The sequence below is a fragment of the Hoplias malabaricus genome, chromosome 2 (assembly GCF_029633855.1).
Source record: "Hoplias malabaricus isolate fHopMal1 chromosome 2, fHopMal1.hap1, whole genome shotgun sequence".
NCBI lineage: Eukaryota > Metazoa > Chordata > Actinopteri > Characiformes > Erythrinidae > Hoplias > Hoplias malabaricus.
In genome coordinates this window covers 68,438,099-68,640,537 of record NC_089801.1, presented here as the reverse complement: position 1 = coordinate 68,640,537, position 202,439 = coordinate 68,438,099, and the positions used below count along the sequence as shown (strand labels likewise).

General features: G+C 39.4%; 8 protein-coding genes across 19 annotated transcripts; 4 read left to right on the top strand and 4 right to left on the bottom strand.

Annotated features, from left to right (window-relative positions):
- Window positions 1–4,736: 4,736 nt before the first annotated feature.
- atf7ip (activating transcription factor 7 interacting protein) lies at window positions 4,737–44,552 on the bottom strand. 4 transcript variants are annotated; one of them, XM_066661201.1, is made up of 16 exons: window positions 44,252–44,552; window positions 32,763–32,848; window positions 13,757–13,819; window positions 12,491–12,881; window positions 11,827–12,169; window positions 10,985–11,169; window positions 10,474–10,620; window positions 10,126–10,200; window positions 9,908–9,975; window positions 9,308–9,372; window positions 8,508–9,170; window positions 7,238–7,281; window positions 7,078–7,135; window positions 6,853–6,945; window positions 6,557–6,591; window positions 4,737–5,777 (listed from the first exon to the last, which is right to left on the bottom strand). In XM_066661201.1, exons 4-16 carry the CDS (start codon window positions 12,860–12,862, stop codon window positions 5,313–5,315), a joined length of 2,613 nt encoding a protein of 870 aa, XP_066517298.1. In that variant the 5' UTR covers window positions 12,863–12,881; window positions 13,757–13,819; window positions 32,763–32,848; window positions 44,252–44,552; the 3' UTR covers window positions 4,737–5,312. The 4 variants fall into 4 exon arrangements, with proteins under 4 accessions (XP_066517298.1, XP_066517300.1, XP_066517299.1 ...); XM_066661203.1 differs by lacking the exon at window positions 32,763–32,848; XM_066661202.1 differs by lacking the exons at window positions 32,763–32,848; window positions 44,252–44,552 and adding an exon at window positions 27,310–27,346.
- Window positions 44,553–47,064: 2,512 nt separating this feature from the next.
- septin3 (septin 3) lies at window positions 47,065–60,019 on the bottom strand. 2 transcript variants are annotated; one of them, XM_066661205.1, is made up of 10 exons: window positions 59,909–60,019; window positions 56,950–57,186; window positions 56,325–56,453; window positions 54,911–54,992; window positions 54,315–54,452; window positions 53,771–53,888; window positions 52,575–52,670; window positions 52,215–52,311; window positions 50,594–50,645; window positions 47,065–49,094 (listed from the first exon to the last, which is right to left on the bottom strand). In XM_066661205.1, exons 1-10 carry the CDS (start codon window positions 59,976–59,978, stop codon window positions 48,962–48,964), a joined length of 1,152 nt encoding a protein of 383 aa, XP_066517302.1. In that variant the 5' UTR covers window positions 59,979–60,019; the 3' UTR covers window positions 47,065–48,961. The 2 variants fall into 2 exon arrangements, with proteins under 2 accessions (XP_066517302.1, XP_066517303.1); XM_066661206.1 differs by lacking the exon at window positions 59,909–60,019 and adding an exon at window positions 58,397–58,584 and having other exon boundaries at window positions 47,066–49,094.
- A 9,945-nt stretch (window positions 60,020–69,964) lies between these two features.
- Window positions 69,965–79,119, bottom strand: serhl (serine hydrolase like). Its single transcript, XM_066661208.1, has 12 exons — window positions 78,706–79,119; window positions 77,969–78,112; window positions 77,646–77,759; window positions 76,667–76,708; window positions 74,841–74,860; window positions 74,675–74,749; window positions 74,245–74,354; window positions 74,084–74,163; window positions 72,684–72,718; window positions 72,393–72,469; window positions 71,624–71,705; window positions 69,965–71,181 (listed from the first exon to the last, which is right to left on the bottom strand). The coding sequence occupies exons 1-12, from the start codon at window positions 78,761–78,763 to the stop codon at window positions 71,050–71,052; spliced, it is 969 nt and encodes a 322-aa protein (XP_066517305.1). The 5' UTR covers window positions 78,764–79,119; the 3' UTR covers window positions 69,965–71,049.
- A 1,147-nt stretch (window positions 79,120–80,266) lies between these two features.
- Window positions 80,267–85,048, top strand: trappc5 (trafficking protein particle complex subunit 5). Of its 2 annotated transcripts, none has more exons than XM_066659955.1 (3): window positions 80,267–80,422; window positions 81,002–81,273; window positions 83,118–85,047. In XM_066659955.1, the coding sequence occupies exons 2-3, from the start codon at window positions 81,004–81,006 to the stop codon at window positions 83,412–83,414; spliced, it is 567 nt and encodes a 188-aa protein (XP_066516052.1). In that variant the 5' UTR covers window positions 80,267–80,422; window positions 81,002–81,003; the 3' UTR covers window positions 83,415–85,047. The 2 variants fall into 2 exon arrangements, with proteins under 2 accessions (XP_066516052.1, XP_066516053.1); XM_066659956.1 differs by lacking the exon at window positions 80,267–80,422 and adding an exon at window positions 80,494–80,684 and having other exon boundaries at window positions 83,118–85,048.
- A 1,867-nt stretch (window positions 85,049–86,915) lies between these two features.
- mcoln1a (mucolipin TRP cation channel 1a) lies at window positions 86,916–111,348 on the top strand. 3 transcript variants are annotated; one of them, XM_066661194.1, is made up of 16 exons: window positions 94,489–94,583; window positions 95,317–95,429; window positions 96,671–96,912; window positions 97,257–97,421; window positions 100,717–100,873; window positions 101,615–101,696; window positions 101,803–101,899; window positions 102,663–102,762; window positions 103,129–103,235; window positions 103,486–103,635; window positions 104,150–104,251; window positions 104,655–104,777; window positions 105,541–105,657; window positions 107,594–107,683; window positions 107,876–108,006; window positions 109,019–111,348. In XM_066661194.1, the coding sequence occupies exons 2-16, from the start codon at window positions 95,360–95,362 to the stop codon at window positions 109,053–109,055; spliced, it is 1,770 nt and encodes a 589-aa protein (XP_066517291.1). In that variant the 5' UTR covers window positions 94,489–94,583; window positions 95,317–95,359; the 3' UTR covers window positions 109,056–111,348. The 3 variants fall into 3 exon arrangements, with proteins under 3 accessions (XP_066517292.1, XP_066517291.1, XP_066517293.1); XM_066661195.1 differs by lacking the exons at window positions 94,489–94,583; window positions 95,317–95,429 and adding an exon at window positions 86,916–87,190; XM_066661196.1 differs by lacking the exon at window positions 95,317–95,429 and having other exon boundaries at window positions 94,495–94,583.
- Window positions 111,349–116,209: 4,861 nt separating this feature from the next.
- prr36a (proline rich 36a) lies at window positions 116,210–140,583 on the top strand. The gene is made up of 5 exons (XM_066661620.1): window positions 116,210–116,519; window positions 131,011–131,698; window positions 131,895–131,976; window positions 136,807–136,976; window positions 137,153–140,583. Exons 2-5 carry the CDS (start codon window positions 131,086–131,088, stop codon window positions 139,792–139,794), a joined length of 3,507 nt encoding a protein of 1,168 aa, XP_066517717.1. The 5' UTR covers window positions 116,210–116,519; window positions 131,011–131,085; the 3' UTR covers window positions 139,795–140,583.
- Window positions 140,584–147,840: 7,257 nt separating this feature from the next.
- On the bottom strand, window positions 147,841–153,400 carry c2h19orf67 (chromosome 2 C19orf67 homolog). Of its 2 annotated transcripts, XM_066649041.1 has the most exons (7): window positions 153,100–153,400; window positions 152,865–153,024; window positions 151,848–151,992; window positions 151,091–151,191; window positions 150,248–150,523; window positions 148,790–148,954; window positions 147,843–148,410 (listed from the first exon to the last, which is right to left on the bottom strand). In XM_066649041.1, exons 1-7 carry the CDS (start codon window positions 153,185–153,187, stop codon window positions 148,290–148,292), a joined length of 1,056 nt encoding a protein of 351 aa, XP_066505138.1. In that variant the 5' UTR covers window positions 153,188–153,400; the 3' UTR covers window positions 147,843–148,289. The 2 variants fall into 2 exon arrangements, with proteins under 2 accessions (XP_066505147.1, XP_066505138.1); XM_066649050.1 differs by lacking the exon at window positions 150,248–150,523 and having other exon boundaries at window positions 147,841–148,410.
- Window positions 153,401–154,205: 805 nt separating this feature from the next.
- Window positions 154,206–201,362, top strand: pkn1a (protein kinase N1a). 4 transcript variants are annotated; one of them, XM_066661187.1, is made up of 23 exons: window positions 154,206–154,379; window positions 154,898–155,131; window positions 183,192–183,492; window positions 185,642–185,790; window positions 186,873–186,993; window positions 189,892–190,037; window positions 190,349–190,562; window positions 191,064–191,258; window positions 191,785–191,894; window positions 192,381–192,524; window positions 192,745–192,820; window positions 193,816–193,948; window positions 194,092–194,179; window positions 194,357–194,439; window positions 194,520–194,595; window positions 194,693–194,784; window positions 195,229–195,405; window positions 196,008–196,070; window positions 196,151–196,227; window positions 196,858–197,000; window positions 197,469–197,576; window positions 198,324–198,404; window positions 199,449–201,362. In XM_066661187.1, the coding sequence occupies exons 2-23, from the start codon at window positions 155,111–155,113 to the stop codon at window positions 199,650–199,652; spliced, it is 2,802 nt and encodes a 933-aa protein (XP_066517284.1). In that variant the 5' UTR covers window positions 154,206–154,379; window positions 154,898–155,110; the 3' UTR covers window positions 199,653–201,362. The 4 variants fall into 4 exon arrangements, with proteins under 4 accessions (XP_066517284.1, XP_066517283.1, XP_066517281.1 ...); XM_066661186.1 differs by having other exon boundaries at window positions 154,206–155,131; XM_066661184.1 differs by lacking the exons at window positions 154,206–154,379; window positions 154,898–155,131 and adding an exon at window positions 175,297–175,508.
- Window positions 201,363–202,439: the final 1,077 nt, after the last annotated feature.

The window sequence follows — 202,439 nt, the reverse complement described above, 5'->3', positions numbered from 1 at the left end:
ACAATAAATACATAGCAAATTCACCAGTGTTAAATCAACACCATTAGTGTAAAAATGTAAACTTGTCAACACTCTCAGTGTTAATTTAACACTAATAGTGTTGTGACTCGGCTTGTGAAGCATTGTGCAGATCTTTAACTCGTTTTACCAGGCAGATGTAGGCATGTTGCAGATCAGGAGACTGCCCTGGTTTCAAGACAAAGGACATGATAAATGTGTGAATAACAAAAAAACACATATTTATGTAAGTAAAGTTAAAAGTTTGAGAAAAAAGCTGTTTGCTCCAAACTAAGCACCCATCTGCCTGCTGGATATACTTAGGTTTATTGCTAATACACTTGAGTTTGTAGAACTGATCATTCAACTCATTCGACAAAAATAAATCTCCTCGATGTATGAATAAAATTTTTCATAGAATTGGGCAGGGCCAAAAATTATTCAGCAGCAAGCCACCAAAGGGACCATCTTTCCAGTCATTTCCTTAGCTGATACATTTGTTTCTTAATTATTAAGATATACATATCATATAAATATACATATCACAGATTTGCATGTGATATGACCAATTATGTGGAAACATGAACTGTGGGTATACAGTCATGTGAAAATTGGGACACCCCATGAAAGCCTTTGTTATTTCGGACATATTTAGCATATGGACATTTGACTTTCATTTGAACATCACAAAGAAATGGAGCTTATACAAAAAAAACTGAAGAAATTACTTATAAACATAGGTTGTACCATGTAATTGTCTTTGGCAGAGAGGATCTGGGCAAATTTTTCATGGGAGCAACCCACATACTCAGCTCTACTGCTCATCCCACAAACGCATGTTCCTTACAAATGTTGCACCATTGAAAAGGAAAATTAACAGGCTTCTCAACGGTATATGATTTATTGCCAAGAAGCATTGTTACAACAAATAAATAATCTACCAAACACAAATTTCTACATAAATATTTATAATAATATTAGAAATAACCAGACATTGTGAATATACACACCAACATTCGGTGTTTAAACTAACACAACTTTATGAATAAAACTCTGCACTTTGGGATACTATATATTTGTACTACACCTTCTGTAAAATCAATTTCAGATTCTTGATAATCTGACAATTAAAAAATAAAAATGCCATAGGACATATACTCCAAAATTCATGTTTCCACATATTCATCATGTCACTTGCTATGTTCACAGGGCCATGACCAAAATTCCACAGTAAAATTTCTTCATCTTCAGGATATCAATAGTCTGTTATATTGTGTCTTCAGTGAGTCTTCCAGATTTTTGGGACACTTAGAAAATAAAGAGATAATATCTGCGGAAGGAAGCTAAACATGTAGGTTTTCCACGGTATGGAAGTTGTGTTCGTATTTTGCCACCTAGGGTGCAAAAATGCAACAGAATTTTTAAGGTGAAACAGAAAATCCGAATGAATCGATTGCTTATCCTTTGTATCTGAATTTTTGTATCTGTACTCTGAATTTTTTAACTCGTATTTTTGCATCCGAATTTGAGCAACTTCGAAATATATTGTTTGAATTCTTTTAAGCTTGAATTTTTTTTTAAATCTGAATTTATTAACCTTGAATAATAACAGTGAAAACATGCTCTTGAAAATTCAAGAGTTCAATTCAAGAGAAATTATATTCAGATGGATAATTCCGAAGCAAAATATTCAGAGGTGGAAATCTGAAGACTTAAATTCAAGCAAACAAAATTCAGATGCATAATTTCATTCATTCATTCATTCATTCATTATCTGTAAGAGCTTATCCAGTTCAGGGTCGTGGTGGGTCCAGAGCCTACCTGGAAACATTGGGCGCAAGGCGGGAATACACCCTGGAGGGGGCCACATAATTTTAGTGCAATCACACAGTGGCTCCATTACTAGGAGATGAACAAACAGTTGCCTCTCTAAATTCTCCTCCTAAAGCCAATAATACCAAATGCAGACCTTTTTTTTTATCAACTGTTGTGTGAATTTGAGACTGTAAGTAATCACTTCTAGTTCTTAGAACTGTTATGAATTAACAAAATTATTTGTATCGTTTAGTATTTGGCTGCATTTGAGTCATCAGTAACTATTATTCATTCATAAACGGTTTACGGACCTGTAGATGTCTTAAATCACTCACTGAGGGTTAAAGTTAGTTGGAGATTTATTAAGGACAATACGTGAAGCAAGGTCAAAACCAGAAGAAATATTTAAAAAAACCCAAATCAGTAGAGTCCAAAAGTCCAAAAGACCAAAACAAGTATCAGCCAAAAAGTCAGAAAAATACAACCGTAGCCTGTCTAAGAAACAGGTGTCTCAAAATTGCAGAAATAGCTCAGACTATACTCTGCAGCTATGTAGACAAATCAAAGAGCTTAAAGGAACACTATGTAATATTTTTACCTTAAAAATTACAGCCTCAAAATCATTGTGATGCTTCACTGAGCTGTAATAGGGAGAATAGATCCTCTGTTTTTGCTGCTCTCTGCTAAGCACTGCAAAAACTGCACTATGTAACTTCTGGGGCAGGAAACCACCCCTTCCCTCTGCCTCCTTACCAATTACAGTACAGTGCTGTAAAAGTTAATTGTACTAGGGGGCGCCCCAGGGGCCTGGAAAAAAAAACTTACCTGGTGTTCCTAAATTAGTAAACATTGTTATGCACAAGTGTCCTATGTCATTGTGAAAGTTTATACCATCTGCGTCTCTCTGCAATTACACTGCCAAACCACTAGGGCTGATTTTCAACCCTTTGTAGTACACAAAGTAGTGGTGTAGTGGTGTCTCTAAAGTGCACTATTTAGGGAGTGTAGTGTAGAGGAGTTAATATTTCTGGACTTCTTTACCACGTTCCTCCAACTGCAGACCGATCACAGTCGTTGTGTTCTGCGTAGATGTAATGAGTTACATTTCTGGAGAGGTGCGCATCAGGGCGCTACCTGTGGCATAGGTTCAACACAGAAGTATTTATTGGGCTTAATACTCAGGAAACAGCGACCCCTTTTGGTTTGGAGGGGCAGCACACAGACTGGGGAACCAAGAGTGATACTTGAGTCTTTTCTCCTACAATGTGTTAAGCACGAGTATTGTTACAAAAATTATAATAGTTCATTAGAGCCATAATACATCATGGTACTTTTACTTTTGATACTTAAGTATATTTGAAGGTAAATACTCTTTGTACTTTTACTCAAGTGGAGATCTACAATGAGGACTTCTACTTTTACTGGAGTAATGTTTTATCTTGAGTATCGGTCCTTTTACATGGTTTGTGTACCACATTTGGCAGCATACAGACACATACCATGTGATCTGGGAGCTCCTGCTGCCTAGAAAATGGGTGCATTGCACTTGCCTCTCATTCCCATTCAGTTCCTCAATGAAGTGCATCAATTTTATCCTTACTGAGATGTTTAATCTCACTAGCTTCATCTTTTTAGACAAGTATTTGTTGACTGTTGAGCACCTCAGCATCAGCTAACACTTCACTAATGTGTTACGAGATACCCCTGCTGGCTAATGTGTTATGGCTAGCTAAACCCGTAGGGTAAGCTGCTTCTCTGCTTGCATCCACCCCCAGTGAGCATGCTAGCCTATATAAAGCCCCTTTCACACATGTATGGTAACCCAGGAATGTTCTGGAGTTTTCCTGGAGGAGCTGTATGGATGAACCCAAACACCCCCAACATTTTTTTCTTTTTGTTTGCTTTTTCTGCAAACTATTTACCACAACAGTTAGTGTTGCCATCACACAGCTCCAGGGTCCTGGGGTTGTGGGTTCAAGCCCCACTCCGGGTGACTATCTGTGTGGAATTTGGTGTGTTCTCCTCATGTCGGCGTGGGTTTCCTCCAGGTGCTCCAGTTTCTTCCCACGGTCCAAAAACATGGTGGTATGTGGATTGGCGGCTCCTTAGGTGTGAGTGAACGTATGTCGCCCTGTGAAGGACCAGTGCCCTCTCCAGGGTGTGTTCCTTCCCGGCACCCACTGATTCCAGGTAGGCTTCGGACCCATCGCGACCCTGAACTGGATAACGGTTACAGACAATGAATGAATGTATCAATGCAATTTTAAAAATGTACAATTAATATATAATATAGTACAATTATGTTCCCTAACTAAAGGTACCGAAATGTACTACAGAATGTACTTTTCTGAATGTGTAGGTGCGAGTGAATGTGTGTCGCCCTGTGAAGAACTACTGCCCGCTTCAGGGTGTGTTCCCACCATGTGCGCAGTGATTCTGGGAAAGCTCCTGACCCACCATGACCCTGAAATAAGCAGTGTCCAATATTTCAACATACACACATGTATCACCTCTTTAGATAATGACTGCCATCTCTCCTTGGTCCTTTACTTAACATGTGTTTATATAACATATAAATATTTCATTAGAAACACCACACACTGCATTGATTTTTTTTTTTTTAATAAATAATAAATAGTCCTTCTGGATGTTCTTTGTTAAATTTTAAAACTTAGTTTTTGGCGTTTTTAATTTTAAGCAGAAGAACACATGCAGTAAAGGAGAGAAGGAAATGAAGTGAGAATGAACAATTAAATTAACTGACAATTAAAGTCAAGAGTGGATCCAGGAAAGTACTGAAAATACTCGAGGCCGAACATCTCTCACAGGTTGATCATGGTCACGGTATTCATAGCAAATTTTATGACAGACATGAACATGTTTATAACACAAACTCATGACTCACAAGACTGCATTTTGTTTTCAAGTCAATACCTTTATTTGAACGTTGTTCCAGGGTGTCTGGTTACCAGACAGAACATCACAAAAGCCATTTCATTGCCATCATTTTCTTCTATATAGCTTGAAACCAGGCCGTATTATGGAGCACATGTGCAATGTATTGAATGTCTTTTTATTTAAAAAAATGAATTATTCTTAAAAAAAGAAAAAAAAAAAAAGATTTGAAACAGACCAAATACAACGTATAAATATCTGACCTATTGTTTCAACACTTAACTCTGTACAGCCACTCTACACATGGAAAATTCCATTTAAGGATGATTCACACTGGTGCCAACTCCAACATTCCTTAAAATAACGTCAAATTGAATAGTGTGCGAGTCTGTTTTAGTGTATGAGTGTGAGTGCTTGTGTGTGCATGTATGCGTCACTACGCATTTTAAACATCCTGTCATCACTCGTGCCATTCCTTTTATCAGAAAAGTCCTATATATAAACGAGCAGTCTGACGTGTAATTTATAGTTCAGTTTCTCCCACTGTTTTTGTTGTCCATTACACAGACTACACCAAAGTATACTATACACGCAACTCAGCCGACTCAGGAGGAGCTTGTGGATGGTGGGTTGATGACATCCGTGCACTGCGGTTCACAGAATGGCCCGAAGCGTCCGTAGACATCTTTGGCCCTCACAGCAAAATAGTAAGTAGATCCGGACACAAACTGTGTCAGCGTGCAAGCCATGGGCAATGGAAGCGCCTTCACCTCACCAATCTTCTTCCACAGCTGAGATGAGGAGCTGCTTGTTGAACCCTGGTGATCCTGATGGTAAGCGTACAGGTGGTAGCTGTCTACCGCTGCACAGCTGCGATCTGTTTCAGCCACGCACCAGGATAGAACGATGCCATTCTGGCTCTGGACGCGGGCCAGTTTCAACTGCGGCTGCTGAGGCGGTGAGGTGTGAGTGGCTTCTGGGGGCAGCCTTGCAGGAGGTGCTGGAGCTAACGGCAATGGAGGCAGGCTAGCTGAGGAAGAAGAGCCTGGACGGGACTTGGAAGGGGAGTCCTGGGGAGGTGGAAAAGAATAAATAAATTTAATTAGCATTTTAAAGCGTGTCTTTCCCAAGTCTAATTCTTAAAATTTACAATAAAAGATAACATTTTTTAAACAGTTTTTTTGTACTCTTCAAATTAACTCTAGTTCTACAAGGCTTTCTCTTTTGAATGTGTGTGAAGTTTCCCAACACCACTTGCACACATTTTAAACACCTAAACCAGGGGTGTCCAAAGTCCGGCCCCATGCCAAATGCCCGTGGTTTCACTTTAAATAATGCATCATTAGTGGCCCGCTGGCACTTGGCAGTTTTTTTTCCTCATTCACCTGACGGTGGCAGCAGTGCGCTAATGTATAAAGTACTGCAGCAGCTAATGCTCTAAAATTACATTCAGTATTTAATAAATATAAACTTCTGTAAATTTGTGTTTTTCATATTTTGAAAGCACTGTTATAAATGACTTATAATATATTTGGATAGAGACTGGCCCTAAAATTTTTGATATGATCCAGTTCGGCCCCCGCTGAAAAAAGTTTAACAGTTTAAAACTTAAACTGAAGTCCAAACTGTGTTATGTGACATGAACACACGCTATTTTTAATTATTGTCACGTATTGGAGTACGTTAAAATAAATCTATTTTACAAAAATGTCCATAAAGTTGGTGTTAACCTAGCTTTGAGAGCTACTAATACATTGCAGTAACGTGATATTGTATCCCACTTAAAATGAACTTGAAACAAGCCAAGCCATTACTTGAAACTCATTGAGCTGAAGTAGCATGTACTTACCACTGAGGGTCGATGCTGTATTGTGGTCCGACCCGCTGAAAATGAGAGAAATGATTAACACAAATCTCAAAGTATGACCAGTACATACACGAAGATCTAATAACCAGGGTAAGATAGGTGCGTAAATTGACGAAATGAGATGTGATGTGTAATTAAAAAAAAAAAATAAAAAAAAACACCATGTGAATGAGCCTCATTAACCGATAGGGAAAATACAGGTCTACAAGGAGATGGGAAATTAAAATAAAAAATAGACAAAAATGGGGAAAGAAGGAACCTATTAAAAAAAAACTCACCAGCAGAAGAGGAGGTGACTAATGGGGGTGGCGCTGAGGGTCTCGGAGCAGAGGGGGCGACAGAGGGAGCAGTAGCCTTCTGCACACCAGTCACTAGGAACAAAAATTTACACAGTCAGCCGAAGAAAGAGGGCGCAAACAAGGACAATCATGAAGCAACAAAGGGAAAATGATAAAAAGGTAAATGGCAGGAGAGGCACAAAGGAAGAGATGTTATCTTTTTACCTTGGACATCATCGTCATCCTCAGTCAGGTCTATGAAGGAACTCTTGGGCCGAGCAGACTGAAAACAGAAAGCAATAAAATATTATATATTATTATTATTTTAAGGGGAATGAACTGTGGTAAACCATTTTAACAGCCATGTCCTTGCAACTATACATACCTGAGAAGGCGATTTGGCTGGAGTGGAGCTAGAGGCTTGGTTATCTGGGAGAGAAAAGGGAGATTGACAAAGGTTACTTCACATAGTACTTGACGTAGATAGTTTCATGTATGCACTCAACTCTGTCTCAGATACAACCAGCTAAATAATGGAATACATAAATGTTATGAAATTTTTTTGTCGGGCGGCACGGTGAGGTAATGTAGTGTCGCAGTCACACAGCTCCAGGGGCCTGGAGGTTGTGGGTTCGATTCCTGCTCCAGGTGACTGTCTGTGAGGAGTGTGGTGTGTTCTCTGTGTCTGCGTGGGTTTCCTCCGGGTGACTGTCTGTGAGGAGTGTGGTGTGTTCTCCCTGTGTCTGCGTGGGTTTCCACCGGGTGACTGTCTGTGAGGAGTGTGGTGTGTTCTCTGTGTCTGCGTGGGTTTCCTCCGGGTGACTGTCTGTGAGGAGTGTGGTGTGTTCTCCCTGTGTCTGCGTGGGTTTCCTCCGAGTGAATGTCTGTGTGGAGTGTGGTGTGTTCTTCCTGTGTCTGCGTGGGTTTCCTCTGGGTGAATGTCTGTGTGGAGTGTGGTGTATTCTCCCTGTGTCTGTGTGGGTTTTCTTCCGGGTGCTCCAGTTTCCTCCCAGAGTCCAAAAACACAAGTTGGTAGGTGGATTGGTGACTCAAAAGTGTCCGTAGGTGAGAGTGTGTGAGTGAATGTGTGTGTGTCTGTGTTGCCATGTGACTGGCGCCCCCTTCAGGGTGTATTCCCCCCTTGCGCCCAATAATTCCAGGTAGGCTCTGGACCCAACACAACCCTGAACTGAATAAGCGGTTGCAGATAATGAATGAATGAATTTTTTTGCCAACTGTCAATGAACAAAAAAAACAACCTATTCCTTTCATGTAATACATGCATGTATACACACAACGCTCAACCATAACATTACTACTAACAAACTACCTCCTTGTTTCTACACTGAAAAATAAATATAATATGTAATTATTTGTCACTGTACAATGTACTCCAAGTGTGTCACACACACACACACGTGAACTTGGGGCTGTGAACACACACAGAGCGGCGTGCATCCATCCCCAGTGCCCGGGGAGCAGTTGCCTTGCTCAAGGGCGCACGTAAAACATGCATTGTTTTCCCCTCACTCCCACCTCCCCCAATTTTCCTGCCGGTTATGGGAATTGAACCAACGACCTTTCAGTCCTAAGCCCTCTTCTCTAACCATTAGGCCACGGCTGGCAGTACTCGTTGTCCATTTTGAAACACCCACCTGTCTTTGAGGCCATTGCAGAGGCAGAAGGTGGACCAGTTGCAGCTGCAGCTGAGCCAGTTGCTGCTGGACCTGTGGTTGCTGGAGAGGACGAGCCCCTAACCACTCCCAGTACAGCAGCGCACTGTGTTGGTGTGCGAGCTGTCGCTGAAACGGCAGCATTGGGTGAATTGACATTGCTCGAACCTCCCTGGTACAGCGACCTCCCAGACGACATCTGTGGAGCAGTGGAGGATGATGATGGCGAGGAAGACGAGACGACATTTCCCGCCGACTTCTGCAGGATGATGGTGGTGGTAGCTGTGGTGGTTTTGGCTTTATTAAGGTTGTTAACTGTGCCCAGTGAGGATACTGGGATCAGGCCAACACCCCCAGCTAACGGTCCTGCTTGTCCATTGGCCATGGCTAATGGTAGCTGGATCAGTAGAGGTTGGATGGACATGGACTGGCCACCTGCCGCGGTTGTGTTCGTCGTCATTACCCCTGCAGTGGGGCGGGTCTGCAGCAGCAGAGTGCCCGTCTGGGCTTGGCCTGTCAAAGAGGCAGATGAGGAAGGGGTAGAGCCAGTAGCTGTGGACAAGATCTGGAGAATAGGGGCAGGGGCAGCCAAGGCTGAGGATGCTGTAGTCGGAGTGGAAAGTGGCTTAGGCTGAGTTGGTGTAGCTGACAAAGGACAGAAAAAAAAATGCATTAAGTTTAAAAACAGTATCAATAATAAATAGTTTTAGCTTAGAACCAAAATTAAAGGTTTAATAAATAAATATAAAGTAATGATAATATCATACAACACTCAAACTCACCAGAAGAGTTGGCTGAACCTAGAGAGGCATTGGGCAGCTTGGGATCAAGTGTGGTCCTTTCATAGCTACAATAAAAAACATGAAAACATTTAATAACAAAAAAACTATAGAATTCAATGTAAGCCACAAAGTGAACTCTATGTGTCTGTCCCAAAACCCAGTGAGCTGTCTACCTGTACATTGAGCATTTTACAACATGGTGTGTGCACTACCCATGCCCCAATTCTGAGATTCCTCATTATGCTGCCTAATGAGATATCTTAATCTGGCCTGATTTTATGGCAGTGTCGAACTGTTCCTAAGCCGAGAAGCCAATCTCATGATGCAATGTGAGCACAACTCCCGTCCATTTCGCTAGCTGTTGCGGTAAATAAACACTGGTCAAGTTCAGTGAGTGGGAACAAGCCATGACACTATCACTTTAACTGTGTCTCAATAATCTGCCTCATAAGGATAGACAGCTGCCTACATAGTCAGTGCCTACTAGGTTTTTGGGCAGACCTTGAGTGTTTATAAAAATGAGAGGTGATTCAGTTTAAACAGCAATTTAAAATGATGCACCCTTTAGATATAGTTATTTTAAAAAAATGCAATAATTACCCTCGCTGAGTTATTGTGCTTGTGTTTGTGGCGGAAGCCTTAGCAGCAGCAGCGGCGGCAGCAGCAGCCTGCAGAATTTTAAAGAGCAAATGTTTATTTTAAAGAGAAATTTAATAATCCTCTGCACTTGAACACTACCAGAAACATTCATTGTGTTTCTGACACATACCAATCATAATAAACGTTCTCAAAAACTGAACGATAACATATCAACAAACCTCTTGGGCTTTTCTGGAATTTTCTGATGCCTGGTTGGCAGCTCCAAACTTCTTGGCCAGTCGTGAAATCTTAGTCTGAAACCAAATGACGTGCAACAAGTGTAAGAGAGACAGCTGATTAAAAATATACAACCCATGCGAAATAGCCTTCTATGACAATTTTGAGAATAATAATGAATGACATCACATCCTGTTACACACACTCAATTTCACAAGTTATTACCCATCACTGTTAACAAATCATCTTTTAATGTAAAACTATTAACTAAAACATTATGGAATACATCGTTTGGAATGGTTCCATGTATGCCACCTTTTCCCTGAAAGAGGTATTGTATCAACACTAACCTGTAAGGAGCTGATGTGCTGGAGAGCACTCTGCTGTTTTGTGGCACTGTCTATTTTCTCCACCCTTTCCTTGAGCTCCTTGAGATTACGGTCAAATACAGTCAGTTGCAGAACCCTCAACCGATCCTCCACCAGCTGCTGCACCACCTGGATGAATTGATTTCAAATTGAAAGATTAACAAAATCTGACAAACTTAAAACACACGCAAATGGACCCACAACCACAAATATTTATTCACGGTTTCCGAAAAATATTTATATATAATTTAACATAATTTGTAATATCCACATACAGCACTGAATGACAATTTTGTAATTGCAAAATAAACCAGTTGTATGTCAAACTGGATTAAGTGACTGTTACATAATGTCATGCTAAAATGTGTTTATATGTTTATAATGTTTATGTTACATTGAAAGTTACGAATATTTTTTTTTCCCCCTTATCCTCTGAAGTTTTGTGAAATGTGTTTTTCATTGGACAGCGACGATATATAAAATACAAGCAGACCTTCTCCAGTTTTAGACGGCTGCCTGCGTCAGCTGTGATCTTCAGCTCCAGCTGGGCCTCAAGCTCCACTCCTTCCACTCTTGCCTTCTTCCCAGCTCTCTCATCTTTAACTTCGACATCCTTCTGTCCGTCTTTCGCCCCTTCTGATGAAAAGGATCTCTTCTTACCTGCGGGGGTGCTGATGCCTGTTAAAACACGGAGCTGGTTTAGGCTACAGTAAAATGAGCATGCACATTACATTTTTGATTTGTCATATATGTGCTTATCAAACAACACACACACACACACACACTTCTCCAAAGTAATATTTGGAATGTCTGCATAATCAGTTCTACTTTACCTTAGATGTATTATAGGTGATTAATATGTGATTCTAATGTTTTTATATAAAAGATATTAAAAAAAAAGTGTTAAATAAAATAATTTTATTCCAGTAAATGTGATATTCTGTGTGAATGTGTGTTTAACTTTTTCCAAATCTCCCCTCATATTATTTCAGGTTATCATCCAATACCTAGTTTTACCGGTAAAAAAAAAAAAAAGATTTTAAGCGATGTGTGCTGTTCATTTAACAAATTCATGCAAATCAACGAGAATTCAAAACTCTCGCACACCTACTACTTCTTATATTCCTTATTTGTATATAACACCATCTTATGTGCCCAAGACTTCTACACAACACTGTGTATACACACATAGCATAAAGGCATTTAGACTTAGCTAAATAAATGTAAAAAAGTATGGTCACGTTTCATTTATAAATGGCAGTATGTTTTGAAATACATAAGTATCCTCACTGTTTTTTCAGATTTTCCAATGCTCTTTGGATGGGCACTAATTACCTGTGCCATCTGCTGCTTTAACGTCATCTTTCTTCTCATCCTTCACGGCATCCACATCCATCTTTGCCTCGCTTTTCTCTTTGGCCTCATCCTTATCTCCTTGACCTTCATCTTCCTCACTAAGAAATAGAAACCCTTCTTTGACTTCTGGGTCGCACTCTAAGTCAGCTGCTGGAGAACCAGAAGCAGATGATGAGGTGCTCTTGGTGCCCTTCTCCTCCTTCTCCTCCGCTGAACCGTTATCAATAGGAGCTCTTTCTATATCCACAGCAGGAGTTTCCCCATTGATTAGTTGGTCCACAGGTGCTTTTTTCGGGTCTTCCTTCTTGTCAGATTTAGAAGTCTGAGGGAAAGAATATATATATTTTAAACATACAAAGAAGGGTGATTACCTAGCACTTTCAGATTTAGCCTAATAAACATTGCGCCACCACACTGTAATATTAATCACTGTAATTCCCCAGATGTTCATGGAAATTCTCCAGAGTAATTTTTGGGCTGTGTGATTAAACAAATAAGACCAGATATGCCTCCTTTTCCCTGATTTTAATTCCTGTGCAGTGCGTGACATTATTATTTTGCACATGAAGGTTTTTCACTTTCCTGCATGTACATGTAAACAAAGCGTCAGAAGTTGCTTCACTACCAGAGTACATGCACTCACTTCCATCTTGTCTACGTCAGATCCCTCCAGCTTCTTGTCATCCTTCTTCTCTGTTTGTTTCTCATCAACATTCCCCTTCTCAGACCCTTTCTTTCCAGAAGGTGAGGGTGACCGAGAGTGCGAGGGAGAAGAAGACGGTTGCTGTTGCAAGTCTTTCTCCTTCTCTTTTGCCTTCTGGCAATCCTCCACGTGTGTTCCATTCACTAGAGGCGTCTGTGGCCGTGAGGAAGGGGAGGGGGAAGAAGAAGAGTTGGAGGCCGCACTGGATAAGGTGTTGTGGAGTGTTTCCAGCTGCTGACGGTCACTCATTTTCATTGTTTTCCGGGCGCGGAAAATCTTCTTCTGAGGTTCTTCCGGCACAGCAACTTCCATTTTTTTTCACCTGCGTGTACTGAAGAGATAGAAATGGTTTTGTCATCTGGTAGTGTTACTTCACAACAGAAAAGAGAGAATACATGAGAAAATAGTAAAGGAAAAGTCAGTAAAAAAAGCTTAGTAAGGTTAAGTTCTCAGCAGCTATGTTCAGCACTGTCCTACAATCTAGAAAGTGCCACTAGGTGGCACTCCACACCCTAGAACCCACATTCTGCTGCCTTCTAAAGCAAAATAAATAAATAAATAAAATATACTGCTGCCATTGTCTCAATGCCACTGATAACTACTAAAAAGGCAGTTTGAAATGAAAGAAAACCTAGTCAGACTTTAAACCACACCTAAAGGTTTCTTACATTGTCATCTTCAGTAAACTGTCTCAGCAGATTATGCAGTACTAACCCAAGTCTAGAAGAAATAATAATAATAAAAAAATTAGACCTAAATCAATTCAGTATCTCTATCAAAGTAAATCACACTAACTAGATTGCTCCTAATCAGTGGCAGAACAAAATGCTTCTGACTGAAGAACCAGGAGGGAGTGAAATCCCAGTATTAGTCTCCTCCCCTTCAACCTCACTGGCCCAATGCTCAGCCAATCAGGACAGCAGGTTACAAAGTCTGCTAGAGACAACACAGGCTGCATATGTAACACTGTGATCCTGTAACAAGGTCCAATTTCGATACGAAGCTCGGCTTCAAGATTGTGATCATGTGTGTCTCTCATTCTTGTACAGCAGAAGGTGCTAAAACCAAACTGTATTTGCACTGGGCTATCTGTGTCTTCTGCGACAACAGTTAAAAGCACGTTAAAAAAATTTACTTAAACTTTAAAGCTGAGAATTTTTACCAAAACAAATGTAAATACAAAGACCTCAAAATAAAAAGTCTCACCTGACTGCTGTATTACTCAGCACCTCCCTGTTCATGGACTTCACCACAGGACTGGTCCAGTATCTGAGGAGAAATGAAAGGAGTACCACAAAATGAACCCAGACAGGAAAGTACTAATATGTTTGTCACAAACATTTTTCTTTCATTCATTTAATTTACAATCGAAAGAATTTATCATATTTATTAACATTCTCTGCAGTACTGTTCATAGTACAGAAGGCCAACAATGACTCAGCAGAAGTGGGCAAATCAATGCCAAATACTATAATATATCAGCTGTATTTATTTATTTTTTATATATAATGAATGGGACAAAGAGCCCCTCCCCCCACAAAAAGGAAATAATTAATTGGATGTAACGAGTGATAATCTCTTTAGAACATATACGTCTTGATTGCTTGTTCTGAAGGTATTTATCTTTGTGCTCCTTTTCCTTGCCCACATAAAAATGTATGCAATAGCCGTGTTGCAGTCAGTACAACTAAAGTTCTAGTTCGCATACAAATTAGCTTTCATATAACTCTATATAGTCCTCGTTTCGTAAATGTTACCTCATTAGGTGAAGATAAACACATACTTAAGTCACAAACAAGACGCGATCTTTATACTTTGCGTGTCTGATAACACAATTGATCATAACATATACTATATTTAATGTAGCCTTTATATGCTGAATCTCATTTGTGCCTTTCCCCCTTGCATATTCCATCTACCAGTAAAAGAAATGCAATGTACAATGGCTAGCTTATGAATGTTCTCCCTTTTTTTTATATAATATGTGAAATAGCCAACAAGTCGCTGCACTGCTGCTGCATTGCTGCTACCTTGCTGCATGGGCAAGCTGCACTTCTGCTAGTGCGCATGGTCTGGATCCTAAATATAGCAACATCTGCTCCTGCACTGTTTGCACAGCGCCTCTCTCGCTTCCTGTCAGAAAGCTTGCATTCTATCCCCAAGGTCTGGTTTCCTTGGCAACCAGCTCAGAAATTTCATTTTTACTTATGTATCGTCATGAAGGTCACCAGATGAGCCGGGTTAGCTTTTTTTACTTAACGATAGTGTCGCTACTGATACTTTACAGATAAAAGTGGAAAACACTGGCTCCTTTAAATGATCTCAGTATATCTAAATGCAAGGAACAGCATGAGAAACAGCCTAAGACATGCACAAAGGGATGTAAACTGCAAGGTCACCTGCAGGATTATCATATATACAAACAAAAAAAAAAAGTGCATGGTTTGCAGGAAGGGTGGACTGTGGCAAGAACTTCGTAACCTGAGACAGCTTCGTTAACACCTGACCTTGATTGGTCAGACCCTTCAATTCAGAATATTAAGAAGGGCCTCTCTGAACTGAGAGGTTTACCTCACTGGAACCTGCACAGAAACAGATGTCTACTCACAAATGTAAGTTATTACACAAGCACCACAAGTGTCTTGTGATAAAACACGCGTTAAACGTACTAGATTTCTCCTTCCTTCCTCCATTTCCGCTCTCATAGATCCACAAAAAGCTCTTTTCCAAAAACTACCTAAATAAATATATAAATGGCTGCTAGCTGCTAGCACCAGCCCATTTTCAATATTGTTGTTCATGGCGCATATCCTCAGCGCTGCCCTCCCCCACCACACAGCGAGGAAACCAGCCTCTCTCTCGCTGCAGGGACACAAGATGGCCGCCAGGGTTTAATTCTCTGCAGCTGCTGAAGCTGAATCAATCCTGGCAATAACAGAGCTTGAGCGTAGCTTGCTGGGAAGATGCTAGTTTTGTAGGGAAGGTTTTTTGCTCAATGCTGCTAAAAGGAAGTAATTGTTGTATTTTGATTCTCAGCATTATTCCAAGCACATGCCAAGGGCATTTATTCAAATTATTTTGGAAGGGATTACTGCCAGAACTTCGATGTTCTGATTTTTAAGCTTTACCTTTACTAATGAGGGTAAGAAATACAAAAGCATGTGAATGTATTTATCAAGGTTCTATATGACAATATATAATTTTAACATTTACAGTAAAACGAACAAGAAAGAGTGGATCCTTAAAGTCTGACAAATAAAGACTACATATAAAAACCACATACGCTTTTAAAATTTCTTTTGGCAAGCATCGAAAGCATTTCCGTTCTGTTCCGTGTCTGGTGAGGAGCTCAATATCCAGCAACCGAAAACAGAGAATTAGATCTTTTTGAGAAGTCTATAATCTGCAAATGTGCCAAAATCCACAAGAATCAAATTTTCTATAGGATCTAGAACCGATTTAAAAAAAAAAAAAAAAAAAGAAAAACAGGAATTTAAATGATGGCTGTTGCCTAAACATTGACATGTTGTCTCCAGATGTGCATTCTTCGAATTGGTTTAGTGTAAGCCCCCTAGTTTAAAAAAGGGCAAAAATATAAAATCACAGCCAAAAATCAAGCATTGCTTCCAACACCCACTGCTCAGTTAAGCAGCATTAATAAATAAAAAATAATAATAATAATTCACATTTCAAAAATACAATGGAACCTCTACTAACAAATGCCTATACTAACGAACTTTCCAAGATACGAACCGGGTATTTGAATATTTTTTGCCTCCACCAATGAACCATGACTCTAGAAACGAACCCGAGCCTCCGCCGAGTCGGCGGCTGGAAATGGCCACTGACCCCAATAGGCGAGTCTCCCAGCGCGCCCAGACTTGAGTGAGCTTTTAAGATTAGCAAATTGTAGTTTTAGCAATTTAGCATTAGTGTAAATAGCAGACATCGAAATTCGTGCTAAGTTAAGCCGTATCTACGCTTCGTCTCCCCACATTCACCACCTACTCTCCGTTATTCCACCCACCCCCACCTCGCGTCATACAGCCAGTTCCTGTGTTACTCCTCCAGCCAGTCGTCATGTCTTAGAAGGTAGCATTATGTAACCACTTAAAACTTTATTACTGTTACCACTGTATTTCTTTTTTATTTTTAGTACTGCTACATGTATTTTTTACTAATTTGAGAGCGTTGTAAACATATATCAGTGTGAATTTCGGGGTGGGGGCTGGAACGCATTAATTGCTTTTCCGTTATTTTAAATGGGGAAAATTGACTCGAGAAACGAACTTTTCCATTTACGAACCGAGTGACGGAACAGATCAAGTTCGTAGGTAGAGGTTCCACTGTATCATAAGGAACAAGCTCCCAGCAACATTTGAAAAAAATATCCTAGCTTTAATAGTGGAGCACATTTATAGTACAAGCCTTGTCACTGAAATATGACGGTCAAAAATACAAAATCTAAATAATCGTCATTAATCATAATCGTGGTAAAATGTTCAATTAATCATGATATTGGTTTGCGCTCTTATCGCCCAGCACTAGTTACAGTCCACTCAATACCTGTCAGGGGCCAGCAACGACAAGCTACGAAAACGTTAACAATTTAGTCTAGGTATTTCCATACCTTAACTTAATATTCACCTTTAAGTTAAGATGAAATAAAGTTAAGTACTAATAAGTTTAGTAAAACAACTATCAAGAACTACAAATGTTAGTCAAAATATTTTAACAATATTCGTATGAGCAGCTGAGAGAGACAGCATTCACTCAATATAGTGAGCTAGCCTCAAGGCACACCATATTTACCCCTTAGAAACAGAAAACTGGGAGAGGGAAGAGAACTCAACTAGGGCTCTGCAACACAAGCTGCTGGGTGGGGCACACAGTTCAACACAGTGCAAGAACACCACAAATCCAAAATGACGCAAAACACTGCACAATATGTAATAAACAAGTAAGGACTATAGGGTAATTGTTCCATTTATTAATACAAGCTACAGTAATATTCTAAGTAAAAACATTATCTGTTTTCAGGAACAACACTGTGCATGGTACATGACAAACCCCTCCCCCACTGCTGCACAAGGAGTGGAAAATTACAGCTAGCCTTGGACTGGACCATTTTCACAAAAGTGAGAACTGCAGTCAAATTTAACACAAAAAACCTCCAGCTTGTAATAACTTATGTTTAATTAATTACTAAATCTCCAAGAACATGACCTACTGTAACCACGTAACAGCTCCTGTTTGTGCAGTGTGTTTTATGACACAGCATAATGGTGGCTTTCTCTGCAGGCACCTATAAACCACCATGTGAGCAAAAAAAAAAAACCCTCCAGGACTACTAGTTTAAATCTGATTTCAGTTATGCAACACATGTTGAACAGAAGAAAAAAAGTACAATTCTATAAGATATGCCCCTGGTATTCGTCAGTAATAATCTTCATACTATATATTCAGGAGGGCAGAACACAACAAATGCATTTTAAAAACATGGGCCAAAATAAATACCTATTGTATGAACAGACTACTGTCAGAAGGGACATTTATGTTGAAAGACAGATAGCTACCCCTCCCCCAACTGCTAAACCAAGAGTGGAAAATTACAGCTAGGCACGGACCATACCATTTTCATTAAGAAGAGGGGTAGGCAACTGCGCAAAATCTAACGCGGGGTGGGGAGGGAGGGGGGGTATCCTGTTTTAAGCCATGTCTGATTCATTATCAAAATACCAACTACATGATGATACTACTATGTAACTCTGCAACAGCTGTTTGAGTTAAATCCATTGCGGCACAACATATTGAAGCTGTGTCAAACTGACAGCACTGTTTAAGCCCCTGTGAACAATGTGCACAAAACAAAAATGCACGCACTTCAAGTTAGGCTTAATGTATATCCCCTAAACTAGTGAATGCTCTAACCACCAGTTTTTGCACTGTACATGGATATTTTGTATCTGCTGAATCCCTTGGATTACCCAACATCTCAGTTGTGATCTTATGTAAGAATTCAACATCACATCTTGAAATATGATTAATTAAAACCAAATAAATTAAACATTTTACTCTAGAATCTTGAAAAGTGCAACCTTATATTCTTGCCTGTTAGCCATGATCAGTTGTGAGTGAAATATAGTGAGCTAGCAACACTCAGACTAAAAGGGCACAACATGTAGCCCTTAGACACAGAGAGAATAGAAGAGGGAGGAGAACTCTGACACAGTTTGGTGATGTACATTGTTTTCAGGTATTGGTTTTAAAAGTAATACACGTAAGAACAGTGACACAGCAACAACACGAGGCACACGACAACACAACACGTAAACAACTTAAAATTAGACAGGGGTTTATAACAAGCTTCACCATGTGTGTTCCAATGATGGGAATAAAATCAAACACAAATGTCCCTAAAAATCAGCATGTAACATTGAAATAAATACTCAGTGTAGTCAGTAACAACATGGTGTAACTAACCCCTTCCCCCCACTGCAGCGCGGAGAGTGGAAAATTACAGCTAGCCACAGGTCGTACCATTTTCACATAGTTGAGGGGTGTACAGCTATGCAGCAGTAATTCAACACAACAGGGAGCAAAAAAGATTTTCCCATGATTCCTTAAACACTATAAACCATTTCTTTTTAATCAGCTAAGCCTAATTCGTGTCAAAACATCCTGGCATTGAAAATGAGAATGTTTCTGTATAACTGTGTAATAGCTCATGTTTGTGCGCATTCAGTTATGGCACAGCTTATCGAGGCTCTCTGGTGAACATGAGAGCCACTTACTTGCAGGCCCCTGAACAAAACACATGAACCAAAATGTAAGCCTTATATACATCCCCTGAGTGATCTCAGAGAGCAAATAGAAGAAATCCATCAATATCTAGCTTTTTCGAAAGTGATAACTTGTTTGAACACACCAAAGTACTGTTACTTTAATGCAACTTAGTATTGCTCCTAGTATTTATATATATATAAATAAATGTGAGTGATGTGACCCCCCCACCCTCTGCTGAACAATAAGAATGGAAAATTTCAGCAGGTCACGGACTGTACCATTCACACGAGAGGGGGATGTGGAAATGCACAAACAATGTCAATCTTAACACAAGAGGGAGCACGTTTTCCCTTTGTTCTTTACAGATGTAATGTAGCTTGATATTTAAAAAAGACACAAAGCCCAATCTCTTCTTCTAAGCACAATGTCTGACCTACAATAGTCACAGTAATTAAGTGTCCACTTACACTTTATCCAATTTGTTTCAATATGGATATTTTTGTGGCATTGCACAGTGCATGATGGCCTCACTGCTCACAAAGTTCATCAGAGTTCAGCTACGAAGGTGTGGGAAGGATGGCCAACTTCTGTTCTCAAAGTGTATTGAACAGTCCAAATGACACTAAACACAGCACATTTTGAAAAGAAGCAGTGGTTGGCACATTGTGTCTAGAAGTAAGCATGTGCTGGCCTTCAGCATCCCAGCCTCAGAAAATATGACTGTTTATACTTAAGTTGGGAATGGTTACAAAACCATTTCTAAACAGCTTGGACACCGTTCCACTGTCTGCCAGGTTGTGTAGACATCAAAGACAATTGTTACCTTCCCTAGTAGTCAACCAATGAAGATTATTCCAAGAGACAAGCATGGAATAGTCTTCTAGGTCACAAAGGAATCCAAGGTGATATGTGCAACTAAAGACCTCTGTTGCATTGGTTAATATTAATGCCCATAGGTCCACCACCAGGGGAACACTGAAAAAAATGGTGGTGTATATGGCTGGGCCTTGAGTTTGCCAAAGCTCACATGGACAAGCGAGAAAGCTATTGCAATAATGTTGAGTAGAAGTTTGGTTTAAATGAGAAGCATCTGGAGAAAAAGGTTGGGCCTGTTCGGCTGCATCTGGGCCAGGATGGCTTGCGATCATTGATGGAAAAATGTATTCCAAATTATAAACGTAAACATCAGGAGATCCATCCATGGCCTGAATCTCAAGAGAATGTGGGCCATGATGAAAGATTTAAAAGAATAAAAATGTTAATGTTTTGGAATGGTCAAGAGAAATTGCTGACCTAAATATAACAGATATATTGTAGAGGGGCATGAAGTAAGAATTTTATATGAGGAAACATCATTTTCATATTATTTAAACGAACCATGCCCTAATTGATGCAAATGTGAGCCAGCGAAACTATAGAATTGAAAGACTTATTAACCAATATCTATGCTCATAGATGGAGTTTGAGGTCTAGCAGCATGTGAATCGTTTTCCCTTAACTTAATGTAGCACAAGATGTGAATGTGCATTGCAATTACTTTGCTAAAATATTTAAGTAGTATTATAGCTGTGCTTTAGATGGTTTATTTTTGGAAGTATCTGTGTATAAAACACAAGCACTCTCTAAACCAGGACATGGAATAGGTGCAGCATTAGTTTTTTTAAATTATTGTTTATATATCGATGTAAAGAAAAACATCTATATACACACTTGAAAATGCAGTCAATACTATTATTATTATTATTTTTTATTTATTATTTTTTTTTTTATAAATAGCCAATGTCTATGTTGCGGAACAAGCTGCTGATTGGACAATTGTGTACAACTCAAATGTTTAAACAAGGAACACATTCTACTTATTTAAAAATGGTACTTCAATCATTAAATAAATTGATTTGTTTTTAAACTGATTTGTTAGGCATATGGCATAGAAATCATGAAAGATGTGCCTTTTATTCTCTGCAGTTAGCAATGGCTGCTTGCAAGAAGTAGTATAGCATGAATTATTAGCATATGCTGCAGTGGTTTGTTATATTTGTGTTAATGTGCTGATCATACATCACGCTGTGGTGTTAACAGCAACACATTCATGTATTTTCTTCTCTGCTGTAAAAAGGAGGTGAACTGTGGAAAGACGCGAAGGATACATCGGTAGCATCCTCAAACCTCTCTGAATGAAGGCTGCATTTCTCCGCTCTGTTTAAGGAAGCCCTCACCATGGAACAGCGAATGAGAAATGCAGTCCAGCTTGGCTGCAGCCTAGACTTTGAGACGCAGCTAGAGACAGAGTACTAAACAGGAAGGGAAATGCAACTAGGATTCTAGGACACTGGCAGTTGGGTGGAGCTCAAGGTTTCAGGCATTGCTATTAACAACATGGAAGTGTGTAAAAAGGTTGGAGACAAGGCCCTGATTCCATTTATTAATACCTAGCCTCAGTCTAAATTTTTAGGAAGCTAAAACAAAGAAAAAGAATAGCCCTACAAAATTTGGCCCAGCACCTCCCCTCCTGCAGAACAAAGAGTGGAAACTTACAGCTACTAATGGATCATACCATGTTCACATAGAAGGGGACGTGAGGAACTGTGCATCTCAGACTCAACACAAGAGGGAGCAAGAGACGTTTGTCTATGGGTGTGGTTGTAAACATATTTGAAAATAACATATCAAAGCTGTGGTCCATTTTCTACGACAGATTTCACTAAAGCATTAGACGTTCAGTGTTTTACTAAAGTAGATCTGAAGCTTCCAGGCTTAATGGTATCAGCCTGTTTTGCTCTAGTGATCCAGAGGTCTCAGGCATGTGCCATATTTTTCCCCTTACACTTAACCTCTGTTGGTGCCTTCACACAAGACATAAAATGATTCAAGTCCAAAACAAGCCTTTTCTGAAGAATTATTTACATTTATTTTTAAATACAATGAATTTCACCAAAGAAAAGTAACCTGTAAATCTTGCTGCTTTCATTATGCGCAAAGTCATTTGTCAAATTAAAATAAAATTAATAAGTGATCAAAATGTATATCTTGAGGGGACATGGCCCCAACTTAACAATATAACACAGTACACACATAAACTCCTATTTGTAGTTTATCACATTGTGTTACTGACAATTAACCCCTCCCCCACTGCTGCACAAAGAGAGTGGAAAATTACAGCCAGGCACAGATCGTACCATTTTTACAAAGGAGAGGGGTGTACAACTGCACAACTAGAATTCAACACAAGAGGGAGCAAGACTTGTCTTCCTATGATTATTCAGATACTAAACTATTAATTTACTACGTTACACTACTGAAACATGGATTAAAAAGAATAAAGCACAATCTCCTCCTTTTAAATAGTCAGCTGTAGTCTCTGAGGCTAAGTGTCACAGTAGGCATGAGACAAGAGAGAGTGGGAGAGGGAGGGGAACTCAACTAGGACTCTACCACACGTTGCTGGGAGAAGCACACTTCTTTAGGTGTTGCTATTAACAACACAATATGGTGTTAACACAGCAGACTAACAACAAAAATGCAAAACTCAACAAAACACTGCAGCAGATTTAAGAAAAAAAAAAGTGGTGCTGGTTCAATTTTCCAATAATAAGCTTCAGACTGGAAAGTGGGGAAGGCTGAAAAATTAAGTTCACCACAAAACTTGTACACAACTAAAATTCTCTGTGTAGTCATAAGATCGTGTAAAGCAGAGGCTAACCCCACCCCAACTGCTGCACAAGAGAGTGGAAAATTACAGCTACACATGGGCCATACCATTTTTTAAACACACAAAGGAGAGGGGTGTGGAACTGTGGGCATCAAACTTAACACAAGAGGGAGCAAGAATTAAGACTCTTGTACCTCTAAATGCTGTCGGCACAACATAACTTCAAGTAACGCTGACAGCTAAATATCAGATGTTCAAAATTGTGTCATTTGGGTCGTTAGATTTTTAAAAATATATATATATATATTTTTACATCCTAATTGTGAATAGACAAAAATAAAAATTCTAATATGTCACGCTAACGTTATAGAATTATTGTGTAACGGTTACTAAGAAGCAGCCCACTTTTTTGCACTGAGAATGCAATCTCTACAGTTTAAAGCTCATATTTTCAACACCTCAATGTTGACTTCATTAAGGCATGAAGCATACTACCACAGGCTTAAAAATTGCTCTATTAAAAAGTAAAGACCCGAAATATCACCAATTTTTGTCTATATTCATACTGGACTATGAACCGTACAAGTGTTTGAAGGACATCACCACACAGAGCACAGCAAGAAATCTGACTGAAAGTAAATCAACAATGCCTATTCTGTCAATCACATATGTATCTCAGTATGCCAATTCTATGGCACAAAAGCCATAGAATTGCTAAAAAAAAACTTGCTAAAAACCTTTGGAATTACTTTAAATTTGAAACTATTCATTCATTTTCTTTAACCGCTTATCCAGTTCAGAGTTGCGGTGGGTCCAGAGCCTACCTGGAATCATTGGATGCAAGGCGGGAATACACCCTAGAGGGGGCGCCAGTCCTTCACAGGTTGACACACACACACTCACACCTACGGACACTTTTTGAGTCACCAATCCACCTACCAACGTGTGTTTTTAGAACGTGGGAAACCGGAGCACCCAGAGGAAACCCATGCGAAAAATACACCTCCTCACAGACAGTCACCCGGAGGAAACCCACATAGACACAGGGAGAACACAAACTCCTCACAGACAGTCACCCGGAGGAAACCCACGCGGACACAGAACACACCACACTCCTCACAGACAGTCACCCGGAGGAAACCCACGCGGACACAGAACACACCACACTCCTCACAGACAGTCACCCGGAGGAAACCCACGCGGACACAGAACACACCACACTCCTCACAGACAGTCACCCGGAGCGGGAATCGAACCCACAACCTCCAGTTCCCTGGAGCTGCGTGACTGGGACATTACCAGCTGCACACCGTGCCTCCCAATTTGAAACTAGAAATATTAAAAACACATTTGTAAAATCTGTATGTCTGTGGCAGACAAGACAGTAAAAACCTGCCTGAAATTTTTTCTGAACATTACTAAATTTGTGCATGTGCAAAGTACTTAACAATACGGCTCTACATATATTGCTACAAGCTAGCAAGCTAGTTGCACAAGAATAGCAGTGAAAATTATACCATCATTTTTAACAGCTTGAAGTGCTAAACACAAGGAAAGTAGAAAACAACATGTTTTGCTCCTCTCGCCAGCTGTCTTGTGGTTTCCTCTCATGGGCAACTTTAGCATGCACAATGGTTTCGTATGGTTTTAGGGGAGTGGCTTTGGAAGGAGGGCTGAAGGAAGAGGACTGGATATTTTTCCCCCAAACCTAGATTATACACTAATTGCCTACTCCTGCTTCAACTTGAACCAAGAATTAACCCTGTCATTAATGAGCAGGAAGGACTGGCGCCCCCTCCAGAGTGTATTCCGGCCTTGTGCCCAATGATTCCAGGTAGGCTCTGGACCCACTGCACCACTGAACTGGATAAGGGTTACAGATAATGAATGAATGAATTAATTAATGAGCAGGATATGGGCGGTATGGTGGCAGAGCAGGTAGTGTCACTATCACACACTCCAGGGACCTGGAGTTGTGGGTTCGAGCCCTGCTCCGGGTAACTGTCTGAAGGATTTGTTTTTCTCCCTGTGCTCCAGGTTTCCTCCGGGTGCTCCGGTCCAAAAACACACGTTGGTTGGTGGCTTGACGACTCCACCTGTCCATATGTGTGAGTGTAGGTACCTAGCCACTGGAATGCATCGCGTGGCAGTGCTGGTCACAAAGCCCGGATAAATAGGGAGAGTTGTATAAGGAAGGACATCCAGCGTAAAAAACTGCCAGATCGACAGTGCGGATCGCGGTTGATTCGTTGCGGCGACCCCAGAAGGGAACAGCCGGAAGAAGATTAACGAGCAGAATATGCAGAAACAACTGTTTCCTCAAAAGACGAATATTCATGAAATGCCACTGTATATTTCTTCTCCAGATTCAACAAGTTTTGCTGCCATTAATAAAAACCCTGAAAGACAAGACATCTGCCTCCCTGCAAGATCGCTACGTGAGGCATTACTATTAGCACATATTTTTAACCAGCGAGATTTGATGTTGTTTAAACTTGAAATTTCATATGATTCAGAAACAACTTCTCCTTTGGTTAGGAAATTCAGCCAACAGAAGCCAAAAATTGATCCTCTCCGAGTGATTCTACGCGATAGTGACTTTATATGCTCTTTATCTCCACACATTTTGGGTAAAGACCCCCCCCAAGAAGACGCAACACAAAATACAATGAGATGCACACAAACTACATCTACCCTCCAAGTGGGGAGTCTGTACGGCCTACGGTCTCTTCCGCACAATGACTTTTACAGGAGAAAAGTGAAAAAGAATAAAAAGAAAAACCGTAACAAATACAATAGGGTTCTACACACCGAGTGCTTGAACCCTAAATATGTTCAGAATAGCCTAAAGCAGATGAGAAAATTCATCCAGCAGAGACTTCAAGTTTCCAAAGGTTTGCGTGAAAGGTTTCCAACTGTAAGCGCACCAAACATGCTCTAACTATCCTTAAGAGTAATAGACAAATTTGCTATTTGGGATCAACAAAGTATTTACTCTCCAGTTTGGCGCTGGTCTTCTGATATTCTCATAGAGAAAAAGCAAGAAATTTTCAAACACCAATTCTAACTATTATACCTTGACCTATTTGTATTAAATGCACCTTAGGCCTTTCAATCCTGATCTGTAGCAGAAATAGCAACCCAGTTTGTGCGGTTTTAACTTCAAGCTGTTAAAATTAGTCATGTTCAACATGTTAACATTTTACACACAATAATCAATTTAAACCCACCTCCCAAATAAATAAATAAAACTTTAAAATATATAAATAACAAAATAAAAAAGACCAATCTACAAGCATAACTTTAACAAAAAAAAAATTAAAAATCAAAAAGATCTTGAATAACCCTTGCGCAAACAGACACCTTTATTAGCTGCACAATTTGAAAGTGGGGAAAGTATGCAAATGTAGCCACTAAGGTCCAAAAAGAGCCAGAGTATGTAGGCGGAAGACGAAACCAGGAAGAGCAAGAAGAAAGGGAGCAAGAGTGCGAGAGTGCGAAAGCGCAAGAGCATGAGCGAGAGAGAGAGAATGACAAAGAGGAGAGGGAGGGGGCAGTTCAGGCTGGATTCTACCATGTGCTTCAGGGTGTTGTTTAGTGACAGCAGAACATGGTGTAACAACACCAGCACACCAACACACACACCCAAAAAACACTCCAATCCACTAATTCACTAATCACAACACACACACACACACACACACACAATTAAATGCACAGAAAACCTTGGCCCAAAATTAATACACAATAAATTCAAGAGTATAAATGTATTAGACCAGGCATTTAGAATCATTCTACAATATCCTTGAATTTTCGCACACATTTAACATAAAACAGTTGTGTCTTAAAGATGAAAAACAGAAAGCTGAAGTAGAAGGCTAACCCCTCCCCCACTTCCACACAGCAAACAGAGTGTAAAATTACAGCTAGGCACAGAACGTACCATCCCACTAACAGGGGTGCTTCCTTCATTGTCAGCATTAGAGCATGCATGACTGAAATCTGATACCTCACATAACCAAACAAAAACAACGCTAAACCTAAAACAAAAGTTCCCCAACCCACCACCAACCGTTATTAAAAAGAAAAAATTAATATCTGTAGAATCAATAGAAACATTCTCAGAAAAAAAACAGATAGAAAAAGAAAATAGAATAGCGACCTGACAGACTTGCTAGCAAAGCGACGATTCGTGAAGAACACTTAACAGAAAAATGACAAATTTAACTACGCGCAAATTTATTTAACACCCTATAACGCTGAGAATGAGCTTAAACCTTAAATGAAAAGGAAATTTAAAAAAATAATAATCTAAAATATAAACCTGTGCGAGCTTCACATGTAGGCCACAAACATTCGTGAGAGAAAGAACGAGAGCATTTCTAGTTTAGGTAGTGTGCTCCATTTATAGGCGAGAGGAGGAGAGAGAGAGACACAGAGAGAGTGAGAGAGAGAGAGAGAGAGAGAGAGAGAGAGAGAGAGAGAGAGAGTGAACAGGAGGGGGAGGGAAGTTCAGCTAGGACTCTACCATGTGCATTGAAGGGGTGGATGACATTCTTTGTTGCCTTGCCAGCAACACCAGAGGATATTGTTGAAACAGTCGTACAGTCACAATTCGAAAGCTGATATGCGTTAAACGATTGTTTGGAGATTGACTTTATCTTTCAGATAGCAACAGCTTTACCAACATAGGCTCAGAAAGATAAAATAATATGTTATTTAAAATGTAGGAGGTAAACATGAACACCTGAAAGACTTAAAAACAACAACAAAAAAACAAGTCACATGAAAGGACATATGCACCAAAAGAGGAACACCATCCCCTCCCCCACAGCAGCAAACTGCACTGAACAAACAGCATGGAAAATTACTGCCAGTCAGGGACTGTACCATTCTGACAAAATTCAGGGGTGACTACACAAACTTCTCTGATTTTAACACAAACATGACAAATCTATACGTTCATTAACTAGAAGACCAAAAACCATTAAGTTAATCAGTCTCCTTTTATGTATTTGATTATTCAAGTCTTTATTCATCTTAATTCTACTCTGTGTTGCTTTAAAACAGTAGTTAGCCTCTAGGGTTTGTCTTGAAGTGCCCTTTGCCTGTGCATTTGTTTACTTCCGCTGCTCCAACACACCTGGTCCAATTAACCAGCTAATTAGTAATTACTTCCTGCACTGAATCAGGTGTGTTAGAGCAGCAGGAAAATACTGGATTGAGCAGTGGTATTCCCGGACCTGGATTAAAAAAAGACAAAAGATGTCTTCTAGCTATACGGTGTTTTCTTGTTTGTTTGGTTTTTTTTTTTAAGTTGTAGAGGAAATGATGAGAAGCCTGTGCTTGTTGCCAATACAGCTTGTAGATTTTTTTACCACTGTTAAAACAAGTTAGTGCTGTCCACAAGTTACTAAATAACAATTGTTATGAATGGGAACAAGTCACTTGTGGTGGAAATACTTTTTAGCCAATGAAATTCCAAGACTTGCTAGCTTAATTTATTTATTAAATTTGTCACAATAAAAGTTGAGGTTGTGATGATATATACCACAGGATCGATTTTATTCTTGAGAACTTGAAAATTCACAATTTTTCATTCCTGTTTTTTAAATATATTAAAAAAAATCTGTATTTCCAATTTTCCAAGCTGTGCTTCTGTTCTTTCCCTTATGTTAATCGATTTAGCAATTGGTCCTATTTTTGTGTAAGCACATTTTTTGTCCAATATTTAATTATTAAAAACAGGGAACACCATTCATTATTATTATTATTATTATTATTATTATTATAACAGATTATGTCTGATTTGTTTTATCATTATTTGGTTTACCATCTCAAAAGTTTCCATGTTAAAGGAACTTAGTCCGTCAAATAAGCAAGTCGAGGCAGCTATATAAATGCCCTAGGTTAACGCTAACAGGAAATAATTCTATGGATAAATCCTCATTTAGGCCAAGCTTAGGGCTTAGTTTACTTCATTTCATCTGACATCTCAGCTGGTTGTCTAATTCCAGGCCAGCACGCAACAGGACCTGTTTACTTTGGCTTTTACATCACAGATCTGTAATGGTTGTTGCAGACATGAAAACATTCAGACAGTCTGCCTGTTCTAGGTTTCACAAACTTTCCCCTTTTAATGGTACTACAGTTTTATGTAAAAAATTGTACGTACATATGAACATAAATGTAAACAATCGTTTATTTGATACGAACAGGACCTAATCTGATCCATTCTTGTTTCTCTAGAAGGCCCTTCAAGAGCACTTCTGCCACACAATATATAAAAATAAAGCTGATAACTACAGAGCCTTTGACAAAGGATAAAATACAAAATTCAATTTCACCTAAACTGAAATCATTTTTTGTTGTCGACACACCGGTAATCCAAATGTGATCCGATTTTTAGGATACATGTTTATATACCATTTAAATTTCTTTTCATTTCCTTTTATATTTAAACCCTTATTTTTTCAAAATTGTTCTGTGTATACTTGCTCCACAAAAAGCATTATTTTTATTGTCGTATTTGTGTTTACCAAGAGTTAACTATCTTCCACAGTAAAATGTACGTGCTCTTTATGCTAATTGTTTTATTTGTGTTCATTTCTGGATGGCTGGTATTACATTCTGACATAAAGCCAACAAATATTTTTGAGCTTGTAATCAGCCAAAACAGTACATGCGAAGAGCAAATGTCTAAGGTGCAGCTTTAACCTATTAACAAACAACTGACATGGAAAGTAGGCCATCAGAAGGAAAACAAGCAGGCTGTTTCTGATTGGCTTTGATTTAGCTACAGGAGTGTTAGGTAAAAACAAAACAAAAAAAGGCAAAAAAAAAAAAAAACAAAGTTGGGGGTGAGGGGCAGTTTGAAATCTGATGTCAAGGACATATGAAACATTCAGGGCTAGGGGTGGGTTTAGATGGTATGTAAGTGTTTATTGTTTAACGTGTTAAAAAAATAATTATCTCAGTATACACTTAATATACATTATACATTTCTATGAAACAGGGAAAGTGATTTCTCAAATAAATTCCAAATACGGGAATAGCACATGATGATAACGTAAACTTTTAGCATCAACTTAATATGCATCAACATCACACTACATTAACATTTAAGCTTCATTCATTTTCAAGGAGATTATCTCTTCTCCCTTTTCCTGACACACTCACAATGTTGCATAGCAAGCAACATTAATGGACAGTACCATTCGCAATATTTTGAAGGGAGATCATGCATTGTTTGCAACACCAGAGGGAGTAAAGCAAATGTACAAAAATAGGACACTAAAAATAAACGTGTACACGACATCCGAGGTAAAAAAGACTTGCTGGGCGCATAAAATTCCACAAGTCTTTCACTGCTACACTTCAGTGAACCACTTTAGCCTTCACATGCACTAATAGGCATGTGCGTTCAGTGAAATAAACTGCACCCAATTTTCAAACCTGTGTAAAAGCTACATACACATGCTGGCAACCAGAGGTGTCTACATAAGCAGTGTTGGCCAATCAGAGAAGTGTAGCAAAAACCAGTTCAAACCAGATGAGACTAGTTCTTCTCAGAAGTAACCCCTCCCCCTGCTCCTTACCAAACAACATTTCCTGTTTTCCTTTTTTTTTTGTGTAAGCACTTAGTGTGTTGACTAAAGAAAAGAAAATTATTACCCAGATGGGTAAATCATAATAGATTTCTATACTGTGTATTGGCTGTGAGCAATCTGACAGAGCATAATTTTTTACACCTGTTAAATCTAAAAAAAAAACAAGAAATGACACTCTCCAGGCTGTAAACGCAGAATAGTGCTGTAAACTGTTTCCAAACTGAAATGACTATGTAACAGGAGAGGATAGTGTTCCTCAACACAAAATGGTAGCAAGACTCCAAGAGCCCCTCCCACTAGCTACCATTTCATAAAGGGTGCCTTTCAGTGCAGTGACACAAAATGGCCACCAGCTAAGGCACAGCTTCAGCAGATGAAGAATTACAAAATGTGGAATTTTGGAGATGTTTGTTTCAAGACAGTTCTTCTCAAAATCTGAAATCATATTTTTACACCCACCTTACATGGGCTTTGAGAATTAATGCTGGCAATACTTTTTAAGTGACATTTCCTTCAAGGATCACAATTCCAAAGACATGAGTTCCAAGACATGAGTTCTTCTTGTTTGTGCCTAGTATTTGTTCATTTTTAGCAGTCGTTTTGTTCTCCATCATTTTCCCCGTCCATCCTCAAGAACATGCAGGGGAATTTGGAAGGGATAAATGAGGCACCCAGTGGCCTTGCAGTTCCTGTGTAATCCTGCACAAAAGGCTCCAGTGCTACAGTCTGGTGTTTCCTAAGAGCTTGTAAAGATCTAGTGCGAGTGCTTCTTACAGAGGTCGGAAAACAAACGGAAAGTGGTTGTCTTGCACCGGATGCTGCAAGAATGCTAATTCTGGCAATCGCCTATTTCCCATGCCTCTATTCCTTTCCCTTTTATTTGAAAGTTCATAGTGTTTTGTTAGTTGTGTAATGTTATTCCAGACCAACTAACTTTGACTCTAAATTACAAGTACACTACTATATCTTTACAGCATATTCACAGTCAGATTATGACCTAATTAAACATAGAAGTATTACGTTGCCAGCTTTTATGCTTTATTGCTAGTGAGCTGTATACAAGACATGGTTGTCTTAGATTTGATGTTCTCGTTTAATTTTTAAAAATTCTCAATCTGAGCAAGCTTAAATTATCATGCATGAGACAGGTATGAACTTCTTACTATAAAAATCACTGATTATGTAAAAACCTGTGCCATCTTAATTTCAGGCAATTTAAATGCAATACATAGAACCTGTTTTAGAAACCTGGGTTAATAGGAAACTCCAAAATGTCCCTGGCATAATAAGTATGTTACTTCCCTGACCACACAAAATCTACAAAAACCACCACCACAAAAACCCTTTCTTGAACTGTAAACTACAATTAAATATATTATCTTGTTAACATACAATCTCTTTAATACATGATGTTTGATATAAAAATGTGCAAACGCACATCTCTGAAGTTCGTTTCAAAAAGATATCGCAGGACCTTGTTTTAAAAAAATAGACTGGTAACAACAATCATTTTTCACTGTACATTTTAGTCTTAAAAAGCAGGTTATCCTCTGTTTTGCAAAGAAACCATGTAAGCTTAACTACTTTCACTCTAATCTAGAGCAAAGTGGGGCTATGCTAGTGCACAGGGAAGGCCAGAATTGTAACATATTTTTAAAAGGAGCTTAGTTAATATTCAATATTCATTAATATTTTAACTACTGCTGTTTAAAATAAGCAGGTTTGAAACACACCTTTTTAATTATATATATAATGCTTTTTATTTTATTAGTAGTTAGACCAAATGACATTTATATTTCATAGCTGTAAACGGGTGTAACGGGTGTAAAAAGTGGAATTTTCCCCTAGTCAGTCTTGAAAAAGCCAGTCTTGAGTTCCACACAGTGATCAATCAGCAATTCAAAATAACTATCTAGGTAAAACATTTTTAATAATCACATTGTTTATATAGCCATACTGCATAACCACTAATTACTTCTGAACTGCTGATGTTACAATGCCACTGATATCATTATATAGAGAGTATACATTTACATAATAATAAAAATTTTTAAAACACAGCATTTGACATTTGAATGTATAGATATGATGGCTTAAACTACAATTATAACATTGTAACTTAAAAGAATGAAAGAATCCAAGTAACATTATATAGACAAAAACTTACCAAAAGTCTCTTTGATCAGCAGGTTATAACAGCTAATCGTTAAAAACGACTCTTCTAGAATCTTGTAGAATGATGATGGGCAGAACCTAGGTAGAAAATATACAGTTGTCTGATGATCATAGCAATGACAATGTGTTGTCATAGCAACAAAAATAGTATTTCTGAAACAAAAGAACAAATGTGCTTTGTCATTATCTTCATCAAGATGTTATCAATAATGTCTTATTTTCTCTTTACAAAAAAAATAGTAATTAAGTATTTGTAATGTAAACATCTTTTTCAAAAGAGACCATAATAGTATTAAAGCAATTCTGTTGAATTCTACTCTAGCAGTACACTCGTAGATTGATCATGGTAAGTCTCTCTGCCAAAGTTAGCCATTTTATTCCAGTTCTTTCTTGCAGTAACCTAAAATGGCCACCAGATCAGTTGACAAGCTGTGAGAAGTGTTCCACTGTGCACTGCCTGCACCACCACAGTAACACATGCAAGAAATAAGAGGAAAAATCTTGGAATGCTTCCAGAGCACATCTTATGTTTACTTTGCCACAGCAGAATACATTTTAAAATATTGGTACATTTCAGGTTTTCTTTGAAAGAATTAAATGACTGGCTTGTTTCTCTGTGTTTTTAATCTGCTTCAATCATGAGTCAGTGTTCTCTGTCCTTATCATTTGTTGCACAACAGATTCAAATGCTTTTGATAAAATGATCTGCTAATGCTTTATACGTATTTTTGCTCACCCAGTGTCTATGATTGTTCATTATGTAATCAACCAGAGAACAACAGGATACTCAACATAAATCGACCAAAAAATCCAAGCAAAGGCTCTTGCCCAACATCAATTTTCATCGATCTTCTGTCGAATAACCAAGCACTGAATGAGACTTTAAGGCATGTTACACAGGGGCAGTTCCACTGAATATGGCCAGGGTACTTCTGTCCAAAGTGTTCAAACATTTTGCCTTTCGGAATCGATACATTTTCACATACAACACAGAACAGAGGACACCTTTTAAATGTGTCTTGTCAATGTAGAATTAGCATTAAATGACAAGAAGCTGAGAGAATTTTTGCATTTAATGGGACATATTTAAAAAAAAAAATAACATTAACTTATGTCTAATTAAGAGTCTGATTAAGGAACCTTAAGTTCCTACCAACGCACAAACTGTCAAAAACTACTGTACGTTTTTTGTGATCTGCCTAAGTCGGAGGACATGGGATAAAAAAGTCATTCAAAATTTTGTCCTGTGTCTTACATATACCCCTTTCACATATGAACTCTGGAGAATATCTAGAGAAACTCCCGATTACTGGGTCCGGGGATGTCCTGGAATGGTCGTTCACACATGCAGCTCACAGGTGGAATTTTTCTGCCTCATGTGTGCTCTCGCAGCAGGAGATGAAACATGTGCTTTAGGCGTGGCACACAGCGCTTGTGCAGTGCATGCAGGAGAAACTCCAGAACATTTACAGGGCCATTCTCACATGCGCTGACTCAGACTTTACCTGGAACATTTACTAGGGCTTGAGGAGGATAATGTCTGGGTATGGTCCCAGTCGCCATTTGGAAAAGCCAGAAACCCCATTAAATGTGTGTAACCTTCGAGCCCTCAGATAGCACTGCATAAGAAAATGTCATACTATTCTGCTAAATTTGCAAGTTTGGGAATATTTTAAAAAACAGCTGTCACTTAACACAGTAGGCCACTGCATCAACAAATGCAACATGAATCTCTATTACATAAGGAGAAAGCCCTGCAGCAATCCTATGCAGAAAAGCAGCAGAGTCCGTTGGGCCCAAGCACATCTCAAATGGTCCAAAAGACATTGGAAATTTGTGCAATTGCTGGATGACTCCAGTTTTCCATTTGTATTCAGGGGAAAAAATAAAAAATAAAAAAACATTGCGCTCTCTGTGCCAAACACAAAACAGACTACATTGTCATCAGTGAAAGGTGCAAAAGTAAATATCTGATATAAAATGGGCGTGCATCACTATACATAGCAAGGGTTACTTGCATGTGTGTAAGAGAACCACTGATGTACTGTAATTTGAGAGAGAGATGTAGCAGAGAGATGCTGCAATCAAGCTGAATTATTTTCCTGGGAAGTTCATGGTTATTTCAGCAAGACAATGCCAGGACTCATTCTTCACATGCTATAACAACAAAGCTTTATATTCCTAGTGTGTGAGTTCTTGACTGGCTTTCTGCTGTCTAGATCTGTATGCGAGGTCACATTATGAGGCAAAAAACCAATTCAATCAAATCAATGGTGATCATGGACTGCTGAGTAGCTGAAGTCTTTTATCAAGCAATAACATTTCCCAAATTATTAAAAATGAAAGATGATGTAACAATGTAACACAATGAAACATGTGCCGCTTTATTTGTTTATATTTACAAAATACAATGAAGTAATCTGTGAAAACGTTGGAAATTGTATTTTGTCCTTTAAATAAAGGATAAAAAGAATAAAGAACTCACATATTCTTGCTTTTAATCACATTTTACAAAACATCTACTCCTTCTACTGCTGTAAAATTTCCTGCCACTGAATTTTCTATTGCTTGTTTCCAACTTTATCCAATAATACATCTACACAGTGGATATTGGGATTATCAATCTGGAGCAGACACAAACAACAGACCAGACTGATTAGAAAAGTACAGACCTGCATGGACCTGTATAGTCAAAACAGGAAGCCAGTAGGAGCTGCTATTTTGTTTAAATACCTTAGGTGGTCAAAAAAGTATTTTTGGTTCAGTGTGAAACTTACTTTGGCAACTAAAATATAATCATTGCACATCATTTCTTAAAAAAAGCCTTTTATTGAAAATGTCTTTAACTGTTTTAATGTAATTATTTTAAGCTTTCTTAAGTTTTTATCTCATTAAGAGGTTAATCGAGTGCTAATTCCTGAACAATCATAAATTTAACTTTTAGCAGTATAGCTAATAGTGTTGTGTCACAGCAAGAGAAAACTAAACAGAGTGTGGAAAGGGCAGTTGTTGTTGAACTGTGCTGTAACAACAATAATCACTGAGTAACACTAAACAATGCCTTGACATTGTAATCAGTCAGTTAACTGTCTGTTAATGCAATTTAATGCTGTAAGCATACAGAAAGCACAAGAAAATGCCTTTCATCACCCCAAGTGTAGGCCATATCATCCAGAGATTCCTGAATTTGTCATAGTCTCTCTGGTTGGTCAGGGTGGTTCCCCGGTCCTCTCCCCATTATAGCCAGTGTGGGCACCCGTTGTCTGACATGGCAAATCTGAATGGTTAGCAGGTATGTTTCTCCTGTGATGATCCCTATTCAGCCAATCAAGTCTGTGTCAATATTTTACATAGTTAAATTTCTGCCATCTTTATTTAGCCAATCGAACTTTAGATAATCCTCCTAAAATTTGACACTGTGAAATAGACATTCATATTTAAGTGACAGAATCAACAGCATAAACTAAATGTGTGCAGAATTCTCAACAGTACAATCTTACACTAATGACGTAATGAACAGCTCAAATGTGACCAGGTTAGTCAGAAGATCACATGCTTATGAAACTAGACCAGTCTACTGACACAGCTCTCAGAACAACAGAGCATGCTTTTACTTTAGAAGTAGCTAGTGATTTTATTAACCTGTCGACATCAGTAATAGCTAGTTGTGACATTACGCAACGGCTCTGTACAAGCCTGAATTCCTTTACTTATTCAGGATTGAATCCAAGATCTGTGAAATACTGCAGGGCCACAGCACTGAGAGTTTAGTACTCAGCCTTTTCTAACAAGCCTAAATGAACTGAAGAATGACATAGTAATTATTAGAGTTTAATAAAGTGTCTTAAAATCAGAGTATCTGCAGTGTTGTGAGCCTTCTGGACTGACAGTAAACTATTAATCACTCTCATTAATACCCTGATAGAATCTGTTAATCTTGTTTCTGATTAATGCAATCTCGGGGGTTGAAATGAACAATGAAATATTTAGGGTTATTAAACTAATAACCACCAACAGAACGCTGTAAAGAAAAAATATATTTGTACAGTTTTATGGCCAATCCAGACGTTGCTGTTGTAACCGGTTCAAACCAGTTCATGGCAGTTTTTTCTTCACTGCGAGAACAGGAAGCTCACTTTACACCTAGCCTAATTACTGAATTCTCTTTTTAACTCAAGGCAACCTATTTTGTGCATTTTAGCACACATCTCTGATATTTCCAAGATAAACACATGCTCACAGGATCCAGATGCATTAATAATGACCAGCTTTGCATCTAAATGAGTGTGTTCTTACCACAGAATTGCATGTGGAAATATGCAGACTTGGATAGTTTTAAAACATCTTTGAATAGATTTCAAGGGCAGATCCACTGCACACAATGTTACAGCTCCAACATTATTTTTGAAAAATGCATGTAATAGAAGCTTTCCTGCTTACTGGTAAAATAAGCGGACCTTGTTTCTGTGCACAAGGGAATTTGCACATTGTCATCTGACAATAAACATTCTCCACATTTATTCCAGACTTTACTGTACTAGCACAAAATGGCCACCAACATAGCTGGCATGCTAAACAATCTGTGGCCCTACATCAAAACCTTGCAGAAGAGCATATCAATATCAATATCAATATCTTCACTATCCATAAATCTATGGAATATAAAGACTCTTAAGAATATTCTTTTTTCACACTGACTATTTGCAAGAGATTACCCACCAGTGTTGTGATTTAATTCAAATTTCCATACAAAGTGTCATGTCTAAACAGTAAACTGCAATATTTCAATAGTTCTCTACAAGAATATTATGGTCTCTCATTAACTCTTTATTCTGCACCTTGTTAGTAGCATGTTGAACAATTCATTTGGGTATTTAAGCATAAGTATTAGAGTGGTGATCTACTTTATCTAGACATTTGAAACTCGATACATTACAGGCTACACAAAAATTACTACGAATTCAACTTTCCATATGGAAGATTAATGCTTGAAATATGTAGAATTTATGAACATATAAACCTGTCCAAACAAAATGTAAATGCTATTTCACACTCAACCTATTTTTCTCATTATAAACAGTAGATGACCTAAGTTACAGCTCCTCAAATGACTATTTAATTGTTTTATACTTTACATTTTCATTTCTAATATAACAGATATACTCTGTTACAGGCAGAGTTGGTTGTTAAATGAGCTTTTTTGTAAATATTTTGAAGGAAAATGTTAATTATGCCTATTTTTATGTGTTGCGTTGCTGGGTGTATAAGAACTTAAATATATCTCTCAAAGAAAAATCCAGAAAAATCCATAATCCTTATCCGTAACCCTAAGAAGCATTTTGAATGTATCTCATATATATGATCATGATAATCTGGTTTGCTTTAAATTGATCTTAGCTGTAGTTAAACAGAGAGAGGGAGAGTATGATAAACTGTAGTCCTTAACCAGCCCACAAGCTGTCTACAAGTGAAAAATGATACAAGGGAGGAGTATTAAACTAGACTAGTATGCACTGCTTGTTAAAATCACTAAGGTCTCATTGAAACATAGCTCAAAATCTGTGAAAATCTTGAGGCTAAAGGCAGGAGCAAGCAATATTGCAACCAGGTTTTATGTGTTAACATTTAGCCGATCTATTAAATCAAGGTATTTTTCCCCACTACCATTTCTGAAAAAAAAACATGTCACTTTATAATAAAAAAAACAGAAGAGAAAAACAGAAGACCCATGCACAGTAAAATAATGATTAAAATGAGAGTCCTTTTTACAGGGTAACAAGCATGCACAGGAAAATGTAGGCTGCAGAGGCACAGCCAAACTGTGCAACAAGCACATGCACAGTTATGCCCCTCCCCTTTGTGAGCACAGTGAATGCAGAGGAGCAAGTGGAAAATTACTGGCCGACGGAACGTACCATTTTAAGACATTTTAGTGGGATCAAGTTAACACTGAATATATACTCTCATGATTTAAAAAAACTGGTCACAGGGACTAGCTATTGCACATGTAAGCAGCCGAAAATGAATCAAATTTATATTAAACAAGACCTTTGTTTGATTTATGGCCTATAATCTTTCAATTATACACACATGCTATTTTTGATGGGTTATAAACACCCTAACAACAAAACAACAAAGGCAAACATTGGAAAGGCAGTAAGATGCAAAAATGGAGAGAGCAGGGGAGACAGAAGGCCCCATTCCATGTGCTATGAGAATACATCAAGGGTATAGAAGCAGAAAAGCTGAAGTAGTGGTTCACTGAGATCATGTCTGTACAGCACATATATCCGCATGCCCACCTTATCAGCTTGATTCTTTTTACAAAAAAAACTAGCAAAAACGAACACTACAGTTCAGTATCCATAGGTTTTTGCTAAGTCTTCTAAATTCCAATTAATTATCAAACAACCCAGTCCTCGTTTTACTTGATTTACACTATGATGTAGCAAAACCACTAAGATTGGTGTTTTGAGCACTAAGAAAAGAGCTCCTGCAGCACAGATAAACATTACAATGTAAAGCATTTGTTGTTTCGGATTAAATTTTAATGTATATCATTATCACAATATATATCATTGTGAATTTGTGAATAAATGTTTTATTCATGGAAAACGTGATGAAAATGTCACATTATGTCAATATATATCGATGTATTCAGTGCAATTTATACACAACTAATGTTAATTCAGAATGATTTTCAGTTCCACTGCAACATAAGGACACTATTCTTAAATCTATGGAATATAAAGACTCTCAAGAATATTTTTCACACCGATCCTTTGCAAGAGGATATCCACCAGTGTTGTGATTTAATTCACATTCCCATACAAAGTGTCACGTCTAAACAAAACTGCTATAATTTCATATTTCTTTACAAGAATATTATGGTCTCACATTAACTCTTTATTCTGCACCTTGTTTGTTGTTTTCCTTTTCTTTCTTTCAGTAGCACGTTAAACATTTCACTGGGTTTTTAAGCATATTTAAGCAACTCGATCACTACTAATGCTGCTTAAAATAAACAGCACAATCAATTTTTTTGTTGCAGGGTTCCTCAGTGACAACATCAGTGTGGCTGAACTCAGCACCAGCCATAGATAAATGGACAGAGTCAGAAAAGAATCATGGTTAATCCACTGTTTACAGTAGGTTCAAAGCATGGTAAAAGTTGTAAAAGTGTAAAAGTTGCCAAGTCCTGAGACGTCGTACTGAGTCTGTAAACAGCTGAGTAAAAAGTAACCAATTCGCATTGCATTGTGTTGAACCCAGCCCCACAAAACACACAGACTGAGCACTTTCCTGTGTTAATTCCTTTTATTTATTTTTATGCAGATGGAAAGGTATTCGGACTCAATTATTTTCATGTGGGAAAAGGCCTCTTCACATTCTTTATATAAGTTTGAACAATAGGAGTATTTCAGCCTATCTTGCTTGACTGGTGATTGACTGGTGGACAGTGTTCGACACATTGGGCACCCCTGGCCAATACCCCCTCAGTGAGATGGCATTGTTTAATGTGGGACACCTGGCTAGTAGGGGTGGATTTGGATAATATTGAATGAAGAGGAACCTAAGCAAACAATATTTACAATGCTGATTTGGACATGATTAAGTGCTTGTATGATCAAAGACAAAATATGGATGTAAGAATGGCTACTTTAGTAGTACAGCATGCCCCACAATTCATGGCATCTATAAACAGAGGGCGATGGTGAAGGCCAAGATGAAAACAAAGTGGTGCTGGTGAACAAGCAATGAAGAATTTCCTTGGAATCTCTCTGGCATGCTGCATATAACCCTATATCACACTGACTGCTATAAATTTTAGTACATTGTTTAGGCATCATCTCAATATGCCATTCAAATGATACAAGGCCACTTGCTTACAAAGACTCTATAAAAATTCTAATTGAAGATATTCAAGATTATCAAGATTCTTATTGATGAAAGCAAAAGGCAAGAAATAACCAGAATAAAGAAGGTCTCAATGTGCCATTTACACTTGCAAATCATGAGGGGCAAATAGCAGGTAAGAAGAAGCAGTACATAGAGTAACTGACACCTACCTTTCCTTTGATGTCTTTTGACCGTAAGAACACATTTGGTCAACTTATTTATTAAACATAACATGGGCAGGTTCTTTTCCATGTCTTTGCATCTCTGTAAGACTTTGGTAAACTACAAAGCTCCCTTAACATGCTCTTGAACTGTGTCCAAAACCATGCAACAAGTTTCACGTGAATTTTTGTCGAATGCAAAATTCTTTGCTCCATTTTGAGATGACAAGTATGAACTGAAACATTCTCTACACTTCATTACCTCCAAAGACATTCGAAGAGCAGTAAACGTATTGAGATTAATTTCTAGAAAATATATTGTTACACATTTCTAGAGCAGATACCACAAAAAGCTACCCTGATATTTGGGTCATATTCAGGCTATGACTAACTTTAACTTTAAGAACAGTTCTCGCTGCTAGCATACTGATAGTGGATATTGTGTACCTGTAGTAAGTTATTGGTTTTCCCCTTCCAAACTGAATGCCTGGTTCAGCATACCTTCTCTCTGATGCCAATTTATTATTTCAAGAACAGTGGCACATAATAAGTGGAGCGTATCTGCTCAAAGACATTTCAAATCAATCCACAAGAGGTAATGCTGTAATCTGTGGAAGAAAAAATACATGCCCCACAATGGAATGACAGCAGATTCCATGTCTTGCTGTAGGATACAACGGCATTCTAAGCCAAATCCACTCTGTCGTTTGAACAACCCTAAGCATTTTGATCAAAACTTACAAACTAAACATTTAAAACATGTATAACCTGGAAAGATTTTGAAAATGCCTTATCAAGTGTACTCACTTCAGGTAACTGGCATCTATCTTAACTGCCATCAAGTTCAAGTAGTTCCACACTTGGTGGAACCAGAGAAAGTAGCTTTAATGAAAAAATAAGATCCATGGCAGGGACATGGGTGGAACTGCATTCTAGAAAGTTCTGCTGGATGGTAGATGGTTCTGAAGATCTGTGGCGTTAAAATAATCTGCTGCTACAGATTGACTGTAGCATATTTTGCAGGTTATTCATTCATTATCTGTAACCGCTTATCCAGTTCAGGGTCGCGGTGGGTCCAGAGCCTACCTGGAATCATTGGACGCAAGGCGGGAATACACCCTGGAGGGGGCACCAGTCCTTCACAGGGCATTTTGCAGGTTAATTTGTTCGAATTCAAATGACTGTCTGCAATCAAACAGTGCAATGTCGGTATGACAATCCTGGTAACATTTAAGGGGCTGCAAGTGTAAATGATGCAAAGTTTGAGTATTAGTAGCAAAGCTATGTCAGTAATGCACCAGAGTGTGAAAAGAACTTTGTCACATTATTACCCATTTACAGTAGGATATATGTTATTGTAATAAAGACAAAAACAGAAACATTTAGCTTTGAAGGTTACATCTATGACTGGAAATGCAGTTCCCTCTGGTTTGTTTATGTTCAGAAGCTCCACGTCTTTTAAGGTGGAACAGTATGTGGAGGAAAAAACTGTTGTTTGTGTGTTTTATTTACAATTTGAATTACCACAGAAACTCCTTTGTAACTTGACTTCAGTAAACCAGTTAGCTATCTCCAGAACTTGAAGAAATTTCCAGTTTGAGTAATCTTTGAGGCCCTTTCGTTTTTTACCCATTTACAGACAGTGGCGCTTTGTAAACACATTAGACCAGTTTCCAGCACGCAAACATACTGGAGAGCAGCAAATGGTGTGGAAACATCCTCCGAATTGTGAAAAAAGTGTTTTTGATTGACATTGTGTATGTTGCCAACTTATGCTCCTGTGTCTTGTCTACATTGTAATTATGCCATAGGTACCACATAACCTACACTGTACCCTATGTCATAGTCTTATGCACACCTCACATGCAAACAGCAACAAATCTGGTTGTTTGGCAACTGGTCAAACGAGGATCAAGGTGAGGGAATATGAACTCTTCTTCACTACTCTACAAACTGCCAGATAACAGTAAATTAATAGCGAGAGATTTCATCAACCATCGCTTTGGACATCATGGGCTGTATGAAAATATGACAGAACTTGAGGTAAATATACTGTTGCCTCAAAAACCTGCTACTAGGAGCAGGGACTCACGATGGAAAAGCACCATGATTTTATTTGTTCTTTACCTGGCAGTAACAGCAAATCGACACAGACGCCAATTCAAAATGTACAAGTAATAACGCTCACAATGACATTGGCTACTTATTAATAAAATGGTGCATATACGTTATGCAGTTTGTTATACAGTAAGTCAGCAGGTTGAATTAGAAGGAAGGCCTATATCTATTTTGTTTGTTTGTTTGTTTTCTTTAGTGAGCAATTTAAGTTCACAGTTCAAGTGTTCTGCATTTAGCAGAATTTACTTGCTGTGTTACATGTTTTTAGACATGCTGGTTTTATGCTAATTCGAATGCTATATTTAAAAGGAGCAAACAATGTCTGAAGATCTACATGCAGTTTTACTGGACATAAACATTTCTGCAAGTACCACTTTAAAGCAGCTTTAGCGACTGCAAAATGAAATATATATATAAACAAATTTTATTATCGTATTTTAGACAATTTTAGGGATCTGTTATTTTGTGGCAGTGTATTTTCATTGTACTTGCACATTTCCACAATGCACTGCAATAAGTAGCGTACAATTGATATACACAATCGGATAGCGGATAATTATAATACACTCAACTGTTCTGTAAAAACCTATATGAAGTAGTGTCTGAAATCGTTCACAATCCTCCTATATACAGCTCCCTAATCATTGCACACTATATAGTGAGTAGTGTAGGTAATAGTGGGTAGAGGACCATATATAAAACAGCTGATACATCTAAGCCATTAGGTGTCAGTATAATGACTGTTTAATAACATGAAGTAGATTCAATGAAGAAAATTCTTTGCTCTACGGTAAATGCTGAATCACAATTTATATATATATATATATATATATATATATAAATGTTTCATAAGAAACAGAAACAAAACATTCTCAACTTTACAGTGAGGTTAACGGGATTTGATTTTTGATTGGTTTCTAGTGGTTTGTCCTTCATTAATTTAAACAATATAATGAACAGCTATGTCTACAAATTATGTTTAATAAAAGTAAAAATTAATATTCTTTTCAGAAAGCAAACATTTTACTGACAATAAAAAACAGAGGGTATCAGAATACTAGTTAATACTACCAGCTAGTGATCCAAAGGCTAGTTCTCAAAAAGGGCTATTTAAACTAGCTAAACCGGCTAACCCAAGTGGTCAACACATAACGTAGCACACCGGCTGAAATGCGGTCAAGGAGCAGCAGATGACTACAGTGTAAACGAGAACGAGTTCAAATGTAAACACGAGAGAATTCAACAACCAGCTCAGATCGAGATGAGAGCGACAAGTTTAGTGAAGTGTAAATAAAGCACTCACCAGAGAGTTTTCACCGGTCGGCAGCGCGAGCGTGTCTCCAGGACTCAGAGGAATGAAACGGGAGACTAGGAAACCCGCGCTGGTGGAATTTACCGATGCTCGCTCTTTGATTTTTGTTCACATTCAACGATTCGAATCGAATCGATTCGTTTGAAATCGGCGGATGCGCGTGTATAGTCAACGCACGATTGTGACGGAATCAAGAACAGTCGGTCGCACGAGCTCACAGTTCGACTGACTGTACACAGTGCGGCTGTGTGTGAGTATGAGTGTGTGTGTGTGAAACAGTGTAGAGCCCGGCGCTCTGTGGCTGTTCAAACGCGAAAGGGGGAGGGATATGGAGCGCGGGTTCGCGGCAGTGAGAGAGAATAAGGACCACCCCCAACACTGACGAACGTTAGCAGAAAAAAAGCGCGAGCTGAAGTCCACATGGAGCGTGGAATCCTGAGTTCATTATGACGCCACATAGAAACCGAATCGTGGGATCGTTAACAGCGCTCTGATATTAACGCTGAGAAAACACGTGGGGCGATAAGCGTGGGGTTCGCAAAGTAGCTTTAACACTCTCACTAGCCAAACCTTCTCATGTGGGAATTAAATAGTCTACGGGAGTACGTACGAGTTTATGAGCGAGATACATTTCAATCATTTAATTAGAATTCCAAATATAGATTTATCATTTTCATACTTCATTTTGGATTAAAACACTTTGCATGTGTATTTTCAACATGGATTAAGAGTTTTCCTTTACATATTAAAAGCAAAATCTCTGAAGCACTTGAAGGGTATTCATTGCAGGGTTTTTGTTATCTCATAAAACCAAAATGTGCTTGCGGTTTTCATGGGCATTCAGCGATTATCATCATAGCATATTGTGCACATTTCATTTAGAATAGGTTTTAAGCTTAGCTTAGTTTTATTTAGTGCTTTTGTATGTTGTATTTCAACACAAACCGTGGTTCACTCAGTTCACTGAAGCTTTGCAGAGTGACTTTTGCTGTGATCGCCCTCTCCCCACTTCAGCCCCTCCTCCTCCCTTGCTCTGGCTGTTCTTCCCGCCAGCTCCATCTGCGACCAGCTGATCACTTGGGAAATACCCTGATAATTTTACCCCAATGAACTGAGGGGAGTAGATTCAGTGATTAGGGGGGAAGGGGATCGAATAAATCGCAAGAAAGACCGATTTAAATAGCGCGCATGTCTCTCTAGCATGAAAAGGGTGATAAGGCATGAAAGTTGCATGTGGATGAAGTGGGGGAGGGGGCTTTGGGGCGGAGCTTATTTTCAGACCCATTGCATTGTTCAAGAAAAATGCTTTTGCAGCAGTCCTTTGTCTAAATAGAAACGATCATTTAAGTTTTTCTTTATAAATGGATACATACAGCTCCTCAGCTTTACTTAGGGTGCATTTTTGTTCACAAACCCATAAATATTACACAATATATAATATATAAAACATGATATATTGTACTTTATCTTTTTTTTTTTACATCTCTTTAGGCCATTTCAAATTCCCTTTCAAACACAGATAGATTTTTCATCATCATTATGATGAAACACTCATCTCAAGTTCAGTATACTATGTATAAACTGCTTTACTCTGTGATTTACCACATTCATGGAATCCAAAACATTTTTAGATAGTAAACCTAATATATGTTGACTAGTACTCCGCAGTAACGGGTCAAACTCTTTCCGCTGAAAATAGATAAGTATCAAATTAATGTTAAAATGTGTGAAAATGATTCATGATTTAACAAGGACAAAATCATGAGCCTGTTTGAATACGTAATTTTGATGACAGCTCTTATGATATAGTCAGCCATTTTGTTTCCATGCCACATGCTACTAGACTTGAGGTTTTTCTTCAGTCTAAAATGTCCACCGTGACTTCTGCAGTTCCACACACGGCCTCTAGGTGATTTCCCATATGAACGCTGAATTTTGTTTTTTATTTTAGCTATATTATAAATATTGTAAGCTATCCTATTCTTAGATGCCACCTGCGCATTATGTTTTTTTTCCTGTATTACATATTCAGATTACTGCTTTCAGTTGTTAGAGGGGGAAAATATATTTGGGGTGTACAGGTTAAGTGAGGACATTCAACAATACAATGTGCTGTCAGGTTATTAGCTTCAATTTGACTTTTAATCCTTGACTTTGTACTACTTGAGTATATCTGAAAAATCTCACTCTGCAGGTTAGTATAAAGGTAATGGCTCCGAACATAAGTCCTCCAGTCACAAAAAAAAACAAATAAGTATCAAAGACTTCATACTGGATCAGAGAATAAAATCAATAAGAAAATACATAAAATGGTGAATAAACAATTCTGAAAAGCTAAACCTGTATCATGTGGAATGGTAAAATGATCATCAGTCTTTGATGTTGTTGTATGAGTTTGGAAAAGCACAAGCATAGGCCCCTCCCCCTTTTCTCTGAAAGGAGGAGGAAACCAAGCACTGATGGAGTCATCGAAATGGCCGCCAGAAAGACAAACAACACGAGACAATAACACGTGCAGACCTCAAAAGTCACAACAGAAGAGAGATTTGATATTTTTAAATGACTGTTAATCCCGGTATACAAGAATCCACATGAAAATCTCATCTTTAAACATCACCACACAGCCCCATGGCCTATTCCTGTTTTGCAATAACACAGTTATAGAGTGTTCATTAAAATTCTTTATTTCCAAAAGATTAATTAAATAAAGACATAGTTTATTTAAAGACATTAAATAGAATACTGACACAGAACTCTTTCTAACGTCTAAAGTAGAGAAATCCAGGTAAAAACCTAAAACCATAACATGATCATATGGTCTGTTTGTTTTAAAGCTGTACAGCATTCACAACAGTATTTTTGTTGTATTATTTCGTATAAACAGTCAAATATGGCCAAGAGACTGAAAAAAATGTAACCTATACTCTGTTCGTTCACAACCAATTGTTCTTAATATTCAGTCAAGTTTAGAGATCCATAAACACAAGGGTGAATCATATCCTGCCTAGTGATATAGCTACATATTAAAAATAACTTTAACCGTCTTAGTCCGAAGTCCATCACAAAACGACTAACATCGAACATCATGCCATCTCCAGCTGTTTTTTTTACACGTGGATTGACTTTAAGATTAAATGTAGACCTACAGCGCCCCCTTGTGGACAGGGAGTAACGCTTGTTTGTACAGTGTAGTTTATCTCCTCCTGCTGGTCACATTGATGTTGGACAGAATTTGCAGCTGGTTTTTATTGCTCCCGAGGGAAAACATTTTAGGACAGTCAAAATGAAGCCAAACAAACTGATGGAAAACACGTTTATTAAATAAAAATGTAATAAATAATACATAAAACCAATACTTAGCAATAATACTAAAATGTATTTAATATTCCACGAAAAAGCATTAATGAGAAAAATAACTGATATTAAAATAAATAAGGAGGTATTTGCATCCAAAAGGGTTATGGGTTAAAAGAGACCATTAGAATGGGTAGAGATGAGATACAGCTAGTGATATTGTGTACCTTTAGTGGTAAAATGCTGTTGGGAATGTAAATAAGTAAAGTCTCTGATGGATCTGTGCTTTGACTGAAATATCAACTGGTTAACAGCATTGTAAACGCAAACATTTCACAATATTTTGCACCAGTTAATGCACACACATACTGATAAAAACATTGGCACAAATGGAGTAAAAAAAATCTCAAAGATGAAAAAGGCACATTCTCACGTGTACATGTCCTCAAACACACACTTTCTCTCTCTCTCTCTCACACACACACACACACACACACACACATGCAAATAGATAGGACAGAAAAAAACATATCTATACAAAATACTACAGGGGCATAAGCCTTCAAAAAACACTTCTTGTGTTCAGAATAATTAGAGATTACTACTTAGTGCTTGGTGTGTTAATTTCATACAAAATAAAGTGAGATTCCTGAAATTGAGCTGAAAAAATCAGTTTATCAATGGAAACTGTTGTAAAATCACAGCTTCAAGATAGAGATGCAATTCAAACACTGATCAAATGGGAGTAAACAGATATTACACATCAGAATATTATTATTGAAGCTTGTAAATGTGCATTTTCTGAGTTCCTGACTTAGTGTGGCAGGTAGAGGACAAAGTCTTTGAGCAAAGCTGAAGATTTGAGACTTCTGGACCCCTATATAATCAGTGCAATTGAATGGCAGTGTAATAACCAATCCATATGCAGAATCACTAAACTAGGGAATAACGGCTTTAGGCAGGAGCAATACAAATGGCAAAGCAGATGACAAAGTAAATGGCAATAACATAGCACACCCAAATTCTGTTCAGAAATGCTGCAGGTAGACTATCTACCACCCTCTCATGTTGAAGACACACTGTATGTTGTAAGAAGTGCAGGGAGCTCTAAAAAGTAAGCGTTCTGTAATGAAAGTTAAAGACAAATGTGCCTGGACAGTTAAAAACAAGCATTAAGACAAGACCTCAACAGCAATGAAATCATCAGAACATGCTCTGATGTATTTATCTGAAAGAGATGCTATTATCTTTTAGCTTTCCCTATTCTTGGTCTGTCTCCCTCCTCATTTTTTTTTATCTCCCTTCTCTCTCTCTCTCTCTCTCTCTCTCTCTCTCTCTCTCTCTCTCTCTCTCTCTCTCTCTCTCTCTCTCTCACTCAGTCTCTCACTCTCTCTAGACATCCCCCTCTCACAGGTTGCTATCCTGTGTGTCAGTGCTGGAGCAGATGGGGTGGAGTCCTCCATTGTCGTTGAGTCTTTTGGCACGATATGTCTCATAGTGGATGTTGTGGGTGACCTCCTTCAGGTCCTGTAGGTGAGACCTATGAGAAACCAGAAAGTTCTTAATCAGTATTTGATCTGATTCGATCTATTAAAAGTAGTCAGCTTTTTTTTTTAGACAGTGACATATGTTGGTGTTGACAGTAGCAAAACACTTTCGACAAAGCTTGACAAAAACAATGCTCTACAATAAGGAAATCAAACTAATTATACAATAGTAGTTTTTGCCACAATTTTTTCTTCTTCTAAAACATTTTCCTTATAGACTCTGTCATTCATTCGTTATCTGTAACCCTTATCCAGTTCAGGGTCGCGGTGGGTCCAGAGCCTATCTGGAATCATTGGGCACAAGGTGAGGGGTGCCAGTCCTTCACAGGGCAACACACACATTCATTCACACACTCACACCTATGAAAACATTTTAAGTCACCAGTCCACCTACCAACGTGTGTTTTTGGACTGTGGGAGGAAACCGGAGCCCCCGGAGGAAACCTACGCAGACACAGGGAGAACACACCACCCTCCTCACAGACAGTCACCCAGAGGAAACCCACACAGACACAGGGAGAACACACCACACTCCTCAGAGACATTCACTCGGAGGAAAACAATGCAGACACAGGGAGAACACACCACACTCCTCAGAGACAGTCACCTGGAGGAAACCCATGCAGACACAGGGAGAACACACCACACTCCTCAGAGACAGTCACCCGGAGGAAACCCATGCAGACACAGGGAGAACACACCACACTCCTCAGAGACAGTCACCCGGAGGAAACCCATGCAGACACAGGGAGAACACACCACACTCCTCAGAGACAGTCACCCGGAGGAAACCCATGCAGACACAGGGAAAACACACCACACTCCTCACAGACAGTCACCCGGAGTGGGACTCGAACCCACAACCTCCAGGTCCTTGGAGCTGTGTGACTGCACCTTATCTTGCTTCCTTGACTCTTGCTTCCTCATATTTTAATTTCAACTATGAAAACCACTTGCCAGCTAACTCTGCTAACTCTCCTGCCTGTGTGTCCTGTTCACAGTGAACAGCTAGACTATTTCTCCCAACTTAGAAAAAGGTGCATATCGCCACCTAGTGTAGTAAGGCAACACTCTTCACAATTCAAGTCAAACTTGAACAGAATGACACAAATATTTCATCAGTAGCTCACATCGTAAAACAAAATGTGGATAACGTTTTGCAGTCTTACATTTCATTTACACTTTGGGCTCATGGTTTTGCCTTTATTCATTTTATTCCTAGACCATTTCTTAACAATCTTGTTTGAAATGTGATTTCTCCAATTGAGCATCTTTTGTCCACACTCCATTTGCAAACACTTTCTTTCATAACAACTGGTTAAAAACAAATTTAATAATAACAATAAGAACAAAATGCAGAGTGCCAAAATAATAACATTTAACTCTATTACTAGGCAGTTAATGTGTTAATGTAGTGTCAATGTAAACTCTTACATAAAACTCTTTTGTTTTTAAATACAAATAATGGCATTTCATGCCATAAACACTTTACCTGATCAGGAAGTCCCGTAGCAGAGAGAATTCACAATGATTTGGGTTCTCGACTGGAGGTGAGAAAAAGAGTTCACAATCTTATCAAATATTTTTAAACAGTCATAATATTCAATTTCTTCTTGTTTTGGAGGTCTCATTGTTTTTGCACTTTACATGTTTTCTACAGTAATGCTAAATATGCTTCAATGTAATTTAATAAATAACAACAAATAACAAACTATTATTTTATTAGCATTAGGAGACAGGTTTTTCAACATCAAAGTTGCCACAAAGTTGCCTTGTTTCCTCATTGCTTGCTAGCAGCACAACAAACAGTCACTAGGTTTACATCAAATAGAGCCAACAGTCTTCTAGTTCATTTGAAAAGACTATTATGAGGAAATTTGAATTGGAATGCTTTAATAATAATAATAATAATAATAATAATAATATATATAATTCTGAGAAGGAGGAGTGGCCACTGAGGGCCAGCAGAGAGAGGTGGAAATTGGGCTGTACCAACAAAATCCTGTTAAAAATGGTATCAAAAAAAAAAAAAAAAAAAAAGAACATGGGAATGGCATCTGTGAAGATAATCACATATTAGTCACAAGTAGGAGGTAAATCAATGATGACAGGCATCAAAGATGCCCTCAAAATGTCTCACAGCTGTGAAATGGCAACGAGAAGCGATAACTAGCTTTCTCACTGAGTGTTTCTCTCTCTCTCTCTCTCTCTCTCTCTCTCTCTCTCTCTCTCTCTCTCTCTCTCCTCACACACACACACACACAATCTGCTTCCCTGCAGGCAAAAGAAACTCAGTGGAGCGGATGGAAGCCTCCCATCTCCCTGTCAGCTATATCATGGCAGTGTACACACACACATAAACACATGCACACTAGGTGCCTCGGGATACACACACAAACCCTAAGTCCCCTGTATGTTCAAGGATTGGACCAGAGGGCTGCTGTTAGTTAGAACTTTGCACTGTCCTACAGCATGGCAGTAACAGGTCTGTTTCTGTGAATGTAAGTAATGTCTTGGCGAGTGCTCAAATGATGTTTTAAAGGACTCATAATCCATAATAATACATTTAATCTTTGTTCCAACAAGTCATTAAAAATGTACTGAGACAGAATTATATGTAACTTCACAATCACATGAAGTTTAGTTACGAGTCATTTACTTCAAAAGTAGGCTTGTGGCTACAATTTAGGGACAACACAGTGGCACAGCTTCAGAGTCTTGAGGTTCAAGCCCTGTTTCTGTTGTTTCGAATGGGTGTTCATATACAAATGTATGCATGGCTGTAACATCACATCTATACTGAAGTCAAAATAGGCTTACGTTGCAACTTATTTTTCATATATGATATATATGGTCTAAATTGTAAATATTATGTCTTTAAAATATGGTGCCTCTAAAATCTACAAGTAAGTGAAGAAAGGCTAAACAGTGTAGAAATCTGTCCAGTGACACACATTGATAATTTTGTTTCAAACTCTTATATAACCACTTTTCTGGGTCAGATCAGGGATGCACTCAGTTGAGTGATTTAATGCAGGCAATTCTCCTCTAGCTACATATAACATGATCTAGGTGACAAGCCAGAGAATGACACAGCATGCACATACACACACCTTCTACTATTCCCCATGGAGTCTTCCTCCCAAGAACTCGTTTGCCATTGACTTGGTACTCTTTGTCACTTCCCACAACTGCAAAGGGCATGGCCTCCTGCACAGAGACAGATTTAATGAAGCATACAGTGCTAGTGTATTAGCTTGCATATGAGAGGAGACAGATATGTGTCATAGAAAGAGACAAAGGAAGATCAGGACTGACCAAGAGCAACAAAGGATAAAAAAAAAAACAGAACAAGAGATGAATAAAAAAACTGCTGAACTAAACACAGCACAGTGTAATGAGACAGAGAAATACAAAGTAACAGTGTAATTTCTATCACTAGCGCAAAAAAAGACAATCATCTGATAGTTTACCCTGATCTTATCGTTATCACTCTTATCCTCCAAGTCCTCATCAAATTCCTTCTGGGGATAAAATTCGATTCCACACACCTCCAGCTCCTTCCTCACCTGAGCAAGAAAGGAAAACAAAGAATATTATAACAAGTGCTCCATAAATTTGTTTATTGCATCAAGACTTTTTGACCTTGTCAGCAACTTCTATTTAAACAAAATAGTATTTTTTTTACTAAATTATAAAATGCTCTTGTTAAAAGTATGGCTTTTCTGTTGTTAGGGTTAATTCTGGCCCAGGTATAATTTTAAATCTGAAAACAAAAACAAGTGCCAAATCTGGAGACATAAACACACTATACACCAACAGCCTACAGCTGGCTCCTCCTACAACCACTCGAGCTTCAGTTAGGGGCTTCTATCTTTGTCTGTTTCACAAAACAAGGAAAGACAGACATGTAAGGCCCAGTCAGTTTAGAGTTTGTGTTTTGTAGAGTGTACATCTCCAGTTTACAGTATACAACAATGAAAAATTTAAACCAATCCTTTCATGGATAAGGAAAACTAACAAGGTCAACAAGAGGTAAGAAAGAAATTGGTTGATAATTAATTGTTTTTAGGGGGACTTATGGCTGATTTAGGCTGACACGGGTCCAAACCGATCCATTAACATAAGATAGTAACAGAAAGCTAACACAGTAGGAAGGTTAAGAAAACGACAAAAACAAAAGATACAAAACCAAGTACTAGCACAAATTTTTAGTCTGGATTTTTATGCAGTTTTGGTCCATTTGGACAGAAACATTCATACAGCGTCAGAAACAACATATGTATATTCTCTATTTGAGATTCAACAATCTGACACATTTTAAGCCAAGAGAAGATCTGTAGGTACCCAGTCTACACAACCTAACATCTATACATTTCCACTGGCTGTGAGCTACATTAGCTCTAGTGCCAAACTAAAGAAGCATACTGCAGACACTAAACATGTTTTAGATTGTCTGGAAAAATGAACATTTGTTTGAATTTTGCTAAGCTATGCTACTGAATTTACAATAAAAATAACAAAAAAATGTAAAGTAAGTGTAAGTAGGTGAAGAGGCTACAAATATACATTATATCTATCCATAAATATGTTTAGCCATCCAGTTATCCATCCACACCGAGTCTGCTTTCTCTCTCTCTCTCTTTCTCTCTCTCTCTGTCTCTCTCACCCTCTGTTTGAACTCCGTCTTCTCTTCTGGGGTCAGTGTATCTGATTTGGCGATTACAGGGATGATGTTGACTGCTCGACCCAAGTGCTTCATGAACTCAATATCCAGCTGCCTCAGCCTGAGACAGAGAAGGAAAGGAGGAAACGCACAGAGTGGTCCAGAGAGAGCAGGGACAGAAAAAGAGAGAGTATGAGTGGGATAGACATGGGGGAGGGATTAATAGACCAAAGTGGAGCTTATTGCGGTGACCGTTGTAAGCCTGAAACTAATGTAAGCCTTGCTTGATCACTGCAGCCTAGTCAATCTTTCAGACACATGGGTTTAACTGGCCATTCAAAAAGTAACCAAGCACTCCTATCATAAATTAATATCAAATTCTCAGGCAGAAAGAATATTTCTCTCATGTCAAAAGGCATTGATCTGAACATTTTCACTAATTCATGCCAGTAAATGATTGTCATTCAACTGCTAATCTGCAGTTCCCTGTTGTGGAGTATAAGCGTTCCTGATTTTAAATGATATTTTGGAAGATAGATGTACTCACGAGTGTCCGGTTGGAGATATGAAGTACAGACAGCAGTGTACTCGTGTGTCCGGGATGCGTTTCTTACGGGCAATATTCACTTCCTCTTTTAAAAACTTCTCATATTGCTCGTTGATATACTTAGAGATGGGCTCCCAGCTAGAAACACAAAACTGAACCAATTACAAAAACAGGAAAGGCTGAATCATCTAAGAGTATTAAATTATTGTTTGCTGCAACTCAAAACCCAACAATGAATACATCTCTAAATACATTGAATGGGAGTACGGTAGCACAACAGGTAGTGTCACTGCCACACGGCTACAGGGTCATGTGGTCCTGGGTTCCAATCCTGTCTAGGGTCACACAATGTGAAAAGTTTGGTGTGTTCTCCCCATGTCTTGTTGGGTGTGCTCCTGGTGTTTTGCTAGGTGGATTGGCTACGTGAAATTTTCCATAGGTGTGTGTGAGTGAGTGATGCCCTGTGCTAGCCAAGTGCTCTGTACAGGATGTGTCCCTGCACTGCACCCGATGATACCCAGTGGTTCCAAACCCACTGTAACCCTGGTGGAGATGAAGTGGATACAAAAGATTAATGAATAAACACAGTCACTCACCAGTTTTCATTGTTGATTTGATCACCAAATCCAGGAGTGTCAATCACAGTCAATTTCATTTTCACACCACCTTCCTCAATCACTGTGACATGAACAAGCACAATAATACTCAAATTAGCATATTAAAAATGTCAGAAAAATATATTGTTTACATTTATTCAGTAACATGTTTTCAAATAAACCCTAATAGCTTTTGAGGAATAGTCTTTTCTCCTAATTGTACTTCTACACCAGTGTATTTCAATATTTCACATATATTGTACATTAGCGTTTAGCAACCAATGCCTCAAAGCATCAAAAACAAACCAATAATTAGTCTTTCCAAACAAATGTAAATAAAGTTTGAACACAGAGCATTTAACAATAACGCTGATACGGTTCTTCTTTCTAAATAGTAACTGAAAACACACTGGAAGTTAAAAGTTAAAACTTTACAGCAATTTGGCTGACACTTGTTCTCTTTTAAATGTGTCTTGTCTTGTCAAAACAATTCATAGAGCATTGACATCATCTGGAACGAGGCAGTGGATAAACTAAAGCAAAATGGTCTGCTAATTACACTTACTAACCAATAACCTGGTACATACGGTATATTCCAGGACTAGTCTCTTGTGCTAGTTTCATCAGGGCTTTTGAAAGGTACACACGAAGCACTGCCTCAGATCTAATAGCTGCTTTAAACCTCAGAGATATTTTTGTCCAAAGACAAAGCAGTGACAACCTCAGCACAAAAAAGCTTTTCATAGACTACAAGCAAAACCCCTGGAAGATTCACAGCTGACAACTGCAAAAGACAGAAACACAAGGAAAAATTCTTTCCAAAAAAAACCAAACAAAAGCAGCTTTTCTTGTCCCTGCGTAAAGAATGTAAAACAGAAGCCTAGTCCTCTCCTCCAGGATTAGACCTGTTGCCCAATCCCATTTAACTACAACTGCCTACACATTCAACAAATATGAAACATATAGCCTACACAGCAGTGGAGCTCTCTGTGCTGAATGCCATGTGCTACTGTTTGCCAGCTGTGCAAATATTTTGGCACCTAAAGACCTCTGAACATTAGGCCTCTGTCAGTGCCTAGGATGGACCACATGCCAGAGTAACTACAAGTCTGTCAACATCCTTACAGACAAAAAGCCCTTGTCTCCAAGATGAGACTTCACGTCAAAGAAGAGATTAGGATTTTTCTAGTCAATGAATCATATTGAATAGTGTTGTGACCTCTGCAAAGTTATTTTGGACACAGTACTAACTAGAACAAACTGGACAGGGTACTCCAGACTTCTTTACTTCTTTTTGTTCCCCAGTATGTTCCTCACCTCACTGAACACTTCAGTCTGAGGCTTTTGCCCAAATGTAGGTATGGCTAGGAGTGAAGGAATGCTTCACTACTAAAGAAAGATCTTGTTCTCTTACCATGGGACACACATCTGATCTCCACAGTTTTGGGGATCTTCTCGTCACAGCTCCAGCCGGAGCTTCGCCTGCTCACCTGAGACTTAAACAAAGTGTTGACTAGAGTCGACTTTCCCAAGCCACTCTGACCTATAGGAATTAGACAAAGAAAGGGAATAGAATAGAGAGAGAAAGCAAGAGAATGAAGGAATGATGGAATGAACAAGGTGAAGTAAAATATATCCTACGCCGTGTTTCCTGGCACTTCAGATTTGCACAAAGCTTGTGATTCTTGAGGTCTTTCCTTCTGTACTAATTAGATAAATAGATTTGTCCACTTGACCCAAATGTAGTCAATCAGCCCAGACATGTTTGGTGTCAGACAGGTGCTTCATTAGTTTTCTAATGGCAGTAGTAACCATTTTGAATTCTGACCTTCATCTGTAATTTTTTCTGCTTTTACAGACAAAAATAAAAGACATTATAAGAAAGTATACTTGGCTAAGCAATGACAGGGGTGTAGTCATATAATTTGCATGATAGCTATGTTAGCCTTGTAGCTTCAGTGTAAGGAATCTGCTCCTCAACTACGACCTACTCCAACAACAGAGTGCAAAGCCGTGTGCAACTACAGGTTTTCACGTACCAACAACCATGATATTGAAATCAAAGCCTGTCTTCATCGTCTTCTTCCTCATCTGCTCAATGATGGTGTCTATCCCAACGTATCCTAGCAACGTGGAGCCTCCTCCTGACCCTTGACCTCCGGCCCCTGAGACGTGGGGGGGCACATGGGGAACGCTAGCAGGTGGTGCCACATGAGAGGGCTTGGCAGGGACAGCTGGTTTGGGTCTCACTTCTGGGGGCACGATTTCTGACATGTCTGGAGCCAGAGAGCAAGGGTAAGGCATTAAAAAATTCCCTCAGGAAATCATTTAAAAGTAAACGGTTCCACATTCAGGAGAAATATAGTTCAACCACATCCAGGACATTCAGGTAAAATACATAACATTATCCTTTCACAAAATGTACGAGGTGTGTTTTGCCTGAAAATTGTTTTCAGTGGGGATATAAAACTAATAAAGTTTTAGGTCCTTGAATGGCCCTCCTTACAATACTGCATTTATCTATAATGCTAATCCAAGGTCAATATAATCTACACAGAACAGAACAATTAGTAGTTTCGATATCAAAAACACAATTAAGAGGGGTGAAATTTATAAGAGCTGTAAATTAAATTTGATGCTCTACCATTCAGTAATGTCTTAACTACTTTTAAATGCAGAGTTTGTAAACGGGCAACTTTAAAAGTCTTGAAAACACCTTATGTTTATATAATTGAAGTTTTAGATACTGTAAATAGGCATAGGCCCATAAATTCCACACTGATGTACCCCAGGCTACTACAGATGCTAGGTGAAATAGACTCTACTTGTTAGCTACATTAGCCCAGTAGCATCAGTCCAAAACTACAGACACCAGATTTATTTTGGTTAAGTGACTACACTGGGGTAAAAAGTGGGAAAGGTTTTTTGATTAGATTTTTTTTACTGGTGTATTATTTTGATAACTAGGCCAAGGACTTGCACGAAAGCCCTAAAACCAGTTTTAGGCACACAATTCCTCAGAGGAGAGAAATCCCACAGCTACAAGTATGACTGCTGTCTTTAGCAATGTTTTAACATGTTGATTTTTAATCCTTACTAATAAAAAGAGATTTTGTTCATCTCTTTAAACCCTGTGAACCACTTAAAACACATGCACTGTAAATAGGATTAAGGGTTTTTTCCACTGGCCCTGCATCCCAGTGGACACATGTCCTAAATTCATGCCATATGTCTCTTAAACCATCAATATATAACCCATCCTTACATACAGCACCTTTAATCGGATTATTAATGGAGGTATGGTAATTTGCACCAAGATACATCGACTAAGAGGGTGAACCCTGTTCTACGTGTAAACGCAGATCTCGTTATTACTCTCAGGAAAATGGAGGGATGTGGATGTAGGCAGCAGAACTATAAATAAACAGAGTGGACGAGTATTCTGTCCATCACTGGTTTGATATGAAAGGCTGAACGCTCACTTACCGACTGCTGTAAATAACGTTCAATTCCTCGCTGTTAATCAAAGAAAGGCGGAGCCTAAAGCCTTTACACCGCTTACCAAACACAAGCGGAAAGATATACGCGCCTTTATTAGAGAGATAGATACGTATTCCTCCTCTCCTGTTCCTCCTTTCTTTCTCTTTGGGCTCACACTCCTCTCTACTCCTCCTTTTCTTTCTTCCGTTACTAAGGAGACAGGAGGGGGAGACGGCGTGATGCAGCGCGCATGCGCAGAACTGCCCATCTGCTTCACCTGACTGGACAGATTTTGCGGTCGCTTAGGTTTATTTAGATAAACAGTAAATAAACATAGCGCGGTATTTTACTTTTTAACTAACTGTATTTAAACATTCTGTCAAGAAATGTGAATAGCTACATTTTGATTACAGTATGATTATAGCGTGTTTAAAGCAACAGACTATAAAATAATAAAAAATAAAATAAAACAAAATATAAAATAAAATAAAAAATCATATACATAGCAACAGCAGTTAGGATAAATATTTATATATATATAAACCAAATGTACTAATATATTTGAAACCTAAGCTTCTGTACACACCAAGCCAGAGCTGTACAAACTTCTATGCACTTTTGTTCACATTTACCAAACTATTTAATCGATTCTGATTTCCCCCCTGTATATTACTGTTTCTTTATAATATACTAAATATTCTGATAAGCCCAAATCTCTCTTTGATTCTCGATCAAGAAAAAGGATGAAAGAGACCTACACTAGGGTGAAATGTCTAATGGCATCAAGTAACTTTCTAGACTTACATTTCATTGTCTGATGGAATCTTGAACACATTTGTTGCACAGTGTCTTAACTGAAAAAAGCTGGTGTTTTGCCATGTTGTTGTTTTTTACACTGATCGGTCTATAAACAGTATGTTATTATTGTGTATTTATATGTTATATATATATCATTGTAACATATAAAAATACACAATATTAACATACTTTGTGTGTGTGTGTGTGTGTGTGTGTGTGTGTGTGTGTGTGTGTGTGTGAAATGAAACTATGTGACTATGTCCCAAAATCCATTCTTGTTTCACTATATCAGAAATAGGAGTGAAACTGGGTTACCTAGAAAAAAACGTAACTGCTCAATTATATTTGGTCATCCAAATTTGATATATAAAATGAGGAATTATTCTGTTATATTTCTCCAGATATGGCCTTCCCATGAAGCTAACAGTTTCACATCAAGTGTGCTTTAGTACAAGGCCAAATATTCTGTTCCAATATTTCTAGACAGCTTAGTGCGTAATGTTTCATGGTCAAAAAGGTGCAAAACATGGAGATACAAAATATGTATTCAAACATTGGTCATTATGTGGTTCATGAAAATACTGTAAAACTAATCATGGTTATCATGCTAGGCTACAACACATGCAAACATTAGCATCTGAAGTCCTTCAGTACAATTGCCAAAGGCTCAAACCGCATTTAGCAACACAGACCAGATTATTCCCTCTACCACCTACTCACATTTTACAGCTTTGTGGTCCCAGACTGCACATTCTGGTGCACACTCTTTTTGTGTGTGTACCACCTGCATACTTCATTACCGGCCGGTTGCATGTCAGTCTACTGTACATGGCCGTGTACAGTATGTCTGTGAGAGACTAGCTCTTGCCTTAGAGCCTGCTTATCTTCTTGAGTGAAGGCATGTGTGCATGTGGCTTGATAAGAAGGCCCTCCGCTCTTTACGTTACCGCAGACATACTACTCTTCAGAGTTGGTGCACTATCTAGTAGCAGCTACATTAAATGGCGTATGTAAGAGAGGGCCCCCTCCAGGGTGTATTCCCGCCTTGCGCCCAATGATTCCGGGTAGGCTCCGGACCCACCGTGACCCTGAACTGGATAAGCACTTACAGACAATGAATGAATGAATGAATAAATGTAGGATTACATATATAGCTTTTCAGTACGGTAATATGTATATAAACAACAGACTTTCACGTAAACCTTTAAAAACATTAAGTCTCAGCTACTGTAATCCTAATCAAAGCTGAATTAAAGGATCACTGTCCTCAAATTACTTTTGTAATTCTTCTTTTATGAGTCTTGCACTCACCTGTAGATACAGATACACCAGGATAAGGCACCTCCTCAACAGCAGACATCGCCCAAGTTAGAAAATCTTTCTCTTGGTGTAATCCAGTGAAGTTAATTTCTTCTACTTTCAAATTGTATTTTGGTTGATTGCTCATTTTTAACAATGGTTTCGGTGCTCTGTCAGAGTGTTGCTGAGGGTCTAAAGTGAATGGCAACTGGGGAATCCATTCATTTGTGGAACATTCTGGTTTGTCTGTGTGTGTGTATGGGTCAGAGTGTGTATTTGGGTTCTGAAGGGAGGTGGGAACCTGGGGTAGGTCAGTGGAATCCAGTTGACTCTTCTGATTCCTGGCTGGTGCCATGCAAGTGGACTGTGTGTTACTGCGCTTTCTTAGTAACCTTGAAGTCTGGTCATCCTCTTGGGAGCTTGTTCTACTTGAGTTAGATTTAGAAGAATCAGTATCAGAATCATTGTGGCTTTTTTTCAACGACTTAGAGACATTCTTCAGTCGAGCTACTTTGCTCCGTGCATGGTCAGAGAGGAAAGCTTTCTTCCATGCTGGGGCAGACGCCAGATATGTGGGCTCACTGTCAGATAAACTTCCTGCTTCTTTGATCATATGTCTACAGGCCCTGTTCTTCAAAGGACAGTGCACAGTCTGGTTGGGTTGTTTAGGAGCATATGTATAAATTGATGTAGTGTAAGGTTCTTGTCTACAGGCTTTGACCAGTTGGTGAGCTTCAGAAAAAGAACCATGGCTCCTCAAAGGTAACTGGATGCCATCTTTCTGTTTGGATTGACCAGGAATTGTTTCTGTACCGGGCTGTATCTTTGTCTCTGAAGCTGTAAGCTGAGGGCTGCGGTGAGATGTAGGATCCTGGCTGTGAACTTCACTTGTCTTTAGATCAAACAGAGAAAGGTTGGTCCCCTCTTCGTGGTCTGCAATGTCTTGTTGTGAAACACTTGCAGTTGAAAGTGGAAACATCTCTGAACTGTTTAGAACTTTGATTGAAGATGAGGACGCCTCTGTTATAGATGCTTTTAGAAATTGTTCATCCTCTTTAAAAGAAGGAAGATTGAACCCTTTCTGATCTTCAGAATCAGTTGTAGAAGTTGGTTTCAGCTGACTGGCAGGTAGGTTCCTATCATTTTCTCCTAGAGGTCTTTGAGATTTTGGAGACTTCTGAAGTCTGTTATGAAGCTTTGATGACTCATTTCCCTTCTGAGATTGAGCAGAAATTAATTGTCTGGATTGAGGCAACATGGCAACACCAGTCTGAGTTCTATCTTTCACAAGCTTGAAGTGTCCTTGGTTTGTATTTGACTTTACATTGTTGTGAGGAACCCTTGAGTTGGAGTTTGCACTCCTGCCTGTTTTGTTCAACCCAAGACGGGCCTGAATCAAGACGGGATCTTGGGTGAGATGTCTCTTTCTGTGGGATGCAAGCGGCTGCTGTTCTTTTCCTATGTGTCTCAGATTTTGAGGAGTCATACTTTCCTTTGGATGTGCAGGAAATGTGTTTTTCAAATTGACATCCTGGTATTGAGGCTTAGCCAACTGTCCATGTCTTTGTTTCGTTAATGTTTGTGGAATCCTTGTGTTGGAGATAGGAATTGACTTCGCCCGTCTTTCACTGAATTGTAATGTTGCCAGTTTAGACTCCTCACTCTCCACTGGCCATTTCTCATCCTGCATAGCAGGGGTGTGAGACGGCTTGTTATTGTGTACAGATAACTTTAAGAGGCTATCAGTCTTGTTCTCAGTTTGGCCAAGGACATTGAGTGATGATGATTCGGTTGAAATTAAAGGTGGATCTACTTGATAGGACCACAGGGATGGACCTTTCCTGGGGAGGGAAAGAATAATACCATTTCAAAATGAATGAGTTAAAGTAAACTTAATATATTGGCATGTAAAGATTCTTGAATCTCTATTACATAGAGCATTGTGCACAAATCTACCCTTTTGATGTATTTCATTTATAGTAAAATTGATTATTAAGTGATACATTTTCAACTGCAGTTTAAAGCTTTCATTTTTTGAAAGGCAAGCTTTCCATTTTTAAAGACTGAGAGATTGTCAGTAATGCTGTTTTAGACTTCCAGCCACTGATGGCTATGACTTCAATAACAGATGGACAGTTGTAACACCACTTGACGTAGCTGTAACGGGCCTGATCTGACACATACCTGCATGGAACTGAAAGTTCTACATGATCCAAAGGACTCCCACTGTCACTGAACGAGGAGATGTGGATGGGCTTTTTCAGCATAACTGGAGAAGGAAGAGGTGTGGAGCACGGGGAGAATCTAGTAGGGTTAAGAGTGGTGAGCAGTTGTGAAGTTGGAGAAAGCCTTGTAGAGGCTGATGAATGGAGCCGTGGAGGACAAGTGGAAAGGTGCATTACAGGAGAAGAAGAAGAGACGGGAGATGGGCTAGGGGACACACCCACAGAGGAGGATGGTGATGAAGGAAGCTGGAGAGTTGGCGATGAGGAAAAGGCAAGAATGGGACTTGGTGAGAGACGAGCAGGAGAGACAGAAGGAGAAGAAGAGGTGTGTTGAAGGGAAGGAGAGAGACGAGTAGGGGATGTGGACGATGGACGCTGGGGACACGGAGAAAGTCTTAAAGGGGGGTGAGTGGACACATATTGGTGACATTGAGAGAGATTTGTGGGAGGAGGTGTTAAAGATAATGAAGATTCAATGGAGTCTATGTCGCTTGGGTTCATCATATGGCAGTGATAGTTAGAAACACTGGAGCTTAGTCAAACACTCACAGCACAATGCAAGGAACGGGTTAAGATGAGTTTTGGTTGGTTTGTTTGTGTATTAATAAACTGAGCTGTAGGCACTGCAGGTAAAAGCAGACCTAAACAGGAGTGGCGCTGAAAAATGCATGAGAAAAAGAGGGTAAAGATGGTCAAATACATTTTCAATATCTTATCAAATAGACATTACAACTGAGCGCAGTTTATAAGCACAGTTTAAAAATGTCTTACGTCTTCAAAGATTTCTTTGATACACAGTAGGAGGTGTAAACCTCCACAAATCCCATGTTGTAAATCCATGAAGTTATATCGAGAACCAGAAGAGGTTCTTCTGTGCCATCATTCCAAAACACTCCTGTGGGGATTATTTTGCCTCAACACACCCTGTGTGTACCTCTCCACCATGTGTGTATTTTCAAAAATAAAAAAGCTTTTTTAGACCATCCAAGACAATCATCCAATATTTCTCTGTGCACAAACCTCTTCAGACGTCTGTCACCACCTTTTTGAACAAGGCAAACATTCATACATTCATTATCTGTAACCCTTATCCAGTTCAGGGTTGCGGTGGGTCCAGAGCCTACCTGGAATCATTGGGCGCAAGGTGGGAATACACCCTGGAGGGGGCACCAGTCCTTCACAGGTCAACACACACTCACACCTACGGACACTTTTGAGTCGCCAATCCACCTACCAACGTGTGTTTTTGGACTGTGGGAGGAAACCGGAGCACCCGGAGGAAACCCACGCAGACACAGCGAGAACACACCAAACTCCTCACAGTTTGAGCAGGAATCGAACCCACAACCTCCAGGCCCCTGGAGCTGTGTGACTGCGACACTACCTGCTGCGCCACCGTGCCACCCCAAGCCAAACATGTTAACACCAAACCCCACTGAAAGATTACATCCACACATTGATCTTAGTGACTGGGTTATGCCAATATTCTTTAAAACTGTTCCCTTTTTTAAATATAGGAACCAGCTACATGTATTTATTTATATATTACCAAGACATAATTGCGGCAGGGGTGCTGAACTCAGGTTCTAGACACTATGAAGTGATTTCTCTTCCTACATACACCTCATTAATCTCTAATCACCTTTGTTAATTGCCATGTTTAATGGGTATGTGGGAAGAGAGGAAAAACCCAACCTAACTGGACACTGACCATCCATGACGGGACATTCTTGTATTAAACAAAACCGAGAAAGAAAGTAAACAAACTGACCTGTTCTTCTCCATCTGCGACTTTCTGTGGACCGAGAGAGATGGAATGAGAGAAAGAGAAATGGCAACAGGAAGTGGTGGGTACCAGAATCACATTCTCTCCATACTTTTCTTCTAAAGCTTCGCTGTCTCATTCACCCACTCCTATGACTCTGTACTTGATAAACGACAGAGGGTGTGTGAAACTCCCTGATGATCTTGGAGAGAGGAGCAGCAAGAACTTGGAATTTCTTTTAGTTGTTGAGCATTTCAAACAAACAAATCCTCAAACTCAGTATGTTCCAAATAACACATTTATTTTGTGGAAAAAACAGACACATTTTAAAGGATGCAAATCTTAGGCTGATAAAAATGAGATAGATGTGTGTATACCATTTTCCTTTTATATACAAAGTGTTCTCTGGCAGAAACCAGCCTAAGTGCACACTGAACGTCCAAACTTATGTAGACACTTGTTCTAAACAGTCATTTTCACAACTTTAAGTGCATCCATTTCAGCCATGAGCATATTCTATACAATCTCTATTGAAGAAACCATGACCAATAGAACTGGACACCTTGGAGCTGCCGTACATGAGCCTAAGATCACCAAGCCCAATGCCAAGTGTTGAGATACAGCGGAGTGGTGTTTGACTTCACCATCAGATCCCTACAGCAATGTATTAACACATAGTGAAAAGCCTAGACAGAGAAGTAGAGGCTGCAGCAAAAGTGGACAATCCCCATGACTTCAGAAGAAAATGTCCAAGTCATATCATCACATATACAGTTTAAAGGTGTTTTTGGCACAATCTGGGTAACAGTTAGCACCTAAAAGAGACAAAATGACATCAGGATTTCACAGCACACGTAAACTTAAGCTAACAGTTTTGTAACAGCTTAGGCTACTTACAGTTTTAGGAAGGTTTCAGTGCTTACATTTAGTGGGAAAACTGTAACTGGCATTGCTTCATATTTATTGACATAAACACGTGAATGCTCTAAAGCTGTGGGAAAGCTATGACACATTTCATAAGTCTTCCTCGACTTATTTAGATGTATTTGGGATGGCATAAATACAATGCTGTGAAAATGTTTTCCAGACTTCCACTCTTACAACGCTTTACAATGCTTTTTAGTCTCTAAATAAGATGTCATTTTAAACACACAACTGTATCAGACACACTCATACATATTTCTAATACTATGTTTTGGTTAAAGCTCTAACTTCATTCATTGTGACAAATCAGGAAGTGGAAAATACTGTTTCATAGCTGTTTGCATTATACTGTAAATGTGGACAATTAAGTTAATGTAGAGTTTAAACTAGAATCGCTAAAATGTACTTAGTGTATATGTTTTTGTTCAACGTTTTGTTTTTCCAGTTTTGCCAAATTTTATCCCCACTTATTAGCATTTCGAGCGGTCAGTGAGTCACACGCTGTAGGGCTAGCACTAGGCTCAGAGACACGTGAGGGCAAACCGCCGCTTCTTTTTATACTACTCCTAAAGCAATAGCACTGAACAGCTTAAAGTCCCAGAGGAGAATGCAAACTGCCCAGATCTGTCCCATTAGCTGACAGACACCCATGGTAGCTAGCATTGTGAGTACAGAAAACTGGGGAGATGAGGGGCATCTCACACACCCAGAGAACCAGGCCAGCTGTGCTCTCTAGGGATACCAATATTGGATGGCTGAGATATCAGCAGGGACTGAACTTGTGATCTGACTATACAGCAAATAAACTGATTTGTATTTAGTATTATGTATTTAGTCATGTACTTCAAAATACAGTTGTCAGTTATGAAGTGCAAGACACCACGGTTTGCCTTTTCCCCTAAGATTTACAAGCGAATTGACTTGTGAAGTTGAACAATCTGACTATGTTTGAATCTTTTTATACATAGATCTGGCACCATATTAGCTTTATATTTTTGAAAACACTGATTCTAAACTCTGGGTGGGAACACTACTACAGTACACAAAATGACAGACTTAACTAGCTGGTGCAAACCTTGCATGATTAAAGGACATACACTAGCACAAATCCAGCTGTTACTCAAATTATAAAGACACTTTATCTTAATGTCTTCCAGGTGTTTTGAGTACCGTCCATTAATACAGACATCGCTTCCACAACATTGGGACAGTCCATGTTATTGGCTTTTAGTTGTCAGCACCTGGCCCCACATCCCCTCTCACTGCTTATATTGAGAACTCAAACTCCAATGGTGCTCCAGCTGATTCCTATACTACTGAGAATTCTTCAGCTCAAACCTCAACCCATCAAAGAGCTCACATTACAATAGAACATTTTGGAGGACTTGTCTTTCAAGCGTTTGGCAGTTTCTTGATGTGGGGCCAGTGTGTGGAGGCAACCCTCCTCCAAGCGTCATGTCATATCAGCGCGCTGCTGTCATCATCTCTGTGGGCTTGCAGTGTGGGGCTCAGGGGTTTATGCTTTATGGATTTGTTGCTCCACTTGTGAGCATCCTGAAGGCCAGGCTCCAGGAAATAGAGGCAGGCCCCAAATCCGGCCAGCACCAAAACCGAGATCAGGAGATAGACTGGGACAAACCAGTCTATAAACATCCAGGACATGATGCTCTAAGAAAGAGAGAGAGAGAGAGAGAGAGAGAGAGAGAGAGAGAGAGAGATGGTACTTTAATTGAATAAACTGAATGATCCAGCATCCAGTCATTTTGCATGAATCTCAATTTCAACACCTTTTCTTCTACTTAGTTAATAAACAGATAAGTACGCTTAAAATAGAAGCTTGGTTCAGCATCTCTCCATTAACTAGTGTTACCCTCCTTTTACAGATGCAGAAAACGCACCTGAGAAATTCTGGAATATTCGTTTAACCTAGGTGCAGGTTTCCATGCAACTCTTTCAACTGCATAATCTATATATAAACTCAGTCTTTCAGCAACGATTTTCTATGGTCTTGAATGTGGACAGAAAGTAGACCAGCAAGGTGAAATGTTCCTGACATGGGTTCAAAAAGAAATGTCATTTGACATTGCGATTTCAACAACCTGCATCATCCACGTATTCTAAAGCAGGCTGTGGTTTTAATAATGTCATACCTAGTGACAGCATAACATGACTAGATAGTTTAAGCCAATACATCACAAATCTGACAGCACACATGCTACAGCTTAAACCACAACTCACATAGATCATACATTAAATCTATATCTATGGTACATGAGACTTAACAGATGCTTGCACCCTGCATACAACTGCTGCATCAGCACATACCTGTAGACGCTGTAGTGATCTACTTGCTGGTTGTATTGGTTTAGGGTGTAACCCCCTTCCAAAATGATGTGAAAACCCCGGTTCTGCAGTGTGATCTGATTCTGAAGGTGAATGGAAATATACCAAGTTTTGGCTGATGTACACGAGGGTGCGCAAGCCTACTAGTCAACACTGTGCCAGCCCTGCTCCAAAAAGGAGGGGGGTAACTATAGCAACAGCTCGGGCTCTGACGAAAGCAGGGTGGATGAGAGTGAGAGTCTTATGTAATGGTTTTTTTCCAATTCTTTTTGACCCTTTGTCATTCTCTCCTCTGCAGTAGTTAATGCAGAGTGATGTTATGATTAACTTCAGATCAGTTGGTCTCTAAAAGATCATAGATCAAAGATCATCACTTTATAAAGTGATGGTCCAGTCAAAACCACTTTAGACTGTGTACCCTATCAGCCAAGAAATATCTACTGCTTGCTTCAGTAGTTTTGCAATGGGACTATGGAGCCAATAAAGGATTAGATCCACCAGTTAGTTAGAGAGATTAGTCTCAAAATACTTTACAAATGTGTAAATGTTAATCCACAATTTAAACACAAGTCACAAATGTTTTACTATTTTTATTTACAAATGTCTGCAGGTTCTACAAATACCGTTACATTCATAAATACATGTTTTTGGCTTTTTTATATAGATATATCACAATTATGCGAATATAAATACATCTGCTTAAATTTACATTGCAAATATTTGTAAAGTCGAAGTCTCGAATTTAAAATTTATTTTGTAAATTGTTGAATCTGCGTTTGTGGATCTAGTCACACGCATGTTTTCCGTGACGTACATTTGTTCATTTGCTCTCGCGTGTTTTTGGATTTTGAGACTTTCCACTCGCATTTCATCCAAACCACAAGGAGTCAACACAATTGACTTACGCCTAAACCTGTGTGTAGTTCTACTCTTCTCCGGGGTCCTAAACAGTACAGGGACTCAACCTCCTGGTCTAAATACAGGGGGTCCTCGACTTATGACGTTGATCCGTTCATACGTCGCGTCGTAAACCGATTTTCGGTGTAAGTCGTAACATACGTACATACTGTACGTAAATAACATACTGTAAGCACTTGTCCTATCATAACACAGTAATTATCAAAAAACACATATACAATACGTTTAATGATGAAATGAAACAGGAATAATGCAACTGGGGTGACGCCGTCCTCTTCGGTCCCGAGCCGCGTAACCGTGTATTCTTCCGCCGCCCACAACAAACACGAAGTTCGCGTTACGACGTTTATGACGCAAAACCACTTAAGTCAAAACAAGGCTTTATACAGTAAATGGGAGGTGTGTCGTAACCACGAAACGTTGTAACTCGGGACTGACGTAACTCGAGGACCTCCTGTATTGTAAAATGTGTAAAAATGGACCTAGTAAAATCATTTACAAAAAACAGGAATACTGTAACAAAAGTTCAATTTTTAAATGTTCTCTGACTGTGATGGGTCAGGCCTGGAATCACTGGGCGCAAGGCTGGAACACACCCCCCCAAGAGGAAGCCAGTCTATGGCAAGGCATCACACACACACACACACACACACACACACACACACATACACTATGGAAACTTTTGAATAGCCAGTCGTCCTAGTGGAATGTGTTTTTTCACACCGTGGAAGGCAGGAATTCGGAGCACCCAGAGGAAACCCACGCAGACACAGGGAGAACTTGTCACAGTGACATTAAGCAGGGATTCAACTCCAATTTATCGTAACAGTTCAAAACAGAAGTTTTATTTGGACACGTTTGGGTCTGTTTTCAGGGCAAGGACTAAATGAAAATATGACTGAAGGAAAATATATTCCATATCTGGGCTTAGTCCCTGTCTGGTGGACTTTGTTTATTTGAACAAATAGTACAAAATATACCAGTAATATCAGATTAACGCAATCGCATAAGAGTACATTTAACAAATCAACAGTGATATGAGCACGCTTCAGTAGAGCCAGAGGTTTACAGACATTCTGTGTCAGAACCATAACAATGTGATTATAAAACACCCCAATGGTACTGTATTGACCCAGTAGTTGTCATGGCGCCCTCTTGTGGCCAAAATATATTTGACGCTATTTAAATGCCATGTGCTAACCAACATTTTCTATATATTTACAGTGAAGACAAAAATCTACACTGAATAGTTGCTGTTAAGGGCATTTATCGTTTGGAAGCTGTGAATATAAGGGTTGCTGCCTCCAAAGACTGATACTTTTGTCTAAGAGTATTTCCTACCTGTGGATAATCAGTGAGCAGTGTGTGGAGTGTAACAGATGACACAGATGTCCTGACCTACATATAAAGATGAAGAATATGCAGATGATGAGCCTGGAGCACAGCAGACACACAGATGGTTTTGATGAACTCACGCAAGGACACAAGACAGACATGTGAACATTATACAAGCATATTTTTATTATTGTAAGCACTAGACATCTACATTCAGATTTAGAGACAGCGTATGTACAAATTATTTTAGACCATGTTATAAATATCAAAATGAAAAACAGATCAAGTTTAGTTTTACTGTTGACATTTTTCGACAATTATTACAAAAATTAGTCTTTAGCTAACACTGTATAAGATTAATGTTAATTGAGTTAAAAACAAACCGACCAAACCGAGGTCCTAGTGAGGCACAAATCGTACAATTCAGCAATTCAAATTCTGAAATTTCTTCGTACAAGACCACGTATGACAGTCCTCTTGTTTCATGTGCCTAAAACAGCCCTGATTCTTTGTTGTGACTAGTTTTAAACCAGTTTGACCCTTAACTTTAAAACAGGCTCTTTTTGTTACGGCGCATTACATTTATGTAACATTTCTTTTGACTGCCTACATAGCATGCATTAGTAAAAGGTCCAAGCTAAAATTGTCATGGGCTTTGGAGAAAGTAAAATTGTGGAAGGCTTCTTCTTGCCAACAGCCAGGAACAGCAGAACATTTAATCATTTTCCCACATCTTCTGCTCTAATAAGAATGTAAATGAAATATGTTTATAGCTGTGATGTCACAATCGTTGCTGAATCCAAAATAAGCTGTTCATAAATAATATTACTCATGTTTAATTAAAGACCAAACTAAATGATTTGCCTGTGTGATGAGTCATACAAATTTAAAATATCCATTACAGTATTACCTCACTGTAAAACCTTGTTCATTTTCATGCGCATGAATGGCACTCAGATTGTGAAAAACGTGAAAAAAACTGTTGAATGTTACTCATGAAGCCCACATCTGAATATGGAAGTTCAAACTAAAATTCGTGCAGGGAATGATTTTCATAATTTTGCAGCTTGGCTGGATGCGTTTTCAGGTGCGACAGACTGGAGGAAGTCGGTAATAACTGGTGCCACAACGGCTGGGTCATTCAAGTGAACGTGATGGTCTCCTTCAACTGTAACAATGGTGCTCTTAAAGAGACAAATAAATAAAAATAAAATAAATAAAGGAAATACTGAAGAAAATGCAAATGTTCATGTTCATTACTTCTGAAGGCTACAGTTTGCACTATTTCCTTTGTGTATATGTATTATGATTACATTAGGAAATAGTGTATTGGAAAAGAAAGGTTTTAGTACACGGTTCTCCACAAATGTCCGATGTTTTCTTTAAGACATGTCTGTTTCTTTAGTTTTGCATGTTTGATGAATGAGTATGGGTGTCAGATCTGGTAGCAGAGGTAGAAGAGAAATTATTCCCATTTCTATAATTCTCAGTAAGTTATTCTCACTATGTGGTGAAGTGTATAGTCTACAGTGTAAACATGACGTGTACAGTGTTGAACTGAGACATAAGGAATGCATCTACTTGCATACATGTGTAACTCATTACTGATCTAAGATAGACACTCACCCCTGTGGCTTCCCAGCCCTTCTGTAATCTTGAATACAAGTCCTTAGGTTGAGGGAAGATCTTTAACAAACCCTGGCTTGCCCTAAAATAAACACAAAAGTTAATTAATAACAAACGGTGTATGGAGACCTCTTAACATCTAAGTGTTCAGTGTGACGCTCACTCAAGAGGCTTTTTGGAAACCCAGCACAGGTTTGTCATGTCAAGAATGACTGTGAAATTCTATTGGCCAATAATGTATTAATGAATACAAGTATATGTTTATATGTATGTACGGGTGGATGGATTCTCAATGAGAATCATTCAGTCATTGTCTGTAAGCGCTTATCCAGTTCAGGGTCGCGGTGGGTCCAGACCCTGCCCGGAATTACTGGGCGCAAAGCAGGAACACATCCTGGAGGGGACGCCAGTCCTTCACAGGGCGACACACACTCACACATATAGACACTTTTGAATCGCCAATTCACCTACCAGCGTGTGTTTTGGGAGCGTGAGAGGAAACCAGAGCACCCGGAGGGAACCCATGCGGACACAGGGAGAACACACCAAACTCCTCACAGACAGTTACCCGGAGCAGGACTCAAACCCACAACTTCCAGGTCCCTGGAGCTGTGTGACTGTGACACTACCTGCTGCACCACTGTGCCACCCTAATGCAACAATTACATATATAAAATCTTCAGTTGATGAAACTCTTTGACAAATACAGCAAATTAAATTTGTTTGCAAAATTAAAGCTACTGTGTAAATGATTGTAATCACATCTCACCGCAGAACTAGCACTTTTGCTTTAATCTGCTCCTGCAAATATAGACTCTGCTCCACATCCATCCGAGCAATGTTAGTCTGAAAGAGAACACATGCTGTAAGCTTTCCACAACGAACAATAAAGATCATGCAAAAGGGCATTGTTGTTCACAGAGACTGAAAATACTTCAGGTTGATGTATTTTAACTATAGCCACAGAAAAAGTTAAATAAACAGTATAGAATAAGTACTTATGAGGTGAAAACTACTCACATGAAAGACCAAATCAAGGGACCAAAGAGAGGGGACTTACTAGATTGATTCTGATGTCCCTCCTAAACACCACCCCTATAAAATAAAAAAGCTCATTTGGTAAAAACTCTGCCTTAAAACAAGATGAAGCTATGCAACATTCCTTTATTCACTCCTGCATGATGAGCCTGGATGAGGATCACCATCCTAAACAGGTGGGCCATTTCTATGGATACACCTTAATAAAATGGGAATGGTTGGTGATATTAACTTCCTGTTTGTGGCACATTAGTATATGGGAGGGGGGAAACTTTTCAAGATGGGTGGTGACCATGGTGGTCATTTTGGATCCAACTTTTGTCTTTTCAATGGGAAGAGGGTCATGTGACACATCAAACTTATTAGGAATTTCACAAGAAAAACAATGGTGTATTGCTTCACACACTGATGGCAATACCACAGGAGAAATGCTAGCACAGGCTTCCAGTATCCGTAGTTTCAGGTGCTGCACATCTCGTATATTTCATATATTGCCTTCAGATGACCCCAAAGATAAACGTCTAAGGGGGTCAGATCGGGAGACCTTGGGGACCATTCAACTGGCCCACGACGACCAATCCACTTTCCAGGAAACTGTTCATCTAGGAATGCTCGGACCTGACACCCGTAATGTGGTGGTGCACCATCTTGCTGGAAAAACTCAGGGAACGTGCCAGCTTCAGTGCATAAAGAGGAAAACACATCATCATGTAGCAATTTCACATATCCAATGGCCTTGAGGTTTGCATTGATGAAGAATGGCCCCACTATCTTTGTACCCCATATACCACACCATACCATCAAGATATTCAGCTGTGCTTGCTATCAGTGTGTGAAGAGTGGGAGAAGAGGGTTGCATTGACAATCCAACACAATGGGCAGCACTTTGAACACATTCTATAAGTGGTCAGAAACTTGTAAATAACTCATGAAAGAATAAAGTTACGTTAAAACCAAGCACCATTGTTTTTCTTGTGAAATTCCCAATAAGTTTGATGTGTCACATGACCCTCTTCCCATTGAAAAAACAAAAGTTGGATCCAAATTGGCCGACTTCAAAATAGTCGCCATGGTCATCACCCATCTTGAAAAGTCTCCCCCCTCCCATATACTAATGTGCCACAAACAGGAAGTTAATATCACCAACCGTTCCCATTTTATTAAGGTGTATCATATAAATGGCTTACCCTGTAAATTAATTTATTTATTGTTTAGGGACATGATGGGTCCCGAGACTACTAAAACTAAATAATGCCCCTAAACTAAATAATGAAGGTAATTCCAAGTTCAGTAATGTTTTTGAGGCTGCCATCAAATTCCTTACAGAAATGCTCAAAATCTAGAGTAAATAATAATACTTCAGTAGTGTGCACCGTCCAAGACGGGTCCTTAAAACTGGAAAATAAAATAAGAACCTCTAACCTCCATCCACCTGCTGTACCCCTCGTTCTAGTAGGACTTGAGCAGACTGATCTGATAGAGATGGATTTGCTGCCTTCAGCCTGGAAACCAATGAACAATCAACATTCTAAGTATCAGACCTGATCTAACAGAATAGACTACACAATGGAGTAAAAAGTTACCTTTCTTTGGCTGCCTCATATGTGTAGACCCTTTCTTTCCTTTCATCCATCTTTTTATCATACTCAATCATTTCATCTATCCCTTTCCTTAAGTTGCCGTTTATCTTTTTCTGTGAATGGAAAAGATCGTATGTATTTGTTATCATAACAAAACTAGGTCACACAAACTGCATCTCAAAGCCTAGGCTGCAGACTCAGGAGCATATACTTTCAATCAATTATAAAGAAATTTGATCTCATGTGAGCAATGCGTTATCAAATAAATATATAATAATAATGTAATATACAATATCAATCATTTTCCTAATTGTTCTTTGTTAGCTCTGTGGTTGTAAAAACTTTTCCATTGTCTTTCTTTACAGACTGCATGCTGCATTTCCTCCACATATGTTATCTTTATTTGTTTCACTAAATGAGTGTGTGTTTGTACCATGTGTGCTGGGAGAAATCCATAAGAGTCTAGGAGCACCACGGCCTCCACCATCTCAGGGTACAATGCGCAGAACTGCCAGCAAAGCAGCCATAAACAAATTAAGACACATGCCATGCTGACCCTACAGACCACGAACTATAAGAGACCTGTAATGAGCACTTACCAATCCAGCAATGTTCCCACCTGTGGTGTAAGCAAAGACAGTCAATTGGAAACAGGGGTTTTGTAAGCCACAGATCAATAGACAATTATCCTGATCAAAGATCAAATGAATAATAGGAGTAAGATTTCACACAGAATAAACACTGGCCTGTCACTCAAATCTACAAATCATTACATTCATGATAAGAGTAGCTCCGGAGTCAAGGTCATTTTCACAGTGACCCATCACCTACATTTCTAAGAACTCACTGATCCCATGGATTCACTAGACATTACAGCCAGTAACTACAGTAAAAAATAATCCCATCTTTCTAATGTGTGTTTGTTATACACAAAATTAAGTGCTTTTTAATACCGCATTTTATATCATTTGAAGCCTAGCATATCTTACACAAGTTGACCGGATTTGAGTTATTTTAGATGAACAGGGTAAGGGGTCTGTGCTGCTGTTTAGTAAATGAAAAAAAAATAATTTTTTTCATTCATTCATTCATTATCTGTAACCCTTATCCAGTTCAGGGTCACGGTGGGTCCTGAGCCTACCTGGAATCATTGGGCGCAAGGCAGGAACACATCTGGAGGGGGCGTCAGTCTTTCACAGGGCGACACACACTCACACCTATGGACACTTTTGAGTCACCAATCCACCTACCAACGTGTGTTTTTGGACTGTGGGAGGAAACCGGAGCACCCGGAGGAAACCCATGCGGACACAGGGAGAACACACCACACTCCTCACAGACAGTCACCCGGAGGAAACCCACACAGACACAGGAAGAACACACCACACTCCTCACAGACAGTCACCCAGAGGAAACCCATGCGGACACAGGGAGAACACACCACACTCCTCACAGACAGTCACCCAGAGGAAACCCACGCGGACACAGGGAGAACACACCACACTCCTCACAGACAGTCACCCGGAGGAAACCCACGCGGACACAGGGAGAACACACCACACTCCTCACAGACAGTCACCCAGAGGAAACCCATGCGGACACAGGGAGAACACACCACACTCCTCACAGACAGTCACCCGGAGGAAACCCATGCGGACACAGGGAGAACACACCACACTCCTCACAGACAGTCACCCGGAGGAAACCCATGCGGACACAGGGAGAACACACCAAACTCTTCACAGACAGTCACCCGGAGGAAACCCACGCGGACACAGGGAGAACACACCACACTCCTCACAGTAGTCACCCGGAGGAAACCCACACTGACACAGGGAGAACAGACCACACTCCTCACAGATAGTCACCCAGAAGAAACCCACGCAGACACAGGGAGAACAGACCACACTCCTCACAGACAGTCACCCGGAGCAGGACTCGAACCTACAACCTCCAGGTCCCTGGAGCTGTGTGACTGCGACACTATCTGCTGCACCACAGTGCTGCCCAAAATACTAATTTTTTACAAGATTATAGAAAAAAAATGGACTTTATAATGGTACAAATATGACTCAGGCAAGAACTTCAGATAAAATAATTATCAGATCATCCCTGTAGACTCAGAAAACCCTGCACCTGACCTATGCTATATTGATTTGGGCACATAAATCCATTGCTAATATTTCTTTCGGATGCTCCACCCTGACTTGGCTAAGCATTATACTGCATGCTTTAAATATTTATGAAAATGTACAAATGTATGAATTACAACAAGAAAAAGTAAATGTAGTGTACAATGTAAAATATAAAGAGCTATATTGCATTATAAGGCTACGTTTACACTTACGTCTACCTGTACAATACCTGTTGTTCAGAGAGGTAGAGTATTATGAATGCAACACTGTTATAATAATTACGTTCTTACCCATACTGTGTCCTATGATAGAGAAGCGCTTCCACTGAACAGCTAAAGACAGAAATAATATCCATTACTGGCAACAGGCCACAATAAACCCAAAGGCAGAGAATAATGATCAGCAATAACATGCATAGAAAGTCACTGAAAATATACAAAAGTAAACCTGACCTTATGAGCGAATGGGTCACGTTTTATAGTAACCACGATTCTTGATATAACTGTATTTAAATAAAAAAATATACTGAGGTAAAATAAGCCATATTTTGTTTATGTGGCTCTCAAAATACAAGAAAAAAGAAAAACAATGTGTCTAACTAAATGTAAAGCTGTTTGCTATCAACTTAATCATTCATTCATTGTCTGTAACCGCTTATCCAGTTCAGGGTTGCGGTGGGTCCAGAGCCTACCTGGAATCATTGGGCGCAAGGTGGGAATACACCCTGGAGGGGGCGCCAGTCCTTCACAGGGCAACACAAACACATTCACACACACCTACGGACACTTTTGAGTCGCCAATCCACCTATCAACGTGTGTTTTTGGACTGTGGGAGGAAACCGGAGCACCTGGAGGAAACCCATGCGGACAAAGGGAGAACACACCACACTCCTCACAGACAGTCACCCGGAGCGGGAATCGAACCCACAACCTCTGGAGGTAAACTGATCATCTAACGGACTCTGGATAAAACCCATCTGTATAAATTACTTATTATACGAACTATTTAATCATCCATTTCTCTTTAGAATCTTTTCTTAAAGCTAACTTCAACTACCTAAAACCAAGCAAATGAAGTATATGTTTCTGTATATTTAACTGTTTGCATCTCTGAAACACTCAAGGCTCAATGATGCAACAGCAGCCAATTCACACCAATAAACTCAGAGACATTGACTTTCCATTGACTTTAGATATCAATGCTCAAAGCTATCACAACATAAGCGCTGCATTACCAAACGCATTTTTAAATTCACGATAGGCACAAACCTTCTATGACTCGTCTCATATCTGCAACATAATAAGGAAAGCTGTAGAAAGCTCCCGCAGGTCTATGAGAGGAGAGACCATGGCCAGGCAAATCAATGGCCAAACACCTCCAATCTGACAGAGAGAGAGAAATTAAAGAGTTTCTTTTGCAGTACATTTTAAATGCAGTTTGTTCTTGTATAATCTTATCTTTCCTAAATAACAGGAAATGAAAATGAGGCAATCCACTAGGCATGAGTCTACATATTGTATTTAATATTTGATGAAAAGGACGATAACAGTTATAACTGCCTCTGAGTACTGCTTCTGTATTGATACTTTACCACTGGGCAGCAGTGGAATTAAGGTGTTGAAAGATCCACTGTTGTCTGACCAGCCATGAATACACAGCACCGGACGCCCATGATCTGGACCCCAAATCCTGCCTCTCATCTCTCCCCAGGGCACAGGCATCTGGAACTCAGACACTGTCAGAGTAAATAGACTCAGTTAGACGTACTGTGTACTACTGTTGGGCAAGGTTTGATTTCTCAAGCAGTGTCTCCATAGTTAATGAGCAATTGTTTGCATTTAAAACACTATTAGACCAAACCTTATGTGCCATGTACATAAACAATGTGTCTAAAACTTTGTAGGCTCAAAGGATATTCAGCTACAGTGCACCCACTGTGGACACACAGGTTCAGGAGAAATTCACGAAATGAAATGGGATGCTCTGGAGCAGCTGGAACTGCTGGGTTTGTGATCCAGCGCTAATCATCAAGTATCAATAACTGACCTCAGTAATGGGTCTGTGGTTGAATGCAAGCAAATCATCACAGAGGTTTTCACCATCTAGTTTTAACTCTTCCCAGAGAATAGGCAGCAAAGTGGAGCCAACTCCCAGGGGTCCACATACCTTTGGTCACATAGTGTGTTTAAGGCCATAGTACTGCCTTACAATGATCTAAACAACCTTGGCTTGAAGGGTGATGTCAATAATACAGTTCTGATATTATTATTATTATATTATTTAAGTATACACGTTCACAGTCCAGTCTAAAAAGAAGCAGTATCTCACCTGTGTGTTTCACAGTCGCTGTGGCCAGGTGTCTGACACTTTTCAGAGTGTGAATCATCCTCTGTAGTTATTATTACTCACTGTAACAGTACTTTAACCGGCCTTTACTAACGGCTTTCTCAGGTGAACTTCAAAATCAGATCAAATCAATACCATTAACTTTATGAACTCGTTCTAACACTGAGACCGAGGAGCATGGTTTACACGGGGATATTCAGCCACGACCCAGACCTTTCACTGTCCCCGAATTTACACTTTGAATTAGTAATCCATCAGAGAAAAGCACCCACACTTGTTAACAAATTGTAAAACACCGGCCTGTGCTGGAAGTTAAACCACAGTCAACCCAGCGCGTCACGGCTCAAGTGGGGCAGTGTTTCACACGAGACATAAGGGCACTAGGATATATCCGGGTCTTTATGCGCACTTGTACCCTTGGCTGTGTTCTATTTTGTGAAACGTAAACCTACACTCACAGTGACTAGGGTGACCAGATCTGAGACTACTGGCGTGCAGACTGACCAATTCAATGTTTACAGAGAAGGTTATCAGCCAATAACGGTAGCGCTACAGTCAGACTGTCCAATCAGAAGAGTTTAGGCTACGTCACCACGCCCCCTTCTCACTCAAGCGAACCAATCGGAGTAGGGGAGGGCGGGACTAGTTTGTGAACGAAACGCTTCTCGAAGTTCTATGTAAGCTGTAGAAAAACAAAATGCCGGACGTTTGTGAAACTCCGCCCGGACATTTTTTTAAGTCTAAAAAAGAAGACACGTCCGGGTAAAAGAGGACGTCTGGTCACCCTAACAGTGACGTCCCATTTGTACACCCATTGTCCATTTTATGTTCGCTTCTGACCATACAGGAACACTTAGTAGTTTACAATTAAAGACTTATATTCCTCTGTATACTTTGTTTGCCCCCTTCCACCCTGGTTTTAATCCTGACGTGTTGGTGGCGTAGTGTGTTCCGCTAGTACCAGCTGATCAGTCCCAATTTTTTTTTTAATCCTCTGTCACTGCTGGACACCAATGATATTCAGCCAACAGTGTCCACTATGACCACTGATGAAGGATGGTCTAAGTTGACCGAATTGGCCAGTGAGTGGACATAGAGTTTTAAACACAGCACCACTGTGTCTGATCCACTAACACATTTGCAACACTGCCACCACCACCAAATCAGTCCCACTGCAGTACTGCTTTAAATTTGAAAGGAAAGTCCATGTAAGTGGCGAATAAAAAGCTCAGTTCAACCTATTTAGCCCTGTATTCAGTTGTGTCACATTCTCCCCTTTTTATACAATAAGCCTTAAGTGTTTAGAACACGACACATACTGGAGCATCGGCTTTTATTTTGAAAAACGTACCCGTATTCTGTAAATGACTTTTGGGCTGAATCCCAAATGGATTTATACTCATTTCTAGTGCACTACGTAAGCCACAACACTTCTACGCCCTACTAGTCTATTACATTTTAGAAAAACAGTGGCGTACTGAATCTAAGCGTCTTTCTGCTTGAAATGTTATATGATGTTTGCATACGGAACTCGTCGTTGAGTGACTAAAAAAATTACATTTAAAAACATTTAGAAAACGCCCATTTTAAGCGACTTATAAAGGGCACTACAAAAAACACTAGCTACATAGGTACTAGAGAGCCATTTGTTACTCAGCCAGTGTGCTGGTTCTAGCTTCAGAGCATTCTTACAAACCAGGTAAGCGTTGTTTTAGGGTAACGTACTGTATTCTGTGTATATTTCTGTTCTTTACATGTATGTCTCAAACTTGCAACGCGGTTTTAAATTGATTTTATTTTGTTCATTGCACACAGAAATGTAATGTAAGCTTAAACTATAACGTAGCGGCGAACCAGTCAGGAAATAATGTCAATAAAGGGTTTTACATTTAATACATTTGGAACATAGCACTACCACAATGTTAAATTAACCCTTAAACCTGCCTGGCCTCTTAAAATAGGTAAGCTGCTATCTTATTGTCAATGTTGATTCTGTTTAATGCCTTAGTGCTTCTTCGGAATATGGAGGGTATTTTTTCTCCTATTTTGTGTCTTCATGTTTCTTAGTGGCTTGTTTGTTATATCTTAATCATTCTTAAAGGTGGTTATCCTCTTGCTGTTCTATCTTAAAGGTGCATTAGGGAAGTTCACCAGAGAGCCTGTCTGTGTTACTGTAGTTCACCTACCTGGCCGCCAGAGGCCCTAACTCATTTAATGATGTGATACCGTTCATTGTTAATTTCTGACATGACAATGGCTTGTTGATGTTTCTTGTCAGAGATGGAGACTCGCTTCACTAGAGGAAAGTCCTCAATACTGGAGCGCTCTCTGACCAGGCCCAAGACGGAGGTCAGCGTGAGCGCCTTCGCTCTGCTCTTCTCAGAAATGGTTCAGTACTGTCAGAGCCGGGTTTACTCTGTGTCCGAGCTGCAGGGCCGCTTGGCCGACATGGGGCAAGGCGTTGGGGCCAGTCTGCTGGATGTCCTGGTGATGAGGGAAAAAAATGGCAAACGAGAGACCAAAGTGCTGAACATACTGCTCTTCATCAAGGTAAGCCCGACATTTCGTTGCACAAAGTATGTAAGGATAAGTGCAGTTTTTTTGTTTCCTTATTTAATACATGTTCAATACATTCATTCATTCATTATCTGTAAGCGCTTATCCATTTCTGGGTCATGGTGGGTCCAGAGCCTACCTGGAATCATTGGGCGCAAGGCAGGAATACACCCTGGAGGGGGCGCCAGTCTTTCACAGGGCAACACAGACACATACACATTCACTCACACACTCACACCTACGGACACTTTTGAGTCGCCAATCCACCTACCAACGTGTGTTTTTGGACTGTGGGCGGAAACTCACAGACTCACTCCTCACAGACAGTCACCTGGAGGAAACCCACACAGACACAGGGAGAACACAACAAACTCCTCACAGACAGTCACCCGGAGGAAACCCACGCGGACACAGGGAGAATACACCACACTCCTCACAGACAGTCACCCAGAGGAAACCCACACAGACACAGGGAGAACACACCACACTCCTCACAGACAGTCACCCGGAGGAAACCCATGCGGACACAGGGAGAACACACCACACTACTCACAGACAGTCACCCGGAGGAAACCCATGCGGACACAGGGAGAACACACCAAACTCTTCACAGACAGTCACCCGGAGGAAACCCACGCGGACACAGGGAGAACACACCACACTCCTCACAGATAGTCGCCCGGAGGAAACCCACACTGACACAGGGAGAACACACCAACTCCTCACAGACAATCACCCGGAGGAAACCCACGTGGACACAGGGAGAACACAATACACTCATCAGACAGTCACCCGGAGGAAACCCATGCAGACACAGGGAGAACACACCACACTCCTCACAGACAGTCACCCGGAGTGGGAATAGAACCCACAACCATGCCGCCACCATGCCGCCCATGTTCAATACAGTATTCTAATAATACTTTAATAACTAAATGTATACTCCTCTGTCCATTTTTCTAAATTTATTGCTATAAAAGGCCATTTTGAACTCACAGTTTTTGTGATTTCCCTAAATCCTCATTTAAACATTATTTTATTTAGTCCAGTCAGATTCAAACTACAGTGTAGCCAACAGAAAAGCGGTCATACAAATACAACCTACATTCCCAAAAATATGAAATGTATTGTAAATTGTAATAAAAACAGGATTCTGCGTATTGTAATTCTCTTGAACACTGATTTACTGACAAAATTACAAAGAAAGATTTCCAATGTTTTCACTGATCAAGTTGATTGTGGCTTTTAAATATATACTTGTATATACATATATATTTTACTGTTGCTCCTCACATTATGCTAAACCTCAAGAGAGAACATCTTTCATAGTATAGGGGGTCTATCATTGACCACGCCACAGGAGGCATATTCTGGGCGGCATGGTGGTACAACATGGTTTCTACCCATGGTCCAAAAACACATGCTGATAGGTGGCTTGCCTACTCAAAAGTGTCCATAAGTGTAAGTGAATGTGTGAGTTTGTGTCACCCTACGAAGGACTGGCGCCCCCTCCATGTTGTGTTCCCGCCTTGCACCCATTGATTTCATGTAGGCTCTGGACCCACCGTGACCCTGAACCGGATAAGCGTTTACAGACAATCAATAAATGAATCAATATTCTTCTGTCAAGAAGAGGTCTTTTCCTTGAAGTCCATGGTTATTTTAGCAAAACAATACTAGGCCTCGTTCTGTACGTGCTACAACAGCATGACCTCACAGACACAGAGGACACACTGGTTTGACTTACCTCCCTGCAGTCCACATCTAATTCTATGTTTTGTCCGTGTCTCTCTCTCTCTTTCTCTTTCTCCTTCTTCTCACTCATTCCCTCTACATAGGTAAATGTATGGAAAGCCCTTTTTGGCAAAGAAGCTGATAAACTGGAACAGGCCAACGATGATGACAAGACCTACTACATCATAGAAAAAGAGCCACTGATTAATGCATACATATCTGTCCCAAAAGAGAACAGCACTCTGAATTGTGCAGCTTTTACTGGAGGCATTGTGGAAGCCATTTTGACACACAGTGGATTCCCAGCTAAAGTAACTGTCCACTGGCATAAAGGGACCACACTCATGATTAAGTTTGATGAGGCAGTTATTGCTCGAGATAAGGCTCTGGATGGTAGATAATGGACCCTTGTTTAGTTTGAGGAGATGTTTGCCCTTTTCCCTGACTCCCTATATATAGAAATAGGACTTCTATTCTGTAATATAGAGTTTGATGTAGTATGTAGCATGTAAATTCTGTAAACTCCCCAGTTCATGCAGTGTGTATAAGTAATTCAGGCTGCAAAATGAGTCTCCGCTCCATTGGTTTATACATCCTCTTCAAAAAACAGAGGGAAAACCCTTCCCATTCATTCTGAACTGATAAGGGGTGGTTCAGCCTGATAAGGGGTGTTTTTGAAAGAGGAACATTGCAGTGCAAAATAAAGGTCATATTTATATATCATTCTTAAAGGCATAGCAAGAAAAAAGGCAATTTAATTATGAGGAATAAAACATTTAGGAAATTGTCATAAATTTGGAAAATTGTAAATGTTTATTATAACTGTTATGGTTCATAATCCACAAAATTGTAAAAATAAAATGAGTGACAAAGAAATACAAGAAAAATGCAGGATATGAACTATTTAGGTGGCACGGTGGCGCAGCAGGTAGTGTCGCAGAAACACAGCTCCAGGGGCCTGGAAGTTGTGGGTTCAATTTCCGCTCCGGGTGACTGTCTGTGAGGGGTGTGGTGTGTTCTCCCTGTGTTTGCGTGGGTTTCCTCCGGGTGACTGTCTGTGAGGAGTGTGGTGTGTTCTCCCTGTGTCTGCGTGGGTTTCCTTCGGGTTCTCCAGTTTCCTCCCACAGTCCAAAAACACAACAAAAACCCACGCAGACACGGGGAGAACACACCAACTCCTCACAGACAGTCACCCGGAGCGGGAATCGAAACCACAACCTCCAGGCCCCTGGAGCTGTGTGACTGCGACACTACCTGCTGCACCACCATGCCACCCTTGTTAAATATTACAGCAAAAAAAAACAAAAAACTATAAACTCACTGTAGTTCTAAAGCACCTACTGTAAACCTGTGTAATAGATTCACATTTACTTGTAAGTTCCCTGCTCACTGCTTGTCACGTGGTGCTAGTAGATTGAACCTGCTGACGGCCATTGTAGAAATCAAGGCATTTCCCAAATCCTGTATTGTAAAGATCTTGCACTTATTTCCCCCATGTGATTTTTTTTTAATTTATTTATTTTTGCAAATGTGACACCTTTAAAGAAACAAAACATGGTCTACTTTCAGTCATACTACATCAGTCAAGTAAATTGTGACCCATGATTGTGCTTCACACTTTACAAATACAAAGCATTTATGGATGTGTTTAATATATTTAAGTAAATTTATTTAACTGTGAGTAATTTATATGACAATCTGTGACTGATCTTTACTGACTCATAAACAGTGTTTTGGTAAAAGCATCAGAGGATACCGTGCTGTGATAATGGACTTTTCACATCATTGTGAGTGTGGTCTATCGTTGTATATTAAATGTCATTGGGTCCATGTAATAAAATATGTGAACACCACCAAAATCTTATGAACTCTTTTACACAGTAAAGCTAGATGTTTTAAATCAATAGTTGTTTTAAATCAGTGGGCTGGAGCTCAGTGCATAAGTTCAGTTCATGTAATTGTGACAGGCTGTCCTGAGTGTTTTTAAATAATAGTACATTTTTGTACTTATAAATGCATATGTTTAATTTTATTCTGTTGGCTCTGGGTTTGAAGTTTTATTGTAGAATAAAAGTGCATCGACAAGAACAAGTTCATAATTTTGTTAATTGCTCTGTCCAGCTGTAATTCTGCAGATCTGTGTTTCTGGCACAGTTTGTAAGGTCCTCAGTCTACCCGTGACACATTGGATCACATGTGGGGACTCTGATGATTTGAGAACATTCATTTGTTTATGGATACAAATAGGCAGTATGATATTTCAATGCAAACTGTAACAAAGTGCATGGTGGGGAATAGCACTACATGACTATATTGAATTTTGACTATATTGAATGATTTGAAAATGGGCAGCACGGTGGTGCAGCAGGTAGTGTCGCAGTCACACAGCTCCAGGGACCTGGAGGTTGTGGGTTCGATTCCCGCTCCGAGTGACTGTCTGTGAGGAGTTGGTGTGTTCTCCCTGTGTCTGCGTCGGTTTCCTCCCACAGTTCAAAAACACACGTTGGTAGGTGGATTGGTGACTCAAAAGTGTCCGTAGGTGTGAGTAAATGTGTGTGTTTGTGTTGCCCTGTGAAGGAACGGCGCCCCCTCCAGGGTGTATTCCCGCCTTGCGCCCAATGATTCCAGGAAGGCTCTGGACCCACCGCGACCCTGAATTGGATAAGCGGTTACAGATAATGAATGAATGAATAAATGATTTAAAAATAGTTATTTAAGCAATGGCATCTACATAAGTGCCTGAGTGCCCTCTCCCTGTTGTAGTTTTCCTAATGCTTGGGGATTGGTCAAGATTCAGGATGTGTGAGCTCTTTTGGCTATTCACATACAACAAATACATATACATATATACATACACATATAACTACATTAACACAGACAGACACTTGAACAGAGCATTGTTTAATTTTGCCTTCCAGTGCTTACTTTGTATACACAGAGAATGTAGTGATTCAGCAAGTGCCCAGGAAGTGTGAAGGATCCGGAAACACATTGATGGTTGTGTTTTATAAACAGACCTGATGGATGGGGGATGTGTTTTTATATAATTACAGCCAATTAAATAAAACAGCTGGTAGGATATGCTGCCAATGGAAGTATATGCAGGATATATATACACATTCTAAATCCCAGTTTGAGGATAAATATAAGGCAATTTATTTTTATATTTTACTGACCATGTACCGTTTTGGAACACTCAAGCAAATAATAAAAGCTACGATTGTGTAACGCACTCAAGGAAAAGAGATTTATCATGGAAAAATACATGAACGCTGAGGTTAAGCACTGATCCCATCTATATCAATATTTGAACACAATCAACAGATCCCACTTGTTCATTAAGCTTTACAGTATAAATATACTAGTCATAATTTTTCTTTATTATTATATAGTTTAAAAAATAACCAGATTATTGAATTGTGAACCCAGTACTGCCATTATCCAAATCAAAGCTCGGGCTGTGAGTTTCCATGCTTAATCTCATGCTTAGTTTAATGAAAGTCTCAGCTTGGGCAGGAACAGAACTACAAAATACTGCCAAATACTGGGGCTATAAATGTAGGCTATTATTTGTACAAAGTTAGGAAGAGACTATTTAAAGTTAACTAAAGGAATTAATTCCCTATATTAAACCTGGCTTTAGACTAGTCAAGCCTCCTGTTAAGAGTTCCTCAGAAACACTGGCTTATTATGGTAAACAGGGCTAGGAGTTTTGTGTCGTTATAACGGACTCCCCATAGCGAGCAGTGCTGCGTTGTCATGGAAACTTGAAGGTGTAGCCATTACAAACGATAAATGTAAAGTATCTTCGACGACTCGGAATCAGTGTTATACGATACTTAAACACCGACAAGTAGCGCGTGGCTTCTTTTACCTCGAATGAAAGGCTGAAAGCAGCTCTTCCGAGAAGTGAAAGTCGGATAGTGTGGTCATGTGGAGGGTCACATGACCGCCATTAGGAAGCTGGTTGTTGTGCTGGAGTCGAACAAGCGGAGAGGCGGAAAGCCGAGCCTCTCGCTAACTTCTCATACTCGTTTAAACTTCTTGTTTAAAAAGCCTGTGTCCTGCTATTTTAATGCGTCCTAACTTAAACTCCCATTTTACGACGGATACTTCCCTCACGGTGTCGTCAACATGGCCGCGGTTGACAAAAATAATGTCATTCACGACTCCTCCGGTAAGTCACCAGCTCCGACTCGTCTCTCTTCAACAGCGTGACTTTAACCGTCTGTTTAACTCGAACAGAGTGTTGTAGACATGTAAACGGCATTTTATCCAAGACCAATGAAAACCACAGAGAGGCTTTTACTCTTAATTTTATAGCAGACAATGCAGCGATTATTTACAAACATTAGGAGCTGCCTGTTTCTAGTACAACATGTGTGTATTGTTGAAACCTATTGCGAGGAAGCCATCAACACTGTGTGTTTCTGTAAGACCCCACACAAACTGCCCAAAACTGCTTAAAGTTTACTGTTCAGTTTACAGAGCTTGGTATTTGAGGATAAAATATGTGGCAGATGTTCTGCATCATTCAGTCAAGACGTAGACTGTCAGGTTCTTTATAGGTTCATTATTTTAAACAGATTTTTTAAATTGTGTAAATGTACTTTCAGATGTACAGCAGTGATTTCTAAGTCCAGATTTGTTCCCTAACGTTTGCATCACATTTTTTTATTCAGACGGAGGTGTTTTTTTGTTTTTTTTTTTGTTTTCACACCACAACTGTTTTAAATAGGAAATCTAAATAAAATCCCCAGATTTGAAACTGGCTGTATACAATCACTGCAGCTTAAAACGTCTATAGAAATCAAATATAACATGTTATGATTGTGTTTGTTTAATGAATACTTATGCTTGAAGGGAACACCACAGTGACAGTAAATAAAATACCACCACAGTGACAGTTTTTCTTAGAGAGTAAACAGAGTGGATCATTGGGAAGTGCACAGTTACAGAAAATAAGAGTCAGAGTCATTCACAGTGATGGTAATAGGAACCAGACGTCTGCAGTATCTTACACACTGAAAGCCAATGTGGCAGATTCACTACTACTTTACTGTTGTCATCGTTGCATGTAAAAGCACAAAAGACAGGTGAGTGTTTTCTAGTCCTTTTACATAGTAAGGTTTATCATTTCTGTTTTACACACTGCAAGCTGTCGCCACCACTGTAAGAAAAAGAAATAGAGGGTTTCTCGCCAATGTAACTCTTCAAATTCACATAACCTACCAAATGAGTGATTATATTGCAACACAGTTATGTCAGACTCATACTGAAATAGGAAGGTATTCCTTTCAAAGAAAAAATATGTATTGGACAAATCTGACTGATTTCACACAGTAGTTAGAAAATACAGCTCTTTGACAGTGCAATGAATGTATGTTTGGGGTGTATTGTGGTAAGACTAGTAGTATCCTACTAGTGCTTAGCATAAATTTTGGTCTCAACAGTGTATATCAAGAGTCAAGTCAAGAGAGTTTTATTGTCAATTCTGCATATGTACAGGACATACAAAGGATTGAAATTACGTTACTCTTCTCTCCAAGATGCAGTAACATTTAGCAAAAAATAGACTAAATTCAGCTAAGCTAAGTATATAAATATATGAAAGTGAACAAACAGAAGACAAGTGCAGGACATGCGATACCAGCAGCTCACTGATAGACATACACCAGTCAATGGGACACTGACTGAAGACAATAACCTGATTTGGAGGTAGGATAATGGATGTACAAGGCAGTTGTACATATTTAAGCTTCTGACACTTTTCAGGGAATAAGCAAACAGCCTATTTCAGTTACCTTAGTTACCTGATTAAACCTCAGTTTATAGAGACAGTCACTTGTTACCTTAGATGTCTGAGAAATGCAGAAAAACAGTTTTGCTCCCAGACATCTTGACACAACAGTTTTTTTTACCATAGTAAGCACAGTTATAAGCAGATAAAAACAAATGACTCATTTGTGTATGCCTTTCATTGCAAAGTCATCTAATGGAATAGTCCAGCCACACCATCCCAGCCACTGGTCACTTAAACCCTAATCACGGGTTTTTGGCTTGTGGTCTAAATACAGATAAATATAACCTGCTCGAGACATGGAAATTATCTGTCAGTTCAGTTCCAGTTTCTGCAGTTTAGCCTTCTAAGCTACCTGACCTTCCTTGAATAACGGGTCTGTTGTTTTCTTGGTTAAAATCTGAAGTTCTCACTGACTATTGCTTGATATAAGAATTGTCGTTAGTGGACATACAGTGACATATTTGTCACATAATGTGAATTTAGACACAAGTCTAATGATGTTCATTGTATACATTTTTTTAAATGAATCTGCTGATAATGATATCTTTGTGACTCTCCAACTCTCATTATGTTGTATAGTGATCCCTCATTTTTTGCCCGGGATGTGTTCCAAGATCACCCGCGAAAAACGAATTTCCACGAAGTAGAGGACAGATATTTTTCATGTATTTAATGAGTATTTGGACTTTTAAAACCCTCCCTGTTACTGTTAACAACCCAACCAACCCAACATTCTATATTGTTTTTAGCTGGAACTTCATGTGATATCCTACCAGTTTCTTTAATAGAGTCATTTCTAAGCTGTGATTTAGCGTCAGTAAATTTCACTCGGATGTGGACATGAACAATACATGTGCAGTATAATGCATGTCATCTGCTACCAAGAGGATGCACAGGGTCTACTACATTATTCAAATTAATAACATATAAAATAATAAATGAACTAAAAAGAAGAGGAAAAGAATTTAAATACGAAATCATAAAGATTTGTGCACTCTTCTTTGCTGACAATGGGCTAATAATAGCAAAAATGGCTATTCATCTTTCACGGTTTTCCTAGATTTTCCCGTGATATATCTGTGATATAGCGGCCATAAGCCGCTTTGAAAAAGTAGCTACTTCGCTACTTGAAATAGCGAATCCAAGAAAGATAAACCGCAAAGTAGCGAGGGATTACTGTACACATAAAATGTATCTGAGTTTTTTTTTATTTTATAAAATACAATTAATGGACAAATGCCACAGTAAACAAAAGTTCTGAAAATTGTAGGAAAACTGTTTTTAAACCACACAATGTGATTGGTTGAGCAGTCTTATATAGTGCCCCTGTCTGCTGATATAGTCATTCCAACAAAAGCTCTATGTATCAGCCTCGCAGTTGACTTTTTTGTTGTTAATGATCCATGCTGTTGTACTGATGATATCAAAGACGTACTCAGAAAAGCATAGACATGTAATTATCACAATAGCGATAGTGTCATTATGCCCACCCACCAGTAGCATAATGTTTCACTTCTCACACTGACTTGACCTCATTTATGTTTCTGTTCATAAGGGTCTGTTCTAAACCAATAAGGGTCTGTTCACCATGTTCATAGTGGACAGTTTAGACTACAGGTCATGCAAAAGGACTTATTTGCTGTATTTAGGCCTGGATTATGGATATTAATCCAATTGCTTAAAGAGATTTTCAAAAGTAAAACATGTGTTTGAAAGGTAGAATTCCAGGACAAAATCTGTTTCTGGAGCTGGATCCAGATTTTAGTTAGGTTTAGTTAGAAATGAGCACTCATTCTAGATTAGCCTTAGATCCTGTCCTGCTCCATGGCCTGTTTTTTTATTGCATAACAGTTTCATTCTTAATTCTTATGACCGGGTCAGCCCTCCATAGTTTAGAGTGTGATTTATTTATAGGCAGATTATTTGTTTCTGCATCACAGTAAAATAAACCACATTGAACAGGGAGAGTGAGTACACCATGCATTGTCTGCAAATGTAAAATATGTAAGAAATGTTTAAGCAAGATTAAATTTCACAGAACATTCTATTCTTTTCTGTGTAGGGCAGACTGAAAACTTTATGAAAAACAATCTGAAATGGTTAATTTAAAAGCTTTTGCTTAAGGTGTGTTCTAAGTGATAGCACTACTATTTGTCTCTTATTTACATGCATTAATGAAACATGTTTGGGTTTATTACTTCTCCTTGTGGCACTTCATGTAATGTCTTTCCGGGTGCTGAAGATGTGTTGATGACTAGTGAGATAAGTTTTGTTTTTATCCAGAAATATAACATTGCAATAAATCCAGCAGTTGTAGGTGGATATCCATTTATCGTAGGTTATATAAAATGTTACAGTTGGCGAAATGTAGTCAGACAGGAAGCATTCTCCTGGCATTTGTCAAACCCATACTCTCCATAAGATTGCTAGATCAAAAGTGTGATTTGTCACTTCACAGAATGTAACCACTGCACCAGAGTCTGTCCAAGGGTACATTTTAAGTACCTTTAATTAGAGAATTAGTTAATCAATTCTGTTGATTTCTTACACCCCAGTTCATCTCCAGGACTTATATTATTTTGTTTTATACAGTTGTGTAATAAAGGATTACAAATATTCACCTCTCCTTCTGCAGAAGAGAATGTAATATACCTTTAAGGAACACAACTGGACTTTAAACCACTGTACCACTGTTGTACATTTACATTGTTTGTTAGTGACAATAATATACCTGTACCGTACTTTTTTTTTTTTTTTTTTTTTTTTAAGTGTGCAGGTGTCCAGTGCTTGGGCTTATGTTAAGAGAAGGTTTGGAACAGTAGTTAGTTAGTCAGAAAAATGTTTGTGACTTTTATGCACTATTCGCCTCAGCACCCTGCAGAGTGGTTCCTAAACACTTCAACTTATTGCAATGGTGGCATCAGATTACGGTAACACACTTGAATTCCAATGACCAACAGTTCCACAAATTGTCAATTGCATTACAAAGTGCTTGATTTTTATATACTTGTGACAATGAGACTGAATGTAAGAACTGAATTAGGTGGTGTTCCAGTACTTTTATTCATATAGTGTATTACTTTTAAAACACATTTGGACTGGACATTTGCCTACTCTTTTGCTATTTTCATGATAACTGGAAAGTTGTACTCTTCCAGCTTGGAACATCCTACTTCCTTCTGCAAAGCAATCAATGCAACCTCAGCAGTTTAGGCTTGGAAAAAAAACAATGGAACTTATGGAAATCTATGCTTGTTTGTGGTTATATTTTGTTTCAAAAACCTAGAATTTGTGAAAGATGTAAAGTTGGATCAAGATGGCACTACAGGTGGTGTCACTCTCACAGTTTCAGGGTCTTTGGTTCTATGTTCAAACCCCACCTTGGGTCACTATCTGTGAGACGTTTGGTGCGTTCTCCCTGTGTCTGTGGGGGTTTCCTCCAAGTGCCCTGGTTTTCACCCACGGTCCAAAAACTTATGTTTGGAGGGTGGTTTGTTTGTGAATTTGTCCACAGACATGAGGGTTGAGTTTGTGATGCCCCTAGATGGATATTCCAGGGTGTGTTCCTTGCATTTAATTATCCCAGACAGACTCTGGACCCATAGTGACCATAAACAGAGGAAGCTGTTATAAAAATATTAATTAATGAAAATATCTGCTTAAAGGGCACCTAGTTATTATTGCACTGCTTGAGCTATCATTTTACTAATGTCACATAATTCAAGCTTGTAGAAGCCAACCCTTACCAACCCTATATAAGTGTTTAATTAATTTAAGAATTTAATTTTTACCTGGAATTTAAAAACAAATTCCCCAGCCAGTTGTTTTTGTTTTGATTTAACATCTGTCTTTTTGAGTTTTGTTCTCCTGTCCAACTAAGGTTTTAACTGGAAAGTGGTGCAACACTAGTGTTAAAACAAAGCTTTTGGTCAAGGGATAAGTACATTTATATTTTTTTCGGATATGTTTTTTTGATATGCTAGATTGTGTCTTGTAACAATAAACATACCATGGTGCATGTATGTGTTTTTGCATTGGTATATGATATACCATATTGTTTCAGTGACATGACCATGGCGTGTGCTGTTTGTTTGGACAGCGTTACTGTGGGTGGCCCAGTGTGAAGAGACTGGTCTGGATGGCACCTTGGATAAGACAAATTGTTACACTTGTGCATCTCTTGACAGCTGGAGTGTGTGTGGAAGTGTCCGAAGACCTGCCACAATGCTCACAAAGCAGGACGGATGGGATTTTTTCACTTATTTAACCCCTGTTGACTGACACTATCTGTATGTTTTAGACATGGTGGCTCAGCTGTAGCCTAAATACACCCGTATTCTTTACAATTTTCTTACAGATCAATATCATTCATTCAGCGTTCGTCCATTTTTTTCATCTAAGAATTTTGCCCTTTTGACACCACATATTTTAAGGTAAAATACCAATGAGTATACGCAAGTTAACATACGCTAGTCACCAATGGACCTGGCTTAATTTTCTTTCTATTAAAATTTTTGAATTGACAATCATTTCTTTCTTGCTGCTGTATCATAGACATCAAGAAAGCCAAAAATTAGAATCACCCACATAAACAGACATTTACTAAAATTAGACAGTGCAGATACATGTAAAGACATCTGTCTGTTTTGTTTAATGATAAGATTATACTTAATAAGAAAATTAATAGAAAAGAAATAAAATATTTTAGACCTATTGCTTCACACCTTAGGAAGTCTAGGGCAGGATTTCAAAAGTTTTGTAATATCATCAGAGTGCTTCAGTACAGTTTTAAAAAAATGCATTTCATGAAATACCGAAATGTATGATACAAAATCTAGCCTCTCTGAGTTCCATTTTGTTTCCATTTTATGAACGTAATTGCTTTTGGATTTCTGTAAATACACCTAGTCTACACAACACCTCTCTAAAACTGCTATATAAAAATATCAATCTTAATGACATGCATCGGAATGGTTTCTGCTTCTGTTCAAGGACTCTCTATTCCCGTTTTATGATTTGTACTTATTTCATATCTCTGTTTTTTTATCAAAATGTATTTTGGTGCAGAACAGTGTTTGTTTGTATGTTTTTGTGTGTGTATCACAGTCACAGGGAACTGCTTCATCGTACCATTAAAAATGCTTTACAGGCACATTCCCCTTGGTTGGCCATTCCGCCGACCTTTAATCTTGTTTATTTTGCTGACGAATTAGTTTTATGTTCTTTTCCTCTTCTTTTCTTTTTCACTTCCATTATTCTTGTTGACCAAAGTAGCTGCTGTCGCCATGGACAGTGATTTATTTCGCCTTTAATGAGCCATGCTGAATGTTCTTCCTCTATCTCTCCATCCAGTGCATGCGGGTGTTTGCCGCTCACTTTTGTGATTTATTGTAATTTTTTTTCCCCCCTCTTCAAAATTGAATTCTGAACTTCTTTTAAATGGCATTTTTCACCTGACAATACCATTGTAAATGGCTTCATTTACTGCTTCAGTTACTTCTCCAACCTTTAAGTTTATGTGGGCGTTTCCACATATTGTAGTGAATCGTTGTGACGTAATTTATAACGAATTCCTGCGGTTTTTTTTTTCTCTCGTCTAGAACACCCTTGTATGCCAGAGAGAGTTCTGTACCAATACGTTTACCAGTACGTAGACGTTTTCATATGATACAAGACAGTGCGCTTGGCAAACAGTACAGTTCATATATTAAGAGAGGTTTAAGGATCATGCCTATTTGAAATTCCTTTGGAGTAGCTGTAAATAACTGTAAGTAATGATTTTCTTAATATAGTAGGCAAAAATTAATGCACAGATAACGCTTACTGTCATTGTGATCAGTAATGACTTGTGTCATGGATAGTGCCTGTTCTTCACGAACACTGGACATGTGCTGATATGTAAATTACTAGACCAGGTATTTATAATGTGAATACATTTTTTTAATGGATGTTTAATGTCTGCTTAGTTACTGGTAAGTATTTAATAGCTGTTTTACTGTTGCTTTTTGAAAGTTTGCTAGTTTGAAAATTGCATGAAGATCATGATAAAGCTTTCAGATATGCTGATAGTATTATGGCAGATGCTGTTCTTCAGAGCAACAGTTTAATCATGTAACAGAGCTTGGCAAATGCAGTTTTATGAGTCTTGGCCAAGGAAATTTTATTGGTGTATCTTGATGTTCTTTCCCAAGCTGAATCAATCTTTAGTCTGTCCCACTATGCTACATTAATCCATGTTCCTATTTAGCAAATACTATTTAGTAAATATTTAGTAAATACTACAGAACTACTTTAGTTTTTAACTTTCTTGTAAGTCAGTATTCATTAAACAATGTTTCTGAGAAAGTTTATTACAATAGTATATATTGCAGTACACAGCAATATGTAATGATCCCTCTAACCTATCACGCTGTTGTGGATTATGTTAGTCAAGCAAATTGATAAAAATAGACTAAGCTTGTTTTGTCAAGTATGACTGGTGGCTTTCCACTATGATATAGGAACATTATCATCTACGTTTATAAGACAACCAGCAATGTTCTGATGGTTTTGATTCTGGATCTGGAGAAAGGTCAACTGCATGGCCTTGAGCAATGGGCAGCAGCTTTGACAGGTATGTGAAACTTTCTGCGTCACCTGGATGACTCAGGGACAGAATGTAACGTCTTTTCTAGAACAGCTGCTGAATGTTACAGTGTGACTGGGATGAAAATCTCTACCCTCTGGATTGTATTTGATTACCATTTTTAGGAAAACTCTTCATAAACATTATATATTTTTTCTTGTACTAATATATTATTAATATAAGACCAAATAATGTGATATATATATATATATAATGTATTACTAATATTTTAGTACAAAGAAATATTTTTTGTGTGTTGTAGTAGAAAGATTCTTATATTTGGACGATTAAAGCTAACGTTAAAGCTAACAAAATAATTCAAAGTAAACTTTTGACACTTTTAACTCAAGCTGATTAGGAACTTTTTATATGGAGGATGCCTAAAAAACTTTAATAAAGCAGCTAGTAGTGGATGGGTAAATGAATAAATCAAACGACAGCCTTGAATGTTTTTTTAAACGAAAGATTTAACTAAGTAATTTGGGGGAAAAACGGGAAAGATAAATTCTTTCTTTCTTTCTTTCAAGGGGAAAGGAAAGGGTATGTAGTTTGACATGTATTTTTTTCCTCCCCATAACACTGTACAATACAAGTATGTTCCCATCCCTTTTGATGCTTTGTTTTTGTTATGTTACTTGCTCTTGATCTTGGCACATGGATTTCACTTTAGACAGATAATGGGCTCATCCATTCAGCCGTTCTCCAATGCTGTCAGAACAAATGGGCTGCACATGCACTAAAGTGGGTTAAGTGAGGCAGGATGATGTGAATTCATTCCTGCTTCACGCCTCTGACAGTTTGTCTTCCTTTAAAGCCATTTTTTTCTCTCTGCATGTCTAGGGCTCTTGGACCTAAAACAGATTTTAAAGGAATACTTACACCCAGAAATAATATGATTTAATATAATAGCCATTTATGAATACTGGTGGGGTCCTTTTTAGAATAAGACTTTTATGACAACACTAACTGGTTTCTCCTAGCTTTTTAAAGTATTAGTATCAATAAATGCATTTTTGATTATTAGAATACTCAACAGGTTCACTACAAGATCTCTGCCATGTTGTAAGTTAAAGATGACACATTCTACATCCGATATGCTAGTCTCAAGATTACAACATCACTCTGATTCTTATCACGTTTTTTAAGCTCATGACTTGTCTTTCTTGTATTTCTAATTTGCACACTCTTGACTGTTTTTTTTTTTTTTTTTTTGTTTTTTTTCCTTCCAGAAAAGGATAAGTTGCTATCCCCAGTGACTCGCTATGGTTCCCAAGACTGCAACAATGACCATAGCAACTCCAGGTGGTGTACAACAACAGGAGCCTGGATAACTATGGACCAGGAAGAGGAGGCCTTGCGCAGGAAGCTGAAATACTTTTTTATGAGCCCCTGTGACAAGTTCCATGCCAAAGGCCGGAAGCCATTTAAACTGGCCCTGCAAATCATAAAGATTTTAATAGTCACAGTACAGGTACGGAACTGTTTTTGTCTTTCAATTTGAATACAGTACTTAAAATGTTATGTGAAACAATATGCAGAAAATTAAACCATATCACCAATATGTTTCTCTTATCTCAGTTTTTCATTGGCTGTTTTATTTGACAACTTGATGTTGACAAGATAATAACCATCTAAATGGTTAAATAAACTGATTTTTACAGAATAATTTCATTTCATAATTTCAAAATCACATATAGCATATATACTAAGTCTTCTTACATAGTACACGTGGTATTACTGGTCAAACTGAAATGTAGGGTATAAGTTTGAGAAAGGCAGCATTAACTCAGTATTTTCTGTCATCTCTCTCTCCAGCTGGTGATGTTTGGTTTAAGTAACCAAATGGTAGTGACATTTAAAGAAGAAAACACAGCCTCTTTTAAGCATCTTTTCCTCAAAGGCTATGATGGTGAAAGTGACGCACTGGCAGTTTACACTCAAAGTGATGTCTACGACAGCATGTACTACGCAATAGAGCAGGTATTAACAGTTCTATATTATGCAGTGTTGTATAGTCCACCTGTTTCTCTGCATACTTTCTTATCCCTATTTCACCCTGCTCCTCATTGGTGAGGACCACCACAGAGCAAGTATGATTTGGGTGGTAGATCATTGACACTGACATTGTGTTGATGTGTTTGTGTGAGTGGATCAGACACAACAGTGCTGCTGGAGTTTTAAACACTCTGTTCATTCACTGTCAAGACGCACCTACCGTGTTGGTCTACCTTGTAGATGTAAAGTCAGAAACAGTAACTTATCTGTGGCTGTAGTGGTGTGCGATATGACCGTATCGGATCGTGAAGGATAAGAATTTTTCCACGATACACCATCACAGGGAGATGGTTGAATAGTGTTAATACACGTTCAGTCCACTGCAGTTCTTAAAAGTTTTTTACAAACTGTGTACATATTAAACATCAATCGAAAGGGCAGACTCTCGGGACACCAGTAATGTAAGTCAGTACTCTAAAATGTATGACTTCTGAATTAACACCAAAACAATTTATTTCATACATGAGATCAACAGTTCAAAATGAAGAATAAAGTGCAACAAATAAAAAAATTATTTAATTATGTTCCCCGTGGATCTCCGCTATGGCCGTGTAGCTTGGGCTCTCAGCTTTAACGCCATGTCAATCAACTGTGTAGACCAATCAGGGGTGAAGCTCAACCAAGGAGGTGGGGAAGCAACCAGGCTTCGGCACCCAAAAGACGTACATTGCGAGACACGATGCAGACAGTTTCATATGGCAACAGCAATCAAAATAAACAACAATCAAAACAATAAATAAGTTTTCTAAGCTTAGATCCCTTTCACTGTCTGTCCTTTCCTTACTGGGACCATTAAAACAAAATAAGGGGCGTGAGGGAGAGGCGGGCCTCACTCTACAGCCAATCAGGGAACGCTCCCTCATTCCAACATGTCTGGCCTTAAAGGGGAAGAGTACTGGGTTGGAAACAAGTCTAAATTTCAATAAATCTAGGTGAGGGTAAAAAGCCATTTGGAGAGGTGCATAGGATTAGATTCAATTCAGTTGAATTCATTGAATTAAATTCATTGAATCATTTTCCTTATGGAGAAGTTTGAGTCTTTGAATATTCCAAAGCAAGATTTCTAAGAAGATTCCGAATTAAATTTAGAAAGGTGCCTAAAATGTTCTGTTGTTTTGATCAAATTTTGACCACTAAAGATTTAGTGATAAGTCTTTACTACAGTAATATTACTTCATAAAATTGCCTCTAGTTTATTCACTGCCTCAAGATTTGGATATGTAATATCAGGTGGAAGATTGAAAAATACCTGAAGTGTTAAGAGGTTAAAAACCAGCATGAAAAAGAATCTTGATAAAATTGAGATTGTGATACTGCAAAAAAAAAAAAGAAAAAAAAATCCCTTAATGTATTTTTGCCATATCACCCACCGCTAAGTCGCTGCACAGTTTGTGATAATAATCCTCTACTAGAATCCTCTAGTTCTTCATCACTGGACACAGGACACTGCCCACAGGACACTGTTGGCTGCATATTTTTGGTTGGTGCACTATTCTCAGTCCAGCAGTGACAATGGAGACTTGAGAGGTAGCTCCTGAACAGGGAGGAACATTATACTGTGTGGTAAAGTGATGATTAACATTACAGAAGGCTTTTTAAAATGTATTATGGATTTATTACTAGTTTAGTGTGTTTAGGGACTTTTTGGCGGATAAGATGTGCAATTGATATTGCTGTGTATGATTTTAATTGCTGCTTAAAAATAGTAAGTGTACTTTTGATCCATGAGAAGCAATATATAACAAAAACACTGTTAGTGCCTTACCGTGAGGCATATAAAAGTCAAGTGTTCATGTGATATGTAAATGTAGACAATTGTTGCTCATTTGTCTGTTTAAATGATCAATACTTGTGGGCATGCTGGTCTCTGCTCTTTTACACCTGCTACTTTCTGTTGACACTGCATATTGGGTCTGCTAATAGAAAGTAGCAGGTGTTCGTTGTTTGTTCAGTTACAAGCAAAAATTGGGAACTCCCGGCCAAATAGCTTATGGTGTTGATGCAAACTTTTTTGTTTTTTTTATTTTTCACCATTGAAAGAATGAAAAATAACCCAAGAATGATGCAATGCTAAAAGCGTTCTGCAAACAAGAACTTTTATTTATTTATTTTAAATTATAACCAAATAAATAAATAAATAGATAAATAAAAGTTCTTGTTTGCAGAACGCTTTTAGCACTGCATCATTCTTGGGTTGTTTTTCATTCTACCAGTGGTGTCTTTTCAAGTAAGGAGATTGAGAGTGCCATTCTTAGAACCTAAGCTTATGTTTCATGAAGTAGTTTATGATGATGTTTGAGACATGTTTTGAAGTCTGCTTCTTTTCAGATTCTGTTTGGTGACTGACTGTTCAACATTTTCATCCATAGTTTCCTTGTTTTGTCAACGAAACATATCCCTAGCACCCCACACCTGAAATACCACCTAAAAGTCTCAAAAACAGACTTCCATAGAAGTGTATAGCTTTGGACACATCCAGAACATGTGCAGAAGAGAAGCTTGGCCAGTCTGCATCAATCACAAATGGGGGATCCATATCGTTTATGTTCACAGAGTACGAGCGGTTATTTTTAAAAGTGAATTTCATCACCACACAGCACTTGTTTTCCAAAAGGTCTCTGGCTTATCTAGATGTTTTGCATACTTAAGATGTTGCTTTGTGTGTTGAGGTCACAGGTGAGTTTTCCATCTGATGACTCTTCAGTGCATATCATGTGCGTGCAAGCAGTGCTGCGGAATACAACAGCACACAATATCTGTGTGGTTTTCTGTAGGTAAAACTGTTGCAGATCTATTGCATTGTTGCTGTTAACTATTAAAAAGGCAGTACTGTGTGTCACTGTTCCATCAGGGTGTGTGTTGGAAACATGAGCAGAATAATGTCTGTGAAAGGTGTATAGAAAGTAATGTATTGTACTGGCTTCTGCTTGTATCTTTTAATATAATCTTCTGGTCTCTACTTACTTCACATTAGGGTTGTTTACAGCTTTAGATTAGAGACTCAAACATAAATACACTATTATTTATGTATTAGAAATTCGTTTTCAAAATTCCAGAAGGTCTCCACCTGTTCATTTAGGCTCAAGAGACAATGCGTATACTGCATGATTGATACCTTTTAGAATTTCCTAAACTGTTTTGTTTTGGTTTTGCTGGCTGATTTGAAATTTCAAACTCTCGTACTCTTCTCAGTTTCTCTTTACTTCTGTGTTTTCATAAGTACCTGGCCTTGTCAGAGACCACGGTGGGCCGCTATGCATATGTGTATGGAGTTGGAGTGAATGGCAGCGCTCTGTCTCTCTGCCAGCAGTATTATAAAAAGGGCAGGATAGACCCTGCCAACGACACATTCAACATAGACCCCCACATTATCACAGGTAATCCCAAGCTCCAAACTCCTTTTTTTCACGTTTTTAAGTTTTATTAATGTACATTTTTCTTAGTAGTGCATATATTTGTGCATATATATGTTTTACAGATGATTTACAGACCGAATGACATTCCTTATTAACATTTGAAACAACATTTTCCAGTTTTCACTCAGCTTATTTGTATGTTTTTCGAAATTAGGTCTGGTCTTCTAATGTATTATGCTGTTATTGAAAATTTCAATTAAAATCCATCTTGCTCTGACCTTAATCTGTTTTGGAGAAAACTGTCCTTCGGAATTGTATGGTTTGGTTATGTTTTAGGTCACTGAAGTAAATTGTATGTAGTTTAAATTCCACTGCTGTGTATATATTAACTTCAGGCAACTTTGCGTGTTTAGGATTCTGTTAGAAATATTTCTGAATCATACCAAACTTTCTAAATCTAATTAAATGGATTTCTTCTAAGATTTGAGATTTAATAATAAACAGATTACTTTGTATTTAAATTATTATATGTTGATTTAAATATTTACATAGTTTCATACTCATTGAAAGCACAGCTATAAATATGGTAGGCGTGAATTAGTCCGTAACAGGAATTTCCTAACTTCCACTTCCTCTTGTGCAGTGAATTGTTGTGTATTAGTTCTAAAGACACCAGCTGTGTGATTATGGAGAGATCTGAATGTTGTCATCTGCCCCCTACCCCCTCACTTTCTCTCTCTCTCTCTCTCTCTTTCTTTCTAGACTGTGTAGGGGTCAGCCCACTCATCACACCTCCAGAAGGTCTAGGAAATAACTACAAAAATTTTACTCTTAAATTTCATAAGTAAGTTTTTGTCTGATTCATAAGACAGCCCATAATGAGGAAGGATATTGAGAGTGTGGTTTGTGCCTTTTGTCATGGTTTTTTCATTGTATTTTTTTTTTTACAGACTCATCAATGTGACAATACAGTTTCAGCTAAAGGCTATAAATCTTCAAACCATCATAAACAATGAGATACCCGATTGCTACACTTTCCTAATTACGGTGATTTGTGTTCACCCCCACACTGAACAACTAAAATTCTTTTTAATAAGCATCTTTCTTTTCCCCCATTTAGTTTGTTGTAAAGGTTACGTTTAACATTAACTCATTAAATTGCATGAAGTGAGTTCTTTCACTGCAAAAAAATGTATTGTTAATTGGCATACTGTACTGTTACTTAGAAAAATTGTTATGGACAGAATTCAGGATACTATTTTTAGCCCCAAAATGGTTTAATTTTTATAGACAGTTCTAATTTTTGAACCGTATGCTTCCAGTATTAATACTTGTTATTACACTAGCTGTGCTCCAACACAAAACAAAAGTAGCAATGATGGGTTGGCAAAGATACCTTAGCTGATTTGACTATATACATTAAAATACTGTATTTTTGTACACACTCTCAATTTAACGTATAATTCTGTAATATGAAATATATGAAAACTCATGCTATAAATGCTAACCCGAGCACACCAATCAGTCAACCAGAAAACACTAACATTTTGTTAGTGTGTTTTACAGATAAGTCATTAAGAGTGTTTTAGAACGTTTTCCCCATCTGCACTGTTCTGAATTATTATTCATGTTTCTGTAAAGGTTTCTCTCATTCAGACTCTTCTATACTTCTCTGCTCCATACACATGTAAAATGTCCTCTCTGTATTGTTCGGTAAAGTAACCATCCCTTCACATTGGGCTAGAATGCTGTTTGTCATTCATGCTCTGGTGATGTGAGACGTATGTTGTTTTTGTATTTTTCTGAGCAGATTGTGCTAGATAACAAGGCTCACAGTGGCAAGGTAAAGATCAGTCTGGATAATGAAGTCTCTATCAAGGAATGCAGAGATCCCAGTGTGTCCGGCCATGGTGAGACTGCGATTTCAGTTCATTTCAGATAGATGTAGTCCATCTATATTTCCATGAAAATTATGAAAGCATTTAAGACATGTTTCCCAGACAAAATTAAGATTGAACTGAACGAATTTTCAAATTTCAAGTGAATTATCGTCACATCAGTTTATTCCATGACTGGACTAAATTAATGTGTGGGAAACCAGCTGAAAATGAATAAACAAAGTGTATTGTGTGTCTTGTGTTAATTTTAGATTTCATTTCCTTACTTTTTTTAAATTTAATTGTTAATCATATGATTTTTCCATTGTGCCTCTAATCCCTAAAAAATCATGTGTAAAAGACTTTCCTCTGATCCTGGTATAATCTCTCTGTTTCTAGCGGAGAACTATGCTCGAGTAGGATTTGATGTATTTGTAGCTGTGGTGTGTGTGCTGTCTCTGGTGCTGTGTAGCCGCTCCATTATCAGAGGAATCCTCCTTCAGTTTGTAAGAGAAATATATATATTCTTCAACAAGAGACAACTATTAATTAATTGTTGGAACACCACAACATTGTGAAAAGTAATGTTTAAGGTTTACATACTTTTTGTGTAATGTACAAATATGTGTACCAAATAAAACCACGTATAAACAGCCTATGAAAAAGTATTTCATACTGACGGCATTAATGATAAAAATAACCTACTGTCATATTGACCGTCCATAAAGTCACTTCTCTTTATGCACGTTACTGCAGGAGTTTGTGCAGTTCTTTAAGGACACGCTGAATCGTACAGTGGCGTGGGGAGACCGAATGGAGTTCATTAATGGCTGGTACATCCTCCTCATCATCAGTGACCTGTTCACCATCACTGGCTCCTTCATCAAGATTGGCATTGAGGCAAAGGTGTGTCACACAAAACCGCTCTGAGTATTAAGGTCATCAAATAAGGAAAGTAGGAAACAAGGCAAGCCTGCTAATAGGTCTTTTTGGGCAGAAAGGATGTTATGTAATGTAATTTGTAAAGAATTGGACAATTCATAGTGGATTAGCCGCACAATGCTTGTCATTAATTTTCATGTTAGCTTTAATATTTGGAAGGTTGAATCAGTCTGTTCTTGTGGTAGCTCTCTAATTCAGTCAGTTACTTAATAAACTAAAGGTCGTTTTTACTATTTTTATTATTATTATTATATAGAAGGGGACTATTTTTTTTGCTGTCGGACTTTTTAAATAACAGTACCTCCCAAGGTGTGTGAGAGTTTACAAACCTAAATTAAAAACAGTCACTAATGTCAACTGACCATGGCAGCAGTTGGTTATATATTTCATAGGCTACTTTAAAAAACCAAACATTTCATGCCCAAAAGTGGACAAGCCTTTTTCTCATGCTGCTTTTCTCCTTTGTCTCTCACTCCAGGATATTGCATCTTATGACCTGTGTGGGATTCTTTTGGGAAGCTCAACACTGTTGGTTTGGGTGGGAGTCATTCGCTACCTCAGCTTCTTTCAGAAATATAATGTAAGCTATGCAACACAACACACAACACCTTTTCCTCTCCAGTGTCACTTATTTAATATGATTTGTATGATGATCACTTATTTTGTATATATACACTCTACAATGATTCAAAATAAAAACTAAGAGGTTTTTCAGATTGCCTGAGTGATTAATTGGGCCATAGTAGATCAAATTATTAATATAAAAAAAGGATATTATTGGTGAAATTATTTTCTGAACTTATCATACGCTATATTGACGAGGTGTTAACTTACCCATCCAAGTAATTGCATTTAGGTGTTTCACTCACTTCCATGGCCACAGGTATATAACCCCAAGCACCTGGGCCAGTTAATGTTTTGACATTTTAAACTCAGTTTTAAAGTGTTTTTTGACTGAGTTGAACTCTCTTCTCATCTTGCAGATCCTGATTGTGACATTGAGGGCAGCGTTCCCTAATGTAATTCGTTTCTGCTGCTGTGTGGCAGTCATCTACCTCGGCTACTGCTTCTGTGGGTGGATAGTTTTGGGGCCATACCATGTCAAGGTAAAAAAAAAAGGGGTGGGTGGGGGGGGGGCTTCATTTAACTGAAAGGCGGGTGGTTGTGGCCAAACACAAATTTAAATTTGATATTTGATAACACATATTTTGTGCTCCCAGTACAACTGACATGTTACGTTGAATATTTGGATCTCTTTGATATGTTTCCAGACACCACCAAGACTTTTATCATTATTAGTAACTTTTTTAAATTGCTGATATGTTTGGAAAACTATAGTGATTAGGGTACATGTATTTTAACACTGCACAAAAAATGTAACCCTGCGACTTTTAATACCATTCAAGCTGGGCATAATGTCCTTCGGAAGATATGCCTGCCAGTAATACTGCTGGACCTGGATTTGTTATGTAATGCTAATTCTAAGAGATTTGACTGGATAAATTAGTGGTGTAAATCCCCCAAATCACCAGATTAATAATATAATTGTCTGTAATTCAACACCTAATTGCAACAACCTTTTTACCAAAATCTACAATACAATAGACTTAGAAAAGAAATGTGTCAGCTGTTTATGCTTGTATGAGTGTTGCCAGTTTTATGTGATTAATCAACACTAGGTCAAGTCAAACTACTCTTACAGAAATAACTCCTTTCAGACTGTTGCACAGACTGGCTTTCTCACACAGGGACACAAACATCTATATGGCAGTGTTCCCATTGACAAGATTTCCTAAAAAAATTTAGGTTTTAAATATTTTAATTCACATTTAAATGAAATGTTTGAAGTTTTTGTTTTCTCCCTATCAGTTTCGCTCTTTGTCCATGGTGTCAGAGTGCTTGTTCTCTCTTATAAACGGAGATGACATGTTCGTTACCTTCAGCGGCATGCAGGAGAGCAGCACACTGGTTTGGGTCTTCAGCCAGGTAATTTGATATCCTTATCTACCTATGTATTTTTCTTTCTTTCTCTCTCTCTCTTTCTCTCTCTCTCTCTCTGTGCTCATGGGTTTCACATTTGTAATTAACTAACACAATTTTAAAAAGGTAGAGCTTTGGTGGCTTAGTGGTTAGCACGTTCGCCTCCCAGCGCTGGGATCTTGGGTTCAAGTCCCATCTGGGTGGAGTTTCCATGTTCTCCCCGTGTCTGCGTGGGTTTCCTCCGGGGGCTCCGGTTTCCTCCCACAGTCCAAAAACATGGAGGGTAGGTGAATTGGCTTCTGTCTAAAAAAAAAAAAAACAGATGTTAGCCTAAATTAAATTTGGATCAAAAAAGCATTTCAATATAATAGTTATTCTGTGTGTGGAAACATAAATGATAAAGTAAGATTAAGGTTATTTTAAATTATTGCGTATATATGAAATTTAAATATCACTTAGCAGGTAGTGTCGCAGTCACACAGTTCCAGGGACCTGGAGGTTGTGGGTTCAAGTCCCACTCCGGGGCTGACTGTCTGTGAGGAGTTTGGTGTGTTCTCCCCGTGTCCACATGGGTTTCCTCCTGGTGCTCTGTTTTCCTCCCATGGTGCAAAAACGCACATTGGTAGGTGAATTGGCGAAGTGTCCATTGCTGTGACTGAATGTGTGTCACCCTGTGAAGGACTGGCGCCCCCTCCAGGGTGTGTTCCTGCCTTGCGCCCAATGATTCCGGGTGGGCTCCGGACCCAACGCGACCCAGAACTGGATAAGTGGTTACAGACAATGAATTAATGAAATTTATATGGTTTGTTTAGTACCCCTGGTTTCATTAAACAGCATGTCTACAATTTCAATTTCAATTTGTTCAGCAATGTGCCTGCCCAAAGAATGTTGAAGTGGATCTGTGTCCCTCTGTAAAACAACAGGATTATAAATGAGGATGTAAGCTTAGGTCTGTATTTAGTCTTTGAATTGCAAGAGAGTCCTATACAACATGGTCTGACAGTTTCAGTACAGAAGAGAGAATAGCTGGGGTCTGTTGGACATGGTTCACATGTATACATGAGATGTAACCATATGAACCATTTCTTACTGTGAAATTTGACAGACTGCATAAGGGGAAGTAATAATAATAATAATAATAATAATAATTTTTATTTAATAAGCGCCTTTCATGACACCCAAGGACACTGTACAGAGAAACTAAAACACACAGCAATAGCAATAAAAAGTCCAATAGCAGCTGAAACAAGTGGGTTTTAAGTCTAAAGTTAGACATGCACGCAAGTCAAGCAGGAAAGGGGGGGGGGGCATTAAGCAAGTACTGATCAAGTGAACAAGTGAATGAGAATATATTTAGAGGAGACTAGAAAAATAAGATGGAGCAAGTCCGTTAAGAGATTTAAAAACCAACACCAACTGTTTTTACACTATGCAATACTGTACTGGAAGCCAGTGTAGCTGTCTCAAAATAGACTGATATGCACCCAGGATCTAGTATGGGTCAGCATCCTAGCAGCTGAGTTCTGCACATACTGCAACATACTCAGTACCCGAGTAGGGAGACCATACAACAAGGCATTACAGTAATCAATCCTAGACGTTACAAAGGCATGAGTGATAGTTTCAGCTGCACAGAGAGTGAGATTTATTTATGCTTAGGCTCAGGAGGAGGTTAGTTAGTAAGTTATATTCTTTTAGTGATTCAGCACATTCAGTTAGTTCATTTAGAATGTACTTATCCTGGGAGATATTAGCTAGAAAAACGTATACAAGAGCTTTAAACATAAAATGTAACTACACTCTGAAGTGTGATAGGCTGCTCAATAGGAAGAAATCTTTATTTACAAAATACAATAGTGAGACAAAACCTGTGCAGCTAGTGGCACTTCAGTAAAAACAGGACTTGCTGATTCTTATGTTTGAAACTTGTTTTTTTCTTTAGGTGTATCTGTATACGTTTATCTCTTTGTTCATCTACATGGTGCTCTCGCTCTTCATTGCTCTCATCACTGGTGCTTATGAGACTATTAAGGTAAGAACCTGATGAGAAAGAATAAAGAGGCTATTACAATACATTGGCATTAAATACGTTTGTATGAAAATGAAAGGAATAGACGTTGAGGGAGTAGAATGTTCAGTTGCATTATTAATTCCATGCTGTGTTCATGCTAATATTTGCATGTCACTATTTGTTTCTTCTTTGTTTGTGCTCTTTGTTAAATAGCATCAAACACATGAGCCCATGCACATCACGGATTTGCATGCATTCATTGCCGAGTGCAAGGACACGCCCAACTCTGGAAAGTTCAGAGGCCTGGAGACCTCTCCGTGCTCTTTCTTCTGCTGCTGTGACAGGTCTGACCACTTACAGGCAAAAGCATGATATGCATAAGGATAATTTAAGTTGATAGGACAAACATTTATCAAAACATTTATCTCTGTGTTTGTGGATTTGTAGTTTACTTCATAAATTGAACACTGCAGCTGTCCTTCTCATGTAAAGTTGCTATTTGAGGAGAGAATTTTTTTTACTGGACATCAACGATATATATGGGGGGTCCTGACCATTTGAAAAAGAGTGAAATGGGGATATGCAGGGAAACCGTTTGACTACAGTCTGTAATTATAGAATTACAAAGTGCTCCAGTATGGTCAGTGGATCTGATAAAATGTACAATGTGTTTAGATACATGGTATGTGTTCCTAATTCAGTGATTGTACAGGGTGGGCCATTTATATGGATACACATTAATAAAATGGGAAAGGTTGGTGATATTAACTTCCTGTTTGTGGCACATTTAGTATATGGGAAGGGGGGAAACTTTTCAAGATGGGTGGTGACCATGGTGGCCATTTTGAAGTCGGCCATTTTGGATCCAACTTTTGTTTTTTCAATGGGAAGAGGGTCATGTGACACGTCAAACTTATTGGGAATTTCACAAGAAAAACAATGGTGTGCTTGGTTTTAACATAACATTATTCTTTCATGAGTTATTTACAAGTTTCTGAGCACTTATAAAATGTGTTCAAAGTGCTGCCCATTGTGTTGGATTGTCATTGCAACCCTCTTCTCCCACTCTTAACACACTGATAGCAACACTGCAGGAGAAATGCTAGCACAGGCTTCCAGTATCTGTAGTTTCAGGTGCTGCACATCTCGTATCTTTACAGCAGTGAATATATATTGTATAATAGAGATGCAGGGTTTTGTTCCAGCAGTAATTATCTGTTGTTATTCAGCCTACACTTGCCTAGGTATTCATCACTTCAGGTCCTGGATTCCATCTATACAGCATGATAGGCCGTGTAATTACCGCTGCAAAAGATTTGTTAAGTTTTTAATTTATGTTTCTAACCACTTTTACAGGACCACCACCTATGAAGATGTGTTATTGGTGAACTAGTCCCACAACTACAGTCTGCCCTCTGTTGGGGACAGTTACAAACTGCATCAGCACTCACCGTTAGCAATGGATCTGTTCAAGGTGTTGACAGGGTTGCATCCAACCAGCGTTTCCTTCAGATGAACACACAGCTGCCACACCCTCTCTTCACATGCCCCAGGAGCAGAGGAAGGAACACATTTCCCTCTTGAATGTGACAGAGGAATAGAAAAGTGGACTCCATGAGGCTACACAGAATCTTTCTCTGATTTACAGAGAGCTCTTCCCTAGTTTTAACGACAGAGAGATGGCTAAAAACATGAAATCAGGTAGGGAAAAAAAGAAAAGAATGCTGGGAGAAAGAACGCTTGTAGCAGTCCAGTACTCCCCCTCCCATATCTCTCTCTGTACATACCAATCTCTGTGTTGAAGCTGTTTTTAAGACATTTAGGTGGTGTCATTCTGTAGCTGTCGCCAGTTTTAGTTGTGACATTATTTTAGTGATCAGTGTTCATTGTTTGTCCTAGTGGATGAACTAGCATCATTTTATTGTAATATTTTAAATGTATGTGTCACGACTGCCACAGAAATTTGAGCAAAATAGAACTGCTTCTTGTCTACCCCATGATGACATGGCACTTCTTCTGTCCACTGTTACGGCCACACTGTTTCAAGGTAGAATGCTGCAGCCATTGTTAACCTCTTTTACAGTGTGTTTGTACCTTGAGTTAAATATCTATTGCAGAGAAATTGTGACCCATCTACATTGGTGCCACAAAAGGCTTGTTCTGCTACTGACTGGGCTTTACTAGGGACCATCATGTGAAAGATTAGTGCTGCTACAGTGGTCCAATAGAGAATCTTGTTCTTGCACATTTTGGGGCAATACATTTAAATGGTAGAGGCCATATTGAGGTCAGATGGCATTGGTTCAGAATGTTCTATAGTCATTACCTCCAAAACTCCGAAGCAAAGACCTCTTCAGTTATGATGCGCCTTGATGTAAACAAGCTCACTAGGGCACTGTGCTCCAATTCTGTATGAACCAGAACAATAGAACTCCTTAATTAAACGTGATGGCAGTTGACCTAAATCAGGAGCAGCTATGAATGGTAAACACATTTGCCTTTTTTTGGAATTTTGAGCGGTTTCCTCAGCCTCGTGGACCACTGCAATAGATTGACTTGACAGAGCTCAGAAATAATGCATTTAAGTGCCAATATAATTGTACTTCCTTCTTCAGGTGAGCTGAACACGAAAAAGTGATTGTATGGACTCAAACCAACTTAAATAGTTGTTCAAATAAAACACAATCGTTTTCTTTCACTAATGTCCAAATTAATCACTGTACAGAATTTTAATTTATTATTGTCTGTTTTGTAATGATTTTGTTTATGTACTGAATTTAAAACGCACAATTTGTAGACCTTATTTCATGATGATTTTTCCTGTTTTTTAGAGCTTACAATTATCCTTTAATGCAAACCTAGGACCAGTTTTTTTTTTTTTTTTTTTTTTTTTTTTTTTTTTTGTATTCCAATGTTTTTTGTAAGAAGGAGGAAAACTGGTCCCAGGGTATTGATCAAGGCTACAATGAAAGCTGACCATTTATTTCAAGTAATGGTCACATCATAAGTAAAGGAATGGTTCACAGAAATATAAGGCTATCCCATCTCCCCTTATCACAAACGTAGTCAGGACAACATTGCTTTTAAGTTTTGCACTAAAGCGACTACACCCCTGTAGTAATTATATTAACCTCATAATCCAAATGTAAGACTAGGAAAGCAGTTTTTGGACATCAAACATGCCTTATTTTGGATAAAGGTGACTTTTATTCTCTTTTGTGAACTGTTTTTAATCTGCATGGCCAGGTCAAATGCAATAGATGTACTTGAAGCTTCTAAAGACTTGTTGACAGACTATTTATGGTGTATATAACGTTTACTTTGTAAATTCTGTTGTATTCCCTGTAACAGTGTACAATATTTCACCACTTCTGTAAGTCCAATGTGTTCCATTTGTTCAGCATAATTTCTGACTGTGGCATACTCCTGTCTTTAGCATTTAGTGAATAGGCCACTTTGTGCCAAATCCAACATAGAGGATTTTTAAACACAGATTCTGGACACACTTAAAGCAGACATTTTTTTGTAACCGGGTATTTTTCCACAGTGCTGCATCTGTGTGTCTTGCTAATAAGCGTTTACCCATGTTTATATATGTTTAATACAGATTTTCTAAAGTCTTGTGGTGTAGACTCATTTCATCATTTTGATCTTGTCTCAGACATAATGATATAATCAGCTCATTTATTAGCTATTGTTAGAATATAATAAACTGAAGTGTTTATAATCATGTTTAAAATGTTCTAGTTAGATATATGTTTGTGGTAGACATATTGTCCCAGACACAACTGTGATAAATGATATAATTGTCATTTTAAGACCATTTTATGCCACTGATATAAGACAATAATGCAATTACACCCCTTTTAAAGCACAATGTTTTAGTAAAAAGTGTGTTATTAAGAATATAGACGTTGGAATTGAAATATTTATATTACAATTATGTTACAAACCAGAAAAAACCATAGAACAGAAGAGCTTGAGTGTCTGAAATATTGACGACAATTCTTATGTAAACACAACGGACAACACTGAGGTAAGAAAACAAATCATTGAGGAAATGTCCACGAGTCAATAATGGTATTATTGTGACAGGCTCAAGAAATAAAACTGTTATTCTCTGGATGTAAATGGACCTTCACATACTAAGATGAGCAACATTTCATTCGAAATATACATAATCTCAAGGACAGACGAGGCTATTAGGAAAGTTGTTGATCTGTCGAAGAGAAAACTCCCGTCTTATAACTGATGATTGAAAATGGCCGTTGGGAGTGGGACCATGACGAATGAGTTGAGGTTGAAGTACTCTCACCACTAGGTGGCAAACTAAGATCATTATTTAAATGCCACCGTGGTTTATTGGGGTGATTAATAATACAGAGGTCAAGCAAACCGAGGTAAACCTCAGACGATATGTTTAAAACACATTTCTAGAGTACGGTTGCCTAGGCCGGCAGGACTCGTTAACTGGCATCTACTGGTTTCCCATCCTGCTTTTCCTGAGCAGTTATTGGCCTTCCACAAAGAAGGATATCTCAGTTAACCAGCTAACTTAAGCCCAAAGTCACATATTTCCAACAGAAACAGCCTATTGGACAGTCCTCAACTCTGGGCTTAAGTTAGCTGGCTAACTGAGAAACCCATCTTTGTGGAATACCCCCTGAACTCCACCCTGCTGCTGAAATAAAGATAGAACCCATCTTGTTTATCTTCATTCAACATTTTGAAGTACCTGAAGTCTGTGAACCAATTTTCTCGGATTATATAACTCCCTGACCACTTTGATACATGAGGACCTCAGCTCAAATATTTTTAATGCCAGCTTTCCATCAGCTGTAGATGACGCTCAGTCTGATGTAAGAAGCTTAGTAAATGCCACAGATCTCTTGAGGTTTTTACTCAGGAACAGGCTTCCTATAACATATATGCGCTAAGCTTCAGATGCATTAAAGGTCAGGAGAATGACTGGACAGATTCTCCTCAGTACTCCGTTAAAAACAAGTCATTCAAATATGAAAGGCTGCAAGTATGAAAAAATGTGTGAAAGGTGTAAATTTCAGTTCTCTATTGTTGAATCAAATGTGAAAAAAAATGGAATAACCACTTTTAACTGTGGACTTCCATATTTCTCCTGCATATTTGCTAAGACATGTATCAGAATTAATATTGATTTAGAGATGTAGACTTATTGGATTAACAAAACTTACCTAACATATTCTATCTTCACCTTCAATAACATGTCACAGAAGAAGCCCCTTGAAACACAGCCCATTTACAAACTGGTGGACTTATCTTCTCTAGGCCCAGTGCACACATAGATATGGATATATGCTGAGATAAGACCCACTGAAGTAAATACAGACGCACGTAGACAGAAAACGTGAGTTATCTGACTTACTCTCTCTAGGAGGGGTTGGGAAAACATTGACACACACATAGACAAACCCTGTGTTTCGTGATAACACAAGATAAGCAATGTGATGTGTGTTTTAGGGGCAGGTGAGAGAGCTAAAATAAATTATGATACTTTTAAAAATGTCACTATACGAATTGCATTCCACAAGAAAAAAAAGGAAAACATCTCTTTCGCACACTGTTCCTCACTAAATCCATTAAAACAAGTCCAGTCTGGCTTTGTTTTTAAGCAGAACACCAATGGATTTTTAGGACAAAAAAAGGCATATTATGACAATAACAAAATGTATCACAATAGATCTCTGTTAGCATAACCGACCATTTCCTTTAGTCTCTGCAGGAGTCATCTGTCATGACTTGCAGTTTGTTTGGAACCCCTCGTTTTCCCTGAATAAGCATTTATTATATCCCCAATGCCCATCCCTATCTTCCTTTCTGGTTTGCAGCATTTGTCTTTCAACAAAACTTTGTCTGGCTTCTGTCAGACTGGTTCTTTTGCTCCCTTCTTTATTCAATGGCTGCAGCTGCAGATATAACTAACAAAAGACTCTTCTGTTCGTCTGAGATACGTCCTGTTTAAGCACATTCAAATATTCCTTGGGCTAGGATATCCACAAAGGCCTCCGCATCCTAGGTTTTACCTTTTATTAGTCATGAATAAAAGTAATTAAATTGAATTTACGGTTGCCTGAAGTCTGCAGCCTGATTATTTGTGGTCCTTCAGACAAAGATGAAATGTGAGCTCATTTAAAATGAGTTGAAATGTATGAGGTATATTTTACCTGAACTGGTCAGACCAAATTAGTCAGCACTGTTGACGAAGACCATTAAATATGACACGTTAATTTTATATTGGACTATTCATAGTGTTTGTATAATTGGCCTTTGAATATCCAATGTTTAAAAGGGGTGCAACAAGTCACATCTCTATCACACAGCTCCAGGGTCTAAGGGTTCAGTGTTTTCTCCCTGTGTCTGAAGGGGTTTCCTTCAGGTGCTGCAGTTTCCTCCCACAGTGTCCAAAAACACATGTTGTTAGTTGACTGGTTGTGTGCAGCTGTCCACAGGTATGCCTTGTGATGGCCTGGCTCCCTGTCCGGGGTGTGTTCATGCTTGTGCCAATTCTTCATCATCCTTCACAACTGACCAGGATGAAGCAGTGACAGAACATGAACGTGTGAACAAAAGAATATTCGAAGGTGTATCCTAAAATATATTCCATCATGTCTTCAACTTCTTACAAGTTTAAAGTGAGCTGGCTAAAGTTGATATCTTATGGCCTACTAAGGATTTAAAGGTTAATGTCTATGATTGTGAAAAAAAACATTGTTCTCTCTGGTTTGTTTGCGTTCAGATGCTGTGCATCTTTTAAAAAAATAACTTGTGGAAAAAATACCTTGTTCGTACATGGCTGAGGTTTTTGTTAAGTTTGAATTACCACAGAAACTCATTTGTAACTCGAGTCATATAATGTTGTAGCACTTTCTGTAATGGAGTTAGCCGTCTCTAGAATTTGGAGACCTTCCACCTTAGGTAGGGTGACCAGATCTGAGATGGTGAAAAAGTGGACACCTCTCGGCAGACTGACCAATTAAATGTTTACAGAGAATGTTATCGACCAATAACGGTAGCTCTACAGTCAGACCGAACAATCAGAAGATTGTAGGCTACTTCACCACGCCCCCTTCTCACTCAAGCGAACCAATCGGAGTAGGGGAGGGCGGGACTAGTTTGTGAACGAAACGCTTCTCGAAGTTCTATGTAAGCTCTAGAAAAACAAAATCCCGGATGTTTGTGAAATTCCGCCCGGACATTTTTTTAAAGTCTAAAAATGTGGACATGTCCGGGTAAAAGAGGACGTCTGGTCACTGTGGACAAATCTGTCCTGCGCATTCGTTGATGCAAATAATTGGAACAGAAGAGGTTAACACAGAGTTTGAGTGAACAATCAAAACAGTTTTTATTATACGGAATTCCGGGGAGAACAGTACAGTCAATACATTTAGCCTTTTACCTCCTATTCTCCGAAGACCTCGCTTTCTGACTCCTCTTCTTATACTATGTTCTGTCTGACACTTAAGCAAGGTGTCTGTTTGTGATTGGACCTCAATTTGTGCACATCAGCGTTGCTAGGCGGTTGCTATGTGTGTATAACTGTTTTTCTGTCTGGATATGTAAGTGTTATTGAACATTCTGTTTTGCTTTAGCTGATCCATCTGATTAGCAGTGCGCTAATGTGTGTTGCTGCTTTTTTTACACTTACTCATATTGCCTAAGCTTTGCAAGATTGCTCAAGATTTACTGTCTGCATATGCAGATCATATTTATTGCTATGAACCCCCTGACCTTCCTGTTTTGACTACTGTCCTGCATGTACTCATGTTGCCTAAACCTTGCAGGGTTACTTTAATGTCAACTAAAACCAAACCATACAATTACTTTTATTAATAATATTTTCCACATCACCCTAACCTTAGGTGATCAGAAACCGCAAGAATTTGTTTATATTACCCACCTATGGAGCAGGAACAGAGAAATATCCTCAGCTCAGTTCATGCCTTTCAACATTTGGAGTTTTCTCCTCTCTCTAAAAAACCCCAGATACCTTTTCTCTGCTATGAGCAGAGCATACCAGGCCGAGACACTGATTTACTGCCTATTTACAGATGTGAGCCTCGTAAACACGTTAGTCCGAGTTCTAGCACGAGAACAGGATGGAGAGCCAGCAAATGGTGAGGAAACATCCTCAGAATTATATAAAAAGTGTTTTTTTGATGGTCGTGAACTTGACATTTAAGATGTATGGAGCTATCTAAGATTGTAAACGTCTATCACTCTTGGCACGGGTCTTGTGTAATGACTCACTATTTCAGTGATCAATCATACGGGGAAAAATCCTTGAATCGAACGTTCCGACGAATATTAGTCCAAGAGAATCGATTCGGGAAAATGAACCGACTCATCATTCCAATTGCCGTTAAACAATAGACGGTTAGGAAAAACAAGGGCAGCGGATCTTGGGGTCTGTGATGGTGGGTGTGGTGATGAGGGTGGGGAGATGGGAGAGGGTGGGGCAGGAGTTTATAAAACGTGACATCACAACGCGTGGAGAAATCTCGGTTCAGCCTCGGATTGACCCGACCGCAGCAGGGAGTGAGGGGAATGGCCTGTCTTTAATGGTTGGATTTTTATGTTTCCTCCAAGTCTTAACGAGTGTAAATCCAACCAACCAAACCCTCGGTGCGCGAGGCTGAGGACGGTCGGCGGTTTCGCGGGTATTGTTTTGAGTGAAGACGGAGAGGGAGGGAGATAGTGTGTGTGTGTGAGTGAGTGACAGAGATAGAGAAGGAGAGGAGTTAAAAACCCCTAGTTTGTCCAGACCTCGCCGGTTTTGGGGTTTGTCTTGAAAGAAGACGGAGCGAGAATAGTTCATTGGACGGTAGGACATTGCTCTTATCTTTGGCTTAAAAAATCTTCTTTATACTGCCCAATTATAAAGGAAATGCTTGGCGCTGTTGGTGTGCCGTAAATATTTATCAACGCGCATTGTATTAATGTGTTCCGTTCCACCTTAAACGGTGCAGCAGTTCTGCTGTGGCGCCTGCAGCCCCGCACAGACAATACAATGCAACTGCTCCAACATTTAAGGTGGAATGGAAAATTCGAAAAAGACGCTGCTCAATGAGACACTTTCAAAAGCGTTCCGTGAGGGGAAAAACCCTTAAAATTGCTTTATGTAATATTACTAACACATCGGTCTACTTATGAACACCAAACATCTCTCAGAAGTGTAGTCTACTTCCAGCAGGATGCACCTGTAGTCTAAATATAGTGTAATATTTCGTATTGAGGATTTTTGTTTCAGTAGGATCCCACTGTGAGGGGAAAAGGCTTTTCATCCTGTCAGCACTGTAGGGTCCTCAAGACCAGTAACATGTCAGAAACTAGTTTCGTTATTTTTTTTGTTTTGGTGCCTTGCCGTGTGCTGGTGTGATGTTGAAATGCTATTGTGCGGTTTGGGCTGAGTGGACCGTTCACTGTGACTACTTTCTACGCCCTTTAACGTTTTTTATTTTCGGAGTGAACCGTCCGTTATATTTAAAGTAAACTTAATTGTTTCTTGTGGTCAGATGTCTTTTCCTTATCTCCATTAAAGTAGATATGCACAGCTGAAATGCATAATGTGCCATTCCTGGTTTGAATGATGTGAACTTAGTGGATCCAGCCATTGGCTGAATCCCAAATGTCACTCTACTGACACCTTAGATGTAGTGCACTATGAAAAGCAAGAAGCTGTGACTTCCTTATACACATAGTGTACTAAATGGCAAATCCTGGGTGGTGCTGTTTTATATTTGCCGTAAATGTCATTGTTTAAGTTGTGAACCCATTGTTTTCACAAGTCCTAAATAGTGCACTACATAGGGATCAAGGGGCCATTTGAGATGCATCCATTGTCTGGCAGCCATGGATAGCCATGTATTGTAAATATTTAGCCAGTCACCAAGTAAGGCGAATGTGGACTTGTTCTGAAGATGATCTTTAATGCTGTGGATTATTTCTCCCCGTGGTCAGTGGGGAACATTTGTGCATGTAGTGCCTGGTTGTGGGTTGGTGTTTGGGCCGTTGTCCTGTTGACTGTCTAAGGCAATGGATCAAAGGCATCTGGGAGGTCAGGGTTGAGTGTGATGGAAGAACAGTACTGTATACATACCTTTGTAAAGCACTTGCAGCTCGATGGACACTAATACCAAGCAAGTGCTCAGTCAGTTAGGAGCTGGATAAACTGTCCGGTATGTCCAGCGGGGAGGAGACAGTTACCAAACGTGCTCAGAAAATCAATACTCTGTAATGGACCTCAGTAGATGCTAATCGCCTCCAGGAGGTGTGTTGTAAACATTCACACTAGACCCTAAACAGGATGTCTTTCAGTAGGGCAGCATCAGCTTCAGACAGGGAGCACAGTTTAGTAGAAATGACCCTTAACTTTGTTCTTGTTGAACTAAGTGAAAGTGTGTGTGTGTGTGGGGGCTTTGTGTGTGGCTATAGAGAATGTAACTCTGATCTGCAGCACTAATCATGGCAGATTTTGTATAAAAGCTGAACTGCTTGTGTTTTCAAAGGGAAAAAAATGGCTAGGGATGGGTGGTATCCACATGGGATATGGCATTACCTTAGGGTGGGGTTGGGGTGGGGTGCACGGTTGGGCAGTGTGAGCTTCATATCTCTGTGTGTGTCGGTCGAGTGAAGTGTTTTCGGTGCTGTGCAGTTCAGCTCAGCACAACCCAACGTTGCAAAACGACACGTGTTGATGATAAAGTTTCTGAGAGAGAAATTTCAGAGACTGCTGAAGCATTTGAAAATAAGCAAAATAAGACATTCTACACTGTTTAGAAGTACAGGGGTTGGACAATGAAACTGAAACACCTGGTTTTAAATAATTTTAGTATGGTGTAGGGCCTCCTTTTGCAGCCAATACAGCGTCAGTTCGTCTTGGGAATGACATATACAAGTCCTGCACAGTGGTCAGAGGGATTTGAAGCCATTCTTCTTGCATGATAGTGGCCAGGTCACTACGTGATGCTGGTGGAGGAAAACGTTTCCTGACTCGCTCCTCCAAAACACCCCAAAGTGGCTCAATAATATTTAGATCTGGTGACTGTGCAGGCCATGGGAGATGTTCAACTTCACTTTCATGTTCATCAAACCAATCTTTCACCAGTCTTGCTGTGTGTATTGGTGCATTGTCGTCCTGATACACGGCACCGCCTTCAGGATACAATGTTTGAACAATTGGATGCACATGGTCTTACTGGTGCAATGTGCAGTTAATGAAGATTGGCCACCAGGCTGCTCCAGTTTAGCCATGAAACCTTCTCACACTAAAATGACAGGTGTTTCAGTTTCATTGTCTAACCCCTGTAGCTGTCTAGCTAACAGATACTTGTGATTTAGCACACCAAAGCAGATAATTTTCCAGTGAACTGAGGCTCAAAACACATATTTAGAGTACAAAACCTTATGCCTTTGAGCATAACGTCGAGTGACGTGTCTTCTGATGAGTTTGCCTGTCTGTACTGCCAAACCCTACAGCTAGCTATGAGCTATCATATTGTTTCTGAAGTCAAATTCACATAATGAAGTGATGTTTTATATGTAAAACTGTCCAAATAGATCATATGTAAAAGGTCAACTTGACTAGGGATCTGTGCAGTACATCCATAGCAAAGTACTCAGCAATACAACTTGTTGGTTAAAGGTTGAGAAGAACCTTTTTTGCTGTTTGATGGTTGTTTATTTTTGACCACTCAAACGGTGCACTGTTGTTTCAGTACAGCTGGAATTGGATGTCAACTTGTAAACTCAAAGCCTGCAGGTCTAAAAAAAAAAAAAAAAAGAAATGTGGATTAACTCACACCAGGACCACCCAAACAAACTGTGTTTACACTCCAGAGCTTTAGGTTCAGAGCTGTTTTAGTTAGAACTGGAAATGCCCCTGAACTTCGCACACAAGATAGTGCAGGGGGGCGAGTCAGATGAAACTACTTTACTTTAACTAAGCTTTAACAGCAGAGATTTTCCTGTTTAATGTTTAGGATTTGGGAGGAACACCCTTGATCCTTTGCTCTTTTTGACTGCTCAATGTTGTTGCAACTGTTACACTCAGTTAGGGCTGGAAAATATATCACAGTGAAGTGTTTCATGTTCCTAGAAGCAGTTTCAGTAACTGAGGATCAGAACACCAGGCTCTCCGTCCTAGGCTGCTACGCAGTCCACATTGCACCGGTCCCCGATTAGTACTTCTGCCACAGGTGGTGGGCCTATGAGTGAGTGGAAGTACGTTCCTATGTCAGACTAAGCCCGGCCTTAAAAAGTGAAAGTCTCACTACCAGGCACTTGCCAAGGAGCTTCTCCCCCAGGCCTGGCTCCAGGGTGGGGCCCCTGTAATCCTATTTTTTGTTGTTTTTCTTTTCTTCATAGGGGTCTCGTGGATTATTCTTTGTCTGGCCTATCACCAATGACTAATTTGCCTGGGAAGACCCTACCAGGGGCTATTTGCCTACAGCAGTTTAGCTTCAAGGCTTGCATAGACAGGCAAACCCCTCCACCACAATAAGGTGGTGATCCAAGGAGAGGCAAAACTCTCATTGTACCTCAAAATCTACATCTCAACTCTCATCTTTGGTCATGAATGTTTAGAGACTCAGAGTGGAGTTGCTGTTCCTCCAGGTCGAGAGGAACCAGCTGAGGTGGTTTGGCCATCTGATCCGGATGCCTCCTGGACACCTCCCTGGTGAGGTTTTTCAGACACTAGGGAGGAGACACTGGGGAAGACACAGAACACACTTAAGTGTGTTCGACTGGCCTGGGAATGCCTCGATATCCCATTGGAAGAGGTGGCTAGGGAGTTGGAGGTCTGGGTTCTTTTGCTTGTAATGCTGCCCCTGCGACCCAGAGCTGGAAAACCGGTAGACAATTGACTGGGGGAAAAAAATTTCAGTCAAAATCAATTATTATATCGACTTTATTGTTTGCTTTGATGTTTTTTTCAATTACCAGCTTTTAGTAAAGAACAGGATCAAATGAATTTAAAACCGGTCTTTTACATTTAAGCACATTATATTGGTTTAACAACAGCACTCCATCTGGTAATTATTGAAAAAGAGAAAAGCCTGATCTTAGTAAATAAATTGAAACAAAATTAAAGTAAATGTTGAGGTAGACTAATCTTCTATCTCTAAGATGCAATAAACATTGTAAAAAGAAACTATTTGGCTTCATTTCTAGTTGCGAGAAAGGAAGCCATGTTGGTTCACTCCATCTGGTTTTAACACTGTTGTATTCCCGACTTTTGCTTAGGACATTTATCCTGCACAGTTGTTTTGGTTTGGTCAGACGCTATTGATGACATGTGCGATTATATATTGCTGTTGTTTTACCACCCAAGCCTGCAGTCAATGAACCGCTGTAAAGAATACATTACTAGGAGGTGCCAGCTTTCACGAAACCATTTGCTGTCCAACAGCAGCTGGCATGCTGCTGATCCTATTTACATTTCCTTGGCTACTTTGCAACATATCATATTAACAAATGGGGGATTTACAAGTGACAACTGCTGCATCCCGCTTGTGAATTCACTGTGGAATCTCACAATTGTTATTTATGTCCTGAGGTGCCCTCTTTGTCCTGAGGTGTTGTGTCTCATATGAATTCAAACCCAGTGGAGTAGTGTAGTTGGTCAGCACAAGATACTGTGCATAAACTGCTTGATTTTGGAGTACACAGTACATATTTTATCTTGCCATTTGGCTAGCAAGTTTTGGCTAATAAATATTTAGCAAATAGATGTGCGTTTCTACTTTATACACATTCTGTAAATAAAACGCCTTGTGGTCCTTACACAGCGCATGGGTTCACTGGCCTGTGGTTCTGCATCAGCTTGTAATGGCCCAGCCCAGAAAGTGTTAGTTACTTTCAATGTTGACCATGAGCGTTGCATTCAATGAGTGAAAAGTTTCATCATTCTTTGAGTCAACACTCTAATGGTTTCTACAGTCTCAGGCTCCTCTGTGGTGTGGGGGTGTGTGCTGGTCTGGCTGATCACGCAAATGCTGCTTTTCGTCACTGTGGTTTGGAGTGTTGGCTGGCTGGCCTATATAAATGGCTTCCAAGCTGTGAGTGTCCATCTCGTTTGTGTGAAACTCCTACTGGGAAGAGAAAACATTGCCGTGTTACTATTTTATGGTTTGAAATTCAGGTTGCAGTTCCCATCAAACAGGGGCAGTTTGGCCACCACATGCTGCAAGAAAGTTGTCAGATGCTAATATTGGTCTGGGGCTTTTTCCTCAGTAGAATACTCATTCCTTGATTAGATATGCCATTGCTAGTCTTGTATGGAGCATACTGCCTTCTGTATTTGAGTCATTTTATTGTCACATTGTCTCTACCTTGTTGCATTCTTGTGTTTTCTTCAGATGCGTATGGGGCATTGCTGTTGTATCTTATACTTCTTTACAAATAATACCTGCTAATGTAGTGTAATAATGTTGTTCCCCTAGTAATAAACGTTCAACAATCACCAGATGTTTCTCAGAAAAATACAGATATATTCTTTGAGTGTTAGGGCTCAGAACTTCAGTGAGTGCGTTTTGACAGCAGCCACTTTGCACTTGAACAAAAGTTTCCTAAGAGAACTGGAAGTGTCCCAGAATCATGATGGATGTTGTGTGGAAGGTCGGGTTCTGAAATGCTCCTTCACTGGTTCAAACACTGGCTCCTGTAATAAAGGTGATGTCAGCTTTGTTAGCTGTCAGCAGAAGCTTGGCAGCTGACCAGCTCATATCCTGATACACAAACACACACTGGCTGTGTTTGACATGTAAGCAGACTCCTCTGCCCTGTTTTAATCCATTTGGGCACGGTCCCTATCCATTACTAAACCCCGCTGTGTGCTGTATGCACTTTGCCAAGTGACTCAAACCATCACGCCATCATTTACCATCTGCATCTCTCTCTCTCTCTCTCTCTCTCTCTCTCTCTGTGTAACTGATCTCTACAGAAAATTGTAGTTTGCAGTATTAGCTTTCTTCCTGAGTGCGTGGAAAAATGGGGTGCACTGGCCACCTGACGACAGAGGCCTGGCTGACTGTTTCTTTTGTTCCTTTCTTTGTTTTATTTTACTCACTTGCCTGTTCTGCTTCTCTCTTCCTTTTCTTATTTGTTTGCTTGCTGTTTTCTTTCAATATGTATTTTTTTCTCCTATTTTCTCTCTCCCAGCCCCCCCCACCATTTGCTGGCTCGCACTGTCTCTCCCTCTCTTTCACACCAGATGCCCCTGTCATGACTTTGCCCAGCCCCCCAATAGCTTGGCACTGTAAAGAAGACAATAGAATGTGTTTCTCTCTTAATCCTTACAATATTCAGACCCAGCAGGGTCATTACACCCCATTCACACCAGACTGGTGCTACACACACATACGCACACAGTCATGTCTGGTGCTAATCCGGTTGGATGGTAGAGACACCGTAGTCTTCACCACGGCTTTCCTGTTTATTTGAGCCTTCATAAGCCTCCACGTATTCACCCCTCTTCATTTTCCCCAATAAATTACACAATGGATTTGCTATGTTTATAGGCTTTGCGTTTTAACCAGTGTTCTCTCTGGGTGACTGTCTGTGAGGAGTGTGGTGTGTTCTCCCTGTGTCTGCGTGGGTTTCCTCCGGGTGACTGTCTTTGAGGAGTGTGGTGTGTTCTCCCTGTGTCTGCGTGGGTTTCCTCCGGGTGACTGTCTTTGAGGAGTGTGGTGTGTTCCCCCTGTGTCTGCGTGGGTTTCCTCTGGGTGACTCTGTGAGGAGTGTGGTGTGTTCTCCCTGTGTCTGTGTGGGTTTCCTCCGGGTGACTGTCTGTGAGGAGTTTGGTGTGTTCTCCCTGTGTCTGCGTGGGTTTCCTCCGGGTGCTCCGGTTTCCTCCCATGGTCCAAAAACACACGTTGGTAGGTGGATTGGCGACTCAAGTGTCCATAGGCTCGAGTGTGTGAGTGAATGTGTGTTGTCCTGTGAAGGACTAGCGCCCCCTCCAGGGTGTGTTCCTGTCTTGCGCCATGTGATCTCAGGTAGGCTCTGGACCCACTGAGACCTTGAACTGGACAAGCGGTAAATGATAATGAATGAGTTAATGAATGTTTAAACAGTTATATAGACACAGATGTGGAAATGGAATTTACTTTGCCTGTTTATAAAAATCTCAGTTTAGAGCAACCCCCAAGTGTGTGTGTGCTTATATTAAAAGTGAGTTTTGTTGAGAGTGATGGCCCACAAACTACTAAGGAGTGTTTGCTCTTGTAAGATGCCAATAACTCTGAAAGCATGCTGACCTCTCTTTCCTGATTCAGCAGCGCAAGACAGCACTCGCGTCTGTGTGTCTGTGCTAGAGTTCATATGGCTTCAAAACAAGAGCCACAAGCATTGTATGAAGAGTACCCTGCAATGCCATTTACAGTAACATGTGTCTTCTGGTTGTACAGTAATGGACAGTATGTGATGCCACACATGCTTGAAATACCTACTTTGTCAACAGTGACCTTGGAATGAGCAAGATTTCTTGAACTGATGAACTTTGAGATGGTTTCTTACTCTGAGCATTCCTACTGTACAGTACAACTGCTCAATAAATATCCGCCTTTGAAATATTGATGCAGCAGAAGCCTGCAGTATGCAAATGGGCTCTAAAGAACATCAGTTTTATTGTGTGATCGGCCCGACCAGGCCTTTGAAAATCAGCGAGGGTTTATGTGCAAATGAATGGCGTTCGTTTGAAGTAATGACGTAGCAAATTTGGAAAGGTTTATAGAGTCTTGGCAGATATCTGAGCACGGTGGAAAAGTTCCCTTCCTGTCTGGTTTACATTTGCAAGCTCTGTAGCTTTTCTCGTTTAAAAACAGTGCTGGTAGAAGTGAATTTCTTCCCTTAAGGTAGTAGGGTGCTTTAGGTGCATGGGCCGTGTGCGTTGATTATAAACGGGGTCTCATTTTCAGCCATTACTCATGGTTTCCATGTCTGTTTTGTAAAGGAGACACTGGAATCATGCTCCACTCAGTATGAGACAACTCTAGTTTCCCATTAGGCTTTTTTATGTGTGTTCTTTAATGCTGGACAAATCTAGCAACAGATGCTTTTAAAGAATGCAGATGTGGGTGTGTCCTAAAGAGGTCGCACCCATTCACATGATCCCACAAATGTAAATAATTCTGGTTGAAGTAATGCAGGCTCCCAGTTAATCGGGTTTCTTAAAGCATTAACCGTTGTGTGTAATATATTACCAGCCACATCCCGGCTTCTGTATTGAATTACGTCCATATTTCGCCCAGGCCGACTAAAAAGAAAACACTTAATGATTTTCTATTAAAATATCTATTACACTGAAATTCTATTCCTGTGTGTTTAATTTCTCAGTTGCCATTTGTAAATAATTTGTTATTGTCCTGTTAATGAATATCCACTGAGCTGTAGCTGTAGAAGTTTACTGTTACAGAAGAGTCACAGAACAGTCGCAAAAAAAAAAAAAACAGCCAAACAATAGCGTCATCCCACACTGCCATGGTAAAGTGGTTCAGAAAAACTGTACAAAGTCCTCCACACCAGGGCTCCATGCCAGTACACCCTGAAAGTCTGGACAGTGATGAATGGTTGGTCAAAATGAGTAGGGTAAATAGAGGGGGAGGGAGAGCATGAAAAGTATTAAATGAGGTTGGAGCGGGAGGTTGGGTCAGTGTGTGTGCATGTTCACCAGTGGCTGTTTGGTGGCATGGTGAGATCATGGCCTTTTATGGTTATATGGTGTGAGGTGTATGTGCAAGCAAACAGCCTCTCCCTTACCTTCTCGGATCACTTGTTCATTGCCTGCATCCCTGGTTGTTAAGGCTGATATGATCAACTTGAGGAAGTGAGGCAGAAGCTTGAGATCTTAGTGTTGAAATGTTTCAAATAAAGACACTGGACCCTGCAATTAAAATTTGAGTGCGCTGCTATTACATACTGACTGGTAAGAGTGTTGGTATGAGTAATGACTTTTATAGGCCTTAGTGAAGTGTCACACCAAGAATGAAGTGATTTTACTGCAGCGTTTTTACAAAAGCCTGTACACATTGGTCATAATAGCTTTGTTTTTGAGGTGTAGCTTTATTGTCATTTATTGTATTCAGTGTCACAGCTCTGTACTGAAGGCATTAACCTCCCCATAGCATATTGACCTGACTACACACTTGGTGTGTGTGTGGGGGGGAAGCCTTGTTCTCACTTATATCGTGGGATAGAGGGAGAGAAGATGGATTGGGTTGTAGTGCTAGCTCTTATGTCAAGAATGCAGGATGTGGCCAGTGTGCAGCTGTGCAGGGACACTACACCCATACAGTCCACACACTCCGTCGGATTGTAATGGCTGTTGAGGTGTAATAGTCATAAGAGACTTGAAACAGGAATCCATTGTTTTCACTCAGGCCCAGTTGCATTTTCAGTACTGTTTTTTTTTTTTTTTTTTTTTTTAGCTCACATCAGTTCAAGTCAGTGTTTATTTTTTTCTTTCCCCAAATTATTTGTCACATTTAAGGAACTGCAGCACAAGCTGGTGATATTCTGTGCTTTGCATCAAAGTCACTAAGTCCTTATTGAACGACATTAAACCATATTCTCAGCACATTGTCTCACCACTGCATATTGTGTGGAGAAAGTGTAATGGAGTGTAAGAGTAAATAATATCGTTCCTACCCTGAAGCACACCTGCATGCATATCAACTCATCCATGGCCTTCGCAAGCCACCCATACTCTGCTGCATCACATGAACTAATCTGATCTCATACTTTATTCCTGATGGGTCAGACCGCATCCTACTCTCTCCAGTAATTATCCACAGTGCATTAATTCCAAAGCACACACTGCAAGCTAGTGCAATTTAATGGGCATTAACTGTGACCCATTTAAACAGAGACAGATGTTGTAATACGAAAAGAGGGAAAGGAGAAAGAATGTAGGGGGAAAAAATGAATACTAGCAGTGAAAGTGTAAAAGTGGTGTAACATAAAGTACATTGTGACCCCTTAACCTCAAACTGGAAACTTGATTGCATAACTGGATTGATACAATTATAACTGATTCTAATATTTATAATAAAAAATTATTTATGATGGCGGCATGGTGGTGTAGCAGGTAGCGTCGCAGTCACACAGCTCCAGGGATCTGGAGGTTGTGGGATCGATTCCCGCTCCGAGTGACTGTCTGTGAGGAGTGTGGTGTGTTCTCCTTGTGTCTGCGTAGGTTTCCTCCGGGTGACTGTCTGTGCAGAGTATGGTGTGTTCTCCCTGTGTCTGCGTGGGTTTCCTCTGGGTGACTGTCTGTGCGGAGTATGGTGTGTTCTCCCTGTGTCTGCGTGGGTTTCCTCTGGGTGACTGTCTGAGGAGTATGGTGTGTTCTCCCTGTGACTGTGTGGGTTCCCTCAGGGTGCTCCAGTTTCCTCCCACGGTCCAAAAACACATGTTGGTAGCTAGATTGTTGACTCAAGTGTCCGTAGGTGTGAATGTGTTGTCCTGTGAAGAACTGGCGCCCCCTCCAGGGTGTGTTCCCACCTTGCACTCAGTGATCATTACAGATAATGAATGAATGAATGAAATGAAATTATTTGTAATTAATATTGTTCATTGACATTGGAATTATACACCAATAGCAGACAGGGCAAAAAATAAAACAAACATTTATAACGAGTAGAAAACTACCTGTTGTCTTAATTTCTGTGCTACATAAATACAATAAATACAGCCCACTGTCTGATTGTTATAGTCCCTAGAGGGTCAGATTGATGTGCCTAGTCAAGGTGTTCAGTAGGCAGATGTGTGAATGGTCAGGATGATGAATGGAAGAGTTGGAAAAGGCCTGTTCATGTTCTCTGGTCTAGACAGTAGTCTGAGCTCTATTCCTCTGAGATGGAACTGCTTTATGACGCTGTCAGATCTCAGCCTTGTGGAGGAATATTTTTAGAGCTGTTTGGGTCCTACATGATGAAACAGGTCTTTATAAAGTAGTGTTGGAATGTGTGTGTGTTATGTGGATAGTCTGCTCCTGTCAGCCCAGACCCTGTTGCTTCATTAGGCAACAGATCTCCTGTTTTTTTTCTGTAATTCATTTCTCTCTTCTTGCTCTTTTGAAAGCTTTTTTTCCCCTTTGGCTCTCTCTTCTATCCGTATTTCCTTTCTGTTCTCCACCTCTTGCTGTTGCTCAGGCTCTTCCTATACATCACTCTATCTTTGACATTCAGTAACACTCTCTCTACCTTTCTCTCATTGATGTGACTGAAGAAAGTATAATGGAATGTGTTCTCTGAGGAGAATCCAACAAGGAAGAGAGGAACAGATTTGGATGAGAAATCAGGAGGAAGAAATGGGAAGAAAAACATTAAGGAAATGGGACTTGACTAATATATTTGGCCAATAAATTAGTCAGCTTCCCAGCATCTGTGAAAATCCTACCAACACTGCCCTATTATTTATAATAAACTGTCATAACAGATGTGGGAAATAAAAACAGCTCAATTCTGGAGATTTTTTTCCCCCCCAGAGTTTCATGCTTTTAAGCAGTCTCTGGAAAAACAGGTTGAACATTCATTATTTCTTCACCTTTATTGCTGCAAAGCTTAAATCCTAAATTAAATGTTGGCATGTTAAGAATAACAGAAGTTATAAAACTGAACGTTAAATATATCCAAACTTTGCAATTAAAATTATGATACGTCATTTATGCTTAAACATTTGCAAACCAGCAAAATGGCAGATAAATCTCAAGGCTCTTTCCGCTTGGTGCTTTATTAAAAAGACGGTTTGTTTCACTGGAGTTTAAGAAAGTCTGCAGTTGAGTGATTTATTCTGATCAAGAGGCTCTGCAGATGGTATGATTTTGTTTTAGCCGAAGGTCTAATATGTCAAGTCCTATGAAGAAGGAACTCCCCTGTTAATCCGCAGACTATAGTGGTTCTGGATGTTCGGACTCCGGTTTCAACCCTTAATAGGTGAAAGCAGGCTGTAATTTGACGCTAGTTTTTTGTGTTGATGTGTTTGTGTTTGTTAAGACCGAGAAATGCAGTTACAGTACATCGATGACCAAATAATTGAAACCTGTTGGTCAGGATTCCTTCTTTGATATCTCCAGTTTTGGTTTGGGTGTGGGTTCCTGATTAGCCTTATCATGGCACTTTCACTCACTCGTTTAGAAAACACGCTTTCAAACAGGTTGTGTGTTTCGGGCTGATGTTCCAAACCATTCCATAAAGGGCCCAGCACTTAATTCAAAAGGCACGTTCTCTTGGTTCTGAAAGCCTTTATCTGTTGGTAATTTACAGCTTAAGACACATTTTATTTGAGAATTATATGTCTGTACTGGAGATTGATTGTATTCAATGCTTTAATCTACTGTTATTTGCAATTCATGAAGTTTTCAGGGTTTTAAAAAGTTTACATTAAAAAAATAATGTTTTTAAGTGTACATAGACATTTCCGCAGCACACGCCTGTGTGCTGCTGTATTTGGACTGGAAAGTGCATTACAGAAGAGTTTTTCCAGTTAAAGGCAGTGTTTACAATTGTAATTAAATAAAAATATTATAAAATTCAGATATTTCCTCAGTTTGCTGCTCACCAGTCTATTTGAGCGCTTGAGACCGGTCAAATGTGTGTACAAAGTCCCGGCATCCGTAAATGAGTTTTGGGAAAGGGAGAAAAAAAAAAAAACAAAGCGGCTCTGTCAGACATTCTAGGCTTCCTCTCTCTGCTTATGATAGAAAAACGGCAATGGGTTTGGGGCATTGCTTTGTTTTTGCTCCATATGTGGGTATTATCGACTTATTGTCACTGTTATTTAGGTAGGAAGCCACTTTAAAAATTTGGAGACTGCTAGCTGCACAAAAGTGTTACAAATGTGTCCCCCGCCTCACCCTCAGTGTTGTGCATTATGATGACCTCAACTTTCACCATTGTTTGCTCCACTTTGCTCTCCTCCCCCAGCCTTTTAATGTTCCTTCATTTTCTTCCTGCTTTCACTTGCTCCCCCCATTTTACCCTCCGTAATGCTGTCAAAGAAACTGAATTTTCCCACTTCCTTAATTTCCTCTCTCTCATTCTGGTACGCGAGCACACGTGTACACACACACACACACACACACGCACGCAGTTCAGTAGTTTAGTCTCTGGCTTGCCGGCCCACTCTGGTTCTAGAGTCTACACAATAGCTGTGCTGCCTGGGCCATCTGTGTAGCTGTTGATGGGCAGCAGATCTCATTGGGAGGATCGGGGGAGGAAGACTGCAGAATAGCTGAAAAGAGAGGAGCAGAAATGTAGAGGGAAGAAAAAGAAGCCTCGAAGGCAGCGTGGCTAAAGAAGCGGGGATTTTTAAAAAGGAGAGGTCAGTGGGTGCACTGCTACTCTGCCCCCAGACTCCCCTTTATTCAATTCGGCTTTATTTATGACATGACATAAATGAATCAAGTTAAAATTTGCTAATGTGTTAGCGGTGAGTAATTATTCTTTAATGAATAAACCTGTTCATAAATGTTCAATATTTATAAGGATTTCACAACACAACATATTGTGAGTGTTTGTGTGTGGGGTGGGGACTTGTTTTTAAAAGCACTAGGATGCAAATAGAAATTTAGAGACAAAAGTGAAAAGTAAAAAAAAAAAAAACAATCATAATTAACACTTTTTATTAAATTAATATTTTTAAATAGAAATTTGTCAGATTTGGTTTAACCCTAACCCTTGAACCAATAACACGAATCCACATTTCTGGGTTATATCTGCAGCAGCGTATACAGGACAGATTCAAGCACAAACTCTTATTCTAATCTCATTTTCAGAACAACTCTCATGTCATGCCTTAGTCTTTCTGTAAAATTAATAGATTCATGGATCCTTAACGTTTTCATTTACAGATCTTCAAAAGAACATTCTCTCAATGTTCTCATGGCCACACCTCTTTTTTTTTTTCCCCCTTTGTTTTAAAACGTTTGCTTTGCTCTACTCTTAGGGTGTCTCGAGTTACTTGATCTGGATTTGAAATGTTTGATTGTCATGTGTTTCTGCTCGGTTTTGCAAATAGACATTGATTCCTGAAGTAGTTCCAGTTTTAAAATTCACTTCTCTTATTTTCTTGCATTTCTTTTTAGCTTACTCTTCTATCTAGGCCATAGGCTAATAGGGCTGGAACTCATCTCCAGTTTAATGAGCCTTTAAAATACATTATTAAAAGCACAATTGGATAATAAAAGTAGAAGTTTCAGTTGCAGCAAATGATTATACTTTCTTAGCGGTATCAACAACCCCATGCTTTCATTTATTCACTAGAAATTGTGTTGTGTAGAACAATAAGGTAACAATGTTTTCTTCTGTTTATAGGGAAGTTGGCTGACCACTGAATCCAGTGAATAATAATAAAAAAAAACATCCCTTAACTCACCAACAGCAGAGGAGATGAAACCTGATGGGGGTGCCACAGAGCCAGCAGAGGCAACCGAAGCCCTGGAGGCTGTGGATATAGCTGAGGAAGCTGCCAGTGAGGAGCAGCCCCAAGAAGAAGCAAGTACATTGCCACCACAGGATGACAAGCCTGAAAACGTACAAGGAGCAGGCCCAGAAGCTCTCCCACCAGAAAAGGAAACTAATGGAAAGAGTTCACAGGCTAAACCCAAGACCAAAGCCCCAGTAAAAACAAAGGCAGGCACAGCATTGAGTAAAATCACCACAAGTGCGGCTTCTCGGCCTGCTCCAGCTCAAAGTCGAGTAGCCAATGGTGCTACCAGGACCACGGCAAACGGTGCGACAAAGAAACCTGCAAATGCAGCCCTAGAGGCAAAGAAGACCACTACTTCTGGAGCAGCTGCCCAAGCTAGAAAAGTCCCCTCTGTTGCAGTTGTAGCACCTAGAGCCCAAACAAAGGTGGCTGAACAGAAAACTGTTGGAACTACCAGATCAGCAGTAACCTCCACAAACAGCGTTAACAAAACTGTGGCAACTGCAGCAACAACACCGAGCAAAAAGCCTGCTGGTCCAGCAAGCAGTGTTGCTTCCAAGTCTAAGACTACAGGTAGGAAACTATAACTATAACTCCTATGGACGGTGAGAACGTGCAAATCACTCATTCATTTATTGTCTGTAACTGCTTATCCAGTTATCCGTGGGAGGAAACCGGAGCACCCGGAAGAACCCCACGCTGACACTGGGAGATGTGCAAAGATGTGTTCCCTCAAGCCTTTACTCTTCTCTTATTCTCTCTCCTATAGGACCAAGGCCAGCAACTGCACCTGCTGCCAAGCCCAGTGCTTCAGCTGCCTCCAAACCTGCCTCTGTTCCCAAGACCACCAGGTAAGACAGTCAGGTGGTACTTATAAATAAATAAAGATCTGTTGGATGTAGCTTAGCCTTTTTTTTTCTGGATAAAAGTGGTAAACATTTGAAGTATTGATAAAGAGAAATCTAAACCATGGCGATGTGTAAGAGCTGTGAGTACAGATCATATTCAATACAGAAGATGCAATAGGTCTTTGCAGCACCTGGTCATGAAAAGATAGACTTCAAGAATCTTACGCTCACTGATATTAAGTATGATTCTTAACATTGTTTTTGTTTTAGTCAATCAGCTGTTAGTTTTAGACTTAGATGTAATTTTTAAGTCTCTCTTTGACCAAAAGTATGGTGTTTTCTATAATCCTATAAGAATATATGCTTTGTTCAGTAAAAAATAGACCTTATGACAATTAACGTTAAAATGCAAATTTTAACGTTATATCTTTTAGGTTATTTTCGATTCTTAAAGAGAAGTTTGCTAGGATCTATCGGTTTACAGCCTTTTTAATTCTTAACGTTAATGAGAGAAACTATAAAAAAGCCAAGTTATTACAAGGCCACAAACTTGGTTCCATTCAGTCTCATTGGTGTCAGGCTTCATGATGTTTGCACATAATCCGGAATTAAACCTTTTTGTAATCCTTATAATCTCAGACTCGGTTGCTGTGCCTAGTGGGTTGAACTGTAACTCCCCATCCTGTTTGTTTTTCCCTATCCAGCCAGAGAAATATTTAATGAACCTGTTCCAAAAGCCATTAAAATAAAACTAAAGTTCAAATACAGGAGGTCCTCGGGTTACATCAGTCCCGAGTTACGATGTTTCGTGGTTACGACACATCTCCCATTTACTGTATAAAGCCTTGTTTCGACTTAAGTGGTTTTGCGTCGTAAACATCGTGACGTGAAGAATACACGGTTACGTGGCTCGGGACCGAGGAGGATAGGTGTTAGGATAGGATAAGTGCGTACAGTATGTTATTTACGTACAGTATGTACGTATGTTCCGACTTACGCCAAAAAATCGGTTTACGACGCGACGTAGGAACGGATCAACGTCGTAAGTCGAGGAGCCCCTGTATTTCTTTAAGCTTAGAGTCGTCATAAGTGAGAGGAATAATTTGAGTGGAGTGTCTTTATTTGTATATGCTTTAAATTACAAATAAGTAATCTTTAGAGTATTTCAGACTTAACCAAACTACTTGGGTCAACAACTGCCAAAAAGGAAGGGGGTTTTAACTGGGAGCACACTCTTCAGTAGTGGTATCTGACCGCATGCTTTGGCAGTAAATTGGCTTCTATTGTATGTTTGATGGCCTTTGGCTCATGCTCTTGCCCCTGTGAGTGAAACATTCATGAGGAATGAGGTCAGGCCTTGTTTTCCCTCAAATTCGACAGCCACTTCTGTAGCATACGGCCAATTACATTGGACAATGATGTTAAGTTATTCCTGTTTCTTGAGTCATTTGAGATGTCTTTTGACTTTCCTAACCCAATATGAATAGTGGGACTTTTAGTTTGCCGTGTTGTTACATCTGTCCATTTGGCCTTCATTTGAATGTTCAGCTTTTGGTTTATTTGCATGAAATGGCGATTGTCACTCTAGCAACTGCTGACTTCTTGTCAAATACATGTAATGGATAAAGAGCCCATCAACATATATCCTGTTACACATGCACATCACTTCATGAAACATAAGAGCACATACTGAACACGCTCATACAATGCCCCTGTAGTCAGTTTTGTTTTGAAAGCACTTTAATGCTGTCCTCTTTAGCATAATGTTTGAGTACACGAGTGCTTTGTTGACTCTCGTCAGAACTATAATTGGATTGAGTTCAACCAGTTCATACAGATGGATGCTATGATCATAAAATCCAAAATTACAGACATTTGCTCTTTAAAAATTTCCCTAACTCACCAGTTGTTTGTGTCGTGTAACACGTGTGAGTGCACAGAATAAACAGCAGCTGGGTAGTAGTATGTTAGTCTTTTGTTTCTCTCTGCTGCATTTTGAGCTTCTACATGGCTGTGAAGCCAGTACCTGCTGAAGGAGAGAACCTGCAGTGTGCAGACGAACATACCTCACTTATCCTGATTCTTAAATCCTCATTTATGAGGGTTATGCTGTTTATAGGGTTAAACACAACTCATGTTTTGTTGTTTAAATAATAACTAAATTGATAAATAACTTTTGTCCCCTGGAGGGAAAAAAAGCCTGTATTTTTCCACTGAATTCCATTTTGTCTCAGTGGTATGCCTCACAGATACCAGAAACCAAAGAGCAGTGTGTGTGTGGTGGCGGGGGGGGGGGGGGGGGATCCTCGTCTCCACCAAGCTTAGGACTGCAGCTTAACAGAAACATCCCGTCTCTGACTGTGTCTAAGGAAAAGCATTGCCAGTCTCTTTTGCTTGTCAGTTCCTTTTCTTTTGTGTCATTAACATAGCCTATGATTTTAAACCTAGCTTAAGACTCGACTACTTTTTATTCTTTTGTGTCTTGAATAGCCGGGTGTGGGTGAGGGGGACTGTTGCTTGGGTCTCTCATCTCCCAAAATTGAGCCTCTTGGATTTTTCTGCTTGGTAAGCTGTGCAGCAAAGCTGGTTTTGGACAGCAGTCAGGTCAAGCAAACATTGAGTTCCAGAGCTCTGTCAGATGCAGGGCTGTATTCACTGTGGTAATGGAAGAAATGTTGTGTGCTGGAGGAAATTCCTGTCTCTTTCCAGCTGAATTTAAGCATCCCTCTTTTAAGGTGGTGTGTGGGTTTATTTATTTATTTATTAATTATTTCTTTGGGGAAATATACATTTATCCAAAAGAGCAATTAAATTTCTGTTTAGAAATTGTTTAATTAGTTTGTTACACATATTAAGGAAAAAAGAAGCAAGCGTTGAAGTGAGTGATTTCACTTTTATGAACCAATCATCTGTATTTTCTTAATAATTTAAATGCTTAAAAACTGGAACTAAACCAAAGGGAAACTGTCAGCGAAAGGTATTTACACTCATTCTTAAGAATTTAAGGATGTTTCCTAAAGGTACATTTAAACAATCACCTTTTATTTGTTTTCTTTGCCAATTATTTTGTATGGTTTCAAATATATGAAACAGCATTAATAGTTGCTTGAGGCTTGTTCATATGTAACTGGATCCTGCAACTGAATATGGGCTTGGTCAAGCATCGTCTTTTGTTTGTTAATCTGTTGAAAGGCTCATACTTTGGCTTCAGCCTTTCTTTCACCCTTAATCAGAGATGTTTGAGTCGATCATTTCCTTTCAGCGGCAGATTTTGCCTCATGTGTTATCATTTGATTTGGGTTCTGCTGTCATTACCGATGTTGCTGTAATAAAAATATTAATTGTACTAGTCTACACCTCTAAAATATGCCTTACTTTTAATTGTTGTCTTTTGTATTAATTAATTAATGCTGTTTTCCTTTTTATGCCTGTCATCTTAGAGCTGTCGTTTCCCAATCTGAGCTAATTGATTCTGTTCATCTTTTTTTGATTGACTGAATCTAACAAGTACTGTTATGTTTTACTTTGATTCAAGAACGGTCATGTTTTTGTGACGTTTGAAAGATTTGTGGGGGTAGTGTAGTAGTCCTGTTTTATCGCTAGTAGCTAAAATATGATTGTTTTAATTGCTGTTTTATAGCACTGAATTCTCCACATGCTACACCCCACCTGTGATACTCATTAAGAAGAATATAGGACATGGAGGAGGCAAATAAAAAGTTATTTCCTTTAACAGCACCGCATCTGATAACCTTTCTACAAAAACTTTGACAGCGTTGTTTCTTCTCTATATTTTAGTATTTTTTATAAATATATCGTAGCTGTCCCATTAAAAACATATCTTTTTTGTTGATTTTTAGTTTACGACATTTGAACACAGCAGCTCTCCTTCACATTACTTGGAATTAAACCTTTTAACATTCAGTGAACATTCTATTGAATGTTAAATGTTTTTCCTTCCCCTGTAAATGTTCAATTTTGGGAGATGCGTGTTTTTAATTGGACAGTGAGGATATGTGATAATGTGCTAAAAGAAAAGTTGAATCCTAATATATCTGGTAATTTGATAATGATTCAGATTGCTTCTGCCATTAACTCTGGGCCCTGTCCGGACAGTTCCAGACCATTTTCACATGTAGAAACCAAATGAGTCCTCACCACTTGGGAATATTATGTTAGGTTTAGGTGAGGGGTGGAGCCCAATGAGTATGGACAGACCAGAGCTGTCCAAAGGTGTTCTTCACTGGGCTAGCCTGGCCTTGTTTTTTTTAAACACCTGTGTGCTCACTGGGAGGTTCATTTACATTGTCTCTTATACAGCTTCTATGTGTAATGTCCAGAAAACTTCAGGGTTGTTGTGCATGTCTGGAAGGGCCTTAAGAGTCAATGAATGCATGTGCAAGTCCAGCACTACCGTAATAATAAATGCCATGTCAGCATTTGAACTCTTCCACGAGAAGTGAGTGGGTGAGAGCATAGCATTAACCTACACAAGAGCTCTCTTATGGAAACTTATTAGGTTTTGCTTTCAGGCACTAAGCAGAAATACTTCCTTACTTCAGCTCTGTGTATCTGCTGATGTATGATCCCAGGGGCTACCTGCTACCACTTACACATGTTCACGACACTCATGAAAACATTTAACTCGAGCACCTATGTGAAGGTGACTGGTGGCATGTTTGTTCGTGATTGAAAGACTGAATATGACTTGTGTTATATATTATATTGATAATCACTTTGCTCTTATGAAAGAGTGGGGAAAAACATAAATGAACACTGGAATCTGTGTAATGATTATTACTTTATTCACATAAAATGATTTCCTCAATCTAGGGCCACCACAGCACCTGCTCCTCACTCTACCACTTCCTCTACTTCAGCAAGACCAACCATTACCACTACAAAGCCTGCTTCCTCAAGAACAGTCCCAGCCCCCTCTGCTGCCCGCACTGCTTCATCACAGGCCTCTAAGGTTTCAACGGCGACAGCTTCATTCAGGAAAGGTAGTGTTCTGTTTGGGTTTGTCTTTGACTAATTGTTATGAAAAAGACTGCTAAAATATAGACACACAAAATATTTTAGATTGTGGTTTTGGGTTTTAACTTTGATCAAATCTGATCCATGTTCAGCCTTTGTGCTTTCCTTTCATTTTAATGTCCTCTTGCGTTTCCCATTCTAGATGTTGGCAAACCCACATCTGGTGTGCCGGCTAGAAAACCGGTTGCCACCAAAACCACGACCAACTCACAACCTTTATCTTCAAAACCCTCAAAACCTGAACCCCCCAAATCAACTACAGCTGCCAAACGACCACCTGTAGACACCAAAACAACTCGGCTAAAAACAGATGACCGTAGACCTGTGCCAACACAGAAGGTCCAGTCAAATATATCTCTGGCAGCTTCAAGCAAGAAGGCTACCACTTCCAACAACCAGAAGCAGGGTGGCAGTAGTAATTCAATTCTTGTCAAGCGTCAAACATCCAAACCGACGAAGTCTGTTTTGCCATTAACCAAGGGAAAGCCTGCTGAAGAACATGCAGCAGAGCCTGTGGAACCTTCCTCTGCTTCAGAGGTCACTGCCTCTGCAGCACCAACTGCAGCCATAGCTTCTGCAGAACCTGCCCCACAACTGGAAGCTTCCTCAGCAGTACAGTTAGATGAACCACTTGATCAACAAACAAGTGCCCCTATGGAAGTTCAGGGAGATGAAGTCTTACAAGTGCCTGCCTCAGAGCCTTCAGATATGGAGACGGTTCCCACAGTGGAGCAAGTACAGGTTGAGGCATTAGCTGTACAGCCAGAGACGGAACCTTCTATTCCTGTAGTGTCTGATCTTGTATCTGTTCCAGTTGAACAAGAGTTTAAAAAAGAGGAGGAAGAACTTTTTTCAGTTGAGCCACCAACAGAGCAAGAAGCGACTCGGCAAGAACCTGTTTCTTCTCAATCACTCGAACCATCTGCTGGTGCTACGGTGCTCCCTAAAAGCATGGATGTGACTGAGAAAACAGAACAAATAATTCCCCAAGATGCAGATGAAGAGGAGGAGGAGAAGGAGGGCAGTCAGCAGGTATCTGTGTCTGACATGAGTGGTACACAGCCAACCGAGGAGTCTCGCCCTGGTTCTGCAGGTCTAGCTGGATCAGTATGGCGGGCAGGAGGTCTTCATTCAGAACTGGACTCTGAGGATGTCAGTTGCAGCCAACAAGGGGCGTCAGAGCTTAGTGCTCCTGGTGTGCTTGAGGGCACTGAAAGTATGGATGATCTAGGTGAGGCTAGCCTGAAAGGCGCTGATGGTGAAGGTGTTTCTGCTGGGTCTCCGGACTTTGAGAAGGTCCCTGACATTCCTGCTAATGAAGATGATGATGACGACGACTATGATGATGACGATCGTGTCTGTGACATGGAAGTTGGATCAGAAAGGGCAGATGACCCACAAAGGCAGGGCCACGATAATGGGGACGAGGACGAAGATGAAGACGTTGAGATGGCCAGTGAGGGTATTACGGAGAGTGGACTTGAGAGTTATGGAAATGCAGATGAAGATGACTTTGCAGAAGACTACAGATTAGACAACCTAAACCGCATGCAACCTCTACCCATTGTTCCTTCAGCACCTCCTGTAGCCCACTGGGACCAGGCAAACCCTTTTGCTGACCCCTGGGGCCAACCACTACAACAAGATCCCATGCTCTTAACCAGTCCTTCCTCTAGCCCCTGGCAGGCAAACTCTAAAACCCCAGTTGAAGCTCCTTATCAAGCTTGGCTGGAGGTTGAAAATGCCCAAGGAGGGCCTTCAAGTCTCTCCCCAGGTATTATGGCAGCCATTCCAAGCTCACCTCAACATGCAACAGTGCCTTCTGCAGAAAACGATGCTGGTTTCAGTCCAGGCTTGGCACTTCATCCTCAAGGCCTACTCCAGTTTGACACCACGAGTGACCCAGAGCAAGCTGCCAACAGTTGCAGTGACACCAGCACGCCTGAGGAAATTAAAGACTGCAATATAAGCACTGGAGTGGAGAACCAACAGCAGCAGGAGTCTGTAACAGTTAATCCCATTCCTGCTCTTCTGCAAGACACCAATCAAGGTCTGGGCACCAGAATTGAACAAGGTGATGAAGAGGAAGAACCTGAGACACTGCCTGCTGATGATGTGTTGGGGGGTACAGCAACTGCACCGACATCTGTGCCATCCTCCCCTTCTTCAGCTACAGAAGATGAGGCTAGCGACACAGAGGGAGAGATGCAGATCAGTGATCCCCAAACCGAACCTGCTGCCCCTGATGTGAATGAATGCTTAGGCAGCACCCATGTAGCCCACAGCTTGTCCACCTTAGAGGAGCGTGAGGAAGCCTGTGTTGAGAACGAAGGAGGTGGTGGTAGTGATACCCCTCAGTCTGCCACCTCAGCAGCGTCCTATGGGTTTGACTGCACAAACACATCTAATGCCCACTCCACCACCGAGAGTTGTGCCAAAAGCCCAGGTATATTCTCACTGGAGAATGAAGAGCAGCTTCCGGAGGAGGCCAAAGATCCATCGCTCATCAAGGAGCTGAATCTTGCACCAACATCTGCTTCTGGAGATGTTCTCGAGCACCAAGATGATCTACAGCCCAACCCTGAGCAACACTACATGCTCTGTGGGAAAGAGGATGAAGAATTTCCAAAATCTTGCTCAATAGATGGCACTGAACCTGTTGAGAAAGATTTGATTAACCCTTCCTCACAGCACAAAGAGGAGGACTGGGACATTGACGCTCAGCATCCCTACTACTCCACTCTAAGCGAAAAGACTGATAGCTCCTTGGCAGGTAATGTATAGATTGCACTTATTGCGTCTTATTGTCAGGGTCTTCCCTGGTTTATTGTATTAATGTGTTTTGAAAAAGATTGAAACATTTTAAGAGTAGGGGAAAAGTGGTGCCTCCATACAACATTATTACTATTATTACAGTTACATTTATGGGTACATGATTAAGATTCCTGTATGTGCAATAGCTACTGCTATTTACCATTAGGGCAACTGTTTGTTTCTCTCTTTACACACAAAAAAATGAATATATATATTACTAAGTGTTACCTTGAGCTGGCATGAATTGTGGAATTCTCAGAATGAAGCAAGAAGACAGCAAAAAAAAAAAAAAACGAACTGTGGAATGGACTTTGGACAGATTTGAGTGTATTTATCCAAATCTTTTTTTAATAGACGATGCTAATTAATCAGTTTTGTATTGTTTATTTACTCCTTTGAGTTTCAGTCTTCTGTCCTCTTTGACTTGCTTTTCTCCCCCCCGTCCTTGCACATGTCCTGTTTATATTTTGCACTTTAGGGTTTGCTTAACCCTTTCCCTTAATGTTGTGATAACCGTTGTATTTTGAGTACTTACCATTGTAGCTTTAAATAAAGGTTAGACATTTAACAGTCTTTCACTTCCCAGTATATTTCTTCAGTTTACCTGGAGGTGATGGTGGTGAATAATAACACTTGTTAATAGAGTTGCTTCTCTGAAATGTAAATCTTTTTTGTCTATTAGTGGAACGGCATGGACTTATCACTGCTTTACCACAGTACCTGCCGTGGGGACTATATCCCAGGTTCTGAGATAATAAATAGGCCTGAGGGGCAGACTAAATCATGAGAAACCCTGGTTCCAGACGATCAACAGGACAGCCATATGAATAGCAAATGGTAACTTTTGAAATGTCTGCTGATTTGTTTTCCTGTAATACACAGTGTACCCATAACATGCAGCCAGTACAGTGTGATTCATGCTATCCATCCTGTTATTCAACGTAGCTTTTACTGGGCCTAGTGGTGCCTAACGTAAACAATGCAGTTTGAACGGACAGAGTGACTAAACCTCCAAATACACCATGTCCAAAAATTGCAGGCACCCCTTAATTAGTGAATTAAGGTGCACCTACTGTGGATTCATCGTCTTCACATAAAATCTCATTAAAAATAATAGGAAAATAAATGTGAGACTGGAATAGTTGTGCATGAGTCAATGTCAAGCATTGGTTAGAGGGAATTGGGCTGTGGAGAGGGCTCTGTTCTCTGGAGTGTTGGGGCATCATCCAGTACTTGTAGAAAAACTTGTTCCTCAAGAATTAGGAAGAGTTTCCATCATCACATCTGATCTCTCTGATGTTTTTGCAGCTTACTTCCATTAAACATTCTAATTAGGAGTTTAAAGAGTTACTCTAAAGCATTCCCTGTGCAGACTGTTACTGAAGAAACTTTGGATATGCAGTTGTCTGCAAAATGTTGGCAGTACAGTAATCCCTCGCTACTTTGTGGTTCATCTTTCGCGGATTCGCTACTTCGCAGGTTTTTTCAAGGAGGCTTATGGCCACTATATCGCGGATATTGATGGAAAATCTAGGAAAACCGTAAAAGATGAATAGCCAAAATACATCATTAGATCTATTAAAATTTCATAAAATTCTTCTATAATTTTTGCTATTATTAGCCCATTGTCAGCAAAGAAGAGTGATTTCGTTTTCAAATCCTTTTCCTCTTCTTTTTAGTTCATTTATTATTCTATACGTTATTAATTTGAATAATGTAGTAGACACTGTGCAACCTCTTGGTAGCAGATGACATTATACTGCACAGCAACTTCTTGCTGACATAGTGCGTTGTAAGATGACCTGTGATTGGGGCAATTGGAGCGACGACGAATGTGATTGGTGCATAGATTAATGCTTTCATCTGCCCCTTTTTGTCTCTCTATTGTTCATGTCCAAATCCGAGTGAAATTTACTGGCGCTAAATCACAGCTTAGGAATGACTCTATTAAAGAAACTGGTGGGATATCGCATGTAGTTCCAGCTGAAAAACATTAGAGAATGACTGTATAATGCAAAGGGTGGGTTGTTAACAGTAACAGGGAGGGTTTTAAAAGTCCAAATACTCGTTAAATACATAAATATCGTTCCTCTACTTCGTGGAAATTCGTTTTTCGCCTGTGGTCTTGGAACGCATCCCCTGTGGAAAAACGAGGGATCACTGTATTGTATATTTCAAATGAGTTTAGAAAGTACAACTACTAAAAAGGTTTGAAAAAAAGTTTTAAAAAGGTGGTACCTTCAATCTGGTTCATCACAGCTACTTTATAACAGGTGTGATAACTAACCCAAACCACGACTGATTATTTGTATGCACCTGGACCATAAAAAAAACACTAATCTTGCACATGAATGATGGAAAGAAAAGACATTGTAAGAGACCAGCAGAAGAACATTTCTGCTGTCCTGCCCCAGTGATCTACCATATTTGTTCCTGTACCATCTTTTTCTCCCCACCCCCATTTTTTATTATTTTTTTCTCCTCCTCGATTCCCACCATCCTGAGGAGGAAGGAAATGCGAGATCTGATCCTACGAGGCTTCGGGATCTCATTCTTTATCAAGGTGCTTAGTCCTCCTCTGCCTTTCTTTGTCCTTTTGGGTTTTTTTTTTAATCCCTACACCTCTGTGGTTTGGTTTTTCTGCTGTTTCCGACCTCCACGACTCTGGACTTACCAAGCGCATTGCTTCTGATTTGCAGCCAAAATTGAGTTTGGTTAGCTGAATATTTTTTTTTCAGAGAAGCTGGCTGGCACATTCTGACTTGTGGTGAAAGGACTTGGTCTTTTCATTTGGATGCACCAAACCACATAGAGCCCATAACTAGATCAGCTTACACAAAGTTCTTTTCTTACTATATGAACTGCATGCCTGCCAGAACTGTGGAAACCTGCTGGTCACTAGAATGGTTTGTTGCTTGATGCTTGCTGTGGTGTGATGTGTGCACATGCATGGTGTTCATATGTGTGTTATCACATTGGGGGGAAAAAAGTTTAGACTCACCAAGTCACAAACAATAATGCATGGTGAGTGCTTATCCTTGCATGTGTGTTCAACTAACTGCCTTGTTGAAGAGGATTGTTTTAACTTCACAAGCTTCTTTATTTTGTTTTGGTCTCCTCTTCACAATAGTCAGTGGTTATTGCATATACAGGGTGTGGCTGCTTTCACTTCACAAAAACCTTCTGCACAAAATCTCTTCACCGAGATGTCTCACTCTGGACAATGTACTGCCGATTGTATTGAATGTTTTATAGTCTCTGGCCATCTTTTGCTTATCCTTTTTTCTTTAATGCTTTATTCCTACTGCATCCTAAACTCATTTGTCACCCTGCCTCTCTGTTTATTCTAACACTTGCTTGGACCATTTGCCTTTTTCACAGGAAGAAACATCTGTTCCGTGAGGCAACACGACATCCTTACCATCCACATGACCATGTCACCTAAGCGCGGTACAAGGGCACACGTGGATCATGTGTCCAAGCCACCTCGTCTGCCCACCGACCTTCCTCCCAGAACACCAAACGCGGGACCCAATGCCCAGCTCAGGCGGCTAGAACATCACCAGCAGCAGCTCCAGCAAATTGAACAGCGGCGAGAACAGCAGAGCCAAAGGGCTGAGAGCCCAAAGGAAGGGGGAGAGTATAAGAAAGACGAGAAGCAAGAAGATCACAATCACGATGGTGATGATAAAACAGAGGAAACTAAGAGGGAGGAGAAAGAGAAGGAGTTGGAGGAACAGAGGAGGAGTCTGCTTCAGCTACAGATTCAGCAACAGCAGCAGGAGCTAAAGCAAAGGCAGCAGATCATGCAGTGGCAGCAGGAACTGGAAGAGCAACAACAAAGTAAACAACAGAAGACTGTGACAAATGTCCTTCTTTCCCCTTCTGGACTTTGCACTATCTATGAAGCACTGGAGACCAGTGATACTGAAGAAGATTTGAAAGATGAAGAGAAAGAAACAGTGTTTGAGAAACAGATAGAAAAGGAGAATTCCAGAGATGTATGTAGCAAAGGTCCTCCAAAAGACAACATGGTTGGAGCACAAAATACATGTTCTCTAAAACTCACCAAGGAGCAAGAGGCCATAATCCACCCTGCAGCTGAGGACAGTCCACCTCTGACTTCAGATCAGCCCTCTCCTGTGGAGCTGGACTGGGGCAAGAAAGTCGACATTGTCCAGCAGCTGATCAACCAGACGCTGCTCCTGGCTGGAGACCGCTGCTCCCCACTGCTGCTTCTTCCTGGTGGGACAGGTGGGACATTGAGCCCCCTGGAGACAAGCTTGTGGCCCAACCTGTTGCCCCCACTCGCTCAACCTTCTGCCACAGTGACGTCTGTGAGCAGCTTCTCACCTGAAGCTTCAGGTAGCTCTCCTCAAGGGGAGTGGACTGTTGTGGAACTGGAAACTCACCATTAGCGTTAGGAAGGCTTAGTAAAAGAAAATAATAATAATAACTTTGGAGCTGTAGTAGAGGTCTACAAATCTACAATATACTCAAAGTAAGTTTTGGTAACTAGTTTACAAGTAATTCTTTCGTCTTCACAGTGACTGACGCTGTACTTACCTTGCCTTGTGTGCAGAGGATTCAGCACCCTACATTTTGCCCCATTAATAACAAGATCTACTGTTGGTCATAAGAGACCTCCCGTTATTTACTACATCTACTCGCTTTGCTATTTCACACCAGCCCTCAGGGCTAAAAGGCCATTTACTTAATTAGTCTGGCTACCGCTCGCTTGGCACATTACTCTTTCTGCTGTTTAGCCACACAGATCAGGGTAGTTTTGTTTGGCTTTTATGCAAAAACAACTATTTATTTATTTATTTTCCCCCCTCTTCATATCCTCTGTGCACAAGGCTTGTGATGTTTGGATCGACCAAACCACCTTTTCAGTATTCTGACCCTTTTAAAATTCTTCTGTGGAAGCTTCTACAGTGATTCAACCAGCATGTTGCCTACTGAGCAGTTACAATTTCTTTCCACTGACAAATGCACTGTAAACCACTGACCACAAGCTGCAGCATAAGCACAACAGCACCATTTATTCTACCATTTTATTTATCTTCTGATACACCACTGTCGTCATACTGCTGACGTTTAGCTATAGAAGCATTTCTAGCGTTCTACTAGTCTAACCTGCTTTTTAGTACAGGTTTAAGTGAAAATGATTAACTGTGCACTTAACGGTGCTATAAGATTTCAATACAGTACCAGGTTTTTGTTTTTTTCCCCCACTAGTTCTCATCTATTTGTACACTGGAAAAAAGTCTGGTATGTGTACAAAGCCCTTGCTCTGTAAAAGGAAAACAAGCAAAGTCACTACGCTAGCCAATCAGAAACATTGGTTGATCCTGCTCATGCACAGAATGGGGGAAGGGGAGGAGCAGGGGAATTAAACCTGCGCACATTTTCAAGATGGCGAGGAGACCCCTGAACATTGAAAAGCATGATGATAAGAAGCTTTTTATGCTGTTTCACAAATGCAGCCAGTTATGTTACTTAAGGTGAAAGGGATTTGAAATTCAGGGGACCGTGTTTAAAGGGGATGTCCATGAAAGTATTTCTGGGTCGTTTATGTTCAGGATCTCTGTCTTTTAAGGTGGAACAGTGTTTGTGAAGACAAAATGTGGCTGAACATGGCTGAAGTTTAACTTGTGTAAGTTATTTGAATTACCACAGAAACTTAACTCGTGTTTAATTTTGTAGGGCTTTCGGTAATTCAGTTAGTCTCCTGGATTTGGAGACATTTTCCACCTTAATCTGATACAACAAAAATAAGCCAATATTACCCACCTATGGAGCAGGAATAGAGCAATATCCTCATTTTGGATTGTGCTTTTTAACAAATGGAATTCTCTGTTGTCTTAAGGACACATGGCTTTTTTCTCCTGTGAGCAGAGAGAGAAAGCCGAGCATAATTTTAAATAAAAACTAATTTTCAGACACTGGGGCTTTTATAGACACACTGGTTTCCAGCACACACACACAGACTGGAGTGCAGCAAATGTTGAGAAAGCATCGTCTGATTTTTTTAAAATAGTGCTGTTTGATTACAAACATGAATGTCACCTTTAACTTTGCATAAAATGCACACTGCGAGTGCTACAAAACTAAACAGCTCAAGTTAAAAATTAGCTTCTGTGATAATTCAAACAGGGGTGGCGTGGTGGTGCAGCAGGTAGTGTCGCAGTCACACAGCTCCAGTGACCTGGAGGTTGTGGGTTCGAGTCCCGCTCCGGGTGACTGCCTGTGAGGAGTGTGGTGTGTTCTCCCTGTTCTCGTGGGTTTCCTCTGGGTGACTGTCTGTGAGGAGTTGGTTTGTTCTCCCTGTGTCTGCGTGGGTTTCCTCCAGGTGACTGTCTGTGAGGAGTTGGTTTATTCTCCCTGTGTCTGCGTGGTTTTCCTCCAGGTGACTGTCTGTGAGGAGTTGGTTTGTTCTCCCCGTGTCTGCGTGAGTTTCCTCTGGGTGCTCCGGTTTCCTCCCACAGTCCAAAAACGCACGTTGGTAGGTTGATTGGTAGCTCAAAAGTGTCCATGTGTGAGTGTGTGTATTACTCTGTGAAGGACTGACGCCCCCTCCAGGGTGTATTCCCACCTTGCGCCCAATGATTCCAGGTAGGCTCTGGACCCACCACGACCCAGAACTGGATAAGGGTTACAGATAATGAATGAATGAATGAAAAATTCAAATAGAATATATGCTTACGTCAAGTTCAACTTCAACCATGAAAAAGCTACTGTCGGCTTCTTACTAAAACACCATTCCACATGTAAAGATGTCATGTTACTTAAAGCCTGGTTCTTACACAAGCTTGGATTCAGGGATAGAGCTCCTGTATGTGCTTCTGGAGGATGGGTGAGTTTGTTTTACTGTGGGAACAGTCATTCTCTAGAATCATATTCAGCACCTCTTTAAGATGTGAAGGATGGACAGATGTGAAGTTTTTGACCATTTTTAATACTGTAGTGCTATTGCTCTTAAGTCTGGGTGGTTTTTCGTATTTAGGAATGTATTTCCTATTCCTGAGAAATAACAACCAGATGAATTATAAGCCAGTACAGTTACACTCATTATATTCATTCACAAATATTGTGTAATATAATATACGTAAGGGAAGTTGAGGATTAAATTTAATTAAGGATCAGCAAAACTGTAGCTTACACTGCAACAAACATGGTGCTGCCAATTTCATACAATAAGTTGTTGTGATGATATTCATTCATAAGTGCCACAAGGCTTTTGTTTTGTTTGTTTTTCTTCTCCTTTTGTAGCATTAGCTGTCCAGATGCACTGATGAATCTAACAGTAGACAGCACTGACAAAAAGCCATCTCTGATTTTGTTTGTTGTGCCTCATTGAAGTTCGAGACCACGACTTTTCTATTTTTTTTCTCTCCTTTTTAAAATGTTTGCTTGAAAGACTTTTGCTATTCTCTTGTCCTACACTGTGACTGACATGAAGTGTACATGTCAAATTCCTTAAATGACAAATGTGTATGTTCTGAAATGTTCTGTATTGTGAAATGTATCTGTTTTGTGGCCACTTAAATTTACATTTGCTGTAAACAGGAAAGCTTTCTCTAGCTATTCTGTAGTGTAAAGAATAAGTCCCCTTTAAGTGTTTAATATTATGATTATTTCGCTCTAAAAGGTACTGTATAGTTGTTGATAGTTTATTTTTTTCTGGTTTGCTTATTCAAATGTTGTAGATGCACATACGTAGATTATTTAAGTTGTAAATTATATACTTGAGTTTCCAGACGTTTTAGATGTTTGAGATGTTAGTTTATTTTTAAAAGGCTTTTTCTTTATATATGGGTTTTTTAAAGCAGAAAGCCCACGGTTCCAGTCACTAGACACTAAAATCAGGGAGATGGACATTTCCGGATTAAGACCAATTACTACTTGCTGTTCTCTATTTTCATAATGATATGAAGGAAAAATGATCAGACTTCCATACTGCACTGTATCTACACATACTGGATATGTTTATTTTTTAACAAATTGCTGTAAATACGTGAGTTCAGCCTTTTCATCACACATTAACAATGTTGATCTCAACAGAAATATGCACAACAACAAGACCAACTTGAGTACATCTCCAATGTTTATGTATATTTTTGTAATTTATTTTAAAATGAAGGGATGTAGTATTTTTATATTTGGTTTTGGTTTTGGAAGTGGGCTTCAAACCATGGCAGCTCATTCTGATCAGAAAAGGGTTTGTTTTTGTTTTTTCCATTTTAAAAGGGGTTATTTGTTGGTTTCAACAATGAAAAATAAAACGGGATTAAACTATTCTTTTGGCTTTTATTCTCTGGGGGGAGATAACGGCTATTATGAGAAACACTGAACATTATGACGTTATAAAACTAAAGAAAAGTAGATTATAAATTTGAGGAACGTTAATGTTGTAATGATACCGACGGAAGAAGAGTGCTGTGTCACTGTTTGTGGTTCCCTTATTGCTGACGAGACAACAGCACCCCCAGCAGGCAGTCTGTAGCAATGCAGGTTGAAGGCTCTTCCTCCCCAAGACACGCTAACTTCCTGTACTGGCCCTTAGGAATCGTGCACAGAATCCTACAAAAAAAAAACATTAGCAGTTTACTTTGTGGCACCAGTTCTGCATTTGAAATCCATTACAGTTTACGGATCAATTCTTAACATATAAAATACAATGGTAATTCAACTAGATACTATATACCACTGTATCTAACGCTTCGAAATTATTTATAGCACAACATCATAGCACTGGTTCATCATTACCCCCTAGGAGCCAAAACATTCTCCACATTGTACAAGTGACCCCTAGATCAGAGAAGGCCGAACACTCGTTAGATCATGTGGGATTTGTACAAATGACCCACTGTATGGAAATAGTTTCATCATTAGTTTGACAGGGTCATGAATTGCCCCCCTTGTTTTGGGAATGACATGGGTTTGTGTTGGAGTCTGTTACCACTCATAGATGTCCTCAGTGTCTGGATTAGGAGACGTCTGCACCCACTGCCCTACGAACCACATCCTCTTAACCACTCTGTCCTCTGTCCTTTTATCTGTCTTCTCTTTCACCGAGTGTCCTCTTCCATCCACCACAGGGACGTCCTCGCAGCACAGGAAAAAACTACAATAGGGGAAAGAGAGGGAGGATTTGTGGATATTAGTGAATATGATTAAGACATTCGTTAATTTACAGCGTATTAAACGTCTTGCTCAGACTGCTACGCTCATCTAACGTTTCTTAAAAGAAGGATACAAATGGTAAGTCTGTCCCCCCATGTGCTGTATATCAGTCTCTACTCTCCTGAGAAGGACTAACAATCCGTTTTGGCACATTGCTGAACTGGACTGCCAGCTTCCAAGCACAAGAGCATTTGTGAGGAAGGTGCTGATGTTGGTTTATTAGTTCTGCCTCTCAAACTGGGCCAGCGCCAGGACTATTCAAACAGGCTTAAATTATTTCTCTGTTGTGGGGGGATTTGGGGCAATTTGTGGGTTGTTCTTACCTAGCAGTGGTTCGAGGAAGGACAACAGACCCCAAGGTCAGAGACTCATTGACAGATGAGAGGAGCGTCTGGTCTGATTCAACAAAAGAGCTACTGTAGCACAAGCTGCTAAAAAAGATTAATGCTGGCTCGGAAGGAAAGGCATCTGAACATAGCGCATCACCGTATGCTGTTTATGTGGCTGCGTGCACTTTCTGAACTCCCACACATCAACAAGGCATCTACATCCATGAGTGTGTCACCAGTTCACCAGCTGTCCTTCCATGAACATTTTTGGCAGGGACTGGGAAAACCCCACAAGACCTGCATTATGACTGTCACATTTATTTCTGCTTATAAGGCATTCATTTCAAGAACTGACTGTTCACTTGCTGCCTAATATATCATTATTTATTGATGACGACAGCACAGAGATGGATCGTGTGGTACAGGCCTTAGACCCCACCTCTGGTGACTCTCTGTGAAGAGCTGTATTCTCTCAGTGTCTGTGTGGGTTTCCTCCAAGTGTCTTGGTTTCCTTCCACAGTCCATAAACACATTTGGTAGGTGGATTGGATATTCAAAACTGTTCCTAGGTGTGAGTGAGTGTGTGAGACACCCTGTGGATTGTGCCCAGTGAATCCACGTAGGATTCAGACTCACCTTGACCCTGAATACGATAGAGCGGTTATAGAAATTTAATTAAAATGAAAAAATGAAATTAAGGATGGATGATAAAATTACTGTGTATTTCTCATAAACACTGGGTCAATTATTGTTTTACTGTATACATTAAGGGTGAAACCTGACAACCTGGCATTTACTATACAAGCCTACTACACACGTCCTACCAGCCTGACTTAAATAAACACTTATTTAAGATGCACTGAGAAGCAAACAGTGATTAACTCAATTCTCCCTCCTTTACTCACTACTCTGTGCTGTTGTACTGCTCTCCTTCCAGCATTCCCTCTTTATTTTCCTCATTTTCTTCTACTTCTGTCTGTTGTGTTCCTCCTATCTCCCTTTCTTTCTTTTCCGCTTCTCCTGTGCCTCTCTTTGGGCTTATCTTTCGCTCCACATTCCAGCGCATACTCTTGTACAGGCCACTATCCATCGAGGCCAGGAAAGGAGATGGGACACAATAACGGAAGATTGACATCCTGATATTATCTATCTGGCACTGACCAATGTTGAAATGAGAGATACTGAGAAAGAGAGGGAGAGAGAGAGAGAAATATAAGTCTAGATGAGCAATGCCAAGGTACCATACAATTTTTCTCCAATGGTTGCAGCCTCTAAACTTATAGAAGGCTTTACACTACGTGCTGGAACACTCCTGTGAGGTTTTGACTGCTGCGGATCACAAACATTATTCCAGCCCATCCCAAATGTATGGATAGAAGCTCCGTTCAAACATGGTTACAGCTTTAGTGCTTGGGCTACTGTTCACTGTTTAGTCCATATATGGAAAGCTATATCCATATATAGAAAGCTACAAAACCCTGCTTGTTGGCTAGTTATCATGGTTATGATGTCACAGCCACGCACATATTATAAATGGTCTGCAGGGTAAAAACACAATATACGAAGTGTAGTATACGAGCCCCATAGGGACCCATTTGTATGTTTTATTCACTAATACATTGTTTGCCTTCATATACTATGGCTACTACACTATTTAACAAAAGAACAATGAACTCAATTTGTTAAATTGAGGCAATTCTAACACCTAAAATTGAATGAGATGAGATAGATTTTGCAGTGGCTCTTACCACAGCGGGTCAGCCTCCTCCAGAGAAATGCAACCAAAGGAGGCGTACATTATCAACAGATGCTCGAGCCGACTGCACAGCTGCTGAGAGAACTGCAACAGCTGCAGCAAAAAACATGAGGCAGTCAATGCATGTGTGTTTTCTTAACAATATACAGAGAAACAAAAATGCAAGATCAGTATACAGCTACATTCAGTATAGAACCCCCAAACAGCTAGTCACTTGTCTTTAAAATAAGACTACAGGTTGAAATATGGGAATTTAAATTGGGAATTTTATGGCTTTTATTATCACAGGCCACAGCCCCCATCTATTTTGGTCTTGCTAGTTGACTCCTCTCTAAAGAGCCTGTTCAATTACACTTTCTGAGTTAATAGTCAACATTGATGCTGCACTGGAAACTGAGCCACTTTTGAGTTGCGCTTAAGACGACTTAAAATTGATACTGGTACTTCTTTATAAGTCACTAAATGATTTAAATATTCTAACAGCTACAACCACATCCAGGTACACTGTGTCAGAATGTAGCTCTTATCCTACTCAAAGTTGACAGAAGATTTCCAGTGTGCCCAGAAATAGTGTGTCTTTCATGCCTTTGACGTGACACTTGGTGTCTTTGCCTAGTTTGCTACTGATTTTGCCATTTACATTCACTTGCAGATGTATCAGACATGTATTGTTCTGTGGTGCAAAAAACAAACAACATACTATCATAAAATACAATGTGTGTACTGTTTGTCTACTAGCAGGTTTTTACCCGAGTACGTATGTAGCGTGGCAATGGGGTGTGGCCAGGTGCGGAGTTGCGAGCTGTGGACTCCAGGTAAGTAAAATAAGGCTGACAGGTATGCAGGAAAGCTGGCACCACATGAGCAAAGCCCTCATTCTGGAGTCGGTCTCGACTACAAGATCATAAAAATGTTACTTTTTACTGGCCATTAACATTCATTTAAAACATGTTTGTGACATTAAATCACTGTGGTTTTAAATTAATTTTGAGATCAGAAATAGATCAGCATCAGCTGAGCTCACAAAAATTAGAATAATAAATTAGCTTGGTAATGACAAATTAATGGTGCTGGGTGACCCAGTAAACATTTAGCCGTTGATTCAACGTTGAAATAACGTATTTGACTGACGTCTAATCAACGTTTTCTTAAGGTTGAAAATGAAAGTTGAAAGGACGTCCAGACACAGACGTTGAAAAGACGACATAAACGTCACATTAAAGACGTCCTTTAAACCTTGCTAGCTGGGATGATTGGTCCCGAAATAACGGACTTGTTTTCAACGCATTTCGGACGTCCATTGACGTTATTAATTGGTCCCGAAATAACGGACTTGTTTTCAACGCATTTGGGACGTCCATTGACGTTGTCAGTTGGTCCTGAAATAACTGACTTGTTTTCAATTCATTTTGGACGTCCACTGACGTTTAAAAAATGTCCTTGACGGACCGACTACTTTTAGACCTTTTTTGAACGTCCAGGGACGTTCCTTGTTTACTGGGAAGGCTGTGATAATTTTGATTATTTTTACAGCAATATTTGAATAATATATTTTTGAGATAATGAGAGGAAAAAATCTGAGCATTTTCCATGTGTGTTGATCATATATAGGCATCTATAAAATGGTGTAAAATATATTTAATGCGAAATTAAATCAAATAATACAGGATACCATATTTGAAAATAAAGTGATACTGAATTTTGCAGGCAATCCGGCACTATAAACAAAACACGTTGTAAGTCTACTAAAACATTTTAGTTAGCACCTGCACATGAGCTGGGCCTCAAACTCGTCTGCTTTGTGAAGAAGATATTGCAACTGCTCTTTTATGGGCTTCATCTTTTCGTCCAATGCCTCCAGGCGGGAGTGTGTGCAGAGCGCCTCTTTACGGGCAGGGGGCGCCACGTCATTATCTATCTCCACAGCTGCAGAAAACGACTTTATTAGAATGAACTGGTGGCTTTTCTGTAACTTGTGTGTCAGTAGACAGTAGACCATACCGTGTTCTGTGAGCTGAGTTGGCTCGGGATTTTTCTCGAGATTAGTTTCAAGCAGCGGTTCTTTTTGGATCAACTCGACGTCCGCCATCTCCGCGCTGTAACACGGTCGTTATGGCAACAGAGAGTCGGCCTGTTACAGCGCTCCACGATGAATAACTCTGAACAAAGCCCGGGATTGTTTTGGCCGCTGTCTCTATAGATACAATTATAACAACGTTACGTTATTATTAAAATGCAAATACAATTTAAACACTCTCAAATTAAGTTATTTCAAACTCCCGAGACCGTTAACCGCCAAAATGTAAACGTCAGCAAACACGTGACGAGTTCGTTGAAAGCTCTGTTTTTTTCTTCTTCACAAACCAGTTTAAATGATTTTGTAGTGGATATTAAACCCCGTTTGTTTACCGATTCGGCAACTAACGATACATTTTCCACAGTATTAGTTAATTCTCTGTGTGTGTGTTTTTTTTCTAATTAAAAATACAAAATTATATAATCAAATAAAATGTTAACAAAATCATTCCTGTTCTGAATAATATGGTTAGATGAAATGATTTAAAGTTTACGAAATTAAAACTAATTAATATATTTCATAAAATTAAGTTGGTATTCAGAAGTTGTATCTCTGGTACCTCTTGAAGTCAATACATTTATTTTTTCCCTGGGCCGCATGATATGTTGTTGCTGTTTTATTCCTTGGGGTTTATGCGTTGGATTCAAAAAAAATTTACAAGTAGTTCAAGCTTTTAATAAAGAAATATAGCTGTAATAATAAGAAATTATATGAAGATACAAAATGGTCCTGTAGGGCTTAACTGTAGCTCTAATATACTCAGTAAGGTCTCAAACAATTCTAGTATAAATTGATACGGTTTAATATATATAGTCGGCGCTAAACAGTTGAACAATTTAAAAGGAAAGGCGTGTGAAAAATGTAGGAAGAATAGATTGTTTGAACAGGAGTTGCTAATATTTGCTTTAATGAATAAACTGATCACGCTTTATTGTCCTTTTCTTTAGGCAGGTCACGTGACGCGTGCGGCGCGCTCCCGCTGGCCTGTTGTCTGTGCGCGTTCCCGAGCCTCATCATCCCATGAGTTTGAGGAGCGGTGTGTACTCAGAGCCACAGCGGGCGAAACCGGCAGAAAATACGTTTACCGCGCGGTTTTCTCGCTGTTTACAAGGACATGGACAGCTCCAGGTGACGAAGAGCGGCGGAGCGGACGGACTCGGTGCTGTTTTAACACACGGCGACTGATAGAAATACAAGCGGCTCGGTGAGATGCGGTGAATAAAGCAAGAAGCTCTTTCAGCTCTACTCCGCTTTCCTAGTTCTCAGACCCTGCCCATTCCCACTGGCTTGGGCTTATGGAAGCGGCTGAACAACGTGCTTTTTGAGCCCGGTATTGCGTTGACTGGTTATGGATGAACTCCTATTTAGATGCTGTTTCAAAATAGTCGTCTTTAGAGAACCGTGAATTTAAGACGGTGTATCTCCAGATAACGATAAAGCCTCTCTCCGTGGCAAAGCTGTGAACTTGTAGCTGTTCCTTCAGGGTTGTTACTGAGAAAATAACATTGTGGTTGAAGACCACATGACATGAAGTTTTGTGAACGTTTGAAACTACTAGTAAAGCTTTAGTGACTCTGTATTCAAAGTTAATGACCCTTTTTTGTGGTTTAATTAGCACTGGGTTAAAAGGAATAGTCCCAGAATATTTTTTTTTTTCCTTTTTAAAAAAACACTCAGAATTTTTATCTATATTTTACAATTCTTGTTCCTCTTTTTCTTCAGAAAACACTGTGTTTGAACCCCACATGATGGTAGTGTAGCTTCAGTTGATACGGCTTAGTCTTTATTGAATGATGGTTAACTACTTCTTGACAAAAAGAAGCCGTGGACGTACACTGGCTCATTGTTAGTGACCACTGAATTTCTGAAAGGAGGGAAAGAAGACATCCCATCACCCAAGTCATCACTACAAACAGCGGTTTACCTAAAGCAGAAATGGCCAACGACTCTATCCAGGTGAGCGACTTCACTTCAGGTGGTTTGTTCACAGTGTTTGTACCTGTTACAGTGCTGTCATTACCTTGGCCTGTGGAAGTGTAAAACATGAATGGCTTGCTGTAACACGTGTCAGTAAATGTAGTAACAACAGCTACCACCTACCCACATAATCCTCTGGATTTGGGCCTCGTTGTGGTGGCAGGCTGAGGCTGATGTTTGTTAATGGCCAAGCTAACAGGAAAGCAAACCACAGACCAGTGTTGATGTACACAGGTTTAGCTGAGAATCCCTGCTCAGACTCAAGGGACGGCTTGCTGTGTCACATACTAATATTTATATTTGCCTTGGCACCTCCTACGGCCATGTGTGGTGTTACACAGGGCAGTAGATGAATGCTTCCAGACTTGAGTCTGTTGTCCCTTCAGTTTATCAACACTGTTATCACTTCCAGCTCCTTCCAGACTTTCTGAAATTAAATGTGAATAAACACAGAACTAATCTTCATGATCCAGACCAAATAAATATGAATGTAAAAGAACTACACTTAAAAACTAGAGGAAACGGTAAGTGCCACTGAAAATATAGGCTAGAGATCATTTAGAGAGAGAACAGGACACTGAGAAACAAAACATACTGCGGACAAAAGAATGCTCTAGTGGCTCATTTTAAAGGCTGTCTTTTTAAATACACTACTGTTTGTGTGTGCGCATGTTGAGTGGATGGTGGTCTTGTGGGATTTGGATGTCCGTTATCTAAATAGATGTGCTTGACTGTATTGTCAGGGGCAATACTGAAGTGAGGTAAAGTGTTCTCCCTGTGTCTGTGTGGGTTTCCTCCAGGTGACTGTCTGTGAGGAGTTGGTGTGTTCTCCCTGTGTCCGAGTGGGTTTCCTCCGGGTGACTGTCTGTGAGGAGTGTGGTGTGTTCTCCCTGTGTCCGAGTGGGTTTCCTCCGGGTGACTGTCTGTGAGGAGTGTGGTGTGTTCTCCCTGTGTCTGTGTGGGTTTCCTCCGGGTTACTGTCTGTGAGGAGTGTGGTGTGTTCTCCCTGTGTCCGCGTGGGTTTCCTCCGGGTGACTGTCTGTGAGGAGTGTGGTGTGTTCTTCCTGTGTCTGCGTGGGTTTCCTCCGGGTGACTGTCTGTGAGGAGTGTGGTGTGTTCTCCCTGTGTCCGCGTGGGTTTCCTCCGGGTGACTGTCTGTGAGGAGTGTGGTGTGTTCTTCCTGTGTCTGCGTGGGTTTCCTCCGGGTGACTGTCTGTGAGGAGTGTGGTGTGTTCTTCCTGTGTATGCGTGGGTTTCCTCCGGGTGACTGTCTGTGAGGAGTGTGGTGTGTTCTCCCTGTGTCTGCGTGGGTTTCCTCCGGGTGACTGTCTGTGAGGAGTGTGGTGTGTTCTTCCTGTGTCTGCGTGGGTTTCCTCCGGGTGACTGTCTGTGAGGAGTGTGGTGTGTTCTCCCTGTGTCCGCGTGGGTTTCCTCCGGGTGACTGTCTGTGAGGAGTGTGGTGTGTTCTCCCTGTGTCTGCGTGGGTTTCCTCCGGGTGACTGTCTGTGAGGAGTGTGGTGTGTTCTCCCTGTGTCCGCGTGGGTTTCCTCCGGGTGACTGTCTGTGAGGAGTGTGGTGTGTTCTTCCTGCGTCTGCGTGGGTTTCCTCCGGGTGACTGTCTGTGAGGAGTGTGGTGTGTTCTCCCTGTGTCTGCGTGGGTCCAGATTGGCGACTCAAAAGTGTCCTTAGGTGTGAGTGTGTGTGTTGCCCTGTGAAAGACTGGCGTCCCCTCTAGGGTTTGTTCCTGCCTTGTGCCCAATGATTCCAGGTAGGCTCTGGACCCACCACGACCCTGAACTGGATAAGGGTTATAGATAATGAATGAATACTGAACTGTGGCTTCTTAAAGTCGCAGTTGCATGAAAATCAAACTTGCACAGGGTCATACTTGTTATGTTTAGAGTAAAACTGGAAAAACAAGGAGCAAATCAAGCAAATGGTTGCTACATATCATCTCATTTGCATGGAACTTGCTACATAGCTTTCTGACTAACTACAAACGATACACGCTCTTTCCATGTGTAAATGCATATGCATACTATTGTGTAATTAATATAACAAGTTGTAGTTGTTTACTCGGACATATAGACCTTCTTTTTGCTGCTCTGAGTGTTTTATAATAACACATGGGAGAACTGTCCAGAAACAAACTCTCCAATAATATGAACCTTCTGTGACACTTCCGCCCTGAGGTCAAGGGAGAAATAAAATGGAAGGGTTGATTTCATTGTACAGTAAAAGGAGGGGTGTTTTGTTTCGTTTCAAAGCTCCAGCTCTTGTTACATTTTAAGAGACACTTACTTCTTATATATATGTCTGTTTTATTTTTCACTTCAATCCTTCACGGATTGGGGGAGTTTATACAAGTTAATTCCCTTTATTTCTTCATTCTCACGTTCTGTGTATTCTTTTTGTTTGCATCTCTTCTTTCACACTCTATAGATCTCTCTCTCTCTCTCACTCTCTCACACACACACACACACACACACACACACACAGAGACCCTGCTGAGGGTGTATACAGACACTTCCCATAAATTCTTTCATGATGTCATGCAGAAGTTATGCTCAGAGACAGAAGTCCAGGCACTTCATGGCTTCAGTGGGAAATGGCAGTGCATTACAAACATAGAGCCTTGTGAAAAGCAGCATAAATCGTACATTATGAATAACAGAGTCCTGCTTTGATGTGCTGCCAGCAGACTTTCACATACATTGCCTCACTGGAATTTAAACATGCATTTATTTCTTACCAGTCTGAGAATCTTTACTAACTTCCTGTTGTTTCCAGAATCATTTCCACCGTAGAAAAGGGGGTAATTTGGGTGGAATAGCTCTAGAGCTAGCCGTTAGTAAGGGTTATACAGAACTAACTCATTAATAGCTTCCCCAAGAGGTTGGGGGTTGTTTTCATGGCTGTTTAACCCTGCATACCCCACGTTTTGATACAGCGCACACATTGATCTGTTGACTGAGATGTCCGTGTTATTTGTCAGTGTTTCTGTCTTTGTCTAGGCCAATGGTCTACAACCAATGCCCATGTCCAAAGAATTCGAAGTTGATCTCATGGTTATTGATGTATGGACAGGCATTACTTTGACTGGCTAAAGTTCCTTGGATGTCCTTTTTCTAAAGCAAATCAGCTAGAATTAATTTAATATCATGGCATTGGTATTTGTAATTGGAATGTTTTCTTCTGTTTCTCAAATATTCGACCAAACAGACTCTCAAAATGTTTGTAACCAAAGAGAATCATTTGTTTAAAAAGAACGGCACATCATTAAAAAAAAAAACAATCTGAAGCAGTTTGCATAAAAATGGATATTGTTGTCTGAGCCCAGTACTGGTATCGATAACACACATATCACGATATCTTTGATGGTCCTAAAGCAGTGGGACTAGCCATTGTCTCAGAATTTGAAGCTCTATGGTGGTTTCTGATTGGCTTTGGTGTACTTGGCTGACAGGGCAGTTTTGAAGGGGATCAGTAGGGCATAAGGTTGATGCTTGGGCACAATGGGCTCCTTTGTGTGAATGCCGCGCCAGATCAGATTCATCATTTCCCTAATGTCCTGCTCTGCTGCCACACCCTCTGTCCATTCACGGACCCCATGCAAAAGAGCCACTGTGTGTGTGTGAGTTTGGTGTTGCTGTTGAGTTGGAGATTCCACAACCCCCTTAGTTTGAGTGGTAGTGTCCTTTTTTTTTTTTTTTTAAAGTGTGTTTGTATGTGCTTGTTTGAGGTTGCCAATCTGATGTCATCTTTGATTACAGTTCCCTTTACACAATTCCTTTCACTCCAGATGTAGTCTAATTGTTTAGATTTGTACTTTAGCTATAAGGCTAATATGGCTAACAAGTGGGCATGCACTGATCATAAATATTAAAACTCTACTTCAATTATAAATTCTCTATTGACAAATTGCCTGTGGCTAATGTTGAGTAGCCTTTTTTTTAATCCAACTATGGGCTAAATGAATACGTATTTAGGGTATAAGCATGAATCTCTGTTAAACTACATAAGCCTTGTAGCCTCCTTGCAAATCTAAAGACACCAATGTTGTACGCTAAACCCTGACAATGAACTGATATCTCCATTATGTTTGTGGTAAGGAGAACATGGTGTACATTAAGATTTTTGGCCCAGCTCTGATTTTAAAGCTCCTGTACATGTTTATGTTGTATCCTAGTCTAGGACAGACAGTGTTGTCCAGCCCACAACAGTGGAGTGTATCTGTCTCTGAGTAAAACGTTCTCAGCAGCTGCTTTAATGCTGTGAGGGGTGGTTTCAGTGTCTGAACATCTCTGTTGCTTTCCTTTTGCCACAAGTGTCAAACAGCTGCCTTTTCTCATGACCTCACTAAGGGCAAAATTTGCCCATGAGCCGGCGCCCTTCTCTTCTCACACCCTATAATGACCTCATGACTTCTGTCATCATGGACTGTTCTGCCCAGTCACCTCTAGATCTAGAGTCCAGCTCGGTCTTGCATAATGGGTCCATTAGCCTGGTCTTCATTACTCTTCTATGTCCACTTCCCAATAGATCAATGTCAATGCACATAGCTTTTTACGTCCCCAATACATTCTCTGATGGCGCTCTTTGTTTCTTGGTACTTTTCTGTCATTTTTTCAAGCTCTCAGTAATGCACAACATTTTTACTCATATTCCATGTTTGATTGAATTAACATGAATTAAATTAGCATTATTTTATATATTTTTTGTTTATTTGTTGATCGATTGATTGTAGTGATGCACAGTTATGCACAGGGAGATAAGTGCTTTTTTACAGATTATTGCCTTGGCTTGATTATTATTATTATTATTATTGTTATTATTTTGTCAGTATTTCAAACTGATAAGTTTAGCTCAGCATTCTGTATGAAAAGCAGTGATGTATGACAAAGTCTTTAAAACTGTTGATTTCCGGCATGTCAAATCAAACAGTAGATTTACCCAACAAAAGACTGGAATAATGAATATTTAATGATGGGAGAGCAGTGCATTACAGCCTACACGAATCCCCCCACCTCAGCGCTCTCTCTCTCTCTCTCTCACACACACACACACACACACACAGACCCTCCCTCCCTCCAGTGCTGCCCTGTTGCACTTTGTCTGAGCAACAGCAGTTTGGGAGTTGTAAATTGATCCACAGAGCCTCATTCTGACTTTTATTCTCTCTGTCTGTCTCTCTCTCTATTTCTCTCTCTCTGTGTGTCTGCCTCTCTCTGTCTCTCTCCCTCCCTCTGTCTGTCTGCCTCTCTCTCTCTCTCTCTCTCTGTCTCTGTGTCTGCCTCTCTCTCTCTCTCTTTTTCTCTTTCTCTGTCTCTCTTTCTCTCTCTCTCTGTCGAGAACGCACGCATGCTGTCTCTTTCACCACCTGCTCAGCCCTATCCCATGGGACCCCCTTCTTCCCGCTGAAATCCCCTTTTCTCTCCTCCCTTTCCCTTTTCTCTCGTTACACACACACACATGCATGTCTCTTCTTCTGTAGTCTCCAGGCTCTTGGTTTTTCCACGCTTAATTTAGGATTCAGGCATTCTCTCTGTGGACAGTGCATCCCCTGTTAAAGATATGGGAGAAAAGCTAGACTCTGGACTTCACGTTCACTGCTCCAGCAGATCGCATGCTGCATAAAATGATTGATTTCTTTCTGTAGGATTCATGTGACTGTAATTACACCAGTGATTATCATAATGGAAAACTAAGTGCTATAATGCCACAAGGCCATGAATAATTGGATTACATATGAGACTCACTTTTGCATTTTATGATAAGTCATTAAACCATTTGACTTGATGCAGAGAATCAGAGTTTTGTGAAATGTGAAATTTCACTTCAGTTGGATACATTTATATTTTTGTATAATTCATTTTTAAACATGGTATTTGTTTCACATTTGTTCCTTCGTGCGATTGAAGAAAAGAGAGTGTGAGCGTGTGTGTGTGTGTGCACAAAGAGGGAGTGTGACAGACGTGTGTTTGATATGGGAGTTAGGAAAGGGAAGACTTGTCTGTGACGAAGGCTGTTTGCATATTTGTGCGTAAGTTTTCCCCAGGCTGTGGGTGGCTCTGCTGCAGAGTGTGTTTGCTGTGCTTGTGTGTATGTGCGTATGAAAACGCCTTTCATCTTTTTATACTAAACTCACCCATCAGTTGATCCATCAGTGATAGCATTAAAAACTACGTCACGTAGCTGAGTTTTTCCAGGAAGAGCTGAGTTTCCTTTGTGAGAGGTCCCGTAGAACGGCTAATAAGCCGATAAAGAGCCGATATCGTTAATGTCACCACTTCAGCCTTTCTGACACATGATAGAACAGAGTCACATTAGTCAGGAATAGGACTGGGTTTGACCAGCACTAATGCAATATTCTAATATATTCAGTATTTAATACAGATTTGATCGGACATTATTGATTGTTGATTATTTCTTGCACTTCTACACCTTCTACACCCTCAAGCATCTTCAATGCTATTCTGACAGTTCATGTCATTCTATTATCTATAAAAGTTGACAAAAGACCTGACTCCTTTCAGCTGAGATGTTTTTCCCCCAAAATCTTCTTCGATAAAAGCATAGATTTAAGTCAAAGACCACATAAGCAAGTCTATCTGAGGACCACTCAATGCAGGCTAGGGCAGATGTACAGTTATATCATCACACACATAGTTTGCTTGATGTTGATAGCTGGAATATAAGCTTCCGTTGCTTGTCAATGCTAAAGAAGCAATCTACAGACATCGGTTGTGTCTCGGCCGATCGGTTATATTTGGCGAATATTAATTATGCCATCACTTTTGTGGGCTGCATACACAATTTGACTTGTATTGACACTCACCACGTACATGTGATAGAGCTGAGACAGAGCCACCTGTGGTGGGAGGGGCCAGGTGTACATATTTTGTATCCCTGGCAGCTGTTAACATAGCTGTGAAGCTTGGTGATTTCACAGATGTGGAGGAAGTAGTAACCTGTTCACACTATAATTGAGGAAGTAAACATGACTGGTTGAACACAGATAGGAGCTGTTCTGTTTGCAGCCTGATAAGGATGTGTGGAGGAGTATTTGGAGGTTGAGATGAACCAAAGCTAAAAAAAAAAAAACCCTCTGAGAGCTGTTTGGAATAAAAGTGCTCTACTACTCCAGAAGATCACTCATGAAAACACATTATTTAGCAGAGTCAAGTTACTTACACATTGAGGAGTAGAAACGCCAGTTCAGAGGCATATTAGAGGCCTTCAGAAGATCTTAGGTTACTTTCACCTTGCTGCCTTTGGGTCACCCCTTGTGACTTTTCAGTTTGTTGGAACCAAAATAATGTCTCAGACCATGGTCAAGACTAGAGATGCATGAATACCGATTAATTTACTCGTACTTGTAAACCGCAAACGAGGCTTCGATAACAACATCTGATACCGCATGCCTAGTGCATGTTCCTGCGGTAATGAGCAGATAATTCAAAATGGCGGCGATCTGGAATTATTTCACAATTAGCGATGGCAACCCAAGCAAAGTGGACTGCAGCAGAACCAGAGAGCAGGGAGTATGCCGCAATGTTTTGACTGTTTTTGACTGTCCTTGAACAAAATGGACTTTTCTACACTCAGTGGTTTTACCTCAAACTAAATTATTTTCTCTGCTCGTGAATTTTGAATTGCATCCAACTACTAAATAAACACTGGATCTAACGGAATAATGGAAACTGTCTTTTTGACTGTCTGTGAGGAGTGTGGCGTGTTCTCCCTGTGTCCACGTGGGTTTCCTCCGGGTGACTGTCTGTGAGGAGTTTGGTGTGTTCTCCCTGTGTCCACGTGGGTTTCCTCCGGGTGCTCCAGTTTCCTCCCACACTCCAAAAACACACGTTGATAGGTGGATTGGCGACTCAAAATGGTCCGTTGGTGTGAGTGTGTCTGTGTTGCCCCGTGAAGGACTGGCGCCCCCTCCAGGGTCTGTTCCCGCCTTGCACCCAATGATTCCAGGTAGGCTCTGGACCCACTGCGACCCTGAACTGGATAAGCGCTTACAGATAATGAATGAATAGATAGAAAATTTATTGATACCTCAGGGCAACTCTAATTATTGGTGGGAAAATGTGGGAGAATGCTAAATAAAAGATGTTCAGTTCCAGAAATGAACTACAAAGGTTTTAATTCAACAAATTTTTTTTAATTATTTAATATGCAATTACACAATGCTCATGATTGCTTAATTCTAATTATTGGTATCAATAACAAATACTTGTACTCAGTTGGAAAAAATTGGCATTTATGCATCCCTAGTCAAGAACAAAGATGTGACTCAAAGAGATGGTGCCAGTCCAGATAATAATCAACCAATGTTCAGTACATGTGTAGTGTGATAGCACTTTTTTGGATGATTTGTTTGTTTTTTTAAACAGTTACAGGAAGCTGAGGGCAGTATAAATGACAGAGATGTTTGTGACCAGGCATTTTACTCATTGCCTTCACTTCAAAAAAAAAGTTAAAACTTTTGATAATACATTTTTCTCAGTGTTTCTTCTTGTTTTAACGTTCAGAATTTTACACATGAGGGCGAATAAACACAATACCCTCTCCACAGCGACTGTCTTGGTTTTTGTGGTGTGATACTCTACTAAAAAATATATATAAGCTAAAATGAAAACATCTGCGATTCATTATAGAGGGTATCAAAATGTTGCATCATGATCTGAAAGGCACACTTCAGTATAGAAGATAAAGTGAAGGTAGACTTGATTTGGGACACAGCCAGTGCAGTGAATTAAACTGTTTCAGATGGAACCTAAATTGCAAATAATAGCAGGTAAATAAACAAACATTAAACAACAAGGGTCTTTAGCCCGTTCACTAAATTGCAGCGTAAAACCAGCACTTACCAGATCAGTTGTATTAAACATTTCAGTTGTGAAAGTGCTCTTAGTGTTCTCCATCTTTGAAAAAAGCCATTCCAGTGTTGGTTCCTCTCTTGTCTTGTTCTATGTTAGAGGCCTTTTTGGTTGAAGAATGTATTCTTTCCAGAGGTGGAATATTTGGACAGTAACTTTCATTTGAACCTTTCACACTGCCCTCCACCATCTTGCAAAACACAATGTGAGGTGGGACAAATTTAAACATGGAGCAGTGTTCAACATAAAATATCACATACTGTATATCACTAATTGTGAAGTTTGCTGCACCCTATTCTCATAACTTATTACTTATCATGCATCCTAGAAAAATAAATTGCTCTCTATCTCTTTTTAATGAACAAAGAAGCATGCTAATTGTGCTTCCTAACTCTTACAACATCTGAATAAAACAATGCACTCTATGGATGTAATTGTCCATAGAATATTTGGGTCTATATTTTTCTTTTATTTACAGTCACTAACATGCCCCCTTTAAAATAATTTATTCTTGTAAATGTAAGAATGAATTATGTCACGTTCCAGTTCTGGTAATTACCAGTGTAATTGTTTTGTTGCCATGACAAATAACATGATTGATTTAAAAAACAGTGGCGTTTTTAGATAATCTTTGGGGCAAAATCACTGCAGTAATCCAAGACAGCGTTCACCCTGAAACTTCTGTCTACTATAACCAACCAACATTTGGCTTATGTGTCAGTAGAACGGGGAAAAATATAACTTTTGAGATATATATTCTGAGTATAGATACTGTTGTTTTACTGCTATGTTCAGTCAGCTGTCTCTCAGTTGTATGAGTTTCTTTGGGTAAGTTTCTGTGTACAATTCTGTGAACAAAGTTCCTGTGTGTAGATCTTCAAGGATTTTAGGAAGCACTTTAAAACATCCAAAGAAAACCGAGATGTACAACTCATTTCTATTGAATGTTATTATGAATTATTTTCAACCGGTTCTGCACCAATTAGCAGTCCAAGCTGTTTATAAGCCTTTTATTCCTGCTCCAAAAAAGGACAGATTTGCCCGCTTCACTAGATACAGACTTCCATACTTCTGGTTGACAGTAGCACATCAGTAACCAGGACATTTTAATGGAAAAAGCCCCCCTTCAGGGAAGCATTATGTGCCAGCGCTGCACAATATGAACAGAATAATCGTACAGCATATATACTGATACAAATGGTGAGTGCAGTGTGACGTATAGTCAAAGTGATTCTGATCCGGCTCCATTGGCGAATGCTAAATAATCTTGTCTGTGTTTTTTAAAAGACATTTAATACTGTCATCTTACCTTCAGGTATTTGAGTAAACTGGCACGAATGAAGTCATGGCTTATGGCTCCGAATGGACCTAAACTTTCCTGACAAACAGGAAACAGATCATGGGGCAGGGCTGTCACCTGCCAGACTTCCTTCATATCAGATCAGGTGATTCATCGCAGCTCTCATGGGACATTCTGCAGAGATAACAAAGGCAGACATCTTTTGCTGCCATTCCGAATGCTTTCTTTTATCTTTTCTTTTTCTACAAGGGTGTCTCATAATTAAGAAACCTAAAAATAAAGGAAACACCCTTTATAAAAGATGGGCCTGTGTATGACGGGGGGCACAGTGGCAGATCAAGTTTCCCCCTGCCCCCACAGCTTGTGTCTAAAGTTGGATCACTGTCTGCCAAACAGTTATCAGATAGGTGTTTCTTTACTTTTGAGACAAACTGTTTAATTGCAGCCAGTCACAAGTAATTGACCTATGAATATGTTTTGCGAAGCATTTGTTTCAAAGTTTGACAAGCTTTACAGGATGTTAGTAATAATACTTTTAAGTTTACTGAGAATGTATATGGCGAAATAGATTAGAGTCAAGATTTTGATTTCCAACTAACCTAGTTTTGATTAGATTCAGAAACGGAGGGCTAGACTGTGGAACAGTTTATATCGGAAACTCAAAAGTATGTTGTAAGTATTGACACTGGAAATTTCCCATTCTGTTAAGTGGAATTTTGGCCAGTATGTCTGGAGTCAGATAACTGTCATAAATATTTTAAACTTACGAAAAAATATTCACATTACACATGTGTAAAAAGAGATTATTATACGGCTTTTTATTCGATTGGAAAAGGAAAATTTGAACAAAACGATGGGGAATGAGAAGCTGACCTGCTTGGTCGGGTTACGGAAAATGAGGCAGATTTTTACTGGTGCTTCCTGACACAATGTTTCAAGGACTTAATATTGGGAAGGTCTATCTTATAATACATAAACAAAGAACCCAACATTTAAAACAGCTGCGTTTACTGACTCAGATAAACAGAAGGTCCTGGAGGTTTTTGCTCACTGATTGGTTACACGTTGCGTAGCGTTCTGAGTGGTTAGTGACCAGGCAGCGTATCGATTGGCTAGTCAGAACAGGGTCAAAATTCTTGCTTGTATTTTGTGATTTGTAGCTTGTAACATCAATGTTGCACTCGAAAGTAGGTAATCTGCAAGATGAATTAATGGAATGAATAATAAAAAAAAAAACAAGAAAAGAGAATGTGAATGATGATTTGTCTGTGTAGGTGTAAATATGTTTCCACACTCCCAACCAAAAATGACAAGAATTTATAAACAGGGGGTCCTCGACTTACGACGTTGATCTGTTCCTACATTGCACCGTAAACCAATGTTCGGTGTAAGTCGATAACATCTATCCTCCTCGGTCCCGAGCCGCGTAACCGTGTATTCTTCCGCCGCGCACACCACACACGAAGTTCGCGTCACGACGTTTACGACGCAAAACCACGTAAGTCGAAACAAGGCTTTATACAGTAAACGGGAGATGTGTCGTAATCACGAAACATTGTAACTCGGGACTGACGTAACCCGATGACCTCTTGTATGTATTTTTGTTTTCTAATCTGACATAGTGACCAACACGAAAGACAAAAATACTGAGTAGTCTGATCTTGGCATTTTGGGACTGGAAGGTAGCCAGTTCAAACCACGCGAATAGCAGTGAAATTGGTGATTGGTGGGTGTGAAGGAACAGCACTGTCATCCTCTGTCAATCCTTGGTTAAATTTAGAAGACACATTTTGTTGTACGTTGTACAGTGAAAAAGAAATTCAGGTTTTAGGTTTATCTTTAATTTTTTTAAGCACTTTGTGAAACTGGCTTGTATCTCACTCACAGAGCTGGAAAAGAATCTACCACAAGGGGTGCTATTCAGTGCAGTGAAACACTATGATCGAGCTGTGGGATTCATAGCACACAAGGAAAAAAGTACATTGCGCTAGGAAAAAAAGTACTCAGGCTGAAATTATACTACGAATATCTAACCAAATCATGTGCATGTCTGAATGAATTTTACCTTTAAACTAAAGACAGCTAGTTTAACCGTGTATTGGCAAAATAATGTCGACTTAACGGCAGTCTGATTTTCCTTGCGCGTGAGCAGTGCGAGTGTTAATACCCATTCTCAGCAATTATTGACTTGTGTATGACACCACATGCAGAACTAGTCCTTGCACATAGGTGTATGCTTGTTTTCTCACGATTCTCACCAGTGTCTGCTCTGCATTGTCTATGACGGTGTAGCCTCTCATAAACCTGTATCAGTGTACTGCACTCTAGAATGCACCCAGAAGCTTAGTTTGATCATTTACAGTTGTTTCTATGAAAAAAGTTAAATGAAAGACACTTCATTAATAAAAAATCAGGGAGAGTTAATTATGAAGGTCTAAGGTTTAAATGTTAGTATTTTAAGTTTGAGTTAATTCTGTAACCTAGAGTGTATCGTTGATAGTGGTGTCCATTCACATGTCTTTGGCTTGTTTGTGAGCACGTGTGTTTGCGAGTAAACAATAGAAGCTAAGAAGTCTTACTTTTTTTCCGCCTCTGTCTTTGAATGCACTACAATGAGACCATTCATTTTTTGCTCATAGCACTTACACACACTCACTGCTGAAACCGATTGAAGTCCCCTGAAGACCAACAGCAGAAGGCTCTTTGCACAGTGAACTCTCTAATGAACTCTGTGCACTGTGTTTACACACACACACACACACACACAAAGATAGTCATTTTCTGCCAAGAACTGTGTGTTTTCTCCTGCCGCCAGAGCTCTTCATTGTGCTCTTTTGCCATTTCTTTCCACCAGTGTTAGTGGATTTAGTGTGATTGTGTTTGGCCAAATGCTCATGTCCATGTAGGATATATACCTAGTAAGCATTAGCAGCATTTCTATTGGTCCATTCATCATAAAATGTGTACCCAAGGTGAAGGCCAGCTGCTGTGTTCAAATAATGTAGTAAACTAAAAATGGACAAAAATGGAGATGCCTGGTTTTTATTGGACAGGTGTTTATTCAAATGTTTTTTACCACTGTATATCTGTGTATACGTATCTTTGTGCTTGGGCATATACTGGACTCTGCCATGTTTTCTAAACTGAGAGTACGGAGGAGAGGGGGCAGTGTAATGAGCATCGGTGAGGGTCCGTAACTGATGATAACTGACTGGAGATCAGTGTAAATAAAGATCAGAATTCTATCCTGGAGGGGTATTGACCAAAAATAATTTTCTCTGGTTAAAAAAAATGGTACGTTTAAACCTGTTACTCCACTGTTGTACTTTGGCACTGTGTTATTATCTACGCATTCTTGACAGTGCATATGTATTATGATTGTGTACACTATCGTTTGAAAATATGAAAATCACACATTTGGAGTGCTTTTTCCCTTCCTCTATGAACACTCCTCGTTTTCTTTTCTTCTGCTGCTCAATCTCTCAAACTTTCCATCATCCCTCTTTCCTTCCTCTGGAGGTGTGTCCACCTACTGGACTACATCTGTAGTCACCACTGAGGAATGTGAGGAATCCTCCAGATGTTTCTCTGTGTGCATTTGTTTTGTTGGTGAAAAAAGCTTGACGTGGCCAAGAGTGTTAGAATGAGAGCGTTAGGCCAGCAGCTGCGGTCAGTGTGAGTTGAAAGCTTCCGCATTATTTGTATTCTTCTCCTACAACTCTGAGTAGATTTGTGAATCTTATCTTTAAAGCTAGTCCTAAAATGCTGGGGCAACACAAGAGCTGTTTCAGCCTTTTAAGCTATTACAGTGCACCCAGTACTTCAAGCAGCATGAAGGTTTTTTTTTTTTTTTTTTTTAAATATGTAGTGATTGAAAACACAGTTGCACACAGAAAGCGAGTGGTCAGACACTTGTACTTTAAAGCTCTATTTTAGGGTGAACCCAGGCATGCCCACATAGCTTTTAAGTGTTATATTTATGCCAATAGAAAGGGTGTTGTCACCGTGCTCAATGAAAACTGTCAGCAAGAGGGGTATGAAGCCCCGTGGCTTTATTCAACTGTGTTCTCTGGAGAGGGGAAGCACCATCCAATTCCATTAGAATGAGTTGGAGGGGTTTTTGCGATTCATAACTAACTCAGTGTCAGCAACTGACCTCACTAATGCTTTTGTGGCTGAATGCGGTCAAATCCTTACAGCATTGTTCCATCATGGAGTTCATGCCCACAGATGAGAGCAGAGGCTGTTACTGCAGCAAAAGTGTGGGAAAACACCAGACTTTAGAGAAATCAGATATGATTGGTGTAAGTTTCAGTTGTATAATATAGATAAAGCAGATATAATTGACTTCTCCGCAGTCTTCCCACACGTGTGTACATTCATTGCAACCGTTGCAGAACTACTTTAGACTACTTTAATTGTATTGATGTGTTATTTTTCTCTTTTGCAAGTTATCGTTCTTTTACTTTAAACGTGTCCCTAGTGTTCTCTCTCTCTCTCTCTCTCTCTCTGTTCCATCCTCTTTCCCTTTCCTTTTCTTTCTGTCTTTTAGTTTATCCCCTGAGGGTTTAACTGGACCCAGAAATGCTGGCATTCTCACAAGTTATGGCAACAGAATAGAGGTGTGTGTGTGTGTGTGTGTGTGTGTGTGTGTGTGTGTGTGTGTGTGTGTGTGTGTGTGTGTGTGTGTGTGTGTGTGTGTGTGTGTGTGTGTGTGTGTGTGTGTGTGTGTGTGTGTGTGTGTGTGTGTGTGTGTGTGTGTGTGTGTGTGTGTGTGTGTGTGTGTGTTGCTTGAATGCACAAGCCTTGTGTCTGCTTCTTTTGAAATCAGAAGTTGAACTGCGTAACCCAGAGCAGGAAGTGGGCATTCAGTTAACCCATTTATACCAAGACCTCCTAACCCTGATCGTGATAGCTTTACATTGCATAACATAAGATCCATTCAAACGGACAGTTATGCAGAGTAATACAACAATAATAAACATGCATGCACCAATAGGAGAATTGTTGTGAGCTGATGCCAATATTTATAGAGGTACAAATCTGTTGATATTCATATTTCTAAATTACAGAAGGTCACAGCTTTAAACTCCCTTTTTTAATGAACAATTAAAATAAAATAATAGTTCTCAAGCAAAAAAAAAAATAATAATAATAAATAAATTTAACGTAGAGAAAAGAAATGCAAAGAAACGTCATTTTTATCACTATTAAACAATACAGTAATATATAAATAAGTGAAAATGGGGTCAGCTGTTGTTGGCTTGAAATAGCAGAAACAAAGCATTGGCACAGTATTGATGATCCCGGATATAATACTGACATCACCGAGCATCACTAATAATAACATCATCATTACACTAGATGCTAATAATGGTATTATTAGGAGTGAGTAAGGATGTTTTAACAGTTAAAAAAAAAATCTTATAGAAAAGTATAATAATTCAAATGCAAATTGGTTAATAACATGCGACACGGTGGCGCAGCAGGTAGGTGTCGCAGTCACAGCTCCAGGGACCTGAAGGTTGTGTGTTTGATTCACGCTCCGGGTGTATGTAAGGAATGGTGTGTTCTCCCTGTGTCCACGTGGGTTTCCTCCGGGTGCTTCGGTTTCCTCCCACAGTCAAAAAACACACATTGGTAGGTGGATTGGCGGCTCAAAAGTGTCCGTAGGTGTGTATGTGTGAGTGTGTGTTGCCCTGTGAAGGACTGGCACCCAATGATTCCAGGTAGGCTCTGGACACACCGCGACCCTGAACTGGATAAGGGTTACAGATAATGAATGAATGAATGAATGAAAATTAGTTAATATACTTTTACATTTAGTATTTGACACTATTAACTTTTTTGCTGGTCTTAAACATTACTTAAATCATCACTCATTGAAACACAAGGTTTTTAGGTGATTCATTTCCCTATGACAAAATTGTTCGCACATATAAGTGGGTGTGCCATATAAATGTGTTTACACTTTTGGCAGCTTTGTCTGAGGGGTTTTAGTGTGACTCAGAGGTGGTATGCACCCTCCCAGACAAACACAGACCTATTTTCTTTCTTTCTTTCTCTCTCTCTCTCTCTCTCTCTCTCTCTCTCTCTCTCTCTCTCTCTCTCTCACAAAGTCTCACAATCTCGATTCTAGTCTATTTATAGCCAGCCACATTATTGCACCATTACATCTTCATTAAAGGGAGGGCTTTTAGACATGGTCCTCAGACGTGACTGATGTGTGTGTTTGTGTATTCAGGTCAATTTAAGGCTGAGTGGGCGCAAAGAGAGTGTTTAAAGCACCCGTTGAAGACCCTCGCCCATAGGCTACATGCAGTAATTATACTGCAAAGCAATTTTCAAGAACAGTAATCGAGTTAAATATAACATTAAATCAGTAAAATAGTCAGATTAGAGTAGAGTTGTACATGTCTGACCCAATACAATTATTTTTCTTTAAGTTACTGCAGAACATAACTGTCCCCCCCCCAGGCTACTTAATGGTCCATCACTTCCGGCCTCTTTTATTGCTTCTTGGCCTCTTTTCCTCTTCCATTTTCTAAATTTTCCCTTCCTTCTGTTAGCAGCTTTCTTCTTGAGCTCCTTTCCATTCTCCTCCCTCATTCTCCTCTCCTCCTCTCACTTTCTTATCCCTTATTCTGTTCTGTGTCCTCTCTCACCCTTAAGCAGTGACAGCAGCACTGAGATATGTTGTTGCTGATGGAAAGCGGTGCATTAAACTGACAGGAATTGCTCAAGGAACCACAGGTTTGTTTGTTTGTTTTTTAAAAAACATTGGAAGCACCCCCTTGTGCCCCATTTAGTGTTAAACCCAAAACCTGGCTGATCTTGTTCTAAAAGCTTTTGTTAATTGCATGATGTAAATAATACTTCCGCTGCATTGTTACAGTGCTTTTAAGACTGCGATATGTAAATGAGCTTTGCTGTCAAGTATTATTCCTCATTTGTAAAGCCATCCAAACTGAAACACCCTTTTTATAACTTTGATATAAAACTTAGCACGAAAAGTAAGGAAATTTGTGTTTGGTAGGTTATTTCTTTGTTATAACAATGCTTCCTGGCAATAAATACTGCGGGAAAGCCTGTTTATTTCCCTTTTAAATGGTGCCACATTTGTAAGGAACATGCTTTTGTGGGATGAGCAGTAGAGTTGAGAATGTCGGTTGCACCCATGAAAAATTGGCCAAATCCTCTCTGAAAATGATGGCAGACTTGTGAGCAGCATGAGGAGGAGGAGGTGCCAGGCTGTTGTGGCGTTGTATGGTTCATTCACACACTGCTGAGGCTACTGTTTGTTAAATGAATAAACTGTTAAATTGTTAAGTTTCTTCATTCATTTAGTTCACCACACAACAAACAAGTCAATGTCAGAATAACCTGTTTGGCTTTGGCAGAGAGAATTTGGCAAATTTTTCATGGGCGCAACCCACATACTCAGCTCTCCTGCTCATCCCACAAATGCATGTTCCCTACAAATGTGGCACCATTTAAAGGGAAATTAACAGGCTTTTCAACTGTATAAGATTTATTGCCCAGAAGCATTGTTACAACAAATAAATAATCTACCAAACTCAAACTTCCTTACTTTATGTGCTAAGTTTAGGTAGGTTTAATTACTGTATGTCTGAATAAGCAGATCCATCTCACATCTATGGACACATCCACCTATCAACATGTGTGTTTTCGGACTGTGGGAGGAACTAGTCTGGAACGCCAGGATTTCATGCTGTAAAATGCCACACACATTTGAATGCTTAATTAAGTAACCAGAGAATAGTAATTAGGGATGAAATGATATGAACATTTTTGGCAGAAACTGAACAAGATGAATTATTAGAATACCAAACACAGTTTTTCAGGGTGTTGCATTAATGTGTGTGTGTGTTTGCGTTCGCATGTGCGTGCGCTAAGAAGCTGTGTGCCTCGCTGTAACGCTCTGTTCTGTTGTTTACTCCTGGAGTTATGTTTACCTTGAATGCCTGAAAGTGAATAAAAGCTGGGAAACAACTCGCTGTCGAAAAATAATTAGTTAAAATGGTTATTACCCTGGAGCAGTTGCAACTAGCCCCGAAGCTAAGGAGTGGAGTTCTAGAAAAACTCATTTTTGGCTAGATCATATTCTACTACTAATAGCAGTGTAGTTGAGCTTAAAGGGCAAGAAGCAGATATTTACTTTCTGGGTGGATTTTTATTTTTATGAGGCAGTTGTAAATTGAGGCTCTGCCAGATGTTAAAACATATGCGTAACTGCCACCTGGACTCATGATACCACTGATCTGGGGTAAACCCACCATGCAAAGTCAATGGTGCACATTGAAATGCTTGTTTATATGGTCTATGTAAATGTAAGTCAAACTTTTATTTGTAAAATTGGATTAAAGCATGTCAAGTAGCTAAAAAAAACAGCGCTAATTACCATTAATGTGCGTAACATAACTTTTAGCCCTAATTTTATCCAGATATCACAGAAACTACAGTTTTATTTGTGGTTACAAAACAACCCAATACAGTTTAAGGGTCACACGTGGTATTTAACCACGTGTGATAAGTTAGTATTTAATAACTTATCGGTTACATTAGCATTGCAGCTATCTGTCTGTCCCCTAATTCCGGCCACTGCCGTATATGGTGCAATTCCGCACTGGGTAAAACAATAAAACGTAAGTTCAAGCCTTAGTAGGGCATTTAAACACATGAAATCACACATCTAAACAATATTTAAGTATCTCTAACAGTGCTGTAATTCTTTGTGTGCAAAACTGCATGTGGAACACAACACATTTCCATTTCGCGACAGATATTTCCCTCAGTGTAAAAGTTAGCTTACCGGTTAGCTTCCTTTTTTCTGAGTGGAAAATCTACCGCCATTGTAATCCTTACATATAGAGTACGGATACCAATACAGAACAAACGTAATCTCATTGTGAACCTCTCAAAACCACCGAATGTGGTAGCAACTGTCTCGTTTGACTGTCACAAGCAGGGGAGGTGGCCGAAGTTAGGGGGGCGCCAATAATCTTAGCAGTATTGGCACCTACTTAAACAAAAGCGTTTTAACCTAAAAACATATCAAGCAAGTCTTGAATATTAATCTACACATATTTGACTCCTGAAAAACGTTGATTTGAGTGAGTAAAGTACTTCTATTTATTTACAGTTAGCTAAGATTTACAATATTGTAATTAAAGTGGCCAGAACCTTGGGTACCTACGCTACATAAGAACATGGCCAACAACTATAATAATTTAAGAATACGTAGCTTTACTAGATTTTCTTGTAAGCTTAGGTAAAAGTTTAGGCACATTTCTAAATTTCCAGGTAACCGTGCAAGTGTGAAAAAGACTTTAGGGACTTCTCCAGTGGTATAACATCTACGTGTCATCTACGTGTCCCTGTGGTCGGGAGACTTTTTTTTTAATCACAGCATTGTTTAATCCAAAAAAATCAGTAGTTATAGCTGCTATATATTTTTGACGATAGTGATAAAACCTGTTTTTGTCTGTCAATATGCATCAGTTGGGTCTTAGTGTTGGCAATATAGCATTAAACTGCACTTGAATCAGCACTTCCGACTTTGCTTGGTTCAGTGCTAGAAATTAATTCGAAATTTCTATGTTAAGGAGACTTTAAACCAACTCCTTGTGCTGATCTACAGTGCTCTGCCTTTTAATAAAACTACAAACAGGATCACAAGCAGACAATCCTGGATTAGCACTGTTAATCTGACATGCTTGCACTGTGCTTTGTATTTATCTCGGGCTCAGCAGTGTGTATCTCTGCTGACAGCTGCCTCGGTGCTGCCCATCAGCAGCAGTCTTGCAACACATGGTATTCTTTGAATGTATGTTGTGTGTATTGCTCTCTCTCAGTGTTCAGGAAGTCATGGGGTGGAGCATTGACATCCTACTTCTTGCTTTTTTGACTCATCACAAAATAACTCATTTTCCCCTTTACGAGTATCTGCGACTTTATTTTGTACTACTCTGGTCTCTTCAAACTAGAAGCAGGCCTTGCATTTTTGGACTTGAAAAGAGTTGGTCTATACTGCAGTCAGCAGGAGGGAGACGCCATTATGGCAACTGAAGAGGGCACAGGAGACGCCCCTACAGAAAAACACCCGACGGACGTTGTGGGCCACCCAGAACTGAGCGACACCACACACGGGGTAGGCCACGTAATAATGGGTTTCCACAAGAGCTCCGATATTGTGTAAATACATCATGTACATACATTGTGCACTCGTACCGTCAGTGCAGTATAGATATATTGCCTGGCCAAAATAGGAAATATTTCCAAATGTAAAACACTCACAAAAATGTCTTTATTTTATTATTATTTTTTTAAAACCAATTTTTATTGTACCAAAACAAATAAATTATGGTGAAATTTGAGGATTGTGGGCTCATAGGTTTATACTATTAGAATACCTAGAAACTTCCTTTGCCTTTATTGTTTTTGTGTTTATCTTCTTTCTTCCGTGTTTGCCACTTTCCCCTGTTTCAGCCGCACTGTGGCATATTCTTCAACTCTCTCTGTTTCTCTTCCTCCACTGCTGCCTCCTCTTTCCCCTCTGACCGACATTTTTCAACATTGCCTCAGCTCGCTCGCGCTCTCTCTCTCTCTCTCTCTCTCTCTCTAGGAAGTTAATCTCACTCCTAATTTTTTTTTCTCTGCCTCGATTTGTATATAACTGATATATGCATAACACTAGCAACAACAATCTCCTTCCTTCATTGTTTAGAATTTTGTGCTATACTCCAACAAAGCTTATAATTTGGTATGAATTGCAGTTTCACTCTTCAGTATTCGCACAGTATAATTGCACATTTGAATATATGACTGTAATCATGTTGTTGCAAAACCTCCTAACCACACTGGTAGTCAAAAGGACTGTTGAGGTTTACAAACTGGTGTTTAAACAGTGTCACTGCATTAGATGGCATCAGTAATAGAATAAGTTTTGCCACTACTATCAGCACAATGTAGTTAAGATGGTGAAGAGTTCAACTCTGTATAAAGTCATTGTGCTCCAGATGGTCACAGTTAAAAACACATTTAAAGAGCAGAGTAATGTTTCGACCTATAAAAATAGACATTTTGAGTTGTTCAGAGGTGGCATTTAAGGTGGAACGGAAAGAAGTTCAATAACCTGCTTGGTCTAAACACCAAGCTTGGTATTTTGTAATCAAAGTGTGGCACAGCGTAAAAGTTGTTCACCATGTGGAAAAGTTATAGTACAAATGTAACTATGCATAAGTAACAGAAAAAAAAAACTGTTCAGAAAAGTACAAATAAACTTCATTTTAGTTAGTGGTTCAAAAGGGAAAAAAAGTATCTTGTTCTATTTATTTTGAGATTTTTTTTATTTTATTTTTTTTTTACATTAAAGTAAATACACAATATAAAAAATATTTGCACAACTTTATTTTTACATATTTCAGACAGCTTGTCACTGAAATAGAAATGCTATGCCATCATAAATTTGTCGTTCTTATTGTTATTAATATTATTTTAATTGTTATTATACATTTCATTGTGTGTGGGTGCACAATATGGTTTATTTTTTAATAGGGTTATCAGTTTTTGTTTCTTACTGATAGAAGATAACATTAAAAGGTCCACTCCACTGTTGTTGCTTGAAGATTTATTTGTTTATTTATTTTTTCCAGATAAAAGAGAGTATAAAGAAATTCATTCAATCATTGATTTATTTTTTGCAGTGGTTTTGCAATTGGTATTGGGAATCATAAAACAGTTCCTGACTTGTGCCCACTGATTCTGGGTAGGCTCTGGGCTCACCATGACCCTGATCAGGACAAAGTGGTTACCGAAGACAAATTAATTATTGAATGAATGGTACTACTCACATTTTTAAAGGCAGATATTTTGGACAATGTGATCATTCAGACTTTAAAGGCACACTAGGCCACTTCCCAAACTGCGTTTCGAGTCACAAAGATTAACATCTAACTATGCTCTGGGTACAGAGAAAACATTAATAGCATTTCATTTGATTATTGAATTGGATTAATGAATACTGGATTTGAATAACCAAGACGTGGCACTGGTACATTTTTTTAAATACCAGTATTGAAACACAGCATTAACGTCAGATTTGTTTCTATACTGTTCTAAGGATATCTTATATAATCTTATTCTATAAGATTTGCCTATAACTTTTGCTAATATTTTGTTTATTTTACTTTAAAAATACCATACAGATTTCATGGAGTACTTTATTGGTGTTGGGGCTTTTTCAGATAAAATCAAGTTTATATGTGGATGACAATCTGTGATGTGATCTGTTAACAAGTAGTTACGCCCTCCAAAAATGTGCGTATTTTTAGTGCACGTATTTGCAGAGTACTTGTTATATCGCAAGTAACTTAACCCATCAGCTGTCACATCTGGATGTTTCATAACAAAATTCCAGGAAATGCCTCTGATCAGCCAAGACAACTTTGCTACTTTCATTTTGAGTTAACTTAGACATTCTTGTGTGGTTTCTGACAGTGTGATATACAGTTATATGTTGAAATGACAGAATTATGTAGCATTAAAAAGCTTACATACAAAAACTGTAGTAGCAGCCATTTTGAAACCTGAATTTCCGCCTGTATTAATTTGAAACCACATTAGCACGTCTGTTTATGTTTGCTAATTAGTTTAACAGCTGAGTGAAATGTGAAGTGATTTTGGCACAGTTAGCACAGCACTAATTCATAATGTTCATACATTGTTAGCTAAATTAGCATTTTAGCTCCAGTGCAGAACTAGCAGATTTAAGAATCAAAGCATCTCTTGGGTCAGGATAAAACTGCTGATTTAGCCTTGTGGTGAAAATACGTTATTTGGTTTTCAGTCATTACCAACATGATTTCCATAACACCAACTCTACTAGAATAGACACAGGCTGTGTGTGGTGTTGGAGCAGCTGTGAAGCCCTCTTCTCTATGTCTCATTATGAGTCAAGCTTGGCCTCTCATCCTCCCTTACAGTAAGTGACTCATGTATTTTTGAAGCTACTGTAATGGCTTATGGTTGAGTCATGTCTTTTTGTGTTTTGGAGATGTGCATTTCTCTTGCAGAGATGTGAACATCCTGCTAACTAATGTCAGGCCAGCACTACAAGAGTTTAAAATCCTAAACAATGTCGAAAACGTGAGACACCCCACATCTAATAAATTTGCCAACAGTGACATTTAAACCACACAACATTAGCTGAGTAAATGTTTACAACTCAAAGAATTTCTTCGTTGCCTTCTGTGGTAACTAGTTTACCATAGTATGGCTTTATGACCAGTGGCTGTGCTAATGACTACAAAGTACCACTCAAGGTTTGGGGTCAAGCAGAAAAATAAGTTAGACCGCTTGCGTTCAGCAGCAGCACTTTAACTTTTGGGGGTAATTGCACTCTTTTTTTTTGTGAAATAAGAAGGACCATGCAAAAAAAAATAGAAAAACATGTACATGTTGCGGTGGTGACTGTTGCTTGCCATTCCTTGCGGCTGGCTGGTCAGTAGTGTGTTATTGCAACAGCCCTAGTGTGAGTTGCTGTTTGCTTCTAGCATTGCCTGTTGCTGTTCTTTGGAGGTTCAGATGGATTTATTTCTAGTTAATTTAAGGTAGCCTTAAATTGAACCCATGGGGATTTTACTTAGCTCAGCTTGGTGTTTGCCTCATTTGAGCCTGCAGAAAGCTCACTAACCCTCCAGTCCACCTTTGTGTGTTGTCCTGTGGGTGTTAATACTAAGCTAATAATAGAATTGACTTTGCTTGTGTCTCTCTCACTGTAACTTAGACACTCTCCCTGTTACTTAGATTCTCTCTATCTCTCACCCGCTCTGTCTGCATGCGTTCAAAATGTACACACATTTATTTATTCCTTCATGAATTCATTATAGTATACATTCATGTCTATAGACTGCTAACCACTTGCCCATAGTTGAGCAGGACGTCCATTTCTCAGCTCAGGCACGGTTATATATCAACTAGCTTGACTCTTATGTAAGGTTAGGCAATATTCAGTAGACAAAAGTCCTTTTTAATTGCCAGTCAATCGTTATAAAATTTTTAAGTTTGTTAATAATAACACAAATGTTTATCATTTTAAACAAGTTATTCAGTAGAGTAGAAGTATTCAAACTCAGACCTGGATTACAGTTTCCGGCACTGTTGTAATTGGTCACTGGAAGTTGACTGACCTACTGAACCGATAGGCCGCCTGCTAGTGACTGCAAAGTCCAGGAAACGAAACTCTTTTGGATGGCTGGATTAGGAGACCATGGATTGTGATATCATATGTACGTCTAATCTGGCTCCTTAAAAAAATTAAAAAATACAAAACAAAAAGACTTTCCTGCTGTGCCCATTGATGGTCAAGTAAGTTGAGCATGGTCCCTAAAACATAATGTTTGTTTGATGTTGTCATGGTAATATAATCAAACTCTGAAGCACCCTTTAATTTTGCATACTTCAATATATATTAACCTGTTTATCCTTTTAAATGCATCATCCAAGTTTTCGGAAAGGCAGAGTAGATAGTATACTGGACATTGTCATGTTGAATTGAGGACATGAGAAATGAGCCAGTTATTCCAACTTCTCTGCCTGCAGTCATATGGCTGTACATAATTAGAAATGGAAGGGTTATTACTTTATACTAAACTTTTGAAACAAATTTTTGAAAACTGCAGTTGTCCCTGGCCTTAACAGAAGTCATTCATGCTGAAGTTTAACTTGTTAGTAAGTTTTTATTTACTGTTAAAATTACCACAGAAATAAATTTTTAATTAGAATTGTTTAGTTTTGTAGCACTTTCTGTGTGTTTACTTTATTGCAGTTAGTGTTCCTCCAAATTTAGCGTCAATCTATATATAGAGAGTCCTAGCATATTGGACTGAGACCATTTGTTTTTTTTTTTTTGTTTGTTTTGTTTTGTTTGGTTTTTTTTTTTTTAATCAGTCATTTACTGATACTAGAGTTTCGTAAAAACATCAGAAAACAGACTGGTGACCAGCAAATGGTTAAGGAAACATCTTCTAAATTTTATAAAGAAGTGTTTTTTGAGTAAAATTGTGAACGTTTTCTTTAAAGCAAAAATAGTACCTATGTTAGTAGATAGATTTGGATTTTATTTAAAGTTATTGTTATGCTTACTGTCTTTTTTTTGTGGGAAGAAAAAAGATCTATATTTTATATATTATAAATTGTAATCATAAAATTTTACAAAATAAAAGCATCAGTTTTCATTGTGGTTTAGTGGTTAAAATAGCACTACACCATAATTGTGAGGAGCAATAAATCATGTTAGGCCTTTGACTAGGGAAAGTGTCCCTATGTTCCATTTACATTGTTTTCTGGTGCCATTAGGAATTGCTGTGTATTCTTGCAACGTGGTTGTTTACTGATTGTGTTATATTACGGTTTGCTTTGATAATGTAGAAACCTGCTAAGCAGGTCTTTCTCATATGTGCCTCTGTGTAATTCTTCCTTGTGTCATTGGTAGTCCTAATAAGAGAATGTGTGTTGGTTGTTGCTGTTATTTTACTGGTCTGTTTTTAAGTGAATCTACAATTGGGTGCATTTAAAGAAGGGGCCTCTTCGGGACTTGTGTTTACGTCCTGTAATATGAGCTAATGATGTCTATATCTCCCTCTCGAATCCCCCTCTTAACCATCACAAAAACTCCATCCCCTCTTCCCCTCTCTTCTCTTTTTTTCCTTCTTTCTCTCTTTCTCTGCTTACTCTTTTGCTGTTTAATTTGTTTTCCCTTTTGTTCATGAGCATCCATCCCTTTCCTTTTTCTTCTCTCTCCCTCTCAGCAATTGGACTGTTTATGCAGTTTGTACCAGTGGAACACTGATGATTTGCTCATATATGGTATATGTATAGATATTATTGCAGATTCCATTCTACAGCAACAATAGCGTTGGATGGAATTCACTTGATTCAAATATATGCATCTTTTTACAGTGAGTAACATATGTTACATTGTCCATATTACTGCCAAAAGGACAAATGGTGTTCATATTTATATTGCATACATATGTACGTGTTTAAATTAAGTAAGATCTGTTTCATTGGTGTGGTTCTGACTCACCACCAAAACACCAAACCACTGGCGAACTCGACAGGAAACAGGAAGTGACCGTGCTGAGGCTCAGCCGGATATCCTGCCCAGGGAGGGTGACCCCAACCATGGCTTTCCCTTCCTTTCTGTCTCTGTCTCTCTCTGCCCCTCTCCCCCAACCCCCCTCTCTCTTTTTTTCTCTTTCACTCTCGTTCACACTCTATGTTTGCGTCTCATTACTGGTTAGTGGATAGTAAGCAAGGCTGGAGTAAACAGCATGTGTTGGTCGGGAGAATGGGACCAATGGGACCACTGGGATCACTGGGATTACCTGGACACACAGGTGAAGTGCAAACGTTTAGTGCGGCGAGTTTTTCTGCTTTCCATGAATTTCAGCTGTGCTTTGAACCGCTAGAAAGCGTGAGAAGAGTAGACATGATTTGGTTGGTTACTGAAGGCGTGCTGTGGTAAATAAGTTTAACAGGCTAGATTTTAACTTGGCTAGTGACATAAATGATAGTCCACTTAAGGTTTCATTCCTGTAGTAATTTGTGTTGTAAATTCTCTTAAAAATATGGCCCCGAATATTTTTCATTGATGTTAACCTAAAGTGTTTTGACTTTTGTATTAATATAAAATATACAGCAGCCTGCAAAGATAGTTAATGTACTGTGCAGCTTCCTGGCTTACCAGAAATATGAGTAAACAGATGTTTTTTTTTCCACTGGATTCATATCTCTCCAGTTCCTGGAAAACACTTTGGTAGTTTTGAACCGATCTGCTGTCCCAGTGCTTTTTAGAGGATTTACAGCTTATTGTGCATTTGCTTTTGCATGTCTGATCAGTCTGCCATCATTTAATATCTGTGCTTTAACAGCGTTTCTCTTTTTGTATGTCAATGTTGTCTTTTCCTGTCGAAGATATTTTGGTCTTGAGGCACAACCTCAGACACAACCACTTCTGTGTTTACAGTCCAGTGTCCCTCGTCAGGGCCGTTTTATTTTGAAGTCTTTTTGTGAGAGAATTTGCTTTGAATTCTCAACTGTTTTGTTATATTCTTTTGAAGATGCTTCACATACAGCGTCACACTACTTGAAGAATGGGATTTTGTCACATTTCTCCAGTTCATTCACAACTAGCCAAGTTTGGGTTTGTTTTTAAGGCTTTTCTTTTTAACTTCTTCCCTTTTAATGCATTTAGAGGTTAGATTTGTTCATTAGATCTGGACATTCACATTTGAACTGTGAAGTGAATTGTGTTGATAGCACATTATTGAGAAGTGAAAGAGTACAGACCTCCACTTTGCAACAAAAAAGCTCTTATATCACTGGTAAAAAAAAAAAAAAAATAAGCTGGGCTTGATCTAAGCATTTCAAATTCTCTCAGTTCAGTACAGTTTATTTCAGGCATGACGAGAAGTACAGTAATCATCACCTCTTGTCTTCAGCTCACTTTGTGTAATGTGCCTTTTAATGGCATTGCTAGCATTTTAATACTGGCATGTCCCCACTTCAATGTGAATTAAAGAAAGTTGCAATGGTGGACCTTCACACACAAAAAAGCCCCTCATTTAGGGTATTTCCATCTTCCTAGTTGACTGTATACCAAGTTGTTTGAGCCAACCGTCCTCTCTCTGATCATACATGGTATCCCAGAATTTGCCATAGATGACTTTATAGGTGTCCTCTCTACCGTAAGCATAGGGACCGTGTTATCAGTTTGCTGAGGTCTTTACAAACCTGTTCTCTCTCTCTCTCTCTCTCTCTCTCTCTTCAGAGTGACCCTGGTGGGTTGTCTGTCTTGGAGCAGCTGGGCCTGGACCAAAGCTCAGATTTCTCGGATTCTAGCATACAGCAGAGACTAGACGAGCAGCGAGAAAAAATCCGCCGTGAGATCCGCAAGGAGTTAAAGATCAAGGAAGGAGCAGAGAACTTGCGGCGGGCCACCACTGACAAGCGCAATGCCCAACAGGTTGACAGCCAATTGCGAAGCTCGAGCCGCCGCCTTGATTCGCTCCATGCTCAACTGCAGGAACTTGATGCCCACATTGTCGTCAAGGGAACGGACGATATGCGCGGTGAGCTGGAGTTTGATGTAGATGGTGTAGTATAGCCTCAAATAATGGGTTTACTGAAAATACGTAACTTGACTTGATTAATGTAATGTACATGTGGCCCCATAATAAAAACTGATTCAGTTGCATAAATAGCTACAACTCATTAGCTTTACATTCATGGATTAAGTTCATTAATATAGCCTAATCTTGAAGATTTTCCATTCAGCATAGCTTTAACACAGCATGTATAGTTTCGAACACTTATTGAGCATATCCAGTTTCTCTAAGAGCAAATCAAGATTCAAGATTGCTTTAGCAGTAGGCAGCTAACACCTTCTGGCTTGTGTGACTCTCACTTAAAAGGAAACCATAATGTTTTGTTTGAAATGTGTCTGCCACCTTGACTGGGAGGGTGCTTTTTCCATTGCAGTTGAGAATTGAGCTTCAGTGTTATTTTCTTAGTAAAAAGTAAATATATGAATTGCTTATTATAAGGTTATTAACTGGGCATTTGTCCATCTTCCCTCATCATGTAGAACATGTTTTGTGAAGGTATAGATGTATAAAACTGTTCATAAGTTGGGGGACATCCCCTGAAAGTTTTCGTTCGTTCTGGAAGTATAATTCTGGATGAAGATATCACAAGTTGCATTAAAGTGGCTTGCTATGTTTGGCTAAGTCATAGTGGCTTGATGTGCCAGTGGGTTTTGAGTTATTTATTGCTTAACTCCTGTGGGTGGGGATCTGTTGTGGAACAAGCTAAATCTAGTAGCCTTGAATTCAGGCTAAACATCCATTTGGGAGGATCATGTGTTCCCAGCAGTTAAATATCAGTGTTGATTTGCTCACAGCTGGATGCCCTTCTGGTTCACATGAATATTTAAAAGGGAGAAGAAACCATATGTTTGTGTGGCCAGATATCAATAATAGATGACTGAAAATCGACACTGCGTTTCCATGTCCCCAAACCGTACTGGAAGATATGCAGTGAACAAGTCAGCAAATCAAAACTGAGTGAACATTTTAGAAGGACCTGATTTTTCAGTGAAGATCAGTAGGATTGTACGATATATCGGTGGTCGATATATTACTTGACGATGGATTTTTTTGTTATTGTTATCGGTCCGATATTCGATTGGTAGCTGATATTACAAACGATAAATTGGCGTCGTTTTTGTGCTCGCGCATATGCCCTGACACCTGTAAATACACAACTATGTCTGTCACAGTTTCTGCAGAGAACAGTTTCTGGGATTAAATATCTTTGTGGTGAAACCTAACTTAAAGTATCATGGACGGTCAATACATGAACACACAGATAGCAGTGTAAACAAACACACAAACACATACACAGCATGTTAAATGACAGAAAGATACTCTCAACCACCACAGTGCAGGAGTCCTTCTTATATAAAACACATGAAAGTAGATATAGAGTCATTCAGCATCTGAATTTATTACTGAAACATGATGATAAACGATTACAAACACTCGCTCAAACACAGCTCTCACCCTCACTCTCCAAAACAAACCCGGTGCTGCACTAATTAGCGCCCCTCTAGAAACCATTCATGTGGAACCAGCGGTAAACCTTTGGTAAAAATATAAATAAACTAAAACTTATAAACTTAAAAGATAACATTAAGAAGTACAGAAATGTACAAAAAGAATTTGTTTTAATCCAAAGTGATTTTGCTTTTATTACAAAAGATAAAATTGTTGGTTATTAATATCGGTAACGTCTACTCTAAGGTGCTAATTATCGGTTATCGTATCGGCCCAAAAAAATAAATAAAAATTTGTACATCCCTAATGGTTAGTAAACCTAAATTATTATCAGCACGATAAAAAGCTTTTACTGATATTATTAACAATTAACATTTAAACTTTACACTTCAACTCAAAAGCCAAATATACGCCTAACTCATCATACAATTGCCTGTTTTTGTATGAGATATTGCTTTGATAATGATGTATACATAATGAGGGATTGCTTTGAATATCTGAAAACTATAGTATATAATTTTGCATTATTATCACAGATGTTTCTGTTCTGCATCTGTATCTGTGGTGCAAAACAAAGGAAGCAACTTGTCTAGCTTTATTTAATGTAAATAATTTTTTTGTTTTTAGTGTTGAAAGGTCCTAAGTTTTGACTTTGCCCTTTTAGATGACACACCTCAGTCTCCAGGAGCAGAGAGCCGAGCCTCTGCTCATCAGGAACGCATCGCAGCACTGGAGAGACAGCTTAACATTGAGCTCAAAGTCAAGCAGGGAGCTGAAAACATGATCCCAATCTATGCTAATGGCTCCACCAAGGTAAACCACACACAGTCTATGTCTTACCCACTCAAACCTCACACTGGGTGATTCTGAATGCAACCTGAAAGATGAAATAGTTTTTATTAAGAGCAGGTAATATATGATTCTATGAAATAGAAACTTAAAAATGCATTTTTTTTAGAAGGAATGTGAAATAATATTGAATAATAATAATGGGGTAAATAAACTAAAATTGGTTTAATTAAAAATAAGGTGCTATCCACCAAGCTGTGTATTATGCTGTTTATACAGTTAATGAATAGTGGTTATAACTTATCAACTGTATACAACTTCTTTTAATCTGTGTTTTTATGATGCATGCAGTTATTTGCTGTTGTAACGTATACGTGATGCCCATGATATTAGCTATTAGCTAAACATTTTATTATGTTCATAGTTTAGATTAGAGTTTGTAGAAGAACTGTCGGCAGGTTGTGAAGACGATTTGCATGATATCAGTCCAAAGTTAAAGCCAGTGTGATATCTTTCACAAAAACATACACGTGCACGTACAGTGTAGTGAGAACACATGGAAACAATATAGTGTGTCGTCGTTATTCTTATTTTGACATGATAAAAATGAGCTTGTTGGGCATTAATGAATAAAAGCCACTGTCTAAATATGTACTATATAAGCTGGCATAAAATAATTAAATGTTTTTGTTTCCAAAACATTATTTTTATTAAAATTTACGAATGGCTTATGCTTAACGGCTTATTTCCTGAATGTAAATAGGGTCTGGGGTGTTGAGGTGAAGTTGGTTGATTCCGCTTTATTGCACTGGCTTTTTTTATCCATCAGTATTATATTCCAAATTATAAAAAGGTGGAGATTCTATGTAGGACACATGGGATTTCCATACATTGCACATGAATCTCTGTTGGCGACATGAGTGACACAGCCTATAACTGTACAACAAATTAAAATGCAAGACTTTTTCATCCTTTTTATAAAAATGAACCCACATTACATTGATTTGCTTTCCCATTTACATTAGGGTCATCATTATTTATTCAGATAAAAGGACTTGAGACCTTGTTGTATGATCTGTTAAGTTTTATTAAAATGTGTGTCTCAGGATAAGAAGATGCTCCAGACGGCCCAGCAGATGCTTCAGGACAGCAAAACCAAGATCGACATCATACGCATGCAGATCCGCAAGGCAGTGCAGGCTTACGAACACAATGAGGACATGCAGGGTGAGTGTGTACGTTTGTTATTTGCGAGGACTGCAGTCTATTCCTGGGTTATTTTCTGTTAATGCTAAGAAGGTACTAAGAAGTACTCTGACTGATGATAAATACAAACAGATTGATGAATAGCTAAACAGTTGTGTGTGTGTGCAAAGGGGTGCTTCTTTGTGTGTTTAGTTTGAAACCACACTGTATGGAAAGTACAATCACTTTCAGATTGGTAGAGCAGATCGATATCTAGTTGGATTATTTCTGTGTGCAGGTGCTTACAGTGCCAGAGTTCACTGCTCCATTAAGACTAGGAAATAACTTAATACACTTTCAAACACACTCTCTAGGGCTTAGATAGCTTGAGTAATCGCTGAATTCAGTGAACATACACAATATTTATTATTTATTTATTTATTTATGTATGCATACAGACATTCATTCATATACGCTTTAATTTACTCAAAGGTTTTTAGAGTATCCAATTCACCTAACCTCCATGTTTTTGGACTGTGGGAGGTAACAGGAAACCCCAGAGGAAACCCACGCAGACACAGGGAAAACATGGAAACTCCACCCAGATCCAGCGCTGAATTTTTACAAAGTGTTCACTGGAGTGTTAAAAACGTTCACTGCACTCACTATATTTCTGACTCTATCCCCTACATGATGCCTACCAAAGGAACAGTAGAACGTGACAGTTTGGTAGGTGACAAGTCATTTCCTATGGAAGCAACAAGCCCATGCAACATAGCAACAACAAGAAATTGAGCTGAAATAGACTATGATGTAACAATTTGTTGATAAAAGGACGGTTCACTGGTTTCAGATTAAGGATAAAAATCCCAACCAATAACCCAGCGCTCCACATATGCTAACACAAATGGACTCATTTATTATCACCCTCTGACGCTGCAAAGTGTCACTGGTGTTTTTTTTCATGGTTTCACCGGAAGACAACAGAACTGCAGTTTGCAACATATTGTCAGGCAAGGTACAACACACCAAACACTTGCAGTGTCACTAATTTTATTAGTCATCTGGATACTTTTCATTGTAGTCATCTCTTTTGTATAATATTAAACAGTGTAAGAGCTAGCAGTTAGAATGTTTAAAGTTACGCAAACTAGACTAGAGGAAAGTTACATTTTTGTGAGATTTTCAAATGTTAAGAAACATTACTGTGGCTTTTAGTTTTGGGTTCATACATCTGTCGCCATTCAGAAATGGAAGCCTGGTCCTGGTCTTGTATGAGTGGAAATAACCACCGGACTTCATTACCAAGACAGCTGCTGAATGGACAGCTTTCACAAAGGGACTTTTATTAACTTATTGAAGTGATCTGTGAGACCCTCAACGTGAATTCTGAATCTGACATGAGTTTAGCAGTTTCTAAATCTAGTGTAAACAGTCCGATCCTATTGGGTTCTTGGTAAATATTACAAACTCTGTGTACAGTCTGGAGGTATTGTTCACTATTTGAAAGCCTGTTTATGTCTCCAATGCTGATAAATGCACTTTACTCCATTACAGCACTGACAGAGTACAGAAACAGGACCATTATGTGTACACACAAATTATAACATAACACATATGTGCATGCACAAATGCAAACACACACACAAATACCTATCTGTTTCAGCACACACACGCACATTCTCAATCGAGACACAAACACTTCCCTCAAGGTACCCTCTGTCTGCTGCCTTATTAGGACATGAAAGCATCGCTTCTCATCTGTTCATCATTCTCTTTTATATCTCACTCTCATTCTTTCACTCCTCACGTTTGATCTTTCTATTTACCTCTATATCATTTGTTTTTTCTCTCCCTGTTACCCCCTCCTCTCTTTCATTCTTTTCCCCTGCTTCCTTTCTGTCAATTTTTATTTTCTCACACATTTTCCTCTTTCTTTTTCCCCTTTTTTTCTCTCCCCTTTTCAAATCTCTTACTATACTGCTCTCTGTCTCTCTCTCTCTCTCTCTCTCTCTCTCTCTCTCTCTCTCTCTCTCTCTCTCTCCCTCTCTCTGTCCCTCTCTCCCTCCTCTGCACTGTAATTAGACTGCAATGTTTATAATAAATGTTGCCGCAGACTGTTTCTTAGCAGGAGTTATGGATGAAAGTATTCCAAACACTTTTCTCAGTACCTGCACTGCTTTTACAGTGTTTACATACCAGAACATTACAAAATGCTGCTGATTCCTCTACACTCACTAATGTTTAAGCCTGGGATTTAACTTGGTTTACGGTTTACACACAGAGCATTAGGACATTCTGTGGCTATAAGTCATTGTGACACATATTTCAAGAAGAGAAAGCACAGTAGTGTCTGCTTTATTTTACAGCTTGCATTAAGGACATGGGCTACAGTCACATTACCAAGTTGGAGTGACTCAAATGTTGTTTTGGATTTGAGTCACATTCATATGCGATAATAGATTGGATATGTATCGAATTTGTGGACGTGTGACATGAATGTGAAGGTCCATATCAGATTTCATGACATCGGATATGTTGCAATGTATTTAGTGCTGTCGCTTCAGCTTGCAAAAGTGGTGCTGCTAAACAACAATGGGGAAGAGGCTAAAGCTGCATCCCAAATAGCACCATACACCAGTGACCAGCATGGGATAGAGGGGCATTAAAGCCACCTGCATTGAGCTGTAGAGCAGTGGAACTGTGCTCATTATGTTTATAATGTTTATAGGCTCTCTTTATGTTTTGTGACTGAATGGCAGTCAAACGTTGTCTAAATGTTCCAGTGTAAAGCCTAATTAATGTTGATGGACAGGAATCTACATGCTGTTGGACGTGTGGTGTGTTTTTGTCGATAAAACTGGGCATTTAACTATTTGAAAGCCACTGTATAATGACTGATTTATGACCTCCACTCCCGTTCTGATTGTGTCTGTTCAGGTAAGCCTGATCCATGTGGAATGGAGCTGAGGATTGAGGAGTTGAGGCATCATTACAGAGTGGAACATGCTGTGGCAGAGGGAGCCAAGAATGTGCTGAGACTGCTGGGAGCCAGCAAAGTGCAGGACAAGAAGGCCATGTCAGAGGTGAACTTTCACACATGTATTTTCATTCAATGTCAGCTGGTAACATGCACTCTGTGGTTCTGTGGAGGTGTCCAGTATCAACTACCATTAAACCCACACTATATTTGGTTTTATTACTCCTGGATTTTCTCATTCTCTTTTAATCCCTTGGTCCCTGTTCCTCTTTCTGCTGGTAAGCAGTCCCTGCAACCTGAAACGGTTTAGAGATTTTATGTGTCCACACCACTTGTTTTTCCTGAGAGTCCCTCGTATGCCATGTTCCAGAAACTGTGGTCGCAGATTAAAGCGTCTCTCTTGCTCTCTGTCTATAGGCCCAGTGTCGTCTAAGTGAATCCTCCCAGAGATTAGACCTGTTGAGGGATTCTTTAGACCAGCGTCTTTCTGAGCTGCCTGAGGATCACCCTAAAGCGTGTCTGATTAAAGAAGAGCTGGTTCTGGCCTCCTCACCTGCTTTCAGCTCCAGACATGGCGCCCCCTACCTGCACAACCAGTACAGCACACTGTCCAAACCATCACCACTCACTGGTAACCATCCTGCCTTGCACTACATGTGTTTATGTCTTATCTGAGTACTTATAATGCCAGTGTGCATTTTCTGCATTTGCATATTATTAAAGACATACAATATATAGACTGCTGTAAATGTTAAATGCCAGTAACTTGCCATCTTTTGTTGATCTGTAAAATTGAACGTATTTTCACTGTCATCATTTAACTTGGAGTATTTGTTGTTTGTTAAAATGAAATAGAGTTTTTATTAAATATGTAGTATATATTCGCTGTTAGAGGTGGATGATATGGGCAAAATTTATATCACGATATGTTTCTTAATTCCCCCATTATACGTGCAGCGTATTATTCCGAGATTATTCTCAGAATTCATTAAATGTTCACACAGTGTGAAGGACATCTGATGTGTTCAAATGATGTAGTAAACTAAAAAAAAACTTAATTGGAATATGACAATATGTAAAAGTAGGTACACATAAATATAACATTGTTTGTGTGCTTGTGTGTGTATCTCAGGCACGCTACAGGTTACGTTGCTAGGCTGTGTGGGCTTGCTGGAAGTGGTGCCGGGTCGTTGCCGTGGCAGCCCTGTGGTGTTGCCATGCTACAGTCCTGGGGAGGGACGCTCATTCATGCGCAGCGGGAAGGGTCTTTACAGCCGCAGTGGCAGTGTGAGCGGCAAGAGTTCACTTAAGACAGACGAATTGTCCTGTGAGTTATTGTGTGTTTTTGTTTCACATTGTCAGTACCTTTTGCTCATTTTAATAGGAAGTAATCCAGTTTTGAATCCATTGCCTTCTGTTTTTAAATTAAACAAGAGGAAATAAGCTCCTTTATTGTCACTGAGACTAAGATAAAGTTTTGTTTTGACTGTACATAGTATTCAGCTGCAGCAATGGTTTGTAAACATTGTAATGGATTAAACAAGTATGTTTTCTGATACAGTTTATAAAGGCTTATGGCCTGTAGCTGGTCTTTTTTTACTCATCTATGACTAACTGTTGTTATTTTAATCCTAATCTTAGAGCCACAGCAACAATGTTTAAACTTTGACATGATGTATTTCAATAAGTAGGGCTTTTTATGACTTCAACCTGGATTTTTAAACAAATATTAATGAGTATCGTAATCTTTAGCTGTTTTATATTTTGACTGGTTTCGTTTTGGCTTCCCTTGTTGTACTGTGTTTGTTTATGAGTGGATAGTTTCCATGAAAACATCTTTTCACTGTGTACAGCTGAGGTGAGTGCGGTACTGAAGCTGGATAACACTGTGGTGGGTCAGACTGCATGGAGGACCATCGGAGAACAAGCCTGGGATCAGACCTTTACTATAGAGCTGGAGAGGGTGAGCATCAGTCACTTCAGTCAGCATTGATCCACTCAGTCCCCGAGTCTTTGAGAACTTAAACTCTGACTACAGACCGGTAATTCCTTCTCTAGGCGTAGATCGGATCTACAAACAGTAGTATGGCAAAAAATGTGTTCCCCTATCATTTCAGAACTATTTCAGCAGTCAATCACTGTAGAGACAGACCATCTTTATGGTTTTGTTTTCTCTTGAGAAGTACGTATTCAGAAATGTTGGATCCTTCAGTAATACATTGCTCCGATTTGTTTTATTTCTCTGGAGACTAAGAATCTGAATGTAGTTTTTTCGAAGCATTATATTCTCTACTGAGTGTAGTTATTTATTAGTGTCTTCACAGCCATATTTTTACTACAGTAATATGTGCAGCCATGTGTAGTACACTTTCTGTAGGATCAAGGACAGGTTCATGTTTACCTGTATATGAACATATATCTGAACAGTCTGTTCTGTGTGTGTGTGTAGAGCAGAGAGATGGAGATAGCAGTGTATTGGAAGGATTATCGTTCTTTGTGTGCGCTGAAGTTTCTGAAGCTGGAGGACTTCCTGGACAACCAGAAGCACAGAGTTCAGCTGGAGCTAGAACCACAAGGCCTGCTACTGGCTGAGGTGTGTGTTATATGTTTATTTACATGTACACATGCATATGTACACATACTTTTTCTGTATTTAACAGAAAAACATAATTATGTTTTCCAATAGTATAAAAATAGTTGGTACTAGTAAGTTTAGTCTTAAATCTATCCCTCATTCACAAAGCCTTTAAATATTAGAACATATTTTATCCTAATATTTATGCTGATGGTTTTTTGTGTGTGTGTTGTTTCAGGTCACTTTCTTTAACCCTGTTATTGAGAGGGTTCCACGCCTTAAGAGACAGAAGAAAGTCTTCTCTAAGCAGCAGGGTAATGCAGATGAACACCAACTGTACAATCACAGCACATCTGCAGCACATGTGTTCTCATCGTATCTGACTGACTGCAATAAAACTCCCCAGTCTGCTCTGTATACACCATTCATATTGACTGAGTAGCGTTTCATGGATTTTTTTTTTTTTTTTTAAACCTTGTTCCTGTTTTGTATCATTGTATGTTATGTAGTGTTATGGATGTGATTGTCTTTATGTGTTCATCTGATTGTAACAGCGTCTTTGGGTTACTGAAAAGCGCTTTAAAAATTCCATTTATTATTATTATTATTATTAGAAGTATGAAATTAGGGGCATGTAAATCAAACTAAAGGTTGTACATGAGTTTTTTTTTTTTATTCACGTCTTATGTTAAAAACAAGACATATCTAATTTGACATATTCACAAGCAATTGTAAAAAAAGAAGCCCCGGTACAGGTACCTAACGTACAGCATTTGCCGTAGACATGCAATTGGCATTCGAATTATCTTTGGCGGATCACATTCTGACTACTGAGGTCTTGAAACTGATATGGGATAACAATTATTTGATGCTCATAATACACGTATTGAATCTCAATAATGTACATGGGTTAATACAAAGATGAATAGACGGAATGATTAAGTTAAGATGAGAGAAAGCTGGATTTTCAAAAACAGAACAGCTCTCAAAATCTGGAGACAGCTTAATGCGCCCTCTAGTGAACAGTTAAAGCATTGATGTGGTGAATGGGGATGCACAACAGAATGGGGAACAAATAGAAAAGTTAAGCCCCTAAAAGACTACAGTAATAATGCATTTTTATTAATTATGCCATCGTTTAATTAAAGTTAATTGAACAGTATAAATAAAAAGTTAAATAACTAAATATTCATTAACAGACATATTTCGTTGCAGTCATACAAATTAATTTGTTCAGGATTTGTTCCTGTTTGTTTATGAATGTTAATCTCAGTGGATCAAACTCTGTGTTGTGTGTGTGAATGTGCAGGTAAAGCTTTCCTACGGGCTCGTCAGATGAACGTGGATATTGGCACATGGGTGCGGCTTTTAAGAAACGCCATACCAACCGTTAACAACACAGGAACCTACAGTCCTAGTTCAGCTCATACAATACATTCTGGGTAAAACAAACAAAGAAATAATCCAATGAAGGCTTAAAATAATACAAATTTGTTCAAATATTTTACCCTACTTTTATTATTCTCTGTGTGTGTGTGGATGGATGTGTTTGTATGTTGTATGTGAATGCATGTGGGCGCTTTAGGGAGATCTCTGTAGAGAAACTGAGTCTGGACTGTGACTCTCCCATGAGAGTGGACCTCAGGAGAGATGTGACAGATGCACACACTCCGGTGAGTCACTGACGAAAAGAGCTCTGTGGTCCTTTAGGCAATTTTTAATGTAGATTTTAAACTGTTTAAAATGAGGCTGTTGCTTTCTATTGTTAGCTGATCTCATCTATCATTTTTATGTCTCTTACTCACTCCTTTACTTTTCCATTGTCCTTTCTTCTCTGTATTTGTTTGCAGGAGAAGCAGCCGACTATTGAGCCATGTTCTCCTCAAGATACCTCTCCACCTGTGCGAAACAACAGAACACATTCACTCAGCAGGTCCGCGCACATACTTTCACACATAACTGCTGTAATGTGATCTTCTTATTAGCTCATACCCAATGTGTGCTGACCTACAGTAAACAGAAGAAGACTCCGTTGGGTCTGCAAGACTTCAGGTTAATCGCTGTGCTCGGCAGGGGCCATTTTGGCAAGGCAAGATTTATCCCATGTTTAATTCTTCTTTTTTTATGTGTGTGTGTGTGTGTGTGTTGTTTTTTACCTCCAACCGTGCTTTTTCTGTCTTTTTCAGGTGCTGCTGGCAGAGTATAAGAAGTCAGGCTGTATGTATGCTATCAAAGCACTAAAGAAAGGAGACATTGTAGCTAGAGATGAAGTGGAGAGGTAAGACTGCAAGTGCAATGGAAATAAGCTATTTTGTGTCTGAGATTTTGTAGAAATACAAGGGTTTGTTTACTTTTTAAATTAAATGTGATTGTCATCACATATCACAAAGCCATGATATGCTACAATGATTTTGGTCAGGATTGTGCAGGACTCTACATACTAGATGAAAGGACAGGGGAAAGTTGTGTACGGCGCTATTTAATTTCTAATCTCATCAGTTTAATGTTGTCTACCACCCTTTGGATTTTAGTTTTCATCATATCTGCTATCTTTTAGCTATTTTGTGGGTAACACACAAATGTATTTATTTATTTATTGAATATCAGTCATTTTTAGTAGGGAATGGGACTGTAAAAAGAAAAAATGTAAGGAATTTTGTTTTATTAACCCTGATATTTTTCTCTCTCTCTCTCTCTCTCTCTCTCTCTCTCTCTCTCTCAGTTTGATGTGTGAGAAGCGGATCTTTGAGATTGTGAACGTGTCTCAGCACCCTTTCCTGGTGAATCTCTTTGCATGTTTCCAAACTTCAGAACATGTGTGTTTTGTGATGGAGTACACAGCCGGTGGTGACCTCATGATGCACATCCATGCTGATGTCTTCACCGAGCCACGTGCTGTGTGAGTACATAGTGTATGCGTGTGTTTCACTAATTTACTAGGTCATACAGGCCTTTTCCTGTGAGGAGTGTGGTGTGTTCTCCCTGTGTCCGTGTGGGTTTCCTCCGGGTGCTCCGGTTTCCTCCCACGGTCCAAAAACACATGTTGGTAGGTGGATTGGCGACTCAAAAAGTGTGTGAGAGTGTGTGTGTTGCCTTGTGAAGGACTGGCGCCCCCTCCAGGGTGTATTCCTGCCTTGCGCCCAATGATTCCAGATAGGCTCTGGACCCACCGCGACCCTGAACTGGATAAGGGTTACAGATAATGAATGAATACAGGTCTTTTCCCCACACAATTTGAAATTTACAAAATATGATTTGTGCTATGTATTAATTTTAAGCTACATATCGATGTACTTTGAGAGTGGGCAAGCAAAGTTAGTTGAGGTGAGACCACTGATACAAGCAGGGTCAGAATACAAAAACAGACACTGTTCATGGAAAGTATTATTAAATGTATAATTTCCACACAAAATGTTGTATTATAGGTATGCCAGCACTTTCTAGTGTGTGTGTGTGTGTGTGGTAAGAGAGACATCTACTTATACCTGTATCTGTTTGTAGGTTCTATGCTGCCTGTGTGGTGCTAGGTCTTCAGTTTTTACATGACCACAAGATTGTATATCGGTAAGAAATCAAACCCCTGTTTATATTTCGATCTCTCTGTGCTCTCATTTTATACTAATCTTGTTCTCACACTCTCTCAGGGACCTGAAATTGGACAATCTGCTTCTTGATACAGATGGATATGTGAAAATTGCTGACTTTGGACTGTGTAAAGAAGGTGAGAGACATAAATGCCCCTTTCACACATGCAGGGTAATCCAGAAATGTAGGAGTTGTATGTATGAACACGACCACCCACAACATTCGTTCTGGAGCTTACCCGGACTTTATCCTCCTCGAGCCCTAGTAAATGTTCTGGGTAAAGTCAGAGTCCGTGCATGTGAGAACGGCACAGGAAATGTTCCCGAGTTTCTCCTGCACGCACTGTACAAGCGCTGTGTACCACACCTAAAGCACGTGTTTCATCTCCTGCTGCGAGAGTGCGCCTGCAGCAGAAAATCTCCCGCTGTGAGCTGCATGTGTGAACAACCATTCTGGGACAACTCCGGACCCGATACTCGGAGTTCATGTGTGAGAGGGGTGTAAGATAGAAAGGGTGAAAATTCATTGTCATATATTTATTTTGGAGAAATACGTACATACGTTAACATTAGACTCAACGCAACCATGAAATAGATTAAGCATAAGAGTATGCTAAAAGTATTTCTAATACTTTTGCTGCAATATAAAATACAATGTAAGGATTAATCAATAGTTTTTATGTGGAATAGAAACATTAGAAAGTGTTACAAGACTATCACATTAGTTTTCTTCTCATCTTTTTCACCCCACACTTTCTGTCTCTCAGGTATGGGGTATGGGGACAGAACGAGCACCTTCTGTGGCACTCCAGAGTTTTTGGCACCAGAGGTTCTTACTGATACGTCCTACACACGAGCGGTGGACTGGTGGGGGCTAGGAGTCTTGATCTATGAGATGCTGGTTGGCGAGGTGAGAGAGAGAGTGGGCGAGTTTACTTCTTTTATATAGAATGTAGGCATGGTGACCTCCAGAGTATATTTGTATGGAGTAATCCTTTTTGCCATTGTGTTTTTTTGGTGTGCAGTTTAATACGTGCCAGCAATGGGTGCACCTTAATGTAGCTTCATTTACAAATTATAAGCAGTGTTTGGCACTCCTGGATATGTAGTGCATGTAGTCACTGCTGTACTGGGACCTGAAAAAGGCATGTCTGTTGTGTGGTTCTTTTTAAAGATGTTCTGAACTGTCCTCTCTTTTCAGCTAGTTCCTCAAAACTCTGAAAATGTGTTTGTTTAGTGCTGGTGATTGCAGATGTGGTTGATTATGCTTTAGGTTACACTGAGAAAGTGTGGTAATGCAGGCTCTGGTGCAAAACGTGCATGCAAGACAAGACTAAACTGCTATAGCATGTTCTTTTCTCTCTCTTTCTCTTGGTAGTCTCCATTTCCAGGTGATGACGAGGAAGAGGTTTTTGACAGTATTGTAAACGATGAAGTCCGTTACCCACGATTCCTGTCGGCTGAAGCTATCGCTATTATGAGGAGAGTGAGTGTTACACACACACACACACACACACACACACATACACGCATACAATCGCATGGGTGTATAAGATCCAGCTGTGTTTATTCATGGATGGAGATACCATCACTGCCAGGTACCACAACACAAGCCCTCCCTGTCTCATATGTAGGAACATTAGATTTTCCCTTTCAGATAATAATATTTATTATCATATTAGATATATGATGTAACTTTCATATACAATAATAATAGTAATAGTAAGAGATAATGCAAATAAACCTTATAGAATATTTGTCATCACAGGTTCAGGTTACTGTATTGAAACGTATGTTTATCATTTGACAGCTCCTTTCTCTAAAAGTGTAACCATTTCAGAATATGATTTAAAAAAGACCTTAATATTAACTTCCTTGTTTTTTATGCGGCTGACAATCAATTACCAAAATTTACCATGATTAATCACACCACTCTGTGTAGGTAATTGTGATTAATTACAGTTGTTTTATATTGTTTGCTCATTTTTGTCACTATAGCGTTGGCTTTTCCTCCTAAATATAAGTGCTTTTAGTTATGGACATATGGGCAGACAAAGGGAGCTTCATCAGAACACATTTTTTCAGAGCTCATATCAGAGCCATTACCTCACTAAATAGGAAATAATTCTTAATTTCTGCTGTGTTAGTGCACAGAAATTCTCATGGATACAAGCTACAGCCATTAACTCCTATGTACAGCCTGGAAATGCATTTGTTATATTTCTGTTGACAGCTCTTAAGGAGGAATCCAGAGAGGAGGCTGGGCTCAGGAGAAAAAGATGCTGAGGAGGTCAAGAAGCAGGCTTTCTTTAGGGTAAGAAAGAGGGAGAAGATGCCATCTTTCTTTTCTTCCAGTCCAGCTTTTTCATAGCTACTTATAACTACATAACTTTGAGTGAATGTAACTCTGAATCGAGTCTGATTAATCTTAATACCATCAGCTCTGACTAGGATTAATCTGCATTTCTTTTTTTTGGTACTATTCTAGAATGACTATACAGATTGTGGTTTATAAATGGTTTGCAATCTTTTTATTAATGGTTAATCATTAGGTTGTTAATACATTCATTCATTATCTGTAACCGCTTATCCAGTTCACAATCACATGGAACCTACATACAATCATTCGCCAGTCCTTCACAGGGAAACACACACACTCACACCTACGGACACTTTTGAGTCGCCAATCCACCTACCAACCTTTTTTGGGAGGAAACCCACACGGACACAGGGAGAACACACCACACTCCTCACAGACAGTCACCCAGAGGAAACCCACGCAGACACAGGGAGAACACACCACACTCCTCACAGGAAAGGGCCTGTATGACCTAGTAAATTAGTGAAACACACGTATACATTATGTACTCACACAGCACGACACCCGGAGGAAACCCACGTGAACACTAGATAAGCGTTTACAGACAATGAATGAAGGAATCCACATTCATCTACATTGACCTTAATTTGTCTTCTTCATCAGTCGACATTAAGCCTGTCAGCTTCAGCAAATATCTGTAAATATGTTTAACCGTTTAAACACAAAGTTGAATCAGTTAACCACAGATAGAATGTCTTTTTGAGGGTGCACCTTAACAATGGCTAAATTCACAATCTCAGGTCTGAGCTTATTTTTTTATCTTGACATTTTCAGTAAGTTCCCTGACACTTTTCAATATTCGACCAAAACCAGATCACCGTTGCCCTTTCCATCTCTGTGTTAAAAATGATTATTAATGATTTTTAAGGTGTTTACAACCTAATAAATATCAATGTAATAAACAGATTTTTAAACCATTTTAAGTGGTAATTTTTTTTATTATTATTATTTTGTAAAATCTCTTTGTGCTTCTTTTAGAATATGGACTGGGAGGCTCTTCTCCAACGGAAGCTTCCGCCTCCATTTGTTCCCTCCATCGGAGACAAAGAGGACGTCAGTAATTTTGATGAAGAATTCACAACAGAACTTCCAACTCTCACTCCACCTCGAGAACCTCGTGTGCTCTCACGCAAAGACCAGGACAGCTTCCGTGACTTTGACTATGTCTCTGACCTCTGCTGAGTTCCCACGAAGGACAATGAGAAGTCAGGAGGCACGTAGGAGTTGTCCAGGATCATTTCATTTCCTTCTTGACTGTGATGCCGGCGCTACTGCGCTTTTACCACTACACTGTGACATGGCGAAAAATGAAGAGTCGCCATCTTATATGGCTCGGTTTTTAACGGACACCAAAATGAAGTTTGAAAAGACTACGGCTTAATGAATGTGTTTAGTTATATGTGGTGATGGAAAAGGTATTACAAAAAAAAAAACAAGTGAGAGAATAACGAGGACCCTATAAAGAGCGGGTGTGAAAGTAGATGTTCAGTATGACAATACGGACAAATGTGTTTTTTCAAATGAAGAAATGAACTTCCTTCAAACATAGTCTTTCACATACCCTCTCTACCAAGCTCCCACTTCTGTCTTTCACCTCAGAATCATTCAATAATGGATGAAGGAGACAGTGCATCTTTGCTTTTTACCTGATGAAAGGTCTAAACCCAGTGAGTCTTTTTTTTTTTTTTACACACTGTGATTTTGGATATGTTTCAAATGGAGAACTGAAATGCCTTAACTTTATATACTGTCCCTTAAAAACCTTTTTTTATTTTTAACTCATACTTTCAAGCCTTGAATGGACAGGGTGATGTGATGAATTAAAAAATAGTTATAAGAATTATAAACTGAGGTCGCCATCTGCCACAACAGAGAGCAGTGTGACATGTTTAAAATATGAAACTGTAGCCATCGTTTGTAAAAGAAAAGTTGAAACACAGGAAATTCATTAGTGGTGAGATGTTGTCGTTGTGGATAGAAAAAGCCCAATGGTCTAAAATCTGTCTGCCGTCACAGAGCATGTCCTGTATGTGTTTTGTTGTTTATTTTGTTTCCCCTTAGGCATATTTTTAGTATAAGCTAGGCACTGGTTCTAGACCAGTACTACTACTCTGAAATTCTTATAGAAACACTCAAACCATTTTCAGCAAAATATCTATATACCCCCAAATACGTACCTCTGAAAAACAAGACACAACTCTACACACACCTCCCTCTGAAAAATACCACATCATGCAAATCTGTCTGAAGAAATATTTTACGTAAATATGTAACATTAGCAAAATCCAGCAGCTTGGCTCTACTATAAATGTTTGCAAGGGAGTGTGTTTGTTGTCTTCAAAACACACTGAAACCAATGGTCTTTCATCTTTGACTATAACTGAACCCAGATTAGGTAAAAATACCATAATTGCTCCTGTTAAGGACTTGATCTGATTTATAAACTAGAGATTGGAAATTTATGTTTTTGTTTTATTTGTTTCTATTGCTTCAATTTTAATGTGGAAATGCTTGGCAATTTTTTTTTTTCACTTTATCTTTATAAAAGTTTTATTTCTTCTTTTAAATCCCGGTTTTAAAATCGCTGGTTTATGTCAAATGTATTATGGAGAGGGTTTTTTTCTAATTTATCATACCACAAAAACATTAATACACTGATATAAACATGTAGCACAACTTTTAGCAGGAATCTTGGCTTCAGAACATCTTAATTATTATGACTCACCCATCAAAAATTCAGACGCCAAACATCAAGATTGTAAAGTTTAACTCCTCTTTCAGTGGACTGGAGGTTAGTGTTGATGAATCTGATTGACTTTGAAACAGTGTGTCCAATGTATGACTATTACCAACCATCAGGACTCTTGAGTTGAGCTATTTATAAAGACTCGTTGGAATGAACTATGTGTCAGTGTTTTTATTTATAAGACATTTTTCATAGACATTATTATTATAGGCATAGCATCTTTGGTCCTTTTGTTTCCTAGATGTTACAGAAAAACAAAATATTAATAATAAAGATTTTTGTTCTGCAACAACCAAATTTGTGCCTACTAGAACTATCAGATCTGTCAGAAAACAAATTATAAAGTATTATGTGTGTTTAAATTCCAGGTCTAAACTCAAATTCTTGTCATTATATATTTTATTTTATTTTTACTTCACAATTATTGCGTCCTTTAATGAGCAGAATGGCTCCAATGTGGATAAGTATTGTCCCATTTTTATTTTTCCAACCATTTGCAGTCAGGAGCACTGAAGCTAGCATTCTACATGCTAAGCTTTTTTTTGTAATACATTCTTTAAATTTCCAATATGAAAAAAGGAATGTTTTAAAGAATAACAAGGACATATTGTCATTGATGTGAAGCACTGAACAGCACCCCTTGTGGAGAAAGTGAGTGAGTAATATGCTTGTTCAACTAAAAAAATAGTGTTTCCATTAATAGCACATTTACTTGATAGCATCCTCTAGTGTCCTATAGTACTGTTGTTGGTTATAAAAGAAGGAAGTGGCCTGGCTCACCTAAATGTTTTATTTATGACCATGGAACTTGAGGACATTCAGTATAACCTACTTTCAGTCTGACAGAGCTAATTAGCCATGAGCTTTGTAACTATCCATAGCCAGCATTGTTCTTGAGCTCCAGAGGAGAGCCAGGAGCCCAACAATGCCTACATTTTGGTACTGGTAAAGTGTGTGAAGATGCCAACCCCTGTGGCAGCTAAACAGCAGTTACAAGAGCTAGAGGTATTAGTGGATGAGCTAAGAACAAAGGTGAAACAAGCTCCAAATGCCATGCCCAGGACAAACTGAAGCTAATGGCAATACCATATTATTTGTGGTCCTCCAACATCATATAAGGCTGACATTTGCTGAAATCTCCTAAGTAGGTGGAGGCAGAGTGAGCAGAGACAGCCCTTAACAGGAGGCCACCATAGCCATACAGTTGTCCCCAGAGGTTAAGG

Bases quoted from the DNA above. Each gene is read 5' to 3' on its own strand.
- atf7ip (XM_066661201.1), bottom strand. From the start codon at position 12,862: ATGGAAGTTGCTGTGCCGGAAGAACCTCAGAAGAAGATTTTCCGCGCC. The intron at 9,976-10,125 runs GTTTGTTGATAT...AAAATTCTGCAG, and splicing joins ATTCCAGAAAAGCCCAAGAG to GCTGCTGCTGCCGCCGCTGC. The intron at 9,171-9,307 runs GTGAGTTTGAGT...GTCCTTTGTCAG, and splicing joins AGGTTCAGCCAACTCTTCTG to CTACACCAACTCAGCCTAAG.
- septin3 (XM_066661205.1), bottom strand. From the start codon at position 59,978: ATGCAGGTGGTACACACACAAAAAGAGTGTGCACCAGAATGTGCAGTC. The intron at 57,187-59,908 runs GTGAGTAGGTGG...CTCTGGCTCCAG, and splicing joins GGACCACAAAGCTGTAAAAT to ACATGTCAGAAATCGTGCCC. The intron at 50,646-52,214 runs GTGTGTGTATGT...TCTCACCTCCAG, and splicing joins TCCATGGGGAATAGTAGAAG to TCGAGAACCCAAATCATTGT.
- serhl (XM_066661208.1), bottom strand. From the start codon at position 78,763: ATGATTCACACTCTGAAAAGTGTCAGACACCTGGCCACAGCGACTGTG. The intron at 74,164-74,244 runs GTAACTTTTTAC...ATTGGTTTCCAG, and splicing joins TATGAGGCAGCCAAAGAAAG to GCTGAAGGCAGCAAATCCAT. The intron at 71,706-72,392 runs GTGAGATGTGAT...TGTTTATTTTAG, and splicing joins GCAAAAGTGCTAGTTCTGCG to GGCAAGCCAGGGTTTGTTAA.
- trappc5 (XM_066659956.1), top strand. From the start codon at position 81,004: ATGGAGACTCGCTTCACTAGAGGAAAGTCCTCAATACTGGAGCGCTCT. The intron at 81,274-83,117 runs GTAAGCCCGACA...CCCTCTACATAG, and splicing joins ACATACTGCTCTTCATCAAG to GTAAATGTATGGAAAGCCCT.
- mcoln1a (XM_066661194.1), top strand. From the start codon at position 95,360: ATGGTTTTGATTCTGGATCTGGAGAAAGGTCAACTGCATGGCCTTGAG. The intron at 97,422-100,716 runs GTATTAACAGTT...TGTTTTCATAAG, and splicing joins TGTACTACGCAATAGAGCAG to TACCTGGCCTTGTCAGAGAC. The intron at 103,636-104,149 runs GTGTGTCACACA...CTCTCACTCCAG, and splicing joins AGATTGGCATTGAGGCAAAG to GATATTGCATCTTATGACCT.
- prr36a (XM_066661620.1), top strand. From the start codon at position 131,086: ATGAAACCTGATGGGGGTGCCACAGAGCCAGCAGAGGCAACCGAAGCC. The intron at 131,699-131,894 runs GTAGGAAACTAT...TCTCTCCTATAG, and splicing joins TTCCAAGTCTAAGACTACAG to GACCAAGGCCAGCAACTGCA. The intron at 131,977-136,806 runs GTAAGACAGTCA...TCCTCAATCTAG, and splicing joins TCTGTTCCCAAGACCACCAG to GGCCACCACAGCACCTGCTC.
- c2h19orf67 (XM_066649041.1), bottom strand. From the start codon at position 153,187: ATGGCGGACGTCGAGTTGATCCAAAAAGAACCGCTGCTTGAAACTAAT. The intron at 153,025-153,099 runs GTATGGTCTACT...CGTTTTCTGCAG, and splicing joins AACTCAGCTCACAGAACACG to CTGTGGAGATAGATAATGAC. The intron at 148,411-148,789 runs GTAACAGACTCC...TTTTTTTTGTAG, and splicing joins ACTGAGGACATCTATGAGTG to GATTCTGTGCACGATTCCTA.
- pkn1a (XM_066661184.1), top strand. From the start codon at position 175,416: ATGGCAACTGAAGAGGGCACAGGAGACGCCCCTACAGAAAAACACCCG. The intron at 190,563-191,063 runs GTAACCATCCTG...TGTGTATCTCAG, and splicing joins CAAACCATCACCACTCACTG to GCACGCTACAGGTTACGTTG. The intron at 196,228-196,857 runs GTGAGAGACATA...TCTGTCTCTCAG, and splicing joins CTTTGGACTGTGTAAAGAAG to GTATGGGGTATGGGGACAGA.